This window comes from Lissotriton vulgaris, chromosome 7 (assembly GCF_964263255.1).
Source record: "Lissotriton vulgaris chromosome 7, aLisVul1.2, whole genome shotgun sequence".
Classification (NCBI taxonomy): domain Eukaryota; kingdom Metazoa; phylum Chordata; class Amphibia; order Caudata; family Salamandridae; genus Lissotriton; species Lissotriton vulgaris.
Genome location: NC_141695.1, coordinates 124,420,204 through 124,708,561, shown reverse-complemented (window position 1 = coordinate 124,708,561; position 288,358 = coordinate 124,420,204). Strand labels below are relative to the sequence as shown.

The 288,358-nt window shown below is 45.4% G+C and overlaps 1 protein-coding gene across 2 annotated transcripts; it reads right to left on the bottom strand.

The window, feature by feature from the left end:
* Positions 1-60,260: 60,260 nt before the first annotated feature.
* LOC147700979 (phospholipase A2 inhibitor and Ly6/PLAUR domain-containing protein-like) lies at positions 60,261-281,781 on the bottom strand. 2 transcript variants are annotated; one of them, XM_086928557.1, is made up of 5 exons: positions 281,673-281,781; positions 159,293-159,412; positions 108,373-108,534; positions 80,342-80,488; positions 60,261-60,587 (listed from the first exon to the last, which is right to left on the bottom strand). In XM_086928557.1, the coding sequence occupies exons 1-5, from the start codon at positions 281,722-281,724 to the stop codon at positions 60,451-60,453; spliced, it is 618 nt and encodes a 205-aa protein (XP_086784683.1). In that variant the 5' UTR covers positions 281,725-281,781; the 3' UTR covers positions 60,261-60,450. The 2 variants fall into 2 exon arrangements, with proteins under 2 accessions (XP_086784683.1, XP_086784682.1); XM_086928556.1 differs by lacking the exon at positions 281,673-281,781 and adding an exon at positions 202,472-202,630.
* Positions 281,782-288,358: the final 6,577 nt, after the last annotated feature.

Below are 288,358 nucleotides of genomic sequence, written 5' to 3'. Positions count from 1 at the left end.
AAACATGTAGAACATAGAAGTGCATGTCCACCTTTTTTAAATAAAATGCACACTGCCCTATGGGGTTTAGGCCTGGCAAAAGGTTTATTTTCCAGGTCAAAATGGCAGTTTAAAACTGCACATACATGCTCAGTGGAAGACCTGAGGCAGGTTTTGCAGGGCTAATAAAGCTGTGGCACAGCAAGTGTTGCAGACTCATTAATAGTTTGTATTTTATCAGACCTGTGTAGATGGTATATGACTTTACTAGGGTCCTACAAGTAAGTATGCCAATTGGGTGTAAGCCAATTTTATAATGGTTGCAGGAGTGAACACAGACACCTTAGCACTGGTTAGCAACTATAGCCAACAAAAAAAAATTCAGAAAAACATGAGTGAAAGCAAAGTATTTAGAGGAAAACACGCCAAGAATGTCAGGTCCAACAGCAACTTACTGAAAGTTTTACATCATACAAAATGGGGAGGAGGAGCTTTGACCGTAAACATGTGTTTGATTTGTTTTCTTGAGCTCCTTCTCACTTGTTGAACCTGTTGATCAGAGGGATGTACATCTTCAACACACATTTGAGAACTCTTGTACTCTACTGTTAGTTGTTTGGACTTGGATTGAGAGGTGCTTTCAAGCATCGTTTGTTCACTTATCCCATATTTAATGCTCTTATTGTATGAAATACTAATTCTGTTCTACAACTGGCATGAGCCCATGTTCTTATACTTTTACTAATTCTTTTATTCTAGGTGTTCCAATTGATGTATATAAATATGTTTCTCTTTTATTGCTGGTGACAAATGCCTCTTCAAGCCGTGTTTTAATTCATTGAAATAAAGTCAATTTTATGACGATCTATCACAGTGAAAAACTTCTTCGCTTAGAGATTGTCTGATTGGACAACCTACACTAAAAGCCTTGTCTACTATGGTAACCTGAGGGCATCCATGTAACATAAACATGTCTTCAGGCTTTTATAAGGTATAATAACAAATTACCTTTAAAGGACTATTTCCTTTTCATTGTAAGTAAGTCAAGTCTACTGCCTTTGTTGTAAATGTTCATAATGAAAAGATCAGGCCTGAAACATTAGATATAACTTTTTAATTGAACACATCTACCCTGTAGCCGTTATCATTGGGTTATTACCATAACTAACACTAACCTTTTCTAATGTTAATAATATTTCCTACATGATGAGGCTGACATATATAGAGTTACAAATATGTGCAAAATAAATTCCTCGCAGAAGGCCAACCTGTGGCAATCACAGTGAAAAACTTCTCATCGTAGAGTTTGTGGAATATAGTCACCAAAATCCAACCCTACAATTGTAGGGAGCACACTGTGTTCTTTAAATACCCTCACACACCAAAAGGTCCCTTGGTGCCATGCTTCATCATTGGGGTCTGCGCACCCCTCTACAGAATGCAGCGTGCTGCTAACCGGCGACTACGCGGGAGCACTTTTATATTTTGGCTATGTGTGGTTCGTGTGAGGTTTCAGTGTGTTTAAGTGAGTAGTGGGTTCTGAAAAAGTGACAAAGTGAGGTTAAAAAGTACCTGGCTCGTGAGGTCTACAAAAAACTTTAATGGGCCACCGTACAGGTACTGTTAAAAGAGTGATTGTGAGGTATTTTGTATGCTAATTTACAACACCTCGTGTGTGCGTTATCGACATGTTTCGAAGCTAGGCTTCTTCTTCAGGGCAGGTTGCATAGATCCCCACCATACTCACATCCTTCAAAAATTTTGGTTTGATTACCGAAAAGGGATATTAAACTGAAAAGGCTAGTATGTGCCTATTTGTCCGTTCTAAAGTATCTACTTTTAGAACTTGCTGCTAAAGTACTAGTTGGCAGCATGAGCCTCCAAACGGTGGCATTGAAGTACTAATTGCACCGGCTACACGTCTGTCTCTGCGCCTTACTTCCCCGTCCGTGGCTCCGTTGGTACCACCAAAACAACATCTAGAAGTGGATTATTTTTTGTTTTTTTTTATTCTGTAGAGGGAGAACAGATCCACCTTATCTCTCCTCTCCCCTATTGTTATATTTAGTGTTTTGAGTTATCTACACAACATTGTTTTGGATTGAATTGGACTTTTGTGTTGTTGGAATGCATTTTCTGTTGCTGAAATTTGATGAATTTTGCAATAATAAAACTTTGGTGGAGCACAGTATTTGAACCAAAGATTTTTTTACGAACACGACGCTCCTTCCTTCAAGTTTTCATATGTTTGGATCATTTGGGGCCTGAACGGTAGACCCCAGGAAGAAGAGCGTACAAACTTCTTACAGTTTATTGTTATTTACTGTATTGATTTTCTCCCTGTGTTTGTCGAGTCACCCTTACCGTTATACACGTAGTTCTAATGTTTCACAGAGTTTATCACTGCATTGAGAGGCATTCATTAAAAGTGATAGTTTTTAAACAAGGACTTAGAAACATTCATGCATTCAGAACCCAAGCCAATGACAATAGTATTTGTAAACTAAGGGCTAGATGTACAAACATTAGTTATACCGATTTCCTAATTGCAATTCTCGCTGAATTGCAATTAGAAAATCAGTATTCCTAATGTATGAAACTGTTTTGAGTTTCATTAAAGATCCCTTGTGGGTCGCAAATACACCTACCTCTTGCAGATTAATGAGGTAGGTCTTTGCGACCCATTTGGCATCCCAGTCAATACAGAGATGGTGGCTTGCTGAGGTCAGCAGACCACCATGCTTGGGGTTGCTTCTTAGTAAAGCAGTCATTTTTAAAAAAAACACAGTCCATATTCCTTAACGAAAAATGAGAATCGTTTAGGAAGAAAAATAAACCACTGACTGCTCTTAAAAATATTTTTTTTTACATTCTAACACCGAAAAGGGGGTCCCCTACCCATATTTGAATCCGTACACCAGTTTTAAACTATATCATTTTTATTCAGTGTTATTTTTATTCAAGATTTAAAAAGAATGCCTCTTTTAAATACAGAATTGGTATTTGGTAGCAAATGCAAATTGTGGTTCAGTAACAAGTTACTGAATTGCAATTTGCCTTTTGTACATTGTTCACAGCTTTTTGGCATTCGTAAAGGACCTGATTCTGAGTATCGGGCCATTGCGACTGCCAAAATAGCTTAGTAAAGCTGGCCCTCTGAGTCAAGTCAGTTGTCATGTGCATACCATATGTGACCTATATTCTTTTTTTATCCAGAGCAACATTATAGTCTATCAAGTCAAACACAATAGATTTTTGTACAGCATTTATCCTCATATATTTCAGGGTTCTCTCATATGCAATAATGTAAAACAGGAGTCATGATAAAATTAATGACTAGAATCACACAATTTATTCAAGTGGGCAAGCTGAGATTGATCCCAGGTTTTCTGATCTCACGTTGTGTAATTCATCCACTAAATTGGGATCTCTTTGTTGCTTCAGTTTGACATGAAAGTTTAATGCTTTGCCTTTCGTTCTTGGTGCATTACGTTAGAGAGTGGGTAGCAGGCAGAAGACACAAGAATTTGGGGCTTGAGGGCTCAAGAGGACCTTGGACTGAACCAGAGACTAGCATCTGGCTCACCCACCTCTATACTTTACTATGAGTGTTTTATGGCTGAATCACGATTAGATGTTGTGTGGCTAGTGTGATCCCTGTTTTATATGTTATCTTGCACTGTTGATGACCATCCGATGTATGTGCTTCATTTGAGGAGACCTTACACTGCTACCAAATACTGCACAATGGATGTGGGTGTGTGTTTTTACACACAGGCTTGGTGTTCTACCTGTTTTGTGTGTGGAAATCTTGCCATGCATGTGAGTCAACCTTGCACTCACACACCCCAGTGCTGTTCCTTACACTTGAACTAAATCTGAAATGCTTCTTGTTTATTATATCTAAAGGAGGTGTTAAATAGTGCTGCTCAGTGCCACAATTGTTCCATATCTCTGAAGTAAGCGTGCAGTGGCCCTTCTGTACCACACTTGTCCCATGTCATGAAAGGAAGCTTGCACTGGCCCTGACTACCATACTTGTTCAATGACTTTGTAGAAAGCTTGCACTGGTCTTGCATTACAACATTGGTTCCATGTATTTCAGGAAAGATTGTGATGCTATTGACTAGTGATGGGGGTCCAGCAACAGCGATTTCACCTACTATTGGCGGCATATAGCTCCAGCAATCCACGCAGTGAGGGGAACGGCTAGAGACAAAGCACAGGCCGGTCCCGGCAGCAGTGGGACACCACAACTCCCAGCTGCCCTGGAGACTGGCGCACTACTGACGCCCACGACACGCCAGGAGGTGTCTTAAGAGGAAGGAGCGCCGAATGCTCCCGGGGGTCCAGGCTACAGCTCTAGCACGCCGTGAGGGCAACGGCAACAGTGATTTCACCTACTATTGGCGGCATACTGCTCCAGCAATCCACGCCGTGAGGGGAACGGCTAGAGACAAAGCACAGTCCGGTCCCGGCAGCAGTGGGACACCACAACTCCCAGCTGTCCTGGGGACTGGCGCACTTCTGACGCCCACGACGCGCCCGGAGGCACCTTCAGAGGACGTGCGCGGGCGGCGCCGGGAGAAGCCCGGGACAAGGGCGGGACAGTCTGTGGCAGTCTGGGGCAGAACGAGGCTGGGCTGGGCCACCTCCCTGACACTCCATCTTAAAACTGTGAGACTTAAGACTTCGACCAGTTGGTTATTACTCTAATTAACTGTTGTTATCTTCAATCCAGAAGACTAGTTTTACTATTGGCCCTGTGTATACACTGGGCTTTGTTTCAAACAGTCAAGCTTTAGTTTTAATCTTTGTGAAGGTTCTGTGTAGAAAGGGGGTCCTACTAAGGCAATAGTTCCTCCTATTCCACATCCTATTTGGGGCCCAGAGGTGATCAAGATATCCCACTCCTGGGTATGACCAGCATGGGGATAATCACTAAGCTCTCCTTTACACGCCCTAGAACCAGGCAACAAGCCGCTACGACTCAACCACTCCCGACCCTTATAGCAAATGATCTAATGCTCCAGAAAACTATAGGAGCAGTAGCAACGGCCATTGAAGACATGGAGAGGCGTTTATCTTCAATGCCTGCACTAACCCTCCCCCTGCTAGAAGGTGATGCCTCTATGGCAATTGCCAATCCGTTTGAGTCGACCGCATTTCAAATGCCTTCCTTCTTTGAGCTACCTTGTGCTCAGATCACACCGGAGGTGATTGTCTCTGCCCCGCCTTCTCCTTTGGCACCACATCCAACAGAAACAAGTGACCCCAAGCCTATTCCTAAAAGGAAAAAATTAAAACCTGCGAGAAAATATGCGAAAAAGAAAATACATTCTCCTACTTGTGTACAGTCTGAGTCAGTTCCTTCCCGCCCCTCTTCTGCTCCACTTCTTTGGGTTACAGACTTGATGATTGATCTGCAGGCCCATATAGAACAAGTTATTAGTTCCAATGTAAAATCTTTATCATCAAGACTAGATAGAATCTTTTCCCTTATTACTAATAAATGTCTAGGGAAGCCCCAGCTAGCTAGCTCACAGGGGAACCAAGTTTGGGGAGAGGGCACAGTTTCCACCTTGGGGGCTTCTGCGGGAACAGGTCTGGTGGGTAGTACACAAACAACCAAACCACCACATGTTATGGCCCATGTGGTTGTGCTGAAATCCGCCACCGTATTGAACAAACCTGCAGGTGCCCCTTGTCTTCCTGAGGTACCTAAAGTACAGTAAACCCATACCCACTGTCTCCCAGAAGCGGCAGGTAGAGAGCTTAATTAAACCGGCTCCTCAACCTCAGCTACCGCCTGAGGCCATGCCTTATGTGGTGGTGCTTACGGGAATTCTACCCCTGGAAACAAGTTCAACCGAATCCTACCCAGAGCTAAAAAAGAAAATTATATTCTGGTTAAATCGGCATAGACCTATAGTGGGACCAGGGCAGAGGGAGATCCTATTTGCACGCAGAGTCAGCTGGCTGGGTACTTAACGCAAGGATATAGGAGGCGACTGTGTGATCATCAACTTTAGGGACACAGAGGTGGTTAAACACATCTTAGGCAATGGCGGGTTGGAAAATACAAGTAAAATTTGCACTCACCACTTGGGGTACTTTTATCCACAGACTATGGCACAGCCTCTTCCTCCTTTTTGTGGGTATGACCTGGAGTATAATCTCCCAGTGGGCAATAGATATAGGGCCCTGAGCTATGCCGACTGAATAACCCCGAGGGAGGCTCTAGTGGTGAGACGGGGCCTGAGGATCAAAACCAGTGCCCCACAGTAGCCGGTGTCTTATCCCCATTGATCTCGAATGTTCCTGGGGGGGGCGGGAGTCGGGTATATGTCAGGGTGGCTCCTTGCCACCCTATGACATACACCCGGACTCTCCCGTTGGGCAGGGATCTCATAGCCACTCTCTGGTTGGGTCCTGGAATGTTGCAGGGCTGGGGGCAAAACTGATGATCCCGGAGTGGGGAGACCTAATGGATGGCTACGACTTATGCCTATTCCAGGAAACCTGGCTCCTGTATGCCCTATTTATGGTAGGATTCGCGTCCTATCATATACCGGCAGTGCGGGGACTCAGGGAAAGACCATTAGGAGGCTTGTGCATTCGGGTGGCAGTGCATCTTGGGTGCTTAGTTAAGGTAGTTGAGACTCACAGCCCAGACATCCTTTGTACTCTTCTTACCTTTAAGGATGCATGTGGTGGCTGTGATTAATATTTATTTATGCCCGACTACACTCAAGCTAGGATTATCAACCCTAGAGGCCCTGGAGGTACTACTCTCATCCTTCCCCTCTTCTTACAACATGGTGATAGGTGCAGATTTCAACTGTCACTTTGAGCCACTCTGGGGGATCCCGTCGGTAACCGCGAGGAGGACGAGACTTGGTCAATATCTGAATGCCATATGTACCCAGTAAAGTGATTATCACCTCTGGCTCCTACAATCAATAACTTGGTTGTATCTAATTCCCTCAGGGCATGCAATGGCAGATTATTACCAGATATACCAGGTGCCCACACTTTAATAGACCAGATAGAAGTACCACAATAGACTATATCTTGATTAATGTGGAATTCTGGGCAAAAGTAAAAACGTTTAAGGTAATCCCCAGGGTTGAGAGTGACCACAATCTTTTAACGCTGGAACTAGTCACCCACCTAGGGACACATAAAACACAGACTGCAGCGGAATCCTCACATAACGAAAATTACCTGCAAACAGCGGGAGGTAGACGAATTCGCTGGGCGAAGATGGCACTATTCCCGGACACGCTAGCGGAAATCTACAACCATGTAGCTGGGGCCCTACTAGTGGCCAGCGACATGTCAGGGTCCAACCTAGATCCATCAAGTCTCCTGGCCCTGCAGCGCACTCATAACGAGCTCTACACCGCACTGGCAGACTACTTCTATACCACTAAACCTGGTAGGTCTGGGGTCCAGAAGAACGAACACCACTGATTTAATAAAAACTGCAGGGCGGCGAAAACTACCCTCGTAAAAGAGGTAAAAACTGGGTCACCCAGACGGATTAACAAGGCAAGACCCAACTATAAAAATCATGTCATAGAGGCCAAGTCTTTATGGGAGGCGGACAGATGGGACAGGTTGAGCAGGGCGCTCGCTGCCCGGGACTATAGGTTCTTGTGGAATTTGGTCCGGGGGGGATCGGTGGCAGAGATGCCAGCCATACTCCCCAATCTTAGTTTGGACACGTGGCTTGCCCACTTCAAGGCCCTATACTCACTTAGCCCCCTAGACCACTAAGTTGCTGGAATTATCAAGACCATTGGCTACTGTGCCCCTGCGGGGTACAGTTCAAGTCAATCATCCTTGCACACTGTTGGAAATTAATTCAGCGCTTAAAAGCCTGACTGCAGGGAAAGCTCCAGGCCTGGACAGAATCCCCGGCGACCTTTACCGGTCTGAACAAAGGGTCTGGGCGCCCTACATCTGTGTTCTGTTTAATGCCATTATGCAGGGCTTGGATATTCCTACGACATGGTTGGGCGCGGAAATTATCCCAATCTATAAGAAGCCTTCCCCCCTTGACCCTGCAAACTACCGGCCCATCAGTTTGATCGACGTATTGCAGAAGCTCTTTGCACAAGTCCTTCTGTTCAGGTTGCAGAACTGGATGGATGACCACCACATCCTAACCTCCATGCAGGCAGGATTACGGGCGGGGGTATCCACGATCGATCAACTGTTCAGGGTCCAGCTTATATACTGGAGGACCGTTATTTTAGGGACGGGTAGTTTGTACCTGATCTATGTGGACCTTAGGTCCGCATTCGACCTAGTTAACAGGGACAAGCTTTGGGCTCTGCTTTTGGAGTTGGGTGCCCGACCTATTTGTGTGACCTTCTAAGGCACATGCATGAGGGCAATTATGCCAGGGTCAGGTTTGGAAAAGGTGGGGAGCTGTTGGCCCCGTTCCCTGTTGATAAGGGCGTGAGACAGGAGTGTGTCCTAGCAATACGCTTTTTTCCCTAGATCTTAACGGGTTGATCGCACATCTAGCGTGGCTAGGGATTTGGATTCCCCCAGTCTAGCAGGGCGGAAAATACCGGTCCTAATGTTTGCTGATGACACCCTCCTATTGTCCAAATCATTTGGGGGTGTCCAGCGAACATTGGATGCTTTTTGTGGCTTCTGTAGGATGAGGCATCTGGAGATTAACATCTCCAAAACTAAATATATGGTGTATAACTCTAAAAAAAACAATTGTCCCCACCCCCCACATGGATGGACTACCTTTGGACCGAGTGTCCACATTTGACTATTTGGGGGTCACCCTTAATGATAAAATGGATTGGATCTCACACGCAGCTAGGGCCAATTTGAAATTGTCTCAATCTTCGGGTGGTGTTTTAAAAGTTTTTAACAAAACTTCCCAGAAATTGGTGGGTCTGCCGGTTGAAATTTACAAAGTGCAGGCTCGGGGGTGTGATCTATGGAGCTGATGTCTGGGGGCATGTTAGTGCTCCTTCGCTTTCCCTTATGGAGAACAGCTTCATTAGACGCATTTTGCGACTTCCCAGGAGCACCCCCCTCACCCCCTTAAGGTTTGATCTTGGCTTAGTCCCTATACAGGAAATCGTTTCGAATCATCCACTGTTATATTGGAGACGACTTTGGTCCACTCCGGAACTAGAGAGCTACAGAGAGGAACTGCGCGATCTCTTGTCCAGAAGTGGTGTGGGAAAGATCCCATGGCTGAGCCATATCAAACATCTCACTCTAGCACTCGGAATGGGGGATCTGTGGTCATCCCCTGAGGTGGCCTGCCCCCAGATCTCCAAAAAGTCCTTGAGTCTGAATCTAAACCAACATCGCCTTGCTAGTGTTCTCACAAATCCTTCTATGGGTAGGTTGACTGAGCACTTTCTTGATTTTAAGGCACACCCCAGATTTGAGAAATTCCTGGTTGTTATCCAGCCTCCATTGGCTAAGAAACTGTACATCCAATTCAGGAATGGCTCATTGCCCCTCAGGGGCTTCACGCATAAAGTGGATTGGGATCTCACAATTAGTGAGCACTTGCCCCGGGTGCGGGGTTGCAGAGGAGACAGATCAGAATGTTCTGCTCTTCTGCCCCTCGTACCACGGGGCGAGGGCCAAGTGGATAGTCCAGTACTGAAGGTCCAGGGGTCTCAGAGATATTAGGAAAGTGCTGAAAATTGTAAGAGCGGACACCACCGCCCTGGCTGTGTTCGCCACATCAAGGTTCCTCTTATCCATGTGGTATATAAGGTGTGCAATCTTAAAAAGAAGTTTAAAAACACCCCCATTAGCTAAGGGTTCTCCTCTTGATCATGGTGGGGGCATTCGCCCTTTGGAAAACTGTGTGGGGCCTTAGCTACTCTTTCTATGTCTGTCATTACGATACAGGAGTGTGTCCCCATATTGCCTTCATTCGCCCTTTTGTATATTTTATGACACAGCTTTTATTGTGCTGTTTTTAAACAGTTTTATCTTGTATTTTTTTTAGACTAGTCCATGAATTTGTAATTTGTCTTTTTATGGTTTTTAACCGATAATAAAAGCTTTGACTGACTGACTGACTAGTGATGCATGTCTTGAACACACAAGCCAAGGGCCCACTGAGCTTCTAGTCCCTGTGCTCTAGCTATTCCGGTGTGTCTTAGGTCTGACCAAAAGACCATTGTATCTTTTTTTTCAAAAATTATACATAATATTACTTAGATAAAATAGTATTTCAGTAAGCTCACTTCAGTGATTCGTCAGACAGAGTGTCATTTGCATATTACTTCAGCCATTCAGAGCAGTATACATACAGTTGGGCAGTGGGTCAGCCCTCTTCAGCAATCGGCTTTGTGGTCAATGAGTGGCTCTGCCTGGTCTTTAGGACGTCAGGTAGTCAGGTAGTCTGCGTGACAGTATTTTACTTGCTTACTTTATGGTAATCCACAGTCAGAGAAGTCTGACCTCAGAGACATATTTTATTTAGTCCCCCAGTAGCTCACCTGCAAATGCCGACTAGTGCTAATTGAGTAATGAGAGTAGCAGCAGCTCTTCTGCCATTGATACAGGACCACACATTTTTTATGATGCATCACTGCTGCAAGATTCAAAATCGGGCTACAATCTTGAAACAGTATTATGCATACTTAATCATTTTTTACTATTCCTAGATGGCATACCATCTTGAAATAACATACTGAGCTTTACTTTTCAATTTTTTATTGAAGCACATGCCCACCACATTTAGGTGCCGTAATGATTCTGTTGTATTTCTTTATTCCTGGTATTTGGTAGCAAATGCAAATTGTAGTTCAGTAACAAGTTACTGAATTGCAATGTGCCTTTTGTACATTGTACACAGCTTTTTGGCAGTCGTAAAGGACCTGATTCTGAGAATCGGGCCATTTGCGACTTCCAAAATAGCTTAGTACAGCTGGCCCTCTGAGGCAAGTCAGTTGTCATGTGCAACCAATTTGTGGCCTATATTTTTATTTTATATGGAGCAACATTATAGTCTATCAAGTCAAACACAATAGATTTTTGTACAGCATGCATCCTCACATATTTCAAGGTTTTCTCATATGCTATAATATAAAACAGGAGCCATGATCAAATTAATTACTAGAATCACACAATTAATTCAAGTGGATGAGCTGAGAGTGATCCAAGGTTTTCTGATCTCATATTGTGTAATTCCTCCACTAAATTGGGATCTCTTTGTTGCTTCAGTTTGACATGACATTTTTTTTTTAAAGACCTTTATTAAGCATATTGGAAGAAGTGACAAATACAGCTCAGGGCCTACAACCCACTGGGCCGGCCACATCATATAGATTTGTTATCAACATCGTTGGTATGTACACAGCCGTAAGGCCGACAACCCTGGGGTCTGGCGGCGTATCTCACTATCGTATTCAACATATTTATTTTATTTATTTATTAATGCCATTTGTAGAGCGCGTACAATTACCCTTGGGCGTCTCGGCGCTAAAAGTGCATTGATGTCTCACCATGAAACAAGAAGTACAGAGAAATGGGTTATTGATTAAATAGCCATGTTTTCAATTTTTTTCTGAACTGCAGGAGTGTAGGACTTGTTTTTATATCGTTGGGTAGGGTGTTCCAGAGTTTAGGGGCCGCGATCGAGAAGCGGCGGTCGCCCCAAGAAACTGTTCGGCTTCGTTGGACCACTAGTTGGTTAAGAGAATTGGATCTTAGAGTTCTGGTTGGGTTATAGGGAGTCAATTGATTTTTGAGGAATCGAGGTCCTTGATCCTGTAAAGATTTGTATACTGTACACAGAGATTTAAATTTTACCCTGTTGTGGATGGACAGCCAGTGGTAACTTCTGAGCGTATCTGAGATGGGTGCAAACTTAGGTTTTCTTGACAGAACGCGAGCGGCTGCGTTCTGCACGGTCTGGAGTTTTTTGGTAACTCTGCTCTGAGCGTTGAGCAGCAGACCGTTGCAGTAGTCTAGCGATGTAAGCACTAGGGAGGTGACTAAGGTTTTGGCTGCTGAATCTGGAAGATATGGTGTGATTTTTCTTACCATTCTAAGTTTGAAATGGGCGTTAGCTGCCACCTTGTTTGCATGAGCCATGAAGTTAAGCTGGTCATCAAAGGTAACCCCTAGATTTCTGACTTTGACCCTGGGACTGGGAGGCGTGCCCTAGGCCGATGGCCACCAGGTTGTCGACCAGGCTGGGGAGAGATTACCAAAGATGACCACCTCCGTTTTATCGGAGTTAAGCTTTAGGCAATTCTTTGCCATCCACTCACTAATTGCCGTCATCCCACCTTGGAATCTCTCTGCCACCCTCTGTCCATCGCCCTTTATAGCCAGCACCAGCTGGGTGTCGTCAGCGTATGAGGTTAGGCCCATCCCATGTGCTTTGATGACACTAGCAAGGTCCGACACGTATATATTAAATAGTGTCGGACTTAGGGATGAGCCTTGAGGTACCCCACACGGCAGCGACAGGTCAGCCGACTGGAAAGGGCCAACTGTGACCGCCTGAGTTCTATTACTCAGGAAGGAAGCAAGTAAGTCCCTGGCCGTGAGCGTGATGCCCATCTTCTCGACACGGTCGACCAAGATCTTATGGTCAACCGTGTCGAAAGCGGCTGACAAGTCTAGGAGAACTAGCAAAGCAGTTCCTCCTTGATCACGGATAAGCCTTATGTCGTCAGCTGCTTTAATGAGAGCAGTTTCTGTTCCATGATGTTTACGGAAACCGAACTGCGTATCATCTAGCAGATTGTTGTTTTCTATATAGGCTGATAGCTGCTGGTTCATAGCCTTTTCTATAACCTTGGCTAGAAAAGGGAGACTTGCTATAGGGCGGTAGTTTTTTAATTCAGCTTTATCTAAACCTGGCTTTTTAAGCTGAGGCTTGATCAAAGTATTTTTTAGTGAATCAGGGTAAGATCCAGATGCCAGAATTGTATTACAGACCGTGGTAATAATTGGGATTACTGTGTCTGATACAGTGGCAAGTACGGAGGCTGGACATGGATCAAGGGCTGATCCAGTTTTAATCGTTGTTACTATGCCCTTAATGTTGTCATTAGTAAGGGGGTTGAAACAAGTCATAGTGGATTTAGGAGTGGTCATAGGAGTAATGACACTGCTACTAGCCTGGTCTAAATTGAAGGCTTGATAGATGTCATTAACCTTTGCGAAAAAGAAGTCTGATAAAGCATCAAATAGTGTTTGCGATGGGGGTGGGTTAAGATCTGGGGCATTGCCAGCAAGAGTTTTGGCAATGTGATATAGCTGTTTACTAGAATTTTTAGCATTTTCTATGTGACGTGTGAAAAAATCTTTTTTTGCTGCTATTATCATAGCTTTATAAGTAGCCAAAGCTTTCTTATATTTTTCTTTGTTTTCGTCATCATAGGTTCTTCGCCAGTGTCTCTCCCTGTTCCTGGTTAATTGTTTTTGAGTTTTTAGTTCTGCCGTATACCACTGAGCTTTAGGTGTGTTTCTATTTTTAGATATTGATTTGGTGGGTGCCAACTGAGTCGTGGCCTCACCCAACCACTTTTGGAATTGGTTGGTAGCGGTGGTTGGGTCAGAGGCTAATTCCGGAGTAGTGGTATTAAGAAGCAACGTTAGGTCATTGGGATTAATATCCTTCCATACTTTGAAATTTCCCTTTTTTGCAGGGGCCACTTTTGGTCTATGTGGACCTTTGATGCTAAGTGTGCTAAAAATGACTGAATGGTCTGTCCAGGTCATAGGGAGAACTGATGTGATACACAGTCCTTCCACATTCGTAAAAATTCCGTCCAGCGTATGGCCTGCTTGATGGGTAGGAGCTGTGACCAGTTGTCTGAGACCCATTATGTCTAGGTCAGATACAAGGGTTGTAGTATCCCTATCGCTAAGAAGCTCTAAATGGAAATTGAAATCGCCGATAATCGTAGTAGAGTCTTCTGATGCTATAAACTCAGTGATATTGCTAAGATTTGCGAGAAACGCAGACCTTGTCCCCGGGGGTCTATAAATCAGTGTTCCCTTAAAAGTATAGGTGGGGGATAGTTTTATATCAAAGAGCATGGCTTCGCAAGAATTGATAGGAATTGGCGATCAGCGGACTTTAAAGTGGTCTCTCGCTATTATGGCTATCCCTCCTCCTTTTCCTACTGGCCTGTCCTGTCGGTAGGCACTATAACCTGGGGGAACTGCCGTGACATAGTCAGGAGCAGATGCCTGATCGGACCATGTCTCTGTGATATATAACATATCTAGGTTATGATCACTAATGAGGTCAGTTATCTTGGCAGTGTTTACCCAGAGAGCGTGCGTTAATAAGTGCCATGGAGACATGAGTATCAACCTCAGTAATAAGGGATTTAACGTCCATGGTTCGGTTGGTAAACTCTAGCGGGGTATTACAGTGTAAACAATGTATAAGTGATGCCGACTGTATAGAAGATACATCAAGTTTAGTACAGAACAGGGCGTGAGATGGACAAAGCTCCAGAAGTGCATTACGGGTGTAGGACAGACGAGGGGCAGGGATTATGGCCCTAGGCCCGGTCCCGGCGCGGACGGGCGCAGACGGGCTTGCCTTTGGCGCGCCTTCGGTGTGCCGCCGGAGCGCCCGCTGCGCCCGCCCGCTGCGCGGACGGGCGATGGTGTTGTTTTTATTCATACTTTGGGCGGGACAGGAGGAGGGTGGGAGGGGCGCAGAGCTCTCGGCCAGCCTTCCCAATGGAAGATGGCGGCCAAGTAAAGTGCTAAGCTTCCCTGCGCCTGGATAGAGCGGCGCTGTGGAGGGAAGTTCGAGCCTCGGCGAAAGTATCTCGCCTCAGAGCGGATAGTACTGTTAAAACGCACCTATTAAAATATTTACAAGTGATAAAAAACAATTTGCAAATCAATCGTTTTTCCGGTTTTGAAATGAATCAAAGGTGCAAGGGAGCACAGACAGACCTCCGGCTTCCGCCTCAGAGGTAAACAACTGCAATTACTGAAGGTTGCTAAGACGCTAGTTAAATACCCCGGGAGGGCGGGAGGGGCGCAGAGCTCTCGGCCAGCCTTCCCAATGGAAGATGGCGGCCAAGTAAAGTGCTAAGCTTCCCTGCGCCTGGATATCACATTCCTGTTCATGGTGCACTGCTATTAGGTCTTTTTATTTATTTATTTTTTTCCCTATTGTTTTTCGTGTACTAAACCTTAACTTTAACTGTGATTAAAAAGAATATTCACACTCAGTTGCTAATACCATGTCTGCGTCTATCCACTGGGTGATGTCATTCGTAAATCATGATGTAATCTAAAGTTAGTACAGAAGTTCAGTGCATCCCCAAGTTCCCCTTCAAGCCATGCCACCACCCCCACTCCCTCTATTCGTCACCCCCCTCTTCATCTGAACTCATATCGTCCTCTTCTGGTAAGGGGTCACTTATCTCTCCTCTGTACATATTCCATGCTCCCCACAACTTGTTCCATTTACGGGGACAGGCCCTCAGTACATACACCGCCCTCTCTATGAACATTAATAAGTCCATGTTTCTACTCCACATGGACACCGTGGGCAAGTCCGCCATGCCCCACTTTTGTACAATGTCTCTTTTGGCCACCATTATCGCCCGAGAGGCCCATATGAGACCATATCTAGTCAGATTGTTCGGTTCCCAAATATTTATTAGGCATTTGCACGGTTCAGGTATGAGGGAAATCTGAAGTGTTTGTGAGATGGTGCGCATAACCTGCCGCCAAAATTCCATTATGTGGGGGCAGTCCCAGAGTGTGTGGAACAGCGTGCCTTCTTCCCCGCAGCCGCGGAGACAAAAGGGGTGTGGCGTCCTTTGTATCTTGTGGAGCATACACCATGTGTAATAAATGCGATGTAGAATTTTGAGTTGTACTAATCTAAATTTCGCTGAGATGCCCACTTCTTTCAGGGATGCTAGCACTTCATTCCACTCCGTGTCAACAATATCACCCACGTCTCCCACCCACTTCTCCCTTAAGGCCAGTGTGGGGTCTTTTAGATTATTGAGGAATTTCTTGTATGTTAGGGAGGCTGCACCCTGTTGCATGTAATCAGTAAGTAGTCTGTCTTCTAGTGGTGAGGAAACTGGCACTTTGGTGCCCATCGGTATTGCGCGTGTCTGATTTGTATATACCTGTAAGTTTCGTTTGGGCCTAGTCCATATTGTTGCTGAAGCTGGGCGAACTCAATCATAGCGTCTTTCTCCCACAAATCTCCCACAGTAGAAATGTCGATACTGTCCCACTGTGCAAATCCCTTGCTGTGTCTCAGGCGCCCCAGGGCTTTCGTGTCCCAGAGAGGGGTTAGTTTGGTAATTTTCCCCTTCCATCCTAGCTTCGCCTGCGCTGCGTGCCACAAGGTGGTCGTGTGTTTTGTGGGTCCCATCAGTCGCGAGACCTGTTGTTTATTGTACAGTATGGACAGCATGTAGTCCGTTCCTAGCTGTGCCCAGTCAGCTCTATATGCTGGGTCATCTCTCGGTGCGTGGATCCACTGGTTTATGATTTTGAGTATAATTGTACGTTTGGTAAGGCTATACCCCCCTCGTACCAATTTCTGGTTAATTTATCATGTGCAATGCGCGCCAGACCATTACTCCACAGAAAATTGGAAACCAGCGCTGTGACTTGTTTAAAATATTGCGGTGCTATCGGGTATGGTGTGTTTTCCAGGGCGTATAAGAATCTCGGAAGCACCATCATTTTGTACAGGGCCGCGCGTCCAAGGAGGGTCAATGGCAGGGTAGCCCAGTGCTTCACGTCCGTTCGGAGACGTTCCAGGGATGGCCTCAGGTTCTTGTCAAAGAATTCTGTGGCATTATCGGTGATGTGGATGCCCAAATATTTAAAAGGAGTCCGATGTCAGCGTGAGCGGGCAGTCCGGTGCCAGCACAGGTCCCGGTCCCTTCAGCACGTATAGCACTGACTTTGACCAATTCAACGTATAACCCGACGTCTTCCCGTGCGTGTCACAGAGTGATAAAAGCGCTGGGACGCCACTTTCGGGATTCGTTAAATAAATCAACATGTCGTCAGCATGGAGTGACACACGGTACTCCCAGCCTTCCACCCATCCAATTCCTTTCAGCAACGGTGTCATTCTGATCAATATTGCCAACTAATGCAAAGAGCCAGGGGGACAGGGGGCAGCCCTGCCGTGTTCCCCATGCCAGCAGGAATGCCTGTGAGATATGACCGTTGGCGGTAACCTGAGCTACTGGATTAGTGTAGAGGAGTCGGATCCAGGAGATGAATTTAGGGCCGAGGCCCATACGGGCCAGGACTGCAAAGAGATATTCCCACTCCACCAGATCAAACGCCATCTTGGCATCTAACGAAAGGATCACCGCCGCCTCCGGAAAGAAATGTGCTTGCTCCATCACCCCGTGGACCCGTCTGAGATTAAGGGCCATACTCCTATGAGGCATAAAGCCCGAATGGTCCGGGTGGAATAACAGTTGCAGGTGGTTGACCAGTCTGTTGGGCAGCAGCTTCGCCAGAATTTTTGCTTCCACGTTTAGAAGGGATATGGGGCGATAGGAGGAGCATTCCGCCAGTGGTTTGCCCGGTTTTGGTATAGCTACGATCGTCGCGGTACGTTGGTCCAGCGGGAGTTCCGCCGCCGCCAGGCTCTCTACGTACATTGCTAATAGGGGCTTACTAAGGACCTCTGACATGATTGTATACTATTCAATGGGTATCCCGTTGGGTCCCAGAGCCTTTCCAGATTGAACCGTCTGGATTGTGCGCCAAATTTTGTCTTCCGTCAGATCCGCATCAAGTTCCTGGACAGCCTCTGGCGGAAGCCTTGGGATGTCTATGGTATCGAGGGAAGCCATCGTTGCCTGTGCCGTGATCACCTGTTCTGGGGTTAAACGTCCTGGAAATGCCGTGCCAGGGCGTGTACTATATCCTCTGGGTGTGACTGCAGCAGCCCCTCTCGTGTGTAGGTGTTGTATGTCTCTATTCCCCCCTCCTCTCTTGTCCAGCCACGCTAGCATTTTTCTGGCCTTGTCTCCAATGTCATAGATCCTATGGGCTGTGTTAGATATGCTGTCTACGACCTGTGACTTGAGGTGGTCCTGATAGCGCTGCTGGCGCAGTCTTAGCGTGTGTGCAGAGTCTGTCGTGGGGTCTGTCATGTGTGCCACGTTGGACTCTTGGAGCGCTAGTTCCGGAGAGCTCCCGACGACACGTTTGCTTGTGTCCCAAGATTGATGCTATCGCTTGCCCCCGCAGGACCGTCTTATATGCTTCCCATAGGAACGAGGGCGAGGACACTGATGTTGTGTTTTCTGCAAAGTAGTACTTGGTCGCAGACTTAAGGTCTTTTTTGATATTGGGAATCGTTAAATAATTGGGATATATGGGGTAGATTCTCGTGTGTTTCTTTTCTGTAGTGGAGAGGGATAGCAACACAGGAGAGTGGTCAGAAATTCCTCTTGGTAGTATGTCTATGGTGTCTATGTCCCTCATCCTATCCCCTAGGAACAGAAAGTAGTCTATGCGGGACAGACTATTATGTACCGGAGAGTGAAAAATGTATTGTTTCGCTGTGGGGTGGATATGGCGCCAGGCATCTGCCAGTCCCAATGCTTCCACGAAGTAGAGGGGCCCCGTGTTCGCGACTTGACGGAAAAACGTGTCCAGCGCTGGATCTACAATTGCGTTAAAGTCTCCTCCTATTATTGTATCCACCGTTGGGAGATTCAGTAGAAACTCCCCTATGGAGTGGAGCGCTGGTGGAACATAGACGGACACTACATTTAGGGGCTTACTCTCCCATTGTCCATGAACAGCCGCAAAGCGGCCTTGATTGTCCGTCTTGTGTTGTATTACAATAAAGGGGGAGTTTTTTTACCAGTATACCTGTCCCTCGGAACCCGCGGTGAACTCCGCGTGTACCGCCATTTTGTAGCCTCACCTATCGAGTGCACGACATACTGTCCCCGTGAGATGTGTCTCTTGTAATAACACTAGCGCTGGGCTTTGGTGTTTGATTGCTTGGAGGACCAGCCCTCTCTTTATCTTGTCCCCTAGTCCCCTAACATTCAATGTGAGTAGTCGAAGGGGGGGCACCGCCACGGAGTGTGACATGTCATCAGTGACTATCGAGTGGGACTGTTGAGTCATCATGGGCTTTCAGGAGCGTTTCTAGTTGCCGCATTGACTGCGGTGATATTTGACCTTCGCCACCCATGGATCTGTATGTGCAGGTCAAGACATGTTGTGCTATAGTGTGTGTATCTTGAACCAGAACCAACAAAACTAAGACCAAAACGAAAACTAATCCCCTCGCCCCCCCTCCTTGCCTCCCTGCTCCACGGACATAACACCGCCCGCTTCCCCAACTTCGCAGAGTGCTTAACCCCAGTCCCAACCATCTTACTTGCTCGTAGGGGTGAAGAGTCTCTCAACGGCATCGGCTCTGCCCACCTTACTCAGCGTCACCCAGTCTTAGTTCCCAGAGTCTTCTCCCTGGCATCCGAAATGTTCTCTTGGTCATCGCGGAGTGGCAAACTGTTAGGATTCCGGCTGAATTCCACCATCTTCCGATCCCACATCGGATGTCCTATCCAGGTTCATCGGGTTGTCCGCTCGAGCGTCTGCGTGGGATTTGTTACGTCGACCTCAATGTCTCCTGTTGGAACGGCGTGGTCCCTCTACTTGTCTCCATCCGTCGAGCCAGTCTTGTGCTACCTCCGGCGTGTCGAAGAACCAGGTCTTCCCATCGGCCACAACTCGTAATTTTGCCGGAAACAGCATTGAATACGGCAGTTCTGTCGCCCTCAGAGCCTTCTTGCCCTCGAAGAAGGTCTTACGGCGACGGGCCACCTCTGCTGTGTAGTCCGGGAAGAAGGCCAGTGTTGAGTTCTGGATTTTGATGGGCGGTGACACTCTTGCTGCCTGCAATATTACATCCCTGTCTCGAAAGTTAAATAGCCGAGCTAGGACCGGTCGCAGGGCTGCACGCGGCTTCGATGCTCCGCCGGGTACTCTATGAGCCCTCTCCACCGAGAAGAACTGCGACAGACCTTTAGGCTGTAGTTTCGTTTTAATAAGGTCTTCGACGTAGAGGTCCATCGCTCTCTTCCCTTCTGTCTCTGGAATGCCCAGGATTCTTACGTTGTTCCGCCAAGAATGCCCCTCCTGATCATCCAGCTTCGCCTGCAGTTGTTTGGTCGCAGCCTCCATGCGTTCCTTGGCTATCTGCAGATCTGACATGTCTTCAACGAGTGATTTAGTGACCACTTCCACCTGTGCCACTCTCTCTGACATTTTATGTAGGTCCGCGCGCAGTAAGTTGACATCAGTGGAGATGGAGTCCACCGTGGTCTGCACGTTAGAAAGAGTCTTCATGATATCTTCCATTGTTACTTTCTTGCCCCCTTCTGTCTCTTGACCCTTACCCATGGAGGTGCGCCCCTCCGTGTGCTGCTGGTTGTGCTTCTTGTAGGCGTATTTATCCAGCTTGGCCTGCGTCGATATGTTTTTGAGCCCTCTGGCAGCCATGATTTTTGGTGTTATTTGGTTGCTGTGTGGGGTATTTGGCGCGGCAGTGTCTGCGTCAATGATTATGCCGGTGGCTTTGTGGCTAGTAGCTCCAGGTGAGGTAGGTGGCTATGCGAGGATTACACTCCCGTTGACGTTAGTCGTGATTAGACTTGGCTAACCTGGAAGCGGTGTCTGCCAGCCGTTGTCAGTGGCTACATATAGTCTTCGCCCACAGGTAGGTTTCCCTGCCACCACTCAGGCATGTCTGGAGGGCAATTATTCACACCCCCAAGGGCGCTGGGCACTTGTTATTCAGGGAGCGTTCTGCGCCCCAGTGTAACACTTCCCAGCCACTTCGCCCAGATCTTCACTCTGCTGCGGGTATCTGTGTCTCTGCTTGAGATGTAGGGCCGGCTATAGCTTCAATTGTCCGGTCCGCGGTCGCTGGAGTCTCTCACTGCTCCCCCTCTGCGTGTCTCCCACTGTGTTCACTCCGCTGGTTCTTCCCACAACATTTACTGGCAAACTGTTCAACCAACCGCCACGCCACTAACAGAGGTGGGGGGGGGGTGGGTTCAAGAAGAGACCTGCGGCTGGTTGTGCCGTTATCCCACGTCCCCAACCTCTGCAGCAGCCTGCCCTGTTGTTACCACCTCACTCCATCAGGCCAGTCATACAGCGCCTCAAATGCTGCCCGGCTGCCCCCCGCCTCATGGCAACTCACTGGTCCACTGTCCTCTGTATAGCCGCTGTTGTGCTTGTGGCCCTCTCAGTCTCTCTGCTAAGCCTTTCACCGCCTCCCGCACAATAATGCGGCGTGCCTGCTACCGTACCTGCCCGTGGCTTCTACTCCGATTGCCAAATGTTGGTGCTCGCCCCTCTCCACTGGTTCACTTTTGCCCGTACTGGCACTTGTAATGTCTACCTCGTGGCTTCGAGTGCTTCTGGCAACTGTTGGTGCATCCGTGCCTCACCTGCTCCTGCGGCTGACCCGCCAGGTTGGAGAAGTCTCTCCTCTGCCGGGGGATGTGTGTCTGAGTCTTCCTCCCTCACTGGGCTTTTATTCACGGGGCGATGTGTGGGGCCGGCGTCCGGGCTTCAGAAGGCCGCAATAACGCGGCGCCAGTGGTCCCAGGCATGGCCCGATGAAGCTCCCCAGTCCGCAAGGCACACGGCGTCAGGAGCACTCCTCGGGCCACCGCAGGTGTTAACACGGAAGCGCCACAGGCATCGTTCATGCTTCCAGCGATGTAGGGTATGATAATCGTCTGTCGCCGGCCAGGCCGCACTTCCGCCGGGGCTTGCTTCCAACTGTAGGCCGGTGCTGCAGCAATATAGTAGGCCTCACTCCTATGATGCACGGCTGAACCAGTTCCCGACTCCCGATTTTTACCAGGGTCGGGCAGAATGTGTTAGCAAAATAGTCTATGCATTTACGGAGTCTCTATTCATTTAAGCCCTGAGTGGCCATCATCTTAGACCGTGTCTTTTGGATGAACTTCCCAAATGAGGCCATGTCTTTTACTGTAGACAGTGTATATAATTGATGGACCGCCTCCTTTACAGTTCGGGTCCCCACATGTCTTTGAATGGGCCTAAGGTAGAGACTGCGTGCTGCACGCAGGGCCGGGCAGCAAAATAACAGATGAGCATGGGACTCACGTTAGTAGTTGCAGAGCCTGCATTCCAATGCACCCAGCTCTGCCCGCTCAACAGCATATAGTTTTTTAAGGTGCAGAGGGTGTAGTCTATAGGCTAGAATCTTATGGAGAGCTGTGTGAGATGGTGCTTTGGATTGTACACAATATGCGGCAGGCATAGGGTCTCATGTAGGTCTCTTATCGCTAGTGACTCCAAGTCCAATTCGCGGGAGGGAACCTGAACTAGTTTCTTGATTGCATTTTTGATTGCCATGTAGTTGACTAGTTCAGGGTCCCAATGTTCAGTGGCCAGATTGAGGCGTACTTTTGCCGCGGTAAGGGTAGCTGACCAAGGATTCCCGGGTTCCATAAAGATATATTTCAAAACTGCCTTAAGTGTCTTATCTTTTGCGGTTGAAGCAAGGTAGTAGTATTTACTTAAGGCCGCCATCTCTTCCAGAATTTGTTGGTTGAGCGAGAATTCTAAGCGGATAAGGGTGTTTCTAGTGCACTTCGGTAAATGAAATATTCTCTTGTATGCTCTGCAATGAATTTTTTCAAGTTCCTTGTTTAGTTTGCCCGGGTACGCTTGCTGAGCGTAGTTGAGGGCCGGCATTAGTTTAGCCTTTAATACTCTTCGAATGGCCGTTGTAGTTGGGCTATGTAAGGAAGCTTGTAATTTGCAGAGTGCATAAGTGATGGTTTTCCCTTTGCCTTGGATTTTCTTTAACTGGGCGCCGGAGAGACCTGGCGCGTGATAGCAGACTCCCAGGTAGGTATATCGTTGTGTGCTTTCCAAGGAGAGATGACCAAGATTCCATTTTACTCGTTTTTTATGTGGGTAGTGCTCAAAAATTACTATTTTTGATTTGGAAGGATTTGCCACCAGCCTGTTTTCGTTATTATATGTTGCCAGGGCTGTTAGCATCTTTTGTAGTCCTATTTTAGTGTGATCCAGGAGTACCAAGTCGTCAGCGTACTGCATAATCTGGATTTTGACCCCCCCAATCCTTGGGGTTGCTAAGGCTGCCCCCAACAGGGCTGACTCCATATCTGCTGTGTACAGATTGAACAGCAGTGGCGCTAGCACGCACCCTTGCTTTAGGCCTCGGTCCGTGTTGATTTTCTCAGATGCTGAAATGCTCGAGAGTTTAATTCTAACCCAAGTTTTTTGATAGAGTGACTGAATTGCTCTTAGCAGAGTCGAATTGATGTTCCATTGTGCCAGCTTTCTCCATAAAATTGCGCGGTCTACCCCATCGAAAGCGGTAGAGTAATCGATGAAGCAGGCGAATAGAGGGAGGGTTTTACGTGACCGTGCTTGATAGGCAAAATAGGAGAGTGCAGTGATGTTGTCCACGGTCAAAGACCCGGGTCTGAAACCAGTTTGACAGAAAGGCAAAAGACCTTCTTCACGTGCCCAATCTACGAGGTCCGTCAATATTGCACTGGCATAGGCTTTGCCCTCGATGTCCAAGAGGGCATTCAGTCTGTAATTGGATGGCTCTGATTTAGGCCCCTTCTTATGGATTGGGTGTAAAAGCGAGCCTCTCCAGGAATCTGGCACATCCCCCAAGAGCCAGCATTCGTCATGTAGATGGGACAGATTTTCGGACCAGAATTCGATGTTCGCTTTGAACAATTGGCCAGGAAGGCCATTTGGGCCTGGTGCACCATTTTTCCTGATTTTTTTTAGGATTTTTGAGACTAGCAATTTACAAGGCGAGGTCTTCTTGTCGGTTGAGGAGTATGGCTCGTCTCTTACTATTGGTCCGTTATTTTCCTGGGAGATCAGTTTGTCTTCGTAGTATAGAGCTTTTACGTGGGCTACCCAGGTTGAGGCCTCAAGGGAGTTTTCTCTGTGATTAGTGCCTCGGCCAAGATTACTTAGGTAGCTCCAGAACTCTTGCGTTTTCCCGGGGCTCAGCAGGTCAAAGATCTTCAGCCATTGTCCATCGCAATATTCGCGTTTTGCAGCCCATACTTTCTTGGAATGGTTTTTTACAGCCTCTTGTAGTTGTTTTTTATCTGAGGCTGTGCCATTTTTACGAAAAGCTTTTCGTTTCCTGTTCAGGTGTTTAGCACTATTTTTGATTACTCGGTTGAATCAGAATGCAGCTGGTAGATCCCAGTGGGGAGTCCTGTTTGAGTCCTCTCGAAGTATCACCGCTAATGTCCCAGTGATGCCATCCCATGTTGTTATAGCGCCCTTCTTCTGTTCACACAATGGCCAGCCCGCCCACGAGTTTATCCAGTTATTAAATTTGGAGGTCGCTACGTGCCCCCATTTAATTCTTCTAGGAAGCTTTATCAGTTTGTCTCCGTTAGCAAGCCCCCATGCATTGCATGCAGCCTTTGGCGTGTTTCTGCTGTCAAGTGCAGAGTGATTGTTAGGGCGGCGTGGTCGCTGTCACTGCGCGGGTAGACTGTGTAATCTGACATTAGGGGTTGCAATTTGTCGCTTAAAATGATATAATCGATCGTCGTCTGGTTATTATACCTGGGGGCGACAAAAACCCCTGGATTGTTCTTTATATGGACTGAATGTGCTGAGGCCAGTTTGTACGATTTTAGTAGTTCATTCATTGCCTTAGTAGCACCAGACTTGTGGTTTTGTGTACTCAAGACCCCTATATTATGAATGTTGAGGTCTCCAAGGATGATGCAATCTAATGCTGGGAATTGTAGCAACAAAGACTCTAGATGGTTTGTTAGCATGGGCAGGTTTGCTGTGTGCCCATGCTGGTTATGGTAGATGTTTATTACTAGGATTGAAGTTGTTCCATGTGACGGGTAGAAGCCTTTCAAGATACCCGCCTGGAGCGTGTTTGGTAGGTTGTTTATTTCCGTAAATTCTAATTTAAGCGTGTGCTTTATACAAATACATGTCCCACCTGATGGTCTTCCAAATATGTTGGTCTTTGTTGCTGCTTTGCCGTATTCTGCATATCCTCTTAAAGAGAGTGGGTTAATCAGCCAAGATTCTTGTATGCAGATTATATCCGCCTCCTCCAAAAAAGTCACTGCAGCTTGGTTATATAACATATAGACCTGCAACGTTCCAAGTCATGATTTTCAGTGTCTTTATGGTTCCTGCTTTGTTTAAGAAATTCACCTGCTCATTAGACGTGTGTTGGTGTGCGTGACCTGTGTCTTCAGGGAGGTGCCTGTTAGGAACTGGGGTTTAATACTAGTGGCAGCCAGGACCAGTCCTTGTTCGCGCAACCCCTCGATACGCATGAGCATTTTCCTTGACTCAGGTTTGCAGTTATCTTAATTGGAGTGCCATTGATTAGGCCTGTGTTCGTACAGCCCTTGGACCCTTGAAGAATTGACTCTGCGTCTCGGGCGTGGGCAGGGGAAGCGTTCGAGCGTGGATGCCCCCCAGCATGCTGTTCATGAGTTTCCAAGTAGCAGAGTGAATGATGAGCTTTTAAAATTGAAGGGTAGTTTTGTACTGGCTGCAGCTTTATTTTTATGCCCCAGTTTTCCAATAGCGTTTGTTGGCTCTTTAGTGTCTCCACCATATGTGGGCTGATGAAAGTTGTCTCCGTGGTTTCATTTTTTTCCTCCGGGTCTGGTGGAAGGAAGGAGATGGACTCAATGTCTGTGGTTTTTGTCCCTTCCAGCCCTGGGATATTTGCGCAGAATATTAAGAAGTTGCTGCGGTTAAGAATATCCCATTTGCCCTGGAAGGCATAATCAGGATATAGCCTTATTTTCCGATCTTGAGTTGTTATTTGAGTTGAGTGGAGTGCAGGGTCCACGACCTTCTGCTTCTTAGCCTGAATGTGAGTAAATGATGACTGAACCATGCCGGGCCAATGAAGGGTTGCCTGGTTTAATGGCCTTGTGGTTTGCTGGGCTACCGCCACTCGGTAGGGGGGGCTAAGCGGCTTGTTGTTGATTAGCCTGTTCTCTGCATGGTCAAGCGTGGGGGCTAAAGTCCCATTGGAAGGGCACTGGAAATTTTCCGTGATTGCAATAGTCATTATGGGTTTTTTGGCATCTGGTGACACTTGGATCACTCTGCTCAATATGGCCTTTGTGTAAGTGGATTGCTGAAGGCTTGCTGGGTAGGGATCGTGGTCGCTTAAAGGGGCATGATTTACTTCCCAATTATTATGACCTTTCAGCTCAGTTACTTGGTTTTCTGTTTTCAGTGCAGAAATATGCTGGGATGCTGCCAATTGAACCGGCGTCATCGGATCTGTTGCTGCGTTGGTTGTATACTGAGCTTCTGAAACTGTCGCCTTTTTTTCTTCTATTTTAGTGATAGCTGCCAGTTGGGTCGTTTCCTGGATCTCGATGTGACCGGGAGTCTGTGTGTCAGGACGTAGCCAATGCCGAATGGAGCAGGTTGCAAGTGATTTGTTCTTGTTCAACTTGTTGAGTTTTCTTAGTTTTTTTTTGTTTTTCCGGGATAGATTTTGGAATGCTGGGCTAATCAGTTTAGAAGTATGTTGAGGGTCATGATTTTTTTCCCGATCCGTGCTAGCATTTGTTCCGCTCTCAGGGGGCACCGTGCAGGTGGTTTTTTCACTTTTGTAGGATTCCGTGCTACAAGTTTGATGTGTTGTTATGCCTTTTATTTTCGAAGGTGCCTGGACGGTGTCCTGTGCAAGCGGTTTCTGATGCTTGCTTGCTTTGTTCTTGAGATCCTCGACTAATGTGGTCATGATGTTTGGTAAATTTTCTAGACTGTGCAGGATTGGGCTGCAACCACAAGGCTCTAGTTTTAAGTTTGTTCTATCCTGTGCTCTTCGAATCAGTGAATTCAAATTGTCCAATTTAGAATCTATCCCGGCTATCAAACTTGCCACAATTTGCAGAATGTTGATTTGGGCGTCAAGCTTGTCTGTGTGCATTATGGCTGCGCCTGTCATTGAAGTGAGGGTCTCATTGATCAGTGATAGATGATTAGAGATCACTGGTATCTTCTCCCCCTTATCCGTGCAGCTGCTCGCGGACATTGGAGACTGGACCGTTTTGTCGTGTTCCGGGGTGCTCCAGTTCAAGGGCTGTTTTTGTATTAGGCCAGGTGAATTTGGATTTCCTCCTTCGATTGCCGTGTAGATGCTATCAGGCACATTGGATATGATTGCTCCGTTTGCTGAGGGTCTTCCTTCTCTGACAGCATGTGTACTATCAGGCTCATCAGTTGTAGGTTCTCCGTTTGGGGTAGGACACAGCTGAAGGCCCTCCAGTTGTTGATGGGTCCGAACTGTGGTAATTGTATGGGGAGACTTAAGTAAAGCTGTGTTCAAAACTACTGATTTGGAGAATGTTCCGCCTCGATGCGTTGTTATTATTGGTGAGAGAGGAATGCCAAGTGCCCGAGAGGCTGTGGGTTTTAAAGGCTGCCCATCCTCTGTTGCCCTATTGGTCGGTGGGCTATTTGGAGTCCGGTGGGATTCTGCAGGGTTGTATGGTTTAAGGTTGAGAAAATCTCTTATGTCTCTATTGCCTGCGGTCCCATTAGGAGTGTCTTTCACACTGGGACAGGGCTTGTGAACAGGTGGCTTAGGAGTACTCCATGGTGAGGCTGTTAGGCCCGGAACTGAGAGTTCTGACGGTGCACCCGGAGACGTGGGCGTAGCTCCTGTTGCTCCGGCTATGCCTGTGTATACCCCATCCAGGGGCCCTGGCTCTAACCCTTGGTAGGAGCTCCCTGTTCCTGGGGGGTAGAATAGCTTTGCCTTCTGTCTCCTGGCTGATCTGTGGGGGCGAGGCCTATCCTGTAGTTGTACTAAATTAGAGTTTCTGGTCCTCATGGTTTGCCAAGTTGATTGACTTGCCTGATTCAGCTGGGCGCAATGCCTTCTACTTAGTGTGGTGGGGGCAGTGGGAGCAGTGATGTGGTAATGAGGGCTAAAATAATCAAGTCAATCTCCCCTTTAGTGGTGCCAAGGTCTGAGTGTTTCTCCTTGCTGCGACCAGTGCTGGTGGGCAAGGGGAGAGGGAGGGGGGGAAGGGGGAAGAGGTCTCACTCTGCGTGAGTGATAGAACTTTCACACCCCTCCTGTAACTTGCCTGACGCTGCTGCTGCAGCCGCTGCTGGTATGCTGGTGCCAATGCTGTTCTCTCCTAAGGAGGGGCAGGATATGATACCTCCAACGTTTTGCCTGCATTAATTGTCTTGCCCCTGCTCACAAATCGCTGTAAAGGTGTAAAGGTGTATCTTATTTTAGTGAAAGTGAACTTGGCGATCCGCTCCTGCCGTCAAATCGCCTCTATGCCTCCGTGCCTCCACAACAGGTTGTCTTTGTTGCCTCGGTGCCAGGTACCAGCAGCTCAGGACCACTGCTGGAAGTAACTGGTAACTTCACTTTCTCCTTGCTTTGTCCTCTAATTCTTTTAATTCTTTTGTACTGTAGGCTACCACCGCAGCCTTCTGCCGCTACAGCTCCCCTTGCTTAGGCCGGGCTTAAGCAATCAGCTGTGTTCCGCTGCAGCGCCCTGGCAGTAGGCAGTAGGCAGTGGGCAGTGGTGCCGGCCCCCCCCGGGCTCCCCAGACCCTCCGAGCCCCAAAACCGCGGGACACCTCTGCCTCTGCCTCTGGAAAGCAGTCAAGTGCGGCAGAGTGCAGCCGGGAGACGGGTGAGAACGGGGCAGTTGTTCATTTATTTGATTTAATTACTAAGCCCTCTCCGCCGTCTCCGCCGTCGCCACCATACCATCAAAGGCCGAGCTCTCCTCACCTGTGATGCGGGGAATCGAGATGCCGCAGAGAGGGGTGACCGGCAGGACGAAGGCTGTAAAAGTTCTCCTCGTCACAAGGCTCCCAGGGCTCACAGTAGCCCCGCTGTAGCTCTGCTGATGGTCTCGGCTGGCTGGCTTGGCTCAGCTCGGCTCGGCTGGCTCGTGTTGCGGCTCGTTGTGGTTCTCGAGCAGAGAGCCGGCGGCCTGTGTCTGTGTTGCCAGCTGGTAATGGAGTCTCAGGCTCTCTGGCGTTTCTGGTGTGCTGGATACCTGTTTTGTATGTTATCTTGCACTGTTGAGGACCATCCTACGTGTGTGTGTCATGTGAGAAGACCTTACACTGCTACCAAATACTGCACAATGGATGTGGGCTTATGTTTTTACACACAGGCTTGGACTGTTGATGCAGATTGTATCCATGCTTTGTGCATGCAAAGGGGTCTTGTATTGTTTCTGACCAGATCATGATGTATCCTATGGGTGTAAGGCAAGTGTTTACCCCTTCTTGGTGTTCTACCTGTTTTGTGCGTGGTAATCTTACTATGCATGTGAGTCAACCTTGCACTCCAACACCCCATTGATGTTCCTTACACTTGAACCAAATCTGAAATGCTTCATGTTTGTTATATCTAATGGAGGTGTTAAATAGTGCTGCTCAGTGCCACATTTGTTCCATGTCACTGAAGTAAGGTCGAAGTGGCCCTTCAGTACCACACTTGTACCATGTCTTGGAAGGAAGCTTGCACTGCCCTGACTACCATACTTGTTCCATGTCTTTATAGAAAGCGTGCACTGGTCGTGCAGTACAACATTTGTTCCATATATTTCAGGGAAGATTGTGATGCTGTTGCCTAGTGCTGCATGTCTTAAACACACAAGCCAAGGGCCCACTGAGCTTCTAGTCACTGTGCTCTATCTATTCTGGTGTGTCTTGGGTCTGACCAAAGGAATATTGTATCTTTTTTTTCAAAAATTATACATAATATTACTTAGATAAAATAGTATTTCGGTAAGCCCACTTCAGTGATTCGTCAGACAGAGTGTCATTTGCATATTACTTCAGCCATTCAGAGCAGTATACATACAGTTGGGCAGTGGGTCAGCCCTCTTCAGCAATCGGCTTTGTGGTCAATGAGTGGCTCTGCCTGGTCTTTAGGACGTCAGGTAGTCAGGTAGTCTGCGTGACAGTATTTTACTTGCTTACTTTATGGTAATCCACAGTCAGAGAAGTCTGACCTCAGAGACATATTTTATTTAGTCACCCAGTAGCTCACCTGCAAATGCAGACTAGTGCTAATTGAGTAATGAGAGTAGCAGCAGCTCTTCTGCCATTGATACAGGACCACACATTTTTTATGAAGAGTGCCAGACATCACTGCTGAAAGATTCAAAATCGAGCTGCGATCTTTAAACAGTATTATGCATACTTTATCATTTTTTACTATTCCTTGATGGCATACCATCTTGGAATACCATACTGAGCTTTACTTTTTAATTTTTTATTGAAGCACTTGCCCACCACATTCAGGTGCCGTAATTTTTCTGTTGTATTTCTTTATTCCCTCATTTATTTGGTTAGCTCATGCTTGCACCACAAAGGAAACCACCTCCTTGGTATTTAAAAGGCTAGTGGGACTTTTTTGATGCCAATACTCTTCCCCGCAAAGGTCCACAAAGATCAAACTTGCATAGTCTGCAGTGGTGGTCAAGGTGTCGCTTATAGATGATGATCGACCTGTCAGTCTTAGAGTTGTCTTTCCCCAAACCTTCTGCCTACTTACCTCCATTTTCCTGCTGAAGTTCAATTTGTTGGCCTTAATAATCTGTGCCCTTTATTAATGCTAACCAGTGCTAATGTGCTTGTGCTCATTCTCTAAATATGATAAACTTGACTTACACCTAATTGGCATATTTCATTTATTTAAAACTTTCTCGTAAAGTTGAATACCTCATACCCAGGGTCTGTAAATTAAATGCTACTATTGAACCTGCCACACATATATGCCACCCACTTAAGTACCCCTAAAATGTGTCCCAGATTGGCCATTGCAGCCCGAATGCAATTTTAATCTGCTTATTAGACTTGGCAATATAACACTCTTACCAAGCCTTAAACTCCTATTTTATTACATATAAGTCATTCCTACTAAGGTAGGCCCTAGGGAGACTGTAGGCCAGGGGGCATTGTAATTTAAAGGTTGTACATTTACTTTTAGGCTTTACATGTCCTGGTAGCGAAAAACTCCTAAATCCATTTGTCACTACTGCAAGGCCTACCTGTGCTATATGATAGAATTGACTTGCCTTAGAAAATTTAATAATGTGATTAGGAACAGGAAAGCATTTCACATTTGATATCTATGAATTGAAATTAAAAAATGACCTTTAATGGGAAAGTTTGGTTTTAAATTACAATTTTGAAAATACCACTTTCAGAAAGTTGGCATTTTCCTGCCCATGGCTTTTTGGTACCTGCATCCTGTCTTAGGTCAGAAAACTGGGTGTAACTGGTAGTTAGATATGGGAATTCCTCCCAGACAATCACACAATACAGGTATTAGGTGTGCCTGAATGGGCCATCTTCTGGCAAGATATTGGGACGAAGCTGAGCCGAGCCCCATGTACAATTGAATAGGTGGTGCTCTACATTCACAAAACTGGCTTGTCACCACTGCATTATTCCTCCAGACAGATTGATTTCTGGGAATGGGAATTAGAAAAATGTAAAGCACTTCAAGGTAAAACTCCCAAACTTCAAAGAAAGCACCAGATATTAAAATAGGATCCTCAGACCCATTTTTCCATTTATTTCTAATCCCCTGGAAGGTCTCTCAGAGGACTGCCGGCTGCTGTGACCTGCTGTGCACTCTGCAAGACTGCTCCTCTGTACTAGGAAAGAGTGCTTTAATGGCCTGGAGCCTGCATTGAACCATCAGAGGGCAGCTTGACTGTTTGAGACCTACTTCTGCACCTGCATCCAGAACTACCAGAGCAACAGTGACATAACAGGCTCCCACCATCTTGAACCTGCATCTAGACCTAGCCTGAACGAGTCCTGAACCCCAAAGTGCTGTCTCACCAGTCCTAGACACTTGGCTTTTTAGCTAAAGAAACCTAGAGAGCCAAACTCCAAAACTTGGAACTGTGGCTAAAACTGCTCTTAAAACTGAGGTGAGACCTGGACAAACCTCCTCGTCAATCTGCCAAAGGTGCATTGCCGGTTGGCCTTATTTTTTGCCTACTCCTGATATGTTTGTCTCAGCAGCAGCACATCCTTTTTTAGAGCTCCTCCGCCAAAAGGGTATCAAACCTCCTGGAACAGTCTTCGGCTACAGCCTCCTGCTCTGACCTACTGAAGATTTTTGACTTTCAAAAAAGTGACTAGGATCCTCATTTATGAGGACCTATTGGCACTTTTGCTCCTCCAGAATGTCACTCTTTTGAAGTTACCGTGGTGCAATGTGCCACCACATATTTATAAGGCCACATAAACCCACTTTACGTGGCCTTTCATGGCCTGATAAATATGTGCCCCTTTAACTCAGAAAACTGCATTAAGAGGGGCGTTCCACGGGTGTTGCTCTGGGTGTTCCCATGCAACACCCATGGAACCTGACACATTCCCAGATTTACAAGGCACCGTAAACCTAGAAATGTGTCAGAACCTAACACCACTGCAGGGGTGTCGTTAGGGAGTAGCAATAAAGAGAAATGAAAACAATTCTCCTTGTGCTTTAATTTTTCTATGTGTACTGCATTCTGAAGCACACATAGAAAAAAATAACTCCTGAATGGATAGATTTTGTGTAGGAAGGGTACCTTCCTGAATAAAATAAATCATCCCCGCAACGCAGGTGCCGTTGCACCATAGTGTAAAGGTACCTGCACTGGCGCACGGCAGCCTATTGTGCGCGGGCGCAGGGGAAAAGGACAATAATGCTTCATGTCATATTGATACAGCACATTCCTGCCCTTTCCCTTTGCCATAGGGCAGCACAGCAGGGGGGCCTGTGCCGCTGCCCTACAGCAAAAGCCCATAAATAAGGCCCTAAATCTCAGTGGGACTCCAACCAGCCATTCCCCATCAACGGCTCGTCTTCTTTGGACATTGCCTGTAGCCTTGCCTTGCCTCACTCAATCTTTACCTGCTCAGTACTTTTTCTTCATAATGTCTTCTAAGTCTAAAAGTAAGCGCTGGCCAGGCCCAATCAGCTCAATTGATGTCGACCATATTTAGTGACTTTGATCTGGTCTTGTACGACTAGATATCGGTTGTTGGGCTTTATTCTCTCAAGCAATAGTTTTTAGTAAAAACATTAAAAATTCATAACTCCTATTCTACTAGTTGGATTTTTGCCTTGTTGGTGTCAAGTAATGTAGTACAATGTGCTCTGTTCTTCTGTAATGGTGTGGGACTTTTCTTGTGTTGTGTTTTCACGTTATTACTGTTTGTGTGCTGCATAAATACTTTACACCTTGCCTCTTAGTTAAGCCTGATTGACAGTGATTTTGTGTCAAGTTACCCAGGGTTAATCACAGTGATTTTTTGTGATTCACCCTGCCAGGGATTGTTGCTTTTGCTTGACCAGGGCTCATACCTCAATCAATCAATAACCCAATTTCTCACAAGAGATTAGATAACCTTAGTAAACAAACATGTTTCAGTATAGCTTACTTCAAGAGCTTTGAATTTCACTAGTGGACCGATGCACCAGATACTCAATCTATGTATCCTATGTCACTCTCTGTCCAAAGTCTGCTTCTTCCTAGTGAGCTTTGTGCCTGTGTGTGTGCAGTGCACTTGTGAGTGCAGGATAGTCACCATATTTTGTGTGTTTCTCCTTACAGTACATTATTGGCCTGTAGATTTCTCTATACATGCTGATCTTTATGAGTTGTTGTGTAGCGCTTTAGATAATTTCTATATAAACTGCCGATTCATACGGTGCACATATTTATGTCTTGAAGTCATGTGAAATTTTCGAGACATTATGAGTTGCTGAAGAATGTATAATGTACTGATGACTCAAAGGTGTTTTAGGATGCCGTATGATTTTAAGCACTTTTCTAATAGTGTATGCTAATTTCTGTGATTTTTCTTTTAGGCACCCAACATCCCCACTGTGCATGGTCTGAAGCCATGAATAGCCAGATATTGACCCAGCCAATGCCCTGCAGGCTGCACCCCCCAATGTACGTAGTCTATGGCTGTTTGCAGCAAGGTTTGGGTGCAGGTCCAGTGTCCAACCATCCCCCATGGGCATCCAAATCCATGGCCTTCACCAGTGTGCATACATGCATTGACCCTGCAACCAACACCCACTGCACTTGGCCTATATCCTGCTCAGTGCCTTCGGCCATGCACTGTGGGGGTTGGGTGTGGGCTCTGCATCCAACACTCCTTCAGGAAGCCCCCGTGCATGGCCTTCATTAGGGTAAAGTTGAGCATTAGCCCAGCACCCAACCCATTGAAAGCGGAAAAGCCCCACTATAAGGGGCATATGTCCTGTGCAGTTCTGATTGGCCATAGGTTCTGTTGCACCAGCCTTCCCATCTGCAATCCATTGCCATCATGATTCCCCTACCTTCTGTCCACTCTCCATTGTCAACTCCCTGACCCTCCCGCCTGCACTCCATGGTAAGTGGTGCTTCTCTTTCCCGTCTCGCTTCCCTTTGAGCTGAGTCTTCAGTTCTTGGCCCCTCAGTCTGCCCTCCTTAGTGCAGGTGGTGCCCCTGCCCGTTCCTGCTGTTTGCAACTGCTGAAATCCCACTATCACAGGGGCATTCCTACCAGTGGTGAAACTATTGCAATGCACTGGGGCTAGAGGTAAGGTGGGGCTCAACTACAGCTGCCCTTCGAGCCCTGAGAGCGCACTTAAATGACAATGCTAAAGTTCCCAATGTCAGTGAGCAATGAAGATGACTTAAAGTGTTGTTCTTCTCACATTTCCTTTGCATTCAAAGACAGAGGTCAAATGTAAGTCTAGTCTTCTGACAAACTGCTGCTTATTCTTTTAACAGGGAGGCTGGTGTTTACTTTTTTCTTTCTCTTACTGCTAAGTGTGAGGATTTTTTAAAGTAAACTGTGCCAAAATGTTGCTGGTGGGAAAATAAAGTAGGAGGATGTTATTTTTATATAACACAACAAATTTTAAATACCAATAAATGAATTGTACAAGTATTTCAAAAGAAATAAACATAAAAGCACAAATTAAGGTTTTTTTTGTAATTCTGAAATGTGATAGAAATAAAGATTCTAAGAGGGTCAAGCTAAATCAGGAAACTTTACTTGGTGATGCACAAATGACAAATATTTACTAAAACTAATTTCCTTACATTATAATTTTTTTATCAGTTAAATTGTTTGTCTGTGTAAATGTAGTTGTGTTTTCAATAAAAAATGTGCTGTTCAGAAATAGCAGTAGCTAGCACACCATGCTTTAATAATATATTTGTGACAGCCTTATTCTAGATGCCACACACTACACCTTCATCACTCTCCTGGGGTTGCCCATTTGCAACACTCTTTCTTTGAGTGTTACTTTGATTTTTCATAATTCCTAAGAGTTCAGTGATGTAACATTGATAGCAGCACCACCTGTCGGAAAAGTGTGCCAACACCAGTGCCTAACAGGCCACATGAGCTCTCACTGCACTGGGAGCTTGCTGTTAATTCCGTATAATCATCTCAGCTGCAAGGGTCTGACTGTGAGCAGCAGAAACTACTGAAGCACTGCAAAGGCTACATTGAGCGTGCACTAAATAGCCGATCTGTGCACATGCACAGTTTTGTTAAATCAGAGTGCACCAATCAGGCTTGGCTGCATGATGCCAGCAGATGGCAAAGAAGGAGTTAAGCCCATGCTACTCGGCGGCTTCTGAAGACAAGAGAGTCGCAGGTCTCACTGCATTCAGCCTGGTCGGTGGAGGGTAGACAATGGCAGTCAAACAACAATTTATTACTCAGGACAGAGTGCTGAGACTGGGGAAATGTGTGATTTGAGTATTGTTTATTTCTTTGTCTCTTAAACAATGCACAGGTAACTTTAAAACAACTTCTTGGGGTAGCAAATGCACAGTTCATTCGTATTATTATCAGAAGTAGGAATAGTTATCCCTGTGAGACCAGAGGAAAGCAGCCATAATCTCAAAAAACAAGTTGTTGCTCCACAGAGAAAGATACTGAGAGAGGGGGGGACTCAAATAACTTTCAGGTATTGGAGGCAGCCAAGACAACAAATTAACAGGGAGAGCATAGTGCCCACACCACCAGCGCTCGCTCCGCACTGCGCATGTTAACACTTATGTACCAAAGAAACTCATGAGACATATTTGTGGGAAAGCAGTGGTGCAGGTTTATTTTGTACAACAAGTAGCTGATAAGGTGGGTCATCTTACAGGTGATCCAATGCGGCAGCCCCTCACTGACCCGCATGCCTAAGGAGCCATCTTGCACGGCGAGTCGATGCTCAGACGGTGCAGTAAATTATCACTTTATTTTGTTTACTCCCGCCCCCCCCCCTGTCAGGGCGGAGCGATGAGGTCCCCCCTGGTCGGTTCAGGCCCCCCAAAGGCCCGAAGGACTAACGGGGCGCCAACGCTGTTTCCTGGAACCCCCTCGGCTCCAGGTTCTTGGCTCAGGCACCCTTACTGAGCCAGGCAGAGGTATTTAGACTGTATCCTTCTGCCGCAGAGGTACCCCTACTGTCCATCTGCTTCCAGATCGCCCTGTGACTCCGCCTGCAACACAAAACATGACCATTAAAAGTTCCAACTTTCGCCCTCCACTTTGCAGCTGGGTCAGGGTTAGGGTGGGAAGGGTGCCTTCCTGAACAAAATAAATCATCCCCGCAATGCAGGTGCCGTTGCACCATGGTGTAAAGTTACCCGCACAGGCGCACAGCAGCCTATTGTGCGCCGGCGCAGGGGAAAAGGACAATAATGCTCCGTGACATATTGATACAGCACATTCCTGCCCTTTCCCTTTGCCATAGGGCAGCACAGCAGGGGGGCCTGTGCCGCTGCCCTACAGCAAAAGCCCATAAATAAGGCCCTAAATCTCAGTGGGACTCCAACCAGCCATTCCCCATCAACGGCTCGTCTTCTTTGGATATTGCCTGTAACCTTTCCTTGCCTCACTCAATCTTTACCTGCTCAGTACTTTTTCTTCATAATGTCTTCTAAGTCTAAAAGTAAGCGCTGGCCAGGCCCAATCAGCTCAATTGATGTCGACCATATTTAGTGACTTTGATCTGGTCTTGTACGACTAGATATCGGTTGTTGGGCTTTATTCTCTCAAGCAATAGTTTTTAGTAAAAACATTAAAAATTCATAACTCCTATTCTACTAGTTGGATTTTTGCCTTGTTGGTGTCAAGTAATGTAGTACAATGTGCTCTGTTCTTCTGTAATGGTGTGGGACTTTTCTTGTGTTGTGTTTTCACGTTATTACTGTTTGTGTGCTGCATAAATACTTTACACCTTGCCTCTTAGTTAAGCCTGATTGACAGTGATTTTGTGTCAAGTTACCCAGGGTTAATCACAGTGATTTTTTGTGATTCACCCTGCCAGGGATTGTTGCTGTTGCTTGACCAGGGCTCATACCTCAATCAATCAATAACCCAATTTCTCACAAGAGATTAGATAACCTTAGTAAACAAACATGTTTCAGTATAGCTTACTTCAAGAGCTTTGCATTTCACTAGTGGACCGATGCACCAGATACTCAATCTATGTATCCTATGTCACTCTCTGTCCAAAGTCTGCTTCTTCCTAGTGAGCTTTGTGCCTGTGTGTGTGCAGTGCACTTGTGAGTGCAGGATAGTCACCATATTTTGTGTGTTTCTCCTTACAGTACATTATTGGCCTGTAGATTTCTCTATACATGCTGATCTTTATGAGTTGTTGTGTAGCGCTTTAGATAATTTCTATATAAACTGCCGATTCATACAGTGCACATATTTATGTCTTGAAGTCATGTGAAATTTTCGAGACATTATGAGTTGCTGAAGAATGTATAATGTACTGATGACTCAAAGGTGTTTTAGGATGCCGTATGATTTTAAGCACTTTTCTAATAGTGTATGCTAATTTCTGTGATTTTTCTTTTAGGCACCCAACATCCCCACTGTGCATGGTCTGAAGCCATGAATAGCCAGATATTGACCCAGCCAATGCCCTGCAGGCTGCACCCCCCAATGTACGTAGTCTATGGCTGTTTGCAGCAAGGTTTGGGTGCAGGTCCAGTGTCCAACCATCCCCCATGGGCATCCAAATCCATGGCCTTCACCAGTGTGCATACATGCATTGACCCTGCAACCAACACCCACTGCACTTGGCCTATATCCTGCTCAGTGCCTTCGGCCATGCACTGTGGGGGTTGGGTGTGGGCTCTGCATCCAACACTCCTTCAGGCAGCCCCCGTGCATGGCCTTCATTAGGGTAAAGTTGAGCATTAGCCCAGCACCCAACCCATTGAAAGCGGAAAAGCCCCACTATAAGGGGCATATGTCCTGTGCAGTTCTGATTGGCCATAGGTTCTGTTGCACCAGCCTTCCCATCTGCAATCCATTGCCATCATGATTCCCCTACCTTCTGTCCACTCTCCATTGTCAACTCCCTGACCCTCCCGCCTGCACTCCATGGTAAGTGGTGCTTCTCTTTCCCCTCTCGCTTCCCTTTGAGCTGAGTCTTCAGTTCTTGGCCCCTCAGTCTGCCCTCCTTAGTGCAGGTGGTGCCCCTGCCCGTTCCTGCTGTTTGCAACTGCTGAAATCCCACTATCACAGGGGCATTCCTACCAGTGGTGAAACTATTGCAATGCACTGGGGCTAGAGGTAAGGTGGGGCTCAACTACAGCTGGCCTTCGAGCCCTGAGAGCGCACTTAAATGACAATGCTAAAGTTCCCAATGTCAGTGAGCAATGAAGATGACTTAGTGTTGTTCTTCTCACATTTCCTTTGCATTCAAAGACAGAGGTCAAATGTAAGTCTAGTCTTCTGACAAACTGCTGCTTATTCTTTTAACAGGGAGACTGGTGTTTACTTTTTTCTTTCTCTTACTGCTAAGTGTGAGGATTTTTTAAAGTAAACTGTGCCAAAATGTTGCTGGTGGGAAAATAAAGTAGGAGGATGTTATTTTTATATAACACAACAAATTTTAAATACCAATAAATGAATTGTACAAGTATTTCAAAAGAAATAAACATAAAAGCACAAATTAAGGTTTTTTTTGTAATTCTGAAATGTGATAGAAATAAAGATTCTAAGAGGGTCAAGCTAAATCAGGAAACTTTACTTGGTGATGCACAAATGACAAATATTTACTAAAACTAATTTCCTTACATTATAATTTTTTTATCAGTTAAATTGTTTGTCTGTGTAAATGTAGTTGTGTTTTCAATAAAAAATGTGCTGTCCAGAAATAGCAGTAGCTAGCACACCATGCTTTAATAATATATTTGTGACAGCCTTATTCTAGATGCCACACACTACACCTTCATCACTCTCCTGGGGTTGCCCATTTGCAACACTCTTTCTTTGAGTGTTACTTTGATTTTTCATAATTCCTAAGAGTTCAGTGATGTAACATTGATAGCAGCACCACCTGTCGGAAAAGTGTGCCAACACCAGTGCCTATCAGGCCACATGAGCTCTCACTGCACTGGGAGCTTGCTGTTAATTCCGTATAATCATCTCAGCTGCAAGGGTCTGACTGTGAGCAGCAGAAACTACTGAAGCACTGCAAAGGCTACATTGAGCGTGCACTAAATAGCCGATCTGTGCACATGCACAGTTTTGTTAAATCAGAGTGCACCAATCAGGCTTGGCTGCATGATGCCAGCAGATGGCAAAGAAGGAGTTAAGCCCATGCTACTCGGCGGCTTCTGAAGACAAGAGAGTCGCAGGTCTCACTGCATTCAGCCTGGTCGGTGGAGGGTAGACAATGGCAGTCAAACAACAATTTATTACTCAGGACAGAGTGCTGAGACTGGGGAAATGTGTGATTTGAGTATTGTTTATTTCTTTGTCTCTTAAACAATGCACAGGTAACTTTAAAACAACTTCTTGGGGTAGCAAATGCACAGTTCATTCGTATTATTATCAGAAGTAGGAATAGTTATCCCTGTGAGACCAGAGGAAAGCAGCCATAATCTCAAAAAACAAGATGTTGCTCCACAGAGAAAGATACTGAGAGAGGGGGGGGACTCAAATAACTTTCAGGTATTGGAGGTGGTCAAGACAAACAGATTAACAGGGAGAGCAGAGTTTAGGTTCTGTATTGGCTCTCGAAGCCAGTCTTGGCTCTAAGAGCCCAGGCCCAAGATGAGACATGGAAACATTTGGCATTGAAATCAGGCAATCAATATTGTGTACAAATATGATAAAGTGTATTCTGAAAAGTATATTTCGTTGACACGTTTCACAGAATATATCACTGCATTGAGAGGCTTTCATTAAACAAAGACTTAGAAACATTCATGCATTCAGAATCCAAGCCAACGACAATAGTGTTTGTAAACTAAGGGCTAGATGTACACACATTAGTTATACCGATTTCCTAATTGCAATTCATTCACTCTTTTGAGTTTCAATAAAGATCCCTTGTGGGTCGCAAATACACCTACCTCTTGCAGATTAATGAGGTAGGTCTCTGCGACCCATTTTGAATCCCAGTCAATACAGAGATGATGGCTTGCTGACGTCAGCAAACCACCATGCTTGTGGTTGTTTTTTAATAAAGCAGTCATTTTTTAAAAAACACAGTCCATATTCCTTAACGAAAAAAGGGAATCGTTTAAGAAGAAAACCTAACCATTGCCTGTTCTTAAAAATATTTGTTTAACATTCTAACAGCGAAAATGGAGTCCCCTTCCCATTTTTGAATGGGGTACAACAGTTTTAAACTATTTTGCAACTGGAATTTGGTCACTTAACATTAATACATACTATTTTTATGCAGTATTATTTTTATTCAAGATTTGAAAAGAATGCCCCTTCCAAATACAGAATTGGTATTTGGTAGCAAATGCAAATTGTGGTTCAGTAACAAGTTACTGAATTGCAATTTGCCTTTTGTACATTGTACACAGCTTTTTGGCAGTCGTAAAGGACCTGATTCTGAGAATCGGGCCATTTGCGACTTCCAAAATAGCTTAGTACAGCTGGCCCTCTGAGGCAAGTCAGTTGTCATGTGCATCCTATTTGTGGCCTATATTTTTATTTCATATGAGGCAACATTATAGTCTATCAAGTCAAACACAATAGATTTTTGTACAGCATTCATCCTCACATATTTCAACGTTTTCTCATATGCTATAATATAAAACAGGAGTCATGATCAAATCAATGACTAGAATCACACAATTAATTCAAGTGAACGAGCTGAGATTGATCCCAGGTTTTCTGATCTCATATTGTGTAATTACTCCACTAAATTGGGATCTCTTTGTTGCTTCAGTTTGACATGACATTTTTTTTTTAAAGACCTTTATTAAGCATATTGAAAGAAGTGACAAATACAGCTCAGGGCCTACAACCCACTGGGCCGGCCGCATCATATAGATTCATTATCAACATTGTTAGTATGTACACAGCCGTAAGGCCGAAAACCCTGGGGTCCGGCGGCGTATCTCACTATCGTATTCGACATATCACATTCCTGTTCATGGTACACTGCTATTAGGTCTTTTTATTTAGTTATTTATTTATTTATTTATTTTTTTCCCTATTGTTTTTCGTGTACTAAAGCTTAACTTTAACTGTGATTAAAAAGAATATTCACACTCAGTTGCTAATACCATGTCTGCGTCTATCCACTGGGTGATGTCATTCGTAAATCATGATGTAATCTAAAGTTAGTACAGAAGTTCAGTGCATCCCCAAGTTCCCCTTCAAGCCATGCCACCCCCCCACTCCCTCTATTCGTCATCCCCCTCTTCATCTGAACTCATATCGTCCTCTTCTGGTAAGGGGTCACTTATCTCTCCTCTGTACATATTCCATGCTGCCCACAACTTGTTCCATTTACGGGGACAGACCCTCAGTACATACATCGCCCTCTCTATGAACATTAATAAGTCCATGTTCCTACTCGACATGGACACCGTGGGCAAGTCCGCCGTGCCCCACTTTTGTACAATGTCTCCTTTGGCCACCATTATCGCCAGAGAGGCCCATATGAGACCATATCTAGTCAGATTGTTCGGTTCCCAAATATTTAATAGGCATTTGCACGGTTCAGGTATGAGGGAAATCTGAAGTGTTTGTGAGATGGTGCGCATAACCTGCCGCCAAAATTCCATTATGTGGGGGCAGTCCCAGAGCGTGTGGAACAGCGTGCCTTCTTCCCCGCAGCCGCGGAGACAAAAGGGGTGTGGCGCCCTTTGTATATGTGGAGCATACACCGTGTGTAATAAATGCGATGTAGGATTTTGAGTTGTACTAATCTACATTTCGCTGAGATGCCCACTTCTTTCGGGGATGCTAGCACTTCATTCCACTCTGCGCCATCAATATCACCCACGTCTCCCACCCACTTCCCCCGTAAGGCCAGTGTGGGATTTTTTAGATTATTGAGCAATTTCTTGTATGTGAGGGAGGTTGCACCCTGTTGGATGTAATCAGTAAGTATTCTGTCTTCTAGTGGTGAGGAAACTGGCACTTCGGTGCCCATCGGTATTGCCTGCAATAGCGCGTGTCTGATTTGTATATACCTGTAAGTTTCGTTTGGGCCTAGTCCATATTGTTGCTGAAGCTGGGCATACTCAATCATAGCGTTTTTCTCCCACAAATCTCCCACAGTAGAAATGTCGATACTGTCCCACTGTGCAAATCCCTTACTGCGTCTCAGGCGCCCCAGGGCTTTCATGTCCCAGAGAAGGGTTAGTTTGGTCATTTTCCCCTCCCATCCTAGCTTCACCTGCGCTGCGTGCCACAAGGTGGTCGTGTGTTTTGTGGGTCCCATCAGTCGCGAGACCTGTTGTTTATTGTACAGTACGGACAGCATGCAGTCCGTTCCTAGATGTGCCCAGTCAGCTCTATATGCTGGGTCATCTCTCGGTGCGTGGATCCACTGGTTTATGATTTTGAGTATAATTGTACGTTTGGTAAGGCTATAACCCCCTCGTACCAATTTCAGGTTAATTTATCATGTGCAATGCGCGCCGGACCATTACTCCACGAAAATTGGAAACCAGCGCTGTGACTTGTTTAAAATATTGCGGTGCTATCGGGTATGGTGTGTTTTCCAGGGCGTATAAGAATCTCGGAAGCACCATCATTTTGTACAGGGCCGCGCGTCCAAGGAGGGTCAATGGCAGGGTCGCCCAGTGCTTCACGTCCGTTCAGAGACGTTCCAGGGGCGGCCTCAGGTTCTTGTCAAAGAATTCTGTGGTGTAATTGGTGATGTGGATGCCCAAATATTTAAAGGAGTCTGATGTCAGCGTGAGCGGGCAGTCCGGTGCCAGCACAGGTCCCGGTCCCTTCAGCACATATAGCACTGACTTTGACCAATTCAACGTATAACCCGACGTCTTCCCGTGCGTGTCACAGAGTGATAAAAGAGCTGGGACGCCACTTTCGGGATTCGTTAAATAAATCAACATGTCGTCAGCATAGAGTGACGCACGGTCCTCCCAGCCTTCCGCCCATCCAATTCCTTTCAGCAAGGGTGTCGTTCTGATCAATATTGCCAACGGCTCCAATACTACGGCAAAGAGCAAGGGGGACAGGGGGCAGCCCTGCCGTGTTCCCCGTGCCAGCAGGAATGCCTGTGAGATATGACCGTTGGCGGTAACCTGAGCTACTGGATTATTGTAGAGGAGTTGGATCCAGGAGATGTATGTAGGGCCGAGGCCCATACGGGCCAGGACTGCAAAGAGATTTTCCCACTCCGCCAGATCAAAAGCCATCTTGGCATCTAACGAAAGTATCACTGCCGCCTCTGGCAAGAAATGTGCTTGCGCCATCACCCCGTGGACCCGTCTGAGATTAAGGGCCATACTCCTATGAGGCATAAAGCCCGATTGATCCGGGTGGATTAACAGTTGCAGGTGGTTGACCAGTCTGTTGGCCAGCAGCTTCGCCAGAATTTTTGCTTCCACGTTTAGAAGGGATATGTGGCGATAGGAGGAGCATTCCGCCGGTGGTTTGCCCGGCTTTGATATACTTACGATTGTTGCGGTACGTTGGTCCAGCGGGAGTTCTGCCGTCGCCAGGCTCTCTACGTACATTGCTAATAGGGGCTTACTAAGGACCTCGGACATGATTTTATACCATTCAATGGGTATCCCATTGGGTCCCAGAACCTTTCCAGATTGAACCGTCTGGATTGTGCGTCGAATTTTGTCTTCCGTCAGATCGGCCTCAAGTTCCTGGACAGCCTCTGGCGGAAGCGGTGGGATGTCTATGATATCGAGGGAAGCCATCGCTGCCTGTGCCGTGATCACCTGTTCTGGGGTATAAACGTCCTGGAAATGCTATGCCAGGGCGTGTACTATATCCTCTGGGTGTGACTGCAGCTGCCCCTCTCGTGTGTAGGTGTTGTATGTCTCTATTCCCATCTCCTCTCTTGTCCAGCCACGCTAGCATTTTTCTGGCCTTGTCTCCAATGTCATAGATCCTATGGGCTGTGTTAGCTATGCTGTCTACGACCTGTGATTTGAAGAGGTCCTGATAGCGCGGTCTTTTTTGATCTTGGGAATCGTTAAATAATTGGAATATATGGGGTAGATTCTCGCATGTTTCTTTTCTGGAGTGGAGAGGGATAGCAACACAGGAGAGTGGTCAGAAATTCCTCTCGGTAGTATGTCTATGGTGTCTATGTCCCTCATCCTATCCCCTAGGAACAGAAAGTAGTCTATGCGGGACAGACTATTACGTACCGGAGAGTGAAAAATGTATTATTTCGCTGTGGGATGGGTATGGCGCCAGGCATCTGCCAGTCCCAATGCCTCCACGAAGCCCGGGAAAGCAGAGGGGCCCCGTATTCGAGACCTGACCGAAAAACGTGTCCAGCGCTGGATCTACAATTGCATTGAAGTCTCCTCCTATTATCGTATCCCCCGTTGGGAGATTCAGTAGAAACTCCCCTAGTGCAGGCAACGCTATGGAGTGGAGCGCTGGCGGAACATAGACGGACACTACATTTAGGGGCTTACCCTCCCATTGTCCATGAACAGCCGCAAAGTGGCCTTGAGTGTCCGTCTTGTGTTGTATTACAATAAAGGGGGAGTTTTTTTTACCAGTATACCTGTCCCTCGGGAACCCGCGGTAAACTCTGCGTGTACCGCCATATTGTAGCCTCGCCTATCGAGTGCACGACATGCTGTCCCCGTGAGATGTGTCTCTTGTAATAACACTAGTGCTGGGCTTTTGCGTTTGATTGCTTGGAGGACCAGCCTTCTCTTTATCTTGTCCCCTAGTCCCCTAACATTCCATGTGAGTAGTCGAAGTGGGGGCACCGCCCCGGAGTGTGACATGTCTTCAGTGACTATCGCGTGGGACTGTTGAGTCATCATGGGCTTTCAGGAGCGTTTCTAGTTGCCGCTTTGACTGCGGTGACATTTGACCTTCGCCACCCATGGATCTGTATGTGCAGGTCGAGACATGGTGTGCTATAGTGTGTGAATCTTGAACCAGAACCAACAAAACTAAGACCAAAACGAAAACTCCCCCCTACCCCCCTCCCTGCCTCCCTGCTCCACGGACATAACACAGCCCGCTTCCCCAACTTCGCAGAGTGCTTAACCCCAGTCCCAACCATCTTACTTGCTCGTAGGGGTGAAGAGTCTCTCAACGGCATCGGCTCTGCCCACCTTACTCAGCTTCACCCAGTCTTAGTTCCCAGGGTCTTCTCCCTGGCATCCGAAATGTTCTCTTGGTCGTCGCGGAGTGGCAAACTGTTAGGATTCCAGCTGATTCCCACCATCTTCCGATCCCACGTCGGATGTCCTATCCAGGTTCGTCGGGTTGTCCGCTCGAGCTTCTGTGTGGGATTTGTTACGTCGACCTCGATGTCTCCTGTTGGAACGGCGTGGTCCCTCTACTTGTCTCCATCCGTCGAGCCAGTCTTGTGCTACCTCCGGCGTGTCGAAGAACCAGGTCTTCCCATCGGCCACAACTCGTAATTTTGCCAGAAACAGAATTGAATACGGCAGTTCTGTCGCCCTCAGAGCCTTCTTGCCCTCGAAGAAGGTCTTACGGCGCCGGGCCACCTCTGCTGTGTAGTCCGGGAAGAAGGCCAGTGTTGAGTTCTGGATTTTGATGGGCAGCGACACTCTTGCTGCCTGCAATATTACATCCCTGTCTCGAAAGTTAAATAGCCGAGCTAGGACCGGTCGCGGGGCTGCACCCGGCTTCGATGCTCCGCCGGGTACTCTATGAGCCCTCTCCACCGAGAAGAACTGTGACAGACCTTTGGGCTGTAGTTTAGTTTTAATAAGGTCTTCAACGTAGAGGTCCATCGCCCTCTTCCCTTCTGTCTCTGGAATGCCCAAGATTCTTACGTTGTTCCGCCAAGAACACCCCTCCTGATCATCCAGCTTCGCCTGCAGTTGTTTGGTCGCAGCCGCCATGCGTTCCACGGCTATCTGCAGTTCTGACGAGTGATTTAGTGACCACTTCCACCTGCGCCACTCTCTCTGACATTTTATGTAGGTCCGCGTGCAGTAAGTTGACATCAGTGAAGATGGAGCCCACCGTGGTCTGCACGTTAGAAAGAGTCTTCATGATATCTTCCAGTGTTACTTTCTTGCCCCCTTCTGTCTCTTGACCCTTACCCATGGAGGTGCACACCTCCGTGTGCTGCTGGTTGTGCTTCTCGTAGGCGTATTTATCCAGCTTGGCCTGCGTCGATATGTTTTTGGGCCCCCTGCCCGCCATGATTTTTGGTGTTATTTGGTTGCTGTGTGGGGTATTCGGCACGGCAGTGTCTGCGTCAATGATTATGCCGGTGGCTTTGTGGCTAGTAGCTCCACGTGAGGTAGGTGGCTATGCGAGGATTACACTCCCGTTGACGTTAGTCGTGATTAGACTTGGCTAACCTGGAAGCGGTGTCTGCCAGCCGTTGTCAGTGGCTACGTATAGTCTTCGCCCACAGGTAGGTTTCCACGCCACCACTCAGGCGTGTCTGGAGGGCAAAAATTCACACCCCCCAGGGCGCTGGGCACTTGTTATTCAGGGAGCGTTCTGCACCCCAGTGTAACACCCAGATCTTCACTCTGCTGCGGGTATCTGTGTCTCTGCTTGATATGTAGGGCCGGCTATAGCTTCAATTGTCCGGTCAGCGGTCACTGGTCTCTCACTGCGCCCCCTCTGCGTGTCTGCCACTGTGTTCACTCCGCTGGTTCTTCCCGCAACATTTACTGGCAAGCTGTTCAACCAACCGCCACGCCACTAAGAGAGGTGGGGGGGTGGGTTCAAGAAGAGACCTGCGGCAGGTCGTGCCCTTATCCCACGTCCCCAACCTCTGCAGCAGCCTGCCCTGTTGTTACCACCTCACTCCATCAGGCCAGTCATACAGTGCCTCAAATGCTGCCCGGCTGCCCCCGCCTCCTGGCAACTCACTGGTCTGCTGTCCTCTGTATAGCCGCTGTTGTGCTTGTGGCCTTCTCAGTCTCTCTGCGAAGCCTTTCACCGCCTCCCGCACAATAATGCGGCGTGCCTGCTACCGTCCCTGCCCGTGGCGTCTACTCCGATTGCCAAATGGTGGTGCTCGCCCCTCTCCACTGGTTCACTTTTGCCCGTACTGGCACTTGTAATGTCTACCTCGCGGCCTCGAGTGCTTCTGGCAACAGTTGGTGCATCCGTGCCTCACCTGCTCCTGTGGCTGACCCGCCAGGTTGGAGCAGTCTCTCCTCTGCCGGGGGATGTGTGTCCAAGTCTTCCTCTCCCACTGGGCTTACACTCCCGGGGCGATGTGTGGGGCCGGCAGCCGGGCTTCAGAAGACCGCATTAACGTGGCGTCAGCGGTCCCAGGCGTGCCCCGATGAAGCTCCCCGGTCCGCAAGGCACACGGCATCCGGAGAACTCCTCGGGCCGCCGCAGGTGTTAACACGGAAGCGCCACAGGCATCGGTCACACTTCGGCGATGTAGAGGATGATGATCGTCCCTCGCTGTCCAGGCCGCACTTCCGCTGGGGCTTGCTACCAACTTTAGGCCGGTGCTGCAGCAGTATAGTAAGCCTCACTCCTATGATGCATGGTTGAACCAGTTCCCGACTCCCGATTTTTACCAGGGTCGGGCCGAATGATGCCGTTTGTCCCCGGAACTCGGGATCCGCTCCTTCAGGAGGGCTGTACATGGATAGTAAGTGCGGATTATTGAAAAGAGCCTCGATGCTTCAGAGAGCTCCTACGCTATGCAGCCGCAAAGCTTGGCTGCTAGCCACGCCCCCTTGACATGACATTTTAATGCTTTGTCTTTCGTTCTTGGTGCATCAGGTTAGATAGTGGGTAGCAGGCAGAAGACAAAAGATTTTAAGGCTTGAGGGCACAAAAGGGCCTTGGACTGAACCAGAGCCTAGCATCTGGCTCATCCAGCTCTATACTTTACTATGGGTGTTTTATGCCTGAATCAAGCTTAGATGTTGTGTGGCTAGTGTGATACCTGTTTTGTATGTTATCTTGCACTGTTGAGGACCATCCTACGTGTGTGTGTCATGTGAGAAGACCTTACACTGCTACCAAATACTGCACAATGGATGTGGGTTTATGTTTTTACACACAGGCTTGGACTGTTGATGCAGATTGTATCCATGCTTTGTGCATGCAAGCGGGTCTTGCATTGTTTCTGACCAGATCATGATGTGTCCTATGGGTGTAAGGCAAGTGTGTACCCCTTCTTGGTGTTCTACCTGTTTTGTGTGTGGTAATCTTACTATGCATGTGAGCAACCATGCACTCCAACACCCCATTGATGTTCCTTACACTTGAACCAAATCTGAAATGCTTCATGTTTGTTATATCTAATGGAGGTGTTAAATAGTGCTGCTCAGTGCCACAATTGTTCCATGTCACTGAAGTAAGGTCGAAGTGGCCCTTCAGTACCACACTTGTCCCATGTCTTGGAATGAAGATTGCACTGGCCCTGACTACCATACTTGTTCCATGTCTTTGTAGAAAGCGTGCACTGGTCGTGCACTACAAAATTTGTTCCATATATTTCAGGGAAGATTGTGATGCTGCTGACTAGTGCTGCATGTCTTAACACACAAGCCAAGGGCCCAATGAGCTTCTAGTCACTGTGCTCTATCTATTCTGGTGTGTCTTGGGTCTGACCAAAGGAACATTGTATCTTTTTTTCCAAAAATTATACATAATCTTACTTAGATAAAATAGTATTTCGGTAAGCCCACTTCAGTGGTTCGTCAGACAGAGTGTAATTTGCATATTAATTCAGCCATTCAGAGCAGTATACATACAGTTGGGCAGTGGGTCAGCCCTCTTCAGCAATTGGCTTTTGTGGTCAATGAGTGGCTCTGCCTGATCTTTAGGTAGTCAGGAAGTCTGCGTGACAGTATTTTGCTTGCTTACTTTATGGTAATCCACAGTCAGAGAAGTCTGACCTCAGAGACATATTTTATTTAGTCCCCCAGTAGCTCACCTGCAAATGCAGACTAGTGCTAACTGAGTAATGAGTGCCAGACATCATTGCTGAAAGATTCAAAATCGAGCTACGATCTTGAAACAGTATTAGGCATACTTTATCATTTTTTAATATTCCTAGATGGCATACCATCTTGGAATACCATACTGAGCTTGACTTTTTAATTTTTTATTGAAGCACTTGCCCACCACATTTATGTGCCATAATTTTTCTGTTGTATTTCTTTATTCCCTCATTTATTTGGTTAGCTCATGCTTGCACCACAAAGGAAACCACCTCCTTGTTATTTAAAAGGCTAGTGGAACTTTTTTGAAGCCAATACTCTTCCCCGCAAAGGTCCACAAAGATCAAAGTTGCATAGTCTGCAGTGGTGGTCAAAGTGAGGCTTACAGATGATGATCGACCTGTCAGTCTTAGAGTTGTCTTTTCCCAAACCTTCTGCCTACTTACCTCCATTTTCCTGCTGAAGTTCAAGTTGTTGGCCTTAATAATCTGTGCCCTTTATTAATGCTAACCAGTGCTAATGTGCTTGTGCTCATTCTCTAAATATGATAAACTTGACTTACACCTAATTGGCATATTTAATTTATTTAAAACTTTCTCGTAAAGTTGAATACCTCATACCCAGGGTCTGTAAATTAAATGCTTCTATTGAACCTGCCACACATATATGCCACCCACTTAAGAACCCCTAAAATGTGTCCAAGATCGGCCGTTGCAGCCTGAATGCAAATTTAATCTGCCTATTAGACTTGGAAATATAACACTCTTACCAAGCCTTAAACTCCTATTTTATTGCATATAAGTCATTCCTACTAAGGTAGGCCCTAGGGAGCCTGTAGGCCAGGGGGCATTGTAATTTAAAGGTTGTACATTTACTTTTAGGCTTTACATGTCCTGGTAGCGAAAAACTCCTAAATCCATTTGTCACTACTGCAAGGCCTACCTGTGCTACATGATAGTATTGAGTTGCCTTAGCAAATTTAATTATGTGATTAGGAACAGGAAAGCATTTCACATTTGATATCAAAGAATTGTAATAAAAAATCACCTTTAATGGGAAAGTTTGGTTTTAAATTACAATTTTGAAAATACCACTTTCAGAAAGTTGGCATTTTCCTGCCCATGGCTTTTTGGTACCTGCATCCTGTCTTAGGTCAGAAAACTGGGTGTAACTGGTAGATATGGGAATTCCTCCCAGACAATCACACAATAGAGGTATTAGGTGTGCCTGAATGAGCCATCTTCTGGCAAGATATTGGGACGAAGCTGAGCCGAGCCCCATGTACAATTGAATAGGTGGTGCTCTACCTTCACAAAACTGGATTGTCACCACTGCATTATTCCTCCAGACAGATTGATTTCTGGGAATGGGAATTAGAAAAATGTAAAGCACTTCACGGTAAAACTCCCAAACCTCAAAGAAAGCTCCAGATATTAGAATAGGATCCTCAGACCCATTTTTCCATTTATTTCTAATCCCCTGGAAGGTCTCTCAGAGGACTGCCGGCTGCTGTGACCTGCTGTTCACTCTGCAAGACTGCTCCTCTGTACTAGGAAAGAGTGCTTTAATGGCCTGGAGCCTGCATTGAACCATCAGAGGGCAGCTTGACTGTTTGAGACCTACTTCTGCACCTGCATCCAGAACTACCAGAGCAACAGTGACATAACAGGCTCCCACCATCTTGAACCTGCATCTAGACCTAGCCTGAACGAGTCCTGAACCCCAAAGTGCTGTCTCACCAGTCCTAGACACTTGGCTATTTAGCTAAAGAAACCTAGAGAGCCAAACTCCAAAACTTGGAACTGTGGCTAAAACTGCTCTTAAAACTGAGGTGAGACCTGGACGAACCTCCTCGTCAATCTGCCAAAGGTGCATTGCCGGTTGGCCTTATTTTGTGCCTACTCCTGATATGTTTGTCTCAGCAGCAGCACATCCTTTTTTAGAGCTCCTCCGCCAAAAGGGTATCAAACCTCCTGGAACAGTCTTCGGCTACAGCCTCGTGCTCTGACCTACTGAAGATTTTTGACTTCCAAAAAAGTGACTAGGATCCTCATTTATGAGGACCTATTGGCACTTTTTCTCCACCAGAATGTCGCTCTTTTGAAGTTCCTGTGGTGCAATGTGCCACCACATATTTATAAGGCCACATAAACCCACTTTACGTGGCCTTTCATGGCCTGATAAATATGTGCCCCTTTAACTCAGAAAACTGCATTAAAAGGGGCGTTCCACGGGTGTTGCTCTGGGTGTTCCCATGCAACACCCATGGAACCTGACACATTCCCAGATTTACAAGGCACCGTAAACCTAGAAATGTGTCAGAACCTAACACCACTGCAGGGGTGTCGTTAGGGAGTAGCAATAAAGAGAAATGAAAACAATTCTCCTTGTGCTTTAATTTTTCTATGTGTGCTGCATTCTGAAGCACACATAGAAAAAAGATAACTCCTGAATGGATAGATTTTGTGTAGGAAGGGTGCCTTTCTGAACAAAATAAATCATCCCCGCAACGCAGGTGCTGTTGCACCATGGTGTAAAGGTACCTGCACTGGCGCACTGCAGCCTATTGTGCGCCAGAGCAGGGGAAAAGGACAAGAATGCTCCATGTCATATTGATACAGCACATTCCTGCCCTTTCCCTTTGCCATAGGGCAGCACAGCAGGGGGGCCTGTGCCGCTGCCCCACAGCAAAAGCCCATAAATAAGGCCCTAAATCTCAGTGGGACTCCAACCAGCCATTCCCCATCAACGGCTCGTCGCCTTTGGACATTGCCTGTAACCTTGCCTCACTGAATCTTTACCTGCACAGTACTTTTTCTTCAAAATGTCTTCTAAGTCCAAAAGTAAGGGCTGACCAGGCCCAATCAGCTCAATTGATGTCGACCATATTTAGTGACTTTGATCTGGTCTTGTACGACTAGATGTCGGTGGTTGGGCTTTATTCTCTCAAGCAATAGTTTTTAGTAAAAACATTAAAAATTCACAACTCCAATTCCACTAGTTGGATTTTTGCCTTGTTGGTGTCAAGTAATGTAGTACAATGTGCTCTGTTCTTATATAATGGAGTGGGAGTTTTCTTGTGTTGTGTTTTCACTTTATTACTGTTTGTGTGCTGCATAAATACTTTACACATTGCCTCTTAGTTAAGCCTGATTGACAGTGATTTTGTGCCAAGTTACCCAGGGTTAATCACACGTTAATTTAGTGATTTTTTGTGATTCACTCTGCCAGGGATTGTTGCTGTTGCTTGACCAGGGCTCATACCTCAATCAATCAATAACCCAATTTCTCACAAGAGAATAGATAACCTTAGTAAACAAACACGTTTCAGTGTAGATTCCTTCAAGAGCTTTGAATTTCACTAGTGGACCGATGCACCAGATACTCCATCTATGTATCCTATGTGACTATCTGTCCAAAGTCTGCTTCTTCCTAGTGAGCTGTGTGCCTGTGTGTGTGCAGTGCACTTGTGAGTGCAGGATAGTCACCATATTTAGTGAGTTTCTCCTTAGAGTACATTATTGGCCTGTAGATTTCTCTATACATGCTGAGCTTTATGAGTTGTTGTGTAGCGCTTTAGATAATTTCTATATAAACTGCAGATTCATACGGTGCACATATTTATTTCTTGAAGTCCTGTGAAATTTTCGAGACATTATGAGTTGCTGAAGAATGTATAATGTACTGATGACTCACAGGTGTTTTAGGTTGCCGTATGATTTTAAGCGCTTTTCTGAAAGTGTATGGTAATTTCTGTGTTTTTACTTATATGCACCCAACATCCCCACTGTGCATGGTCTGAAGCCATGAATAGCCAGATATTGGCCCAGCCAATGCCCTGCAGGATGCACCCCCAATGTGGGTAGTCTATGGCTGTGTGCAGCAAGGTTTGGGTGCAGGTCCAGTTATGTTATGTTATGTTATTAAGTTTTATTAAGCGCGAACAGCTGCCCCAGCAACGAGGCGTCCCGGCGCTGAACCATAACAGTAACCTGAGGGAGGGAAGGGGGAGGAAGGACAGAAGGGATTAGGATGGGGAGAATAGAATGGTTTTAATCGCCTTGCGGAAGGCCAGTAAATTGGTCATAGAGCGAATGTGGGGTGGCAGGGAGTTCCAGAGCCTTGCCCCCAAGACTCTGAAAGAGCGGCCACCTATTCTGCTTGGCCTTATGCGTGGGGTCACCACCAAATTTTGACCCGAGGAGCGTAGGGCACGCTGAGGGGTGTAAGGCTCTAGGAGTTGGCGCAAGAGACCAGGGCAGTCAGTCTTAAGAATTTTAAAGACAGTAGTCAGAGCTTTGAACTGAACTCGGGCTTCCATGCGCAGCCAGTGTAGTTTCTGGATGGTATTTCTTGCAGAACACCTGCGAGGGAGGCCAACAACTGCCCTGGCAGCAGAGTTTTGTATGCGTTGTAGCCGCACCATCTCAGCTTTGTTAAGGCCAAGGAAAAGGACATTGGCGTAGTCCAGTCGAGCCAGGATGGTAGACTGGACAATCAGCTGGCGTGTATGGTGGTCAAAAAAACCAAGAATTGGATGAAGGCTCCTCAGCAGGCCCACACAGGTGGCAGCAAGTTTCTTAGTGTGGGTCTGGAAGTTAAGAGATGCGTCCACCCAGACGCCAAGGTTTTTTACCACGGTTTTGGGGGGAGGGATGGGGCCCAGTGCAGACGGCCACCAGTGATCAGTCCAGTAGTCGGGATTTTTACCTAGGAGCAGCACCTCCGTTTTGCCAGCATTCAACTGGAGGCAGTTGTGTGACATCCAGCGTGCGACTTCCTGTAATCCGTTCTTGAATCTCGCCGCTGAGATCGAGGGGCCTTCAGTCAGGGAGATGACCAGCTGGGTGTCGTCAGCGTACGACACCAGCGTCAGGTCCCATTCTTTTGCTATATCAGCGAGAGGCTGGACATAAAGATTAAATAGGGACGGGCTGAGCGCCGATCCCTGGGGGACGCCTTGCTCTATGGGGTGAGGCTGGGAGGTGAAAGGGGGGGCAGAGACCCGGAAAGATCTGTCCGTCAGGAACGATCGGAACCACTCTAAGGCAAGGTCTTTAATTCCTATGGCTTCGAGGCGTTTAAGTAGGATAGAGTGGGAGACCGTATCAAAGGCTGCGCTAAGGTCGAGTAAAATCAGCGCAGCACTTTGACCGGCGTCCAGGATATCCCGTAGGTGCTCTACGGTGGTCAGCAGGGCGGATTCGGTGCTGAATCCTGGCCTGAAGCCGTTCTGTGATGGATCAAGGATTTGATGTTGCGTCATATAGTTGGCAAGAACCTTGTTCACGTGGGCTTCTGCTAATTTTGAGGCCCATGGAAGCAGTGAAATTGGTCTAAAATTTTCCGGTTTAGATGGGTCTAGGGTAGGTTTTTTTAGGATTGCAGAGACCCATGCCTGCTTCCAGCAAGTGGGAACCACCGCTGAGGAGAATGAAAGGTTAAGTAGGGTAGTCAGAGGAGGAAGGAAAAACTCCAGAGATTCTAGGAATTTGTCGGGTCTCATGGCGTCTGTGGGAGAGCCAGATTTAACTTTGGTGCACAGTTTAGCAAGTTTGTCATGTGTTATGCTGGGGATGAGGGACAGACTGGGACAGTCAGGCAAAGGCTCACGAGGTTTGGAGGTGTCCGGAGGGTTCAGAGGAAAGTTGGAATAGATTTTCTTTACCTTTTCCGTAAAGAAGGTGGCAAGTTCATCGCATTGTTGTGCGGAGGTAATACATGGGGCTGGGATGGAAGTATCTCTAAGTTCTTGAACGATTTTAAAAATAGTTTTTGAGGGATTCGAACTGGAGCTGATTGCTACCGCGTAAAAGGAAGCACGGGTAGTGCAAACCGCCTTGTGGTACGACCTTAGTTTTAGTAGGTAGGCGGCTTTATCCGTCTCCTTATATTCTTTCCTCCACTGGCGTTCAGCTTTTTTGCAGTCTTTCCGCATGGTTAAAAGATTCTCGTTGTACCATGGGTTAGATGGAGTGTTACGAGTTTTGGTCCACTTTGCAGGGATTAGGGAGTCCAACCATCCCCCATGGGCATCTAAATCCATGGGCTTCACCAGTGTGCATACATGCATTGACCCTGCAACCAACACCCACTGCACTTGGCCTATCTCCTGCTCAGTGCCTTCGGCCATGCACTGTGGGGGTTGGGTGCCGGCTCTGCATCCAATACTCCTTCAGGCAGCCCCCATGCATGGCCTTCATTAGGGTAAAGTTGAGCGTTAGCCCAGCACCCAACCCACTGAAAGCGGTAAAGCCCCACTATAAGGGGCATATGTCCTGTGCAGTTCTGATTGGCCATAGGTTCTGTTGCACCAGCCTTTCCATCTGCAATCCATTGCCATCATCATTCCCCTACCTTCCCATCCACTCTCCTTTGTCAACTCCCTGACCCTCCCGGCTGCACTCCATGGTAAGTGGTGCTCCTCTTTCCCCTCTCGCTTCCCTTTGAGCTGAGTCTTCAGTTCTTGGCACCTCGGTCTGCCCTCCTTAGTGCAGGTGGGGCCCCTTAGTACTCTGCTATTCTGCCCAATCACCTCTCAGCTCCCCTCTGAGGTCAGCTCCGTGCCCCTGGACCCCTGATCTCCTGGCCCTGTGGTCCCCTGGCCCACCGTCTTTGGTAAATGTGTTGCCCCTGAACCCCTCCGTGCTGCTCTCCGTGGTCTGATATGCAGCCTTTTCCCATCCTGCCTGTCCTCCAAGGCAAACGGGATGCACTTCAAACACAAAAATGAAACTTTTCAGTTCCACATTTTTAGAGTAGACAGTGGTCGGTGGGTCCACTGCCTGCTTTTAAAAAACTTTTTCGCTCCCAATCACAAAGGGGGTCAGTGACCCCTTTTCTTTTGTGACTGGCTTACCACCTACTTCAAGTAGGCAGTAAACTGCGATTCTTTAGCAACTTCATTCCTTTAACTGAATGGCCTTGTGACTCACAATTAGGAAGGAACGCCCTTGACAAGCCCCTTCCTAATAGCTGCTCGTAAGCTCTATTTGGCAAGTCAGTAACAGGTTACCAACTCGCAAAATAGGGTTACTACATGCTGCAATTTTTTCAGTGGTTGCAAATAGCCCAAATCTCTGTTTGCAACTGCTAAAATCAGTCGTCCGTATGGCCCTGTGCTTTCTCTTCATTACAAATATACAAGCTCAGCAACTTTGGTTGTTATACTGCATTACACTACATTTAGTAACTGTGACTGCACTGCTCTATTCCCATTGCACAACACAGTGCAGCAACTTTGGTTGTTATGCTGCATTGCTCTACAATTTAGTAAATGTGGCTGCACTGTTCTCTCCCCATAATACATCACAGGACAGGAACTTTGGCAGTTATACTGCCTTGCACTCCATTTAATTGATGTGACTGCAGTGCTCTCTCTCCATTACACAACACAGCTCAGCAACTTTGGTTGTTATAGCGCATTGTACTACACTTACTAAAATTGAATGCACTCCTCTCTTTCTATCACATAACATAGCAGAGCAGCTTTGGTTATTGTAATGTTTTGCTGCATTGCACTATATATTATTAAATCTGCACAAAGTTCTTCTGTATTGGCTGACTTTAGGGAATCTGTCCCTTGATTCTTCAGCCAATAACAGTCAGCAGCTTTAGTGACGACATGATAAACTACCCCTGGGGCCTGAAGGTTACTCTTGTAGAGGCGGGCCGTGCAGGGAAGAGTGGGGGCGGGATGGGAAGGGGGATTCTACATTCGACGACGAGGGAAACTTAAATAAAAAAAATTTAAAATCCTTTTTTAATTTAAGTGTAACTTGTGTCTTATGTTGAATACCCCCCCACCCGCCGCTCTTACCTGCACTGGCCGTGCCTGCACTCTTGCAGATAGGGAGCTCATTGTTGTCTTGTGAAAACCTGTCATTCTCTTTAGCTCATCCTCTACCAGGAACTGCATTAGGTGCAGTTATACCAGGAGGAAGCAACGATCTGCAGGAGTGACCTTCAGGCACCGGGGGTAGCTTACGATGCACACTTTATCGCCAACTTAAAGTTGATGGTAACCTATTCCCTATTAGGAAGAGGTCCCCTTGGGACTTCTTCCCCTTTGTGAATGGTTGAATTCATATATTATAAGAGCAGGCCGTGGACACATGGACCACTGCTTACTTCTAAAAAATAAAAATGAATGTTTTCATTTTTTCATTTTTAAAAATATCCCATTTTCCTTTTACGCCTTCGCTGCTCATGACGAGCTCAGCTCGTCATGCAGTACACTGGTCGTGTGCTCATGAGGAGCTGAGCTCGTTATGAACAATGGGAAAAATGTAAAATCAGCACATGAGGAAAACCTCCCTAGCAGCGATGGTGTTAAGGAAAATGGGATGTGTTTCAAAAAAAATGAAATGATTGCTTTTTTTAAAAGCAATCACAAATATGTGGTCTGCTGACTCCAGCAAGCCACCATCCCTGTGATGGCAGCGAATCGTAGTCGTTCACAAATTACAACCTTTCTCATTAATATGAAGTAGGTCTATTAGCGACCCACTACGAATCGCTATTTAAGGAATAGGGGTCAAATAACCCCTTTGAACATTAGTAATAGTAATTACCAAATAGTGATTCACAAAAAATGGCTATATAGCAACTGGTTCCAGTAACTTCTTCGGCCTCTTACCTCATGCTCAGGGATTTCATTAGCACACTTCTCCTATAATAGATGGTGGGTCTCAACCACAACCTTTTGAGAAAAACTGTCCTTTCATTATTTTGATATCTTCTTAATTACAAACAGATCATTTCCCCTGGAGCATGCACGCTGTCATGAATAGTCTATTGTTCTTTTGTTTATTACCTTCCTCCTGCCTACCTATTTTTCAATGTACTGTATAGGTTCTGCTTTTCTGGTTTCGTCTTCTCAAGGCATTACCCAGTTCCGGTCCAGTGTTAAATCCCACTTTCCTCCAACCAGCCCCAGTCTTCAGCTTCTGTCAGTCGAGCTCCTTCCACATTTCAGGCAATTCTCCCTTGTATGCACAAAGCCCTTACACCAGAGACCAACTGTCCCTGCAGAGAGCAACGCTCTTCGTTGAGCTACAACCCATCTCAGGAGTGGGTTGAACACCAGCACTGACCAACACAATGACAGAAGCACATGAAATAATTAATACAAACAATCTGCTGGTTTTTCTTACACCTTCCTCACTTCCAGGCATCAATAAAGGCCTATATTGGATCTAGATGGGTTGTACATATGCATGTTTGCGTGGAGTCCTCCTTGCAAGGTATTTTGGTCTTGGCCTGCGCTGAGAGATGTTAGCGTGGAGGGTAATCTTCCGGACATGATCCGCTGTGTGGAGGTGTTTACTTGCAACTCTGTGTCCCTTGGTGCTCAAAGGGTTGCACCAAGCGGGATGCATTTTAAGTAAATTCATAATTCAGATATATGATGCAGGGTCTGCGACTATTACAGATTTACAACTTCCTCTCTGGGGAATTTTTAACACCCCATAAGGTACAGAACCTGACTAGGCAGGGCACAGGGAAACATCCTTTACCCCACGGTCTTTACAACAACCAGCATTTACAACTAAGTCATTACTGCCCCTGTGATGTTACACATTACTTTACCACACAGGTCATTACAACAACTTGCTGTGGGAGCGAGTTGTTGGACGGGTGTTGGATTTTCCCTACTGTTACGTAGATTGGAGTTGTAAAACTGACTGCGTTGTAAAGGCATGCTTAGTAAATGCATGCTACGCTCTGTTGTACTGCCCTGGGTGCAGCAGGTAATAACAAACGTTATACTTCAATATTACATTAACACTAACACTACCATTATCATCCATCCCCAGACGGAGAGCAAGGGAGCTCGTACTGCCCAGGACCTCAGCCCCCTCCTCGCCGAAAGCAGACTAGACACTATCTTGAGCAAAAGCTTTTTTTCTGCTTCAGTTTCACAAGGGTGAGATTTAATGGTTAAAGCAGTCACAAAAATATCAGCACTGCGCAGCACAATGACAGAAGTATATGAAATAATGAATAAAATAAAAAGAATGCTGCTGGTTGTTATCACACCTTCCTCACTTTCATGCAGTAATAATGCCCTACAGTGAATCTAGATGGGTTGTCCAGATGCATGTGGTTGAGGAGTTCTTCTTGCAAGTCCTTTGTGTTCTAGAGGTTCGCATGGAAGGTAATCCTCCTGCCATGAACTGCTGAGTGGAGGCACTTACTTACAACTATGCGTCCCTTGGTGCTCGAAGGGTTGCACCAAGCTGGATACATTTTAAGCAAATTCATAATCTATATATATCCTGCAGGGTTCTTTGACTATTACAGATTTACAACTTTTTTTCTGGGGAATGCTGATCACTCCATGAGATACAGAACCTTACATGGCAGGGCACAGTAAACACCCTTTACCCCGCGGTCCTTACAGCAACCAGCATCAACAACTAAGTTACTACTGCACCTATAATGTTACCACGCAGTACTTTACCACGGAAATCATTACAACGACTTGCTGTAGGGAACGTATTTTTGGACTGGTGTTGGATTAATAATTTGTACTATTCCAAAGTCCAGCACCCCCTGACCCAAGTGGTTGTAATGACTTGCCTGTTAAAGTAACATGTGGTAACGTCGCAGGCGGGGAACTGACTGCGTTGTAAAGGCATGTAGAGTAAATGCATGCAGCATTCTGTCAAACAACCCAGGGCACAGCATGTAATAACAAATGTTATAATTCAGCATCACTTTGACAATAACACTAGCATAATCATCCATCACCAAACAGAGAGCAAGGAAGCTCTTATTGCCTAGAACCTCACTTCCTCCTCTCCCAAGGCAGACTAGACACCATTAGTAGTAGAAGCTTTATTTTTGCTCCAGTTTCAGATGGGAGCGTTTTATTGGTTAAAACAGTGACAAACATCTCAGCAAACAACACAGTCAACATGATGTTTGGGCATCACATGTTCTCCATGTCGTCAAATGATCAATCTGAGACGCTTCAGAGAGTGACACAGCCGAGGCGGAGAAGGTGCACTCTTTATGTCTGCCCAATCGGGGAAGCTGGGATGAATTGCAGGTGGTCAAGTCTCTCCAGGGTGCCTATGGGAAATCCCGGGAAATCCTCGGTGCGCTTGATGGTAATACAACCCCGGTAGGAGATTGCCACAGGATCCTCTGTGAAGAAACAATAGACAAATCTTTAGGTGGGTGTGGGGGCTTCACTCTAATGTGCCTCCTGCATGCCTGAAGGTCAAGAGAAGAATGAGGAACGAATACAATTCACCATTATTATGATTGCTTACAATTGCAAAGATTTGCTTTATGCATGAGTGAAACTGTACATTTTAGGTGCCATCTTCAATCTTGTGGGGTCATTTCCCCACTTCCTTAGAGGGCAGGAAGTGACAATAAGGACTGAATTGTCCGTCTTGTGATGGTGCAGGAGTCATAGGCATGGAAGTAAACCTTTGCAATGCAAATCTGGAATGAAGTCCTATGGAAAGAAAAACAGTGCGTTTAGCACAAGTTGAGAAAATAATCTTACTAAAGATCTGAGGTGCAATGTAAGAAATTGGCTCTCTATATACTGCACCAAATTAAGGTTCAGTGTGCACAGAGTCCACAGTCCCCATAGGTATGGCAGAGGCTAAAGTTAGATATTACCTTAGTCTCTAAAGTGGTAGCTTGGTCGAGCAGTAAGGCAGTATCAGAGGACAGTGTAAAGCATTTGTTGTACACACTCAGTCAGCAAATGTTCTCACGCACTCAAGAACTGAACTCTAGGCCAATTGTTTTGTATATAAAATAAATTGTTTATTTTAGAACCACAATGAGCTATCATACATACTTTCTCAGAATGAGATGTTGCATTTGAATACTTTCAAATAGCAGTTAGTTGACTTTTAAATGCAGTTATGGCAATATGCAACACAAGCTAAACACAAAATAACATTCAGCGCAATGGGAAGTTTTAAGTAAATGCAATAAAATTACTTTACAAATGTTTTTCTTAATCAAGGCTGGATCCTGGATTCAGCCCTGGTGCATTTCCTGTAAATAGTTGAGATAAATCATTTTTGTTACACAGGTGATTTTTAAGGAATAGTTGTAAGTTCTGAAAATCGATACTTAGAATAAATTCTGGCAAAAACCAGGCAGTGTATTTCTATGGGGGAAAATTGGGTTAACAGTAAATCATGGTTATAATTACTTTTCAGGTTCAGTGCTGGGCTCAAAGATACAACACTGTGATCTCTCCTGATGACAGGTGAGTAATATTGTTTTTGTTGTACGTTAGATTTTTAAGGAATATTTCAAAGTTGCAGAACTCAACACTTAGAAGAAATTCTGAGAGAAACCCAGCCAATGTTACCCTATTGAGAAAATCAAGTTATCGGTCTTTGGGTAAGTACTCGGCTGTCAGAGTTAGGGTTCTGGGGGTAGACTCAGTGGTCTCCCAGTGTCAGTTAAGTACAGTTGTTACACCATCAGCAGCACAGGGGCAGCCGGGTGCAGAGTGAGTAGGCCCAATGTTATCCTATGGATGTTGGGGGGCTTTGGTTGGTGGCTGCTAGGAGGCAGGCCACGCAGCTGTGGGGGCTGAGCTCCTGGTCACTTACACAGGGCAAGTGGGGAAGTAGAGTAGGATAGGTGCTGCACCCCCAGTGGCACACGGGCATCTGGGTGCAGGGTGCTTTTCGGCCTTCGGGCACCCGATGTTTTTCAATGGGAAAGTGGGATGTTGAACAAAGGCTGCAGACTCGGGTACAAAGATTCTTCAGGTATGACCACCTCTTCGAGAGGTAAGTTGGGAAGCTGTAGGTTAGGTAGCAACCCAGGAGTTTGGCACAGGGGTCCGCGGGGCGCTGGGTGCAGGGGTGTCTTTGGGGGTCGGGAAATCTTACCCTCAGCTGGTCGTGGTTGGAGGGATCCCTTGTTTTTAGGCTGCAGGCGTCAACAGGAAGGTCGAGGAGGGTCCTTGGGTACTGTATTACAGGTCACAATAGCCGGGGGGACATCCTCGTGGTTTTTGTTCACTCATGCCGGGCTCCGCCGGTGCAGAGTGTGCTGGATTCACGGTTCCTGGCTGGCACCAGATGTTGTTGCTGTTTGAGCAGAACCACTGCTCATGGGAGTCCCAGTCTTTAGATGAGCAGGGCAGTCAGGTCCTTCAGCGTTTTCGAGGTTGCTGACCACAGGAGATGCCAGGATTAAGCAGGAGCAGGTTCAAGGATCAACACACCAGTAGGGCTGGGGCCAAGTCGTTGGTGTTGCCCTCTTGTCAGCAGCTGCATGGCATGTCTTTTTCTTCTTGTTCTTCTTTCTTGTTTCGGAAACAGGATTTGGGGGGTGCCCCTAAATAATAATTGCAAGGGCGTTACAGGTAGGGCAAGGGCAGGGACCAATGGTTCATTGTCCTGGGGTGAGTACACCCCCTATCCTGCCACTCTCCAGTGGGAAGGCGGCAGGACCCTAGCTCTGATTGGGTAGGGCTTCCCATTTTCAAAATGGCCAGAGCCCGGAGTTGTGCTTTACCTCGCCTCCCCCAACTGAGAGGTGGGGTTGGCAGAGACTGGCACACCCCCTTTCCTTCCTTTGTTTTTCCCGCCTGTCTTCCCTCCAGAGTGGGAGTCAGAACCGGTGGGGGCCAGTTGCTGAGTACAGCAAGTGGCCTGGAGAAGCTCACAAAGGTGGCATGCCTTTGAAGCTCCCCCTGCCCATCCTGGGGGAGTAGACCTAGCACCTCATCCCAGGATATGCATTGTTGCAGGCCCAGGAGAGACTGCTCTCTACCCAAGGGCCCAGCAACATGTCTGCTGTGTGGCAGTCTAGGCAGCCTCTCAGTCAGTATGCTGTTTGTAGGTTAGGTTCAGGGGGCAACTCTAAGCTGCCCTCTGGCGTACATTTTACTTTAAATCCCACACTGGCATCAGAATTTAATGTGGTGAGAAGTTTGATACCAAACTTCTCAGTCTTCAGTGCAGCCATTCTGGTGCTGTGGAGTTTATGATGATGACCTCCCAGCACCATGTACTCTAAATGGCAGCACTGCACTTACAAGGCCCAGGAATGGATTTGGGCACTGTAGGTGCACAGGGCTCATGCACCTGTGCCCACAACACTGGCATAGGGCACCCATCTAGAGGGGTAACTGCGGTATGCCAGGGCAGTGGTGTTGTGGGCATGGCACACAGGGATGTGTGCCATGCTGATTCTCCGTTTGTTTTGCACCAGAACACTCAGCCTGACAAGGCAGTGTGTGGGTGTCAGGGTACAGGGCCCTTTAAGGTGGCACAATAAGTATGGCAGCCCTTAGGGGCCTTCTCTGGTCACAATGCCCTGGGTGCCTATTACCAGGGGCTGACATGTGGCCAAAGATGCCAATTGGGTTTAGGCTTTAGTACAGTATTTAGGGAAGGAACACAGGTCCTGGGTCCCTGATTGGCAGTGGCCCAGGGCACACCAAGTACCAGTGCATCAATCATCAGGCAAAAAGTGGGGGGTTACTGCAACAGAAACCCACTTTCCTACATGCACGAAGAACGCCTTCATTCTACAATTTCAGAATATCTCTGTCTGGAGCGCGCACACTCAGAAACTCTATGTTTTAGTAAATGAGCTGCAGACACCTGCAACATCCTAAACACAAAGCAGCCATGGCTGCAATGTTTGCAAGCTGTTTTTTTTTTGCCGCGAGCGTGAGGGGTAGGTGTCCCGCCTTGCCAGCGCTTGGATTGAGGTTTACCCACCAGACAGTGCTGGCCTCACAGGAGCATGCTGCGAGGCCTGTGTTACTTTCCCTTAGGGTAGCCTAATTAGAGTAGGACCTCGTGGCCCTCTTTGCACCCGACCCTGAGAGGTTGTATTTGCTTTTTACTTTGTGCATGAGCATTTAATCGCTTCTTTTCCTGTGTAGTACCTTGCTTTAGGTCCTGACGAATCGCCGGTTGGCGAGAAACATGTTGACCACACCAGGGGGTTGAGTTAGATGTGTGTACACGCCCACAGCCACTAGCTCCCCTCCCACCCCTTTTAATTAGGGAATCTGCCACGTCAATAAAACTTATTGTGGACTGATCACCCTTTTTAACATTTACTCACTTTGCACTGACTACACTCTGTTCCGTCCTCACTCACACTTACCATCGGCAAGGAACAAAAGAACTCCGCCAAAAGAGTGCCCTCGGGCACTCCGTCAGACATTGCAGCGCCGGTCTGACGAGGGGCAGTGAGCCGATGATGATACTGGACATCCTTCAGTCAGGGTGTGTTTCACACCTAACGCTCTGGGTGTGTGAGGCTCTCTAGTTCCGACAAGGGAACCTTCCTAGTTCCTTGACTCTTTGCATTCACTCTCTTCTCCACACTGTATCACGATCCCCGGGGAACTTTGTACTCCTCTGTGTGCTCTTGGATGTTTGCAAGCTGTGTCATCTGTAGCAGATTCATTGCCTCATAGATTTTCGGAGTAACCAGTGCAATCCTGGTAAAAGTCAGTGATTTACTATCACATATACGACCACTTCATTTTGCGAGTCTCTATTATGAATTATTGTGACTGGTAGTTAGAGACTCACAAAAGGAAATGTATTAATGTGTCTCATACACATTAGCAATTCCCAATTGGGTTGCAATGGACCTGCCTTATCAATATTCAAGAGGCAGGTTGCAATTTTGGGAATGGGCAATAACACAGGGATGGTGGCCTGCTGGGGACAGCAGACAACCGTGTCTGAGTTTGCTTTTAAATTAAGCAACTTTTGTTTTTTCAAATGCAGTCAATTTTATTTCTCATTTGACCACTGCTTGCTCTTAAAAAATTTCTTTGCTGCAGTCATAAAGGGGAACGGGACCCCTAGAGATCTCATCCCGTTTGCGATTGACCAACCACCTCCTTGAAGTAGGAGGAAACTGTGATTGTTTTGGGACCATATACAGTTCACAAAGCAATCTTTCATGCCCTTGCAACTCACTATTAGGAAGGGATATCCTTTGCACGCCCATACCTAATACCAACTCGCAAACCCTATTTGTGAACCGGTAATAGGTTACTGATTCCCAAAATAGGGTTTTCAACATTGAAAAATGCATTTTACCGGTTGCAAATGGCTGTTTGTGACCAGTAAAATGCATCGTAAATCTGGTCTAAAAACCCCTGTGTGCCTGTGTACAGTTGAAAACCCCATTAATAATACAGCAGTGCAACCAGGGTCATTGTATGCTCAGAAATTTCTCATCCTGGCGAAAGACTTGTGGTCAAGAAATTCTCTGAGAGCCATCCCAAAGCCATCCCAAAGTCCTGCTGTTGCTTGTTTGTACATTAAATATCTTTATGGCAGTCACCTTTGCACCATGGTGATATATCAAAGAAGTTACATTGTGGTACGTTAAAGCAGCGGTTCTGAATGGTAGGTCTAGGAGAACCTGGTCCATGCCAGATTTTTAGGGTATCCACAAAAGTATACATTCACAGATAATAAATGTACAACAAGCTAATGAACATAGTGTTACACTGAAAATATGGTATGACTCCATCCCTTCCACACTTTTGTTGAACATATCTGCATTATAAAGAATAACAGAATACTCCTATGGTTTTTACGATTCTGTGCATCATTTCAATATGTTTTTTAAATCCCTGGCTTTGTGGAAAGAATGGTCTTTCTGTATTGCAAGGGCCAGAGAGGTTTTTGCAAATGCCAACCATTTAAGATATCATTTAAGATCCAAGTCCTGCCTGAAGCACCTTTGAGCAATAAAGAGAGTTTTTGCTGCATGAATCATTATATCTATATCCCTGATTATGAGTTTGCCGGGCTGATCACTCCGGCACATGATGGATTTCCCACCAATCTTATAGAAAGTGCCATAAGCCATACTGAACTTGTAATAAGGCAGACAGGATAGCTGTCATGTTCTAATGGAGTAACCCCTCCACCAACCTCCATCGCAGGCCACTACGTTCTCGCAGGGCCAGTAACAGAATTATGAAATCAGCTGGAACACCATGGATTGGTTTACTTTCAACTAGAGATTTCGGATAAAATATCCGAGCAAATTTCTGGAACAAAATGGGAAATAGCTAGGGAAATTAGACCCGGAATTTCTTATTCCCAGGTAAGTCCTATTTTTTGGGGGATAATCAGGATTGCACCACATCAGTATCTCCACTTCCAGCCTTTAGAGTTACAATACCCCTTATATCAGTACACCTGAGGGGCGGAGTTAATGATCCTAAAACACAGGTCCACAGTGAGCTAAAATGCTCTTTATCTGGCCTTTGTGGAATCTCAAAAACCTTCTTCAAGTTCTAGATGGAGTGGACGGGTATTTATTCATTTATATATTTTTATTTAAAGAATAGCGCTGGCTAGACCCGGAGATATCAGAGCGCTTTACATGAGAAACAGCAATGTAACAGAAAAAGTTCAACAATAAAACAGTAGATCCCAAAAATTAGGCAATACAATTAGGAGAGGAGAGAAAGGAGAGAGAAAATTAGTGGAGGGGGCAGGGGAGGTGAAAGAGGGAGGATAAGGGAAGAGACAATACGGAGAGACCGAAAGAAGTCTGTCTAAAGACCGACTAGGTAGGTGAAGACCAAGGAGGGAATCCACGGCCCATCTCACCTATAGATAAACCAAGTAGCTCCATTGGGCATCAGACAAAATAGATCAGTCTCAATACATTGAGAGAGGAGAGAAGTAGAGTTATAAATAGAGGGAGGAAGTGGGAAGAGACGACAGGAGAGACAAAAGGAAGTCTGGCTAAAGACCGACTGGGTAGGTGACGTCCAAGGAGGGAATCCCCGACCTGTCTCCCCTATAGCTAAGCTAGGTAGCACCATCCAGAAAGCAGGTCCGTTTCTTCACAGGCGCTACAGTGGAGTTCTCCATGCGGTGCCGCTGAGCGGGGGCCAGAGCAGACATTTCCAGGCTCTCCTCCTCCTCGGGCCAGTTCAGTGTTTGAGGCGTTGCCTGGGGAGGTGGGGGGTATTCGGTGTCTGAGGGGGTGCAGGAGGGGTTATTTCGGTGTCTGGAGGCGTCTGTTCGGCATTGCCCCCCCCGAGGGTCTGAAGATTCCTGCACGAGATGACAAAGACCTTCCTCTTGAGCCTTAGACAGGACAGAGAGTGAAGGTCGAGTTGCAGGTTCGTGGGGAATTTCACTTTAGTTCATTGGGGGTGAATTTTCTCGTCAGCTTAGGTCAGGCGTCTGAGGTTGGCGGCCATTCCAGGGTCAGGCAGCCGGGGCTCCGTGCGTGATGCACCCCAGGCCCCCATTCTGAGTTAGGGCCCCCATGTCAATGGAGTAGGTCACAGACGACCCACCGTGGAGGCTGTATATTCTTGGGGGGGCCAAATCCAGTCGGTCGGAGAGCTTCAAGTGGAGTGTCCTTCGGGCGGCGGCCATTACGGGATCAGGCGGCGCTGGTGGCTACCTGGCTGCTTTCTCCTATTTCAGTCCTGGTTCGCTCTGCATGGCAGCAATCTTCATGGAGAGCATTATGTAGACATCTGTGGATGTGAGAGGTTACCTTTACCAGATTGATGTGGGGCGGTCCTCTAGTGGATAGGCACTGCAGAGCTCTGCAGTGCTTCACAATCCGCTTACAGCAGTTCTCTAGTGTTAGATCATCTGTCGCTATGGTCCTGGACCATCAGGACTCTCGTGGGTCCACTGAGGGGCATGTACGAGTTGAGAACAGTCCACTGACTGATACATTGGGGATTCGAGGTTGCTGCGGCCATATTGAGGCCGGGCACTGCGGAGCTCGGAAATAGCTCACACGCAACTTTCAGGCAGACACCCAGTGTCAGAAAGGTGGTCACACTGTGGTCGCTGTGTCAGGTCTCTTGTGAGTCCACTGATGATTGTCCAAGCGCTGTTAGCAGACTGCTGGCAATCGTTAATGCTGGTTTTACCTCGGGGTGGCAATCTTAGGTACAGGCACTGCGTAGTTCAGTAGAAGCTTGAAGTTCTAGAGATCTCCTAGTGCTAATTAGGTTGGCTGCTGAGTCATGGGCGGAGTCATGGGTACTTAAGGATCTTATTTCCTCCCAGGTTCTGAACGTCGTGTGCCCAATGGTGAACCAGAGCCTAGGTCATGCAGAGTATAAGCCAATAGATTCAGCATGTGATATCTTTTATCTAACAATAAACCTGATTTCCATGTCTAGTCAATTTAAGTTTACTTTTGGGGAAAGAACTAACTTCCAATACAAATCTAATTTTTTTGCATAGAAAGGAATATATTATCCAGCAATGATTTTAAAAGTAGCACTCTAATCAAATCTTAAACCGCATATCTTAAAAGTGCCCTTCTAAGAGCTCCATTCATAGATGCTGCTGACGCTTGGGTATGAAAACAGCTTCATTTACAGAAGTATATTCTACTTTAAGATTCACAAAATTGGAATTTCACTCCTATGTGGATGTAATTAAAATGATTGATAACGTTCACATATGTGAAGTTGTAAATCTCTATAATTGTACAGGCGCCTGAAAATCCTGCAAAGGATACAAACCTCAATAAATTGACTAGTAGTGAGGACATGGGGTGACATCAGCCACATGTAGACCCTTCTTTTATTAAAGTAACCTCAACTACACCACTAAAGCGCCGTGGAGAGAGATCATTTAATGCACAATGTCTCAGCAGGTGATAATTATTGGCGAATTTGCCAGGTCACTCATGGAAAATATGACCTTAACCCAAGGTTAGATGGTAAGTAGCTGGGTCCTTATTTATGAGGCCTTGCCTCAGTTTTGCGCCGCAGGTGCGTCACTTTTTGTGACGCACCAGCGGCGTAAAATATGCGCCTTGTTGCGCCATATTTAAAAAGTGACGCATCTAGGTAGATGCGTCACTTTTTAAAACCCTGCGCCACATTATACCTGCGTCAGGTATAATGTATGCAGAGGGGGCATTCCCCAGCAAAAAGCCTCATAATAGTGACGCAGTGAAATCTACGAGAATTTCCTGCGTCACTTTTAGGATGCTGTTGCGTCAAAATCTTGCGCCTGCCTCACAGCAGGCGTAAGACTGACGCAAGGCCTTTCACTTTTGTGACACACACCAGCAATGCGTCACTTTTGCGCTTAGATATACGTCAGAAATACTGACGTATCTGTAAGTCCTTGCGACATGATGAGTCATACATTAAACATGACGCATCATTGGTGTCGCAAGGAGTGCGCAGTGAAAAGTGCCGCATCGCTGTTTTCACGCAGCGATGCGTCACTTTTCATAAATGAGGCCCCTGAAGTTTAAAGTACAAATGTCACTACGGTCAGCAGATGAAGATCCTTTGGTTTGAGCCTTGCTCTTCTCCCCAGGCAGGCGCCTTATAATTGATAATCTCCGCTTTACATATGTTTAATGGATTTCTAGCTGAGTAAAGGTGAAATTGAACTGCACATTGCAGCTGAACAACAGCACAACTTAATTTTGGTAGAGAGACTGCATAAGAGCTGCCATATTTCATGCCGCTCGTATTTGTTATTCCATTGTTACTACACTAGATAGCGCTAGAGACTTTGACGGTTGTCTTACTTTTGGGAAGTAATAGTTGAAGGGGCCGACCAGTGAACAATATCAGAATAGTTGTTAAAACTCAAGCAGATGTCATTAATCAAGAGAACATTCTAGAACTCTTATTGTTGCCCCCTTTAAATGGATAGACAAGTAGATTATATGATACCACATAAACAACTCAAAGAATTGTATGGGACTGCCTATTTTTGCACGTTCAACCCCACATTTTTGGACTGATGGTGCTGTGTTTTCGACTCTGAGAGTGCACTGAGGCCTGCTAACCGGACCTCACTGCTAGTGTTCTTACCCTCACAAGGTGTATGTCAAATTGGCTATACTCAATTAGAAAGTGCAGACTTACTTATAAGTCCCTAGCACAGTGGCTCTCAATATTTTGACTTGTGGGGACCCCCACTTAATCATAATTGGAATTGTGGGACTCCCCTGAATCATTATTGGAATCTGGGGACCCCCTGCTGAATCATTTCTGGTAGCCGGTACCCCGGTCTAAGAATTATTGATAATTTAAACCACAAAACAACACACAAACGATGAAGAAAAAAACATTTATCAAACAAATACAAAAATGATGACACATTTAATTTAATTAATAAACACATATAATGCTTTAAAATTTGCTTTACTCTTAATAGAGAGGTTAGAGCTTTTCTACATTCAATTGAGGCCACTTATCATCCATACTATATTCGGTTTGATGCACTTGCACTGCTCCCATGAATCAGTTTGAGGATACTAATTGAATTATTTGCCTCCAATTTCAACAACCTTCACCTTTACAGTACTTTTTACACATTTTTCAATAGTACATTTAGCTTCTTTTAATTACATACAGTTTATTAATCTGTTAATATTATTTATTTTTCTGAGTAGTCAAACACGTCCTGGGGAGGCTTCGGGAATGCCCAGGGGTCCCCAGACCACAGATTGGGAACCACTGGCATAGTCTATGGTATCCAGGTTACATAGTACATGTAAGGCAGAGGGTCCACCCAGGGATGCAGCACTGGTTGTGCCACCATGAGAGGGACAAAGGACAAAATGGCTCCCAGGCAGCCACCGCAGTTGGAAGACCAATGTTTACACTTCTAGCTCGACTTTGTGTGGAGAAGTGTGGCTCAGGGGTTAGAGGCGGCAGACCCGGAAGCTGAGATCGGTCCTGGACCAGGGTTCAATTCCCCGCTTCGGCGGGTCTTGGGCTAAAAATTCCACAGACTCGATAATTCTCGTTCCGGTGCCTTCTCGACTCACGGGTTCACACTCTGCGACTCTGGGCAATAGCTTGCTTAATCTCCACAACGGTCCCTCGCGGCGGGATGCCTGACTTTCACCTTGTGGATACCCGCTGGGGCTATCACACAGGGGAATATCAGGACGGGTTCCCTAAGCAAGCGCCGGGACACCCACTGCGGGTAGCTGTGCGCTATATAAGCTCAACTACATTTACATTTACTTTGCCATTTAAAATCAATGGCAAAGCCACCACTTCCTTCACCCTATAGCATCGTATGCCAGATCGCATTACATCGCCTTTAAACCTGCTCTGTTACATCTGACTAATTAGCATATCACCGTGAGTCGCCCATAGCGCGCTGCAACGCTCTTGTAATCTATGCCTCCTTTATTTTCACTGTGTGCCTGACTGTGTCATTATTTTAGCGTTTCACCATCTTTGTGTCCCAACCCTGCTTCGCTTTTGGCTGACTGCCATTTTAGTTTGTTTGTTGTTGTTTTGCCTTCCCTCCACGGCTCTCAACCCCGCCTCCCGCCTCCCAGCTGCTCCTCCCTCGCCCCTCCCCTTCCACTATCCACATATGACAGATGCATTATCGCGCAGAGTTCAGGCGCAGCGGTTGCACCGAAGGTGCGCCAAAGGTAAGCCCGTCTACGCCCGTCTGCGCCTGGACCGCGCCAAGCCCCAGACCCCCTTACCCCCGCAAACCGCACTCCTCCCGCATAACCTACGACACCGCCACCCTCCTAGCCCTTAACACCGGACGCACATCACAATACTACAAGGCTGCCCCAGGACGCACCCACGGCCCCTTCGCCTGCCACTCCTGCAAGTTCGCCTGCACCAAGACCTCAACCAAATCCACTAACCCCACACACAGATCCGACCCTAACCACCTGAAGTGCATCCTGCTAAACACCCGCTCGATCCACAGACACACCACAGAACTCTGGGACCTACTCGACACTGCTTCACCGGATATCGCCTTCCTTACAGAAACCTGGATGAACGCTTCATCAGCGCCCGACATCGCCATAGCCATCCCTGACGGCTACAAGATCATCCGAAAAGACCGCGCCAACCAAACAGGAGGAGGCATCGCCATCATCCATAAGAACACCATCAGAATCACGACCAGCTTCAAGGATAACCTTACAACCGCTGAACACCTCCACTTTCAGCTCCACACCGACCCAAGGACCACACTTAGAGGCACCCTCATCTACAGACCACCAGGAACCCGTAAACAATTCAGCGAAGACATCACTGACTTCATCATCCCAAATGCCGTCGCCTCCGAGAACTACATGCTACTGTGAGACCTCAACTTCCACCTGGAAAAGAAAATTGACAGCAACACCACCACCCTTCTGGACAACCTGGCCAATCTTGGTCTCAAGCAACTTGTTGACACCCCCACCCATATAGCCGGACATACGCTCGCCCCAATCTTTACCTCCAGCAAGCACATCTCCTTCGATCACACCACAGCTCTCCACTGGACGGACCACAGCTGTGTTCACTTCAACTACAAAACCTCCTCGACCCACAACCCCCCACAACCTATTCCACGAAGAAACTGGAACAAAATCACCACCGACCAACTCCTCACATCGCTCAATTAAAACCCTCCCGCCCTCTCATCGGACCCAAACCAATCGGCCAACAAACTCAAACAATGGATCACTCGCAGCGCTGACGAACTAGCACCATTGAAAAACCACCAAACCAAACAGGGTAGCAACAAAAACCCCCTGGTTTAACAAAGACCTTAAGAAATCCAAGAAACTATGCCGTACTCTCGAGAAAACATGGAGAAAAAACCCAACCACTGACAACCTGACCACCTTCAAAACAGCCATCCGCAAACACCACCAACTGATCTGATACACCAAAAAGTCAGCATTCAAGGATCGACTTGACAACAACGCCCAAAACAGAAAGGAACTATTCAACATCGTCAAAGAATTCACCAACCCCACCTCAGCCTCAAACGACATTACTCCCTCCCAAGAACTCTGCGACTCCTTATCCTCTTTCTTCTATAACAAAATCGCCAACATACATAACAGCTTTGAGAACATTTCCAAAGAACAGTCCACTCCACCCACCTCCGAACACAAACCGCCCCCTAACATCCTTAACGCCTGGAACCCAATCACCACTGAAGACACCATCTGCCTAATGAACTCCATCCATTCAGGCTCGCCAACCGACCCCTGTCCCCACCACATCTTCAACAAAGCAGATTCCATCATCACACCCCATCTCCGTGATGTCATCAACTGCTCCTTCAACTCCGCTACCTTCCCAGAAAGCTGGAAACACGCCAAACTCAGCGCCCTCTTGAAGAAACCACCAGCGGACCCCTCTGAACTCAAGAACTACCGCCCAATCTCCCTCCTCCCATACCCTGCCAAAGTCATCGAGAAAGCCGTCAATAGACAGCTCGCCGCCTTCCTTGAATCCAACAACTCTCTCGACTCCTCACAGTCCTGCTTTCGAGCCAAACACAGCACCTAAACCGCCCTTATTGCAGCGACAGACGACATCCGAACACTAATGGACAACGGAGAAACAGTTGCCCTCATCCTACTTGACCTCTATGCCGCCTTCGACACGGTCTGTCATAGCACCCTCATACAACGCCTCAGCAACATCGGCATACAAGGAAAAGCCTTAGATTGGATCATCTCGTTCCTTGCCGGGAGAACCCAGAGAGTCCGACTCCCCCCATTCAAATCAGAGGCCACTGAAGTCATCTGCGGAGTACCACAAGGATCATCACTCAGTCCCACCCTCTTCAACGTTCACATGAGTCCCCTCGCGTCCATCGCGCGACAACACAACCTCAACATCATCTCCTACGCTGACGACACCCAACTGATCCTTTCCCTTACCAAAGACCCCAACACCGCCAAAACCAATCTTCATGAGGGCATGAAAGAAGTAGCCGAATGGATGAAAAACAGCTGCCTAAAACCTAACTAACAAAACGGAAGTCCTCATCCTAGCATCATCCCCCTCTGCCTGGGACGACTCATGGTGGCCATCGACCCTGGGCACGGCTCCCATACCCACAGACCACACACGTAACCTTTGCTTCATCCTAGACTCCTCCCTCTCGATGACCAGACAAGTCAATGCTGTCTCATCCTCTTGCTTTAAGGTACTTAGTATGCTCAAAAAAATCTTTCGTTGGATCCCCACCGAAACAAGAAAGACTGTCACCCACGCTCTGGTCACTAGTCGACTGGACTATGGAAACACCCTCTATGCCGGAACCACTTCCAAATTACAGAAAAAACTCCAACGCATCCAAAACGCATCAGCCAGACTCATATTGGACATCCCGTGCCAAGCTCACATTAGTGGTCACCTGAAAGAACTTCACTGGCTTCCCGTCAACAAGAGAATAACGTTCCGCTCCTCACCCACGCACACAAGGCCCTCTACAAACTAGGACCCGAATGCCTCAACACACGACTGTCCTTCTACACACCGACCCACCAACTAAGATCCTCCAATCAAGCCCTCACTGCAGTTCCACGCATCCAAAGATCCACCATGGGAGGAAGATCCTTCTCCTACTTGGCGGCCAAAACCTGGAATTCTCTCCCCACTCACCTCCGCCTTACCCAGAACCACATTTCCTTCAGGAAGAGACTTAAAACCTGGCTATTCGATAAATAAGGCACCCCCTTCCCCCAAGCGCCTTGAGACCCTCTGGGTGAGTAGTGCGCAATACAAATTCCTGAACTTGAACTTGAACTTAAGTCTCCGCTATGGAAGGCCATGGATCCAGGAGCTATGTATTGTTAGTAAGACATATAATTTTCCATGTATCTTAACAGCAACACTTTGAAATTGTCATTTTGCTGGGGAAAAAATTGCAATTCAGACTAACACAGGGTTACCAGCTGGTATCGCAGCCTGGCTAACTTCGAATAGGACAACTTAATTGGGTACAGTAAAATAACAAATAATCATGTCAATGATGCCCAGGTGGAAGTTATTGTCACAAATAAAGTTAAGAAAGATTTAGAAAACTGTCACCCTGTGTTGAGCAAGTAGAGGGGCCACACAAATGCCCTAGCACACAGACAACTATCTGCCCACCTGGAGAGACATGTGAACAACTCCCAGGCTAAGGATCAAAGGCAGTTACCCCAGAGTGAGGTGTTACATTCTCACCCAGGAAGGGGTTTAGCTCTAATAGCAAGCTTCAAAGGGAAAGCTGCCTTTTAAGGGCTGCCTGTGACATAACTCCTGAGCAGGAACCCCTTTTGTTATTGTAGACAAGTTAGAGACTGGGACAGAGAGGGAAAACCTCTCCCCAGACCAGATTTCCCATAGGTGTGTAGCCAGCATGTAGCCACACCTCTGGGTGGGCTACAAAGTTTCTGACAATGACGGAAGAGTCCAAACTCTAGAATAGAGAGATGTCACACATTGCAAGAAACACATAACAAGAAGGGAGGAGACCCAATTGCCCACTGGCCAATGACTGTGTTATTCCCTCAAGGCACTTTCCTGGGATAAATATGGCACTGCTGGCACCCTGCTCATCAGATCATATTGGACTTCAATAAAGGACCAAAGAAGGACTGTCCTGCTGCCCTTGAAACTGCACAAAGAGAGGCTTCACCATTACAATGACTGAACTTTGGGCTTGTAAAGGTTGCATTGTGCCTGCTGATTCTGACCCTGGGAAAGTTGATCCCCAGTTCCAGATCAAAGAAGTGATTTCAAGTATCAGGGAGTGGATCCCCTGGAACCAGTTCCAGGGACACAAGAGCTGATGAAGCCCAAACCTGCAAGTTGGTAGCCACAGCTAAAGTCTTGCAGCAACCTGCCGCTGGGCATACAAAATGACCGATTCTTGAAGGTCAAAATTTGCAGTCAAGTCTGCTGGACCAAGGAATGCTGTCAAAGTCTGGATTTGTCCACCAAGAGGGTCACCAGCCCAAACTAAATGATTTTTTCCCAACCACAGTGCAAGGAGACTACAAACCCAGCATCGGCTGGCCAGCTATTGCAACAAAGAGAACTTTAAGAGATCCCGATCTCTGTGGCCAAAGTCACTCCACACTACTCATGGACTGAGGACTCACCACAAAGAAACACTTGTCAAACACACCTGAACCAGAGCACCCTTTCACATCTTTACACCTGAATTCTCAGGTTCAGAACCAGTCCAATATAGTCTATGGCAATAATCATGCAAAGATTGGAACTTGCCTTAAAAATGCATTGAAGCCCAGGTAACTGCCAAAGTATCCTCTTCGGCCCTAGACTTCCATCCGATAAGAAGTTAGTCACTCAAGCCATTTTTTAGGTTGTCAAACTAACTCTATCAAAGTTTTCAAAAATTTACAAACTTTATGTTGACAAATGCTTGTTTCTGCTTGCATTTAAAAGTATTTATAAATTAAAAAATCTGTATCTCTGGAATCCTCTGGTGGATTTTGATTATCACGGTCTCTAAAATACATAAAAAACACTCTTATTCTATTAATTGTTGTAGTGACTAATTCTTGTTGTGTGTCTTTCTTATTTCCTTGTTTGGTGATGTTAAATGCTTAACACTAACTTCCTTTGTCAAGCCTTGCTGCTCGACGTCATTGCTAGCCAGTATTGGGCAAAGGTGATACAATTGAGCCTGACTGGATCCAAGACAGTTTTTGCAAGTGTATATCACGTTAAGGCCCCACGGCCAGATCATATACAAAACCATATCCCACCTACACTCCAGACCTTTAACTAGCTACCAATAGACAGACCCTCATCTAACAAGGGTCCCTGCATCCCCTTAGAATGTTCTGTTGCAAGGGACCTCCTTCATCCAAGTTGATCTTCAGTTATTAATGGAAGGGAAAGCTTTTTTCTTGACTAGCCTCGAAAGATACACACTGGTGTAAACCCATATTCTTCACAGGCCGCAAACCTTTAATTTCTCTCACTACAAAGGTAAGAAACATCGAAAGGCATAGCCTGACAAGGACATGAAGCTGCTCCTGTCTTGGCTATCATTGGCAACCATAGGCATCCTGGAATTCCCATGGTAATAACAGCCACAGCAGAGGCGGCATGGGCTGAGCTTGAAGGTCTATGATGTAGCACAGTTGCACCATAGCAAAGCTAAACAGGTGATGCAATCAGCCTGGAGTGGCAGCTGGCATCTTGGACTTCTTCTCGGAGTGAAACTTCATGCTGAGTTTGTAGGCCACAGTATGGCAGGAGTGGCAGGGTTGAGTCCGGCACTCACCCAATAGCAGGAGGAAATAGAGCAGACAACCTAATTGACTTGACCTGATCCTGACATCTGCTAGACAACCAATGCAAGTGGATCGCGAGAGGCCACCACAAGGAAATATCAGAGGCCCTTGAAGGCAATTAAGAAAGCAACACAGTGGAGTGTGTAAGTGTTAGAGAGGGAATGAGTGCCCTGGCCAGGACTCAACCAGTGGCCAGAATGATGCAGAGGCAAGAAGAGCAAAAGAGTGTGCAGAGTTGGCATGTCTGAGGAGCAAAGCACAAGAGTGGCCATGCCAAATGCATGTCCTCAATCATTGGGGAGTCTAAGCAAGCACCAGAAGGTGCTTAAAATATCAGATAATTAAAATAAGCACTCTGTGGGAAATTAAATGACAGTAATGCGCACTTATACACAGCCTCACACCAGCAGCCGGTGAATCCAAATACTAGTGCACCACGAGATAAAAACCTCAGTGCAGTGTCCAGGCTATGCGCATCTAGCACAGACAATAAATGAATCCGCTCATATGTGACGGAAGCTGAGGACAAACCAAAGCTCATCTGCTTAAGTATGGATCTAAAATTACTCAACTCATGGATGCAGCCCACCCACAGCTTACTCCCATCCTGTAGGGGTGGCTGTGAGGAGGAACGGAGGTAGCCTGGGAAGCATCTCGATCACAAAGTAGATGCAGACCCTTTAAAAACTCTGTAAATGCAGTTAACGCTTGAACTACTCATGACGCCACAGTAGAAGCCAGCCATTGATAGCAAGATAGAAGCTAACATGGCATGAATGGTTAGCACTAAAAAGTATATGCTAAACCAGAAAAGCATAAGTGTCCACAAAGGTGAAAAACACTGGGTATCTGCTAGATCTTCTTCTGGTAGACTGGCAGAAAAGACCCCTCCCATTCCCATCACATGAGACTTCCTCCAACTCTGCCTGTCCAAAATAGAAACCGAAGAAGCACTTTCAGGGTTTGCTATTGGTATATCTTTACCCACATTTCTCATTCTGTCTTGGTGTGTCGACAAACCCTCTACTTGTAATAATTGGCACGCCCCTGTGGTAGTTTCCGGATGTACGATACCACTACTACTTTTCAATTGTCCTATTGAAATATTCAACTGCTCTATCTTTGTGTCCATTATGCAAAATTTCTTATCCATAAGATCATTGATCTGCATTAGCATTAACCCAAATGCAGATTCTAGTGTAGATACTATAGAACACTCTTCTGATGGAAGTGAATGCATACCAAATTCTGTTTCTGTCTGTTTGCTAACTGTCTTTTTTCTGAATTTCAACTAGTTCATCTATATGGTGATTTGGGTTTGTCATAGGCCCAGACCCCCCTGTTTTCTTTGTTTGAGGTTTCCTGAGACCAGTAATTTGTCTCTGCTTTGCCCGTTGCTCCTTCTCCTTAGGCTCTTCTGTTACCCTAAGGGAACAAAACCTAGTTGCCATGCCCATTTTACTTGAACCATCTGGCACATCAGTTGAGTGACAAAAGGGTGGAACTGGCAGGGCAGGTGACCTTGGCTCGCTATGAACAGTTACAATGGGGCTTATTCAGAACGGCAGTGGTACAACATTGGGATTAGGTGGACATGTTTGTCTATGTGTAGGAAATTTGGCGGGATCAAGCGACAAGTACCTCTCTGCTATCTGTAATACATGTGTTAAAAGAGACTCAGCTCTAATAATAAAATCGTCCAGGATGCCAGCAGCACCTTTATGACTACTCAAACTTTTGTGACCTTTAAGCTGATTTGAGCTAACAAAACGAAAATTTGCACTTGGTAGTTCACAAGTCCCAGTCAGGAGTTATGTAGTCCTGTAACCCTGGCAATAGGCTTACCACACAATCTGATATTGGGATGACTCTCAGAGGGGTGGCCCAGCCCAGCCTCCTCCAGTCACTGAAGTGCAGACGGGCCCGCCCTTGGCCCTAGCTTCACCGAGGCGCGCCCGCACAGCGGGTCCTGCAAGTTGTTCTTATACGCCCCCTGGGCGCTCAGCATTAGTCGCAGCGTCTGAGCCTACTGGCGCCAAGGCAGAGATTTCTGGGGGTTGAGTCCCCTTCACAATCCCACAGTCAGGTCAATTACGTACTTGTTCATATGTGTACATGTTGCTATCTGCATGTACATGTACCTACATTGTGCTTTTACAGGTGCATATGAGAATTACGTAAGTACAAAAGTTCAAAGCAAATTCATGGTCAAAACAGTTCATGTGTGGGTGTGTGCATGTGTTTGTATATGTGCATTGAACATTGGGGAGGTACTATAGCTCATAAGTAACAAGTCTTATCCCCTCAATAGCTGATCTGATCAACCTCTGTATATTCTTCCTTCAGTGTTCTGCATTACAGTGTGTGTGCATGCTTGTGTGTGTGAGTGTGTGGGTATCTAGAACCTATGCTGTGGGGACCAGCTTGGTCATCACAACGTTGGTTATTCTTGTAAGCACTAGACAAACACTATCTTTTCGAGTTCTGGTGCGTCGTGATGACCTTTCCCAGTAGTCAATTCAGGTACTTTCAATGAAGTGTTTCAAAAAACTAAAAGGGGAGTTAGATGTGCCTCAGTCTTCTTTATAACCCACCCTACTATCAACGTGTTTAATCTAGTGAGAACAGCATGTGTATGTGTCTGTGTGCGTATGGGTATGTCAATGTGTTTGTACAACTGTGAGTGTAATTGGGTACCTGTGAATGTACAAACGTAACTGTGAAGGGGTGTGTGTTTGTGTTTTTGTCAGTGAGTTCATGTAAATAAACATGCATATATAAGTATGTGTGTATTCATGCATTTGTGAGTACCGAAGTGTGTGTTAGTGTCTGTGTGTCACACACACATGAGAGTAACCTACCAGCAAAACGACCAATTCCTCCAAAGTAGATACAGTTTTTCAACTTCCCTGTGCATTTCACAGTTCCTGAGGGCTGGCAGCTGGTATTATTTAGATCAAGGCAAGCTTCGCAGTATAGTCCATTTTCAGTTTCATCTTGGATTGGAACTGTGAAAAGAGAAAAGGAGCAGTTCATTTTTGAAGTTCCCCATTTAAATTTGTTCTACCAGACTGGGGTATGTGCAGCAAAATCTGCTGCAGGTCAGGATGACAAAGAAGAAGTGTCTTGTGTTTTGGTTTCACCTTTGCACTGTGTTCAGTTTGCATGAGCTTGTTAGAACTTTAAACACCATTTTTCCTTTTCTCCTGCCTCTGCACACGACACATCTTGTTATAAAAGCTTTTCGCCTAGTTAGGTATTTTGCTTTACATGAGAATAACATGTTTGCTTATAATATCAGCCTTGCTGGGTAAGCTATGTCTGTACAGTGAGTGCCGAGGCCTTCAAGGTTATTTCAACACAGAGCTAATTGTTTGGATTGATCAGCGCACAGAGTAGATATAATATGGATGCAGCTGTGGCCAACTTTGGGTTTAGGCGCATCTAATAATGCAGTGCATGCAGCAGGAGACACACACTTGATGTATATACATATGCAGAGAGTTGGTGCAGGAGATGATGTGATCTATTTCTCCTGAACAAAAAGGTATGGGATCGCCCTTCTAAACCCAAAGAGACCTTCTGCAGATATAATATAATATACTAGCTAGGGAGGGTAAACTGAGGTTCTATTTAAACCTTTTTCCTTTAGAATTTTAAAAAGCTTTCACCCTTTGTATTTTAAGGAATAGTAACCATGCTGTTAACCTTGTCCCTTATAATATGTTTGCTTGTAGTAGCTAAGATACTGCGTTTGAGAACACTGCATTAGAAATAAACATTTCAAACTCGCAGGTGCCCTCATTGACTCCTCGTTCTGGGTTGATATGTTAGTATAACGAAAGAGTGTTCATGTGTTCCACATTTCCTGAGGTGTTCTAAGTCGTGTTCTGGGTTGTCTAATCATTGGGAGTCGGTAAGAACCAATGAGACACTGATTGCTAGTCTGGTAGGGGATTTTGGATACTGAGGTGAGTTTTGGCACACCCTAATTCACTGAGGTTTCAAGTCTCTATGCACAGTTTTGTATAGGAGCAGAAATCCCTGCTACAGAAGGATTGACAAAACTGAAAGTACCAGTTTTGGTTATTTTAATGATAGAGGAGTAATTAATAAATGCATTAGAATTAAAAATGGATAACTAAAAAGGTAGTGAACTGGTTTTACTATATGCTGTTTGATTTGAAGCCATTTAGGTAAGTTTGACGAAAAAGGGTCTTGGGAGCATAATGTACATTGTTTAATAAGAAAAGCTTTGCAGGCCGGGTCGGCACTAAGCATGGTCATTGTGTGCAGATGCCCAGGGCCGGGTCGTCATCCCTCCGGCTTGGGGCCCGCGCCAATGCTACAGCTACAACCCTGCAAGTGCACCACCTCAGGAGGCCCGACTCCCCTCGCCTCACTGCTAATGTGTAGCAAGGGGATCCTAATGGGAGGCAGGCCCCCATTCCCATTTGCCAGAAGACACATTCCTCAGGTTTTTCCAGCAATTAGGCCTCCACCCCACCACACACGCAGAGGTGCAGTGGGAAGAAATTGCCCGTCTGTTCAGCTCCCTGGAGTCTTAACCCCCTCTGGAGAGAAGCAAACCTCACACCTTCTGCCTGTGATGAGCTGTTAGGAGGTGCTTGAAGGTGGCTGAGAGTGAGGGTCTGCAGCTTCAGGAGCAGGGACATCTATTCAGATGCAAACCTCCCTGAATGTATCACCTCTATGCAAATTAGAGGGGCCTCACATATTCCCTTCCTACTCAAGGCACCAAAAATCATAGAACTAGCCCTGTTTGCAGGCATTATAGAAAATTCAGAAAGCTGACTCTAACTTGTGATTTACATGTTCTTAATTTATTGAATTTGATTCTAGGTGATTTCTTGTTTCATAGAAATTTGAAGATAATTCTGTCTATGGTCTTGATGACTGTAATGGGAAAATGTACAGGAAGCATTGAAAGCACATATAATATTTGTGGAACAATGACCATTTTAAAAGTGCCTATCTCACCCTATCAATCTAAGTGAACATATGACAATCTATTAAGTTTCTCTTTGATTGCATTAATAATAAATGCACAATTTGATAATATGCAGTTTCTTACTTATTTAGAGAACACATTGACAAGATATGTTATTTTGTCATTGCACCATAAGATATTAAAAGGATATCTAGTGACCAAAAGACATTCATTGAGAACATTTCTAGTTTATAAAGAATAAGAGAATAATCAGATATTACACTATAATTATTTAGAAGTTTTAGTATAGTTGGAATAGAGCTGCCAGGACTATTTACAAATAATAGAAATTTATCAGCATACGCAGAAAACATACACATCTCTTTTCTAGTTTTAATTCCTACATTCTCTTCTGATTTTTCTCATGAGAAGAAGAGGTTCAATAGCTAGCAATAATAGCAAGGGTGATAATGAGCAACATTTTCTGGTGCCTCAATATAATGGAAAAGAGGAGGAAAAGTATTGATTCAAAATTATTTAAAAGATGGTTGTGTCTAAAAAGCAGCAATCATTTTTCTAAAATGATCACCAAATTGGAAACATCTTGTAATAGAAAATAAGGATTGCAAGTTAACTTTATGAAAACCTTTGCAACATCTGGAGCAAGGAGGCTCATAGGATCTTAGAAATCTTTTTTAATACATAGCAAGTGAGTCTTGTATCATTAGCTGAATATCTTTTATAAAAGAGCTCTGCTCAACGTTGATAGTATCACTGAGCACTTTAACAATCCAGTTTGCTAATATTTTGTAATCTTAATCGAATAAGGAAATAGAATAATAATTATATATTATAGTGGGATCTCTATCAGGTGTATAGACTAGTCAATTTGTTGCGGAACCTAGAATTAATTGCAATACAATTTCTGTGAGTGGATTCTTATTGAAATTTTTCCATAGCAAACGATGGTGAAAAGTCTACCATTCTATCATGGTGCGTTAATCCAATATGGCGGACTTTTCAAAATGGCTGCATATTATTTGAGATACAGGGTATAACTGTTTATATGCCCATGTGTGGTATCATTTTGTATGTTTTTAGGGATGGGAAAGTCAGAAATAACATAAAAAAATGATTCTGAAGACCATTATATCAAATATAAGCCGAATATGTCAGATAGACAAAGTTTGCATAATTTTTTTGTTGACTTATATGACAAAGTGTGAATGAACGTAAATATTATAGTTAATTTTTTAAATCAAAAGTTTGCTATTGTTTGTGTTTTGTTTTTTAACTTTATTGTTATTGTTTGTTTTTTGTTAATCAAAAATGTTTCATTTATGTGTTACAGGTTCTTGCGAGTTGCTGTGAGATACAGTGAAAATGGACGTAGAAAAGTGCTTCATTTGTGATGTGGTGTTTCAAGAAGATGACAATGTATCTGTACTCACTGAAAGAGGGGTTAAAAAAACATGCAAGGAGAGAAAAATATCTAAGTTTCACGTTTGTGTTGGGCAGAAAGTTCACAAGAAATGTAGAGCACTTTTTGTTCACTTGAAAACTCAGTTCCAGGAGAAAGAATCAGATCCCACAACCTATTGTGTTCTACGGTCGTGTGAAACCCCGTTTGATTTTAGATTTTTTGTTTTCTGTGGTATAAAGTTATGTTGATACTTCAGGGAGAGGAAAAAAAGGTGGTTTAATGCATGAACAGTTGAATTCAAATCATCAGTTTTACAAAAATGCAACAATCGCAATGATGAATGGGCAGACACAGTTAAGAGACGCATCAAAAATGTGTCTGATTTAAATGCTGTAGATGCATGCTACCACAAACTGTGTACCGTCAATTTTTATACTGGAAAATGTATTCCCGGGCAGTTCACTGATAACCCTCCAATATCTTCAGGTCGACCAGAGGACTCAGTTCGCCAGGAAACATTTCTCCAAGTAGTTAAATACATGGAGGAAAATGATGAAGAACTAACTACTCTTAAAGAACTTGTTAATAAAATGCGAGAATTAGTGCCAGAAGATAGCGGACCATACAGTTCGAAGTATTTAAAACAAAAACTCAAAGAGCATTTTGAAGATGAAATCTTCATAGGAACAGTTGCAGGGACTGCTGATGTCTTTACTTTTAAAAGTACAGCTGCTCATGCATTGCAAGAGTACCACAGTCATAGCCATGAAGATGTTGAAGAGGATCGAAACAATCTCCTTATGGCAGCTGCTGAAATATTAAGAAATTATATTAAAGACATCCCTGTAGAACCAAAAATATATCCACCCATTGAAAACATGAGTAGTGTTGACTATAATGTGAGCTAAATTCCTGATTCATTAAGGCTCTTATTATGAGTTTTTGTTACTGATAAAACCAACAGAGAAAAGTAGCTTCTATAGGACAGGCCATTATGCAAGCTGTGTGCCCTGAGTCTTAGTTGCTCCGTTGCAATTAGGACTGACAGTTCAATTACATGACAATACAAGCTCGAGATTTGTAGTTGAAGCAGTAAATCATATGGGATTCTGCAGCTCCTATTCAGAAGTTCTTCGTTTTGAACGTTCAGCTGCAGCAGAAAGAGGAAATACTATACATGTCCTTGAAGAACCTTCAGAAAGTCCTCCCAAATTTGTTCAATATGCAGCTGATAATATTGATCACAATAATATTACAATAGATGGCCATGGTACTTTTCTTGGGATGGGCACAATCGCCACTGTGACTCCAACTGGAACATTTTCAACGGTCATTAAGACGGGGTTTTACACGACCGTAGAACATGAGAAGTTGTGGGATCTGATTCTTTCTCCGGGAATGGAGTTTTCAAGTTAACAAAATGCGCTCTACATTTCTAGTGAACTTTCTGCCCAACACAAAAGTTTCTCTCCTTGCATGTTTTTTGAATTCCAGTTACTCTTCTTTCAGTGAGTACAGATTCATCGGCATCTTCTTGAAACACCACATCACAAATGAAAAACTTTTCTACGTCCGTTTTCACTGTATCTCACAGCAACTCGTTAGAACCTGTAACACATAAAAGAAACATTTTTGATTAACAAAAACACAAACAATGCCAACAAAGTTACAAAACAAAACACAAACAATAGCAAACTTTTTATTTCAAAAGTTAATTGTAATATTTACGTTCCTTCACTCTTTGTCATATAAGTCAACGAAAAAATTATGAAAACTTTGTCTATCTGACATATTCGCGATTATTTGATATTATGGTCATCAGAAACAATTTTTTATGTTATTTTTGACTTTTCCGTCCCTAAAAACAAATAAAATGATACAACACATGGGCATATAAACAGTTATACCCTATATCTCAAATATTGGGCAGCCATTTTGAAAAATCCACCATATTGGATTAACGCATAATGATAGAGTGGTAGACTTTTCACCATCGTTTTCTATGGAAATTTTTCAATAAGAATCCACTCACAGAAATTGTATTGCAATTTGTTCTAGGTTAGCCCATTCTTTGAACTAATTTGACTAGACTAGTAGGGAATACATTTGTCAGAACAATTTTAAATGATCCAGATATTTACCAAACGTCACCAAATTCTGTAAAAAGAGGTAGTAAGTAGGGTGTCCACTGACTAGAAAAAGCATGACCAAATCCTGTAGGTATTCCATTAGAAAGAGGTACCAATTTTAACTGGCAAATTAAATTCCTCCATAGTGATTCCAGATTGTGGAAGAACAGGTAAGTTACAAGCTTGTAGAAACATATCAACATCAATAGAATTACTAAGATCCAGTATATATATATAGGGTTGAGTGGAATGTTTTTAATTCATAGATAATATGTAAGGCAGCTGGTATAATGTTGCGATTGCTATCTTTTATGACATGTATTTGAGTTTTATCATTTTGTATATGTATGTAATTAGCAAGTAATTGTCCTGCTTTACTTTAATTTACATTAAGCTCTGCTTTTCCATTAGAAATGTTATAATCCTGTATGCTTACTAACCAAATGAAATAATTTAATAGCAAAGATTCTGTAATTTCCACTTATATACATTGTTGATAGATGAAAAAATAAGTTTACATTTGATTATTTTTTCTAGGTCTACTCATTTGGTGGAAGATTGTGGTATTGTTATACCTCTTATTTATGCTTTAAAGCCACCCCAGCAAGATTATCTTTGATGTTGCACTTGTATTGCTACACATATAATAACCTTCAATAGAAGACACTGTCTTTAATTTATTAGTATAATTTTAAACAAGATCAACATTCATTCTCCATTTAGAGGTAGATGAAGTAAAGTTGTCAACTTTAATAGCTAAATATATCATTGTGTGGTCAGAAATATCTATTTGCCCTATGTTATGATAAGAAATTAAGAAAAACAAAGGTTTTTAAAAGTGAAGAGAGAATTACATTGGGGGTATCACAGATGCGAAAATAGAAAATAATGTAAAGTCTTTCTGTGTAGGAAAATTAAGCCTTTAACAATTGATAGGCGTATTGTTTTTGAAAAATGCTTTAAACATACAAGCAGGTATTAGAGATTTATTGAGTAGACGATCTATGTAATAGAACATTGTGTATTAAATGGAAATTCTCTACAATTAACAAAGGTATATTACTATGTCTAACAGCCTCTATGTAATAGATTTATAGAATGAAGGGCCATCTCTTGTAGGGCCAGAGATATTGATTAAGTGCAAAACAAAATAACCATTTTAACTTTAGCATATGCATATTTACCATCACTATCTAATCGTTTTTCTAAAATCTGCAAGTGTATTTTCTCAGAAAATAGATTGATAGACAAAGAGATAATTCCTCAACCCATCCTTTGTTCATATGAGCTAGAATCTTGGCTTCTATGTGTGTCTCTTGTAATAAAAAATATATAACTTTTCTGTTTAGATAAATACAAGAAAAGTGTCCTCCACTCAACATGTTGTTTCGAACCTTTAGTATTTAAAGAAACAATTCGCAAATTAAAGGAATTAGCCATAAGAGATAAGATCACATCAGAGATCAGCAAACAGAAAGAACTAATAATGATATAGAAATGAGAAAAGGTAGCTTTAGTGAAAAAAATAAAGAGAATGAGGCCAAAACAAACATAGAAAAACAAAGAGTAAGTATACAAATGGAGGATGAAACATTGAAGTACACATTGTTGTTTGATGGGGTGTGAGCCTTTCTCAAGCAAGATCCATAATCCTTGTCATGGTGAACCACGAGAAGTCACTAAATTACCCTGTGGTTAATCCTCTGGTAGCTAGCCACAAAGAAGTTAAGCTTAACTTCAAAGCAATGTGTAAAGTAATTATGCAGCACACAATGAGCAATAAATTGGAAACACAACACAAGAAATTCCCACATCAAATTCGAAAAATAGAGTACATTTTTAGAAATTATCTCACATAGAAAACAAAAAAAATCCAATCAGACAAGCCTGAATTATGAATTTCTAAAATTTAAGGTGAAAAAAGCTATAAAAAATGAAAGAGCCAACTGCAGATATTTAGACACCGGGCAAAGTTGAAATCTGGATGGAACTAAATGGGCCCAGTCTCCAGTTACCTTCAAACTTAGGAGATAGTTTGGAAACAAATGTCTGAGAAGTTGAAATGCAGTATTCGAAGGCAGCCGGTTGTGTCCGAGGAGGAGACATGGCCGTCGGGGAGCCACTGGACAAAGTTGGAAGGAGGATTCCTTTGTTCAGACAGTCCCTTGTTGAGAAGTTAACAGCAGGAGCATGCTGTTCTTCAGCTTCTACAGAGGCATCAGAGCTGATTTTCAATGGGACAAATATACATGCAGTAGCCTAAGAGGGCTCCACAAGGCAGGATACCCCCCTTCTGAGAGAAGCCGCTGAACAGGGTTTGCTGCTGTGGAGAAGAATATAGAGGGAGCTGCCGTAAAGTCAAGCCAACAAGTGGTACACCTTGAGGGAATCGACAAATAGAGAGGCCCGTCAGTTCTCAGGGCACTTTTATATTTGGGCTATATGGGCTATCTGGACACCTTTAACACCACTTCCAAGGGTCAAGAACTGAAAGGGCACCACTTAGACGGGTAAGGACTCGCTCTTCAAGGTCCAGTTGCAGGTCCTGTATGGCTGCTTCTGTCCCAGAGGCTCTGATCAGCAGGTTAGTTCATGGTTTTAGTAGAAGTAAAAGGTCAGGGCTCAATCAGCAGGGCAACAGGGCAGACTACTGGTGGCTCAAAGCAGGCTCAGGAAGCAGAGAAATCCTTATTGGTACAGAGTCAGATGAAGTATACAGCAGCTCACAACAACAGACAAGCCTCTAAGAGCCCTTCATCAGATCCAGAAAGTGAACTGAAGAGTGGGTCTGATGGTTCCCCTTATTATACATGGTTCCCTCTTTAAGGGGGAGAAACGTCTGGACCCACCCCCGCTTAGAAGTGTCTGGAATTTTCTGCCTCACTGACCTGGTCCCAGTCTGTCTGCAGGCACATTAGGCTAGTATGAAGTTCTTTGTGAGGTGAAGTATTTTGAAGATCAAGTGGGGTAGGACACCGCTCCACCTCCCCCCACCTCCTGCCTGAAATGGCACATTCATGAACACGTAGGCCCTCTATTCGATGACTATCTGGGAGCAAAATACAATGGTCAACAGCCACTCACACCTAGTCATGTGACCCAGGAACAGGCTGCAGGCCCCAAATGGTTAGGGCAGTAAAATACGAACTTTATAAAAGAGGCATTTTCAGAATTGTGACTTAGAATTCGACTTAACTATTGAAGGCGAGTTTAAATTACAAATGCTCAGATATCCAACATGACTTTCCTACCTGCTACCAATCAAAAGTTATCACTTATCAAATGTAATAAGGTTAGGTCACCTACTGTTATCATATGGGAGACGCAGACCTCACAGTAGTGAAAAACAAATGTAGATGTTTTTTACTACCAGAACATTTACATTTTTAAAGTACATGTGCAACTTCTTAAATAACGTTCACCCTGCCCAATAGTCTTTTTAGGGCCAACCTTATGGGCAACATGAATGTATTAAAAAGGGAGTTGTAGGCTTGGCAGAGGCATGAATGTGGTGTTGATATAAAGAACATCACATAAAAACCTTGCAGGGAGTGGATCCATGTAGGGATGTGTAGCGGCATGCAGGAGCAGTCCGCATGCAGGGATGTGTAGAGGTGCGCAGGTAGTGTATTCATGTAGGGATGTGTAAAGGTGTGCAGGTGCTGTACTCATGCTGGGATGTGTAGAAGCATGCAGGTAGTGTATTCATGTAGGAATGTGTAGAGGTGTGCAGGATTGGTAAAATTTAAAATCTGATTCTCTCGTTTTTTGATGAAGCTATGCCTCATCTATTTCTCACCCGTGCCCTGCTTTCAGCATGGCTCTATCCTTGACAGCGCATCTTTATAAACATGAGTAAAGAATCTAGTTTGGGGCATTGTAGGCTGTGTTCACATGCAGAGTCAGTGCAAAAGAACAGCTGGAGCCTGCACCGGTGGGTTATTAATAATCTACTTCCACAAATTGGCGCCCGTCGTGAGGCCTCCTCAAAGGCTTGCAGTCAGACTGGGGGAGGAGATTGCGTTGGTAAGATGAACTTTGCTGAGGGGTGCCCCATCTGAAGAGACTAATGTTGCTCCTGGTCCAAGGTGATTTTTCAGCTTTCCGACTCTGATCTTCCTGGCGGCTTCCGGCCTTGACTGGGGCCCTCGGATGACATATAAGGTAAATCTGTATTGAACTGGTTCATTTGGTTACAATTTGTTTGGTATTTCCTTGGAATTTATTTGGGATTTGCTTAGCATTTGTTTGGCATCTGTTCGGAGTCTGCTTGGAATTTGTTTTGGAATTTTGAATCTGTATTGGAACTTGCTATTTGTATTGACTGACAATTTTTCTTACAGGTAAAGTGAGAATATTTTTTATTTCTCTCTGTTTATAAGTTCTTTATATCTTATACTAGCAGCCCGTCCGACGTTGTTCGGGTATGAATTGCTGCTGGCCAGTAGTATATTGTTTTGTAGGATTTCGTTTTGATAGCATTTCTTATCTGTGACAGGCCTGTGAAACGCTCCGATTCACAGTGCACTGCTGATGCACTAAAGAGTGCGCGTTCAGTAGTGTGTGAACTTGAGTTTCCCTACTTTATTTTTCCTTGCAATATTATATAGCGCAAACTCGACAACATGGCATGAGCACAATTTACATTACAGAAGAACACATTCATTTGTGGTAGGCACGGGGAGAAAAAGCGATTTGCCTGGAATCACAGGATGTTGAGCTGATGCTGAGATTTGAACGTAGCTCCCCAGCTCTAAAGTTTGCAATTCTAGAACTTGTGGCGGGAGGTGTGTCTAAAAGTGTATTTTGGTGCTGGCCATCAATGAGAGAGACCTGTGCATTTTTCAAATCGGTGGTGAAAATATATGAGTATGTTGCTGGAGATGTGGGCCGCCATGCCACCAATGTACTTACCGGGGGAGGGTAAACACCCAATATTCTGCAACTTTCTTTCCGCATACCATCACTCTGCATACTTTCATTACGAAAGTACCATGACTCCGCAAAGCCATTATAAAGCATGGCATTACATTTTATATGCTTTTACCACGCATACATTTACAACGAATGGGAAAAGCATGTTTTTTTTTTATTTTTGGATAAGGTAAGTATGGGTATAGGGGTATATGTTTTGGGGTATTAAGGTATCTGTTTTGGGGTGTTTGGGTATTTTAAGAGTGCAGATATAGTTTTGGGTTATGGGATATAGGGGTAGTTTTAGGGTTTAGGGATAGGTATGGGTTTTGGGGTACAGGGGTATTTTTAGGGGTCAGGGCTAGTTTTGGGTTTTGAGGTACAGGGGTTTTTTAAGGGTTGAGGGCTAGGTTTGGGTTTTGGGGTACGGGGTATTTTAGGGTTCATGATGTCATGAGTGATGTCACTGACCATGTCATGAGTGATGTAATATGTGACGTCATCAGCAGTGCATTGCAGGCGCGCAAGTTATAGTAAGTCCAACTAACTATAACGTGGGAATTTCAATGGTTTTTATGTCAGTAAAATTTCCAGCTAACTATATCTGGTGTGAAACCTATGTTTTTTTCAGTGAATTTAATAGGTTTTTTAAATGCTAATTCCTAACTATAACAGATGTGAAACCTATGGTTTTTTCTGTGAATTTATTTGGTTTTTTAAATGCTAATTCTAAACTATAACTGGTGTGAAACCTATGGTTTTTTCAGTGAATTTCATAGGTTTTTTAGATGCTAATTCCTAACTATATATAAGGCCCCAAACCTATGTTTTTTTCAGTGAATTTTAAAATGTTGTTAATAGCAAATGTCTATAGCTATGAAATGTAATATTTTTGAAAATGAATGAATCCTATATTATATTTGTATTTAAAACAATTTTTTTAATGTATATTTTTATTTATTTATTTATTTTATTTTTTTGCCCTGGAGCGCTCCTGGGGCGCGACCCAGTGAGCGCCTCGGAAAGCGTAGTCTTTTGAAGCACCCCAGGGCGCGCTCCGGAGAGCGTCCCGTTAGCGCTATCGCCGCAAACGAAAATATCATCGTGACGTATCGTGTAGCCGCGTCCACGTGATACGCACGGCGTAAGCGCACCCGGAAGCACTCGAGCGAATATGATCGTGCAACGTAAACATCTGACGTGCTTACGCGACGCGACCCGGGGAGTGCCCATGGGCGAGCTCGGGGGCGCGTCGCGTAAGCACGTTGGGTCATGTGACCTGAAAATAACACTTTTAATTGGTGCAGAATAGTTTTGGTTTCTTAATGATGAAATCCCCTTGTGACCTGAAAATAACACTTCTCATTGGTTCAGGATATTTTTTTTTTCCAAATGATGAAAGACCCCACCTTGGTTCCTTATTCTGACTGTGTCCTTTGACTGAGGAAGACCTGTTTTGAAATCTTTGTGGTATATTTTGTACTTTGAAATGGCTACAGTGGCAGCATCAGCTGGAGAATCTGCACCACCAACACCACCACCACCACCAAGAGGACCACCACAACATCACATTGGTGGTCAAGAAGAAGAGGAGGAGGAGGAAGAGGAGGAGGGGACGAAGTTAGGTGGCTGGAAGAACACAATACCCCATATCAACCCAAGCCACACATTGTATGGGAGTTTTTTTCCATCCCTGAGGGAAAAAAGAAAGTGAATGCGGTAAAGGTGACTTGCCTTATCTGTGACATGGAACTTTCAAGGGGTAACCCAAATAAAAAATATTCGTTTGGGAATAATACCATGATCAGACACATGCAGCGCAAGCATCCAAATAACTATGCTGCCACAGAGATGAGAGAACTGGCCAGCAACCCTCCCCAATCTACACCCAGCACCTCCAAACGAAAACAATTCACTCCATCGGGACCAGAGACAAGGGAGACAATCCCTTGCATTCAACCACGGTTTTGAGAATTTAGGGTCACCTGTATTTTTTGTGGTAAGACCATCTCCTATGGTGAGCAGAGCCTAAAGCTCATCCTCCTTGCTGGTGACAACCACAATTGCCCCAAAAAACCCTAATTTTTTCCTTATTTTTTTTTACTCCAGTTGAGCCATTTTCCTGTTTTTTGTTTCTCCCCATAAAAATAACAAAAAAATACAAAATAGTTCATAAAAGCCAAAAAAAAGTAAAAAATGTTAAAAAAACATAAAAAAATATAAAACAACAAAAAGAAGAAAAAAAACAGTTCTTTTTAGAACTACCTCCAAATTATAAAAAAAGGCTACATTATTTTAAAACTCTATCATTCTTTTTTCCCCATGGAACGCTCCCCGGTACTCTCCGCGGTGCGTATACCGGGCGCTCTCCTGCGCAAATCATTTAAGATGTCATCAGTGATGTCACTGACCATGTCATGAATGATCTAATTATGTGACATCTTCAGCAGGGGATTGCGGTGTGCGAAATATACAACTATCTATATAGGAGCAATTTAATTGTTTTTTTAAATGCTAATTCCTAACTATATAAGGCCTGAAACCTATGGTTTTTTCAGTGAATTTCAAATGTTTTTTATATGCTAAATTCCTAACTATATAAGGCCTGAAACCTATGTTTTTTTCAGTGAATTCGCAAGGTTTTTTAAATGCTAATTCTATTAGCGGATAACGTTTAAATATGTTAATATCCTTGTGGGACCACCTGAGCAGCCGTAGGGGGTCAGGTTGTTTCTACCCTGCCCCCTTATTGCATTCTACACGTTTGTTTTTCTGCTTCTTTTGTGCCTCGGTCTACCTAGCACAAGATGAATGCCAACACTTCCTGGTTAGAAGTGTTGACAGCCAATGAGCATGCTGGTTTCCTGCGAAAGGTATGCTGATTGGCGGCCACTGTCTGTCAACACTCCAAACCAGGAAGTGTTGGCAGCCATCTTGTGCCTCGGTAGAACCAAGGCACAAGAAAGCAGTGAAACAAAGGTGCAAAACACACAAAGGGGGCAGAGTAGAAGCACCCTGACCCCCTAGGCCTGCTCAGGGGGTCCCACAAGGACCCCCCAGGGCCCAAAAATATATATATTATTGGTTTTCCCCGTGGTACGCTCAGGGTACGCGTACATGACATCGCACCCAGTGCGTATCCACAAAATAAAAATTAAAAAATATTAGTTTTTTTGACCTTCAGGGTCCTCCTAGGCCTCCCTGATAAAACCTAGGGGGTCAGGGGGTCTCTACCCTGCCCCCTTTTATAGTTTTCCCCTTTTGTTTTTCTCCTCTTGTGTCTCGGTTCTACCGAGACACAAGATGGCGGACTCTCCGGACCATTTGGTATGTTCACAGACACACGAGAGCCAATCAGCTTTCCGCTCGCGCACTTCCGTATCGCGCTGGGTGCCCTCCCCGGTACGCGTACCTGTAAGCGCTCGAAGTGCGCGTATAGATATATATGTGTTTTTTAAGTTAATTTTCGTAAAAACCACTGGAGCAATTTTCACCAAATATAGAAAAGGCACTTCTGCGTACCAGTCCCTACAATTTTGCCAAGTTTGGTGTAATTTGGTTCAGCCGTTCGGGCTGTAGCCGTGTCTAATCGTCCTATGGAAATTAACAAGGGGAAAATACGTTTTGGGACCCCCCTTTTTTCTCAGCCCCCGCATGACAAATCCCCCAAAACTTCCAGGGAAGGAGCGGATCGGAGCTGGCCTAAATTTTGGAAAATTATACGCAAATTCCTCAACCGGCGCCAAAGTTATTCCCAATAGAATGTTGCGGATTTCCTATGGTAGCTAGGTCCTAACTATATATACCTACTGGCTTTCGCCAGTAGGTAATATATATATATATATATATACACATATATACAAACATATATTTGATGTTTTAATAATGTACTTTTACAATGTATATGACTTTACCACACATGCATTTGCGTTATAATGGCATGCGTGATAAAGTCATATGCGTTGTAAAAGTTTTAGAAATTATGTCTTTGCGGAGTAATAGTCCTGCGTTATAAAAATTGCGGAGTGATGGTATGTGGGATGATGGTTTGCGGAATATCATCACATATTCCCGGGGAATTGATAGTCCTTTTCTTGCTATTTCCGTGGAGGCGGGCCTTGTGTCCTGATGTGGGTGGCGCGAGGCCTGTGCACAACAGAAGTGGAAAATCTCCAGTGTGCGCTTCAGGCGTCACCGGAAGTTAAGGCAAGATTACATTTCCTGCACAATGGCCCCTGTTTGCGCTCCTTCAAAACCTTGGAAATAGTGCCATTCCCTACCTCCATACAGTAAAGCAGGTGCACGTCACTGGGAGCGTGGGGCAAGCATACCCGGAGCTGGAATGAACAGAACCTGGGAAGAAAAAACAATGAAATATTGGGCACAACGCTCCCGTTTTTTCCGTAATCCCGTGCCCTGCACATGCCCACGCCCCCAGCACACACCCACAGCACACAATATGAGACATGGCATAAAGGGCATAACGTACCACATGCCCCCAGCATTTGTCACGCCCCCAGCACACGCCCACAGCACAACGCAGACATGCCCACAAGGGACTACTTTGCTGGCACGGTTCTTTTACCTTTTAAATGTATATGGTGGGCGTCTGCATAGCCTATGTCCTTCAGCTGCAACTGCCCTTTTCAATGCTGTATTGGGTGTTGTGATTGGTGCTGTGGTTCCTGAGATTACCCGCCTCAAAGGTTTGAGCTTTCTCTTTATTATATTAGTATAAAAAATAACATGCCTGTATTTAGTATGCCTTAGAAGTTTTGTTGTTGCTGCTGCAATAAGCAGAGCATTTTGGAAGCAAGTCAGCCGGCACCACCAGAAGGTACGCCAAATTTTGAGATGTACATCCAATATGGTATTTGTCCCATCATGTATAATGCATTGTGGAAGAAATATACAAAAGGGAATCCCCAGTTGCAATTGCCATTAGAGGGAACAATGGACCCTCAGAAACTCGAGTTTCCAGAGAAATTACTGTTTTTAAAGAAAGTTTGACAGTTTTCGTATGTGGAGGAAGGAAGTGAAGGAGCGGCAGCTCAAGGCAGAGAAGGTACAAAGAAAACAGGAAAGGAAGACTGAGTATCAGAAGTATGAGGAATTGAAGGATAAGGAAGTTAAGGAGAAAGAGGAATGTTTAGATAGAGAGCATAGATTATGAATATCGAAGGAATATATAGTTAGACCGATAGTAGCAGTTCACGTTCACCAAGAGGATGTGGATTCAAACAATGATAGATTATTGATTTAACCACCCCCAGCCCCATATGTACCATTAACACCTCTTCCCCCTGGACCATCAAATGTTGTTCCCCTGTACCTCCAGCTCCACCTCCTTTGCCCCCGGTTGTCCAGCTACCTATTTTCCAACCAGTACCGGTACATCCCTTAACCCCTCATCTCAGGCCATTGTAACTGAAATGACTGATGATATCATACTTTCTGCATTTGTCTCCTCCCCTCGAATTCTTTGCTCTACTGTATCTCAGTTTTATCAGGACGCAATAAGGTTGATAGTACTGAAGTGGTTACGTGATTTAGAAATGGAAGTAGAGGAAATTATAGATCAGATAAAGGATTTTTCAGAGGCCGAACTTTTTTATCTGATAAATAAGCATTCTCATCAACTTATGGTCCAATGGGGGATGACTACAGGACAGTATTGCCCTGATGAAGTTAGAGCAATTAATCGACAGTGTCAGATAGGAGCCTTCCCTGTAAGTAGGATTAACAATGCCATAGCAATGATACTTGGATATTATAATGAACTCTCTTCCTCTCCTCGAATAAACCCCATGAGGGAAGCTGTGCCACAGTTCATTCCTAGAAGAGAGAATACAGATAATGATGACCCTAATAGTCCTAATGCTAATACCCAATTTTTGTACAATTGGATATATACACCCTGGTAGAGGATGGATGGACAGACTGTAAAAGCCTCTTTACCAGAAATACAGAAAAATCCTAGAGGATTTTATGATGATGTACAGGCAGCCATTGATTCTTGTATCATGACCTTAGCAGATATTTAAATGTTTTTTTGGTATAATCCTGCCACCAGATATGTGGCGACTTACCGGGAAACAGGATCATGCGGTTGACATAGGAGGAGATTGGGCTGCCATCAAAGCAGGCGACAGGGATAGCAAACCTGGTCAGAAACCTAGTCAGCTCATTCTGGATCTGCCTGGTAACATACTTACTTGCATAAAAATGATGGTTCCGGCCAGGAAAATAGATTGGGCACTTCTCACTGCTAGTACACAAAAACAGGGAGAGGCAGTCCCTGATTTCTTTATTCACTTTGAGGAAGTGTTTCATGATTTTAGTGGGCAAGATACATCTACACCTACGGGTGCACATTTATTTGTAGATAGATTCGTACTAACTTTACTTCCTGAAATATCTGTTCAAATTCTGAGAGTACATGGGCTTCAGTAACCCTGAAAGCTATATTAGTTATGGCTCAGTATTATCAGTATCAGGTGACAACTGAGCAAGAACGAAAAGAAGGAAAACTAAAAGAATTGAAAGCTAAGGTGATGATGGTCCAGGTCTATGGACCTCAAAGTTGAGGTCGCGGTCAAAATTATGGTCAGAACTTCAGACAACCACCTCCAGTAGGGCCACCGCGTAGACAAACTCCACTAGGGCTGGATCAATGTGCTTATTGTAAGGAGAAGGGACATTGGTGTTTTGTATGTCCTGTTGTAGCTGCTGGTTGGAGAGGAAGTGGACAAGTGAATGGTAGTCGGGGACTTCAGTTTCCCGACAACAGCCACAGCAGGTTCAAGCTCCAGAGAGAAATAGGTCAGAAATTATTTTGATCAATGGAATAATCAATATTCTATGGAGGATTGTGAATCAGAGGAAACTGTGGGAACACATTTTGCCTAGGACAGCGTAGGATTTGGAGGACCAGTTGAGATACCTGAAGACCAGGCCAGGCCCTTTATAACAGCCACTATCTTTGGGCAGGATCAGAAATCTTTAGTGGATACAGGGGCGACATGCAGTGCAATATCTCAGAAACTGGTCCCCGGGACACCCTTGTCTGGCCAAGTGATTACATTGATAGGATTTGATGGAACACCAACTCCTAGCCCTGTGTCCCGAAACCTACCTCCGCAGGATAAAAATGTCATCACTACAGCCCCCTTTTTACTTCTCCCACATGCTCCAGATAATCGGATGGGACTCGATCTCTTGAAATATTTCCATGCTACTATACATTGTTCCCCATCTAGAGTATGTGTCATTTTTGGGAAAAAGACATTGCCTAAACAATATAAAAAAAAATATGCTCAGACTTCGATTCTGTCCCTTCATGTGTTTGGGCAACTGCTGACACAGATGTGAGAAGAATGTAATTTTCCACCGTGCATATACAGGTTCGGGAATATGCTTCCTTGCAATATAAGATATCAAAGCAAGTTGAGGATGCGCTATCATTGATGACATGATACATACAGGAGTGGTTGAGGAAGTTTCCTATAATGTATGCAATAGCCCCATTCTTCCTATCTTAAAATGGGGTGAAGGAATAGGGGATAAGATTTACCAATTTGTGATTGATTTAAGAGAAGTCAACAAAATAGTGATTCCTCAATATCCTGTCGTCTCTGACTTTACGACCTTGTTGACATTAATCCCACCTACAGCCACTGTATTTTCTGTTATGGGCCTTTTCCTCTATTCCTATACATGAAAACAGCAGATATCTAGTTAGATTTTCATTACGGGCCACTCATTTCGATTTTATAGGGCTCTATAGAGAGTCCTAGCATTTACAGTTAGGCACTTAAACAACAGTTGGATGAGCTTATTTTGCCACCAGGAGTTACACTTGTACAATACTTTGATGACATTTTGATAGCTGCAGACATGTTGAGCATTGTAAAAAGGCCACTCTCTCCCTATTGCATCATCTTGCTGCTAAGGGACATAAGGTCTCTAAGAATAAGTTGGAATATTGTCAATCTGAGGTCACTTATTTGGGTCACCTCTTGTCTATGGAAGGCCGCACTCTGACTAATTTCAGGTGCTCCGTCCATCACCACCCCCTTTTGTACCGCTTTTGGCCGCCATAAGTGTGGCAGGGTATGCTCAGACGTGAGTCCCTTGCTCACTTTGCCACTGGATTCAAGCAAGCCGGGCTGAAGATGGCTGGAATGCCAGAAACCGGTCCTCTGAAGCTTGTTTCCGGTCCAGGGAAGACATGGCTTGGCAGTTCGGGCTGGACTGTTCCCATGAGGCACAGGGTCAGACTGATTTGCATATAGCCATGTCTGAACTGGGGTGGCAGAGTGGGCTAAAGAATGGTGATGGATTAAACCCAGATCTTTTGACGGGGTGTGAGTGTTTTATTGATTCAGATGCTCCGTCCATCACCACCCCCTTTTGTACCGCTTTTGGCTGCCATAAGTGTGGCAGGGTATGCTCAGACGTGAGTCTCTTGCTCACTTTGCCACTGGATTCAAGCAAGGCGGGCTGAAGACGGCTGGAATTCAAGAAACCGGTCCTCAGAAGCTTGTTTCCGGTCCAGGGAAGACATGGCTTGGCAGTTCGGGATGGACTGTTCCCATGAGGCACAGGGTCAGACTGATTTGCATATAGCCATGTCTGAACTGGGGTGGCAGAGTGGGCTAAAGAACGGTGATGGATTAAACCCAGATCTTTTGACGGGGTGTGAGTGTTTGATTGATTCAGATGTTCCGGCTATCACCACCCCCTTTTGTACAACTTTTGGCCGCCATAAGTGTGGCAGGGTATGCTCAGACGTGAGTCCCTTGCTCACTTTGCCACTGGATTCAAGCAAGCCAGGCTGAAGAAGGCTGGAATGCCAGAAACCGGTCCTCAGAAGTTGTTTCCGGTCCAGGGAAGACATGGCTTGGCAGTTCGGGCTGGACTGTTCCCATGAGGTACAGGGTCAGACTGATTTGCATATAGCCATGTCTGAACTGGGGTGGCAGAGTGGGCTAAAGAACGGTGATGGATTAAACCCAGATCTTTTGACGGGGTGTGAGCGTTTGATTGATTCAGATGCTCCGTCCATCACCACCCCCTTTTGCACCGCACTCTGACTAAAGACAGGATTCAAACTATCCTAAGAATTCCTATTCCAAGTACTCGAAAAGAAGTCAGGGCACTAATTGGTATTACTTCCTACTGCAGACAGTGGATCCCGAACTTCTCACTTATCATCAAACCTATTTTGTCCCTTGTTACTAAAGACACTGCATGTCCTCTACCATGGACATCTGAATGTGAGAAGCATATCAGGAGGTCTGTGCATTTCTTTGTTCTGCTCCAGTGTTAGGCACAGTAGACTAGGCTAAGCCTTTCATAGTATATGTACACCAGAGAGAAGGATGTGCATTGTCAGTTTTGACACAACCGAATGGTAGTGAAGATTGTCCATGTGCTTATTTCTCAGCTGTATTAGATCCAGTGGCCAGAGGACTTTCAGGTTGTCTTAGAGCAATTGCTGCCACCCCCATCTCTGTACGACAATCTGAAGGGATAGTGTTGAGTAATAAGCTTATGGTTATGGTACCACATTCCGTAGATGCACTCCTTAATCAGACTAAGACACAAGACCTGACTAATGCTAGACTTACAGGATACAAAAGTACGCTCTTGGCACCTCATATCACACTCAAGAGATGTTTGACATTGAACCCAGCTACAATGTTACGTTTGCAAGCTGAACAAACTCAAGATTTTCTTGACTGTATTTTCCTCACATAAGAACACACTAAGGGTAGAATGGATTTTAAGTATACACCTTTGTCCGATCCCGTGGGAGAATTATGGGTGGATGGTTTCTGCTTGAAACTACCAGATGGCACCACCTCAGCATACTATGCTATAGCCACATTACAAACTGTAGTGGAAACAGCCTGTATCCCACAGAAATCTGCCCAAGCAGCTGCACTCATTGCGCTTTTAAGGGATGCAAACTTAGTTAGGGAATATCAGTAAATATTTATACGAATAGTCAGTATACATTTGATGTGGCACACAATTTTGGCAAGCTTTGGAAGGAACAGCAATTCCTAACCTTCCATGATTCTAAAATACAGCATGGTGAATTGGTAAATAGTCTTTTTATTGCCTTAACATTGCCAAAGAGTGTAGCCATTATCATATGTAGTACCCACAAGAAAATTATAGACAAAGTGAGACAAGGAAATGCTTTTGCTGACGAAGTTACACGAGATACTCCAAGTGCACTCATGAGTAAAGTATATGTACAATGATCCCAAGCTGAAAGATGGGAAAACATTTATACAGAGATTAAGGAAATACAGCAGTCAGCCACTGAACAAGAAAGGGCAGAATAGCAAAAGGAAGGAGAGTTAAATGATGCTGGATGTTGGAGGTCAAAGGATATGTCTAAATGGAAGTTGCCCTATGCCTATTTATTACTTTTTGTGACTAGGGCTCATGGACCTGCTCACGTTAGTGCCAAAAACACCATCTCCCAACTAGAACAGGTTTGGGATAATCCGCACATTCGGAAAACAACTGAACATTTGGTTAAACATTGCATGATATGTCTACAGCTCAATCCTGGGAAGGGAGTATCAACCCCTACTGGTGGATTTTCTCCACATAAGGTTCCCTTCGAAGCATTTCAAATAGATTATATTCAGTTAGAGTGCTGTAATATTTTGAAATATGTGTTGTGGTTTGTTCCAATAGTAAGTAGGTAGAAGCTTATCCCACTAAATACAACACAGCCTTGAAAACAGCTAAAGTTCTCTTAAAGGAGTTCTTCCCCCGTTTTGGAATTTGTAGAGTCCAATGGAGTGACAACGGCCCCCACTTCACTGGCCAGATAATAGAGTACCTAATGAAGGGTTTAGGGGTAAAACAGAGATATCATGCTGCTAATTATCCTCAGGGAGCAGGTCTCAAAGAAAGATACCTGCAACATTGAAGTTGAAACTACGAAAGATACAAGCAACAGCGGGCCTTAATTGGCCATATGCCTTGACTCTAGCATTGCTAAGTGCTCCAAATTACTGTAGCCATATTGAGTTGGGTATGGATTACATAACTGACAACTTCAAAATTCAGCCCATTCTCTTATGGCACCGAGTTTGGACCACAGAGCAGTGTAACCTGACCTGCTCACTCATTATGGACTGCCTGGGACTGGCCAACTGGTTACAAATCCCCTGGCTGGCCTCCGTGAGTAACTTTTTTAAAGACTTAGACCTGACTTTATTTTTCTGTAAGCCCTCAACCTTGTTAAGCATTTCGAGGAAAAACCTATAAACTTTATGCTTATCTCATTTAAGGGAGTTGCGTTTATCCCAAGAAATTACCAGGACCTCTAATACCCAGATCCTAAGTGTTTAAACTGACCCAGGCATTCAACCTTACCTTAAATATCATCCGAACGCATATGAAAAATACCAACTGACTCGGTTTTGTTTTAATATATTTTTCCGTATTGTTTCTTTGCCAAAAAAAGCAAGATTGGTCAAAATTCATTACTAAGTGCCCTTGCGATGACATTTCGGAACAATCCACAATCCATGTTATGCTATTTTGCAGATTTTATGGGTTTCCCCGAAAGTGTTGGATCATCCCTATTTTGTTATCTATAGGTTTGAGATCCTGTCGTCCCACTTTCCTTGCTCTGCAATATTTAGACTCTGAATTTATTGCCAAAAGTGTGGCTGGTTTTCTTAAAACGTGTATAAAATATCAGTGTAATTATGACTAATATGTCTTTTAAAGCACTTGCACTTTATCAACAGTCTGCTTATTTACCCTGTTTGGTTTTTAACCTGAAATGTATTTCTTTTTATCGTTAAAGTTGTATATCAGTACAATTTTCTCCGCCCTCTTTTTATGAAATGTTTGTTGTAATGTACTTTTTATGGTTCCTAAAAAATTATGGCAACAGAGTAAAAGATATACGAACGAACGACTCAAGCATTTTTATATGTTTGTGCCATCCCACATAGTAAAATTGGACTTCCCCCTTTGAGATAGTCTTTGGTAGGCCTATGTATGTATGGGGACCCCCAAGGCCAAATGTAATAAAAAAAATACAGTACCCTGTTTTGTGTAATTACCTAAGAAACTTGACTGAAAAACTGTCTCAGATTCATCAGCAGGTGCAAGAAGCCTTACAAGACGAGTCAGTGGGTCCGGCTCATGGTCTCCAACCGGGAGAGTTTGTCTTAGTAAAATACTTTCAATGTTTGAGGAATTTTGAGCCTCGCTGGAAGAATCCAGAACAGATCCTGCTTGCGACTCGAACTGCTGTCTGTGTCACCAACAGACGACATTGGATTAATGCAGCACACTGAAAGCGAATCCCAGCAACTGTTCTCCAGTCAGAAGGCAAAAACAATCTGAAAGACATCTTACATACTCAGAAAAGTGGTACTCCTCTGAACTAAGACACTTTATTTACTTATCAAACTACCCCTTCAGCAACAAGGTACGATTTACGACCAAGAAAGGGAAGGTGCAGATAGAGATACCGGAGGACCTGTTTCAATTAGTGGAACGGTTCGGCTGTGACACACTAGGATCACAGAATCACCTGAACTAGGTTCTCAGGGGATTGTTATACGTGTTCAGTGGTGCCTGGATTTCTCTCCGACCTGTCGTTGTATCGATACCAAGAAGGAGAAATGCAGAATTTGGGATCAAAGTTGAAAAGTAATGACAAGACGCTGTGTATGGTGACTCTGATCATATTATTGATAATATTGTCAGCACTTTTTTGGACAATGGAGAAAGGGATTCCGGCTCAAACCCTGTTGCCCGCTACCATTCCTGTCCCCACAGGACATTATTACTTCACTCTTCCCTACAATGAACAGAAACATCGGATGTTCTACATAAATAACACTTTCATCCAAATGTTACATTGTACTCATAATGCAACAAACACTCCCAACTGCTAGATATGTGGAATGATGCCAGCTCATCAGAAGAAGGGAGGAACACCTTTTATTCCCTTGCCATTTTTACATAACAGCTCCTGTAGAGCCTGGTTTGCATTTTTGTGGGTATTTGCAACTAGTAATATCACTCAAGTTGATGTAGGAAGACTCAATGCCTAGCTAAACAAGGTTTGTTACCCTGATGAGGATGGGGATCCAAAAGCCAAAGGAACTGTATGGGAAATGGAGGAGTATTGCAGAGGGATTGCTCCACAAGGAATGTATGACGTTACAACGCATATATTTACAACTCATGCCTTTACAGTGCAGTTTTCATATAGCAACATCCTTTACAATGCACTCCATTACATCGCATGACACTACATCGCATTTTTAGAAACTACATTTACAACGCATTCCATTACATTGCATTATACCTTTACAATTCGTACCATTACAATGCATACCATTACATTGCATTTAAGGTAAGAATTGGTTAGTATAGGGGTAAAAATTACTATCCAAACTCCAGGGGGTGCTACAGTAGGGTACGTTTTGGAAAGTGTAGGGGTACTATGCGTTGTAATGGTATGGTTGCAATGGTATGCGTCGTAATGCCTGGGTTGTTATGACATGCGATGTAGTGTCAAGCAATGTAGTGCAATGCGTTGTAATGCCTGCGTTGTAGTGACATGCGTTGTAAAGTGATATGTTTTTCACAACACTGTTATTGCTGTAACCAGAGCCCGAGCAGAACACTGTGTGAGCAGCATAGGCATTATTCCGGTGGGAAAAAGTGACTGTACTACAGTGTTGAATATCACTGTAACGAACAATAGCAGTTTTTTTATCTCCCCAAAACACTTACTTCATTTGTGGAAACAAAGGTCATTATCATCTACCGCTCAGTTGGTCCAGCATCTGTTATGTGTCCTTTTTGCTTACCCCTGTATTCTTAGCATCTGCATCCTATCACAGAGATCAGAAACTGTTTAATGACATTTATTTGAAATAAGATTTAAAAGGACTGTAAATAATGATGAGGTAGATCAGACTGATACAGAATTATAGCAATATGTTAATTTTAATTTGGGACTCTTTTTCTTTGTTGGTGCAGCCCTAAATAGTAGAAAGAGTAGATGCCTGAGCGGAGTGGTAGAAGCAGTGACTAATTAGGCAGCAATGGCTCTAGGAAATATTACAGAAGAGCTCCAAATTACAAGGATTGTAACTCTTCACAACAGAATGATCAGAGTGGAGCATGTCGCATTATCGGTAGTAGCTGTTGCGTGTTCATACCTGACCAAGCCCCTTCTGTCTATGACTCCATTTCCAAATTACATAAAACAGCCACAGAAATACATCAAGACCAAGGAACATGATCCTGGTCTGAATGGTTACAGGGACATATTTCCACTTGGGGTTGGAAATTATTATTGGGAACAGTATTTATGGGAGCCATCTTTCTCACTTGCTGCTGCTGCATTCAATGTGCTCCTACGATATGTACAGCTTGTATAACCACTTGTAACCATATTAAACTTCCCCCAATTAACGTTCACGAATTGAATAAAGAAATGATGATGCACACTGAAATTTACGAACTTATGAATATCCACATTCAAGATTAATAAATGTATTTTTTAAGAATGGATTCAGCATAGCTGAAAAAGAAGGACTGTTAAAATCTAAAATCTGATTCTCTCCTTTTTTAATTAAGCTATGCCTCATCCATTTCTCACCCCTGCCCTACTATCAGACTTACTCTATCCTTGACATCGCATCTGTATAAACATGAGTAAAGAATCTAGATTGGGGCATTGTAGGCTGCTCGAGGGTTTTCAGACAATGGTTAATCCTCAAGTTAAGTTTACTCAGATAGCATATCTTGTTGTTCAGCCTAAGGATGTAGCAATTGCAAAAGGCACCAAGGATGTCAATTCTTGCCATTACCTCATTTGTGTGTTCTTCCCAAAGGTTTATTTACCACTGGGCATCCCTTGTTGTGGTCTTTGCTATAAAAACCCATGTAACCATCGTTCAGCACGTTCTCTCCTTGAGTATCTCTGTGGTGCTTGTTGGACGTAGCCCCATTCATGAATATTAGATAAATGACTTATGGTTTGTACTTCGCTCCAGTGTTGATTCCTCCTTCCTTGTTAAGAACCCGTAGACTAAAGGGTGACCCTGCACCGGTGGGTTATTAATAATCCACTTCCACAAGTTGTGTACTCGTAGGGATGTGTAGAGGCTTGCAGGTGGTGTATTCATGCAGTAATGGGTAAAGGACTGCAGATGGTATATTCATCATGTAGGGACGTGTAGAAGCGTGCAATTAGTGTATTCATGCAAGGATGAGTAAAAACATGCAAGTGATATATTCATGTGGTAATGTGTAGAGGTGTGGCAAGGTGGTGAATTCATGTAGGGTTGTGTAGAAATGTGCAGGGGTGTATTCATGTAGGTAGGGAAGTGGTGTTCTCATATGGTGATATCTGGAACCGTGCAGGCAGTGTACACATATAAGGATGTATAAAGGCGTGAAGGTGGTGTATTCATTTAGTGATCTGTAGAGGCATGCAGGTGATGTATTTATGTAGTGTTGTGTAGAGGGGTGCAGGTGGTGTACTCATGTAGGAAAGTGTACAGGTGTGCGCTTGAGTATTTATGTAGGGATGAGTAGAGGTGTGCAGGTGGTGTATTCATGTAGGGATAAGTAGAGGCGTGCAGGTGGGTGATTCATGCAGGGTTGCTTAAAGGTGTGCACTTGATATATTCATGTAGAAATATGTAGAGGTGTACAGGTGGTCTATTCATGTAGGGATGTGTAGAGTTGTGCATGGTGTGTACTCATAGGGATGTGTGGATATGTTTAGGTGGTGTATTCATGTAGTGATGTGTATTAGCTTGCAGATGGTGTACTCATGTAGGGATGTGTAGCGGTATACAGTTGGTGTATTCATGGAGAGATGTGTAAAGGTGGGCACTTGATGTATTCATGTAGAAATATGTAGAGGTGTGCATGGGGTGTATTCATGTAGGGATGTGTAGAGTTGTGCAGGTTGTGTACTCATAGGGATGTGTGATGACTTGCAGGTGGTATATTCATGTAGTGATGTGTAGGAACTTGCAGATGGTGTATTCATGTAGTGATACGTAGAGGTGTGCAGGTTGCGTATTCATGGAGTGATGTGTAGAGGCTTGCATAGAATTAGTGTATCATGCAATGATGAGTAGAGGCATGCAGGTGGTGTATTCATGTGGTAATGTGTAGATATGTGCAGGTGGTATTTTCATGTAGGGTTGTGTAGAGATGTGCAGGAGGTGTACTCATGTAGCTAAGAAGGTGGTGTACTCATTTAAGGATATTTAGAGGCATGCAGGTGGTGTACTCCTGTAGGGTTGTGTAAAGGCTTGAAGGTGGTATATTCATGTAGTGGTGTAAAGGCTTGCAGGTGGTGTATTTATGTAGTATTGTGTAGAGGCATGCATGTGCTGTACTCATATAGGTTTGTGAAGAGGTGTCCAGGTGGTGTATACATGTAAGGATGTTTAGAGGCGTGCTAGTGATGTACTCATGAAAAAAAGTGTACAGGCATGTACTGGGGTAATAATGTAGGGATGTCTAGAGGTGTGCGGGTGGTGTATTCATGCAGTGATGTGTAGCGGTGTGCATGTGATGCAGTCATGTAGTGATGTGTAGAGGCATGCAGGTGCTGTACTTATGCAGGAATGTGTGCAGGTGTGTTCTGGTGTATTCATCTAAGGGACTGTAGAGGTGGGCAGGTGGTGTATTCATGTAGTGATGTATAGCAGTGTGCAGGTGGTGTATTCACATAGGAAAGCATACAGGCATGCAGGTGGTTTACTCATGTAGGGATGTGAATAGGTGTGTGGGTATTGTATTCATGCAGAGATGTGCAGAGGCGTGCAGGTGGTGTATTCATGTATCGAAATGTAAAGGGGTGTGGGTGGTGTATTCATGTAGTGATGTGTAGAGGCGTGCAGGTGGTGTATCATGTAGTGATGTGTAGAGGCATGCAGGTGGTGTACTCATGCAGGAATGTGTACAGGTGTGTGCTGGTGTGTTCATGTAGGGATGTGTAGAGGTGTGAAAGTGGTGTATTCAAGTAGGGATGTGTACAGGTATGCAGGCGTATTCATGTGGGGATGTGTAGTGGCGTGCTCATGGTGTACTCATGTAGGGATGTGTAGAGACCTGCATCTTGCTGTGAGCATGCCTACAGATACCCTCAGACTTCCTAAAACAGGGTTAGGAGTACAACCAGAGAGAGGGAGAGAGTCGACTGCAGACAGACAAACAAGAATAAAAGATCAGTGGTAAGGAGAGAAACTGCCACAGAGAGGGTGTCCTGGACCATAAGGCAATGGAAAATAGGACCCTACCTCTGTCGGTAAGAGAAGAAACCCATAAGTGGGTGGTACTGCGCCCCTCAGCCCCCATACCCATCCCAGCTGCTGCACTAATACTGGCTGCGCCAAAGATGGTGGGCGGGAGAAGGGTCAGCACAAAGCTCACACTTACTCTCTATGTCTGCGTCATTCCTGTTGCACTCATCAGAGGAGCAGAAACTCTGAACCAACTGGTAGGTGAAATTCTGGGTCCTCCACTGGTAGGCGGCGCTCTTGTGTTCCCCTTGTGTAGATGAACAGTTCTTGAATATGTTATAAATTGGTCCTTGGCCAACTTCAAGAAAATACAAAAAAAGGAATAATAAGAATCTGAAGATGACAACACACACCATTAGCAGTCCATTACCAATCATTATGCCATCCCTGCAGACGGCACATGGCATTGAGAGCGGCCCTCGGGGCATGTGCTGAAAAGGAACCAATGTGAACAACGTGATGCCTCTCGTAGTGACTTTTGAGTGAGCAGAGAATGTGGCTGACATTGTGCCCTGGCGTTTCCTTGGTTATAGATTCTCTCACATCTTCCTCCTCCTTCACTCCTTCTCTTCTGCCTCCAATCCCTTTTGTATACTCTCTCCTCCCTCACAGCTTGTCTTTCTCTTGCCCGTGCCTCTTGCCTTCCCTTCTCTATCTCACTCTCACTCCAGCAGAGGTACCTTAGCCTCCCTTTCACTGCACCACATGTCTTACTGCGCTCTCTTTCTTTGATTCTCTCCTTCCTCTTCTGTCTCTCGCCAGCTCACTCTCCTCCTTTGTCATCCCTCTCATTCTCTCCCTCTCTCTCTACCATCTTTTTTCCTACTTTTTCTGTCTCTAACCGTCCTGATTTCATCAGAAGCGGTCGCTCCTCACGCTGCTCCCTGCCCTGCATGCCGATTTGGTATCGTAGCGCCTACTGCAAGACTTCTGCCTGCTTGCTCGCCTTGCCCCCACAACTTTTATTTCCTGATTAGAATACTATCGTAGCGCTAGATCGTCATAGCGCGCTTTAACGATCTGCTCAATTGTGCTGTGCTGCCTTGTTTTATTTACTGATTGCTGATTTGAATATTATGGTAGCGCTAGTCTGCCAAAGTGCGCTTCAACGTTCTGCTCAATTGTACTGTGCTGCCTGTATTTTTGTTTTGTGCCTTATTGTGCCGATTCCACTGCCATTCACATCGCGTTTCATATAATTGTGCCCCAATCCTGTTTCGCTTTTGGCTTGCTGCCATTTTGATGTTGTTGTTGTGCCTCCCTGCCCGGCTCTCCACCCCGCTCCCGCCTCCCAGCTGCTCCTCCCTCCCACTGATGGTCAGCCTCCGCTCTCCAGCTGTAATGCTGTGACCGTCCTGATTTCATCAGAAGCGGTCGCTCCTCACGCTGCTCCCTGCCCTGCATGCCAATTTGGTATCGTAGCGCCTACTGCAAGACTTCTGCCTGCTTGCTCGCCTTGCCCCCACAACTTCTATTTCCTGATTAGAATACTATCGTAGCGCTAGATCGTCATAGCGCGCTTTAACGATCTGCTCAATTGTGCTGTGCTGCCTTGTTTTATTTACTGATTGCTGATTTGAATATTATCGTAGCGCTAGTCTGCCAAAGTGCGTTTCAACGTTCTGCTCAATTGTACTGTGCTGCCTGTATTTTTGTTTTGTGCCTGATTGTGCCGATTCCACTGCCATTCACATCGCGTTTCATATAATTGTGCCCCAATCCTGTTTCGCTTTTGGCTCTCTGCCATTTTGTTGTTGTTGTTGTGCCTCTCTGCCCGGCTCTCCACCCCGCTCCGGCCTCCCAGCTGCTCCTCCCTCGCCCCTCCCCCTCCACTATCCGCATATGACAGGTGCCTTCGCGCGCAGCGGCCGCGCCTCTTGCACGCCCACGTCCGCGCCTGGACCGCGCCCAGCGGCAGACCCCCTGCCCCCTGCAATTCCTACTCTACCCACATAACATACAACGCTGCAACCCTCTCTGCCCTTAACACCGGCCTACTCCCAAACTGCTACCAAGCCGCCCAGGACACACCCATGGACCCTTCACCTGCCACTCCTGCAAGTTCGACAGCATCAAGACCCACACCAAACCCACAAACTCCAAGGAAAGCTCCGACACTAACCACCTAAAATGCATTCTACTCAACACCCGCTCAGTCCACAGACACTCCATTGAACTCTGGAACCTACTCGACACCACATCGCCGGACTTCGCCTTCCTTACAGAAACATGGATGAACGCCTCATCAGCGCCCGACATCGCCATAGTCATCCCGGACGCCTACAAGATCATCCGAAAAGATCGCACCAACCAAACAGGAGGAGGCATCGCCATTGTCCATAAGAACACCATCCGCATCACGACCAGTTCCGACGATAACCTCGCTACCGCCGAACACCTGCACTTCCAGATTCACACCGACCTCAAAACCACACTCAGAGGCACCCTCATCTATAGACCACCCGGACCCCGCACACAATTCAGCGAAGACATCACTGACTTCATCACCCCTCACGCCCTCCCCTTCGAGGACTACATTCTACTGGGAGACCTCAACTTCCACCTGGAAAAGAAAAACGATAACAACACCACCACTCTTCTGGACAACCTAGCCAATCTCGGACTCAAACAACTTGTTGACACCCCCACCCACTTTGCCGGACACACGCTCGACACTATCTTCACCTCCAGCAAGCACATCTCCTTCGATTGCACCACAGCTCTCCATTGGACGGACCACAGCTGCGTTCATTTCAACTACAAAAAGACTATGACCCACAACCCCCCAACAACCTATTCCTCGAAGAAATTGGAACAAAATCACCACCGACCAGCTCTTCACATCACTTCACCAAAACCCCCTGCCAAATCATCGGACCCAAACCAAGCAGCCACTAACCTCACACAATGGATCACCCACAGCGCCGACGAACTAGCACCCTTGAAAAACCATCTAATCAAGCAACGCAGCAAAAAAGCCCCATGGTTCAACGACGATCTTAAGAAATCCAAGAAGTTCTGTCGTACTCTCGAGAAAACCTGGCGAAAAAACCCAACCACTGACAACCTAGCCACCTTCAAGAACGCCACCCGCAAACACCACCAATTGATCCATTCCACCAAGAAATCAGCATTCAAGGATCAACTTGACAACAATGCCCAAAACAGCCCGGAACTATTCAACATCGTCAAAGAATTTACTAACCCCACCGCCGGCACCAACGACATCACTCCCTCCCAAGACCTCTGCGACTCCCTATCCTCATTCTTCCACAACAAAATAGCGGAAATACATTACAGCTTTGAAAACCAGTCCGAAGACCAGTCCACTCCACCCACCTCCGAACCTAAACCGCACTCTACCAACCTCTGCGCCTGGAACCCAATCACCACCGACGACACCATCCGCCTGATGAACTCCATCCACTCAGGATCACCAACCGACCCATGTCCCCACCACATCTTCAACAAAGCAGACTCCATCATCGCACCCCATCTCCGCGATTTCATCAACTGTTCCTTCAACACCGCTACCTTCCCGGAAAACTGGAAACATGCCGAACTCAGCGCCCTTCTGAAGAAACCCACAGCAGACCCCACCGAACTTAAGAACTACTGCCCCATCTCGCTCCTCCCATTCCCTGCCAAAGTCATTGAGAAAGCCATGAACAGTCAGCTCGCCGCCTTCCTCGAATACAACAAATCCCTCGACCCTTCACAATCCAGCTTCTGAGCCAAACACAGCACCGAGACCGCCCTCATCGCAGCAACAGATGACATTCGAACACTACTGGACAACGGAGAAACAGTTGCCCTCATCTTACTTGACCTCTCCGCAGCCTTCAACACAGTCTGTCATAGCACCCTCATACAACGCCTCAGCAACGTCGGAATACAAGGAAAAGCACTGGAATGGATCACCTCATTCCTTGCCGGAAGAAGCCAGAGAGTCTGCCTCCCCCTTTCAAATCAGAGCCACCGAAGTCCTCTGCGGCGTACCACAAGGATCATCACTCAGTCCCACCCTCTTCAACGTATAGATGAGTCCCCTCGCATCCATCGCACGCCAACACAACCTCAACATCATCTCCTACGCAGACGACAGCCAGCTAATTCTCTCCCTCACTAAAGACCCAAACACCGCCAAAACCAACTTACACGATGGAATGAAAGAGGTAGCCGAGTGGATGAAGAACAGCCGTTTAAAATTTAACTCGGACAAAACGGAAGTCCTCATCTTAGGGTCATCCCCCTCTGCCTGGGACGACTCATGGTGGCCACCGGCCCTGGGAACCGCACCCATACCTACGGTCCACGCACATAACCTGGGCTTCATCCTGGACTCCTCCCTCTCGATGACCAGACAAGTCAACACCGTCTCATCATCATGCTTCAACATCCTATGCATGCTCAAAAAAATCTTCCGTTGGATCCCCACAGAAACAAGAAAGACGGCCACCCACGCACTGGTCACAAGCAGACTGGATTACGGAAACACCCTTTATGCCGGAACCACAGCCAAACTACAGAAAAAACCCCAATGCATCCAAAACGCCTCAGCCAGACTCATATTGGACATCCCTCGGCAAGCCCACATTTCCAGCCACCTCAAAGACCTCCATTGGCTCCCTGTCAACAAGAGAATAACGTTCCGTCTCCTCACCCACGCACACAAAGCCCTCTACGACCTAGGACCCGAATGCCTCAACACGCGACTATCCTTTTACACCTCCTCCCGCCAACTACGATCGTCCAATCAAGCCCTCGCCGCTATTCCGCGCATCCACAGATGCACCATGGGGGGAAGATCCTTCTCCTACTTAGAGGCCAAAACCTGGAACTCTTTCCCCACCCACCTCCGCCTTACACAGAACCACCTCTGCTTCAGAAAGCAACTAAAAACTTGGATATTTGATAAGTAAAGCACCTCCCTCCCTCAAGCGCCTTGAGACCCTCTGGGTGAGTAGTGCGCTGTACAAATTTTGGAACTTGAACTTGAACTCTTTATCTCAGCCTCTTTTCTTGTCTCTCACTCCTTCTCTCTCTCTTTTTCTCCATCCTCCCCTTTGTTTCTTGTCCCTCACCCTCTCTCCCCCACTCTCCCTCTCGCTCTGATAAGATTCCCCCCACTCCCCTCTTAGTCCTTGGTATTTTTAGGTCCAGCATTCGAGATCTGTTCTATCTTCTCTTTTGTGCCTAAAGCCATCCTCCTGCTTTGATTTGTTTGTGTTAGTGTCCTTTAAAAATACTTGCTAGCTAGTGGTCAGTCCTGCCTTTTTGTCACTCCATTTTCTTCTCCGTACCTCCTAGGCAGCAGGGACTAAGTATGGTATCATTACGCTGTGGTTGTTGATATGCTGTTTGATGGACTATTTTTTTCCTAGTTTCCCAAGCAACTTTCTGCCTGTGCTTGCATGTTAATGCAGGATTTGTCCCTCCCATTTGTGTGTTTGGCGACTGTATTTTCTTTTATTACTTGTGTCCTGTGCTCCTAAGGAATTGCAGTGTAGGCTACAACATAGTTCCCGACCTTCAAAGGGGGCTGCTCTTTCCATTATTGCTCTTGTCACAATTTTTAATGTAGATGGTCACTTGGGCTTTTTTTTGTAGGATCGTGGTTTGGTTTTGGGCTTTCTTATGGGGTGATTGGGCTTGTTTCGCATTGGCAATGATAACAGTAATATTTCCTCAAAAGCACATCAGTTCCACCAATGCATGTGTGAGTGTCATTGTTTATGTTGGATTTGTTTGTGTGTGTATTGCTCTATGATGTCCCTGCATTCATCAGAGTGTAGGATTTTGTTGCGATGGGGACATGGTGGAGTCTTGTACTCCACAGGAGCCCCAGATGTTTTCAACTTATGCGGAGGGCACCTGCTGCATCCCCAAAAACCCTCTCTTTTTGCAGCTTCATCTGTTTCCCCCTCCCGTTGCTAGACCCCTACTTTTTTTATTTCTATTTACTGCACTCTTGAAAGCAGTATCTATTTACCAGCCGTTCATTGAGTAAACACGATCTCCAGACTAATATTACCATCATAGAGAGAAGCCCGACTTTGGCTTGACTGCATATGCCTCACATCACAGCATTTTTTTAATACATTATGCTTCCTCGCCAGTGACCCCTGCTCTTCCTGCCACCACTGCTCGCCCAGGTCATCTGCCATTGTTGCAGGGATCCTGCTCCTACACAGAACTGTGCACAGAGACCCAGGACCTTAGTGAATTGTGGTGAACCAAAAAACTCACCTTAGTACCTAGAAACACTAACCAGCTAGCATCCGTGTCACTTTAGCTCTTTGTCCTATAGCAAAGGAACCAAGGATTAGACAACCCAGAACATGTGACTTAAGTTACACTCAGGAATGGTGGGAAGCAAGAACACTCATTTGTTATACTCTCATACCAGTCCACAACAGGAGTAAAAAGAGAGACGGGAAAGGTTAAAATATTTATTTTAACAACGTGCTCTAAGAGGCAGTATCTTTGCAACATAAGCAGACATATGATTAGAAATAATATGATCAGCATTGTTACAATTCCATAAAACACAAAAGGAGAAAACATATTACAATGATGGTGTAAGTGTAGCGCCTAGTAAATTCACCTCCCTAGGTAGGAACTATGTTTTATAAAATATAGAAGGTCTCTTAGGCTTGTGTGGGGGACCCCCTACCTCCAAGATCAGCAGGAATGGATCACATCAGGATCTGCAAAAGCTCTCTGGCTCTCTGGAAAAACGGAATTCTTCTTATGTGCCTGAAATTATGCTTAAAGTGCAATAATAAAGGCGCCAGAATCACTTTGGCTGCAGCTGCATGTATGTTATGGCTAAAACGTAAGCCGATCAGCCCGAACAACAGCTGCCTTGTTATGATAACCTTGGAGGTGATGGAGCGAGATTTAAACTCGCAAAGTTAAACCTCTATAATATAATAACAGTATTAATGGCATGGGTTGAATAACTAATCAACTTAGTTTTAAAGTTGCACACATTATACGTGGGACTATTATGCTTTTATGTTGCATTTGCAAGTTTGTGGAAAATAATAAACTAACCTTGTCTTTTGTTTTTGTCAGTATTAAATGCGGCTGTTTAATTAATAGCATGTGCTTTATTATTTATGTGCAATGTGTTTTGTCGTGTCTTTTCTGTGGCAAAAGCTCGTGGAGAATCCTGATGGCCTCAAAGAAGAAGGTTTTTATAATGCTGCTTTTTGTGCTTTGGCTAGCTAATATAATTAACTTGGTTAATATTTAGAAGAGGGGGTGGGTAACAGAATGGGTCTCAATTCTCTAATTAATTGCTGTCTTGTGTTTGTTTAAATACTAGTTCCCTGAGAGGCCTTTTTGGGCCTACGCAAAATATGGCGTCAATGAAACCTGTCCAGAGAGGAGCCTTGCACGCATGAAAAAGTGGAAAGTTTTACCACATTGAAAGAAATCACTGTGGAATGAAGACGTGCATATTGTGCTCATGGTGTTATATTCAAGGACAGGAAACTGCCGGATTGCCAATGTGAGGAAGATAAGAGACTGTAACTCGGATGAACTTGATTTTGTTACAATTCTGAGGAAGCAAAGTTTTATGAACAATAGGGCTAAAGAAGAGCCCGTTCTTGGTTTGAAAGCAATGATGACATGGATGGTCTGACATAAGTCAGCCAATGGGAATGCAGTTGAGAACGAGACGTGACACGTTCTTAGTAGATTAGTTAGTTAGAAAGGTATAAAATCTGACCCTTCAGGCAGGAGGGGGCTCTTGCTTACCGAATCTTGAGTGACGTGCTGACGGATTTCTAGTGCACGTAAGGACAGGAGACTTTATTAATTATTTCTTTAGGTGAAGTGAGTTTAGATAGGGAAAATAGAACTTAGGCAATGGAAACTTTATTTTGGCTTTAATTCATGCTGATTGATTTACCTTTTAAAATGTCAGACTAATGTGCCTTCCTTGAATGATGCTTTCATATTGCTAATAAAATAATGAATTCTGAATAAAATGCTCTTTTCTTGAATCAAATAAAGTTAATAAAAATTTGATTTTTGAAATGACAAGCTGGTCTTGTTTATTCATGGTCTAGTTATCATTATTAGATCCATTCACCTTAGTGACTTAATTAAATGACGTCAGATAAAAACCATGGTGATTTTTAATAAACTGCAGTTGTATATAATTTTGTAAATAGTTTATGATTAGAGTGTTTAATTAGGTCACATGATTCAGTCGCTCAAATCGTCTCTTCAGTTTATAGGCCCTAGTAGAGATTCATGATTAATGGTGAGTATTGTGAAGATGAGTAGTGTTATTGAGACAGTTTTCCATTAGGGGCGCTGGATCAGAGGCTTTAGCACTCAGTGTGCGGACTAGAGTCACGATGTAAGTCTAGGGATGCTGAAAACAGGCCATTCTCATGTGAAGCATTTCACGCAGCCTAACTTGCAACAACAGTTACATGCAGTGTTGTGTATAAAAGCAGCAAAAAGGTAAAATGGCATTTAAACTTCTAGTAAGCCTATGCTAACATAGCAATGTGCGCAACAAGGCCCAGCCCTCACTACACCATGTTTCCAAACACTCTGCGCCCCACTATTTGGCCAAAACAGCATTCGTCTACAAGATTCACGAAGTGCTCCTGCTACCCTCAAACATGTCTGGCAGCTTAGTTTGTGCAGCTTTTACTTCGTATTCCAAACTTTGCCAGCTTCAGTTCCCACCTCTATTCGTTTTTTTAGGTCTCGCCTAGCGATGCAGCGCAGGCGCGGACCACTCCTTGCGAGATCTATTGTTGTCGCTTTAGCTTGCGAAGAAAGGCTGGAACCTCCACCCATTTTACGTATTGGTGCGCCTTCTAAATCCTTGCTTTCTATTGGAAGGGATATTATACAAAAACAACAACGGTCCCAAGCAAGGAGACAGGAAATAGTGGGAAATAAATATAGACCCAGTCGGTACTATATTGGTGAAGACATGCCCAGCCGGACAGAGGTCTTCAAAGTTTATACTAAATTAGAAATTATAACACAACGTAATACCTTCAACATTTCACTGGTGTGGGGCACAAGCCTGTACCCAACCACATCAATACATAGACACAGACACAATATGAAAGGGCTTGCAAGGCAAGAGCAGCAGTTTCTGTAGAAATCCAATCGTACAGAAAAATTTCAGTAGGTACCATTACATAGCATTGCATAGAGATTCATTACACAGGTATATGGTACTTTAGGTCAACGGCGTTTCGGACCCACTACTAAATAATGGGGTCCATCATCAGGACAAAATAATAATTGCCTTTGAATATAAGCCTCTTTTGCCTATAGAAGGGAGGAAAAGGGGGGAGCAGAAGTACATTTAGTTTTAACAGAAATACATATTATTATCCAGTCATTTGGTGACAATTGTGTAGTGATTATAAACACTGATTTACTAATAACCGTGATTTGCGAAGCGGTGTGCTAATCAACGTTAGCTTATATATTGAGGTGAAGGTTCACAAAAAACGCGAGTGATCTTTACAGTGAAGGGTTCACATGCGTGTGGCCGAGTGACAAGAACCACAATTTCTTTTGATACTTGGTAGCAGGCATACAGCTATAATGCCCGATTTGTGAAGAGTCTGAACAGCAGTTCGTGAGTTGGTGAATTGTTTACATTGGACAGCATTAAGTTCGAGAGAACAGTGAGCAATTGTACCAGTGCCACACTTAGCCGGCGCAGTGAGAAAGGTGAAATTCAGAATTATCTTTTTTCAAGAAATTGCGGGAGCTCACCGCAGGGCGTATTGGTGAGAAGCTCACAGTGGAGCGTGAAGCAATTTGGGGCCAGCGGAGCCAAGGTCTGGAATGGATTGCCAGGGACTTGGGTAACTAGACAAAGGAAAGATATACAATGAAATATCTAGCATAGTTCAGCCTGGGCTGAGAAGGACAGATGGCTGCTGTGACCGGGAGCCCAAATAATTTCGGGGGGTGGTCACGTCATGATGCTTAGGCAAGGGCTCAGGGGGGAAAAAGAGCATGGTGGACTCGCTTACCGAGATAGATTTGGATTTTCTTATGGTCTCGGGACCATGGGGCGGAGCAAACGTGGTGCCTTAGTTCCACTTGGAACCTGTATTTAATCAAGGAACAGTTTCAGAAACCATGAGATTTGACCAAGGGAAAGTTGGGCCCGAAGTCAAGAGTTATGCTTACCGCAATCCGGATGGTGCCGGTAAGCGGCGAGTCGCGCTGGGGTCATGGAGCCAGATGTGGCCTGTGAAAAATTAAGTTAAGCCCGTTAGAACAACCGGGCTTATGCTGGGGAATCAGAGCGGCGCGGGCATAGAGCAAGGTGCGGTCTTACCGGGTCAGTCGGCTGGAATCGAGTTCCTGGCTGTAGGTGTCATGTGACCGACACCATTATAACAAGATTGGCCATTGGAGCTGGCTGGGGGCATAAAAATAGAAGAGGGACTAAGGGACATTAGCCATATTGGGAGTAATCCAAGTTGGTCGTGGTCATGAGACCGGCAACTAGTTTATGGAAATAAACGAGTGGCTGAGTTATAATAGCCTTATTGAGCAGGCTAAGGAAGTTGAATAGTGGCCATGGGCAAGGAGTTAGAGATCAAGGACAGACATAAAGTGCAGAAAGTGCAACCATGTGACAATTGTGACAATTAAAACATTTTGCAGAGTACATAAAATCAGGAAGGGGCATTTTAGTATCATTTTAAGTAGACAGATATTCATCCAGTTGAGTTTCTTAGAGAGGAGTTCATAAGGGTACAGAGCAAAGTTCAAATTAAAGTGGTCCAGTCCTCTTGCTGGTTAAGTCCAGAGTTGAGACTGTCAGTCCTTATTATCCATTTTAGCTCTTCCTTGTTGAGCATTAGATTAAGGTCACCACCTCGGGGTGGTATTGTCACTTAATTTATCACTGTCCACCGGATATCATTTTCTGTGTGTTCCTTGGTGGTGAAATGCTCGACCAAGGGAGCATTAAGAGTCCCGCAGCGTATTCTGCATTTGTGTTGTGATATTCGGAACTTGATTTTTTGTTTGGTCTGTCCCACGTAAATGAGATTTCAGGGGCATAGGATAGCATATATAACATTGCAGCTGTTACAGTTGGTGAATGTTTTCAATACATTTTTAATCTCCATAAATACAAATTCTTTACCCTCAATAGTAAAGTCACACACCACACATGTACCACACTTAGAATGGCCCCTAAGAGGTGTAGTGGACCAGTGGTCGTCAATCGTTCTTTTTAAGGGGGTAGTGGATGGGAGAGCTGCTCTCACTAGATGGTCTTTAATGTTCTTGCTTTTTTTGAAAGCAAAAAGTGGACGTTCCCAATTTAGTTGGCCAGAATTTAGAATATGCCAATTCTTTTTTATAGTTTTCTTGATTTTATTTGAGACAGTGGAGAAAGTCGTCACACAGACCAATTTGTCTGTGGTTGGCTTGGGTTTTTGTTCCAAGAGGGCATCGCGCGGGCAGTACCATGCGCGTTTCATAGAGTTCTTGATAAGGCGGCGAGGGTAGCCCCTGTGTTTCAGTTTGGCAGCTAGAATACTGGCCTCAGAGAAGTAGTCCTCCTTGCGAAAGTTATTCCTTCTCAGGCGAAGGAACTGTGAATATGGCAAGCTGTCTTTCAAAGCCCTGGGGTGGCAGCTACTGTAACTCAGTAGAGTGTTTCTCTCTGTTGGTTTGCGATATAGGGATGTATAAAGCAGACCATCCTTGTGTTGAATGTTTAGGTCCAAGAAAGGGATGTTCGTTTTGCTGTGGGTAAGAGTGAATGTCAAGCCACTGCAGTTATTATTAAGCCAGTGTAGGAGGGCAGGAAATGTGTCCGTATCACCACCCCAGATCATGAAGATGTCATCTATGTAACGTCTCCATGTAAGGATCCCTTGGCTAAATGGATTACTGTCAATGAGGATGGTGTTGCATTCAAGCCAATCCATATAGAGAATGGCTAGGTTGGGAGCAAAAATTGCTTTCATGCAGGTTCCACGGACCTGTTGGTAATATTTATTGTCATATGTGAAGAAGTTTTGTGTGAGACAAATTTGAGCAGTTGTATTATAAACAATGTGGGTACCCTATGGGGACGTACTCTCTTGTCAAGGATTGCCTCCATCACAGAAAGAGACTCTCTCTGTGGTATATTCGTATATAACGATTCGACGTCGAGGGTACACAAGGTCTCGGTGTCGTGATTAAAGGGGTAGTTTTCAACAAGATTTATCATATGTGCACTATCTTTAATATAGCACCTGGTGATTGGGACAAAGTCTTTCAAGAAAAAGTTTAAATAATGACCCAATGGTTCCAACACCGAACCACATCCGGACACAATCGGGCGGCCAGGGGGCTGGTCAAGCCTTTTGTGCACTTTCAGGAGGGTGTAAATAACTGGGGTTCTTGGAGTGAGAGTATTTAGAAAAGCAAACTCATGTTTGGTCAAATAACCATTTTCCAGGGCATCTGTGGTAATCACTCTGATTAAGGCTTGGATTTCCCTGGTGGGATTGGTGGGGAGTCTACAATAGTGGTCAGTGTTAGATACTTGACGGGATAGTTCGTCCTTGTAGTTATCAATATTTTGTAACACAATCCCGCCACCCTTATCTGCTGGCTTGATAATTAGGTTGGTGTTATTTTTGAGTGTGGAAATAGCAGATTTCTCTTCTAGGGAAATGTTGTACGGTATGAAAATGTGCGATTTTGCTAAATCAGGGGTTTCCTTAAGGACTACTTTTTCAAAGGTTATAACCTCCTTAGGTATCATACCCGCGGAAGGGGAACATTTAGAGGGTGGTCTGAAAGGTGTAACCACAGGTTTTGGTTCAGTGGGGTTGAGTTCAAAGAATGCTCGTAGTCTGATTTTACGGAAAAAGGTCATAAGCTCAGACTGTAGGTCAAGGAAGTCGGGATAGGTTGTCGGAAAAAATGAGAGACATTTACTCAGGATAGATATTTCCTGAGAGGCGAGCGTGTGACTAGAGAGGTTAAACAGAGGGATGGTAAGTTCTGTGTTCGGGACCTCTGTTACCATTGGTAAAACCTGTTCCGGGTTTGTCGCTCCCCGGGAGGGTTCTGCCATCGTGTTTGTTGCTTCACCCGGCCTTTCCTGGGGGGTTCTTGTTGGCCTCTGGCTAAAAAATGGTTTTGATGACGAGGGGGTCCGCCACTCGGGCCTTCCCCGACGTCTGAATTATCTGAAGAGTCTGCTGATGAATCAGTGAATCCAACAACCGTATCCCTTCTGTTAAACCGCACCCAAGGTCTTGGTGTATATTGGTTTTGATTAAGATTACGGTTAGTGTAAAAGTCCATCTGAAGATAGGGGTATGCACGTTCAGGAGTGAATGATTTGATATCTTTCTTAACCTTATTGGCCTTTTTATTTTGTTCTATCCTGTGGAATTCCTGTACAGTCTTCTCGATTTTTTCAAGAAGTTTCTTTGCCTCAGTAGTAGTATTTTTATCCGATATTTGTTTTTCTAGATCTTTAATGATCTCACCTAGTTTTTTAAGTTCCTCAGTGGCTGTTTCAATTCCTAGGACAAGCCAATGCCTAGAGCAGGTGGTTCCTATATTACTAAACCCAAGGATATATTTGGGGTTGTCGGTAAAGACCCCTGGTATATTTCGAACCTGGAGGCCAAGTGGGATAGTGTTAGATCTTAAGTAGTCTGTGAGCCTAATAGTCATTAATTCCAAACCAACAAATTTTTTCTTTTGCTTTTCTAAATCATCACTTAAGTTTGAGCTTGCGGCTGCAGAGGGCTCCTCTTGATCAGTGAATAAGGAGGGGCCTTCACAGATCTTTTTAATGTACTCTACTGAGTATAGGGGGGCGTCGTCAGACATAACAGTGTGGTGAGAGGGGAGAGGGCACTAATGTATCGTGTGTGTGACGGGGCAGTGGTGTGGATCACCAACGGTGGAAGGGAAGGGAGGGGAGGACCCACTTAGGTGAAGTGGAAGGGGACAAAAAACCCTTGAAATCCAGCGATTGCGCACAGTATCTTTTATAAACAACAAGGGACCCCAATAGTATCAGCGAAGGACCCTGGGGAGCTTATTATACAAAAACAGCAACGGTCCCAAGCAAGGAGACAGAAAATAGTGGGAAATAAATATAGACCCAGTCAGTTCTATATTGGTGAAGACATGCCCAGCCGGACAGAGGTCTTCAAAGTTTATACTAAATTAGGAATTATAACACAACGTAATACCTTCAACATTTCACTGGTGTGGGGCACAAGCCTGTACCCAACCACATCAATACATAGACACAGACACAACATGAAAGGGCTTGCAAGGCAAGAGCAGCAGTTTCTGTAGAAATCCAATCGTACAGAAAAATTTCAGTAGGTACCATTACATAGCATTGCATAGAGATTCATTACACAAGTATATGGTAGTTTAGGTCGACGGCGTTTCGGACCCACTACTAAATAATGGGGTCCATCATCAGGACAAAATAATAATTGCCTTTGAATATAAGCCTCTTTTGCCTATAGAAGGAAGGAAAAGGGGAGAACAGAAGTACATTTAGTTTTAACAGAAATACATATTATTATCCAGTCATTTGGTGACAATTGTGTAGTGATTATAAACACTGATTTACTAATAACCGTGATTTGCGAAGTGGTGTGCTAATCAACGTTAGCCTATAAATTGAGGTGAAGGTTCACAAAAAACGCGAGTGATATTTATAGTGAAGGGTTCATATGCGTGTGGCCGAGTGACAAGAACCACAATTTCTAGTGATACTTGGTAGCAGGCATACAGCTATAATGCCCGATTTGTGCAGAGTCTGAACAGCAGTTTGTGAGTTGGTGAATTGTTTACATTGGACAGCATTAAGTTCGAGAGAACAGTGAGCAATTGTACCAGTGCCACACTTAGCCGGCGCAGTGAGAAAGGTGAAATTCAGAATTATCTTTTTTCAAGAAATTGCGCGAGCTCACCGCAGGGCGTATTGGTGAGAAGCTCACAGTGGAGCGTGAAGTAATTTGGGGCCAGCGGAGCCAAGGTCTGGAATGGATTGCCAGGGACTTGGGTAACTAGCCATTCTCTATATGGATTGGCTTGAATGCAACACCATCCTCATTGACAGTAATCTATTTAGCCAAGGGATCCTTACATGGAGACGTTACATAGATGACATCTTCATGATCTGGGGTGGTGATACTGACACATTTCCTGCCCTCCTACACTGGCTTAATAATAACTGCAGTGGCTTGACATTCACTCTTACCCACAGCAAAACGAACATCCCTTTCTTGGACCTAAACATTCAACACAAGGATGGTCTGCTTTATACATCCCTATATCGCAAACCAACAGAGAGAAACGCTCTACTGAGTTATAGTAGCTGCCTTCCCAGGGCTTTGAAAGACAGCTTGCCATATTCACAGTTCCTTCGCCTGAGAAGGAATAACTTTCGCAAGGAGGACTACTTCTCTGAGGCCAGTATTCTAGCTGCCAAACTGAAACACAGGGGCTACCCTCGCCGCCTTATCAAGAACTCTATGAAACGCGCATGGTACTGCCCGCGCGATGCCCTCTTGGAACAAAAACCCAAGCCAACCACAGACAAATTGGTCTGTGTGAAGACTTTCTCCACTGTCTCAAATAAAATCAAGAAAACTTTAAAAAAAACACGTGGCATATTCTGAATTCTGGCCAACTAAATTGGGAACGTCCACTTTTTGCTTTCAAAAAAAGCAAGAACATTAAAGACCATCTAGTGAGAGCAGCTCTCCCATCCACTACCCCCTTAAAAAGAACGATTGACGACCACTGGTCCACTACACCTCTTAGGGGCCATTCTAAGTGTGGTACATGTGTGGTGTGTGACTTTACTATTGAGGGTATAGAATTTGTATTTAAGGAGATTAAAAATGTATTGAAAACATTCACCAACTGTAACAGCTGCAATGTTATATATGCTATCCTATGCCCCTGCAATCTCATTTACGTGGGACAGACCAAACAAAAAATCAAGCTCCGAATATCTCAACACAGAAGCAGAATACGCTGCCGGACTCTTAATACTCCCTTGGTTGAGCATTTCTCCACCAAGGAACACACAGAAAATGATATCCGGTGGACAGTGATAAATCAAGTGACAATACCACCCCGAGGTGGTGACCTTAATCTAATGCTCAACAAGGAAGAGCTAAAATGGATAATAAGGACTGACAGTCTCAACTCTGCACTTAACCAGCAAGAGGACTGGACCACTTTAATTTGAACTTTGCTCTGTACCCTTATGAACTCCTCTCTAAGAAACTCAACTGGATGAATATCTGTCTACTTAAAATGATACTAAAATGCCCCTTCCTGATTTTATGTACTCTGCAAAATGTTTTAATTGTCACAATTGTCACATGGTTGCACTTTCTGCACTTTATGTCTGTCCTTTATCTCTAATTCCTTGCCCATGGCCACTATTCAACTTCCTTAGCCTGCTCAATATGGCTATTATAACTCAGCCCCTCGTTTATTTCCATAAACGAGTTGCCGGTCTCATGACCACGACCAACTCGGATTACTCCCAATATGGCTAATGTCCCTTAGCCCCTCTTAAATTTGTATGCCCCCAGCCAGCTCCAATGGTAAATCTTGTTATAATGGTGTCGGTCACATGACACCTACAGCCAGGAACTCGATTCCAGCCGACTGACCCGGTAAGACCGCACCTTGCTCTATACCCGCGCCGCTCTGATTCCCCAGCATAAGCCCGGTTGTTCTAACGGGCTTAACTTAATTTTTCACAGGCCACTCCTGGCTCCATGACCCCAGCGCGACTTGGCGCTTACCGGCACCATCCGGATTGCGGTAAGCATAACTCTTGACTTCGGGCCCAACTTTCCATTGGTCAAATCTCATGGTTTCTGAAACTGTTCCTTGATTACATACAGGTACCAAGTGGAACTAAGGCACCACGTTTGCTCCGCCCCATGGTCCCGAGACCATAAGAAAATCCAAATCTATCTCGGTAAGCGAGTACACCATGCTCTTTTCCCCCCCTGAGCCCTTGCCAAAGCATCATTACATGACCACCCCCCGAAATTATTTGGGCTACCGGTCACAGCAGCCATCTATCCTTCTCAGCCCAGGCTGAACTATGCTAGATATTTCATTGTATATCTTTCCTTTGTCTAGTTACCCAAGTCCCTGGCAATCCATTCCAGACCTTGGCTCCGCTGGCCCCAAATTGCTTCACGCTCCACTGTGAGCTTCTCACCAATACGCCCTGCGGTGAGCTCGCGCAATTTCTTGAAAAAAGATAATTCTGAATTTCACCTTTCTCACTGCGCCGGCTAAGTGTGGCACTGGTACAATTGCTCACTGTTCTCTCGAACTTAATGCTGTCCAATGTAAACAATTCACCAACTCACGAACTGCTGTTCAGACTCTTCACAAATCGGGCATTATAGCTGTATGCCTGCTACCAAGTATCACTAGAAATTGTGGTTCTTGTCACTCGGCCACACGCATGTGAACCCTTCACTATAAATATCACTTGCGTTTTTATGTGAACCTTCACCTCAATATATAGGCTAACGTTGATTAGCATATAAAAAACACATCACTCTCGCCAAAGCCGAGTACTATGAATCTCGTTTAAGTAAGGCAGCCAACGTGCAGAAAGAGACCTTTAAGATCCTGTCAGAGTTGACTAAAAAACCAGACAGTGTTCAGTCTCCCATAAACTGCAATTCCTTTCAGGGATATTTCCTGGAGAAAGTAAGAACCATCATCCAGGACATAAAAAGTGGGATGCTTAATGGGATGGCCATACCTATAGGCCCTCGTAAACAAACTGACTGTTCTATCACACTGTTTCCAGAGATTGACACCCTGAGTCTGCAGCAGCTGATGGATAGAATCAAGTCTGGATCCCCAGCGGACCCTTGTCCACCTAAAGTCTTTCAGGCAGCCCGTCCCCTATTGGAGGAGTATGTCATCTCCCTCCTAAATAGGTCTTTGGAAACAGGACAATTACCAGCAGAACTCAAGGAAGCGTGTGTAAGACCGCTGTTAAAAAAACCAGGTGCAGACCCCGCAATACTAAAATATTATAGGCCGATCTCTCAGTTACCATTCCTTTCTAAAGTACTGGAACAACATGTACTAAAATCCCTGTCCGTGTACTTGGAGTCCCACTCCCTGCTTCACGAACGACAAGCAGGGTTCCGAGCACATCACAGCACCGAGTTGGTGATGCTCTCGGTGCTGGATGAACTGAGGGGCCTGGCTGACGGTAAAAAATCGAGCGCCCTGATTTTGTTAGACCTTTCAGCGGCGTTCAATACCGTCAGCCAAGCGTTGTTGCTGGAAAGACGGAGTGATTTTGGCATCAAAGGCCTGGCCTTTAGTGGTTGCAGTCTTTTCTGTCAGGAAGGACACAAAGAATACAACTTGGAGAAGAAACTTCCGCAGTGGGAAAGTTAGAATGTGGGGTGCCTCAGGGCTCGGCCCTATCCCCACTGCTGTTTAACTTATACCTACAGCCTCTGATTGCCTCCCTGGCGAGTATGGGCTGCACAGTATACAATTACGCGGATGACATGCAGCTGTTGCTGAGTGTCGACAATACAAGCGCCGCTCAACTCCACACTCAGAATATCTTGAGATACACGGTCCAGTGGATGACAGGAAACCTCCTAAAAATCAACCCAGATAAGACTGAGGTCCTTGTGATTTCATCCGCCACTTCACCATGGTGTGATCTCTACTGGCCCGCAGAGCTAGGCCCAGCCCCAAAACCCAGCCTGAACGTGAAGAGCCTGGGGATCAAATTGGACTGTGACCTTTCTATGGTCAACCAAATTTCCTCAGTAGTGGGCAGTTGTACTAATATTATCCGACAGCTACGGAAATTAGTACCTATCATTTCCCAATCTATGCTACGTTCCATTGTCGCAGCCACTGTGATCTCAAGAATAGATTACGGAAACGCCCTCTACCTTGGCCTACCAAAAACTCTGACAAACAGGCTACAGGTGGTGATGAATGACGCTGCCCGTCTTATTTTCAGATTGCCAAGACGTACCAAAGCTTCCCCCCTGTTACAAAGTCTCCATTGGCTCCCTATCAAGGAACGAGTGGAATTTAAAAGCTTGTGTATAGCCCACAAAGCCATCTATGGTATGGCGCCCGCATACATTAAAGATCGACTGGCAGTGTATAGCCCAAAGAGAGCTCTCAGATCCTCAGACTCTCAACTATTGGTCTGCCCTCGGTACAAACTTGCCACCAAGGGCGGAAGAGCCTTTTCGGTGCTGGTTCCTCAGCTATGGAACACACTACCTGAGCCACTGCGCAGGGAAGAAAACCTCCTACGCTTTAGAAGGGGGTTGAAAACGTTGCTGTTTAGGAGGTCCTTGTGAGCCACTTAGGCTAGTGGATGCCTTCTGTATTGTCAAAGTTGTTGTTTTACCATCGATTCCCGAGCGCTTAGAGGGCTGTAGGTGATTGAGCGCGCTATAAATCAAAAATAACAATAACAATAACAATAACTTCGCAAATCACGGTTATTAGTAAATCAGTGTTTATAATCACTACACAATTGTCACCAAATGACTGGATAATAATATGTATTTCTGTTAAAACTAAATGTACTTCTGTTCCCCCCTTTTCCTTCCTTCTATAGGCAAAAGAGGCTTATATTCAAAGGCAATTATTATTTTGTCCTGATGATGGACCCCATTATTTAGTAGTGGGTCCGAAACGCCGTCGACCTAAAGTACCATATACTTGTGTAATGAATCTCTATGCAATGCTATGTAATGGTACCTACTGAAATTTTTCTGTACGATTGGATTTCTACAGAAACTGCTGCTCTTGCCTTGCACGCCCTTTCATGTTGTGTCTGTGTCTATGTATTGATATGGTTGGGTACAGGCTTGTGCCCCACACCAGTGAAATGTTGAAGGTATTACGTTGTGTTATAATTCCTAATTTAGTATAAACTTTGAAGACCTCTGTCCGGCTGGGCATGTCTTCACCAATATAGAACTGACTGGGTCTATATTTATTTCCCACTATTTTCTGTCTCCTTGCTTGGGACCATTGTTGTTTTTGTATAATAAGCTCCCCAGGGTCCTTCGCTGATACTATTGGGGTCCCTTGTTGCTTATAAAAGATTCTATTGGAAGGGAAGCATGTTTGATTCCCTCCCTGTCTTTATTCGTCGTGCCTTCTCAGACAGGGTGCGATGCTTTGCATTGCGTTCTGTAGAGTTCCCTGGCCATCCAGTGGGATTACAGTGTCCGTGCGCATGGCGCGCTATCACTTTCTATACTACCCACGTTCAACTTTCTTTACTCCTCTTAACTAAAAGGAATCATGCCTTGATTGATAATGCACCGCAGAATTGAGCAAACCCTGCAGAACTTGAGTAGGGCCAACATATAAAAACGTTATTGTGGTTTGCACTATAATTTCAGTGAACACGGATGACAGTCACCATGCGGAGAAGTGGGCAGGACCGCTGCACTCCTGCTTCTGAAAAGCTGCTCTTGCCTCGAACTCGGAGTGCACGGAGGACACGTGCTTTCACAGGGAACCTCAAAGAACACAGACAGCCTACAGCAGATGTCACGTGTCTTCATTTCTGCACTGCTTGCAATATGCAACAGCCTTCATAGTCTCACAGAATACCATTAGCTCTGGCCCTCCCCTTCACTCCACTGGTAAGTGGGAGCAGCCAAGAAGGAGCAGCAGAGGAGCTGCTGCAAGCTTCTCAGGTGCTCTTCTGCCTCCTACACCCTCTCAGGAGGAGGCAATCCCCAGATTCCTGGCCCCACTCAAAGACACATTATCCAGCATGCACAGCACCAAAGAAGGCACTCACCGTGATGGCTTGCAGCCTCTCCCTGTGCAGCTCAGCCTCCGCCATCCTGCAGGGAGCACTCGCTGAGAGCAGCCTGCAAAAAGACTGCTGTCCCCCAGGGAGACCGTGCCGAGGCTCCGGAGTGGCGAGTGAGCTGGACGCTGCTGCTGTGGGAGTGAGCAGGCTGTGGGGGGAGGGGGCCTGCATGCCAGCCAGCTGTCCTGCTGCTAGCCAGAGCTGGCCGCCGCCGCATAGGCCATGAGTGCACCGGAGGCCTCAGCCGGCGTGCTCCTCCCCTGGGGGTGATGGGTGGCGAGGCGGATCCCCACCGGGGGCTGTAGGAGTAGCCAGGAGGTTCAGGTGCGAGCCAGAGGTGGGGTGCGGTGTGTAGCACAGCAGGGCCTAGAAATCACTAGGCTGCAGCAGCGCTGAAATAATGTACACAAGACTCTCACTTTATTTGTCGTGGCTCGAAGAGCCTGAGCGGTCTCTAGCCATTTATTTGTCCCCTCGGGTCGAGCACTCCCCGAAAGGTGTGTGGATGCATGAAACGGCAACATTGTAATAGAGGGCCCGGGTGGCTCTCTACATCCCTCCTTTCTTTCGGTTCTGGACCATCAAGTCCTCCCAGTTCATGGAGACGTATATACAAAGTCTTTCAGTCTCTGACTTGGCCCAGGATTCGGCCGGAGACCATACTTCTGGCTTTGGGAACTGAGACGGGCCATTGCACTGGACAAACACTCTCGGATGAGTCGGTTGCTGTGTTTTGATGAGTCGACCTGGCAGCGTCAATACCTCCTTGGCTGACTTGCGGGGGTGTCTCCGGTTGTGTACTCCCCATGCTAGTTGAAGCAGGAGGGGAGAAGCTCAGAAGCCTGTCTTGGTAGTCGGATGTTTCTTGGCCCAGCTCCCTCTCAGCCGTCTTCTTGATACTGGACACATTCCTCATTTGCGAGTGCTGTACCTTTTGAGCAGTGATTATGGTCCCTGGAACGCCTACAAGGATCCATGCTTCTGGCTCGTAAGGCGTCCTGGAACTTCCACCCTGGGTGTCAGTCTTTGATCACTACCCGGTCTCTCACTCCTAGCTGAGGTTCTTGTGCCCTTCGGATTCTGCTGGCCTTCCGGTTTGTTGTCTCCCTCCTTGTTTGGACCGCTTCTGGTCCCGCTCCACGGGCACCCACGTCAAGTCCGACGGGATACTAAATTGTGGGGCCCGCATGAACAGTAGATGAGCCGGAGCACACTTGGTTGTGCTGTGAGGGGTCTGTCGATACGCACCAAGGAATTGGTCAAGAGCTGTTTCAGCGTCTTCTCCCCCAACCACAGCAATGCGCAGCGCTCTGTTGAGTGTCCTCATCAGACGTTCCACTTCCCCATTTGCTTGTGGCCATTGCGGGGTGATCTTCCGGTGGCGAATCGTATTATTCTCAAGGTACTCCTGGAACTCTCGGCCCTGGAACGGGTGTCCGTTGTTGAACTTTACCTCTTCCGCCAGTCCCATCATTACAAAAGTCTTATCCAGGACCCTCTTCACCTGGGGAAATTCTGTTGACAACACTACTTCGACAATGGGGAACTTCGAGAATGAGTCAACCATGACCAGCATTTGACATTCATCTGGGAAGCTCCCAAAATCCAGGCTGATGTGTTTCCTGGGGGTCCTGCTCGGTTCTTCAGTGATCACAGGTGCAGGCACTGGATCTCCTTCGGTGATCGTACAGGCGTTGGCACTCTCTCACCATTTCCTCCACCATGGAGTTCATCACTGGGAACCAGACCTTGCCCGCAACCGGGCCTTTTTCTTCGCCATTCCTTAATGGCCAACGTGTGCCAGGGTGAGTATCCGTTTCTGCAACCTCTCCGGGAACATTATCAGGTGTCCTCCTAACACAACTCCTTGCACCCCCACAATGGGTTCATGGCGGACTTGCCAGAGCTGTTGTCGGGCGTGGCTGACTTTGGGCCAGAGGACGCGGGCTCCATCCATGAAGTGGGCCCATCCATTGCTCTCCAGCGGTTCTCTCACTAAGGACAGAGTGTGGTTCTCCTGGGTGGCCTGGCGAAATTCTTTGAGGGTCATGGCTGTGGGACACGCCCTCTTGCGACACCATGTTGACGATGGCTTTGGTGTTACAGGCATCAGCTGACGGGTCCAATGGCATTGTTGACTATGGGTGACGAGACAGATAGTCGGCTGGGTTGTGGGCCCCTGGACAATAGATTACCTTCAAGTTGTATGACTGTAACTGCACTGCCCACCATTTGATCCTCGAGGGCGCCAGCCGGGATGAACCTACAAACAATGGGAGTAGCGGTTTGTGGTCAGTCACAACGTGGAACTCCTGGCCGCACAGATACAGGTGGAAATGTTGGCACGCCCATTTGATAGCCAACACCTCAATTTCAATTTGAGCATATCTGCTCTCCATGTCAGTGAGGGCCTTGCTGGCATAAGCGACTGGTTTCCAGACCTCTGGGCAGTGTTCCTGAAGGAGGACTGCTCCTTGGCCCACTGGGCTGGCGTCGACAACCAGTTCCATGCGTCATCTTGGATGGAAGTAGGCCATCACTGTCTTGTCTAGCAGTCCTGCTTTGATGTCCTGGAACGCTTTGTTGGCTGCTGTTGTCCACTTCCATTTGTGATCATGGCATGTTATGTTATGTTATGTTATGTTATATGGGTATTTATTACGCGCACAACTACTCTTGAGTATCCTGGCGCGGAGCAAAACCACAAAGAAGTCAAGAGAAAAAACAGCATAACACAACATTTTTAGTAAGCTTTCTTAAAAAGGTGAGTTTTGAGGAGCTTTTTGAAGCTGCTATGATCTCTGTTATCCCTGAGAGTGAATGGGAGGGAATTCCAGAGGGTAGCTGCTTTGACCGAAAAAGATTGACCGCCCAACCTGGTTCGCTGGATACGGGGAATTACCAGCCGACGTTGAAAAGCCGACCTGAGGTGTCTACTGGGGACATGGAACGTCACTCTTCTCTTGAGATGGGCAGGGCCAGTATCAAGTAGGGCTCGGTGCATGAGAACCAGAGCCTTAAATTGGACTCTTTGGGCCACCGGCAACCAGTGGAGTGTGGCCATTTGTGGTCTTATGCTGCTGCGTCTGGAAATGCCTAGCAGAAGTCTTGCGGCCGCATTTTGGATGAGCTGCAACTTCTTAACCAGAAAGGAGGGTGAGCCCAAGTAAAGAGCGTTGGCATAATCCAGGCGGGACAGTATGAGGGCACTAGCAACTGTTTCTTTGGCCGGCTGGGGCAATAAAGGGAAGAATCTGCTCAAAGATTTAAGGGTCCCAAAGCAGGTACCCGACAGTCTTTTAATCTGCTATGAGAACCTCAAATCTTCATTAAACCAGCATGTGAGGACCCGGAGTGGCTCTGACATGGCAGCGAGGTTGGGAATGAAACGTCCAAAGTACGTGGCCATGCCGCGGAAATTCCTCTCTTCAGTGGGGTTCCTTGGTGTGCTGGCTGCACGGATGGCCTTGGCCTTCTTGGGGTCCACTAGTAGCCCCTCTTGGGTGAATGTATATCCGAAGAAGTTGACTGTCTCTTGATAAAACGAGCACTTGGACTTGTGCAGGGTCAACCCACAGTCTGCTAGTCTCTTTAGAGTGGCTCAGAGATGGTTGTGGTGTTCCTACGGTGTGTTTGAGAACACTAGTATATCATCACTAAGGTTAATCACAACTTGCAGCCCCGACAGTGCTATTCTGATGGCATTTTGGAAGATTTGGCGGCTGACAACACTCCAAAGCTGAGCCTCTTGTATCTTCGGAGGCCAAAGTGCATCGAGAAGGTGGTGATATACCTGCTCTCGGGCTCCAGTTCCAGCTGATGTTAGCCAGCATTCAGGTCCAGCTTAGAAAACCACTTGGCTCCGTTTAGGACCACCACAATGTTGTCCATTGTGGGAGTGATGTGACGTTCTCTCTTTCCAGCAGTATTAGGCAGTCTCATGTCGATGCAGAGCAGGATGGCTCCAGATTGCTTGGGTTTGGGTGCCATGACCAGCTGGGACACCCATGGAGTTGAGCCAGAGACTTTTTCGATCGCGTCTAGATCTTCAAGCTTTTTCAGCTCCTCCTCAGCTTGTGGGCGAAGGTTAAACAGTACCCGCCCATGCCTGAGGGCCACTGGTCTTACCTAGGGGTCAATGTGGAGCTTGAATTTCTTGCCCTTGAGCTTTCCCAGTCCTTTAAAGAGAGCCAGGAATTCCTTCAGCATCGCTTCAGCATGGAAGTCATGGATCTGGTTGGCAAAGAAGACAAGTCCTAGGTCCTCAGCTGTGTGGCAGCTGAGCAGAGTCCCCTTTCTTCCCTCGGTGATGTGGAACCTCGCCTCAGTGGAGTAGTTTCCGCTCTTGACTGTGGCCTGGATGACTTCAAGGAGAGGAAGAGGGACAGTCCCTCCTTATGTGTAGATCCAGGCCGTGGATGGTGCGAGCGGGGTCGAGGCGACAGGCGGTCCTACTGTTCCGAGTCCATCACGTTAACAGACGCACCAGTGTCATTCAGTGCTTGTACAGCGGTGCCTGCGACTGAGACAGAGCACATGGGAGGTGGCCTTCGGCGACGGTCCGTTCTGCTGACGTACGACACCACAAACACTTCCTTGTCCTCATCTTCATACATTGGGCGTTGTTCCTGTGGCTGGTCCTCCGCTGTCAAAGGCTGATTGTCAAGAGAAAGCTGGTGAAAGCGTTGTGGCATGCTTCTGGGCCTTGACGGCGTTTGCCAGAACTGCCCACCAATGCATACCTTGGCGTAGTGATTGAGCTTGCCACAGCGGGAGCATGTCTTCCCCTTCGCCCCGCAGACAGGATCGCAGGGTGATCTTCTCCACAGTATTCACACAGTCCACCCGGTGGCAGCCTGGGTGCTTGGCGAGCCGCAGTGGGGCATCTCTGGATTGCTTCCACCCTCTCTTCTCTAACCGGCGTGTGAGGCAGCGACTGATATGTGCAGGGCAGGTCCATTTTCTCCACTTGGATGTCCGACTGATCATGAGAGTGGGCCAGGACCAGGATCTCACCCAGTGAGATTCCGAGTTGACAAAGGATCAACTTCCGCAGTAGTTTGGAGCGGCAACCCAGGATCAGGATGATTTGGTCTTGTATCTCCTCCTGTTGGTTTGTGAATGGGCACGTGCTGGCCAGCCGGTGCAGCCATGCATTAGGGGTAGGCAGACATTTCCGTTCCACCCACAGAATGGGCGGAAATTTGCACTTTCCGCCTTCCGCAAATAAAGCAGAAAAACGGGGCAACTTTCCGCCCATTCGCGGGCGGAATGGAAATTGGCCGCCCGCCCGTCTCCTGCCCGCCTGCCTCCCGCCCGCTTCTTGCCCACTTTATTACATTAAATTAAATGGCTAAATATAACTTAAAATCCAACTTACCTTATTGCGCAGCAATCTTCCCAATCGCGGCTTCATCTTTGGAAACTGCGCATGTGCGGGAGCCTGCACATGCGCAGTTTCCAAAGATGAAGCAGCGATTGAAAAGATTGCGGCGCAATAAGGTAAGTTTAATTTAAGTAATATTTAGCCTTTTAATTTAATGTAATAAGGCGGGCAGGAGGCAGGCGAGCGGAAAGCAGCGGGAGACGGGCCGGCGGCGGGCAGCCATGCGAAACGGAAATATCGCGGAGAGGTACGGAGATTGAAGCAATCTCCGTGTCTCTCCGGATAGACCCTTCCGCGACTTCCGACCACCCCTACCATGCACAGAACATATCGACATATTCCAAGTCCATTTGCCACGCCCTTTTGAACTTGAATTTCTCAAAATCGGGGTTGAGTTGGGGGTCAAAATGCCTGTTGATCGGAGCGACCGCCGCCTCATAGTCGTTGTTGTTTCCTGTGTTGGGGAGCATCTCTAAAAGGTCATAGATCTCCGCGCCTCCATATTAGTTGAGAAGTGACTGTTTCACGGTGTCATCGGTTTCTCTTGCCCCCTTGAAGTAGTGGTTGAGCCGTCCGACACACGCTTTCTATCTTGGCGCAGCTGTGGCAGGGTCTGAGGCTTCACTGAAGGGGGCAGAGGTGCGACTGCCATGTGGCTGTGCCCGGGGGAGGCCCATTGGCACCCCCATGTGGAATATTTGTTCCATCCTGCTGGGAAGCAGTGCCAGCTGTCGGCAGGTTGCTCATGGTGGCTGTGCGTTGGAGCACAGGCACTAGGGGGTGGCCTGGGTCTCGAAAATCAGTGGCTGGGTGCGCGTGCTAGCAGGTGGCTACGTGCCACTGACTGTCTTGTGGCTACATGTGCGTGTGAGGGAGGCGATTTGCCCTCTGGCGCTATCCCGTGGTAGAAGAGAGGTGTGGTTGTAGCAGGCGTGTGTGTGTCCTGATGTACAATATTTTCTCCCCTTTTCTTGTCTTTCTCCTTTTTTTTTTTTCTCTCAGCGGCTACATTTAAATTGCTTATCCATTTGCCTCTCCTCCTGCTGTCCTCCCCCAGTCGGGAGACCCTAGGGGGTGTGGTCTGACATTGAGGTGCTCCCAGACAAACAGCACAGTCTTTCTTCGCAGCCCTGTGGCACAGAATGATTCCCAGCGTGAGCCCAGTTCGAGGAAAAAAAGTCTGGTATGAGACACGCTGGGGCTGGAGCAGGCAGTAGATGGGGCAGCCTTATCTCGGGGGCGTCGTCGTCAAGGAGCCAGGGCAGGGATCGGGACAGGCCAGCCGGCTGAGACGCGGTACCAGAAGCAGCATGTGCAGTAGCAGACATGTCCACAGGGTGCGCTCTGTGCGGCCGGGACAGCGAGCACTTACCCCACGATGTAGGCAGCCCCCAGCAAGCGCCGTCAGCTGAACGTGCTCCCACTGGGCAGGGAGACGCGTGGGTGGGCACGAACAGATAGGCGGTGTTAGCGGGGCAGGCGGTGAGGCCCCAGAGGCCTCTGACATCGGGGCTCAAGAGATCAGCAGACGCCGGCCAGTTCGGAGCTGCGCAGCTGGCTCCACGATCTCCCTGCAGGAAAACCAATCGGCAGGACAATGCGGGCCCCGGGGGAGTAAGGTCGCAGACCAGTCTTCCCAAAGGGATTTCGCACAGACCGGAAGGACAAGGTGTGGGGGTGGGATTAGAAGAGCAAGGGGGGGGGATTTGGGAGGGCTTAAAAGGTGTTGGGAGAGGAGGTTCAATCTTTTCCGAACACCAAGCACCACCGGGGGGACTTAAGAAGAATTTTGTTGGAAGGTGGGTGGTGGGGGGCAGGGGCCGATTTGTCGATCGGCAGGGCGAGGTCTTTGTTTTTCTAATCGCGGCTTTTGTTGTTGCGCTAGAACTTTACGGGGTTGGGGGCTATGGTATCCTTCAAGGGTCAGCTCTCTGTGGTGCGGGCCGAGCGGGCGGCGGGGGTCTGACTGGGGGCGGAGGGCGTATTGGGCGTTTGTAGGGCCGGCTAGGTAGGCGTGTGCTGGGGGCCGGCGTAGGTGCTGCTGCGGTCCGGCGATCATTTCGGTGGCTGTGTAACGGTAGAGTGGGCACACTGTTGTGGCGTCCGGCGGGTAGGGTGGAGAGGGAGGGCGGAGGCTCCGGTTTTCTTTATGCCATTTCGCATTGCCCGCTTCCAAGTTCGTGTGGGCGGGGGAGCGGGGGGTGGTTTGTTACCCGTGCTGTGTTGGAGGTGGCCCCCTTGTCAGGCGAGGATCGCGACGTGGGTGATTTGGATGGCCGCGGAGGGATAGGGGGGGGGCAGCGGGCGGGTTGTGGCGCCTGTTTAAGGGCTCTGGCACCTTGTCCGGTATTTGAGGCGGGCTGGCTGCCTGGACAGGGAGAACACGGAGCGGGTCCTGTCGTTTCCTATGTTAATGTGGCCATGAGGTAGGCGGGACCACGGGGGGCACGACGCGGGGGGGCTGCTGCTGCAGCACATAATTGAGGTGTAAGGGCCTCCTATCGCGGGCCTGCAACCCCTCCTTTTTCGGGGGGAAGAGCAGAGTATCACGTGCCGGGAGCCTATGCAGAGGAGGGCCTGGGGAGTTTGTCGCTGCAGTCTCTTCCCCCGCGTACAGGGGACACATGGCAGCAGGAGTTGCTCCATGCCGGCTAGGGTGCAGGTCACCTACGAAGGGTGACCAGGCGACTGATGGCAGGAGTTTTTTGCGAGGGGAGCTGCGTGGAAGGCGGTTGGGGGACACAGAGGAGCTTTGGGGCTCTGTGAGTGAGGGTTAGGGACCGCCAAGCACGGCGCGAGGCCCGGTGGTGCTTGGGCCTCATCTGGTTGGAGCTACCTGGTGGGGGGGGGGACCAGGACCGGTATTGTTCCGTCAGATGTCAGTGGGACGCAATACGCCCTCCAGGTGCGGGCCAGAAGCAGTAGGGGGGTCCGCGGCGGCCTCTCCTCCAGCGTGGGATCGCGCAGCTCGAGCATTACAGCCTTTATGGAATTTTTCACTGTTATTATTGCAGCCTTTATGGAATGTTTCACTGTTCTGATTGCAGCCTTTATGGAATTTTTTCAATGTTATGATTCCAGTGTGTGGCAGTTGACATGCGGCATGAAAGTCTGCTGATGAGGGAGGGTTTGCGGACATGGATGTGGGGGTATGCTGTGAGAATGGTGAGTGGGTTGGGGGAGTGTAACATGCGGTGCGTACGAGGGGTTGAGTGGGGGTTGATCGGGGGGGTCCAGTAATTAGTTTATTTTGTGTTGCTCCAGGAGACAGATGCGGTTACAGGGAGTAAGGGTGATGACGACGGCGGGAACATCTGTGACTGATCAGGAACAGGAGGTCATGGACGGACTCTCAGGTACGGGTCTATGGTTGAGGGCAAAAGGGGAGCTGCGGGGGTCTCCTGCTGGGGGGCATCAAAAGGGGGTGGACGCAAGGGGATGCAGGTGCTGGCTACGGCAGCCGGCTGGGGTACTGTTTAGGGGCAAGTGAAGGGTGGACTTGGGACCGGACTGGGGATGGACAGAGCACACAGGTTGCTGGATCGGAATGTGGGGTGACGGTGTTGAGCATGGTTGACTTTCTCTGCCAGGAGTGCGGGGCATTCGCAGCCTGAGAGGAGCGCTTGGGGGCCTGAAGGGCCGACTGCCCCACAAACATTAATGGGTGGTATAAGCGGTGTCTGTTCTAGGTTTCTGAGCGGGTGCCATCAGGCTGGGGTTGACCTGCACAAGAGGACTTTGGACAAACCGTTTGACAGGCAGGTGATCGAGGGGGCTGGGAAGCCCATTTTTGTGGTTCGAGGCTATGGGTCCATGGCGCTCAGTGTCGTAGGGAGGTGAGCTGCGAGTCCGGCGCAGAGGCAGGTTTTCTTCTGAAAATAGTTTTTTGCATGAGTCCAGGGACGCTGGAGCGTGAGTCTGGGCTGCAAAGGGGGGGGGGGCGTGGACATGGATGGCAGATGCAAATGCTGCCGCTACGGCAGACTGGCATTTGAGTGGTAGGGCTTGAGGTTTGCGCTATTGGAAGCAGGTTCTGATGGATATACTGTTCCCGTTCAGTTAAGTATGGCTTTATATAGCGGTGGCTGAACTAGTCGGTGTCAGGGCGCTCTGCACACAGGCGGTGACAAAATGGTGTGGCTGGGGGTGTGCAGCGAGTGAGATTTTTGGGGGGGCCTGGGGTGCACGTGGCTATATAGCATGTCTGGTTTGTTAGCGGTACACAGGAGGGGGGGTTTTGTCGGCTGGGTGTCTGGCCGGGGAATCTTTGCATGGGCGCACAGAGTTCGAGACTGAAAAGTGCATCGGTTGTGTACGCGACAGGGTAGGTAGGGTTTTTTTTTTGGGATGTGTGGTGCGGGGAACCTGCTCGCGGGGCAGTGGCAGAAAGATTCTGGTGCTGTGCTATTCTCATGAGTTACAGGGGTCCTGGAAGTGCACTAGTTTTCACCTGGAGGCGGGTTTACAGTGGTCAATATTGAGCAGTGGATGAATGGGTGACCCGCATTGTTGGCCTGCCCTGGGGGGTACATAATGGGGGCACCTGATTCTTAAGCAGGGCGACTTTGGTGCCTTAAGGCGTTTTGTGGGGTTTGGTTTGTCTGGGTGTCTGGATTGGAGGTGGGTTTGGTGGTTACGGTTGGAGGGCAGTTTTTTCACGGGCATCGAGATTGTGGTCTTACGATTGAGGGCATAGGACTGGGGGTGTTGTTTTTTCCAAAGGAGGAAGGTGGGGTTTTCGGATCTGCAGGTCGTTATGGGCTTTCACACGCAGGGCTGCATACAGTGGCGCATGGTTTGGGTGTTATGGGACTGTTGTAGCGTTGACATATAGAGGGCCTGGGGGATTAGAGGGGGAGCAGCTGCAGCAGTCGGGCTGCAAGTGTCCGTCAAGGTGTTTTTCTGTGTTGACGGAGGACTGGACACTTGTCGACCAGGCCTGAGGGAATAAGGATACCATTCATGCAGGACTAATTATTCTTTTCTACTACAGGAGTTGGGAGTGGAGCAGGACCCCAGGCGGTCGCCTGGCGGGAGTGGCCTCCTTGCTACTGGGGCATGGTCTGTCGGAAAAGACGAGCTAGCCAATTGCACAAGGGCTGAAACATGATGAATAACTCTGAGGATGTATAGGGGTTTTTCTTTGGCCTGGACGTGTGATTTTGTGTTATGTGGTAAAGAGTCGCCCCAATCCGAGGTTTCAGGTGGGAGTCAGACGTATGCTGGGATTAGTGGGGAATGGTTTACACGATGATACTGGGAAGGGGACATGGTGCAAGGAAGCAGGAACTGGAGGCAATGGGGGTCACTAATGAAGTGGGGGCCTCGCAGCAGAATGAGTCGAAAGGGGGGAGCTATTAACTGACAAAGGTACGAGGAGGGGAGTGGGTATTGCGCTGGAAGGGAGGCCTCCGGCATGGACCGCGTCGGCGCCTTCCGTGACAGTTACTGGTGCTTTTGGGGCAGGACCGGGTGGTGGATTGTCATTCACCGTGGGGGGGGAGCTCTTGTCATGAGCAAAGTTTTGGCCTAAGTCTTGCTGAGCGGTTTACGGGAAAGGAAGGCAGAAGGGTGGACTGGTCGTGCAAAGAGGGGGGGCAAGTACTACATACAATATTTAGGTCTCATCTAATATTATCTGTCTACGAAGGTGGCGAGCAAGAGGGTGGATGGTCGTCCATTGTGAAGGGGACATTTGGCACTAATAAGTTTTGGGCCCCAGCATCCTATCTATCAACACTGAAGGCAAGCATAAGGGTGTTTGGTCGTTCCCCAATGAAGGGGCCCCTCGTAAACAAAAGCACGTTGGGCCCCTGAACCTACTGTTACATTGGTTGCATGGAAAAGGTGGATGGGCGTTCACCGCGAAGCGGGCACTTGGCACGGGAGTGATTTTGGCCAGAATCCTGTCTGTCTACACAAGATGCAATCAAGAGGGTGGATGGTCGTTCACCAAGGAGGGGGTGCTCATCGCAAGCAGAAGTGGTCCGGAATAATCTTCTGTTACGCTGCATACCAGCAAAGGGTGGATGGTCTTTCACCGCGAGGGGGGCACTTGTACAAATGTAGTTTCGGTCACATTGAATTCGCTATGTTCACAGAGAAGGCGGGCAAAAGGTGGATGGTCGTTCACCGCGAAGGGGGTACTTGGCACTAACAAGGTTTTGGCCCGGGACCCCTTTTGTTTATGCTGGACGCCAGTAATGGGTGGATGGTCTTCACCAGCCGAGGAGGCACTTGTTGCGAGCAAGGTTGGCACGAGAATGGCTCTTATTGGTGTGCTCTGGGTGCAGGCAGAAGTGGTGGATTGGTCGCTCACCACGGGGGGGCACCTTTTGCAGACGAGGGGTGGTTTGCAATATGTGATGTGGTCACATGGTGGATAGTCGTTCAACGCATTGGGGGGCACTGTCCCGGCCATGGTTGGCCCAATGCAATGTGCCCGGTAAATGGGAGTACAGCACAGGTGGTGAATGGTCATTCACCAGACGGGGGGGGGAGCCTGCTGTCCTGGCATGGTTTGGCCCGGCAAAGGTTTGGTTGCACAGGGTACATGCAAAGTGGCGTGGTCTGTCACGGAGAAGGGGGCACTCCAGACTTGGGATTGCCTTTGATACGTTATTTGTTTGCGCAAGACGCATGGGGAAGTGGTGGCTGGTCGGCCATTGGACGCCGCAAGGTTGCAGATGCATTCGCGGCACAAGTACTTGGGGTTTCAAGTGATGCTGGGAACGTTGGCACCTTTCGCGACGGACGGTAGTCCCATCAACAGTGGAGTATATAGTACGTAATTTAGGGTGGTGGATTGGTCGTCCACCGAGTGGCGCGGGGTCGGAGCGCAGGAGGCGAAAGGTGCCTGGGGGTGGGGCAGTAAACCGCCCTCCGGGGGTTCCATGGTTGGCGGTACTTTGGAGGGGTGGTGAGTCACATACGGGTGATCCGCTGTACATGAGGAGGAGGGACATGGCGGCAGGCTGACGTCTGCCGAGGGAGCTCCGGACCGGGAGGTGGTTTCCCCGAGGAAAAGGCTGTGACAGAGGCTCAAAAACGGTGAGAATAGAGCGGATCATATATAGATTAATGCAAGCGGTTTTCTGATGGCGCTCATCTCTGTTTTTCCCCACTATACGGTAAATTAATCGAGCAAGAGGAGGCGGCGGCGTTTACACCAGCCTAGGAGAGCGCCCGGCACTAGGACCCTGGGGGAGCAGAGGGACGGTGAGAACGAGGACGGAGACGGAATCAGGAAGTGAAGGCAGCCGGCGGTGAGACAGTTAGTCAACGCACATCGGTGGGGTGTGTAATGAGCTCGATTAGGCGTCTTCCAGAATTTGATTCTGGTCTAACGGACAGCGGAGTCGAAGGTTCCTGTATCGACTCTACAGCTCAAAAGGAGAGGAGGTATTTCGGCGGAATAGCATGGGGTTCAAGGGACTGGGCGTATGCATGGAGGCAAGCTAGGCGGCTGTTGGCAAGAGTAAGCCTCGGCTCACCGTTAATCAACAATTTTGTGTATTGTGCCTCATTAAAGGAGGGTGAGGAGAAGGAGGGTGAGGAGAGGGGGGGTCAGATACCTAGGCACCAGAGGAGCACTGTCGTGCTGAAACTCAGCAGTGGAGGAGCAGTATGTAAGCTGCAGCGTTTGCTACAGGATAAGGGCATGGACTCTGAAGCAAGTTCAATACCAGTGAATCTGCCTACATACCCCAGGCAAGACGAGGAGATAGTTACGCTTTCAGAGAAACTGGTGGGGGAGGTCTATAAGAATAAGAATAAGAATAAGACTGCCATTAAAGATAAGGGAAAGAGTAAGGTGCCCTCTAATATATCCTCTAACGTATCCTTCAACGTTCTTTCCTCTCCCCCCCCTCCCTCCCCACCTCTTCCCCCATCCAAACCACCAGTTCGGAATAGGTATCAGTTAAGGTCAAGATTCACGATACAGAAGTTAGGAGCTGAGGTACCCGTCGCTGTCTCTACAGGTGTCATCCCAATCTCCCCGATAGGAAGAAGAAGGAGGAGTAGTAGGAGTAATATCGTGGGGGAAGTGACTAAGCAAAAGCAAAGGCAGAAGCTAAAGCTGAAGCCACTAAAGACCTGCGGGACTGTCCCGAAGCCCACCCCTTCCTTAAAGGCCTATTTTAAAATAACGGAGAAGGTGGTTGACACCCCATTAGGGGGAGGGAGTGCCCCCTGTCCCAGTTCATCAGGATCACCGGGTCCGTCTAGTCACCCTATGTCAAAGGGCCCAAAAGTCATAGACCCTCAAAGTGTCAGAAATGTATCGGATCATACTTCTCCTGATATACCAGGTGTTTCTTTCGCAGTGACTCTAAAAAACAGCTATACGGTTCTGGGACAGTTAGAGGATGCAACGAATCAAGAGAGTCAGGAGAGGTTAGAGGAAGAGCTAGCGCAAGAGGATGAAATCAGAATAGAGGGAGGACCTTTAGGTCAGAGGTTGGCACAGGCCGCCCAGGCCAGCCCCCTACCTCCTGCAAGATCGTTGGAGACAACCCCGGACGCAGGCTTGTCACAGGTGGGAGCTCTCCTTCTAAGTCTTAGAGAGGATTTGTTGACAAAACTTGATCAGAAATTTGACACATCCGAGGCCAACCAAAAAATCATTCATGATCAGTGCGCCAGTCTGGAGCAAAAATTGGTGGATGTCAGCAAACGCACTGAGGTGCTGGAGGAAGATGTCAGTTTCTTAAAAGGAGCCTCACAAAGACATCAAAGAGACATTGAGACACTAAGAGCGCGAAATAGAGACCTTCAGATGGACGTGGAAAGATTAGAAATCCACTCAAGAAGGAACAATCTGAAATTTTTGAAAATTCCTGAAGGGCTGGAAAATGGGGATGTCAAAACCTTTATATGTAAAATCCTCAGAGAGGGCGTCCTAAAAGACAGTCCAGAAATAGATCTTGAAAGAGAGATACAAAGAGCCCACAGAGATCCTTTTAGGCAGCGCACAGGGAGGTCAGAGCCACGAAAAATCTTGGTGAATTTTTTATCCTTTTCGGTTAAAGAATTGATTTTGAGTAAAGCTCTGAAGGAAAAATCCCTACAATTAGGCTCAGCTAACTACCTGATTCGTTCTGATGTGGGGAAGATAACAGCACAAAGGCAGTGGGAGTTGGGGAGTCGAATGCCTGATCTGAGGAGTTTAGGGGCACAGGTGCAGATGAAGTTCCCTGCCTTTTTGAGAGTGGTTTGGAAAAACAAAACTCATAACTTTAATTCAGTACAAGAGGTCGACTCCTTCCTCACCTTGATGCGCGAAAATACATTTGAGGAAGATATATAGGCCTCTGAAAAACCCCTGGGGGGTAGAGAGCAAAATTAGTTAGATCTTTAGCTTAGAATCTAAGCAACACGTGTTTTAAGGTGAGAAATGGTGTGTGTAGGGTTGCTGGGTCTCAGGGTGCGAGTAGATTTCAAAAACAAGGAAATAAATGGTAAAGTAAATCAGGAGGTTGAAAAAGAAGGGAAAAAAGAGGGTTATAATGTAAGAAAAAAAAAAAAAAAAATTCTCTTTCAAGATAAGGGGTGTTCAACTTGGGAATAGTGGGGAAGAGGGGATGAATTGATTAATCTATTTAGCCTTTGTCGTATGTATTTAGAAAAATAATCGCATAAGGGTTTCCACCCGGAAGTCTGGTGAGCTCCCGACTGGCGACAAGATCGCCGTAGGAGTAAAGGGGGGGGTTCATCAGGGGAGGGGGGGAGGAGGGAGGGGAGCAGGGGAAAAAAGTAAAATAAATCCTCATATTGGTTTGAAAATAATTCATGTGCAGGTAGGGACCTGGCTCAAAATGCTTAAAAGGGATCTTAGAGAATTATGGCCGATACGATATATAGCATAAAATTTATAAGCTGGAATGTTAACGGGTTAAGGGATAGGTCTAAAGCAAGAAGGGTCATAGATTTTTTGTTCAGATCAGGGGCACATATTTGTCTATTAGAGGAGACGCATGTAGAGAGGGAAGAATGTAGTCAAATATTTGGGAGATGTAGATGGGTCCAGGATATCATTACCTCGGGACAAAGCGGCAGTACACGGGGGGTGGCCGTGATTATTAGAGCAGGCACAGGGATCAGGTTGATAAAATACGAAACAGACATTTCAGGCAGATGGTTGATAGCTTCTTTGATGGTGGGAAGCGCCCCTTTGGTCTGCGCAGTATACTACGGCCCGAATCTAGATGCCCCGGGGGCTTTGATAAAACTTAAAACTAACTTAATAGAGACAACAGGCCCGATAATTGTAGGGGGAGATTTTAATCTTATTTTTGATAGAGATCTTGATAGAACATCAAGAGTGAAATTTTCCCCCCCAAAAAAACTAGTCTAGAACTTAAGAATATCATGAGGGATTTTAATTTGATGGACATTTGGAGATTCAAAAACCCAGGGGGAAGAGATTATTCTTTCTACAGTAGAAGATATGGGCACCATTCGAGGATAGATTTTTTCCTGGTAGATAAGAACCTCTCATCGGCAGTCGACTCTATATCTTATGTCCCTGCAATTCTGTCAGACCATTCAATGGTGGAAATGGTAGTCAATATGATACAGAAAAAACATCACAGGAGATGGACACTGGATCGGACGTTGCTGCTAGAAGAAGGAGTCAGACAGGATTTAGTTACCCAGTCTGAAGAATTTTTTAGGGTCAATACAGGGTCAGCAAACAAACAAATCGTCTGGGAATCGTATAAAGCTTTCTCCCGAGGCTTGTTAACAACTCTGATGATCAGGAGGAACAGACTGAGGAAAGAGAGAAGGGAAGCATGGATTTCTAGAATCAAGCTTAAGGAGCTGGAGTTACAGAGGGCATCGGCAGAGGAGTCGGACAACAGGCAAATACTTCAGAGAGAGCTCGATTGTCTGCGAGCAGAATTTCAAGCAGGGTTGGACAAGGATTTGAAGGAAAAGTGGGACACTAGTAATTTACAGCAGTTTGCTTACGGTGAGAAGTGTGGACGTCTCCTGGCATGGAAGGCCCGAGCCGACAGAACAAGAAATCAGATAGACAGTTTGGTTTTATCAGGTACAGGGGAAAAAACTAACGAGGATGACTGTATCAGAGAAGAAGCAAAGAGATACATGCAGTCTCTTTATGGACCTAACTCCTCTGGGGGTAAGCAACAAGCAGAATCCTGGTTTGCAAATGTCCAGCTCCCTAAGCTATCTGAGATTGATTGTTCTTACCTTAGTTCAGAAATCAAAGAAGGGGAAGTCAGGGCTCAGGTGGCGAAAATGGCTAAGGGCAAAGCCGCAGGCCCAGATGGGCTTCTAGTGGAGCTGTTTAAGATCGTTTTAGAGCAGATCATAGGGGTTCTGACCGTATTGTTTAACGAAGTCTTACTCAGGGGAGGACAGGTCCCCAGGTCTTGGGCGGAGGCAACGGTCACATTATTGTTGAAGCCAAATAAGGACCCGAGTAGGATAGAGTCCTACAGGTCCATTTCACTTCTAAATGTTGACTATAAAATATTCGCGGGGGTATTGGCTACGAGACTAGCAAAGGTAGTAAAATCGGTAGTACATTGTGACCAAAGGGGCTTCATTCCGGACAGGCAGCTCAATGAGCTGACCTTTCAAGTGGTGGCTGCCATTGATGTAGCTCAAGAAAAGAAACTGCCTCTGACTATAGTAGCAGTAGACGCCGCGAAGGCATTTGACCAAGTTGACTGGAACTACTTGTGGTTGGCGATGGAAAAATTTGGCTTTCCGATGAACTACATAACAGCCATTAAGCTTTTATACTCAGACCCAACAGCAAAGGTCCTAGTAAATGGTTCTCTGACAGAGCAGTTTCATATCTCCCGAGGCACTCGTCAGGGATGTCCCCTATCCCCCCTTTTGTTTGACTTGTATATAGAGCCCTTCGTTTGTTTATTAAGAGCCGATCCAATAATTAAACCTTTTAAGATTGCGGAAATGGAGTTTAAGTTGGCTTTGTACGCGGATGACTTGTTAATGTATACAATAAATCCGGATGTGGCAATCCCCAGACTATTAGATCTTGCAATGGGGTTTGGTAACATTTCGGGGTACTCAATCAATGCTGAAAAGACGGAAATAATGGAATGGAACCAGCAGTCTAGCTCGATAGGGAAGAAGAATAAAATGAGGTACCTGGGAATCCACTTGGTCAATGAGATAGATGAAATCCCCAAAATTAATTTAGAAAGGATCATTAAAGATACAATTGCTCTATTGCAACGTTGGTCCTCTCTGCCTCTAAACATATACGGGAGAGTGAATCTCCTGAAAATGATAGTGCTCCCTAAGGTTACTTTTCTATTTAATGCCATCCCATTATCTTTTCCAGCACCCTTAATTAAAAAACTACAAGGAAAACTGGGCTCATTCATTTGGAATGCTAAAGGCCCTCGCATAGCATGGAAGAAATTAAGAAGGGGTCTCAAGACAGGAGGACTCGCCTTTCCAGATTTAATGCTGTATTGCCACGCTTTTCATTTTAAGCATTTTAGAATTATGGCGGGTCATATGGACCAATCATCAATGGGGTTGCTATTCTCTGTTCTGTTAAAGGAGGTTCCTCAGGGTTCCAGTTTTTTTCTTTATAAGTTTGGGGACCCAAAATTCTTTAAAAAAGTAAGGTTGAAGATTTTAAGGTCAGCCTTGAAAAATTGGGTATTTGTAAGGATTAAACTAAACATTACTTATTACGCACCGCAGGCACCCATATGGGACTCACCAGGCCTCCCAGCCTGTCTCAATGATCAACTGTCACTACCTTTGAAACAGGCAGGGCTGCAGAGGTGGGGAGATCTGCAGGGAGATGGCCAACTCTTAAGCTGGGACGCATTGTCCAATCTAACTAGGGGGGCCCTGACGCGGTTTAAATACTACCAATTGTCAGGCTGGTGGACAACGAGATCTGGGATACCCAATGATAATAACCCCCCTAACCCTAAATTTGATGCGGTAGCTAGAAGGGGTAAGTGGAAAAGCCAAATATCTTTTTGGTATTCGGCAATGTTAGAAGGGGAGGATGTGACGGAGGCTGAAATTAGCAAATTGTGGTGTAACGCCCTTACCCCGAATAACGGGCCTCTTTTGGATTCTTGGCGCGACTCCTTCAGGGTGTTAAATGCCGTAATCAAGCCGGCTGCGTTGAAAAGGAATCACCTATACACCATGTATAGGGTCTATATAACTCCGAAGAAATTGGCAAAATTCTCAAATATCGACTACAATTGCCCAAGGTGTGGCCTCTTGAAGGCAGACGATGTTCATATGTTTATGGATTGTCTTGATTTAGCGGAATATTGGGGGAAGATAAAGAAATTTCTGGAAGAAGTCCTCTTAATGCCCATAGCACTCCCAAGGTTCACAGTCATGTTTGGGCTTGTGATGAACTATCAAGTTAATGACCTTCCCACTAAATTTGTATTTTTTATCATCCTCTTAGCAAGGCACGAGATTTGTAGGGCATGGAAAGATCCAACTCCCCCAACCTTTGCTAATTGCCTGAGGCAGATTATGTTAACTTGTAAATCAGATGTGGCATGCGATCCCAGAAGCGTGACGAATGTGTGGGCAGCCTTGGTGGCATGGCAATCTCAGTGATTGGTTTTCCAATGATTTGTCTGGAGCCCTGCTGGTTCCCCGTACTCCTAAGTAGCAAAGGGCGCACACGGATCGGCGAAAGAAAAGGAGTTTGGAGGGGAAGGTAGTGGCTGCTTGAGGGTACGGGCAAACCAACTTGCATCAGGCCAAAACCAACGAGGGTCGGTGCAGAACGGCCAGCAGTGCATGGAGGAGCCAGTGTCCCATCAAGAGTTCCATCTGTGATATATGAGGATTACCAAAAAAGAAAAAAAAAAAAGACATACGGGTGATCCACCCCTCGAGGGGGAGAACGGTACACGGGTGACTGATAGCGGGGCGCGGGAGGCAAGGAAGGAAATTCAACAGAGGATGCTTGGAGGGCAAGTGAAGGTGAGAATGGGGAGAGGAAGGAGGTCACCGTGTGAATGGGGAAGAGTCACAAACAGGTGAGATGGTTTTGAGAAGGAGGAATGGAGAATGAGTCGGCATGGGGTGGGGAAAGTAAAGTTATTGCATTTATATACTATGTAATAAAGTCCAAAGGAGTGCAACCTTGTCCTAATAAATGGCCTTTTACGCTTCAAGTAACATCGTGGAGTGTGGTTCTTGCGCGATGCGGGCCCCAGGGGAAGTAAGGTCGCCGACCAGTCTTCCCTTGGGGATTTTGCGAAGACCGGAAAGACAAGGTGTGGGGGTGGGATTAGAAGGGCAAGGGGTGGGGATTTGGGAGGGCTTAAAAGGTGTTGGGAGAGGAGGTTCAGCCTCTTCCGAAAACCAAGCACCACCGGGGGGACTTAAGAAGAATTTTGTTCACCCACCCACCCTACAGGTCTTAAGTGATGGGCTTGGGAGTGGTTTGGGCCTGAGAGTGCCAGTTTAGGGCAGGTTGCAGGGCAGAGGCGTGGCAGTACTTTGGAGGGGTGGTGAGTGACATACGGGCGATCCACCCCTCGAGGGGGAGAACTGTACACTGGTGACTGATAGCGGGGCGCGGGAGGCAAGGAAGGAAATTCAACAAAGGATGCTTGGAGGGCAAGTGAAGGTGAGAATGGGGAGAGGAAGGAGGTCACCGTGTGAATGTGGAAGAGTCAAACAGGTGAGATGGTTTTGAGAAGGAGGAATGGAGAATGATTCGGCATGGAGTGGGGAAAGTAAAGTTATTGCATTAATGTACTATGTAATAAAGTCTAAAGGAGTGCAACCTTGTCCTAATAAATGGCCTTTTACGCTTCAAGTAACAGCATGGAGTGTGGTTCTTGCGCGACGCGGGTGGGCAATGCACGCTCCTGGCAGGAGCCAGACCGGTAGGCAGGCATGCGTGGGGTGCCTCCGTGCTCATCGCCAATGTTGCGCGGCGGGGCCCAGAAATCACTAGGCTGCAGCAGTGCTGAAATAATGTACACGAGATTCTCACTTTTGTTCTCATGGCCGGAAGACCCCGAGCGGTCTCCGGCCGTTTATTTATCCCCTCGGGTCGAGCCCTCCCCCAGGGGTGTGTGGATGCATGAAACGGCAACATTGTATTAGAGGGCCCTGGTGGCTCTCTACAGGGTGTGACAGCCTGTGGTGGAGTGGCGGGGAGAACAGAAGATGGAATTCCGTAGTCAGGGTCTACCTAAGTGGCTAAGGCAGACTGTATTTATTTCAGACATGCAGCAACTGCAAGCGATTGAAGTAAGCAAAGCAGGGCGTGCCTGTCTTTCGTTCAGCAGGTGAAAGGGCACCCGGGCTAACTACACCAGCTGTTTCAGTCATAACAGATTAGACAGATGAGATGCCCCTCTCTTGCATCAGGGTCCCTTTCCTCATAAAAGGCATATATCGATATGGTATGAAATTATCCCGTTCTCTCTGTCTCTCCGCCTGATAGTTTCTCAAACAGAAGCGTTTCTACTGTGCGCAGGTATCGAATACAAGAGCACATTGCATTGTAATTTTTCAATTTTCGAGATTTCAGGTCTGTTTATTGCAACTTTCTTGAACACATTTACGTGACATTTTAATGAATATACATAGCTTTGTTCCAGGTAATCAGGTTGCTTAAAATATATAGGTGAAGTTGGCCTTTAGAGCTCTGACGTCGTTAGGAGTTTGCAAACTTTGAGAATAAAAAAGTTTTTCTAGCGACACTACCAGGAGCTGTCTATAGGAGCGCTGTTGTTACTTGCACATAAGATTGATAGGCTCTGCAGGTGTTCACATGCAAGGCCCTAGAGCATGTTTTCCTTACACATGCCTAAGCCACAGGTTGTAGCAGGACAGTGATTGAGGGGAAGCTAAAATAAGCCTACATGGCCAAGAGCTGAGTGCAGAAATGGGAAAGTATGTAAGAGAAAGCTTGGGGCACCAGATCTTTACCTAAACTGCTGGGGCATTTGGAGTGAAGCTAAAGCTGCCAAGAGATGAGAGTGAGAACGCTTGGACGAAATTCAGCTGGCAGAGAATAGATTTTTACGTTCCCTTTTGTGCCTTCCCCAATCTTCACCAACTTTTTCTGTTCATGGGGAATTGGGTTTGGATTATGTCCAGGATAAACTGAGATTGGCGCCTTTAACATACTGGATCAAGACTTGGCTAAATACAGAACTAACGCTAAACCAGATGATTATGAGGGATGTGATGAGTTTGGAGAACAGTAGCATAATTCGATGGCTGGCCTACTTAAAAAAATCTTTTAATGACCTGGGACGACCAGACTTATTTACTGATCCCTCTGGTATTACAAAACAGGATGTGGATGTTATTAAAAAACAATTTATGGCAAGGGAAAGTTTGTTGCGAGAAGAATCAGAATTGTTAAAGCCCACAGTTAGACTGCATTATTTGTCACTTCATTCACTTGCAATTGAGCCCTATTTATGTTTTGTCACAAACCCATTTCATAGGTTTCTTTTAACAAAATTCAGGTTCACCCTTATTCACTTTTATTTGGGCAATTTTAACTCTTGGATAAAACCAGAGTTAGCACCACCTTGCACTTGTGACAATTTTTCAGTTTAACCACTTGGACGCTAAGGGAATCAGGTCCATTTAATGAGATTTCCATTGAAATGAATGGGCAGTGCATGACGAGTTACCCTTGTCATTAGCATCGAAGAGGTTAAGACACGATGCACTTTATTATGTTTTGTGATTTCTTCTCTGCACAAAGAAAAAAACATCTGCTACCTGTCTTAAGGGAAGCCGGTTTCTCCCAGGTGAGACCAGCCATGATTTATTTACAATCTCTGGGAAATATACGCATCACATTCTCCATGGCAAACTTTCTAGTGGCAGCGGTTAGATCAAGAAGATGTAGGAACCTGTCAAATCAGTGTGTATAAACTGTTTTTAGTGATTTTAAAACTGTTTTTACTGTAATACCATGTCAAATGAACTCGATTGTAATGAAACTGTTTAATTCTATTTTACTTGTACATAATACTGTTTCTATGTCCTTTGTATGATTTTAATCGAATCGAATAAAGTTAATTTGACTGAGAGTGAGAAAAGCACCCAGGTGTGATAAGCCCTGGCGGAATAGCTTTAAGTGGGTAGGTTCTTGTCAAGACTGATACCTGGTAGTAATTTGAAATTGACTTTGAAATTGTTTGCTACGTTTGTTATTCATGTCATTTTAACATTCCAGGCAAAAACACAGATACGTTTCTATACAATGACTGTACAACCCTTTAAGGTAATCCATGTTTATATTTGACATATTTTACAGTGGGACAGCTTCAGGGGGGTGTTTGGGGTGTTACACCCTATACTAGTTGTATTTTGGGATAAATAGTGGATGCAGGCTCTTTTAGTCAGATATGGTGAGGTGTCTGTCTAATTTCACCAGGAATTTTGACACACACAGACAACAAGCATTTGCAATGCAATAGGTCCCGCATTTACGTGAGTTTAAGCTATTGGCATTGTAAATGACAATGCCTTTTATTTATGTTTTAAAAACGAAAACAAAAATAAAAGGCATTGTTATTTCCAATGTCAATAGCTGAAACTTGCGTAAGTGCAAGTGCAAGTCCATTGCAAATGCTTGTTTACATTCTCCATTTAATAAACCAGCACGTGAACGGCCTGCTGCTGGACAAAAGAATTGCTAACCTTTCACTTTTATATACGGGAAATATAGATCACCATCCACCTAATGAACTCCATCCATTCAGGTTTGCCAACCAACCCCCGTCCCCACCACGTCTTCAGCAAAGCAGACTCCATCATCGCACCCCATCTCCGTGATGTCATCAACTGCTCCTTCAACTCCGCTACCTTCCCAGAAAGCTGAAAAAAGCCGAACTCAGCGCCCTCCTGAAGAAACTCACAGCAGACCCCTCTGAACTTAAGAACTACCACCCCATCTCCCTCCTCCCATTACCTGCCAAAGTCATTGAGAAAGCCGTCAATAGCCAGCTTGCCGCCTTCCTTGAATACAACAACTCCCTCGACTCCTCACAGTCCGGCTTTCGAGCCAAAGACAGCACCGAAACTGCCCTCATTGCAGGAACAGACGACATCCGAACACTACTGGACAATGGAGAAACAGTTGCCCTCATCCTACTCGACCACTCCGCCGCCTTCGACACAGTCTGTCATAGCACCCTCATACAACGCCTCAGCAACATCGGCATACAAGGAAAAGCCTTGGACTGGATCATCTGGTTCCTCGCGGGGAGAACCCAGAGAGTCCGACTCCCCCCATTCAAATCAGAGGCCACTGAAGTCATCTGCGGAGTTCCACAAGGATCATCACTCAGTCTCACCCTCTTCAACGTTTACATGAGTTCCCTCGCATCCATCGCGCGACAACACAACCTTAACATCATCTCTTACGCTGACGACACCCAGCTGATCCTTTCCCTCACCAAAGACCCTAACACCGCCAAAACCAATCTCCATGAAGGCATAAAAGAAGTAGCCGAATGGATGAAAAACAGACGCCTAAAACTTAATTCAGACAAAACGGAAGTCCTCATCCTAGGATCATCCCCCTCTTCCTGGGACGACTCATGGTGGCCATCGGCCCTGGGCAAGGCAACTATACCAACAGACCACGCACGTAACCTAGGCTTCATCCTAGACTCCTCCCTCTCGATGACCAGTCTAGTCAACTCCGTCTCTTCCTCTTGCTTCAACATACTTTGTATGCTCAAAAAAATCTTTCGCTGGATCCCCACCGAAACAAGAAAGACTGTCACCCACGCACTGGTCACTAGCCGACTGGACTATGGAAACACCCTCTACGCCGGAACCACAGCCAAACTACAGAAAAAACTCCAACGCATCCAAAACGCCTCAGCCAGACTCATATTAGACATCCCACGCCAAGCTTACATCACCGGTCACCTAAAAGACCTCCACTGGCTTCCCGTCAACAAGAGAATAACGTTCCGTCTCCTCACCCACTCACACAAAGCCCTCTACAAAATAGGACCCGAATGTCTCAACACACGACTGTCCTTCTACACACCCACCCGCCAACTAAGATCCTCCAATCAAGCTCTCGCCGCAGTTCCGCGCATCCACAGATCAACCATGGGAGGAAGATCCTGCTCCTACTTGGCGGCCAAAACCTGGAATTCTCTCCCCACTCACCTCCGCCTTACACAGAACCACATTTCCTTCGATAAATAATGCACCCCCTCCCCAAGTGCCTTGAGACCCTCTGGGTGAGTAGTGCGCTATACAAATTCCTGAACTTGAACTTGAACTTTAATTTTAGAGCACACATTTACAGCACAGTACATGTTGTGCACACTCAGAACTCGGGGGTACCTCCGGTGCACTCTCGCTGGGAACCCAGAATTTGACACAATGGGGCAGATGTATCAAGATTCCAAATTGCACATTCTAAATAGCGATTTTTTGCGAATCGCTATTTAGAATTCGCAAAATGGAATGTATGTATAAAATCGCTATTTGTCAGCGTTTCCTTAATATTCTTTATTTGCGAATTCGCATTTTGCGAATTCGCAAATTAGGACTAATTTCCAATGCATTCCTATGGGCCAGGAGGCCCATAGGTATGATTGTGAAGTAATTCTCAAATTGTGAATTCGTAATTTGCTAATCGCAATTTGAGAATTATTTCAAGGGTGCAGGGGTGTCTCAAAGACACCCTTCTGCACCCCTGAAATGTACAGGTGTGTGCATATGGCGCACATACATGCCCTATGGGCATGTGTGTGCGTCACATGCCACCTTAACAAATGACAATTTGTGCTTTTTTAAAAATAATTTGCAAATTTCCATCAACAACAAGTTGGTGGTAATTTGCGATTTCTTAACCAAAATTCGCAAATTGAAATTGCTACTTACACAGCATTTAAGGAATCGCAAAAATTGTGATTCCTTAAATGATATGGCAAAATAAGGAATCACATTTTTTTGCGATTCCTTAAATTGTGATTATTTCCGCATTCCAAAACATGCAAAAAGGCCGTTTGCGATCCGCAAAGGCCGAAATTCTGCGAATTTCGGCCTTTGCGAGTCTCAAAAGGTTTGATACATCTGGCCCTAAAGAACTGGGCCCGCCTCTGCTGTCTGGGTGTTCTACTCGGCTCAGCTAAACCGCTTTTTAAGCAAGCAACCCCACCCCCCCATTGTTGAGAAAGAATCGAGTTACATGAAAGTATTTTTAAATTCAAGCAACTAAGATGAAATAATTTTTAAGGACTCTCACATGCGTGTTACATTAAGCTGTTGTGTTGCATGGCTTGCCTGTAGGTGTGTGTGTTTTATGTCCGTTAAAACTAAATGCACGTGGTCACCTCTGACCTTTTTGTGTGCTTGCCTTGGACATTGTATGTTTCTATTCCTAGAAGATATTTCTCTGCGTGGTGTCATATGTGCTTTTTTCTGCAAAACCTACATTTGAGATTGACAAGGTTAAATCTTTATTTTGATGTACTGAGTTTTAGAAATGCAGAAACACGATGCTATTTTTTAGGCAGAACCATTGTAAAAATGCTATTTTTAATACTGTCATTAAAAAATATGAGTGTATTGTGTGGATACTTTCTTTGTTACATTAAGGAGAGGGCATGGGTGAATGTTTGTTTGAATTATTAATACATACTAATCATCAGTAAGCCAATAAAGGCTAAAAATGACAGAGACAAAACACTTTCTCTTGGCTTCACTGTATATTCCACATATCAGAGGGATGAGCTAAATGTTATCTATATAAACTAATTTCAAACAAATCCAGAGCATATTACTATTGTAATTGTCTGAACAGTTTTCCAGGTGCCCATGTCACGAATATTTTTAGAAAGACATTTTTTAACGACCATATTATCTTATTGTGTGGATTCAATGATCACATCTACAATTTCTATTTTTGTCTACTCAATTTTTACCCCAGACCGTTACAGAGACACTTTTCTGGATAGTTGATGGGACCTTTAGGTGGACTGGCATCTGTGGGGTTAATCAGTCTCAAATTCACAGACACATTGCTTGAAAAACCTTCACACAAAAAATGTGTTTTTGGTACTGCTGTATTGATTGCTTTGTTAAAGTTGTTGCCATAATATGCATACAGGACTGTGCTAACGGTTTAAAATTGAACTCATGAGAAAAAAAATCAATTTTGAATGATTAAATATACTATTACTTTTCATTAAATACATTTAAATATGTCTATGTGTGTAGATATACATATTTATAGTTCAGTTACACTTTCCGTTGCAAAGGCATTTTTTTATTTGCCTAGAACGTTAGACCACTGGATAGATTTGCTGCAAACCTCGTAATTTCCTTGGTAGTTAGCCAAGGGATGGGCATCCAATTTCCATGCAGGTCCTTGCAGGGGTAGAAATGTTAAGCGGATGTGTTGAAAAACACACAGGCACATGCATCAAGCTAGGATTTTGGGAGTCCTTAATTGCGATTTTTAAGGAATCGCAATTAAGGACTCGCAAAAGCCTATGCATGTAGGAATTGCTATAAAAATAGCGATTCTTACACATGACTTATTTGCGAGTTGGAAATTGCGATTCTCAAATAAGGAATGGCTTTCCATTCATTCCTATGGGCAATAGGTCCTTGCAAAATGCGCATGCAATTTCAAGGGTGAAAGGGTGTCAAAAGGACACCCTGTTGCACCCCTGAAATTGATCTGTGCACAAATGTTGCACACACACATTTCCGAAGGACATGTGTGTGTGTAACCTACAACTTCATGGTAATTTGCGACCCCTAGTAGTAAAATCGCTACTTCAAAGTGGTTCTTGCATTGCATTTAAGAAATCGCAAGATGCAATTCCCTAAATGCGATCGCATTTTGAGAACTCGCAGTTAATTGCAAATTTTCAAATTGTGAGGGCCTTGAACTTGATGCATCGCAAAAGCTAATTTTGCGATAGCAAATGGACGATTTTTGCGAATCGCACCGTTTGCGATCGCAAAAAGCTTTGATACATGTGCCAGAATGTGCTTTCACGTTTGCTCCCATGGAATAATGTTCTGGTGCCTGCAGTCCTCAGCAAATCTACACCAACCTGGCTCGGAAAGCATGATGTTGTTGGCTTGGTGTAAAAATACATCAGGACAGCATTTATGAATTATAATAAGTCAATTAATGAAAGGATATTGAACCATTAACAATGTATTTGAAACCAATTTACTGTTCAAGTCATACAATATTAAATATTGACACATCTTCGTACACAATCACAAAATGCGGTTTCATTTTACACCTAAGATACACTGCCCCACATATTGCCTCATATATTACTATTTATTGACTTAATTTCTTCATCCATTCCCTAAAGCCGGTTAATGTTTCTGAAAAATGTCTTTCCCGTAAGGTTTTTAAGCATTCACCTGGTGCCACCTCAACCTTGTTACCCCGTGAAACAACTTTGCACCATGAAAAGCCTCTAAATGGTTTACAATGCATTATATTTGGTTCAATATTCTTCCATGTATTGGTTTATTGCATTTCATATCTATACATATATCTAGTCACAGAAAAAAAAACAAAAGTTAAAGAAACATAATGGTTAGGTGAATTTCTCAGTGAAAATGTTAACATTTTAAACTAAAGAAAACACAGTACTTCAGCAGTTATAGTTGCAGTGCTAACTATAACCTGTGCATCCTCTATGCACTGCCTAAAACCTCACATTTAACATCACTCATGACATATCTATGACATCATTTATGACATCGAAGGTGACAACTCAATGCCCCCCTCCCTGAGCCTTGTTTGGCCCAGGGGACCCCATAATCCAGGGCCATTTCTTTTTTTAAAAGGGGGGGGGGGACGGGGCTCTCAGCCTTATGCAGTTCCCTACTGGCAGGAGCAATATTTTGATCTGTTTCACTGCCGACTTCAGTGCGAGCGGGAAATAAAATAAAAAGTCAGCTTGCCACATTTTAAAGCTCCCCCCACTGAGAGCAGACTTGGTGTTTGCTTCCGCTTGGAGGGAAATCCAAAAACTCAGTTTTTCCTGCCCGCTTTGGTGCAGACAGAGAAGCCACTGTAGAGTCTTGGGGTGGGTTGTGCAGTATATTGTTTACTACCTCACCCAATATTTCATTCAATATTTAATTACTTCATGGGGATGTGCACAGCACTTCAATGTAAACTAGATTACTAGATTATGGGTTAGTATTTCACAGCTCATGTTTAAATATAAATAATTCTGCAAGAAATTATATTCATCAATTCCTGTTTAATACATCATAGATCATCTCTTCAATAGATATAAATCAATTTACCGCTCATAATATCTTGTGCAATGGGACATAATAAAAACGATTTTGGTGCAATATAAAATACATCTGACCATTCACCCCACAGTTTTAGACTCCCTTTAAACCAATTCACCAAAAAACCCTGGGCTGATTTTGTGATTGCTATATAGCTGAGTTAATTCGATTTCTGCCATGTGTGATATTGTGTTTGTAGACCCATTTCATACAAATGAGTATGGGCAGCTCCTCTGTTAGAGTGGAGGCGCAACGCCCAACTTAAAAATCTCCCAACTATGAAAAATAAAATGGTAATTAAATACCATTTTATTTTTCACCCCCGTCCTGAGCGTCAGAATGGGGCGGGGCCACTGCGGAGTGACAGTAGTGTATTGTTCATGACCGCGGGTTAGAGGTCTAGCTAGCTGCGCACCGGAGGGTGCGCATACGCGAGCGCGTGACGTCACGCGCTCGCCTATATAATAAAGGGGGCGTGGTCGGCAGAGTTAGTCCGGACTACGCAGTAACTGAATCTGGTGTCCCGAGTCTCCTTTCTGCCGCAGCGCCGGTCCCACCACGGGCATGCGGTCCAGAGACTCCACACTGGCGATGAGGGTCTGAGGACCCATGCAGTGCCCTGGATCACTGCGTCTCGGCCGTATCCCGATGTTGTGGGAGTACACGGCAGGCTTTTGGTTCCCATGATCGGCAGGCCCGGAACTGAATCTGTTGTCCCGAGTCTCCTTTCTGCCGCAGCGCCGGTCCCACCACGTGCGTGCGGCCCAGAGACTCCACAAGTAGTATGTCACTCAGCAGGGAGAAGGGTGTGCTGGTATGGCACTGTTTTAAATGCTCACGTCTTTTGGGCTGGCCGTCTTGTGAAGGCCAGCCACACATGCGCACTTTAAACCTCTCGACCCAGCTGTCTTAAGTCAGCTGGGTTGAGAGACCATGCAGGCCTCCAAGGTGCTGTGGAGCGCCAAGTGAGGCAGCTCCTACCAATCCCGCGAGCAGCTCCAGGATTGGGAAAGGGAGTGCCAACATCCGGTTACTGTAAAGAAGAGGTCCAGTGTGAGGACGTTGTGACAGTTAAGTTTTTTTTCTGTTTTAAATATTATTTTTCCTGCATGCGCCCCAGCCCCCACCCCCTCCTGGTAGATGCCAGCCACCACTGAACGTGAGTAGGTGTGACTTACTCCAGGAAAGTCAGGAGTAGTTCAGAAGTCAATAAATTCACATTGACTCAAACAATCATTTTTGTGAATTAAGCCCCAAAGTACCGCTAGCCTGTTTTTAAACCCACAAAGGTGTTTCTCTTTATCAGTTCCTCCACCCCGGAGGATAAGTTATGTTATATTATGTTGTATTAATTTGTATAGCACACTTATCACGGGAGAGGATATCCAGTCAGAGTTAAGTTTAGCATGATATAACTTTGAAGGCTGTGTTTTCCTGCATCTTTCGAGTCACACACAAGGTTATCACCTGACTACATACAGAATATCATCTCGGTGATGTCGGTCTGGCAATGCGTGGTCCCCTCGTCGCAGGTTTTCATGTCTCCCGAACAGGACTTGCTCGTCCTGTCGTAGCACACTTGACAGTCAAGGGCGCATCCTGGAAAAAGCAAACTTTATTTATTTATTCTGTATAATAGAAAGAAGCAAATATACCATTAGTAACTGTTTATAACATCAGCAGCAGTTGTTGTGATTTTCAATATATAAAGCTTGCTAACAGCTATAATTGTCTGATACATAATTTCACTATTGAGCCATTGTTATTAGCAGTAAGTGTTATTATCAGTAGGCACGTAGGTAATCTACAGAACTGTGATTAATGAGATTGGAGTTGATGTACACAATCAATTGCAACTTGAAAATCATCAATGACACACTCTCTATCTATCTACCTATCTGTCTACCTGTCTCTCCTGCCTACCAGCCAGCCTGCCTGTCTATTTTTCTACCTATCTGTCGATATTTATGGTTCATCCACACTTTCCACTGAAAAGTAATATTTTGATCTGCATATAACATTTGAGGTAGTGAAAAGACTTGCATCAAATCTTGTAATTCCCTGATGCATTCAGCTAGGAGCTGCCATGTCCATTTTGGTGCATTTCCATGCAGTGCAAAATCAGTAAGGTGAAATGGTAAAAAAATGATGTGCTTTCGCATTTTTGGGGGGGATAGGAAATGTTGATTGTACACACAGCCCACCCACTCAACGCATCTACACCCAACTAAGTTATGATAGTACAATTTTACTCAGAAGGCATGCTTTTGTTGGTTTGGTGTAAAACTCGTGAGTAGTGTTTGTGATACAAGCAAGACGTAAGTTTAGGTGCTGGATCCAAACACCATTTTGTGAATAATTTGTGAATCCGTTATCATTCAGAACTTTCATCCAGTGAAAAGAAATGCGGCCAGCAAAGGAAGGCACCAAAACTGTCTGACGCGTAGGGATGTAAAACCTGGGAAGCCCAAGGCTGAAGCAATGGGTTAGGTAAAGGTCCTGCACCCAACCACCGACTACACAGTGGTTTAAGTTTAAGTACATCATCAAAAAGCATTGAATTACATTGAAAAAAGAATCCTAGTTAAAATCTGATTTGGGGATCCTGCCTGAGCGTGCAAAACTATTGAAATTAGCTGTTATGGTTACTCATGCTCCAGGGCTGGGTCTAGGGCAGTGCGACCACTGCAACCGCATTGGGCGCCAACTTCGGATGGGAAATTAATTCATGTTTGCAGGTATATTATGGTTCTAAAAGTACCACATACCTGGCCTCCAGCAATTTTCAGGCAACGATAAAAATGTCATACTAACTCCAGTGATGAATGATTTTCCTAGCGAGAGATTAGGTTTGTCCAGCAGAGATTTGACTCATGGTAAGGTGGTGCAGATGGTTAATATGCTTGCTACAAAGAACGTGTACCATGCAGATCACAAATCCATAAAATGTAAATAGGTCAGTGGGTCACTTTTTTGGTTTGGCATTCTTTTGTTACCTTCAATTTATAAGTTAAAATCCTGATATAAAACAGTGAGCTATTAATGGCCATCAAAGAACAGCATGCAAACTGCAATATACAGATAAGAGCATTATTACCTACTGGCGGTCGCCAGTAGGTAGTTATAGTTAGGACCTACTTTCCATAGGAAATCCACAACATTCTATTTGGAATAACTGTGGCACCAGTGGACGAATCTTCGAGAATCTCTCCAAGAAAATGGCCTGCTCGGTTCCGCTCCTACCCTGAAAGTTTAGGGATGATTCGTCAAGTGGGGCCGAAAAAAAGGGGGTCCCAAAACGAGTTTTCCCCATGCAATTTTCCTTAGGGACATTTAGCCATGGCTACAGCCCGAACGGCCAAACAGAATTTAACCAAATTTGGCAGAGAGGTAGAGTTTGGTTTGCAGATTGTGCGTTTTGTTAAATGTGTAAATTAGTTCAGTAGTTTCTGAGAAAATTACAAATAAAAGCATTGCGATATCTAGAGACAGAGTTCTACACGCAGACGGAGATCCGTTCAATTATGAGCGCCAGCTGTATGCTGATTGGCTGTCAACTGTCTGTCAACACTCGAAACCTGGAAGTGTTGGCGGCCATCTTGTGCCTTGGTAGCAGCGAGTCACAAGAAAACAGTAAAAGAAAGTTGAAAAATAGGGAAAGGGGTCAGGGTAGAAAAATGTTGACCCTCTAGGCCTGCTGAGGGGGTTGAACATGGATCTTTAGGCCCCAAAAAAATGTTTTAATTTTTTTTTGAAACCACAGGGTACGCGTATTGTACTCGTACGTGGTGGAAAAGTAAAAAAGAAAACTAGAAGTTGGTTTTATTCTTAATTAGCTCCCTGGGGGGGGGCAAATCCTGGGGGAAATCTTCCATAATGGGGGGTTGAAAGGTCCCTGAGCACCGGGGAACGCCACCCCGGAGTTTTATTTTGAAGAATGAGGGGGGTTCATGGCCCCCCCACATGCTCCGGGGACCGTCACCTTCCGGAGGCAGTAATATTTAAAATTGGGGGGTCGGTGACGGCACAGACCCACCAGCCACGGGGTCCACCATCTTTCGGGGCCTTTTTAATGTTGTGAGGGGGTCGCGCAGCCTACCTCCTGGAGCTCTTGATGGCCCTGGGATCCGACACCCCCCAGGGCCGGCTTCTGCAGTGTCCCGCGGTACCTACCCCCGGGACACTGCTGTTTCCTATGGTAGGGCGGGAGCGTCATGGCTCCCACTTTAGTACAGCAAACCACTTTCCTATTTGAAAGAGAGAGCAAGTTAATATGCTGTCTTTTTTATGTAGGAAATCATATTGCTTTTTGTAAGAGAGAGGAGCATGTAAACTGGTCTCTCTGACAAAGCAATGCTGGCTTTCGAACGACGTGGGGAGCTGGCTGGGACCATGGGAGGTATTGGGGTTCCCCACACGGTCACAAATGTTATTTTTTGAGTCCCAGGAGATGGGGTCCCTTTGTAGCTCCTTAAACATTCGTGTGGCGACGCGCTACAGTTTACCAGAGTGTGCGGCCAGTGCATTCTGGGAACGTAGGCGGGCAGGGAGTTTCCGCGAGTCTAGCAATGGGACATTAAATCCTCATGTTCTTATCTCTGAGCCCAGGTGGTTATTATGGTAATTTTCCATCTATTTGACAATAGAAATTTGCTATTAAAAAACCTTTGAAATTCACTAAAAAAAACAAATATGTGCAGGGCTGTATGGGTGAATGAGTGTGTATATGTGTGTTAGTGAGTGAATGACTCTCTCACTAGTGTCTTTATCAGTAACCACATATGTTTTAATCTAGTATATGTGAGTATTGATGTATATAAGTGAGTATATGTGAGAGTGAGAGATTGAAAGAGTTCTTGTTTAAATAAGTATGTGTTTCTATAAGTGATTGTTTAAGAGAGTAAGTATGTGTAAGTTTCCTTAGAAGTAAGGTGGTAGTGTGTGTATAGCTGTATATGCAAATAAATGGATGTTCAATAGTTTATTTGCATGTGTGATTATGTGTGTGAATAACTTTTGGATGACTCTCGGTGTGTAACAGGATGTATAGGTGTTTCACTACATATGATGAGTGAATATATGTATGAGTGAGTATATAGAACTGTTGGTGAATGAGTGGATGTGTATATAGATGGTGGTATTACTGAATTGGTTGTTGTAACTGGTATGGGTATCTCTATTTTTTTGCAAATGTTAGTTTCTATCTTTGAATATGTGTTTCAAGGGTTACTTTACACTGAAAGGAGGTCTGTCACTCTGTCACAAGGATGTCATGAGTGATGTAATATGTGATGTCATTAGCAGTGCATTGCAGGCGCGCAAGTTATAGTGAGTCCAACTAACTATAACGTGGGAATTTCAATGGTTTTATGTCAGTAAAATTTCCAGCTAACTATAACTGGTGTCAAACCTATGTTTTTTTCAGTGAATTTAATAGGTTTTTTAACTACTAATTCCTAACTATAACTGGTGTGAAACCTGTGGTTTTTTCAGTGAATTTCATAGGTTTTTTAAATGCTAATTCCTAACTATATAAAGAATGAAACCTATGTTTTTTTCAGTGAATTTCAAAGGTTTTTTTAATGCTAATTCCTAACTATATAAGACCTGAAAGCCCACCAGGAATCTCCAGTATGCGCGAGGGGACTGCATTGCAGAGAGGTGTAAGGAAGCCACGCCCCTTTTTAACCTCTCTGCAACGCAGCCCCCGTGCATGTTTGAAGAGGGGGAACTAATTCCCCTTGCATACAGGGGTCTGGGCGCCAACTAGCCCACCTGGAACCTCCAGTATGCACCAGGGGGCTGCATTGCAGAGGTGTAATGAGGCTATGCCCCTTGTTACACTTCTCTGCAATGCAGCCCGCTGCCGCGTTTGCAGAGGGGGAACTAATTTCCCTTGCATACTGCGGGTCCCTGGGGGCCAACTAGCCCACCAGGAGCCTTCCAGTATGCGCCAGGGGGCTGCATTGCAGAGAGGTGTAATGAGGACACACCCTTTTTTACACCTCTCTGCAACGCAGCCTCCATGCATGTTTGAAGAGGGGGAACTAATTCCCCTTGCATACTAGGGGTAAACTAGCCCACCTGGAACCTACAGTATGCGCCAGGGGGCTTCATTGCAGAGGTGTAATGAGGCTATGCCCCTTTTTACACCTCTCTGCAACGCAGGCCACTGGCGCGTTTGCAGAGGGGGGACTAATTCCCCTTGCATACTGGGGGTCCCTGGGTCATATCTGCCCAAACACCGATATTCCGAACAATTGAAAATGACTCTTCTTGAGAAACATTTGGATTTGGATTATCATGTCCTATACTTTGGAATTTTTGAAAGACTGACTTTGAGGACGCTATAAATTACTCAAATCTGCCCGAATTGTGTGGGTAAAATTGATACCTAGTCACTTTGAATAAGAATGTACTTACGTCTCGTCTAACATTTGGAAGAAATATCTAGTTATATGACAACAGGATACCGACATAACTTGAAGGAAATAAGAACGCCCTGAAGAAGTTCTCTTGTACAGAACAAAACGTTTCGGCTGGCTGTGGTACATAAACTTATGAAAATAAAAGCATTTGAAAATACACCAAGATTTAGCGCTTCAATAAGGACTCTAAGTGATTTGATTTGATTGGACTTATTGTGCAAGTGGTGCTGTGCCAAACTTTGGAATATTCTCCACTACTCGCTACTACTTACTCTCTCCTACTCCACTACTCTCAAATACTCACTCTCTACTACTCATTCTCTACTACTCTCCTACTCTCTACTACTCTCTCTCTACTACTCACTCCCTACTACTGACTATCTACTACTGTCTATTTTTTTATTTATTATTAATCTTATAGAGCGCAACAGCTACCCGTAAAGGTTTCCCGGCGCTGATTGACAGTGATAGCATAGTAAATCCTGAAAAAGAGTTATTGGGCAAAAAAGCCAGGTCTTTACGGCTTTGCGGAAGCGAAGATGACAGCTCTCCACTCGTAGGTCCAGGGGAAGAGAATTCCAGAGTTTGGGTCCTAGTACAGCAAAGGAACGACCACCCACTCTGGAAAGCCTGAACTTAGGCACACAGAACAGATGTTGGGAAGAAGAGCGGAGAGAGCGTGCGGGTACATAAGGTTTGACGAGTGATTGGAGATAAGTGGGGGCGGCTTCAATTTTAATCTTATGCATAAAGCATAGTGCCTTAAATTTTACCAGTTTGTCAAGATTAAGCCAATGGAGTTGCTTGATGCGTTCAGTAATTGGATCATATTTCCGGCATCCACACAGAAGCCGTGCAGCGGCGTTCTGGACTAGTTGGAGACGACGCATGACCGCCCTGGTAGCCCCCAGATAGAGCACGTTACTGTAGTCCAATCTAGAGGTCACCAGGGCCGTCACGACAGATCTCTGGATGTCGGAAGGCAGAATCCAGAAGATTTTTCTCAGTCATCTTAGAATAGTAAAGCAGGTGGCTGCGACTTTATTGGCCTGGTCTTTCATCGATAGATCCCTATCGATAAGAACCCCAAGATTTCACGATCGTTCCGATGGAATGGGTAAGTCGCCCATGGTCGACGGCCAGTGTCTCGAACTCCATAGATCAGGCTTGTTACCAAAGACAAGCACCTCCGTCTTGTCGCTGTTGAGCTTGAGAAAATTACGGCTCATCCAGCGGGAGATGTCACTAGGACCTGATTGCAAAGAAGAAGGTGAGGAAGGGTCGGCTTGGGATAGGGAAAACACAATCTGATAATCATCAGCGTAAGTAAAGAGATTAAGACCAGACTGATGTGCAACATGTGCTAGAGGAACAACATAAAGATTGAAAAGGAGAGGACTAAGGATAGAACCCTGGGGGACACCATGTGGAGAAAGATAAGTGTTGGAAGTGGAAGTGTTGGAAAAGATTTGAAAAGTCCGGTCAGTGAGAAAAGACGAGAGCCAGTGCAAGGCTTTGTCACATATGCCAAAAGAGGCAAGGCTACTGAGTAGGATACTGTGCGAGACAGTATCAAAGGCTGCACTGAGGTCAAGCAATATCAGTGCAGCCGTTTCACCTCGGTCGAGTAGTTGGCGAATATTCTCAGTTACTCCTAATAGAGTGGTTTCAGTGGAGAAGCCTTGATGAAAGCCTGACTGGGAGGGGTGAAGGAGATTGTTAGTGGTGACAAAGCGTGATAGATGTAAATGAATGTGCCTTTCCAAAATTTTCGAAAAAGCCGGCAATAGTGAAATGGGACGGAAGTTGGCAGCAACATTTGGATCTGCAGTGGGTTTCTTAAGGAGCGGGGTCACCATTGCATGCTTCCAGCTGTGGGGGACCAAGGCTGAGTCAAGAGAAGCATTTAGTAAAGTACAGATCACATTGAGTTGAGAAAACTCAAGTTTACGTAGAACCGAAATAGGTAGGGGGTCCATGGGTGAACCGGATTTAACATTGTTTAAAATTTCCAAGAGGGTGGCGGGTACGAGGTCAGGCCAAGTCTTCAATGAAGCCGAAGGAAGGCAAGAAGTAGTGGGGGATGGACAAGGACTGGCATTGGATTCCTCATGGGCTGCTATGTCTTTGTAAATTTTATCAATTTTGGACGTGAAGTACTGGGCAAGTTCATCACATTTCTTGCTGGAAAGAGGAGGGGGTATAGCAATGGTCTGTGAGCCAGCAAGATCTTTTACCACCTTAAATAAGACATTGGACTTATTAATGGCTTCTGTGATCAAGTTATTGACATAAGTGGCTCTGGTGTGAGCACAGGCCTTGTGGTAAAGTTTCAATTCTGCTTTGTACGTGAGCCCAGCAGCGATGGAGTAGTCTTTCCTTCAGGTACGCTCTAGTCTTTTGCATTGGGATTTATGTAAACGAAGGGTTTCATTGTACCAAGGGGCAGGAGAATTATGGACATTATTTTTCTTATTTGTGAAAGGGAGGCAAGTATTTATAGCCTCGAAGAGCCAGGAATTCACCAAGTTGGCAGCTGCATTCATGTTGTCTAGGTTGAGTGGGTATTTAGGCATGAGATCACACAAGTTTTTATTAAAAGCTGCAATGTCCAAATTTTTCCAGACTCTCTTCTTGAAATTCATAGAAGGATTGGATATGGTCTGTGTTTTATTATTTGTTGCAGTAAATTTAACAAGATAATGATCAGACCAGGAAACAGGCAAGGCAGGAAAGCATGTTATTTGTGAAGAGTTAGAAAAAATAGGATCTAAAAGATGCCCACCCTTGTGGGTAGGACCCTTGTTGTGTAAAATTAAGTTCATAGCGGCAAGATCAGTAATGCAGTTTCCTGCTGAATTATCATTAGGGTTGTCCAAGTGTAAATTTAGGTCACCAATGATAAAGAAATTGCTGGAAGAAATGAGCACCGATGCAATATAATCCAAGAATTGGTATACCAAGAATTTACAGTGCCCGGGGGACAGTACATTAGGAGCCCTGTAAGAGTATTATTGGGATTTAAAGTAAGCTTGAAGTGCAGTGCATCGCATCCGCTCAAGGTGATAGGGTCCGAGTGACACTGATATTTTTTATTAAAAATAATCGCCACACCACCCCCCGTCCTTCTAGGACGGTCATTTCGGACAATGGCATAATCAGTAGGCAACGCTTCGGCGATGTCAGGGCCGGAGCTATCGTGAAGCCAGGATTCTGTGATGAATAGCGCATCCGGCGCTTCATCAATAAGCAAGTCAAAGATGTTGCGTTTATGTTTGGGCAAAGAACGACAATTGTGACTGATAAATGCGAATCCAGGAGGAGAAGGAGTAGTAGTTATTTGTTGTTGACTGTTGCATGAAAGAGGAGTATTTAACAGAAATGGGCAGTCAGGGCAGTGCTGTGGAAAACAGTCGAGCATGTCAAGAGAATGCATTGCATGCGTACTGAGAGGTCTTAAATCAAGTAATTGTTTGCTAGTATGGGCGAAGTACCATAGGAGAAGGACCAGGGGTTCTGGCCCCGGGGCCCGGTTGGGCGCGGACGGGCGCAGACGGGCACGCCTTTGGTGCGCCTTCGGCGCGCCATCGGCGCGCCCGCTGCGCGGACGGGAAATGACACACATTTATACAGGAGGAGGGTGGGAGGGTCTGAAAGCCTAGACCGTGATCCCTGCACCTCCCTAAGATGGCGGCTGACCCCCGGCTCGAGCCGCGACAGCGTTAAATCGGCTGTGCGGTCCGAGGTGGGTAGCGGAAACAATGTGAAGATGTGAAAAATAGCAAAGTTAAAATCAGGGGATTAAAATACACAGATTAACACAACAATATGGAGACGTCAAAATTTCCCGGTTTTCCGCCTCAGGAAAACACGCTGGTATCAATCACCGAGCAGTGTTAGGATGCAGTTTAAATACCCGGGAGGGCGGGAGGGTCTGAAAGCCTAGACCGCGATCCCTGCACCTCCCTAAGATAGCGGCTGACCCCCGGCTCGAGCCGCGACAACGTTAAATCGGCTGTGCGGTCCGAGGTGGGAAGCGGAAACAATGTGAAGATGTGCAAAATAGCAAAGTTAAAATCAGGGGATTAAAATACACAGATTAACACAACAATATGGAGACGTCAAAATTTCCCGGCTTTCCGCCTCAGGAAAACACGCTGGAATCAATCCACTCTACTACTCACTCTCAACTACTCTCTCTCTACTACTCACTCTTTACTACTCACTCTCTGCTACTCTCTACTACTCACTCTTTACTACTCTCTACTGCTCTCTACTACTCACTCTACTACTTACTCTCTACTACTCTCTACTACTCACTCTACTATTCACTCTACTACTCTCTACTACTCACTCTCTGCTACTCTCTCTACTGCTCTCTACTACTCTCTACTACTCACTTTCTACTCTCTATTACTCACTCTCTACTCTATACCTCTCTACCTCTCTCTACTTCTCTCTCTACTAGTCTCTACCTCTCTACAGCTACCTCTCTACCTCTACCTCTCTACCTCTCTACCTCTGCCTCTCTACCTCTCTCTACACGCACACATATACAATTATATATACGCATATATATGCATTTATATATATGTATGTGTATGTGTATATATATATATATATACATACATATATAAACATATATAATCTGTATATCTATATAAATACAAATATAAATGCATGCATACATACACATATATGCATTCAGATGCATGTTATTTACATGAAAGTTTAAAAAACACTAATAAAAGCAAAGCTAAAAAGCCACCTCATTACAAACAGAATGGCTTTGACTTAAACGAGGGCGAGATCTATTGCATTTTCAATGCTTGTTTACTTTGGTTCCATCAAGAAGGCATTCAGATGTGTCACACATTTGCCATAAATTCTGAATGTTAGCACTCTAGTTGCTCATTAGATCTCTGTAGTAAAGCTACTGCTCACCAGGGAAGTCTGCTGCTGGTATTCAAAGTGCATGTTTCAGTCTGCATGTCAGAATGTTTTTAATGAAATAGAAGAGGATTTGAGAAGTCACTCAAAATGATCCCTAATTTTTCTTTCTGAAGCACTAATCATACTTTCTATGGCAAAATGAGCCCCCTCATTTTGTTCCTTTTTAAATTAAATGTTTTCAGACTTACCACTTCATTCCAATCAAGATGGCTTCTGGTGTGCCATACTTTTGTCATAAGTAAGACTGTTAGCGCTCTAGTTGTTCTTTAGAAAACTCTGGGACATTCTGTCATTGGGCTATACTTGGGCTACATCTGGGTGATATTTGGGCTACATTTAGGCTCTTTTGTCTCTGGTGGCCATCTTGGGAGACTGTATGTTAGAATTTTTTAATGAAATTGAAGAGGATTTTAGAAGTCACTCAAAATGTGCCCTAATTTTTCTTACTGCAGCACGAATCATACTTTCTATGGCAAAATATACCCCCTCATTTTGTTCCTTTTTAAATTAAATGTTTTAAGAGTTACCACTTTATTCCAATCAAGATGGCTTCAGGTGTGCCATACCTTTGTAATAAGTAGGACTGTTGATGCTCTAGTTGTTCTTTAGAACACTCTGGGACATTCTGTCATTGGGCTATAATTGGGCTACATCTGGGTGATATTTGGGCTACATTTGGGCTCTTTTGTCTCTGGTGGCCATCTTGGGAGACTGCATGTCAGAATTTTTTATTGAAATAGAAGAGGGTTTGAGAAGTCACTCAAAATGTGCCCTATTTTTGTTTCTGCAGCACTAATAATACTTTCTATGGCATAATATACCCCCTCATGTTGTTCCTTTTTAAATTAAATGTTTTAAGACTTACCACTTTATTCCCATCACACTGGCTTCAGGTGTGCTACACCTTTGTAATAAGTAGGACTGTTAGCGCTCTAGTTGTTCTTTAGAACACTCTAGGAGGCTGCAGTAGAACACAAAGGAATCAACTGACAGTCTCTGTCCTTGTTTAATGTACATGCTTCACTGAGAATGTCAGACTTCAATCTCACATGGCTGAGAAAGATAATGCAAATTTACAGAAAATATGCTTTCAGTTTAGCTTATAGATCCCCTTCCAAACCATTGTGGGAAAATCATGAGATATTAGTTTTCTTTCAAACATGATTCATGATATCACAGCAGAAGTTTTTTCACATGGTAAAATCACCTTAGAACACACCACAGTTCCTAAAATGAGTATGGTATCATCAACAAATGATTTATAATGTAACTAAAGTCCTAAAACCCTCTATTAACTACAAAGCTTTTTAATGAGGTGCTATCATGTATATTGGTCCCAAGATGGCTGCCAACGCTTCTTGGATGAAGTGCTGACAGCCAATCAGATCAGATGTGTGGTTAGGCTCCGCCCAGATATATATATTTTTTTTAACCTAAATTACTCAAAATCCACTGGAGCACATATCTTGAGACATAGCAAAGGCACATCGGGCTACCAGTCCCTACAATTTTGGCAAGTTTTGTGAAAATCCATTCAGCCATTCGGGCTAAAAGTGAGCCAACCGCTTTTTTTTACAGGCAGATTCCTCAACCGGCGCCAAAGTTATTCCCAATAGAATGTTGCGGATTTCCTATAGAAAACAATCCTAACTTTAACTACCTACTGGCGACCCCCAGTAGGTAATATATATACATATATATCTATATATATATATATATATATCTCCAAAACCACCAGTTGCCCTGCTGTGGGAACTCGCCAATTAGTGGGGCATAAATGACTCAACACCATGCTGGCTCCGTCCAAAGCTTTAATTAAGCATCTTCCTAACATGTTTCAAGGCCTCCTAGCCTCTTTGTCAGAGGATTCAATGCAGAACAACGGCGAAAGCTGCAGCTACGGTACTTAAGCGCATGCGCCCCACTAATTGGCGAGTTCCCACAGCAGGGCAACTGGTGGTTTTGGAGAATATTGCGGCAGCCTGGCCGCAGGGAACTTACCACCATGGAAGATTTTCATGGGGCCAATGACGTAGGAAGGAAGTTTTCACATCGGAGAAAAGGAGCAGTGGGACTTTCAAAGTATTTGCCTGTTTCTCCGCCCAGAGGCCCACTGGGGTTTTTAATTCATTTTTTAAGCAATGTGGAACAACGGTGCCCACGGAGGTAACACTGCGCTGTTTATCATAATGAAACTACCTGTACCAGCATGCCATGAGAGACACACACTTGTGAAACAATGTATAGTGTGTGTGATGTGAAGTGCTCTGACACCGTACACTGGTATGAGTGTCTCAATAAAACAAATTAAATGCATTTGAGAGAGAGTGGTTATGGGGACTTGAAGGGTGGTAGTGAGGGAATCCATGGTGGAGGCAATCATTGGGGGGCATCAGCAAACATTGTACTGTGCGCCACCAGCATTAAAGCTAGCCATGCAATGCACACCATAACTTGCACTGCTCGCCAGGATCAAAACACCAATTTGCAAACAGTACAGAAACAAAGAAAAGAGCTATCAAGGCAAAAACATGATGGGTGGCGCCAATTATGGTGAGTGTTGTGTGCCCTAGCCATAATATAGAGTTGCCCATTCTCTAAATAATAAATAGATAATAATTTACCAATAATTGTTTAAAGTATGTGCCATGCTGTGTCCCCAAAATGAATTGAGTCCATTTATGACTTGAAAATCTTTACTGAATTATTTAAAAGCCTTCATCTTAATATAAACCTTTAAGACTGTAAAATGTAAGAACATATTTTGTGGAGACATGGACTCCAAGCACTGGTTACCACATTCTCAACACACTTGGTGCCAGATGTATCAACATGAAGAACTGCGATTTCCAAATTGCAATCCATACTGAATCGCTACTTGAAAATTGCAATTATTAAGTACTCATTTTATTTTTGAAATAGCGATTCCAAGTGGGACGCAAATCAAACTACTTTATAAATATTAATGAGGTAGGCCACAATTTGTGACCCACTAGGAATCGCAGCCATCACAGGGTTAGTAGCTTTCAGGAGTTAGTAGACCATCATGTTTGCAATTGCTTTTTAATAAAGCAATCTTTTTTTTCAAATGCATTTTTTTTCTTTAAAGGGAAACAGAATGTTTTTACTTTTTTTTTCTTAAGAGTTTGAGTATTTTGTTTAACATTCTCACAGGGGAACTGTTCCCTTGGCGACCCCTTCATATTTCAAATAGATTACCACCAATTTTGAATTGGTGGTACAGTATTAATGTTTTGCAATTGGAATTAAGTCACCATGCACCAATACATGCAATTCCTATTCGGTATTTGGAAAAGACACCTCTTCTATATACAGAATTAGTATATGGTAGCCAACACAATTATGATTTGTGTTACCAATTTGCAATTTGATATCTCTGCATACCAATAAGCTTTTTTGCAGTTGCAGACGACCCAATTTTGGAAATTGGCGGATTTGGGACCTCAAAAAAACCTTTGTATATTTGGCCTATGGTTTACTATTATTATGTGGGCCTGTATCAAGATGGGTTAGTTTATCTTTGTGCCTCCAGTCCTAGCTTATTTCTCCGGCATGACTTGATAGTGGGTTTAGGTGCAAATTCACATTTTTTATCCCAAATACTCTGTTTTCAGCACTATGTTTTTATAATAGATGTTTTCACAGTGTACAATTTACATGCTACACTCTTCACAATAAACATTAGGCACAAATCACAACTATAGGCAGCATATGCCTTGTAAGCAACAATCCTTATATTTTGAAATGTACATTTAAATGCATTTTCACTGGCAGTGATATATTCAATTTTAACTAGACAATCATGAATGGCAAAAAGTTAATACATTTTTTGATAAATGTCAATGATCCACAAATAGTCTGACTCCTTCAAGTCCTTATGGGCATAATTACGATAGCGGTCGAACGTGTATTGGTAAGTTGGCTGACCAAGTACATGTCAGTGGTTACACCTGCCCAATTACAATGCTACTGCCATGAACACGGCTGGAAAACTGCTCTTATGCATTGTGGCGTGTACTGCGGGCCTAGGAAAGGGCTACAGCACAAGCCACAATGAAAAAGTGCAGTTTCCAAACAACCATGCAACGTGTGCCAGGAACCATGTGGTGTCTGGCACACAGTGCATGGATATTTGGGAGGGCACCACATGCGCCCCCTGAGCCCATGCCAAAGGCCCACAGGGATTGGGGGCCCTGCTTTGGACCCCTAAAGTCTAATTCTGTCTGCCTTTACATTGCAGTGGGACCACCATGTAGAGCCATTGTAATCCCTACCGCAGTGCCTCTGCAGGTACTGCCCCTAATGTAGAGACTACGGTCAGACTGATGCTTCAACTGGCTCATTGAGCCTATCAGGGGTGTTGGTTTGAACTTCTGTCCACTGAGGTTTGAACTACCGGCAGTCGTACAGCTATGCCGGCTGTCGGTACACCTGCCACTAATGGCCGTGGGTGGTGGGCTGACCGACATTGTAATAAGGCCCTATGTGTGTGAGTAGAAGCCTCACACTAACAATAGGCAATTTCTCGAGCTCCTTCAAAAAACAGAAATTTCTTCCATACATATACATTTATTTAATTTCAGAGTTGCATCCCTCGTAACTTTCCTAATATATTAAAGAGTAATATTGCAAGCCTTCAGTCCAAAATGGGTACTCAGGGGGCGTGGCTTGGACGCCGGGAAGAATGGCGGCGTAACCCTTTGCTCTTCCAAGCAGAAACAGCATATTAATGCTGGGAGCTGCAATTCGAATGCAATCCCCGACCTGAAAAGAGATTCAGGAGCCGGATTGTAACCCCTATCTGCGGAACAAGTTTGAGCCGATTCCAACCACGGAGGGGGAAGAATTCGACCACTTTCGTCTCGACTGCTAACGATTGTGAAAAGAGACGGAGCTCGCCGGCGGCTAGACCAACGTGGCTGCCGGAGCGGCTGCCGGAGCGGCTGAGCACCACGATCACTTCACTGAACCAACGATAGATACAAGGTCCTGCAATCCTGGCAGTGAGTAATAAATGCTTTTGGCTATGCGACGTTTGAACTATTGAAAGAAATATACGGCGCGAAGAACTTTTCTTTCAAAATGGCGGCATGACCGGTTGCCCCTTCGTATGTCCCGTACGCAAACAGCGTCCTCGCTCCTGAGACCCAGGCTTAGGGACACAAGGCGGGCATGCACAGGCACCATAGACACTCAAATGCTCCCTGAGTCTAGCGACCCTTAGGCGAATACTGTTACTGGCCACGTCACGTCTAAGGCATTGCGAGACCAGGTAGTAGAGCGACTGCAACGGAGTCATTATTTGTTAGCGTGGCACTTGTAACTTAAACACCCCTCCTGGGTCATGCCGCGCTTTCAGAATTCACAAGGGCAAACTAATGGAGAAAGTATATATTGAAGATCAAGTGCTTCACCTGAACATTGCGTAATGAACAATATCGTGTTTACTACAAATGCAGGCAAGGAAGTGAAATAGCGGAGGCAATACTTGAGTGTTACTTGGGTTAGAATCTGAACCAACTCCCGAGGGCTGCTCGAAGTTGCTTCTGCTAACAAGGTGTGGAGTTGATGGACACAAGGTTCCTCAGATCCCACATTTGCCTACTTACAAAATGGCGAAGTTGAACACGAGAAACGGCTAATTAGTGCATATTGTCATAGACTTGACCTAATGCAATAGAAGTCCTTTGGATACTGCGCAATATTAGATCTGCGTCTCCTGTCCTGACCTGTTTAGAGCATAAAACGTGCACTGAAGGGTTTTTCATGAGCGAATACGAGTTATAAGGAAGCTGTTCAACACTGAAACGCTAGACCAACGCCAGTAGAATTGTGACCTGGTACCACACAAGAACGACACAGGCTTAAGCATCTCCCCATCACCTGTCTTCAAAATGGGAGATAAAGAAAATGGGAAGACTTCTAAACGGCTAAAGGCAGACCCGCCAACTCCGGTTTCACCATTCAAAGGGAAGAAAGAATTTAGCGAAGCTATAAAGATTATTCTGAGCAGACTGGAGGAAGTTAAAGATCTGGCCACATCCACTAAAGAGGAAGAAGTTGCGGTCAGACAAGACATCAGAGACATTAACTCTAGGCTGACAGAGACTGAGAGTAGAATAAGCAAGTTCGAAGACACTGAAAACAAAACCTGCGGAGCTATTAAAAATCTCACCTTGAGTTCTGATCACCTCTCTAGGAAAATGGCGGAGTTGGAGGATAGAAACAGGAGGGGGAACCTGAGAATTTTTGGTATTCCAGAAAATTCAGAAGACTCCCAAGGCTCATGCATAACCTTCCTCGAGCAATGGTTTACACAGGCCACGAACCTCACCTTCGCCCAACCACTGGAGTTTGACAGGGCGCACAGAGTTCCGGGAAGATTAACAAAAGATCAGAAAGGCCCAAGAGCGATAATATGTAAACCACTGAGGTTCCAACATGTTGAACAAATTCTCACATTTGTCCGCAAACATAACCATGTTCTATGGAAAGGTCACAAAATATATATATCGCAGGACTACAGTAAAGAGACTATGGACATCAGGAAAGCATTTCTTGCGCTGAGACCGCAGCTGAAATCACTGGGTCACCAGTATGGGTTTATTGGCCCTGCGAAATTTACAGTGACAATCCAGAGTGTTAGCCATGTTTTCTCTGAGCCACAAAAACTCAGACGCCTAATATATAACCAGGAGGACGGCTGTATGGAAGTTACCTCACAGGAACTGGTGGGTGAGACTGCATCTGGCTACAAGTGATCACCTACTATTGAAATCTTATAGTGCATCCAACATTGACTCTGCACTGTCCTCATGTGACTGGGATCAATTGCATATATCCCACAGACAGTTGACTCCGTCTTGTGTTACGATGCTAATTTTGGTCATTATCTGTTGATGCCTAAGCTACTGTGATCACATTATGATTTTCCACTGCTAAACAATATGATCAGCACTCACTCCATTACGTAATGTTCCTAATCTATATGCATAACGCTAAACTTGTTGTGTTCAGGTATGGTATGGTTACAAGTTATTACTGACATACCTGGCATGTTAATGGTTTGTTTAAGACCGTCCGTTGAGTGAACACCACAAGATTCATATGATAGTTCATTGAAGAGGTTCTATAAGGATCCTTATTTGTTTACACTCATGTTCAGATATGTACTTGCAGTTCCTAAAATGTATTTGATCTGAGTATGTTGCTTGGAGGCGGTCTTGTGGTCGTTCCCGAGTCGCCATGTTCTTTTTCTACAATTGGGGTGGGAGGGGAGGGATGAGGGTGACGGTGGGGGTTGGAGGGATGGTCCAGGGACAGGGGATGGCATGGGAATGTTTTGTTTTGCTTTTTTTTATGCTTTCTTTTATATTTTTTACGATGCTTTCTACTGTGTTACTGGAATCAACTATCGGTCTTGCCTACACTAATGCCAGTATTTACACCTTACTGCAGTTGCTCTACCCACAAAGAGTACGCCTACCAATTCAGTTCGTAATATCTCACATAATTGTTGATGATGTGGTCTCATCAGCAAAAATCATTATCATTGCCCTACTCCTACTCTGGGGTTCATTAGTTACAAGAGATTGTCGACTAATAGGTTCAATCTGTTATTCTAGATGGTCTGTCTATGACACATGATGGCAGACTCCATTGATAAACCTATAGGGACAACGAACAATAAAATACTCTCGTTAAATGTCAAGGGTTTGAATCAGCCGATTAAACGGCAGAAAATACTAGAATACCTGCGCAGACAGAAGGGGGACATAGCTTTGCTGCAGGAAACGAAATTAGAGGCAAAACACTTCCATACACTACGGAATAAATTCTATACGGAATTTGTGGGATCTGAGGCCATAGCTAAAGAAAACGGTGTGGTAATACTAATAGCAAAAAAGGCAAACATAGACATAGTTTCTTCCTCAATGGACTCAAAGGGTAGATGGGTTACGGCGAAACTGATCAAAGATGACACAGAGTTTTACATCACAAACGTATATGCCCCTAACTCGCACGAGCCCTCCTTCTGGTCAGAACTAACAAAACAATTGGACTCTATTCCGGACACGGCGGTCCATATCCTAGACGGCGATTTTAACCTCCCATTAGATCCGACCCTAGACAGGGACTCCAAATGTAATATCCGTTCCAACAAAGCCCATAAAGAGTTTACCAGGCTCCGTACAAGATTTAACATGAGAGATACATGGCGGCTACAAAACCCCGATGGCAGAGATTATTCTTTTTACTCCCCTCCACATGATTCTTTCTCCCGAATCGATTTATTCATCACCAAAAACGCTGTAGCCAGGATTTGGGACACAAGCATTGAACCAAGGGTTGTTTCAGGCCACTCATGCATCTCACTTACTATAGCGGATGTAAAACCAATACTCCGTCAATCAATGTGGCGCCTTAACGACGCCATTCTAAATAACGAGAAAAACAGAGACACCATAGAAACCGCCGTTAAAGAATGCATGACAATCAATAAAAAGGGCGACACCACAGATTCCATCAGGTGGGTAGCTCTAAAGAGTACCATAAGGGGCCTCATATAAAAAATAATGTCTGCAGTAAACAAGAATCATAATGCTGCTTTATTAAAATTAGAAAGAGACATCTCAAAACTCCAAAATGAGTATCTGATAGATAGATCTGCTGAAACGCTTAATAACCTAACAAACCAGAAGTATGCCTATAATAAACTAATAAGTGAAAGAGCAAGAGTCTTGTTGGACAGAAGAAAACGATTCAAAATCTGTGAATCAAATAAGGCAGGGAAAGGTTTAGCAGCATACCTTAAATTTAAAATACAAAAAAACATAATCAACTCCTTGATGGATGACAAAGGAATACCCAATTCAGAACCCCTTAAAATTGCGGAATTGTTCAAAGAATTCTATGGGAAACTATATGCCAAAAATAGTAATGTGGAAAAGTAGAGGGTGGGCAGCTACCTCACTAAATGTGATCTACCAACACTTACCATGAGCTGCCACATTAGAAGCTCACTAGGCCATGGCCCGGAGCAGCAAGGGTGCATTCAAACCGTGGTGGTCTTGTGCAGAGTTAAGCAATTTACCCATGCCTCTTTCCTCTCACCCCCTTCCTTCCATCCCGCTCTTCTCTCCTCTCCCAACCCCGGATCCTTCTCTCATATTGCAGGAAGATGGTTATTAGCCCCAGGACACCTTTTGGTAACAGTAGCGCACTACAAATGTAAACAATAGGCAGATGCAGGGGATCCACTTGATCCGAACTTCGGGGTGGGGGGGGTTAACACTCCGAGCCAGGGCTTTTCCAAGCTCTGGTCGCACACGGTGCAACAGTCTTTCCACCTTTTCCATGAATTCCCTCACTACCACTCACCAACAATACACCTCATCTCTCTATAGCACCTGTCTGGCAAACATTTTATATTTTTATAGCGCTACTCATAGTTTACTCACACTCACTTCTGTGATGTGCATGGTACATCTTCTCTGTACCAGGCACTTTAACCTTCTGCACTGTGTGGGTGACAAGAGTGCCCATGTGACTGCACGGTGAGCAATGCAACAGTGTGAGAGTAGGGTAAAAGGAGTGACTGCAGGGTGAGTGAGTGACCATATGAATTTGGGTTCGGCTGTAAGTGCAGAGTGGGACAAATTAGTGCAAGGTTAGTGATGGCCTTGTTTGAGTGAGCAACAGATTGAGCAGTAATGGGGGGGCAGGTGAGTGAAGTGTTACATGAGTGCAGGGTGAGAAGTGTGCTCGTGTGACTGCAGGGTCGGGTACCTAATTAACAATGCAAGCAAAGTTTTAGTGCAGAGTGATCACTGTGAGAGCAGGGTGAGCGGGTGAATGTTGTGAGTACATTGTGATCGCTGTGAGTGCATTATGATCACTGTGAGTGCAGGGTGAGTGGGTGAATGTTGTGAGTGCATGGTGATCAGTGTGAGTGCATGGTGATCAGTGTGAGTGTATTGAGATCTCTGGGAGTGCAGGGTGATCGTGAAAGTGAAGGCGAGAATGAGAAGTGAGTAGTCTGAAAGCAGGGTGCATTCCCAGAAACTTGAAGCGTAGGGTTTCAGATATAAGTTAAACTATTGCTATAATGGCATTAATCAGGGTTCGAGGGTGGAGGAAATAAATAATGTGCTGATCCTGCAACAAACTTCCAGTCTAATGATTAGGGTTACCAGCTCATTATTTTGATGCCCCAGAAATAAGCAGTCACCTACAGTTGTATTTTTTGCACTTATCTGTGAATATTTAGAACAGCAAATAGAAATAGAAAGCACTTTTAATTGTGTTCTAGGGGTGCCTCAATGATCCATGACTAATAATTAAAGACAGAAAAGTCATATAACTAATTAATATATACTTTTTTATTTATAACTCAATTTAGTGTCAAGAGCAGGTCTCTGCAGGATCTTTAAACAACACATAGCAGGCATGTTTCTTTTGGCAACCCAACTTTATATTTCTTTTCATTAAATGCATTCTCACACTACAGCAGTAAGTGTAAAAATACAAATGTAAAGAATAGGCAGAGTGGGGGCCCAGGGGGTACTGGAACCATAAGAAAACTAAGCTTTGGTAATCAGTTAACAAAGGCTGCAATGTAAATATGCTAATGGTCTTTAAAGACCTGTGAAAAACTCAGGCCGGAGATAAGACTCCAGACACTGCCCAGCCGAGGCCCCAGGAGAGCGAACTGCTCTGCAGCAGCCCGGGCTGAGACAGGATGTGGGAGGAGGGGGCTGAAGCCCTGGAGGCCAGGGCAGAAGTGACACTGTAAAGGCACGACCCCCTTTGCATCGCTCCACGGCCCCCCGGGGGTCGCGCCCCACAGTTTGAATACCCCTGACCTAGACAGTAAGCTTCTGGCCTCAATATTGGCACAACGCATACAGAAAGTCCTTCCAACCCTAATCCACCCCTCACAAGCCGGTTTCCTAAAAAATAGGTTATCAAGCGATAACACTAGAATCCTAGCGCATGTCATTGAAATGGCAACATTTCTATCCACACCTACTATAGCGGTAACACTTGATGCTGAGTAAAGCATTTGATAAAGTCGACTGGTCATATCTGGAGGCTGTCCTACACAAATTTGAATTAGGTCCTTTTTTCACCAAAATGGTAATGTCTCTATATGCTTGTCCTACAGCGAGGGTAAGAGCGGTAGGGGCTTTTTCCTCACCATTTAAATTACAACAAGGGACTAGACAAGGGTTCCCCTTATCCCCTTCTTTATTCCTATTGGCGATTGAGCCCTTTCTATATCAAATCCGCAACAATGATAACATCCCAGGGTTTCCTTTTAACAACTGCATTATAAAACTTACAGCCTATGCGGATGATGTTTTAGTCCTCACTGAGCAAGCTGAAGAAGCAATACCTGCCCTGCTATCCACCATACAGGAATTTTCCGACGTGTCTGGCTTCTCCTTGAATAAAGATAAGACTGAGGTAAAACTATTGAATAATATGGGTAGTAAAGACATACTAGGCGATTCCGGGCTCACCTGGCAACCAAAGAGTTTCAAGTATTTGGGCTTAGACTTTGAAAAAGATCTAATCACGACTCTAAAAATTAACGAAGAGCAACTCCTAAAGAAAATAAACAAACTCATTGAAGGATGGTCTCCAAAATACTTATCGTGGTGGGGGAGGGCGGAAACACTGAAAATGATAATCACTCCCTTAATTAATTACTTGGCAAGCATGCTCCCAATGACTTTCTCAGAAGACTTCTTTCAAAAAATAAACAAATTATTCAGAACATTCCTATGGCAAAGGAAGAAACCCAGGGTGTCTATGAAAAAACTACAACTAGCTAAGGTAAAAGGCGGCCTGTGCCTTCCCAATTTTAGGAATTATCAAACCGCTTTTTTGTGCAAACAAGGGGCATACTGGTTTAATGAAGCCTCAAGTTATATACCACTATGGATTAAAATAGAGAGCTCCATCATGGGCAAAGCCCCTCTCCCAGCGATACTTACCATGGACCTGTCACACCTTACACACTCCAAGTACATTATGCTTAACACTAGGAGAACACTATTTAGATTAGACCAAATCCATGAAACTGGCCCACAAGTAAAAAAGACGACTTCCTCATCCCTCAGCTTGTCTCCTTTCTGGTGAAGAATTGGCTTGGTAGTTTAGTCTGCCCTGTTCCCATGATGCACTGGGGCAGGGACAGACTGATTTGCATATAGCCAGGTTCTGAGCTGGGATGGGGCAGTGAGATAAATAACGGTGATGGATCAAGCCCTGATCTTTGGACTGGGTAAGAGTGGTCTGTTTAACTCAGACACTCTGTTCATCACCACCCCCTTTTCTAAATCGTTTTTGGCCACTATAGGTGTGGCAGGGTATACTCAGACATGAGTCCCTTTCTCACTGCTCCATCAGGATTCAAGCAAGCCGGGCCGAAGAAGGCTGACATGCCAGAAACCGGTCCCCGGTAGCTTGTCTCCTTTCTGGTGAAGAATTGGCTTGGTAGTTTAGTCTGCCCTGTTCCCATGATGCACTGGGCCAGGGACAGACTGATTTGCATATAGCCAGGTTCTGAGCTGGGATGGGGCAGTGAGATAAATAACGGTGATGGATCAAGCCCTGATCTTTGGACTGGGTAAGAGTGGTCTGTTTAACTCAGACACTCTGTTCATCACCACCCCCTTTTCTAAATCGTTTTTGGCCACTATAGGTGTGGCAGGGTATACTCAGACATGAGTCCCTTTCTCACTGCTCCATCAGGATTCAAGCAAGCCGGGCCGAAGAAGGCTGAAATGCCAGAAACCGGTCCCCGGTAGCTTGTCTCCTTTCTGGTGAAGAATTGGCTTGGTAGTTTAGTCTGCCCTGTTCCCATTATGCACTGGGCCAGGGACAGACTGATTTGCATATAGCCAGGTTCTGAGCTGGGATGGGGCAGTGAGATAAATAACGGTGATGGATCAAGCCCTGATCTTTGGACTGGGTAAGAGTGGTCTGTTTAACTCAGACACTCTGTTCATCACCACCCCCTTTTCTAAATCGTTTTTGGCCACTATGGGTGTGGCAGGGTATACTCAGACATGAGTCCCTTTCTCACTGCTCCATCAGAATTCAAGCAAGCCGGGCCGAAGAAGGCTGAAATGCCAGAAACCGGTCCCCGGTAGCTTGTCTCCTTTCTGGTGAAGAATTGGCTTGGTAGTTTAGTCTGCCATGTTCCCATGATGCACCGGGCCAGGGACAGACTGATTTGCATATAGCCAGGTTCTGAGCTGGGATGGGGCAGTGAGATAAATAACGGTGATGGATCAAGCCCTGATCTTTGGACTGGGTAAGAGTGGTCTGTTTAACTCAGACACTCTGTTCATCACCACCCCCTTTTCTAAATCGTTTTTGGCCACTATAGGTGTGGCAGGGTATACTCAGACATGAGTCCCTTTCTCGCTGCTCCATCAGGATTCAAGCGAGCCGGGCCGAAGAAGGCTGAAATGCCAGAAACCGGTCCCCGGTAGCTTGTCTCCTTTCTGGTGAAGAATTGGCTTGGTAGTTTAGTCTGCCCTGTTCCCATGATGCACTGGGCCAGGGACAGACTGATTTGCATATAGCCAGGTTCTGAGCTGGGATGGGGCAGTGAGATAAATAACGGTGATGGATCAAGCCCTGATCTTTGGACTGGGTAAGAGTGGTCTGTTTAACTCAGACACTCTGTTCATCACCACCCCCTTTTCTAAATCGTTTTTGGCCACTATAGGTGTGGCAGGGTATACTCAGACATGAGTCCCTTTCTCACTGCTCCATCAGGATTCAAGCAAGCCGGGCCGAAGAAGGCTGAAATGCCAGAAACCGGTCCTCGGTAGCTTGTCTCCTTTCTGGTGAAGAATTGGCTTGGTAGTTTAGTCTGCCCTGTTCCCATGATGCACTGGGCCAGGGAAAGACTGATTTGCATATAGCCAGGTTCTGAGCTGGGATGGGGCAGTGAGATAAATAACGGTGATGGATCAAGCCCTGATCTTTGGACTGGGTAAGAGTGGTCTGTTTAACTCAGACACTCTGTTCATCACCACCCCCTTTTCTAAATCGTTTTTGGCCACTATAGGTGTGGCAGGGTATACTCAGACATGAGTCCCTTTCTCACTGCTCCATCAGGATTCAAGCAAGCCGGGCCGAAGAAGGCTGAAATGCCAGAAACCGGTCCCCGGTAGCTTGTCTCCTTTCTGGTGAAGAATTGGCTTGGTAGTTTAGTCTGCCCTGTTCCCATGATGCACTGGGCCAGGGACAGACTGATTTGCATATAGCCAGGTTCTGAGCTGGGATGGGGCAGTGAGATAAATAACGGTGATGGATCAAGCCCTGATCTTTGGACTGGGTAAGAGTGGTCTGTTTAACTCAGACACTCTGTTCATCACCACCCCCTTTTCTAAATCGTTTTTGGCCACTATAGGTGTGGCAGGGTATACTCAGACATGAGTCCCTTTCTCACTGCTCCATCAGGATTCAAGCAAGCCGGGCCGAAGAAGGCTGAAATGCCAGAAACCGGTCCCCGGTAGCTTGTCTCCTTTCTGGTGAAGAATTGGCTTGGTAGTTTAGTCTGCCCTGTTCCCATGATGCACTGGGCCAGGGACAGACTGATTTGCATATAGCCAGGTTCTGAGCTGGGATGGGGCAGTGAGATAAATAACGGTGATGGATCAAGCCCTGATCTTTGGACTGGGTAAGAGTGGTCTGTTTAACTCAGACACTCTGTTCATCACCACCCCCTTTTCTAAATCGTTCCTCATCCCTGTGGCACAACCCAAATATCAGGATTAATGGAAAATCACCCTTCTGGGAACATTGGTCAACAAAGGGCATCAACATGGTCTCAGACTTTTACGATGGCCAAATGCCACTACCGTACTCTACGATCCAAGCTAAACATAGACTTCAACCAATAGACTTTTATGCATTCCTAAAATTGAAAACGGCCTTATCCGCACGCTTGTTTACACCCTCAGATCCTTGGTTGAAATCGCTACTCCCACGCCTCCAGAGTACAGGTCACTTTGTGTCGAAAGTTTATAAAATGCTTTTACCAGCGCTAGGCAAAGCTCAAAGACGGAACGAGGTTAAATGGGAAGAAGAACCTAATAACACGGGTATAGACCTTGATTGGGATAAGATTCATGCTTTGGCTCTTACACATAAGGTGTCCTCGATTCTATCCCAAACCAAGTACATGCTGCTCAACAGAGTTTTCTGGACCCCCCAAAAACTATTCAAGCTGAACCTAAGAGACAGCCCCACTTGCTGGAATTGTTCCCTAGCTGAAGGGGATCTACCACACATGCTCTTCCACTGCCCCTTACTACAAAAATACTTGTCTAACGTCTTTGATTACATTAAACACATATTTAAGATTAAACTAAAGAGGGAGTTTATTTATGTACTACTGGGTGCCATTGATCCAACACTTGCAAGAGATCATGACCGACTCGGAGGCTTCAATCAAAATGTGGAAAGATTGGGTGTCATGCATTAGAGGGACTGATAATACTGCTTTGCACTCTTCCCCATGGCATGTATCTAGCAAAAAATTGTAGAAGTCTCTTGACGCTTCCTCCCTCTCGTTTGACCCACTGTAGGAAGTTACCTATACCGCATGTAGGATTGACAATCACCCCCAATAGTGGAAGTATGAAACAAGGGTACTACTACAACTTACTAAAGGTTGACCGAACTGGTAGTTATGGTATTGGCAATTGGTGTAGAGTCATCTTGCAGTACCGTATGTTATTCACTAAAAGAACAAATTCACAGAAACACAATGTATGTTAACTGTTTTTCTCTCTCTAGCCCACAGAAGGCAGTTTAACTGTCTCTTATGATGACGTCTTAGTGGATAAGGTCCTCATATTTGAGAATGCTGTTTTGTTTTAAGACAACTTCTAGCGTTTACACAATGTGCTCTAAATACCAGCTCAAAATACGTACTCCAGTCATGGATATGACATCTGACCTCTACGGGCTATGTGGACTAGTATTTGTATTTGTATTATTTTATCATCTTACATTATTTTACTCTACCTTATTACGAGATGACCCATATATGTATGTATCATTGTTTGTACCTTATTTTCGTTTCTTCTTTTCTTGCTCAATAAAAACGATTTGAACACAAAATGGGTATTCAGGAAGGGAACCCAAGGACTATCAGAAAAAAAGTACAACTAGGGCATAACGATCTTTACTGCTAAGGAATCAAAGCAACCCCCTCAGGGGTCTTTCTCTACACAGTAATTCCACAGATTGAAGACATACCAAGTAGAAGACAACTAACTATGCAGATTAGATAAATTGTTGCAACACCTACATTTAATTCACAGAATAAGACATAATGGCTAGAGTGTTCATTCTTTTTGGAAGAGAACCAAGGTCAGAACACAAGTAGGAAAAATAGAAATTAAACAAACATAGAAAAAATTAGAAACTGGATTATTATTTGGGATGGTTGACTACCCACCTGATCCCAACCCTTGTCAGAGGGAACCTGTTAGACCTGGCATCATTGGCGTGAGTCTCCCTTCCATTTTTGACGGATTGCCTCCTCTGTTTTGATATGTTTTTGCTGGTTATATGTTTGGGGACTGTGCCACTGCTATTCAGTGCCACAGTGCAAGTGCTCCCTATGTTAAAATTATGTAATAATTGCCGATTAAATGATTAGGTTATTTGATTTACCTTTCAGCCCCTAGTACAGTGCATCATGTGTGCCCAGGGCTTGTAAATCAAATGCTGCTGGTGGGTATGCAGCACTGGTTATGCCACCCACAGAAGCAGCTTGTAAAGTGTGTCTCAGGCCTACCATTGCAAGGCCTGTGTGCAGTCAAGTACTGCCATGTCGACTTGGCAAGTGCACCCACTTGCCAGTCCCTAAACCTTCCCTTTGTTTCATATTAGTCACCCCTATGGTAGGCCCATGGGCACGGTGCATTGTAAGTATAAGGTAGGAAATGCTCTGGTGTGCGTACCATGTCCTAATAGTGAACTACAGCCATTTTTGTTTTTTCACTATTGCAAGGCTACCTGTTCTCCATAGGCTAGAATGGGCAGTTAGATTATTACATTCTTTTAATCCTAACTGACTCAGGGAACATGGTAGAAATTCGAATTTAACCCCTTAAGTGCTGCTGACGGCCACTGGTCGTCAGCAGCGCTACCTCCCCAGTGCTGCGCACGACCATTGAACGTCCATTCAGCACTAGTTCTAATGGACAGCGCAGCACTGGGGAGAAATGTTTACACGCAGCTAAGGTGTTAAGTATGAATGAACTCAGAATAATAAGTACATCTTTTGGTAAAGTTGGTTTTAATATTCTGTGTTTGAAAACACCACTTTTAGAAAGTAGGTATTTTGTTGCCTAACTGTCCAGGCCTGCCTCTGCTAGGTTGTGTATTCCTTGTCTGGGTTTGTGAGTGACAGGGCTGGGGGATTCCAGGCGACAGGCTGGGGCAGCCCAGTAGTGAACAGAGAGATCTGCATCTAGATGGGAGGAAGGAGTTGCACCTGGGACCTGAATAGGGCTGGGCCTTCCCTCCACAATGCTGGCTCCACCTTCTGTGGCTTGTCTGATGTCTCTGCCCTGCACTGTGAAAGGAGAGAAGGAATCTTGTCAACAAAGTGCTCCCGAGCTTTGCCTGACCTCCCCTGTGCTGGCTCCACCTCCTGTGGAGCATCTGGTGTCTCTGCCTTGCACAGTGAAAGGAAGGCGAGAGTCAGGCAAACAAAGTGCTCCGGAACTGGTTTGGACTAGGCAGAGGCCTCTCTGCCTTCAGAGAACATAGGATTTTACGGTATAAATATTGGGACCCTGATCCCAAGAAATGATATCACTTCTGGAACAAGAAACCTTTCGCCAAGGAGAAGAACCAAGGAAGCTGCAGGAGTTTGACTGCCCCTCTGCCAGTATGATGTTTGCTGGGTTAGCTTGCAGTGGTTGCTTCATTGCCAAGCAAAAGAGAAGGAACTTTTTAAGGACTTTTATCCTCTACAAAATATTCTATAAGGGCTTGAATTGTGCTTGCCTCTTGCTGAAGTCTCAGGGACAAAAGACTTCATCTCCAGCTCCCCTCTGAATTCCATTGCTGGGAATTCTCAACTTCAGACATTTGCGTGTCACTGGAAGCTAGAAGCGCGACGCATCGAGGAGAAGCGTGTTTCCGCTGTAGCTGAAATCGTCGCATCGCCAGAGGAGCGAGCCTTCGCCACATCTCCCTAGAAGCGTGTGTTCATCGAAGCTGCCTGCTGTCGCATCGCCGGAGATGAGTGACGCCATCGATAGAGTCGCCATCGCATCACTGGAGAAGCCTGCCGCAGGGTCTGTCACGGCTCCAAAGTACAGAGTCGTTGCCAGGCCGTCAGTGCACTTACGTATCAACAATTGTAGCGTCATTGCATCATCGCATCAAGGGGCCATCTTCTCGCATGGCAACCAGATCATCGCATTGCATCAAGGTGCCATCTTGCGCTCCGCAACGGGCCCGCAGGCCAAGAATCTATGCATCACCTCCACACCGGTAGGGATCACAACGCATGCCCTACTCTGTGCAAGCATTGAGGCACGGCGCATCATTTCCCCAGGATCACGGAACCAATGCATTTCCCCTTTTATAAGCCTTTTGTTTATTTTGCGATATGCATCCAGGTACTTTGTTGAGAACTTTGTCGCATTTATCAGCAACTTGAAGTAAGTAACTTTTATCATCTTTAAAGCAATCTTAAGTGTAGTATTGTGGATTTTGTAGTTTGTGGTCTTGTGTTTAAGTCTATATAAAGAATACTTATTTTTATAAAACCTGTGTTGTGTCTATCTGTAGTGTTTTGACTGTATTACTGTGTATATTCACAAATGCTTAACACACTGCCTCTTAGATAAGCCTGTCTGCTTGTGCCAAGCTACCAAGTGGGGGAGCAAGGTTATTAAGGAGTGTAATCCCCTTTTCCTCACTTAGAAGTAAGGGTCCCTGTTTGGACAAAGGTAATACCATTGCCAACTAGAGACCCCCAGATCCAACATTGGTGGTCAGCGGTGAGGATTTGGACTTTGCATTTGTGTTTCATATACAGTGATTGGTGTACACTACTAGTGAGTGCAGACCAAACGTGACCACATACTTTTTTTTAGAATCTTTTTCCTTGGAACTGTTATTTTTTCCTGAAAGATTCCAAATTTTAATACCATGAGTATATGAGTATACCATGAGTATATCTGTTGCATTCATGGCTCTTGAATTTGGGGAAGAGAGGTTGGAAACCTACACTTTGTAACAGCTCAAGCATCTCAGCAAGAAATTAAAAGTTGCTACACCACTAATTTCTAAAAAGGATGACTACCAAAAGGCGCTGAGTGCCTGGGTAGAAGCAATAATTGCCCCAGATTTTGTGGTGGAGCCAGTGGGGATGTAGATGGGCCCATTGAGAGGCCAGTGTTTTCAGCCAGGGGAGGGGACTCTTTCCACCTGGCATCAGTATCTCTTCCAAAGACCTGTCCTCCAGAGAGTTGGAAGACAGGAAGAGAAATAGGGCACTCAAGCTGGAGTTGGCTAAGCTTAAGATGGAGAGTCAGAGGGAAACAGAGAATAGCAGGTTGTCTTTGGAGAGAGAGAGATTGAGAATGGAACATGAGAGGATGTTGAGGGAGTTAGAAATCAAGGCCAAGGGCCTCAAAATTAATCCCTCTGGTGGCAGCGCACCATCTGTGCCTTCAGAATGCAGGGTACATATTCCCAAGGATGTCTTCAAAGATTTCCACAAAAGTGAAGATAGTGGGCAGTGGTTTGCAGCCTATGAGATAGCAATGTTGGCCCACAGGGTCCCTGAGAAGGATTGGGGAACGGGGTTGTGTGGCCGCGTATTAACTAAAGGTAGGGATACATTGTTAGACCTGCCCAGTGAGAATGGGATGTCTTATGCCCACATGAAAGAAGCACTGACGACAAGGTATGGTTTAACTCCAGAACTCTATAGACAGAGGTTCAGGATTTGTAAGAAGTTGGATGGAACCACTTGGGTAGAATATGTGTCTTTATTTTGCAGAGCTATGGATGGTTGGGTGAGGGGTAGCAATGTGGATAATTTTCAAGCGCTCTATGATTTGATTGCTAGGGAGCACTTGTCTGCGAATTGTTTTCCAGAGCTATGCCAGCACCTTATTGATAGCAAGTTGCCTAACCGTAGGAAGCTTGCTGAAGAGGCGGACCGCTGGGTCAGTACCAGAGTCCTGTTAGGGTTCGAGGGAGAAGAAGGAGACCTTGAGCTGTGGTTAGGGTCGAATCACAGAACAGGGAAGTGTACTTTATACACGATCCCTTATCCCTCTAAAGGAATGCCTCGCATGTAGCCTGACGCTTGGCTTACTGACTCGTTCCGTGACCACGCCCCCTTCCACTTCCGTGTTGTTCCAGTCCCGCCGAAGCCAGCTCCTGTGGCGTCTTCTAGAGTCCTTACCGCTGCCATGGTTCCTGACCCCGCTCCCCTTGGTGTCGGTTCCTTCCTTTGGTGTTGCGGTATTTATTTCGTGGCAGCTTCTACCCCTTGGCTGCATTACCCCCTCCCTTCTTGTTACATGCCGCCTTGCTGTTCCACTCATTAAAATAGTGTCTTCTGTCCTGGTCTCTGTAAGGCCCACGTTTTTTTTCTGAATTACCATTTCTGTTTTTCCCCTCTGAGGGAGTTGCTGTTCCGCTCTACCTCCCCCAGTGGAGCCGGACGGCACACCTCGGCGAGTGTGTCTCTGCTCCGCCCTGGTGTGGCTGTTAGGGTCGGGCGGAACACCTCGGATCCCGTTCCTGTCTGTAAGGGAGTCGCTGTTCCGCTCTACACTCCCCCGTGGAGCCGGACGGCACACCTTCGTGAGCGTGTATCTGCTCCGCCACGCATATTCTAAGCTGGCTGGTCGGAACACCGCAGCCCCCTATACTTTCTTGTTCAGATTTCTTTACCCTTCCCCCACAGTGTCTATTGTATGAATGGTGACTGAGTGAGTGTTTAGGTCTCTCCATTCAGACCTCTGGATATCCTACCCTCATTCCTTATTCCAGCCATTGACCAGGAGGTTCTTGAATACTTAGAGACCCTGCGCTTCAAGGAATTATTCCAAAATGAGCACCGGTGAGTGCGAAGTGACAATAATCACAGCTCAATGTTTAGAGTGTTTTTATAACCTTGCATAGGAATTAAGGGTGCTTATTGTTCTTTCCTTCTAGCATCTACGTTCTCTGGCTGCTATTCTACACGACCTCAATCCTCATCCTATGGGGAGAGTGGTGGACACTCCTTGGTTTTATTCCCCCATACATTTAGAGAGCAGCATCTTGGAGCGAGTTTCAAGGTTCTCCTTTGAGTGCTGCTCTTTGGAAGTTGGGGGATTCATCTTCGCTCCTGTGGATCTGGCACCTGTTCCTGAAAGCCAAGCCCACGTTTTTTAAATCCCCCTGAGCGAGGATGACTAGCAAAAGCGTTAGTATGGAACAGGAATTCCATTCTGGCACCCAGGCACCTAGAGTAGAAGAGTTATCCACAATGCTAATAGATTTACAGAAGTCGGGAGATTGAGGCATGAGAACCAAAGACTGCTAGAAGAAGTGCTCCAGTTAAGAGCACAGGAGAGCAAGCAGGGCAGAGAGACAGACACTATTCATAAGACCGGAAAGAATTACATCCAACCTGCCAGGTTTTCCCTGCCTTCATCCTCTTCACACTCCCTCCCTAGAGAAAACCCTGAAACTCCCCTTCCATTACAAGTGACAGTACACACATCTAGTCCAGTCCCGCTAGTTATGCCTGAAAGATTCATGGGAGACAGTACGAAGTATGGCATTTTTATGAATCAATGCCAACTTCAGTTTTTGTGTAAAGCCTCTGCTTTTCTGGATGATGCTGCTAAAGTGGCATTCATAATATCTTACTTAGCGGGCAACGCCGCTGAATGGGCTGTCCCCTTATTAGAGAACAATGATTCATTACTGTATAATTTCACTCTGTTTCAGGAAAAAATGTGGAGCCTACTCGCAAGATACACACACATGCAGGCAAGCGACAATGCCCTTCTAAACCTAAAACAAGGATCCAAAGATCTCCTCTCCTACATTACTAGTTTCAACAGATTAGTGGCAGAGACTCATTGGCCCGAAGTCAAAAGGACGTTCTTATTTTACCGTGGATTATGTGATGAACTTAAAGACCTGTTATCTCAAGTCGTAAATCCTCCAGAAGACTGCTTCTCCTTTATTGAGTTGACCATCAAACTGGATCATAGATTACATGAAAGAAGAGGAGAAAAAACCCTTTCAATCACTTCCAAATACCTTGTGATACGTTCGGAGAAGAAAGACAATAAGGATACCTCCGAACCCATGCACATAGGAGGATTAAGAGGACCTCTCTCTGTGGAAGAGAAAGAAAAACGCAGGAAAAACAATTTATGTTTGTACTGCGGGAAAGGAGGGCATTATGCCAAAGAGTGTCCTGTTCGTCCTAGAGAATCCAAGTGGGTCGGTACCTCCGGAAAACTAGAAACCTTGAAGATAGGGGAGATCGAATCTTCAAGGGTACAGTCCTCTAAGATCTCCAAAACCAGACCCACTGTACCAAAAGTGATAAAACACTTCACATTAACTGTTACTCTAATCTGTTCTGCTACGGGGCGAACACCATGTCTCTTCTTCTGGATTCCGGGGTCACTGGGAATTTCTTTGATATTTGTCTGGCAAAAAGGTTGGAATTGCCTGTTATTGCCAAGGAACATCAGTAATTGATCAAAGCGGTTGATGGTTCTGAATTAACCTCGGGGCTCATCTCGTACCATACTAATCCGTTGACTTTAGTGTTTGACAACAGGCACTCAGAACAGATTGTCTTTGATCTAATCAACGCATCGACCTTTGGAGCCATTCTTGGGGTGCCATGGCTTCAGCTTCATAATCCCCAAATCGATTGGAGTGCCAGAACTGTAACCCTGAAATCATCCTATTGTATGAGACAGTGTTACCAGGAAGCCCGAGAAGACATTTACCCATTGTATTGTGTTGGCATTGAGACCCTCCCTGCCAGTTATGCTGAGTTTCAGTCTGTGTTCAATTTATTTATTTATTTTTGATATTTATGAAGCACAAACAAAGGCCCGTAGGCGTCTCGGGGCCTCAATGAAGTTGAGGCCACTAAACTGCCACCTCACTGCAGTTATGACTGCAGAATAGACTTAGTTCCGGGGGGCCGAACTACTTTGCAGTAGAATCTATGCTCTTACCCCTCCAGAAACGGAACACCTAAAAACATACCTGCCTTTGTTTTTTATTGACAAACGGGAAGGTGGCTTAAGAGCTTGCCTGGAGTACCGAGCCTTGAACAAAGCTACTGTTAAGAACAAATACTCCCTCCCTCTCATTTCAGTTCTTTTAGACCAAGTGAAAGGGGCAAAAATGTTCACGAACATTGATTTGAGTGGGGCTTATCATCTGATCCGTGTAAAACAAGGGGACAAATGGAAGACGGCCTTTAGAACTAAATTCGGGTTATACGAGTATTGCGTAAGGCCATTCGGCTTATGCAATGAGCCCGCCGCCTTCCAGTATTTTATTAATGACATCTTCAGGGAATACTTGGATATATTCGTCATTGTATATATCGATGACATTTTTATCTATTCTCAAACAGAACAAGAACACATTGGCCATGTCAAGAAAATTCTCAGTAAACTGCAAGAACATCAGCTGTTTGCCAAACTTGATAAAAGTACGTTTCACACTACCCATATTGATTTCCCAGGGTTCATCATCACCCCTGAAGGCATTCAAATGGATCCTAAGAAAATTGAAGCTCTCATTCATTGGCCTAGTCCCAGCTCCATTAAGGAAGTACAATCCTTCCTTGGCTTTGCGAACTTTTATCTCCAATTTATCAGCAATTTCTCAGAAACCATCACACCCATAACGAAATTTTTGAAGAAGAGAGTCGTCTTTGGGTGGACTGCAGAGGCTGAGCAAGCCTTCCGTGCACTGAAGAATAAATTCACGTCAGCCCCCATTGTCAAACACGCAGATAACGCCTTGCCATATTTTGTGGAAGCAGAAGCCTCCCAATACGCAGTGGGTGGGGTGCTATCTCAAAGAGACAGTTACTCTAGACAACTACACCCTAAAGCATACTTTTCGAAGACCCTACTACCAGCTGAGAGAAACTACACAGTAGGGGAATGAGAATTATTGGCTATAAAGTTAGCATTCCAAGAATGGAGGCATTATTTACTGGGGTCTCGTCATGTGATTACCATATATTCTGATCACAAAAACCTTCAGTTTTTTAGATCCGCACGAGCCCTCACTCCCCGAAAAATGCGATGGGTGTCCTTTTTCAGTGAATACGATTTCATCATCACATACCACCCTGGCCCTCAACATGGGAAAGCAGATGCACTGTCAAGACTGGGACATTCCACTACATTAGAAAAAGAAGAACCGCAACGGGTAATCCCTGCCCATAAGATTGTAGGAGCAGAAGATCATTCCTCTCCTGACTTCCTTGGAGAGTTACAGTCACAATACAAAGAGATCCCTGACACCCATTGGACAGTAGACCCCAAAAACAGCGCCAAAGATGGGCTTTTGTATCATAACAACAAGTTGTATATATCCCAGGGGCAGTTACAGGAAAAAGTGATGGAATGGTGTCACAACAGTTCCTTAGCAGGTCATCCAGGGATGAAAAAGACAATAGACACATGCCAACGTTGGTTTTGGTGGGAAACACTAACTCAGGATATAAGAAAGTATGTTCAAGCATGTACTACCTGTGCCAGACAGAAGGCACTTCATTGTGCGCCTACTGGGCTACTTAAGACCATAGCCATTCCTCCTGAACCATGGCATTACCTTAGCATGGATTTTATCATGGAGCTGCCTCCTAGCCAAGGGTTTACCACAATTTTTGTGTGGTAGACATGTTATCTAAGATGGCACATTTTATTCCCCTCAAGAAAATCCCATCAGCTAAGGAGTTAGTACAAGTATTCTTAGATCAGATTGTGCGTTTACATGGCTTGCCCTCTGTTATAATTTCCGACAGAGGCCCCCAGTTTGTTTCAAAATGTTGGCAAGGCATGTGTAAGGTTTTAGGTATTGATCATCGGTTGTCTACAGCCTATCATCCCCAGACCGATGGCCAAACCAAAAGAACCAATCAAACCCTGGAGCAATACCTAAGATGTCTTCTAACAGGAATTCCAACAGACAGGGTTAAGGTTGTCCCCTTAGCGGAATTTGCGTACAACAACAGCACACATTCCTCCATCAAAGTCTCTCCCTTCTTTTTTTAATTACGCATATCATCCACGTATGTTGCCTATTCCTCTTCATTCTTCAATCCAGAATATTCCTGCCCTAGAAGAGCACCATACTCATATCAAGAGAGTATGGGAAGAAGCCAAAACAGAACTAACCAAAGCTAAGGAAGCCATGAAAGAACAAGCAGACTAACATAGGAAAACAGAACCCACATATGCAGTGGGTGATAAAGTGTGGGTATCCACCAGAAACCTAAGATTAGAGGGCCCCAAAAAGCTACAGCCTCGGTTTAATCCAAAAACTTGTTTCCCTGTTACCTTGAAACTAGAACTCCCTCCCCAGATGAAAATCCAGCCTGTGTTTCACTGTTCCTTGCTAAAGAAATACGTCCCCCCACTGCACCCAGAAGATCCACCTCCCCCACTCATGATAAATGGAGTAGAAGAATATGAGGTTCATAAAATATTGGATTCAATGAGACACAGAGGGAGAATTCAATATCTCATTGATTGGGTGGGTTATTTCCCGGAGAACAGAACCTGGGAACCTATCAAAAACGTGCATGCCCCTCGATTGATCAGGAGGTTTCAAGCCCTTCATCCTAATAAACCACTTCCTGCGAGGAGGCCTTTGCGGGGAGATACTGTTAGGGTTCGAGGGAGAAGAAGGAGACCTTGAGCTGTGGTTAGGGTCGAATCACAGAACAGGGAAGCGCACTTTATACACAATCCCTTATCCCTCTAAAGGAACGCTTGGCACGTAGCCTGACGCTTGGCTTACTGACACGTTCCTTGACCACGCCCCCTTCACTTCCGTGTTGTTCTAGTCCCACCGAAGCCAGCTCCTGTCCACATCATGGACGCACCCCTTTGTGACACCAGGGACTAAGGAAAATAGATCCGAGAATTGCCCCAACAGGTGGCGACAATCTTGCTGCTGATCAGGGGTCAGTATGGCAGAGAGGCTGACACCATTCAATGACCCATCTTGCTCTGTTGCAGACAGGAGGTCAGGAAGAGGTTCGTCTCATCCTCCATTCCATCATCTGTCGCTACGAGCATGCCCACTTTGGACCTTTCTAAGTGGGGCTTTAGGAGGTTAACATGCAGGAACCTCAAGGGGTTCCTGGGAGACTTTCAAGTTCACCAGATAGGTGACATCACTCTTGTGCACCACCACCTCATATGAACTGGTCCACCTGTCCTGGAGCGCACAAGGCTTCACAGGGGCCATGACCCAAAGGAGAGAACTTTACTGCATAAACAGACTATCATCGACAGCTCCGAGAGGGCTAAATGAACGCCTGGCATTTAGTTGCTATTTATAGATTATTGAAGAGTATTGATCAAACCAGTTAGCCGATGGAACATTACAGTTAACTGCATTTACTTTATTTTTTACTGTTTTCTCATACGTCAATCGTACTGTGAAATGTTAGTACTATTGTTGCACTTTTACAGTTTATGAAGGTCACCCTAGATGGTCTCACTTATTCGTTTTTACACCAGTTAGTACGTTATTATATTATGAAATGTTGGTATCATTTGTGCACATTTTCTTTTTACCATCCAATGCCACCTGTGATCTTCATTATCACACACGATATAACACCAGCGTAGACGCTCCGTACATTCATTGATTTACACACATATCATTCTTTGTTTTGACACGTGACCATGTGCGCGCCAATCCGATACAATTTCACACAGATCTTTTTGCACCGTGAAACGTCCGCCAATCGGAATCTTGATTCCATAGTATGAGTCATGGGATTCAGTATACCCATTTAGAGAGCTAATGGAAAGGGAAGACCACTCGGTCCCCCCGAACGTATGGATGGGTGCCCCGATCCCCCCGGGAAACCCTTTTGGGCTGGGGGCGTGGTTCGGCTGGTATGCCCAAAGCGGCGGAGCCGGAGCACGCCCTTCCCGCTCAGAAGGGGTTGTCCTAGACACCCACCCAGAAGACCGCGCCCAGTGGGCGTACCTGAGGAGGGCCTCCGCCCTCCCGCAGACGGATAAATAGAGCAGGAATCCAAAGAAGCATCCTCTTGTTCCAGTGCTCTGAAGGCTGCACCTCTCGTTCCTCGTGAGCCCTCGACGGAACAAGCGGCAATTTTGAGAACTTGTAAACTTGTTGTTTCTCTTTCAGTACCAGGAGTGTGAAGGATCTGGGACCTCGTCGATCGACTAGAGCGGAGTAAACGAAGCTATGGCCGGCAAAAAAGCGGGAAAGAGCTCCGAGCTCGAGAAGGTACTGCGCACCTTGTCGAACCAAAAGCTGGGTAAAGTAGATTCGATCGGTCGAGGTTTGGCCGAGGTTAAGAAGAAGTTAGCGGCCCCGAACAACCCCTTGGGCCGTCCTAAGAAGGTGATAGGCCCGGCCTTGCTGGGAGTCGGCCCTGAGGGTAGGGGGAAGCGTAGTAAGAAGAGGGCGGTTTCCGGGGAGGGTCCGGTTCCGAAAGTGCCCCCAGCTACCCCCATCACACCGGCGGACAGCCCGGTACCGAGTCCGGATATAGGTTTACCAATCCCTGTTGTAATTACCCCGGTTAATGATGATCAAATGCCCCCAGAGCTGGCCCTCCAGTTAGAGGCAGTGGTGCCCTGGCTTAAAAAGAAAGCAGGGGGGAGGCAGTGGCTGCGGGGATCTGGCCGAGGAAGCTAGATTAATAATCGAGCAGTTACTGCAGTCGAGAGAAGCCGGGACACCGAATGTTCCTTCTGTTTCCCCACAGGTGGCGCCAGGGGTAACTACGGTTGGCCGGGAAAAGACAGCAGACACGGCAGTTGAACCCGGTAAGAACCCATTGCCAATGGTGGGGGAAAGTTCAGTGCCTTCAAGGCGCGAGAGGGTGGCCCAGCACATCCCAGGGACCACAAAGGAAATGATATAGGGGGACAAGTATGTTAATATGTTTTCATTATTGACCGACCATCGTGAGATGGAATACACAAAGACCCAGAAAGATTTATGGCACCACAGCGTATGGCGGGCCAAGATGGCGGAATTTAGGGTCGACGAGACCGTAGCGAACTGGGTGAAGGCCTTCTCTATATTTACGGCAGTAATGGGAGAACGTAAGCCTGAAGTGTTGCCCGAGCTATCCTGTTACCAGAATAGGATCATGGATTTTTATAACATGTACGGGGGAAATGAGTGGAAAGGATATGACATGCAATTCTGAAAGTCTAAAGAGTTTGATGCAACTTTGACATGGGATTGCCTCGACACGGTATCGTGGCACAGCTCTTGCCTGGATCGGCAGGTACGTCCTCGCCGGGCGGGAGCGGGCCTGGGACAGTTCAGCAGAAGCCTGCGCAGCCCTTTCGAGCAAGCGCCGGTGGGGAATCACAGCCCAAGACCGGCGGAAATTGGGGCAAGCGCGGGGTTTGTTGGGGTTTCAACAGAGGCAACTGTAACAGGCCCCAGGGAACATGTAGGTTCCGGCATGCGTGTGCGGGTTGTGGGAACTCCTCATACCCGGAGAGTAGCTGTAGATCCAAGAGTGTGGTTCGGGAGGAAAGGGGGGGTCCAAGCAAGAGTGAGGTGATGCTTGGGAAGCAATCGTCTTCTCCCGTCGACATCATGGCTTTGACTCCCTGGTTGAACAAATACCCTGATCATGTATCCGCCGGGATTTTGAGGAAGGGTTTCCTATATGGCTTCAATATCCCGGCGGGGAATTTTCGGGGGAGCTCCTTTTGTAAAAATCAGCAATCTGTCCAACACAACCCAGCTGTGGCAGCGAGGAAAATTTCCAAAGAAGTCAGCTTAGGGCGGGTAGCAGGGCCTTTTCCATGCCCGTCGGTGGCGGACTTCCTGTGTTCACCTCTGGGAGTGGTTCCGAAGAAAGACCCAGGGGAGTATAGACTCATTCACAACCTGTCGGCCCGAGGGGCTCCTCGGTGAATGAAGCCATTGATCCGGATGTCTGTTCAGTTCGGTACGCATCGTTCGACCATGCCGTTGCCCTATTGAATCACCTGGGCCCCGGTGCTCTGATGGCGAAATCGGACATCGAATCGGCATTCAGGTTGCTCCCGGTACACCTGCGGGACCAGCGCTTGCGAGGTTTTACGTTCCAAGGGAGTTATTACATGGATAAATGCATGCCCATGGGTTGCTCAATTTCTTGTGCTTATTTTGAGATGTTCAGCTGCTTTTTAGAGTGGGCATTCACCGAGGCCACAGGGTATAGACAAGTGATGCACTATTTAGATGACTTCCTGTTCCTAGGGCTGGCCGGCAATGCGAAATGTGCACGGGCGCTGCAGGACTTCTGCATCCTCATGCAGGAGTTTGGAGTCCCATTGGCACCAGGTAAGACGGTGGGGCCATCTACTTCACTGGAGTTTCTGGGAATTGAGCTTGATTCAGTGGAAGGATGCTTCCGTTTGCCAATGGAGAAGGTGGCCAAGTTCGGGGCTTCCTTAACACAATGCCTGGGCAAAGAAAAAGTGACCCTGCACCAGTTACAACAAACAGTGGGTCAGCTTAAATTTGCCTTGAGAGTAATACCGATGGCTCGCCCCTTCTCACGCTCCATTGCACAAGCTATGGTTGGCCTCAAGGAGGGACACCACCGCACGAGACTGTCGGCAGAGGTTCGCCAGGATATACGCATTTGGTTGGCATTTCTGGCGGACTTCAAAGGTCGAGTAGTGTGGAACAAACCACCAGCATCGTCGGACAAACTGGGTTTGTGGACCGATTCAGCCGGGAGCGTGGGATTTGGCGCCATCTTTGGTAACCGATGGTCGGCGCAGGTATGGCCGACGAGGTGGCACTCCAGCGGCCTGACAGGTTACATTTGGTTCTTGGAGCTGTTTCCCATTTGGGTTGCTCTGTTGGCATGGCCAGGCGATTTTAGGGACCGCTCAGTAGTGTTTTGGTCCGACAATATGACTGTGGTTGAGTGCATTAATCAGCAGGCAGCCCGCTGCAAGTGGATGTTGAGACTGTTAAAAGAAATTTTTTTACGTTGCATGAGATTGAATGTACAGTTCAGGGCAAAACATGTGCCGGGTGTACTGAATAATGCAGCTGATGCACTCTCTCGTTCACACATGCAGGCTTTCAGGGGCTATCTACCTACAGCGGATCTAGTGGCGGCACCGTTCCCCGAAGCACTATGGCTGATCGGTGCCCCGGATTACAAGACCTCGTGGCAGGCGCCCAGGACGAGGAAGGCTTATGAGGGAGCGTTTTGTTCTTACTGCACCTTTTTAGGCCTGGCAGGGAGACATAGCTGGGGGCAGGAGGAATCCTTCCTGGGGTTCTTAGTAGCGCTGCATAGAGAAGGCCGATCAGCCGCAACTGCCAACAGACATAGGGCGGCCATTTCATTCATGGCACAGCTCCACGGCATAAGGGCACACAGTGGTATTTATTTTCAGTTTTCAGTAAAACATACAGCTAGGCTGTATGTTTTACTGAAAACTGAAAATAAAGATTACCAGAAGATTACCAACATCTCTTTGAGAAATAATTCTTTCTTGTGCTAAATACCACTTGCACTTATTTTCTTGTCCTTTGTGGTGCACCTTTGCAGTTGTTTTATTTGTACTTTAATTCCTTAGGGAATAGGCACAGTACGATGGGTGCCAGCCAGTGTGCACACAATTCCCTTTATTAACTCAAGGGCCACATAATATTACGTGGAGAAAGGTAGTCAGGTGCTGACATTAGGAAGGGTCCATCGTTTTATTTCTGTTTCTTACTATCTGCCATTGTGCTGATGTTCTTTGCCAGCTTTGCTGTAGATTAATACTACCCATGTGTCTTCCCGGCAGGCGCTTCACGCGTAACATCTGTGACTCCAAGCCTCTATATACATTTGGAGCTGGCTCCTCCCATGCAGCAATACGTGCCCTGGACCTGCGCCATCAGACCTGTTGGACCTGTGCTTGTGTTGGAGGTGGTGTTGCAACATGTGGCTGGCTGGAGTCTGTAGTGGCTGCAGGAGTCAGCTCGGCCTCCATTGGCTGCATTGAGGGGCATGTGTCCTGCATTTTGGTGATGGGGTGGTGGAGGTGGTGTGCATTCAGGGGCCACAGGAGTCTCTACATCGGTCTCAGCAGATGTCTCTGAGATGTGAAGGCGGTCACTATCTTCAAAGTCATCCTCCGCTGCATCTGTGATGTGAAATAGTGCAATGTTATTTTGGTTAATTCTACAATTATTGTACATTTGGCAAACTTTGTTCGGAATAAATCACTGACTGCAAACACTGGGTGCCATGCAGTGTTGGTGTTTTTTGCTTGCCATAGTTGCTTTTGAATGTCCACTTGGCTGACATGACTACATCTCCCATGATGCATTTGCTGTATGAGGGGAAACGTGGCCTGGAGTTTGAACTGTACACTGTGATTTGCCTGGGGGTATGTGCACGATTATACATTACGCAGAGGGATAACGCTAGCATGAATCTTACCTTGTCGGGTACTTGCTGCACCGGATGTGTCCAAATGAGTGAGTCCAATGACTGCCTCAGGCTGGATTGTAGCCTCAACAAGGACCTCCTGGGCCGTGTTGGTGGGAACAGTCGTTGGTCCCCCTCCTGTGGCACCTGCTCCCTTCAGCCTTTTGGCTATGCGCTCTTTGGCGCGTATCCTCAGGTCATACCACCTTTTCTTCAAGTCATCAATGCTGCGGTGTGTGACTCCCACAGCATTCACTTTCGCCTTGATGCACAGCCATATCTTTTGCTTCTCTACCTCAGGCACTTTCAGGGACAATTTGCCAAATAATTTATCATGGCTTCTGCTGACCTCCTCAATTAAATATTCCAATTCCCTCTCAGAGAACTTCATTTTCCTCTTCCTGGGCGTGGCACTCTCCCCTGATGTTGTTTTGGCCATCCTGTCTCTGGCAAGATAGCTGGATAGAGATATGGAAGTGGTTCAGCTCTGCTTCAGTACTCTGCCTCCTTCTCTGAACTCATCAGGGAACTGAATGAAGCATGGACTGGCTGACTTCCTGGTTGTTATGTCATCAGCCTGCATCCAGTGCAACACGCTTCTTGCGATTTTCACGAATAGCCATCTGGCAAATAGCGATCTCGCAAATAGCGAGTTCGCTATTTGGATTTTGCAGCTTCAACAGCTCGCAAATCGAAACTGGCTATCTATTTTTCGATTATTTGCGAATCACGATTTATTCCATTCCGGATAGCGATTTTTAATTTGCGATTCCTTAATTATCGCAAATAAGAAATCGCTATTTTGGGTTTTGTTGCATGTGCCCATTAGTAATTTACAATGCCTTTCGCTTAAACTCTCTCAAATTCGAGACCTATTGCATTTCAAATGCTTGTTACACTTGTGAACATGTCTGGAATGTGTTGCAGCTCATTATTACCAGTTTAACATACAAACATAGCATAAGGAAGGGAAATGTGACCAGTCAGCCTTTGAATAGGACCTTCCACTGTGCAGCAAAATGTTTTGTAGTATTCTTAGTAACTTTGGAACCGTTTGAGCTGGAAACAAAATTATGTTTTCATTAACATCGTCAGAAAATGCAGCAGATGATGGATTATGTGGTACATGTGGCAGAAACCTAATTATGTGAAAAATGCTGTGCCTGCACAACTGCATAACTCCAGAGTATGGGGGCTCAAGCTATCATTCCATGCCATGGGAAAACGAGCTGCCAGAGAGAAGGAATCTAGTGACCTTTCATCTTCTATATTTATGGGAGCTCAGTCTGCCTGCTCCAAGTTATCAACAAATTAAAAATATATCAAGCCTTACAAAAATGAACAGGGTACATTTGAATGAGACCAATAACATCCACAAATGCAACAGAACCAATCATATGTTTTTAATACATACTGTTTTCATATTTGTAATTTTCTTGCATACCCCTGCACTCTGGTAATCTATGCAATAAAATCAATAAATAAAGTTTGGAAAGGAAAGTCAGAGAGCACAGGGCTCACCTGCAGCCATGAAAGCACAGAGGAAGCTGAGGCAAGTGATGAAGGCGTTCATGATGATGAAGAGGATGCAGCTTCGATATGCAGACCTCAGGATGTGATGTTCTTGTGTCTTGCCTTCTCTCATCTGGGGAAGATTCTATTTATACACTTAAGTACTCCTCTGAGGGTGTCTCTGATGAGGTCAGGTATCTCAGACTCATTTACATAATTGATGGCATCTGCCTATCCTGCTGCTGAGCTTGTTTGCAAAACAAATAATTGTGGCTACCAATCAGAGTGCTCTTGGGGGGAGGGGCTAGACATCCGGCCTCCCCTCTTCCCCATGTTCCCAGACCTCTTCTCATAGTTCATCTTAGGACACTCAGATACAGTCCACGTGCCATATAGTTCACAGCAGAAGCTCAATGTTTCAGAGCGCCCTCTAAACACACATCTGGTGCCACCATTGAAATGATGGAATGAAATTAAATGAAAATACTTTTCTAGTGAGCATTATGGAAATCAGCCTTTAGGTGGTTTCCTGTCACTGTGAAAAATCATATAGGGAAAGGGGTGCATGGGCGTCCGCAGAAATGTTTCCGGGGGGGGGTGGCTAACCTTGCAAATGAAGGGGCCTGGCTAATGTTAATCAATAGGGGCAGGGCTTAAGTTTGTTTATAAACTAGCGCGCTCAGCGTCCAGCGCTGCTCAAAGACAGAGCTCTTGAGGCGGAAAGCCGAGAGCCAGGAAATACAACAGCTGGAAAGATTGCTTTTTAAGATTGTTATTGTACTAAATACTGTGTGTTTTTAAAACGTTTGATACCTGCTCACTTGAGGATTCCCTCGCCGCACAGCCGAGTCAGGAGCTGTAGCTGGCTGCAGGGCAATCGCCGGGACCCCCCCGGGCTCCGCCCACCGAAATAGGCCACGCCCCCTTGTTTATAAATTAGCGCGCTCAGCGTCCAGCGCTGCTCAAAGACAGAGCTCTTGAGGCGGAAAGCCGAGAGCCAGGAAATACAACAGCTTGAAAGATTGCTTTTTAAGATTGTTATTGTACTAAATACTGTGTGTTTTTAAAACGTTTGATACCTGCTCACTTGAGGATTCCCTCGCCGCACAGCCGAGTCAGGCGCTGTAGCTGGCTGCAGGGCAATCGCCGGGACCCCCCCGGGCTCCGCCCACCGAAATAGGCCACGCCCCCTTGTTTATAAATTAGCGCGCTCAGCGTCCAGCGCTGCTCAAAGACAGAGCTCTTGAGGCGGAAAGCCGAGAGCCAGGAAATACAACAGCTTGAAAGATTGCTTTTTAAGATTGTTATTGTACTAAATACTGTGTGTTTTTAAAACGTTTGATACCTGCTCACTTGAGGATTCCCTCGCCGCACAGCCGAGTCAGGCGCTGTAGCTGGCTGCAGGGCAATCGCCGGGACCCCCCCCGGGCTCCGCCCACCGAAATAGGCCACGCCCCCTTGTTTATAAATTAGCGCGCTCAGCGTCCAGCGCTGCTCAAAGACAGAGCTCTTGAGGCGGAAAGCCGAGAGCCAGGAAATACAACAGCTTGAAAGATTGCTTTTTAAGATTGTTATTGTACTAAATACTGTGTGTTTTTAAAACGTTTGATACCTGCTCACTTGAGGATTCCCTCGCCGCACAGCCGAGTCAGGCGCTGTAGCTGGCTGCAGGGCAATCGCCGGGACCCCCCCCGGGCTCCGCCCACCGAAATAGGCCACGCCCCCTTGTTTATAAATTAGCGCGCTCAGCGTCCAGCGCTGCTCAAAGACAGAGCTCTTGAGGCGGAAAGCCGAGAGCCAGGAAATACAACAGCTTGAAAGATTGCTTTTTAAGATTGTTATTGTACTAAATACTGTGTGTTTTTAAAACGTTTGATACCTGCTCACTTGAGGATTCCCTCGCCGCACAGCCGAGTCAGGCGCTGTAGCTGGCTGCAGGGCAATCGCCGGGACCCCCCCGGGCTCCGCCCACCGAAATAGGCCACGCCCCATCCCACTGACACAAAGAATGTGCAGCTTCCGGAAGCGCAGCGGACGGGCGCAGCGGGCGCGCCGGCGGTGCGCCGAAGGCGCGCCAAAGGCAAGCCCGTCTGCGCCCGTCCGCGACCAGACGGGACCAGGGGCCACAGCCCCTGCCCCTAACGCCCCCCAGTCTAAGACCTACAGTTCGGCGGCCATCCAGAATATAAGGAACACCCCAGCTGCACTATGTCCACATGCCTATCTCCCAGCTGACCTCCCCACTCGATGCCCCGGCTGTAAACACTCCTTTGTTAATTCTGTGTCGCCAGCCACGGCACAGGAATTTCATATGTACATGCTTAATTGCCGATCTCTACCGCGGCACAGCACCCAAATTGCCTTGCTGTTAGAGGAGTACAACCCAGATGCCATCTTTCTGACGGAGACTTGGCTCACGTCTCATTCAGAGCCAGATATAGTCTCTGCCTTACCCCCCGGGTTCCAAATTCACAGACTAGACCGGATTAAGGGGAGAGGTGGAGGCCTGGCTATCATCTTAAAAGAAAAGTACTGTTGTCGCACCACTACCGAAGCTATTCCTGAGTGCGAAAGCCTAGCATTCAGCATAGACCTTACGGCGAATCTCTCCTTTACTGGCACTCTGATTTACCGGCCCCCAGAACCAGCTAAGCTGTTTCACAAATCCTTACCAGATATATTAGCCAATCGAATTTTAACCTCCGCCAACTACACGGTTCTAGGAGATCTTAATTTCCATTTTAACTCCCCCACAGATCCTATTGCCAGGGAATTAATCGACGATCTTGCAGCCCTACAACTGACCCAGCTGGTCACAGCCCCCACCCACGAAAAGGGTAATCTCTTAGACCCAATATTCAGCAACTGCACTGAGCTAATAGTGGGACAACCTATTCGTCTTCCCTGGTCGGACCACTTCTTGGTCCCTTTTTCCTGGCTCACCGATAAGTCTTTCTTATCCACCCCTCAACCCATAACCAAGCGTAACTGGAAAAAACTCTCTATAGAGCAATGGACTACCAACCTAGAACGCTCCTCCCCACCTTTCTGCACAGACCCCAACCAAGCAAATAAAAACTATGAGAGTTGGGTCAGGGACTCGCTAGACACTATCCTTCCTCTACGGAAATCTATTCCAAAGAAGATACACAAAACTGCACCCTGGTTCTCAGATACCCTGAGAGACCAAAAGCGCCTCTGCAGGAAAAAAGAGAGAGCCTGGCGACTCGATTTCCACCCTGACAAAAAGTCCCAATATAAAGAGGCAATCAAAACCTATAGAAGCGGGATTAGGACGGCACAGGCCTCCTACTTTGCAGACAAAATTATGGCAGCCAACTCAAAACCGAAGGAGATTTTCAACATAGTAAAAAACTGCATCAAAGTGAATACTGCCCCCCCTTTGACAAAAACGCCGGAACAGTGTAACGAGTTAGCAGATTTTTTTCATAACAAAGTCTCTTAAATATACTCCGCTTTTCCGATAGCAGCCAGCAACTCAGGAACATCCAATCATACTCCTGTGAGCACTTCCCCCCCTTCAGACCAGCCCACTCTGGAACGCTTCCCTCTATTAGACCTGAACATCCTTGATAAACTGGCACGGCAAGTCAAATCTGGCTCCCCCCGCGATCCTGCTCCTCCGGAGGTACTACTCCAGGCAAGCCAAGCCACACTCCCTGTGGTACTAGACCTACTTAACTCCTCCATCTCCTCCTGTACTGTACCCACTGGATGGAAGAGAGCCATGGTTCGGGCATTGCTAAAAAAAAACACTCTCAACCCAGAAGACCACTCCAGCTACCGCCCAATCTCATTACTTCCCTGGGTAAGTAAGGTGCTGGAGAAGTACATAAATACCCAGCTAGTACAATTTCTGGAAAATAATCTGCTCCTGGACCCAACCCAGACAGGCTTTAGGCCCATGCACGGCACTGAAGCTGCCCTGCTTGCAATAACCGAAGAGTCACGAAAGATATTAGATCAGGGAGGATCAGTGGCAGTGATCCTCCTTGATCTAAGCGCGGCCTTCGACACGGTCAGCTATACCACCTTGCTGAATCGCCTATGCAACATCGGCGTCACAGGCGATGCTCTAAGATGGTTTGAATCTTTCCTTAACAACAGATCTTTCCAGATCTTTGATGGGGACACAGTATCAGCCAGTAAATCTCTGAACTGTGGAGTACCGCAGGGCTCCTCATTGAGCCCTGCGCTGTTCAATGTCTATATGAGACCACTGGCCGGGATCGTCGAACCATACGGTATAAAAATTGTATCATATGCCGACGATACCCAGCTAGTGGTCTCATTGGCTCAAGAGGGTACCAGACATATGTCAGCAGGCCTGATGAAATGCCTTGAGGACGTTAAGGAGTGGATGACAGGCTCCTCCTTAAAACTTAACGGAGACAAAACTGAGCTCATGCTCTTGGGCTCAGTATCTCCAATGTCTTTCACCCCCCTCTGGCCCCCATGCCTGGGTACCCCCCCAGCTCCCAAGGACAGCGTAAAAAGCCTGGGAGTTTGGCTTGACAAAAACCTCTCCTTCTCCACTCAGGCCACCAAACTATCTGCCACATGCTTTGGCCTACTAAGAACACTAAGGAAAGTTCTCCCCCTCCTACCAATGGAAGCCAAACAAGTGGCAATACAGGGCTTGATTCTATCCCGGCTAGACTCGAACAACGCCCTGTATGTTGGAGCTCCAGAGATGACCCTGCGAAAGTTACAGGTGGTGCAGAACTGTGCGGCCCGCACCCTGTCACAGATACCACGGACCCAGTCAGCAAAACCCGCACTGAACAGCCTACACTGGCTTCCAGTAAGACAGAGAGTGGCATTCAAGGCACTATGCATTGCCCACCGAGCTTTCTGGAAGTCGGGCCCAGCTATCACAGACAAATTAGTCACGCAATACCACCCCAACAGAAACCTTAGATCTACGGAGGCCTTCCTGGCAGTGGTACCCAGAATCAGGAGAGCTTGGTCCGGAGGTAGGATGTTCTCCTTAAACGCATCTAGGATGTGGAACTCACTCCCCCTACAGCTCCGGACTAATTCAAACCTACTCTCCTTCCGTAAACAATTGAAAACCTACCTGTTTGCGAGGTCCACCGAACTTTAAAACCCATCCGTCATACTCAGTTCTGTCTTATGCCTCAGCGCTTGGACGCCCTTGGGCAGCAACCGTGCTTTATAAATGACAATACAATACAATACAATACAAATGGCAGACAATCAGGATAAGGTAATACTCAGGCCAAGCTGAGACAAGCATTTGCAATGCAATAGGTCTTGTATTTACGCAAGTTTGAGCTATTGACATTGCAAATAACAATGCCTTTTATTTTTGTTTTCGTTTTAAAACATAAATAAAAGGCATCCTCATTTACATTGCCAAAAGCTTAAACTTGTGTAAATGCGAGACCGATTGCATTGCAAATGTTTGTTATATTATGCAACAGCTCAACTGCAGCACACAGTTCAGGCAGGTACATGAAGGATGCCCCTGTTGGCTGTAACATGTATAAACTACACACCAAGTCAGACATTTACCTTGGAGCTAGATAGTGCCAAGAAAAAATTCCATATTTGCCCAGCAGATGGTGAGGGTGGTACAGGCTTGTATTAGATTGTGCAAGAGATCAGTTTGCAAAGTACCGTTCTGGGCCATTCATCCGTTCCAAACACGGGGGTAAGATGTTTCCTTCTTGAGATGGCAGGCGGTAGGTAGAGTGCCACATAGTAGGGAATCCATTTATACATAAACATTATCCCGGGTAAGAGTAGTTCAATTTTTTTACAATATACCAAAAGTTGCACATAAAGTGAGAAGTATCTGGAGTGTGTTCCCAGAAGCCCGCCAGAACATAACATTACAAACTAAATTTTGAAATTGGAGGGAGGAAGTTCCCAAGAAGCTGGTATGGATCGACCCAGATAAATTAGCAGCATGTGTTAGAATCGGCATGATCAGGCGAACTTTTTATCTAGGACGTAAAACTGCCGCAGGTGAAGGAGTTTTGGAGGTTAAGTGTTTAAGTGGAGAAGCAGCTTATCACAGATGCCCAGGGTGTGGCCATACAAAAATGTTTATTAGGAATATTTCCTGTGAAAAAAGGACAAAATGATTACTGATGCTGGCTTTGAGGACTATTTTGTCATACAGGTGTATAGCAATCTATGTTGCATCTCCTGTGCAAATAGGGATGGCCAGATAGAAAAATCTTGCACAAAAAAACACATGGGTCAGAAAGCATATATATGCCCTTTGGCTAAAAAAAATAATCTGTCTAGACCTTCTTCCTAAACAGATGGCATGCAAAGGAAATATATGGAAGAAACACAACGAAGAAAGTTAACAATGCAACTGACGCACGAAGGAGTAGGATTTATCTAGACTGTAAAGCATATATGAATTGATTTGTGTCGTCACAGTGAAATAGAAACTGCAGGGTCCGTGTTCATAAAGTGGATTATGTAACTAGTTTCTAAAGACGGGCTGGTGGAGAGATACCAGGGGCCTCATTTATGAGGCCGTGCATCACTTTTACGCCGCCGGTGCGTCACTTTTTGTGACGCATCGGCGGCGTAAAACATGCCTCCTGTTGGGCACTATTTACAAAGTGACGCATCTAAGCAGATGCGTCACTTTGTAAACCCCTGCGCTACATTATACCTGCGTCAGGTATAATGTATGCAGAGGGGGCGTTCCCCCGCAAAAAGCCTCGTAATAGTGGCGCAGTGAAATCTATGAGATTTCACTGCGTCACTTTTAGGACGCTGTTGCGTCAAAATCTTGCGCCTGCCTCACAGCAGGCTTAAGATTGACACAAGCCCTTTCACATGGGGCTTTCCACATGTGAAAGGACGCATTGCTGGAGTTGCGTCACTTTTGTGACACACTCCAGCAATGCGTCACTTTTGCGCTTACAGATACGTCAGAAATATTGACGTATCTGTAATTCCTTGCGCAATGAAATTAATGAAAAGTGACGCATCGCTGTTTTCTCGCAGCGATGCGTCACTTTTCATTAATGAGGCCCCAGAGGAATATGCGTTGCATTAAGGTAGCATCGGTGGTATGTGTCCAGGCACATTCAAATAAGAAAAAGTGTTGTTCCAAGCAGCGCACAAAGGCCTATCCTCCGCTGACATTAAAACGGGTTCAAACAAAAGTTACGTGAAAAGTATGCATAATAGCAATCCCTGAAAGAATTTGGTTGTGTTTAATGAAAAAACAAGTTTGACACATGTGTTGCCTACTAACTTAGGATCTCCAGGCCAACGCTTCCTCAAACAAAACAAAAAAGAAACACATAGGCCCACATGCATCAAGCACTTTTTCATTCGCAAACGGTGCGATTCCTTAAAATCGTCGGTTTGCGAATGCAAAAGTGCTTTTTGGGATGCATGAAGCAATTTTAGAATTCGTAACATGTTTGCGAATTCTAAAATTGCGGGTGCTTTTAAGAAGTCGCAGATGTGCGATTTCTTAAAAGCAATGCATCATTATTTTAAAAAGTGAAAATTCGCAAATAGGGTGCCAAATTTACCGAGTGGTTGAACCACTCGGTAAATTTGGAAAAAGTGTTTAAAATGTTGAAAATGCTTTTTTTCTACATTCATGTTACGGACACACATGTCCTTAGGACATGTGTGTGTGCAACATGATGCGAATAATACATTTCAGGGGTGCATGGGGGGGTCCTTTGGACCCCCCCCTGCACCCATGAAATTTTCTAAGTGCCACTCGCAATTTGCATTGACTCCTATGGGCCTTTTGGCCCATAGGAATCAATGGGAATTGCGAAAATTAACTTAAGAATTCGGTATTTCTTTGGGATTCGGTAAAAATTGCGATTTTTACCGAATCACAAAGAAATACCGAAAAAAATGATGCATAGCATTTTGCACTTCTTAATTTGCGATTCCTTATTTTTCGCAAATTAAGAAATGCAAAATGACACAATGATGCATGTGGGCCGTAATGCTTTTTCACCTCCACAGGGAGCGCGAGACAGGGCAGCAATTGAAATAGTTTTTACTACAGAGTAAGCGGTTAAAAAAAAACATACTAGTGATCCTATGAATATATAAATCAGCACGTTTCACACAAAGCATCCAGAAATCTCATTTGTGGGACAACTGTTTCTCAGCAAAAAGAATGGCAAGATGTCGCCGTCATTACTACTGCTAGCGCTCGGCTTGTGTCAATAAATTACACTCCTGCCGAAGAGATCAAACTATGACGAGCAAGTAACACAGTTGGCTAGAAGAACAAATAGACACTCAGGGGCCAGCGCGGGCTTGGGCATCGAATCGAAATCCACTTTTTCTTCATAAAAACCAAACTACTGTAAATACCGGCGACCGCCATTAACATGGGTCCACAAAGGGTGACCGAGACCAGATGGCAGCCGCCAGCTAATTTTAATTAAAGTTGTATTAAGAAAACCTCTATTTGCCGCCGTTTAACTGTGCTGGGTGCAGGAGAGGCATCTGGATACCGGATCGCAGCATGATGTGCACCAAGAGGGCTGCTTCTAAACAGTAATCTGGGTAGAATGGGGCAGAAGATGATCTTCAAATATAAACAAATCAGTGCCCACACCGTCATCCTCTCCCCCTTGCATTTAATACACAGCATTGCGCTGGGGGGCGCTCTAGGATAGGGAATAAGTATAATTTACTATCCAACACCTTCCCTAGTGTCCACGGGGACTGGAGTTAGAATAGTAAATTATACTTACCACTATCCAGCACCTCAAAGCGCTATGCGTTGTAATGGTATGCGTTGTAATGGTCACGTTGTAACAGTAGGTAGTCGTAATGGTATGAGTTGTAACATGGTACATCCACCCTTACTGTACCGTCTGCTGCAGAGGTACCCTTACTGTACCCGTCTGCCTCCAGATCGCCCTGTAACTCCGCCTGCAACACAAAAGAAAACATTAGAACGTCCAAATCAGCATGCCACCTGCCCAGCTGCTGGGTACGAGGATAGGGTGGGTGCAGCGAGGCAGGCAGGCGCTGGCCGACCAGCACAGAGGCCGGACAGGCAGCAGCTGGGAGGGCAGACGATCAGCAAAGAGGACGAATGCTTGGCGGTAGGGGCCTAAGTACCTTGCCCGCCCCCCACCGCGCCCTCCCCCGGATGCACGTCACTGGTGCACCCGGCCAGGGGAGGGGCTGGTGAACTGCCTGAGCCTCCCCCTCTACGAGGACTGGAGGAAGGGGGGGTCCTCCGACTAATGGGCACTAAGGGGGCTGCCCTGCTGATGTCCCCCTGTGGGGGACGCGGGCAGCGGCATAGTGCCCACACCGTCACCCGCTACCCCTTGCATTTTATACAGTAGCCCATATAATGATTACACAGGACACATTGTTATGGGTAAAGAACTGCTGCAGGTTTATTTTCATACAACAAAAGTATGACATTTTAGTGGATTATCTTACGGGTGATCGAGGGCAGGCAGCCCCTTGCTGCCCTCACCGCCTTATGAGCCAGCCGGCACGGTGGGTCGATGCCCGGACAGTGCAGCCTTTGCTGATCCCCTTACAGATCACGTGAGCATGTCTTATACTCCCGCCCCTTTACGGGCGGAGCGTGGTATGGCACACCCCCGGTTGGTCAGGCCCACCAACCGCCCGAAGGACTAACAGGGCGCCGTCGCGGTTTTCCCGGAACCTCCCTGTGGCTCCAGGTCTTTGGCTCAGGGACCCTCACTGTGCCAGGCAGTGGTACCCTTACTGTACCGGTCTGCCGCAGAGGTACCCTTACTGTACCGGTATGCCTCCGGATCGCCCTGTTACTCCGCCACAGCTCTGAAGGAGGCTACCATTGATGACAGAGCTCCCCAACTCTGCGCTCCCTACTTGCATCCCACAGCTTCAAGGGCATCCTGTACCCTTTAGAAACATATCCATCCCGACTTTGCCGATGGGCATGAGCATCCATTTCTTGGTGCCTGCCTGCAACCTTAATGTAATCACCTTAGTCGTGTAATCCAGTCTCGTGACCAGTCAACCCTATCGGGCATTCGGTGGATCCCAGGCTGCAATTTGACAAGCAGCCTGACCAGGTGAAAATCCAGTTGGGTAACTTGGAACACCATTACTTCCTCGCTATGCCTTTCGGGCGTGTAAATACTGCCTAAGGCTCCCCACAACAATGGCCTTTCCCTCTTTAGGACTGTCCTGCCATGGGATAAGTGACTTAGAAACGGGTGTCCTTGTCATCTAAGAGGGGGAAGCACCTGAATGCAACACACTCGTCCCTTTTTGGGCAGTCGGAACACCGCAACAACCTTCTTTAATCATTGTAGCCAACTTATTTTGCCCCCAAGTTGTCCACAGGTTATTGCACCACCACCCGCAATTAACTGACCGCTACCACCACTTCCTAGATCCTGGCTCTAGCGCAAGTGCTATTGACGGTCTTGGATGGGCTTGAACCTCCATCTCTTGGTGCATGCTTGCAACCTTAATGTAATCGCCTTGGTTGTGCAAGCCCCTGCCTGGCGCAAGCTTAGCTAATCACCAGCTGGAATTACCTGCCTGGTATGCCCACCAAGCTATCTATTGGGCGTCCTGTTCCTAACCAAGGATTACCTCTCTAGGCCAGTCACTAATTGCCTCCAACCTGCGCTTAACGCTATTTTGAGCCTTACTAGACAACCATCATTCCAGTACACCATGCAGAGTACTTATTACCTCTGTCTTGTGACCAGTCACCCCAATTGGGCATCCGATGGACCCCTGGCGGCTATTACAAGCACCCTATCCAGTGAAAATCAAGTTGGGCAACCTGGAACATGCACCCCCGGGCATGGAAATACTGCCTAGGATCTCCCCACCTTAGAACCTGAATAACCACTAATTAAATCTATTTCAGGTCTCATGCTTACTAGTGCACCTAGCCCAGGGCCCTCCACTGCGTGTGAACCCTGCAGGTCGAATAAAGACTGTTGTTATTACCTGCCCACATCTACAAAAGGAGCACAACATCTTCAACCAGGCCAACTGTTGGCTTAGTCCATGCTTTGTTGTTGCATGACATGAATAAGCCACCATATAGCTTCCTTACCTAGCGAACTGAGAGCTAAACACCCCCGCCATGTCTGCCCAGGTCTCAACTGCCCTGCGTGACATTTCCACCCTGTAGGTGAGCTTATGAGTGACATTAAGACTAAGAATGACACGTTATTGCTGATCGCTTAAAACAATGAGGGTGAGGGAGACCCCTTAAAGTAATGACTCCCATTAAACCAGCAAGAAAAGCTTAACACTGCTTCCACTCTCCCCTACAAGCAGTCATAACCTGGTTGCCCCTAGATCCCCTAACTAGGAATTGCATTCAGGCTCCCAGCACGGAGCCCACCTTGGCTCTTCCTGCTTACGTTACCACCTGACCTACTCAGATTGGTGCCTGTGTATTTGCTCCTCTTGTCCCGTAATTTAGAAAAGTTCAAATCTAAACCCGGACGTTCTGACTCAGCCCCCACACACTGGCCCAGTGTCCTCTACCAGTGTACCGGCTCCCGGCCTTAGCATGCCAGCCAGCTAGGTGGGATCTGACCCTTCTGTAGCGAAACCCGTGCGTTTCTGGAAGAAACAACAAATCCATGAAAACATCCCCAACCCATGCTGACAGGTACGCCTATTGCTCACTCGAACACCAGGATCCGAGCCCATTATTTGCGCCCCAGTTGCTGTACCACACCACACATTCCCTACACACATGGGGTGCATACTATGCCCAGATCCACCCGTTGTTTAAAAGAAACATTTTTCAAATTATTAGGATGCATGCATGATTCACCTTAGCTCTGCCACAACTTCCAGGGAGAACACCCCAATTATTGCCCAGCAAAACCCAATTGTCCAGACAGAACAGTTGTTCTTTCAATATAGAACATCACAATATTGCTCAGGGTGAGGAAATAGAAATTTTTAGGTAATCAATGTGTCCCCCACTTGCACCCTATCCATGCACCCATGTTCCATGTATGTCGTGTAGTTCCAATTCTGTGCATGCCATGAAGACGCATATGCATTTGCGTCCAACGTTAACATGTCAGTTATTCAGTCCTCCAAGAAAACTATGTTAATTTGGCTTTTAGGCCTATGGTGCCAACGTCTTTACATGGTGCACTTTTAAATAACGCGAAGCACACGTTTTCTACGTTTTTCTGGCTCAGTCGAGCCAGGCCCTTAATTGAGGCTCCGAGTCTCTTCTGTCTCTGAAGCTGCAGTTTAGGTATGCATCCCTGACCTCTGTCTTACTTCCTGCCCAGCGAAGCGGTGCCCGGCCTGGCCTGGCCTGCCTGCCAAGACGGTATTTTGCCTACAAGTTATCTGCTCAGCCTCCTCGAAAACACATTCCAGTCTAGTGAAATAGGTAAACATGTTTCCGGCTGCAGAGCAAAGGGCCCGGCCTTCCTGTCCTCCTTGCAAGTGATTTACAGAACCTGTTACCATGGTAGGCCCATGGCCCCGCGCATTGCACCAAGACACGTATGCACGCACTAGCATTCAGTATTGAACGGCCTCTGCCCGAGAGACCTTTTACTTCAGACAACACATCCTCCAAACATAAGATACCAGATATGCTATAGGTACAGGTCATTCTGACATTCCAGACACCAGACTCTTCTACTAGAGCTAAAGTCAAGCCCCCCAGTTCTCCCCAGTTACACGTCATGCTCAGTTGCGCACGCACACAAGGTAAAGGTTTCTGCTGATCCTGCAGAATTTCTCTATGCATCCACCCACCTATGACGCTTCTGTGACGTTTCCGGTACACACCTCCGTGTACGCCCCTGTACACGCCTTCTTTTACGCCCATGTGGTCTTATCTCTCTCTTTTCACTTGTTACGCCTACTGTATTCATTTCAATTATACTGTTTTACTATATATAATGTGTGATGTTAATAAAATGTTGAATGTCCCTTCCTGAACCTTAGTGGTGATGGAACTCGATGTCCCGGTTCTCGAGAATCTTAATTAAAGCCTGTATGACTCAGATACCACGGACTCTGCCTCTCATTTTTATTGAGCTATCCTTTCATGTCATTTAATGTATAGAAAAATAGTCCCGGTAATTTTATTTACCACATAATCTGGCGCCCGAACAGGAACCCCTCCCCTTCATCACGCGCCGGTGATGTACGCAGGCCCCTGACCCCTTCCACAGCCGTGACGGATTCCTGTGCACACCTGCGGGTTTTCCTGCTATCTCCCTCAGGCCCACGGAGGAGACGGAGACTGCGGTCCGGCATCCAGACGAGGCGGTGAGGAATGCGGAGAGTCCCGACCAGAGCCCCAAGCCGAGAGAGCAAGGTCCGAGGTATCCGGAGGCCCACCTGTTCCGAAGCGCATGCGTTGTAGCAGCGTAGACGTCGTAGCAGTCCAGTCCAGTCCAGTTTTCCGAGGCCTTCAGTTTTGCTTCCCGGTGAGTACCGTTGTTGGGAACGCATCTAGACGGGTTCATTAATTTGTGCCCGGTCAAGACGGGTCTGGGTACACAGACCCGGTCCAGACGTGTACACTTAGGTGAATACGGTATGACGTGTCTCTTTATGGGACCGGTATTGTCTGTACTGTTTTAGCAGTGCATCTAGTGATCCAGTATTCTAGTATTGTTTCTCGAGATTTTCAGAATTTATGTTTTCTATGTACCAGGTAATATCAGTCTGAAATGTTTTAATGTGTTTAATGTCGTGGTATGAATGATTGTTTGCTATTCATTATTGTGTTTATTGTGTTCACGTTCAAGTAAGGTAAAAAATGCCACTGTTCTCGAAATTACGTCAGATAGGAACTAGGAAAGGGATACTCGAAGAAGCAGTTCCCGTCCCGCCTAGGGACACTCCAGGACATTTTATGTACCATAAGCATGGCTTAGATGCCATATTGTACTTAGACTTAGAGAAGTATAGATGGCCTGTCTTCGGGACATGGGATGCTGAATGCATCATGAGAGTAGAAGAAGCACTATGGAAAAAGAAAGCCAGACAATCCCAGAAAGATGCCATAGAATTGTGGCGTAAAGAAGCGCATAGAAGAACAGAGAAAGAAATCAGGAAAGCAGTGAAAAGTAGAGAAGAATCTGAAAAAGCTAAAGAAAGGGAGCTACTAGAAGAAGGTGAACGAGTTAGAGCAGAACAATTAGACAGACAAAGAAATGCCCTTATTACAGGCATGTATCCTGTTCTCGCCGAGGGCCTGCCCAAAGCGACCCCGGAAGTACCCCCGAAACTTGCCGCCACCATTGGTCCCGACTAAATTACGTCATAAACAGACCGCCGCGGAAATTTTCCTTTCTTCTTATTTAGATGACACTGTCCCAGAATATGCAAATAGAAATCCTCCTCCAAATGCTCATCCTCCCAACCCTGTTCACATTCTCGTTGATGACACGACACCCCCCCACTGTCTCATCTGCCACTGTTCCGGTCACTGGTCCTAGCAATCCTTTTAATGCGCCTGCAACTCAGGGCCCACCTGTATTACCTGCACCTACTTTACCGCCTACACTGCCACCAGTGACAGCACAGCCAGTAATAGTCGATGATCCCGCTTCAGGGGGAGCAGTAGGAGGTACTCCCGTCACCCCGCCTCAAATAAAACGAACCACACTCAGAGAAGCAGCATTACAGCGCACACCAAAAGTAGCTACATACGCAGCCCTTAGACAGTACATTACAGATTGTAGATATGATCCGGTACCAGGCGAAGACGAGATGATATTATATTCACTACGTATACGACGTGTTACAAACTATTTGACTATTTTACCAGACATGAGGGATCATTTTGACAATATATATCATTTTATTAGAACCGGGGAGAAACCAGAAAGTATTCACGAGGCCATGGCACACAGAAAGGTGGAGACTCAAGGTATGATCCTACAGTTTTTGATAAATTGTTTGATTAGGGAAAAAGACCAGCCAGGTAAAGACAAAGAAGAAATTAAACTTCTGATTAAATGGAGTGACAACATAGCTGATGGAAAACACAGTAAGCAAGCTTGTATAGAATCCATGTACAAAAAGATTCGTAAAGAAATTCTAGACATACACGCAAGGGAAAAAGCAGCGAGAGAAGCCGAGAAAGCAGATGATGACGTCTCAGAAGACGGTGATATAGAAACAGAAGCACAAGGCAGGATAGCGTACGTAGGTAGGGCGAGACCTTTTGACAGACCCTTTGACAAACCCATACGCCTAGAATGTAAGAAAAGTTTTCTTTCTCCCATACCAGAACAATGTTCTCTTGAGCATTTATTCCAAGCTACTGATAAAGTACTGAAAGAACGAATAGGTTACAGTGAACTTAGTACCATGCATGAACAAGAACTAGCCTGGTCAGCAGTCCAATGGGCTGGCAATACTAGTGTATATAAAGATGACATAGTAGCGCAAACATTTTTGAGTCTTCCCCCAGACGAACAGCGACTAGCTGGTATGTACATGATCCAACACCTCATTACACTGTATGAAAGTCAGCATTCTGATCCTGGTCCCCTATATAATATATTGGAAGAATTACTCCTAAAAAGATGGAGAGGCCTAGGTACCGATTTAATTAATGTCATCCTAGAACAACGACACAAATACAGAACTTTCCTGACTCCACATTTCGTTCCTGTTCCACCCCCAGTAAGAAAACCATTTTACATAGACAGACAGAATCCCTTACAAGAAGTTCATCCCGTCCGGACCACAGGAGGTGAGCTAGAACGAGTATTCTTATACACCCCCTTGACTAAAATGGAATTATTGGAAATGAAAAAATTAGTGCTGTGTCATGATAAAGATCCAGCAGGGTTCCACCGTGAATTAAAAGACATGCTACTCATGGGGGATTATACGTATCCCGATATTCTTAAAATGTTAAAGGTGTTGTTGCCAGCCGGCATTTGCGAAAAACTTAAAGAAAAAGAATGGGAGGTGGGAGATAAAAAGATTATTTGGGCAGAATTAGAAACCGAAGAAGATGGGCGAGTCCCAGGTACAGGTCTTGGGGAAAAAGCTAAAACATTACCAGGATTATTAGTACAGGTCTTGCCGAGGTTATTGACAGTTAAAAAGGAAGACTGGGATGCAATCTCAGCCTGCAAACAGAAACAAGACGAAGACACTAGTGATTTTTATTCCAGATTCGAGAAATGTTTCATTATTAATAGCGGCCTGAAAACAAGTAGTGAATCGTATCCACATCTTTTTGTGACCAAATTAGTCGAGAATTCCTTACCACAGGTTAAAAACAGAGTACTGAAAGTCGAGAGTACATGGCAAGCTAATACCCCTTCCCAAATGCTACAAATGTTACAGTACCACCAGAATCGAATAAGAGAGGAACACGAACATGAACAGAGACGTATGAAAGACACGAAATTGAAAGTACTAGTTGCCCAGTCCGTCCCAGCAGACGGTCAGAAGAGGGGTACGACACAGACTAGTCATCCTGCAGCTCCTGTCAAAGGGAATTGCAACTACTGTAAGCAGCCAGGTCACTATATAAATGAATGTACCATTCTAAAATACAATATCCCTACAGGCAGGACGAAAGAAAGACCACGTCCACCTAGACCAGAACATGTTCCACAGAATATTCCGCAGAACACGCAACCTCCTCAGAATACACAACAGACAGTAGCAGTACCCCAGCCCCAACCCATCGCTGCCACACAACATGTCACGCAGCAAATGTACCAGTATGCACAGTCAGATTACCCCGATTATCAGCAGTATTCATGAAACAGCCTAGAGAGGGAGGTTGGCTTGCCCCTTATCGAGGTTCCTGTAGATCAAGAAGGTCCCTATGTACATAGTCAGGTATTAGGGAAAGACAGAAAATTTTTGATTGACACAGGGGCGAGCAGAACTACCATCAGTCATGACGAGGTTCCAGGGGCACCCCTCTCAGGCTCACAGAATGTTTCCCTTGGATTTTCAGGAAAGTCTATTGTTAACGAAGTGTCAAAGCCAGTTTCCCTAGGAGTTGGTCCATTGTCTCGTACTACAGACTTGTTACTTACGAAATCATGTCCTGAAAACTTGCTTTGGTATAAAAACGTTGAAAGCACTAGGAGCAGTGATTTGTTGTTCTCCGGAAGGAGTGAGATTGTTTTTACGTGATTTTAAAGGACATTATGTGTTAAGAGATTTTGATCCACGATTACAGAATGTACCACAGCATTTATGGGCACAAGTTCCAACTGATGTAGGTTGTATGCATATTACACCATATCGTGTCACTCTCAAACAAGGTGTTGTACTGCCCCGAATCCGACAATACAAGTTGCCACCTGAGGCTGTAGCAGCCTTACTGAAAATTATTGACGAGCTCATTGCACAAGGAGTGGTTGTAGAAACTGACTCCAATGTATGTAATTCTCCAATCATTCCGATTCTTAAACGAACTGACCCGAATGCACCACCGGTCTACAGACTGGTGATCGACCTTCGAGAACTACATAAATGCAAAATACCCCAGTACCCAGTGGTCCCAGATATTTCTTCCCTATTGACTGCCATTGATTCCGAAGCAGCGTTCTTTACTGTTATCGATCTCAAGAACGCCTTCTTTAGTGTCCCCATTCATCCAGACAGCCAGTACCTTTTCGGATTCTGTTTAAATGGCCGAAGCTTCAAATTTGCACGTACTCCTCAAGGGTTCACAGAAAGTCCTAGTATTTACAGTCAAGCACTGAAACGACAACTAGACAGTATTCACATGCCTACTGACACTGCCCTACTCCAATATGTTGACGATCTGTTAATTACAGCACGGACCGAACGTGACTGCGAACGCGCATCACTGACAGTCTTGTATTTTCTGGCCGAAAAGGGGCATAAAGTGTCCCCTTCGAAGCTACAATTCTGTGCCCAGCAAGTGGTATACCTTGGACACTTGCTGTCCAAGAGGGGTAGACAGTTGACACCTGATCGTATTCAGTTAATTGCACATCTGCCACAACCCAAGACACAAAAGGAAGTACGGGCCTTCATTGGCCTCACTTCGTACTGCAGACAATGGATTCCTCAGTATGCATACCTAGCCAAGCCACTCATACAGTTGACAACACAGGAGGCAGCGACTTCGACTGTCCTCCCTTGGACTCAGGAACATACACTAGCTTTTGATGAACCGAAGAAAGCTTTATGTCAAGCACCTGTTTTAGCGACACCATGTTACAGCAAACCTTATACACTTTTTGTCACAGAACGCGATGGCACAGCATTATCTGTTCTCACACAAGATCAAGCAGGAGAACACAAGCCATGTGCTTATTTTTCTAGTACATTGGATCCAGTAGCCCAGGCTCTGCCTGCGTGCCTAAAATCAGTTGCAGCAACAACTCTAGCTATCAGACAAAGCGATTCCATAGTGTTAGGACATCCCCTGACAGTACAAGTTCCACACTCCGTGGAAGTTCTCCTGAACCGAACCCAGACTCAGCACTTGACAATAGCACGACTGACAGGATATGAACTGACACTTTTCCAACCACACATAGAGATCAGACTTTGCAACATACTAAACTCTGCTACACTGTTACCCTCTATCACAGCAGACCCTACGCCACATGACTGTGTGGACGTCATCAATACCGTAACCAAGCCAAGACAAGACTTGACAGACATTGCATTACCCAACCCAGACCTGACACTTTATGTGGATGGTTCATGTATGAGAACAAGTACAGGAGAGTTAGTAGCCGCATATGCAGTGACCACTGAAACTGAAGTCATAGAAACACATTGTATTGACACACTGTCTGCTCAAGCCGCAGAGCTCATCGCTCTGACCCAAGCCTGTATACGAGCCAAGAACAAGAAAGTAAACATATACACAGATTCACAGTACGCATTCGGAGTCGTTCACGACTTCGGTATCCTCTGGCAAGAAAGAGGTTTTTTAACTTCTCACGGCGCCAAGATACAACACGGTCCCCTCATTCAGGCTCTGTTAGAGGCAATACATTTGCCTACAGCCATAGCCATCATGAAGTGCAAAGCACATACTAAAGTCACCGACACTATTTCCCAGGGTAACGAACTGGCAGACCGAACAGCCAAGCTCACAGCTCAGACTCAAACAGACATTCCGACTGACACGACAAAGACTGAAGTAACTCCATTGACACATTGCATGACAGTTAAGGATCCCACACTAGATGTACTCGACATACAGACACATGCGACTCCAGATGAAATCAAGAAATGGACTGAACAAGGAGGGATCCAGACAGATCAGGGATGGATGACGAAGGGAAGAGCCACATGGTTTCTCCCCGACTCTATGGTTCAAGTTATCATTAATACAGCACATAGTCCAGCACATTTAGGAGAGAAAGCCATGTTAGACACCATTCAGAATCTTTGGTTCAACAAACATTTACGTGCAGCAGCAAAACAGAAAGTACGTACCTGCATGATCTGTTGTCAGTTCAATCCAGGCAAAGGTATCCCCGTGGAACAAGGTGGATTTCATCCTCCTGACCATCCTTTTGAAGTCCTCCAGATGGATTATATCCAGATGGACAGATGCCGAGGATTCAAGTATGTCCTCGTAGTTGTATGTGCTCTTTCCCGATGGACAGAAGCGTACCCAGTCCCAGATTACACTGCTGTAACCACTGCCAAACAGTTGGTCCGTGAATTTTTCCTGCGACACGGCTTGCCCCGTGTCGTATATTCAGATAATGGACAGCCATTCTCATCCGAACTCATGAAACAGGTATCACTCCTGTTAGGATACCAGTGGAAATTTCACTGCGTACGACACCCCGAAGCCGCCGGTCTCGTTGAGAGACATAATCAAACCCTGAAAACACGGTTAGCGAAGATCTGTGCAGAAAAAGGAGTAGATTGGATGGTAGCCCTGCCGGTTGCCCTCTTTTACATGCGTATGGTAGCCCATTCCAGAACCGGACTGTCCCCGTATGAAGTAGTCTTCGGCCGTCCCCCAAATATGTGGGGTACGCCTATGCCTCGTAAAATAACTGATGTTGATAGTAACATGCTGACAGATTACCTGGCTTCCTTGATGTCTGCACTACTATCTTGTCGTTCACAGGTCGCGGCTGCCTTCCCGGACAACACCCAGGTGAAACCGCATGAAATTGTTCCAGGAGACCTGGTGTTGGTCCGCAACTTTGACCGCTCAAGCCCTCTGGAGCCCAGGTGGAAGGAACCAAAACTGGTGTTGATGACCACGAGGACCGCTGTGAAGATTGAAGGCAGGAAAGGGTGGCTCCACTCCAGCCACATTAAACGATTTCATGGACTGTGTCCAAAGACATTTCTCAAGGACTGCCCCGCTACAGACTCTAAACTCCCCCTGTTAGAGAAAACTCCACAACAGGAGTACAGAACTAAGTTGAGGTCTAGTAAGTCAGACAGCGTTTAATTGTTTAAGTCCCCCCCTGGGTGAAGCGGTTAGACAGGTTTCTGACATGTATAAGATAGACCCAAATAGTCAGAGAGATAGGCGAATCGAAAAGAGAGACAAATATTGCAAAAATCTGCACAGCAGATGCGTCATTACTTTAATTTTTATGTTCTTTCTGAGTCTTACGATTATATGCATAAGTTTAATGTTACATGTTTTCTTTCCTCTTGGTTCCCATGTACATATTTCCTCTAATGACACTGTAGAGCACACTTTCAGTGACCTGCCCCCTCACGAGCTGTCCTATCGATTAGCAATGCGCAACAATACTTTTATCCGTATGTTACACCATTCTCACCAGACCAGCAATGCCACAAATTGCTGGGTATGTGGGCGACTCCCTCCCTATCAGAAATACAAGGGAGCTCTGCCCCTCTTTCCTTATCCGTTCACACATAATGGTTCGTGCGGAGCATGGTTTACTTTAATGTCCACCCTAGACAGTAAGTCCACAGTTTCCCAAGGCAATTGGATATGGGGGAACCTGAATACAGTTATGAATAAAATATGTTTCCCAGACAAGGAAGGTCTTCCCAAAAGGACAGGGACCGATCTAGAAAATGAAGTGTATGGATTAGGTAATTTTACACTTAACCTCATGATTCTGAACGTTCAATCCGAGACTAATTCGGACTTGCCGTTTATTACAGTTTTGCCAGTGAAAGGCGAATTATGCGTCAGAAAGAATGGTTCAGTACATCTAGGACACAGTGATTGTAATACTGTGGTCGATTTCAGTGATAAAGGAAAGTCTACTTTCAAAGCTTCCCGCCATTCTTATTTTATATGTGGTCAGACAGCTTATGTACGTCTGCCATTAGATTGGGATGGAACATGTTATATCGCGTTCCTATTGCCACCTGTTTTTCTAGCCCCACCTGATTATCATCGAAATTCACATCTTGTGCATGTAAGACATAGAAGGGAGATCAAGACCCCGATTGTCGACCAGACTGAAACAACATGGGAGCAATATACAGATTTCAATAAAGGATTCTTTTTCTTTGTAGGTCCTGTCCAAAACAGTAAACTGATACGCAAATTAACCAGAACTTTGGAAGCAGTAGTGAATGAGACTACTTCTGCTTTAGGTATCCTGACCGAAGAGCAGTCCGCTATGAGACTTGTTGTTCTTCAAAACCGCCTTGTCCTTGACGTCATCCTGGCCGATAGGGGCGGAGCTTGTAGAATGATCGGATCCAGTTGTTGTATTTTCATTCCTAATAACGCACCGTCAGTATATAAAGTGATAACAAGGCTTCATGAGATAGCTCACCTGATACACCAGAATCCTGGTACCTGGACTTGGTCCGGTTGGCTCTGGAGTGTGATATCCGCCTGGGGATGGAAAGTTGTTAGACCTGGCACCTTGGCGTGAGTTTCCCTTCCACTTTTTGCTGGTGTGCCTCCGATGTTTTGCTGGTTTTCCGATACTCAGGGCACTGCGCCACAGCTGACCCGTGCCGCAGTGCAAGTGCTCCCTACTGTAAATTGTACATGTGATTGATGTCCATGATTGGTGCATTGGATTTACTGTTAGTCCCTAGTAAAGCGCACCAGGAGTGCCAGGGCTTGTAGATGCCAATACTGCTAGTGGGCCTGCAGCGCTGGTTGCGCCACCCACAGAAGCAGCCTTAAGATGTGTCTAGGGTCCGCCATTGCAGACCCCGCGTGCAGTCTCGTACTGTCATGCCAGCTGGGCAAGTGCACCCACTCGCCAGCCCCTGAACCTTCCCTTGACTGCATATTAGTCACCCCTATGGTAGGCCTGCGGGCAGGGTGCATTGTAGGTGTAAGGTAGGACAAGCCCTGATGTGTGTGGCATGCCCTAGTAGTGAATTACAACTAAATTCGTATTTCACCATTGAAGGCTACCTGCTTCTGTTAGGCCAGAATGGGCTGCTGGAATTATTACACTCTATAATCCCAGCAGGCTCAGGGAGCATGGTAGAGAGTCATGTTTAGTATGCCTGAACTCAGAATAATAAAATATTTCTTTTAGTAAAGTTTATTTTAATATCCTGTGTTTGCAAATGCTACTTTTAGAAAGTTAGCATTTGCTTGCCTAACCATTTCAGCCCTCCTCTGCTGGTATGTGTATCTGACTGTCTGGGATGTGTGAGTGACAGGGCTGGGGGATGACAGGTGGTGAATGCGTAGATTGCACCTTAGTGGGAGGTAGGAGTGGCTCTTGACTCTGAATCTTGCTGTGCTCTGCCACCACAATGCTGGCTCCACCCTCCTGGGTAGCGACTGATGACTCAGCCGACACCTGGCCCAGGAAGGGCGAAGCCCCATCAACAAGGTACTTCTGGCTGCCCCTGTCCACACAATGCTGGCTCCACCTCCTGTGGGGCGTCTGATGTGCCTGCCCCTCACACTGAAAGCAGAAGCCGGATTGCACCCACCAGAGTACTCAAGGACTGAAAGTGGCTATGCAAAGGCCCCCCTGGCCTGCAAGAACAAAAGAAATGCAGTATAAAAGAAGGAGCCTGGCTCCTTGCAAATTAGATCCTGTTTGGGCTACAGAAGGAACTCTACCCGACGAGAAGGACCTGGAAGGACAAGGCGGAGTGCTGTCTCTGGCCTGTGTCTGGTGCCTTGCTGCAGAAGGAGAGGAAAAGAAAAGACTACAAGAAGACTTTTGCTTTGTGAAACTTTGTGCCAAACTCCGCTAAAAGATCTCCAAGGGCTTGCTGCTGAACTTGCCCCCTGACCAGCGCCCCAGGACCAGTGGGCGCTACCCCCTGAAGAAAGCGACTGTGTGTGCTGCTTATCGCTGCAGTACCGACGGAGGAGTCTGGGAGCGCTGGGCAATCCTGCCACGCTCCCTGTAATCCAAGGCATCGACATCCCCCCAAGCAACGATTCTGTCACGTGCTCCCTTGTAAATAACTCCTGTAATTACTGTTCCTCTGAGGGGAAGGGGTATCGGGAAGTGCACCTGCACGAGGGCCAATATAGTGGAGGTCGGCAGTCTAGACGGCCCGTTTGTCCTCTGTAAGTAAGACTGCGATCCCTTATGGATTTTTATTTGCAATCTTGCCTTTTGTTAAAAACAACCCTTGTTTGCAATCGTAGGACCAAACAAAAAATCCCATCCCGGTTTGGTGGCCACTGTGGAAGTACGCATCCCACGGCCTCATTGCTGACGGCGGAGTTACACACCTTGAGCTGTAAGTGTACATTAACTTGCTGTTCCTAAATGGGTTTGCAGCTTACTCACATAATTGGTAAACATCACCTATTTCTCTGTTTTACTACAGTATACTAAACGCAGAAGCGGAAACTTTTTCATATACTGCGCCAGAACCTTTGACTCCTTGAAGGTCCAATTCCCAGCGACCTAGAGGTATTAATTCCCCATGTAGCCATTTTATGAGATTTTATGTAGTTTTTCCAACCTATTTCCTTCAATATTCAATTTGTCACGTTCAGTAGGGCCTTTAATTTTTGTATTCTCAGACTAACTGCCTTCATTCTCCGAGGATGTAACTGCGGTTATAACAAGTGTCCTGATTCTTTGTGAATCCGATTGATTGTCTCCTCTTTAGTTGGGTCGTCCACCCCACCAGACTGACCACGACGCTTTGCGTGGCTCTTCTGTCCATATACAGAACCCAGTTGGGTCGTATGCCATGGTAAATTTTGTTATTAATTAACATAATTTGTGTCTAAATTGTAGATAGGATGATGATCTTCGTCCCTACTTTGATCTATTGTTAAATACTGTATATATATTTTTCCACACAGAATGGCCCCACATTTCTCCCTTACCTTGTTTGACGTCCTGATGAAGACCCCGTGAAAGGACTTTAATCGGCCTACAGATAGGGGTCGAAACGTCGACTGTTTTCCTTTTCTTGATTTTCCGGCACACCCCTTAATTCTCTAAATGTTTAGATGTGACCGTTGAATTTTAACTATTACATGTGTTCAAAAACTTTTTGCCCTGAATGTGGGTTTTTGTATTATAATTGCTTGTTAATCGTCATTAATTTTGTATTGCTACTTCTTGATACTGTGTTACTTTCCTTTTACACTCCCTTGAGCACAACCCCCCCTCCTTCTCCCCTCCTCCTCCCCCCCTTGGGGCTCACAATTTATATGACTTTGTACTGCAATTTACAATTACGTAGTATTGGTTATTAAATAATATATGCCAATCTCACAATTGCTTTAATCCTTGCTTTAGTGTTTTGTGAATAATCCTAGTGTATGTAATTTCACAATACACCGTCCCTCTCTACGGGGACCCCTTTCATATGTACCACATAGCGCCCAGGTCCCCGTGACTGCATGGGTTCAACCCCCTTTTTGTAACGCACTTGACTTTGGGCCTCTGGGGCCGTCGGGGAGGGGCAGCGAACCCATGCGAGGGCAAAGGTAACGAAGCCATGTACTTGAACATTTTTGTAACTTGCACTCATGTCACCCTCCCTACCGTAACGCACCGTTTGCTACCTCTTGTACTGATTGCACCTGCTTGGCAATTGCTTCATGCAACTTAGCATTTGCCCCTGCAATGTGTCCCCTCACGGTGTTCTCATGTATCAGTACTGTTCCCTTTTTAATCGCTCTGAAATGTACTGTTCGCTACCTCTTGTATCGTTTGCTCCCGATAGTCATCCAGCCATTAATGAAAATAATTTGATAATGAGTGCGCTCTTAGAAGATTATGTAAAGCGAGCCCAGGCATGAAATTGTAGCCAAAAGGAAGCAGTGGGTTCGCCATGCATTTACTGAAGTTATATTCCAAACATTTGTGGACCGTTGGGGTATTCACGGTCTTATGATCGATATGGATCCTCGTGTACTACCATGATTACCCACCTTTTATGAAGCCTGCGCGAAACAGATTTTTTTTTTTTTTTTTAACTGCAACACTCCTTAGGACTCGCAATTGGTTCCTATTATTCAATAACGACCAATCTCAAACAAGGTTTGATCATCACCACTAACGCTCAAGAGGGAATACTCTTTAAGTGCACTCCACCAGCCCGGAATGTCAGCAGGAGGATTGGGGCTGGTTGGCCGCCCCTTTGGGAGGTCCTCTGTTCGAATGATTTACTTATAAAAAGCATGCACTGTCACCTCAAAATGAAGAATGAGCAAAAACTCATGAGTCTACCGTCCTGGAATGTGGCAAGACTGGAAAACATTTTAACGGATCCAGACGCAACTCCAGCAATGCGTCCAATCACATAGGGAAAGCCCCATGTGAAAGGGCTTGCATCAGTCTTACCCCTGCTGTGAGGCAGGCGCAAGATTTTGACGCAACAGCATCCTAAAAGTGACGCAGTGAAATCTCATAGATTTCACTGTGTCACTATTACGAGGCTTTTTGTGGGGGTACATTATACCTGACACGGGTATAATGTGGCGCAGGGGTTTAAAAAGTGACGCATCTACCTAGATGCGTCACTTTTTAAATATGGCGCAATAAGGCGCATTTTGTACGCCGCTGGTGCGTCACAAAAAGTGACGCACCGGCGGCGCAAAACTGACGCAAGGCCTCATAAATAGGGGCCCCGGTTTAAAGGTTACCGTGATTTTTTTCATTCAGCCAACAGGAAATCTATTAAAGGCCATGCTATGGGCGGGTTATAGATCTACCTATCACTACACTAGTCCCTGGATGCGTCTATCTATCCAACTAATCATCATGACTTTTTATGCGTCATAATTAAAACTGTAACCCAAATCCTTTTGTAACCAGCTTAATACTGCTAAATGTTTACATCCATCCCGCAGCCCTGGAAAAGGAGCAACATATCAAAGCTTTGGAGCTCCTAATAACAGATATCGGATTAACTTATTCGAAAGACCATTTACTGCTAACAGGGTATTTTAACTTTAACTTAATGGACAATTCATTTCGTAACCCTTCCTCTGTATTTGTGGATTCACAGTGGCTTCTACCCTCACAGATTAAGGCACCTCAAATACCTCAGTCCACAGGAGAAGCTCTGTTAGCCGTCCTAGAGGACTCGTATCTATGCACCCAAATGGACATTATCCCGATGATCAGCCCGCCTATTACACACGGGAAACCGCCCTGCCAGCACGTGACGCGCTTTCTCCGGGGCTGCTTTGTGAGAAAAAACAACCCCCTTGCCCCGTCTTATACGGGGTTCCCTTGCGCGTAGGGAGTCCCGGCGCCTTGCAATTTGTGGAGGACGGGAGCCCACCCCGCCTCTGTGTGGCCGGAATGGTGCGGGTCTCTTGAAAACGGGTGGACAGGTGCCGTGACCTATCCTAGTGCACCCCGGAGGCTTCGGGGGGTAGGGGCAGTGCATCATCATGGCGGACGGGAGCCAACCCTGCCTCCATCTGCCCCGTCTTTAACACCTTGGCTGCTAGGTGTTTTCCCCTCCTATGCTGACTTATCGTCAGGTCCATTGATCATGACGAGCTCAGCTCGTCATCAGCACAGCTCAACCGTGCATCATGACGAGCTGAGCTCGTCATGAGCATGGAAAGGGTTAACGTGGTTCCCTTTGCCCTTGGGGAGTCCCGGTGCATTGAATTTCAGGAGGACAGGAGTCCACCCCGCCTCCGTGTGGCCCGAATAGTACGGGGCTCCCGAAGAACGGAAGCCCCGATATCACCCGAATGTCGGAAATGAAACCCATGGACTTGTGCTCATAGTACCACGAGAGCACTTAACTGAGCTGACAGCTGTGGGGGGGCAATGCGAAGCATGGAGGATGGGAGCCCACCCTGCATCCGCGCGCCTCCCCTGCTGCGAGACTTTATGAAGCGAGGTGCCCTGATCTGATCCTTCTTGGAGTATGGGAGCCCACCCTGCCTCCCTGCGCCCGAGCGTTGCGGGGTTCTACTGGCGAGCGGGATGCCTCATTCCTGGAGAACGGGAGCCCACCTCGCCTCCCTGTGACTGAGCGATGCGAGGCTCGACTGGCGAAAACGGAAGTAACCAGGCAATCACCGAGCAATCACTCATGAAGGAAGAAGGAGACCAAGGTAGGATCGAACCCTACCGCAGTGTCTGGCTGGACACGAGGCAGCTTGCAGCACAGCTGAGCTGAGCTGCCAGGGAGGGTAGTGGGAGCCCCGAGGCATCCTGCCAGGGTACGGGAGCTCTACTCCACCGAGCCCACCCGCCATCCCACGCCGCACTGGTTGCGGGGCTCCCTTGTAGCGGGGGAGCCCCGGCGCACTAAATGTAGCCATGTTTGTGGGGCTCCCCTTAAACGAGGGAGCCCCGATATCGCAAGAGGGAGCTCCGATGTTGTGACGGAGGACAGGAGCCCACCCCGCCTTCTAGTAAACCATGCAATACGGGGCTCCTCCTGGTCGAGGGAGGCCCGTTGCGCTAATGAGGACGGGAGCCCACCCTGCCTCCTTGCCCCCGATCGTAGCGGGGTTTTCCTGTTATGCAGGAAGCCCCGATGTCCTCGTGACCGAAGATGCATGCCCAACCCCCGCATCAGCTTACCCACGGGCACTCGCAAACCAGATGGGTGAAGGGGGGAAGTGCAGTGTAGCAGGCGCCGGTGATGCACGTGCGGGAGGCACCCCTCCTCTGACTGCCCCCTGTATAAATTAGGTGGGGAAGGGTTTGGGGGTTAGCTCCGGCTGACATGCGCGATGCACCATGCGTCTGAGAGGCGTGAAGGGGCAAGGGAAAGAGGTGCCGGATCGAAATCCTTTCATCCCCTAGACGGGAGGGGGGGATGTACAGGCACCCGTCCCTCACCGCCCTCTCGTTCAATTCCCCCAGTCCCGGCCGCGCGACAAGGCCCTCCGCCTGCCACGTCTTCACCCCTCCCATAGTATCATACCATGGGCCCCTGTGCAACCTGGGCTTAACCCAGGGACAGGGCGGAGGGGAGGCGAGAGCATGGCATTCACCAAGTGTTTTGAAAGGACGACGACACCGGGTGCAGCCAGGCAGGCAGGCACAGGCCGACCAGCACAGAGGCCGGATAGGAAGCAGCCGGGAGGGCGGTCGACCAGCAAAGAGGATGAATGCTGGGCGGCAGGGGCCTAAGTACCCGGCCCGCCCCCCACCGCGCCCTCCCCCTGATGCACATCACTGGTGCACCCGGCCCGGGGAGGGGCTGGTGAACTGCCCGAGCCTCCCACTCTATGAGAACTGGAGGAAGGGGGGGTGCTCTGACTAATGGGCACTAAGGGGGCTGCCCTGCTGATGTCCCCCTGTGGGGAACGTGGGCAGCGGTAATCTCAGGTGTCTAACCCCAATGTTGGGTGAAATATACCCCCTTACCCTAGGACACATCAAAACGGAATCCCTCCATGTACTCTTTCTCCTTGCCAGTACAATGCATATAACCTGCCTGTGTGTCCCTGTGTTTAAGTCCTCTATTTACCCCTCTCCCCTTATCAGTACCACCCACGCTACCGACAGGGGCGACCCTGTGTGCAAGATTGGCAATCCCTCTAAACCTTTAACAAAACGTATAGCAAGTTCTTCGTAGCAAATAAGAACATAGGCTTCGTTGTGCGAAAATGTGACAGCAAGAGAAGTTAATTAAGGAACCCCAGCCAAGAGCTCAGGCAGGTTAAAACAACAAGCGCTCGCCAGCCGCTTTATAGGTTCTAGGGTGGGAAGTATGCTTTAGCAGCGCAAACTGGCCATTGTCATTCTGTCTGTGACAATCAGCCACAGACAGAATGACAATAGGCGGGAGGGGCTGCGAGGAGGCATGCGAGGAGCCCCATCAGGGAGTTGAGGCCTCTGGCAGGGAACAGCTCTGCTCCCTGCGGGGCCCAGAATTACAGACAAAAGGCGTCTGTAGAAGCATGGGTGTCCACAGGGAGGGCAAGGAGGGGTGCTCCAGGGGGGCAAGTGCCCCTCCTTGCCCCCCCTTGAGGACACCCGGGTGCCCATAGAACTCTGGCTTTACCCTGCTTGACTGAGTTGTTTCCGTGAAACGCTGATGTCAGCTAACAACTTTTCATGTATTTCTTTGCCATTTGTGTTTATCACTCCAGGGAAGTGCCTGGCCTGCTCTTGCCCCTACATTTCTTATTTTATTGAGCGTTGCCCTATTCTAGCTCATGGTCTATCCCACTAATCTTTTGTTACTTCCTCCCTCTGGAACGAAGTGCTGACTTCACAAAGTACTGGCATCTTTCTCTCTCTCTCTCTCTCTCTATCCTCTCTCTCTCTCTGTCAGTATCTCGCTCTCTTTCTCTATCAGTCAGGCAGTCTCTCTCTCAATCACTCTCTCTCTCTCTCTCTTAGTCAATCTCTTTCTCTGTCAGTCTCTCTCTCTTTGTCAGTCAGTCTCCCTCTGTCAGGCAGTCACTCAATCTCTCTCCCAGTCAGTCTCTCTCTGTGAGTAAGTCAGTCTTTCTCTCTCTTAGTCAGGCTTTCAGTCAGTAAAGCATTCAGTCAGTCTCTCTCTGTCAGTCAGTCTCTCGCCCAGTCAGTCAGTCTTTATCTGTGAGTAAGACTCTCTCTCTCTCTCTCTCTCTCTCTCTGTCAATTAGTCTCTTAGTCAATCAGTCTATCTCCCCATCAGTCAATCTCCCTCTCTCTCTCTCCCTCTCTCTCAGATAGCCTCTCTCTCTTAGTCAGTCTCTCTCTCTCTCAGTCTCTCTCTGTCAGTCAGTCTCTCGCCCAGTCAGTCAGTCTCTATCTGTGAGTAAGACTCTCTCTCTCTCTCTCTCTCTCTCTCTCTCTCTCTCTCTCTCTCTCTCTGTCAATTAGTCTCTTAGTCAATCAGTCTATCTCTCCATCAGTCAATCTCCCTCTCTCTCTCTCCCTCTCTCTCTCAGATAGCCTCTCTCTCTTAGTCAGTCTCTCTCTCTCTCAGTCTCTCTCTGTCAGTCAGTCTCTCTCTAAGTCAGTCAATCTCTCTCTCCCACACTCAGTCTCTCTTGGAATCAGTAAGTCTCTCTCTTTCTGTCATCAGTCTCTCTCTTGCTGTTAGTCAGTCTCTGTCAGTCAGTCACTCCATCTCTCTTTCAGGCAGTCTCTCTCTCTGTCAGTCAGTCACTTAATCTCTCTGTCAGTCAGTCACTCAATCTCTCGGTCAGTCAGTCGGTCTGTCTCTCTCTTAGTCTTTAAGTCAGTAAATCATTCAGCCTCTCTCTCTCTCTCTCTGTCAGTCAGACTCTCGCTCAGTCAGTCAGTCAGTCTCTATCTGTCAGTCAGTCTCTCACTGTCAGTCTCTCTTTCTCTCTATCTGTCTATCCGTCTCTCTGTCATCAAGTGTCTCTCTCTCTTAGTCAGGCAGTTCCTGTCTCTCTCTCTCTGTCAGTCTCTCTCCGTCAGTCTCTCTCTCTCTCTCACAGTTAGCCTCTCTCTCTTAGTCAGTCTCTCTTTCTCTCTGTCAGGAGGTCAGTCTCTCTCTGCAAACCAGTATCTCTGCAAGTCAGTCTCTCTGCCAGTTAGACTCTCTCAGTCAGTCAGTCTCTCTCAGTGTCTGTCAGTGTCTCTCTGTCAGTCAGTCTCTCACCTTCAGTCATTCAGTCTTTCTCTCTGTCAGTCTCTCCTCTCTAACTGTCAGTCAGTCTCTCTCTCTCTCTCTCTCTCTCTCTCTCTGTCAGCCTCTCTCTTTCTCTCAGTCAGTCTCTCACTGTCAGTCTCTCTCAGTCAGTCAGTCCCTCTCTCTAGGTCAGCCAGTCTCTCTCTCCAAACTCTCTCTCTCTCCACTCTCTCTCTCAACTCTCTCTTTCTCTCTCTCTCTCTCTCTCTCTCTCTCTCTCCTTTCTTTCTCTCTCTCTCCACTCTCTTCTCTCACTTGTAATATTGGGCTTCCAAAGGCTGGACGTTTTCAAACTTGCACTGGCAAAGCGAATTGAAACGAGCGCCCCTTGACAAATTTGGTGGTAAAATCTTGAACAGTTGGTACATTACCTGCAAGGTCCGCAGGCCACCAAGGAAGGCCTGCATGGACGCTGGTGACCCGCCGGGCCTACTATGAGTACCACGACCGTAGGGAGTGTCCTCCATACTGGGGGGATGCTAAGGGGGAAGACGCTGACACCGCCCTGTGCATCCGCCCGAAGCTTGTAGAAACAGCTGACTGTACACAAGGACCAACATTAGTTACAGAGGGCACAAGCTCACGCGCACGGCCATTTGCACGTGTTTGCTTAATGTTCCCAATAAAACATACATATTTTCTGTATGGAGAAAGAAAGATAGGAGTCGTGTTTGGACTTCATCTTGTTTCTCGTGCGTAAGTACATTTTGTCATATTTTTTGCATGAGAAAGGAAACCCTGAAACATGTCCCCTATTCGGCTTCGAAAGTGCACCTGACCCCCGCTTCCAGACTTAGCCTAACACTTCTCATAATTACAAAAACTCGTGACCTGTGCCCCTGAGCTGTCCTCAACGTGTGTGAGCAGATTCCGTATTTGTCTGGCAATCGCCTCCAGGTCCTGAATACAAAACTGGAGAATGTTGTGTAGAGTTGGAGAATTCATTTATAATTAAATTGTACATTTGAAACTCCTCACATCTGCCTGCCTCCTTGAAGTCGCTTTACCCAGCCGCTCTCCGGTCCCTGGGGGCTGGCCGGGGGTGTTGGGTCAGGTCCATTAAAATGTTCTTTCTTCCTTGGAAGTTCACAGGACAAGCCGTCACCTCGGGCCCATGGACCGGCTCCAAGCCAAGGCGCAAATAGGTTCTCAAGATGAGTTATCCGTAAAGTTTTGTAAACATATCACTACAATGTATTCCCTAGTTTTTGTAGCGCGTGTTCTCTGTTTTATCTGCCATTGGCACTATGCCAGTAAAACTATGCTCTAGAATTACATACTTCACAGCAATTCCGGATTATGCAGTTTGTCCTTGTGCTGGTGAAATTTTACATGTTATGTTTCAACCAATCACAGTCACCTTATTCACTGGTCAGCAGATGCAGACTCTATTTTTACACTTTTCAGAGCTGGAAATGTCTGAGATAGCTCGTGCTTGGAGCAGATCTATCGATGTCATAGGGCTCTGACCTTGAAAGAAAGGGGAACATATTCGGCTTTGGTTTTAGGTGGATGGGGAACACCCCTCCTGACATATAATTACATATTAATGTCGGTAGTAAATTTATTTTTTTTCTCTTCATTACTTGTTGCTCATTCACTAACTGTGGCAGGTAAGACCAGGCATGGGTCTTGCACTCACTGTGCCGCAGCTTACCCGGCTGATGAGCCCTTATAAGGGCGGAGCCAGTCCTGGTTTGATTCTATTCAGGTGCAGAAGACCGGAATGGAAGTTCGGGCTGGACTGTTTCCATTGGAGCAGGGTCAAGACTATTTTGCTTATAGCTAGGTCCAAGCTGAGATGCATGGTCGTCAAAAAATGATAGATTAGAGTGCAGCCCGAAGCAATGGCCAGTGGCTGAGATCATTCAATCTCAAATTTAAACTCCATGACTGAATGCAAGGCGGGCTAGGTGTCTGACGTCGTTACGCTCTCAGCATTAGTGGAGACGGATTTTCTCCGCGGCGGCGCTCGGCTCAGCGCAGCATCTCAGCCTCCGAGGACCGATGACGGCTGACATTTCACCCCTATTGGTAGACAAAGGAGTGGCTTTTGGTGGCAGCCTGTGGTTGAAGTTGGCGAGATCGGAGTAGGGTGACCAACCGTCCGTAAATTTCACGGACAGTCCGTAATTTCGGCCGTCTGTCCGTTGTCCGTGAAGGATTCTTTAACGGACGCCATTTGTCCCTAATTTTAACCCCAGGCACCGGTCGCACTACCCTACAGCCGGCACAGCTCCCTTCTTGACTCTGTTCCAAAGCTCAGACACCAGCATTATTGGAGAGGCACAGCGGGATGGCAACCCTCACACCTTCAGCCCTTGATGACCCGTTAAGAGGTGCTTGAAGGTGACTGAGAGGGAGGGGCTGCAGCTTCAGGAGCAGGGGGCATCTATTCAGATGCAAACAGCCCTGAATGCGCCATGTCTCTGCGAATAAGGAGGGCTTCACACATTTCCTTTCAGCCCAGGGCCCCAAACATCCTAGAACCGGCCCTGATTACACGACGGCGCAGCACTGGTTCTCTTCACAGAGCTTAAATATTGTCACTACATTGTGAACAAACCTCGGTTCTTCAAACATGCAGTCTTAATTTAATAAAATAAAGAAATGGCACAATCGCATCCTCACAGATTAACAAAGTATTGAGGACAATCAGTCTCCTGGAGTATCTCCTGTAAGTGCTGAACATCACAGCGGGGGATGGCAAAACTAACATTTTGGAAAGAGCCTGATTTCTCGTTGTCTTGTCCAGGAGGGGGTGAGGAGCCCTACCCCACCCTGGAAGAGACCAAGATTATACTAGAATACTGCATGCCCCCCCCCTGTGCTCACTATGGTAGATCCTGTTCCCCCTCCTTTGATGGCTCCTTCCCCGCCCCAGTGGCTCCCCCCCACCCCCCGCCACCTGTGATGGCTCCTGTCCCCCCCCTCCTTCCCCCGTGGTGGAGCCTGTCTCTGCCATGGGTGGCTTCTATCCCAGTCCTCGAATGGCTCATACAGCGCAGGTGAAGTTCTTGATGGGCATCTTGTAAAAAAGGCTCAGCTCAAAATTAATATGAATAGGTGGGCGAGTGAGTAAGTGAAGGGATGGGTGAATGGCTGGATGAATTAGTGAAAGGGTGAATGGATGAATGAAAGATTGAATAGATGGATAATGAGAGAGGATGGATGGATTGATGAGTGAGTGGAAGGATGGAAGAGAGAAATGGGATATAGCTGGATGCATAGGTGGAAGTGTAGCTGGATGGGTAAAAGGGTGGATGGGTGAGTGAAAGCATGGATGAGTGAAAAGGTGGATGATGAGTGAGTGGGTGGATGGATGAGTGACATGATGGATGGGTTGATGAATTGATAAATGCAAGGGTGAAGGGATGGACGAATGAGTGAAAGGGTGGATGCAAGGATGGATGAGTGAGTGAAAGGGAGGGTAGATGGACAAAAGGATAAATAGATGAGTGAAGGAGTGAAAGGATAAATGGATGAGAGAAAGGATGGATGAGTGATAGGGTCAATGGGTGGATTCATGAGTGGATTAGTAGATGGATGAGTGGGTGGATGGATGGAAGGAAGGATGGCTAAGTGAAAGGGTTGATGGAGAGAGAAAGGATGGATGACTAAAAGGGTGAATGGGTGAAGGGTGAGTGGATGGATGAGTAAGTGAAAGGATGGCTGGATGGGTGAAAGGGTAAATGGCTGGATGGATGAGTGAATGGATGGATGGGTGGAAGAGTGGATGGATGAGTGTACAGATGGATAGGGTGAAAGCGTGGATGGATGGATAATGAATGGATGAGTGAAAGGGTGGATGGAGGGATGGATGAGTGAAATGATAGATGGAAGGATGCATGGTGGATAGATTTGCAAATTGTTGAATATGTTTGGATACGGCTGGGCGGCTGGGCTTACTATTGCGCGACCTCTGATGTGTCTGTAAAACGTATCCAATTGTCCTGAAGTTTTGTCCTGAATTTTGACCTCCTGTCCTGAATTTGTGTCCTGAATTTCGACCCTTTGTCCTGAATTTTTACACTCACCGTCCTGAATTTGCACCAATGCCAGTTGGTCACCCTAGATCGGAGGGGCACTGCGTGCCCATACTTTTTTAATTCAAGTAAAACCGTTCCCCTACTTTTCGTGAAAAGACACCCGTCCCGGGACAGTTAATGCTGAATCAGATTGGGAAAGAGGCCATGCGGCCGGTGCAGAGGCCAATTGGTTGAGGATAGGTGTGAGCAGTTTTTTCACACCTACTTTTCAGGATGTTAGAGCCTGTTAGAATGACAATGGACCCCCGGAGCAATGACAACATGCAGGCTGCCATCTTCCGCCCCTTTCTGAAGGCGCAAGGGAGCGGCTCTCCACGGGAGAGCAGGAGAGCTCTCTCTGCCTTAGGACGGGAGAGTCTCGAGGCGATGCCAGCCTTCAGGAAAGTGACTTCAGTTCAGGATGACAGAACAAAGCATTTGTCCCAACTCCCTGGTCGCAGATAATAATTTCTTTAAAATTACTCGGAGTAATTTGAATACGTGCCCTTTTGTTTATAACTGCACTTTTTTTATATTCAGAAGAGATATCCCTTACCCGAGCAGTGGTCGAAGTGGGGAAAAAAAAGTAGGGGAACTGTGGGTGGAGAATCAGGGGGCGGGAATAACCAAAGATTGAATCAGTGGGCGTAGTCAGGGTATGGCTAGAAATAGCAAAACATACCAATTTTTAGTACGTTTAGCATTTCACTGACCAGTTACAGCTTATAACGTTATTTAATTAAAACAATGGATAAACATGTTTATTTGAGGTTTAATTCAGGAAAAAGCAAACACTCATAGGGAATACAGGTGTATGTAAAGCATGTGAAATATAATCAGGAACAACATGTTACCTTAATGCGTTGTTCATAAATCCATGATTATTTTTTGTCTCAATATTGAGGTCATGAATACAGGGCTCCTCCTGTACACATGTGTTAAGCAGGGCTCAGAAGAGAAAGGGGCTCTTCAGGAGAATCTAGACTCACGGTAACCCACAAAGGCTCCTTCATATTCATGTCAGCCCGCTAGCTGCTCAATCATAATATAGTAAAAAGAACAACTGGTGGACAGAATGCAGAACAATATCATACATTCACCCTAGTACAGAGATCTGGGCCTAAATCCATTGTTTGCTCACCATGCCATTCCAGTTTGGACCCAGTCATACGCAAATAGGTCTTGACCCTGAGCCTCATAGGTACAGCCCAGCCTGAACTGCCAAAGCAGGGCCTCCCTGGACTGGAAACAAGCATCCTATGACCGGTTTCAAGCTTTCAGCCCTCATCAGCCAGGATAGCTTGATTCCAGTGGCATGGAGAGCACGGAACCCACCTCTCGGCATACCCGTCCCACTTGGGGTGACAAATGCAAAAAGAAAAATTGATGGACAGAATGCAGAACAATGTCATACATTCACCCCAGTTCAGAAATATGGGCTTAAAAATCCATTATTTTTGCTCACCACCACTCCTGCCCCGTCACCTCTCCTGCCCCGTCACCTCTCCTGCCCCGTCACCTCTCCTGTCCAGTCACTTCTCCAGCCCAGTCACTTCTCCAGCCTGGTCACTACTCCTCTCCTGCCCTGTCACGTCACCTGCCCGCCATGTCACCTGCCCATCACTTCTCCTGCCCGGTCACTTCTCCTGCCCGGTCACTTCTCCTGCCCTGTTGCCTCTCCTTCCCCATCACTTCTCCTGTCCCATCACTTCTCCAGTCCCGTCACTTCTCCAGTCCCGTCACTTCTCCAGTCCCATCACTTCTCCTATCCTGTCACTTTCCTGTCCCGTCACTTCTCCTGTCCCGTCACTTCTCCTGTCCTGTCACTTTTCCTGCACCCTCACTTCTGCCCCGTTCACTGCTCCTGCCCCGTTCACTGCTCCTGCCCCGTTTACTGCTCCTGCCCCATTCACTGCTCCTGCCCCGTTCACTGCTCCTGCCCTGTTCACTGCTCCTGCTCATGCCTAATCACCGCTCCTGCCCCATTACATCTACTGCTTTATCACTTCTCCTGCCCCGTAACCTCTAATGCCCAGTCACCTGTCCTGCCCCGTCACCTCTCCTGCCCACCTATCCTGCCCATCACATCACCTTCCTGTCATGTCACCTGCTTGTCACTTCTTGTGCCCGGCACCTCTCCTGCCCTGTTGCCTGTCCTTCCACGTCACCTGTCCTGCCCTGCCTCTCCTGCCCCATCACTTCTCCTGCCCTGGCACTGCTCCTGCCCCGTCACGGCTTCTGCCCCATTCACTGCCCCGCGCGGTTCACTGCTCCTGACCGTTCACTGCTCCTGCCCCGTTCACTGCTCCTGCCCCATTCACTGCTCTTGCCCCGTTCACTGCTCCTGCCCCGTTCACTGCTCTTGCCCTGTTCACTGCTCCTGTCCTGTTCACTGTTTCTGCCCCAATCACTGCTCCTGCCCTGTTCACTGCTCCTGTCCCGTGCACTGCTCCTGCCCCGTTCACCGCTCCTGTCCTTTCCCGCTCCTGTCCTTTTACCGCTCCCGCCCGGTTACTGCTTTAGCTCATGCCCCGTCACCTCTCCTGCCCCGTCACTTATCCTGCCTGTCACCTTCCCTGCCCCATCACCTCGCCTGCCCCGTCATCTCTCCTGCCCCGTCATCTCTCCTGCCCCGTCGCCTCTCCTGCCCGTTCACTGCTCCTGCCCGTTCACTGCTCCTGTCCGGTCAGCACTTCTGCCCAATCACCGCTCCAGCCCCATAACTTCTTCCGTCCCATCACTTCTCCTGTCCCATCACTTCTCCTGCCCCGTTCACTGCCCCTAGCAGTACACTGTTCCTGCCGGTTACCGCTCCTGCCCATACCTAATCACCGCTCCTGCCCCTTCATTTCTCCTGCCCCATCACTTCTCCTGCCCCGTCACTTCTCCTGCCCCATCACTTCTCCTACCCTGTCACTTCTCCTGCTCCGTCACCTCTCATTTCCTGTCACCTCTCCTTTCCTGTCACCTCTCCTGTCCCGCCACTGCTCCTGACACGTCAACTCTCCTGCCCTGTCGCTTCTCCTATCCGTTACTTCTCCTGCCCGTCACTCCTCCTATCTGTCATTTCTCCTGCCCGGTCACCTCTCCTGCCCTAGTACCTCTCCTTTCCTGTCACCGGTTCTGTCCGTTCACTGCTCCTACTGCTCCTGCCCAGTTCAATCTGTGTACAACATTGACAAATTGCACAAGGTGTTAAGTTCCCCACAGAACTCTGTCTGGGAAAAGCTCCTCTGTAATCACCAGGCCGAAATGGCCATAGCGGGCACCGGGCGTTTCCCCAGTAGGCTGCTAGGGTGGGGGCCGGTTTTGGGCCCCTTGGAGTCTGATTTTGTTACTGGGGGTCGGCAATATCGGCCCCCTGTAACAAAATCGGCCAAAACTGAAATGGAACTGGAAGTATTATCTGTGACCTAATACTGGTACTTTGTCAATTTCGCCGAAAAGAAATGAAAAACGTATGTATGAAACTGTTATAATGTAAAGTGCTCTTATACCTATTATGTTAAGTTTGTACTATATAAAACTATAAAAATAAATGCATAGTAAATAAATAAACAAATATAACACAGGGATAGGGTTGACGGTAATAAGGACTAATATCAAAAGAGAGGTAATCCTATTGATTTGCAAATGACTGATGATGAGAAAATCAAGAAATGTCTCTCAACTCCCGACAATAAGGACCGCTGAACACAAGTGGCAATGGGTGGTAGCAAGAAGTCTGTAGTAAAGTACAGGAAGGTGCAAAGCATTACGACATTAGTGCAATGAAGCTTTTCGTTATAGGTCTGGGTGAAACTGGTCTCTGACATACGACCACTAATTCTTATTTGTGAGCTCACTTGGTAGAAGGCAGATTTATTGCCCAAAACAGAAAGCACATATGCTCAAGCTGCTGGGCTGCACTCCCCCTCACCCCAGGGGAGGCCCGCTGAGCAGTTTTCCAGGGCTGGTTTCTGTACCCAGTCAGGCCCTGGTAATCACCAACTCCGATCTCACTCACTTGATGTGCTAAAGGCAGAGGGCGGGCGCATTGTTATTCCAAACGGGGTTAATCAGCCCCAATTGGAATGACAATGGGCCGCCCTCGGTCTGTGCGAGCTCAGGGAGGGGCTGCTGCAGCCTCTGGAGTTCACAGAGAAGTGCGAGCAGCCCCTGGTAGGGGAACGGACTGAAATTGTTTTTTAGAAATAGGGGCACGCCGTGCCCTTCCGTCCCCGCCCACTTCTACCACTGTACCTGAGCCATATCGCCACCCAGACTGATTACATGACCGAACTTGCCTTTTCTTATTATTATTTTAGCCCAGGTGTTGGAATGCTTAACTTATAAATATTAACATAGAAAAAAAGGATGTTTCTCTTACTTCACACAGAATGTTGGGTTAAACTTGAGATGAGGAATTGGCTTAATAAATGTAAATGCTATTGCTGTCTTTGCAGATGCTGGGAAGACCTGGGGCAACGATAAATCACCTTGCTGCTACTCTCTTGGTTGGATTGCCAGCAGATATGCTTCTTATTCAGGGGCGTAGATACAAATAGTGCATCACGTACAGTAGCACCGAATGCCAGAGGGGTAAGGAGCCAATTGCCTCCCAGGTATGTCCCTTTATGGTCAAGGTAAACATGCTGCGGACCTAAAGGAGGTTTTTTTTTGCAGCAGATATACAGTGCACTGGGATTACAGGGAACTTTAGTAAGAACTCTAGTGAGGCTGATGGGGAGTTGGAGAAAGGGCAGTGCAACTGGGTGCCACATAGTCACACCCAGCGCCAATAAAGAGTTTAATGTGGGCACACATTCTTTTATTCCTCTCTTTATTACAGGAGCAGAGGCCAAAAGGATCACCCCAATAACCAACTAACCTTTCTTTCTGCTTAAAAAAACCCCATAAAGAACATATGCAAAGCCTGCTGTGTAATGCGTTTTATACAATTTAAAATGTACCTTGCCTTTATCCAGCACAATGGTACTAGTTTCAATAGTCTGGTAAAGATAAAAGGCTGAGTTGGCCCTGCCAGAGTCCAAATTGTGCCCCGAAGTCTGCACACGAGCTTCTGCAACAGGCATTTAAATATTTAAGAGATTTTACAGGCTTGTAAAATACAGTAATCTACCTGTTCTGGTCACCTGTTTTACTCACAGTTGGGAGTCTTGCAGTCTAGTATGTCTGATTGTGTGTAGTGGATTTTTGTGCAACTTTCTAACTGCCCTAAGATCTTCACATGGCAGGATGGCCATTCCCACTGGCTTCATTGACTTACGTAGAAGTCTTGGGAAGCATTCAACTGCAGCTGTCAAGTAGAAGACGTGGACCGTCGAAGCTAGCATTTGGGGATGAGCAGAAATGTCTCATTCAGTGGCGGTAATTGGTTGTTGTCTATGCACACCTTAACTTTACAACTAATCTACACGTAATCGAAAAAGAACTCGATCAGTGTGCAGAGCCTGATGGTGTGTACCTAATCACACCTGACGTAAACAATAAAAAATGGGGGGGGGTTAGCCTGATGGTGTGTAACTAATCACACCTGACGTAAACAGGTGCGAGCTTGAGACCAGCAGCAGGCAAGCAGGCTGCCCCCCCTTTTTCTCATTCAGTGAGGGGGCATTTCAGTCAAGGCCTTGAAAATAAGTATAAGTAAACCTGAAGACCACGTAGAGTGTTCGAGCAAACAGGATAAGCAGGCGTTTGGGCATTTATATGTGACTAGGAGAGGGAGTGAGCCGCAGGGTGAACAAGAACATTTAAAACCTAGGAGTGAGCGGTCTTGGGCGAGTGAGGTTAAGAAGGGCGAGCAGGTGTTCAATTAAAGTGAGGTTAACAGGAGCCTCTGAAAACTAAGATTAGGCCTGGACACTAAGATATCAGAGTGTAAGATCAAGCCTCAAGGAGCTAAATTGAGCAGGGTATTTGCTGTGAACCTAAGATTGAGAGAGAGCATGTGGAGCTTAGGTTTTCACAGGAGTTTGAAGATGTAGCAGTAAGTGGGAAACTCAAGGCCATAGTTTGCACAGAGCATCAGTTGATCTGAAAGAAAACAGACACCTCAGAGAATTTCATAGTGAGCATGGTCTTCACTGACATGGGAGTCTGCAGGAGGTTTTGGTAAGCGTAAGCAAGAGATAGAGAGCCTACGGTTGAAGGGGGATTAAAGTGGATCTGGGGGTGACCAGGATTGCAAGGGCAAGTGAAAGTGTGCAGTAGACTCTTGTCATCTTAATGTGAGCAGGAGTCGGAGGGATGTGAGGCTGAGCAGGAGCAGCTGGGCCCATAGGGTTGAAATGAGCTTAAGGTTCCTAATGGCGAGTGGGTAGTCTTTGGACAATCTGATGAAGAACAAGAGCCCCACTGCCTTCAAGTGATCAGGGCATCAGGTCCTCAAAAGTGAACAGACCGAAGGATGAGCATGACCTTCTTGTGACCTGTTGATTAGTGGAAAGTGAGGATCCATACAAACAAATAGGAGCTTTAGTACCTAAAGGCCAGGATGGAGTCATGGACCTGAGAGGGGGAATAAGGGGGGGCACATTAATGAAGATAGAGTCATGGACCTGAAGATGAATGCCCATAGACCAGTGGGTGAGATGCAGTGCAATAATTACGTTTTCAGTCCCGACCAATGTTACTCACCCTAGAAGCTATGGCAACTTTGTCTACCATAAAGTTATTCGAAAGTTAGCCCCATGATACTAAACATGCAAAACTTCATGAAAGGTTGTAATCCGCAAATGTGGGCCTCTTTATTTTTTGGTTTAGGTGTCTGGGCCAATTGTTGGCCCCAATCCAACTCTGAAGGCAGGAAGTCCCCTGTGCTGAGATACCTAGAGAAGGACAGGCAGCTAAACAAGCCTTCTTGTCAGAGTGACTGCTGCTTAAAAGAAATGTAGATGTGCACAACTGGTTAACCTGCCCATGTAAAGGATGCTTTGCTTTAATTAGTGGAATCACTCCTCAAAGTCTCCAGATGACTCAAATGTATTCTTTTTGAGTGGTATTGCAAGGACAGTTATAATATAAATGACACTACGTACAGTCTGGGTGTTATTAAAATCTATATTTTTGGAAGCATTTTATCTTAAACTTTTTTGCGCATTTCATAGTAGCCTATCTTATACTTAGTATAATGCAAGTTAAAAATAAAGACTTTCATATTCACATTGCTTTCTGTCACAGACTGGACCTCGTAGCGCTAATAATACACAAGTCACTATTCTCAACCAATGTTCAATTCTGTGTCCATCTGGTTACAGAAACAGACCTCTGTCAGTGGTGTAATGAAAATTGAGGCCCCACCCTACAGAGTACATGAAGAGGGTCCCCACACTCCAGGCCCAGTCAGGAGCTCTCAGGCCAGTGCCTGTGCACAGTGCCAGCGGGAGCCTGCTGGATCTCAGGCTCCCCAGCACAGCGGGGGCTCACTGACCTCTGCAGTGCATTTCCTAGTAAATGTTTCATAATGTCCAATGGTGCATTTCCCACAAATTTACTTGATTTGCACGTGAGTTATTTTTCATTTGAGGTGCGTTTTTTTGTATGCCGTGAAAGACCGAAAAAAAGTTACAGAATATTGAGCTTTTTTAGCCACGCCTTGGACTCCGCCCCCACACTCACTCTCTCTCCCAGCCCCCATGCAGCATCACAGTTCCCTTCCTTTTTTTAATGCACTTCGACCACTGGTGGCAGCTGCCAATGGTTCTTTTCCCGCGGTCAACATGGACGAGCCTGAAAGTAGAGAGCGGCTTGAGATTTCTGCCGTGAATCTGCTAGGTCCAGCGCGATTTCAGAAGGTGGCTGGTGGCGTGTTTATTCATTCCTGGAGACAGACACATACTGGCTTAGGTTTTCTGCCACAGAGGTGCTGCCTCAAGAGACCATTTTGGTCATAACGGCTGGAGGTGGATGCTGACTCCATGCAGGGGTCAGGTGGGGGCCATCTGCGGTGGGTGACTGTGTAGTTTTTTTTCTCACTGCAGCATCTCATCACCTGGAGCATCAAGCAGCTACTTTACCACAGATCAGGAGACTCTTGAGGCTTGGCGGGAGTGTGAGACCACCGCTTATCCTCCAGACATTGGCTTTTCCTTTTATTAATTGTACCATGGTGTTCTAGGCTCCTGGATTGCTGTTGCTTTTGGAGAGCATACTGTAGTGGGTAGTGGGCCAGGGGAGTGGGCACAGAGACCAAGTCGGGGTAGAGGATCCCTCTCACACTCTACTACAACAAATTTTGGCAGAACTCAAAAGTATGAAACTGTCCCAGGAAGAAGCACAAAAGAAAATTGAATCTCAGCTGTGTACTATTCAATCTTATATTTAGCAACTTTTATCACGTATTACAGACACAGAATAATGCGTATTAGACCTCGAAGACAAGATGCCTCTGAAAACCAATCTCAAAATTACAATCTGAGCTCATCAGTCTACAAATTAAGGTGGATGATGTGGAAAAATTGTTCATGAAGATGCAATCTTCGCATACCAGGGGTTCTGGAAGGCTGCGAAAATGGCCGATCAGTTGTAGAAGTCGTATCCAACCTCATATCTAAGCATATATGCCCTGAAACTGCAACACAGAAGACCGACCTAACTATTACTTGGGCCTACCGCACCCCTGCAGTCCAGTAACCTTATGCCATAGACTCAAGAACTATTATCACAAACTGTGATCACTTTAGAATTAAGAATAAGGTATTTGCACATGCCGTCCAGGATAAAATACACCAGATTTCCGATACTTTTTAATTTAAAGTTTTTTCAGACATATCTGCTTCTTTAACAAAGCAGAGAAAGACGTTCAGAGGTATATGGGCTCCGGCGGGCATTATCCAGCAATCCAAACTGAAAGATTTGCCTAAAAGGCATGCCTTGATCTTTCACTCGGTTGAACAGTGCAGGAGTTCTTACACTCCCTATTGCATCCAGGGGGTTGAAATAGGTGCTAGTTCCGCACATAAATAAAAAAAAAACTGGGTTGAGAATGATGGGGGAGATATGTGTACAGTTTCTCTTTTTTTTTTTCTTTTTCTCTCTTCCTCTCATTTGGCAGTGACAGTTGCCTGCTCACCACCTTGGGTGCCATGCCACAGAACCCCAACGTAGGGAAAAGGGGGAGGAAGGGCTGGGAAGGGCACGTAGAGGGGAAGGAGAGAGGGCGTTAGGTTCACTTGGGGCAGAGGGGGGATCACCCCAGGGAGCCCCAGACGGGGAGGCTCGGGCATCAAGATGGTCCATGGGAGGGGGGTAAATGTTCACGGAGGGTCGGCGGGAGTAGGGAGATGGCTTCACGGTGGTGGGGGAGGTGGAAAAATAAACTGTAGAGGATCTTTGGTAGTAAAGCAAGAGATAGAAATAAATTATTCAATCTTTATTTTGAATTCAAATGTCAGCTACACCACTAAAAATTATTTCCTGTAATGTAAATGGCTTCAATAATAGACTGAAACGATGGTCCATGCTGGAAGGGTTTAAGACTTTTCAAGCCAATATAATTTTCCTCCAGGAGACTCACTACAAGGAAGGGTCATTGAGGGAATAAAATTCCTGCCTTTATCCAACATGAATGTTATGCTCCTGCGAATGTGGCTAATAGGGGTGTAGCTAGACTAGTGAAAACAAGTGCAGGGTGATATTATTACGGTCCAAACAGTGCTAGGTGGCTCTGAGTGCAAATGAGGATCGTTAATCAATTATTTAATTTTGTAAGTCTGTATGGCCTTTTGAGGACTCACCTGAGATGTTACAGTCTTTATATGATTGATTATGCTACGGCCCAAAGAAGGCCTATTGTGAACGGGGGGATTTTGATTTATTAATTGATCCAGCTATTGATTCGTCATCACCAAAAAAAAATGCAGACAAAACCTAAATCAATCAGGGTCTGTCAAGATTTAATATGGGTCTTCTTCTTGGAAGGAAATTCATCTCTCCAACAATCCACTAACCTGAAGTTTACATGTCAGTCAAAGAGATATAATTCTTCATCACAAATCGATTTTTCCTCATTATCCATGCACTTTTAAATAGTAAATCATCCGAGATTATCAAGAATCCCTTCTCGGACTAAGCACTATTTTCTGTGCAATTTCAAATCAAACTCAAGCACATCATTCGAAAAGTCTCCCTTAGTCGATGAGCAGTGGGTGGCCTATGTGTGCTTGGCATTAAAAGAATTTCTGAAACGCAATGTAGATACAGCTTCCCTACTTTCAATATGGAGGGATCTTAAGGGATTTTTTGAGGAGAAGTTATAACTTATAAATCGTATGAGAGGAAAAAAAAATTATCAAGAAAGGTCTCAATTACAAAAACAACTCTCGATAACCACGTCTGACTACTAAGCAGTACCCTCTTTGGAAAGTGAAAATAAGCTCTATCAAGCAAAGTATAATATACATGACTTTTATACCTCTAAGGAGATTTTAGCATATGATGCAGTTCTGAAAAAAAGGAATGGAGAAAATGATCAGATTGACAGATATCTTGCTTGGTCAGTAAAACGTGGGGCTAATAAGAATAGTATATATAAAAAAAAACTACTTGGAGATTTATATCTCATCCTCGGGAAATTCCAGCTATTTTCGTCAAACACTATTGAGAGCTGTATTCTGACCCCCACATTACTTCAAATGAAGAAGCTAATAGTTCACATAACAGGATTAACTGTTGTTTAAATTTTCCGGAGCAGAGATCTTTTGCTTACAGATATCACATTAGAGGAAGGTAATCACGCAGTCAAGCTATCACCATTGGCCAAAGCAAGCGGGCTTGACAGGATCCCAATTAAGGTTTATGAGTTATTTTTACCTGAGCTTAGCACCTTTTTGAGATTATTATTTAATGGAATTCTTAAAGGTGAAGTGGTGACCGCTTTTTTACTCAAGCTGCACTAGTAAGCTTTGTTAAAAAAGGAATATCAGAGGAGGAGGTCAATTCTTATCGTCCAATAAGTTTACTTAACAATGACTACAGGATTTTTTCAAAGATCCTTGCTAGTCGATTAGCTCAGGCGACTTAATCCTCTATACATATGGACCAGAATCATCTCGTCCCTGGCAGTCTTCTAGCCGCTAATACTCACTCGTTATGTCAATCAAGCGATTATTTTAATACTAATAACATAAAAGCAGTAGTCTTAATGTTAGACACTGTAAAAGCAATTTGACAGAGTTCAGTGGAATGTACTATACGATATTCTGAATAAATTTGCTGTTCCATCTGAATTAGTGTGCTCAGGCATCCATTTATATAAATGGCAATAAGGCTGGTAACATATCTGTTAGTCGGAGACGCTCCAGGGCTGCCCCCTTTCTCCAACACACTTTTCTTAATTTCTTGAACCACTAGCCTGTGCAATAAGGCAGGATTATACTATTTTATCCCCAGTTGCTGGTTCTGCTAATCTTAAGCAGTTCGCAGGGGACTATACTGAGCTGCTAAGGAATATAACATCTTGTGCACCCTTACTAAAGTAATTGAATTTATGGCTATTGGGGGTTATAACAAAACATAAACCTCAATGATTAGAGCGGCAGACCCTGATGCAGAGGTCTAGCCCGGGACCAGGGTTCAATTCCCCTCCTCGGCGGGTCTTGGGCTAAAAATTCCACGGACCTGATAATTCTCGCCTCGGTACCTATTTCAATCATGGAGTCCCACTCTGCAACTCTGGGCAATAGCTTGCTTAATCTCCACAACGGCCCCTACAACGCTAAGGATGCCTGGCCTCCACCTTGGGGGTGCCCAGGAGTGGACGCCTCACAGGGAAAGCGAGGATGGGTTCCACAGCGGTATTCGTACAAGCGCCTTGAGACCCATGCAGGTGAGTAGTGCGCTATACAAGTATCAATTTACATTTTTTAATTTACATTTACCATGCAAAGTCAGAGGCCCTGCTGGTTAATTGCTTCCTTGATATATTACCTCCATCAATGCGAGGACATCAATATTCAATGACTCAGCCGATAGGGTACTTAGGGATTTTTGTCACCTTTAACCTGGAAGACTTGTTTTCTCTTACTTATATCCCTACACTTAATAAGATGTGTAAACTGCTTGTACAATGGAAGGACCTCCCTTTAACAAATATGGCATGAGTGGGGCTTAATCAAATGAACATACTACCTCCTTTTTTATTTCTATTCTCTAATTTGATGGTCAAGGTAACTCAGTCCTTTTATGACCAGATTAACTCTGAAATTAGGTGCACTATATATGGCAGGGTAAAAACCTAGACCAAAACTAGAAACATTAGAACGAGATGTGGAAGATGGAGGCCTCGGTTTACCTAATTTTTGATTATACTATCAAGCCTCACTTATCAAATGGTTGAACTATAATGATGCAGAAGAAATGTCTTCTGCTAATTTTTTCTTGACTCTAATGCTGGAGGAAACCGAGATTGCCCTAATTACCTTTTTGCAAATTCCCAAACTCCCGAAAAAAACGCTGTATAAAATTCCTAGGACTATATCCTCTCAGTCCCAAAAGATCTGGGAGGCCTTTGGAATCCCTTAGCTACACCCTCAACTGAGATTAGTAAAATGGCTCCCCCCTGGGACTGTGCATGTCTGTTCAGAACTGTGAACTTTGGGCAAAGTTCGGGTTTCTTAAATTTCAAAATTATTTTAATAGCAAAAGCTTGCTAGCCTGGCCGGAAATTAGAGAGCACAACAGTAGTATAAAGATGTCCCTTTTGTTTAGTTATTTTCAGATTAAAAAATGTGGTTCAGGGTTAATAAATTCAGACAGCTGTGAGTGATCTCTTTTGAGCAAAACGTACTTTGTACTGACAACCAGGGGAACTGGGAAATGGTATAAATTAGTCAAGTCCACTCAGAATAAACAAATGGTGTCAAGCAATCAAGAAAAGGTTTTTGAGACAACTGGCTGTCGCCTCAATTTCCAACAATGGCAAGGATTTAACAAAATGTGTTGCAAGGCAGTAAGAATGGCTAATTTAAGGAGGATGGCATTTTTTAGCGAATGGATGATTTATTAACTCCATAAAATGTATCCAGCAGTTGATCCTAGATGCTTTAAGTGTCAACAGGCAATAGGATATTGGCTACATGCGGTATTTACATGCACCCACGTAATTAATGTTTGGAAAAATAAATTCTCAAAACTCGACAGAAGGCTATCGGTCAATCTTCCTCCAGCAGTCTCTGCAGCAATTTTAGACCGAGTATAGGCTTGAGATAAATTCACTTTGGCTCAACGCCAATTTCTTTTTATTTCTACTTTGGGTGCCAGATCATTCATTCTTGACAACTGAAAATCAGTAAAAATACCAAGAATCTCCCAATGGTTAATTAAAACGAAGAGAATTTTTAAACAGGAAACTATATACGCATGAAGGGTGGGCTCTTGTTGGAAAGTGGATTATTGGTAGGGGCAAATGTAGGTCTACCACTGGCAAGAAGGCCACTAACACATGGTAGGACTCAGCATAGGTCTTAGAAAATTATTCCTTTGCTCAACCCACGGTATCGTGGCTGCAAGCAGACAGGCTTAACTTCAAAGTTAGGTAGGTACAGCATTTAAAAACACCATTGCAGTAAATAATCAAGACACAACACATAATAACAATCCAATACCAATTTAAAAACAATAGGAAATATTTGTATCTTTAAAATGACACCAGAAAGACAAAATTCCAAAGTAGGGAACCGGAAGTATGAATTTTCAAAGATTTAATAAAATATAGCACTTAGAAGTTTATAGCACCATATTGTGATAACTGCTCGCAATAGACTGGGGCAAAGTCAAAGTTTCAGGCCGACCGCGATGGAGTCGTGGATGGCTACAGCTTGTGGCAGGTCCCGGTCTCAGTTTCTACCTTCACACTTAGAAACTGTTCTGGAGCTTTTCTCCTCGAGGCCCCCTCGAAGCTCCCAGCCACTCCAGATTCGGTGAGGGTTTGCCGGATTGACTTGCGACGAGGTCCCGGTCAACTTCCCTGGAACGGACTTTGAAAATTTTCCTTTAACACTTCAGTTGGGCAACCCAGGAATCCAAGCTGACATGCGATGGAACGCAGGTGGAATGGCTCTCGCAGTTGCTCCCGGTTACCTTTTCTACAAGTGCACTTAGAAACTTTTCTGGAGATTTTTCTCGCGGGGTCTCTCGATGCTCCACATGTAGATGGATCCGGTGATTGTTCCCTGGCTTCAGTTTTCTTCTAGTCCCGGTCAAATTCTGGAAGATGGACCCATGGAGCTTTCAGTGAGAAAAACCTGGTTAGCTTGGTCTGCTCGCGGTTGAAGGCAGGCGGAATGGCTTACCAGGTCGAGGCTGTCACTTTATGGAGCTTTTTTCCAAAGTTGCTCCAAAGTTCTCAACATTTCTTGAACTTCTTCCTGAAATTCCTCAAGGGGTCCCAAAGTGTCTTAAACTCACTCCAAGGGACTGGAAGCTCCAAGATGGTCCTTGAACGTTGAGGGCTTCAGTTCCCACAATCCACTGGTACAAAACCCTTAAAAATCCACTGGTGGTTCTCCAAAGTACGGATTTAGGTGGTGATGTTCCCTATGAGCCCTTTTAACCTGTAGCTTTCAGGGAGTCCACTCTTTAGTTCTTTGTCAGCAAAATACTCCACAGGGCTGTAGTTTCAGATGTTGCAGTTTTCAGAGGTCAGGCCCTAAAAATCTTTGCACAGCAAAACCTCTCAGCTTGGCAATGTCTTGTTTCAGCAGCGGATCTGAGAGGCTCTGCCCCTCTCAGACACTTGTTCCAAGTTCTTTGGGTCTTACAGGAGGTCACTTCTCCCAATGGGAGCAGGGTAACTCCTCCAAGATATGAACAAATCCTGTAGAGTGTGGCATTATTTTGTCCCAGATTGCGTCAAATCTCCCAAATCCATAATGGCTGATTTTCCAGCAAGGTGGTAAGAGCTGGCTAAACACACCCCTAGGATGGCTAATTTATGTAGACTCTCCCCACTGCATCTGCTCATACCTTCATTAATCCTACCATCTGCCTAAGGTGGGAAGTTCATATTTGTAACTAACACTGTTCTCTACTCTCCTCTTTGAAGAACATAGTTTATGACTCCTCCTCCTGGCCTGGCATTCCCATGGAACAGCACACTGCCCTGCCAACAGAGCTGGTTGACGCCAGGGGCTCTTTATCAACTCTTCAAGACAGCCGGGCTAATCTACTTTCTGACCAATCGGGGCAGAGCACTGGAAGGCTGAATTTGGACTAACAAGAAAGTCTCATAACTTCTTGTATGTACACTTCAGGAGAAATTCAAGAATATGATATTGTTAGATTTATTAATACCATTCTGGGAAGTCTTTGAATGGTATTTCTAGCCTAACCCTAGCAAGAGCTGTCAATCAATAACTTCCTACCATGTTAACCTATGTAGCAGGGGATTTGCAATGGAAACAAATCACTTGGGCCATTTTTCTAGCACCAGGACGTACAAAAACATATTTTATAAGTAGTTGTCTTATATCTACATGTGCAACTAGGGGAGACTTTAGGGGTTCTCAATCTGTAGAAATATTGCAGATCCTCCCTCCACAGTGCTCCTAGCATCAAAGTCGAATTTGAGCAGCACTTTAACTCATTTTATATGGGCGACCCTTATAAATACCTGTTTCCCCACCCCTGGGATACCTAGGGGAGACCCTAGGGGTCCCTTATATCCCAAAACATTATACGTTATCCATTTTTAAGTGCCCCAAAGTCGAGTTTGGGCACAATTTACTTTTTAAAAGCAGTCCTGGCACCCAGGGCTGCTTTCAAACTGACCTCAGGCTTCAGCAGTGCACACATGCAAGTGCAAAAATAGCTGCTGCCCTCTAAACTGCCATGCCCTAGGGTATTATGGACTTCTAGGTAGTTTCACACAGGGGTACCCCACCATACCATTGTGTGCTCTATTGTATGTACATGTTTTAACTGTATTTCTAATGTGTCTCTTTCAGCATAGCACTGGCCCTGGGCCTGGTTAGGCAGAGCCCAGGGTCAGTCAGAGTCAGTTACCACCAGTATCAGTCAGCACAATGTTGGGGGGGGTGGACAGGCCACAGGATGACTTTGCAACAGACATTGCAACAACTCTGTAATAAAATGGAATAGAATATGTAAGGAATGGTAATAATCAATTTTAGAGGGTGATCATGACATTTGACAAGGTATATTTAGATGAAATGCATGTCAATACTTTAAAATTCATGAGCAATTCTGTAAGGATGTATCATATTCATGTATCAGCTAACAGTATGAATTTCGATCTCTATATGCACTTTGGGTCAACATTTGAAAAGAAAATGGAAATGTGAAATGTTTTATATGATGCCATATGAGGTACATTCTTTACTGTGCTCATCCACCATTCACTTTTTACAACTGCACTCAAAGATAAGTATTCCTAAATATTAATGTCAAACAATGGCACTATTTTGGAAGATAAAATGGGAAACTTTCATAACAATAGCTAATTTGTACATAGTGCTTCATACTGCTCAGATACCAGTTTATTGGTACTGGGTGGACTCATTTTGAATGAATGGAGAGCTGAGCTGCTTGCTGAAGGTCTAACTTATAACTTTGCTGACCTTTGTGTTTCATTCTCTATTGTATTCCTCCCTCATGGGCCTCTAGTGTTTTAGTTATCTAAAGTAGTAAACAAGGGGAATGGCGGTATTTGGGGAATAAACTATCTGTAAACAGTCAATTGAAAATCAGTATAACTAAATGTAATTTTTATAGTGCCCTTCTAGTAAGTAGCAAGTTGACTTGCTGCTTTTTGGCAAATGTTATTAAATTTGTGCCCAGAGCTGTAGGCCAGATAAAGTCCTGCCCATGGACTTGAGTTACCCTGTACATCTGTCTGTTGTACTGCTCTGGGGAACCGGTCTTCCCACCACCGGAGAATAACCGGAACAGGTATGCTTTAGGAAGTGACAGGTATCCCATTAACCGTGACCTGGTGGACATAGCAAATCCCACTCTCAGGGATCAAAGGCTTACCCTCGGAACCCAGCTCAAAGCAAGGGAATACCAGGGCATGCTCAACCTACTCTTACGAGCCTCTATTTTGCTCCTACTACTTGCCACCTTTCACTCTTATTTGCTGTCCCTGTTGGTCAGTTGAATTTCCTTCTTCTCTAACTATAACTCTTTTGTTTTACTATCAATCCTCTTGACAAGTTCCTCTTCTTTGCATTCTCTTATGGTCAATCCCCTCTCTCTTCTCTCTCTTTCTCTCTCTCTCTCTCTCTCTCTCTCTCTCTCTCTCTCTCTTTCTCTCTTCTCTCTCTCCCTCTCTCTCTTGCTAAACTGAACTGTGTTCCAATAGCTCACTCTCTCTCAGTGCTTAATTTGTGAAGGAGCTTTCAGGTGCAAAGCACCAGCACTTTTTTAATAGGGCTGGGGCTATTGGATTTTTCTCCCCAGTGAGATGAGCCCAATATTTATTAAAAAGAAATGTACCTACCTGTCCTGTGTCTTGTGTCATCCTCCTTCTTGCAGGAAGGCCCACCCAGGTCCAGGCATGATGACTGCATCACGTTAGTGATGTCAGTAGTGCACACCTGCCTTTCAAGGAGCATTTTCTTTCGCATTGGTTAATTATTACATTTGAGGGCGGGCTGATGGGTGAGCTGCGACCAAGCCAGACTGGGTCCTTGAAAGCTTCGGTCTCGGCAATAACCTTAATACGACATTGTCGAAGTAATAAAAAAGTACGTAGCTGCTTTCTGTTAACAACTCACATGCACTGAAATGAAAACCCAGCAGAAGCAGGCCATGAATTATTCCTTTTGACTTGTCATTTGCATTGCATGCTGATACTCTTGGCCAGGAAAACACATTATTTGCCAGCGATCTAATGGAGCCAGTGCCAAGGAGACTGCAGGTCACAGGTAAGAGGGTAGTAGATAGTACTACAACAAGTTTCTATTATTTAATGTGGAACAGATTTACTATTGTGTGTCCTCCTCACCAATTTCTTTGCAGCAAATAAAGGTATAAGGTAACTGTCAACACTGCTTTTTCAAGCTCAGCACCTCATGACTCAATGGCCCCTTTCCTCTGCCACACCTGATCTCCCAATTTATGGGTTATCAGAGTAAATTGCCAGTTCCAGTGCTTTTCCGCATATGTAAACCAGCATGGTTTTCTTTTTGCAGTATCTGTAAATGAAAAAAGGCAGGTTACAGCACTTGTTTGCAGCGTTCCACGTTTCATGTGGCAGTTTCCATCTGCACTGCACAAGGCAACATCAAATGAATACTACACTCTTAAGGCAAGCTGCTTGGAGAACATCCAGGCTCCATGGATCATGGCGACTGATGGAGTTAAAATGAGATTGACTTTTTCCAAAAACAAGGGATAGTTTCACATTGAAAAATCGTTCTTTTGAGCTTGAAACTAAGTAAAACTGGAGAATGTAAACAATGCAAGCTATATTATTACCACTATATCTCTTGCATACACATTTTTTGCTTACACTTTATGCCCCTTTGACGTAATTTACACTAGAGCACCTACAGTTATCTTCTGGCTGCCTGGCCACTTCCTCATTTGGCAAAGGGATGATTTAGCACTGTGTCTGTTTAAGTAATTTTTAGCTGCCTAACTTGGGAATTACTCAGGAGGTTGGAAGGGTGTCTTGAACATTCATCACCACTTTTTCTCACAGTTTACCCGATTTGAAGCTTGGAATAGTTAGAGGAGACTGGAATGTTTTGTTTATGTCCATATGGAGTGATGCTAAACAAAACCGGCCATGCGTGGCGATAAGCAACTTAGAGGACCTTATTAAGCAGGAAATGAAATATGAACGGCAATTGCAGAAAGAGCTCAACTGCAACTTTTGTCTATGAAGTATTGGTGTGGCTCACCTAAAAAACATAGATTGTAGAAATATTAAATATAATATCACAATAAATCACGTCTTGTTCTCTGTGGTAGGGCCAAGGCTGCTGCTGTGTTTAGGGTGCAGCGGTTGCGAGACATTACGTTATGATCTGATGTTGCCACGGCAAGACTGCGTTCCGCAAAGTGCATTGCATTGATTGATGCTTCTGTTTTGCAGGGTCAGGTCCGGTTGCAGCTATAAAGAAGGGGTGGGGTAGTCAGGTGTTAATAAGTGACATTCCAGAATAAGCATCATCAGAAAAGAGCAGTAGGGGTTTAATTTCAGATTACCCGGGTCCCCTTGCTACCGCTTTGATCTTCAGACAGGAGCTCTGTCCTCCGCATGGCTCTCTTCCCTGCCTTTAGAGCTTAGATCCTTGCCTCTCTACCCTCAATTCCGAAAAAAGCTCAAAGCCTATCTATTTGCTAAATCTTTTAACTAGATCACTTGCTGTTTTTTGTTTCCTCTCTATTTAATTTCTGTTGCTCCCACCCAAAGGGTCTGTCTGTTGCAGCGCCATGAAACCGCTGGTGAAAGTGCGCTATACAAATATTTTTAAACTCAAACTCGAACTCAAACTCTCTACCCACTGCCGAGCACCTGCAGGGGCTCTGCAAGTCAGATCCTGTCAGCCTGTGTATACAGGAGCAAATGGGGCCTTGATTGGCTTCCTGTGGGCTAGGGATGTGGAGGTGAGATGTCATCGGTGTGTGGTGCTCAGTCTTCCACCTCTCTGGGTGCATGTGTGGTGTTTTCAGACTTACACCCCTATGTATGACAGGCACCTCCTCAGGATCTTGCTGTGCCACAGCTTGGCCCATCTGTGCTTCGATGACATGTGGCTAGTGACTGACCCTCAGCCACAGATGCACAGAACAGGGTATAGACTGTACTGTAGTGCATCCTTATGGCAAAGCAAATGGCTAATTTCCTGACCTTTCAACTGTAGATTTTGGTCTAACCATTTGTTATGGCACGTTCAGCACTACTAGTTCTGTGTGTGGGTGGGTGGAGCCAATAGAGGAAGTGGGTGTAGTCCGTTGAGTCAGTGGGTGGAGCTAGGGATGTGTGGGTCTGGCCTCCTTAAAAAATTTGAGCACCTGCACTAATATTTTACAAATTAAGCACTACTCTCTCTATGACTAGACCCTTTGTGATCGTTGGTTATTTAATTGTTTCAGCTGTCTAATATGTCATTTACTCCTTTAATACATGCTGTTCTAATTGTCCGCATACTGTAACCACCCTGATTGCCTAACGGCTCTCTTTGTCTCTATTTATGCTTTTACTGGAATCTAAGTGTCTCGCATTATATGTAACACTAATATATTCTATTTTAAATTTTTATGTAAAGTGCTCTGATACCGTTGGTTCTAGCAGGCGCTAAATAAACTTAGAAATAAATAAATAAATTGTTGTCCGCCTTTCCCTTTGGTTAGACAGCAGTGGTCCATGTGAAGCGAGAGTAGTGTGAGATCATTGCTTTTTACCTCGGCAACATTTTTCATTCTTCTTCATGGGGAGCACATAAACTTCTTTTTCCCCATTTAAAGCACTGGAACGCTTCATTGATGCATGCAGTGACACTTTTTCTTACAGAAAACCCAAATGTGCTCATGCAGGGTGATTAACTACGTACACACTTCACAAACATTTCACAAAGTTGCATTTTCTGAATTTTCTTTATTGTGATGAGGATAACAAAAACCATGATTTTACATTTTCTACTCGAATGCTAGGGATTGTAGATGAGGTAGTTGAGGCACAGTATATGGAGATTGAGCAGCAGCAGCTCAAATATTTAGGGTTCAATTCATTTGACCTTTTTTTGAGAATCACTACCCAGTTTAATGATCTTACTTTCAGTAACATCATGGGATGGGTATACTGATGGCAAAATACATTTTAGCCAAGAATACCAAAATATTCTTGCATTTTATTCCCCATTTCTGACTTCATATGTTCCTAACACCTGGGTCCATATGTTACAAATAGAGTGCACTTTTCCTGCATGAACCCCGGCACACCTCTAAACAGGTGATTGATTGATGACTGCCCTCAGGGTAGCCAAGAACCTGAGCTGCCTAGGGGCAGCACATACAGGGAAAGACAGAGCGGCCTCTTCAAAGCCACTCTGTGATTTACAGTGAAGGTGGCATCCCATCTGCACTTCAAAGAGGGAAAGAGAGTCCCTTGCCGGTACGTGCAGGGAAAGACTGCACCTGCCTGCAGGGAAGTTCTGGGTGCACATGACACCCTCTTTCCCCCCCTACATAGGGATACTCTTAGGGGGCGCACTTACAATGCACTGCCTTTTTCTGCTGAACAGCGTGTTTGCCTCTACGCCTGTGTCTATAATATGGGGCTATGTCTTCAGCCAAATAAGGGAATGTCTTCCAAGATATAGCTGGTGGTATTTGTGTGTCTGTGGCCCCTTCTGTAATACCATTGTAACCTGGGTTGAGCAAAGCAAGTGCACATGCCCACTGTGACCTTAGGGCACACAGTATACTATGTCCCTGTGTATTTAGGGATGGTGATGTCCCAATAATCAATCTAGTATCAGTGTCTATGGCTCCTGATGGTCTCTGTGAGCATGCCTATATCCTCTCCTCCCCTTTTGGAGAACATATCTGATATTTGTTCAACTATTCCCAACCCTACCCATCTTCCCCATTGGCCCCCATCACTCTGCCTCTTGAGTGTGTGTGTGTGTGTGTTTGTGTGTGTGAAATAGTATGCACCTGACACTGTTAGGGCTTTTGAGTGAGAGACAACAGTGTGTGTAGCATGAGAGTCGAAAGAGTGAAGTGTGTGCAGGTGTGAGTAAGTCTATGTACAAGTATTTGTGAGTGTTATTGTGAGCATGAGTGACTGATCCACAGTGCCTGCAAGTGTTCACCTTTGCACAGTTTGCTAATATGTCCCTGGAGGAGCACCACCAAACCTCCCTTTCCTAGTGATGCTTAAGTGTTATCAGATTTTGGTCATGATTGCTGACTCTATACACTGCAAAATAAACAAACTGTAACTCATAAAAAAAACTGCAGAAGGACGCAAATGGGATTAATGCACTACCTTCACACCCTGAGCAATGTTTTGCTATGCGTACCTTCCAATGGAAGTACCACATTACAACACAAAACAATGTAAAGGGTTCTCATATTTTCTTATGTGTGGTCTGTTTCCTGAAAAACTCCCTTGTAGCTCTTTTTGCTTATAAGAGCTGATCTGTCAAAATGCCAGAATAAAGTAAGGTTCCTAATGTTCATTGGACTTCTCCCCAATGCACGTGCTACAGCTATTTTTGAATCAATCAAACATTTATAAAGTGTGGCAAATCACCTGTGAGTGCCTTGTGGTTCTGGAGCTGTTTGCTTTTGACTGAAGGTTTGATCATTCAAAGATCAAGGTCTTTAGATCTCCTCGGAATTGCTGGTGCGATAGTGCAGTCCTGACGTTCAGTGGGAGATTGTTCCAAGCCTTGTCTGCCGGGTGCAAGCAGGGCGTCCTTTGCTGTTGGCATGACCGATCCATTGAGTGCCTGCGAGTGAGAGGGAAGCTGATCGAAGGTGTCTGTTTGGTTTGTGGAGGGTCAGGCATTTGTTGATGTATGGTGGTCCGTCTTTGCGGGGGCCTTGTAGGCATGAGTCAGCATCTTGAACTGGTATCTCGTCTGAATCTGGAGCCAGTGTAGCTTCTTGAGATGTGGTGTGAAGTGAGTCCTTCATAGGAAGTCAAGTATGATTCTTGCAGCTGAGTTCTGCATTGTCTGGAGCCTCTTCAGGAGGCGTGTAGTTATTCCTACTTAGAGCATGTTTCCGTGGTCCAGCCTGCTTGTGATGAGGGCCTGCATGACAGTGCTTCTGGTGTCTGCTGTGCACCACCTGAAGATCTTGCAGAACATCCAAAAGGTGTGAATCAGCTGGAATAGACTGCTTCATCATGGATAGCTTACCATCCAGAAAAATGCTGAGATTGCAGGAGTGGTCTGTTGGGGCAGGGTTTGTGCCGAGCTCCACTGGCCACCATGCATCAGTACATGGTGAGGTGTAGTTCCCAAAGATGAGGAATTCCATTTTTTTCAGTTTCGAGTTTGAGACCGTTGTCCTTCATGCAGTCTGCAACATTCATCATACATCTGTGGAATCTAGCTTTAGTGGTGGTGAGATCTTCAGACAGTGACAGGATGAGCTATGTGTCCATCTGTAATGTGCAGGTCAGAGGTTCAGGGATTGAATGTCTGTTCTCCTTAAAGCTGTCCTGAACCTAGAACCTATTCACGCTAGACAGTTAAACTATGCAACTAGGAACAGTCACGTATCTTTCATGTTGTCAGCAGAGATGTGTTCAGGATTCATGATAAAATTTGGCAAACTACAGCCTGATTCATCAAAGCCCCGTTTTGCGAGTCTCTAATAGCGCTTCATAAGGAATCGCTATTAGAGACTCGCAAAACGGGATTCATGTAGGAATCGCAAAATAAAATGCGATTCCTACACATTCCTTATTTGCGATTAGCAAATTGCTAATCGCAAATAAGGAAAAACTCCCCATTCATTCCTATGGGCCAAAAGGCCCATAGGAAAGAATGGGGAGTATTCCTTATTTGCGAATAGCAATTTGCTAATCGCAAATAAGATAGCGATTTGAAGGGTGCCAGGGGTGTCCAAAGGACACCCTGTAGCACCCCTTAAATGCACATTTGAACAGGTGCTGCGCACACACATGTCCAAAGGACATGTGTGTGTGTAACATGCAAAAGAAAAAAATGCACTAAAGTGCTTTTTACTCTTTTTTCGCAATTTACCACCAAGTCAGACTTGGTGGTAAATTGCGACCAAATATTGCGATTTCACAATTTCTAATTGGTTGATGAATTGCATTTAAGGAATCTCAAATAGAGATTCCTTAAATGTAATTCCTCGCTAAATAGTGAAATTGCTATTACCGATTTTTGCATTTGGGATGATGAATCCCAAATGCAAAAATAGCCCTCGCAAAGGGCCAGATTCTCAGAATCTGGCCCTTTGCGAGCCGATTTCGGCTTGATGAATCAGGCTGCTAATTTCCTAAAGGTTATCAAATAATTGTTTTTGAGTAAGAGGCTTCTTCTCATAAGAAGAATGAATTGGAGACTGTGGGAAAACAGGCTTTTTGCAGTCCCCACACTGTCTGTCTCCATTTGGACTACTGGATGTTGGCTTTTGACTTTGAAAGTGCAGTGAAGCCACTAACCCGGACCCAGCACCAGTGCTCTACCCATACAATATTATGTATTTGAATTGGTAACCCCAATCGGCAAGGACTTTAACCCTCCTTATATGTCCCTGGTAAATGGTACCAGTGATACCCAGGACATGGTAGTTAAAGGGGTCACCAGGGCCTGAAGCACTCTTTGTGCCACAATGAGTGACCCAAGTAAATAGCTGGCAGTAGTCCTGCTATTGCAGACTGAATGAGCACTGCACACAGCTAGAACTCGGCTTAGCCCTCAGCATGTGTAGCAAAGTCGCGTTTTTAATGTATGCCAGTCACCCCTGAGGAAGACAAGGTGCATTATGTAAAATGTGTGTATAAATAAGTGCAAGCTTATATGTCTCTTTGGTAGCTTCTTTCCATGAAGGGCTGATATAAGTGATCAGCCGGCCAAAAAGAAACATGGGCAGGCACACAGCAACCCCAGGTTGCCAGTTCCATTATAGTACCACTGAAATATGGCATGTTTGGTTTCAAACAAAGTGCCTCATCACCCCTTAGAAATCAGCATGAACTGTTGTGTTTTTTTTTTGTAACTGGAGTTCCTTTCTTTCCAATAATGATACCGGGGACTACAAAACAAAGCCCAAAATGATGGTTTCTCGAACATGTAAACCTGCTGCTGCCTGCCTGGCTGCTGACTGTTCACTCCCACGTAGGAAAAAGGTTTGAAAGAGTCCAAGATACTTTTGATCAAAGTAACTTTCTCACAAGGATTGAAATGCAAGAACCAAGGAAATAAATCGTGTGCGTTCACCCCTGCCTGACCACATAAACATCCTCAGTGGCAGCGAGCACTTGCAATGGATTATGGCCATTCATTCCAAGCAGCTGAGGAGAAATAGACTCCTTTCATTGATGTTGACAGGCAACGCACAGGGTCTGGATGATTTCCACAATCACTGTTGTTACTGTGGGCTGTAGTTCATGCATTGAGGCAGCAGGGGGCACTGCACGTATACCATACTGAGTAAACTGAATTGTTCAACTGAACTGCCATCATACTAAGGCACTTACGATAATGCAGGGCGGGCTCTAGGCATGTGCAAGCTGTGCACCTGCACAGGGCCACCAAACCCCAGGGGCCACCACGCCAATATATATCCTTAATAAATTAATCCTCTGAGGATGGATACATATTTGCGTGGTGGCCCCTGGCAGGGATTTGGCGGCCTCCGGCTCTGTTCCACTACTAAACACCCTGACCTCCTCCCCTCTTTACTGGCCTGCGCGCTCCGCCCCGCCCGGACCACCTCTTCCGGGCCCCCTACCTACGCTCCTTGCCCAGGGCCACCAGGAGCCTAGAGCCGGCCCTGGATAATGCCTTCATTCTTTGGTAAACAGGCTAATAAGAAAAGCAATGTGTTAGGACTCTGACATGGCAGATTGCAAGTGCAAACTCTAAAATGCACGTGGATTACCAGAAAAGGCACAATTGCTAATAAAGCAAAGAAATACAGCAGAAAGTTGTTACGGATTGTTTGATGGAATGCACCTATGATGTGTCTGGGTTGAAAATGTGTAGGGTGCCTACATTCTAAAATCAACTAGTCCTCAACAGGAACAAGTGGATAGCATTCTTGCCTCCCCCTGGATTAGGTGAGAAAAGTGAGGCTGGTGCCAACAACATTAATACCCACAAAAGGCAGCGTGTTAACAGCTTTTCTTGATCACCCAGATATGTACCAGGTATAAACAATACCAAAACCATTGCTGCTCCCAACAGTACGCCTTTCTTAAAGTACCTTGCATTTGAGCCACTTTCACCACGCGCCTCCTCTCCTGTTTTCTTCAATAAGGGAGTGCGGTCCTGATTTTGGATTAGGTATAGGCACACTTCTCTACTCAGGAGGTCTGATCAGATGTTACTACCATGGCTGGTATTCTGACTCTTTTTTCAGAAGATTTTCCAGCAGGGCCGAGCGTGGAGTGTCCCAAGATCTTTTTTGTCCCTGGTTTATTACCCTCTTTAGGTAATGTCTTTCCTCCAATTTCTTTGCTAGAAGGGCTGCTTCTGCCTTGTAGGTATACAGATCAGAACAATTCCTATGGATTCTCAGGAATTGTCCTACCTGGAGATTCTCCCTCAGTGATCTGCGATGAGCCATATTGAAGCTTAAGAGACTGTTCCTATCTGTCTGTTTTGTGTACAGAGAACTTTCCAGCCTTCCATCCCTGGCAAGGATGTTCACATCCAGGAAAGAAACTTTGGGCCCGATTGATAGAACTAACTCAAGACAAAATCCTAAACTTACTACTATTTTGGTAATCACAGAAGGCACTTACTCAGTTTGGTATTCACTAAAGGCACTTACTCACTTTGGCAGTCACAGAAGGCACTTACTCATCAATGAGTAAGTGCCATCTGTGAATACCAAAATGAGTAAGTGCCTTTAGTGAATACCAAAATGGTAGAAAGTTTAGGATTTTTTCTTAAGTTAGTTCTCTGAATCGGGGCCTTGGTATTTGTCTGTTATCATGGTGAAGTGGAGGAAGGGGTTGAGTTGATTAATCTAGGTCTCAAAGCTTTTTGTACTCTCCTAATTCCTGTGCCACACTATCAGGATGTCATCAATATATTGCAGCCAGGTAAGAATCCTGTCAGAGTGTGAGTTATTGGCTCAAATATGTTCCTCTTCTAGGTGACTTCATATAGAGGCATGCAATGCTAGGGGCCCACGTACTGCCCATTGAAGTCCTTTGTCATTGTAGGTAGAGTTGGTCTTCATACCCCAAAAAAATTCTCAGTTAGCACAATCTTCATGAGGATCATAATTCAGTCTATTGGTTCTTGTCATTCTTGTGTTCGTAGTATGTCTTAGATGACACGAAGGCTCTCCTCCTGAGGGATGCTCTTGTATAATGCTACGACATCCAAGCAAACCGAGCTTTAACTCCACCAAACACCACGGGCTCAGGGTTATAATCTACAAAAGGGGGTGCCCCTCGCTTTACTATTTAAGCAACTACTGACATGAATTTGGCGATGTGGGGTTGCTAGATTGGTCACACTACAGGGCAATTTTACGAAATAGTATCTATTAATTACGCTTAACCCCCTTCAGAGGTACCGCTAGCCTCCCCACAACCAAGTTAAATTTGAAAGAATTAGGAAGGAGCGTAATAATAAAACATGCACAAGACAAAATGTATTTAACAAAAATTCACGATAATTCTTATTCCATAGAGACGTCTTCTCAGTTTTTCATTGATTTCTTTTATTCTTTTAGACAGATTTTCATAATTCACAGTACAATTTCTACAGCCGACGCGTTTCGTCCCGTGTTGGGTCGTCCTCAGGGCTTTCAGAATTCTATTTCCCCACAGTGTGTTGTCTGACCACTCAATGTTACTTCTTTATATTCAGTATTCAGAAGGCGACCCAAAATCTATAATGATGTATAATCTGCAAAAGTGCTGCTGCTCAAGATATTGTATTGCTCCTTTTTGGTTGTCAGCAATCCCAGCATCCAATATAGGATCTTGTCATGTATATTTTATAATTGGTCCTGTACTCCAACTAGATCAGTCCCTACGAATTCCCATGTTCACATACCATTAGATACTCTGTCTTTTGAAGTGTGTTATCCTTAGGGCTATTTTACAAATAGCATCCTTCTTCTCTCTCAGTATTTCGTTTTCCAATGTTCAAACATCTAGACTGTTTCTGAAAATATCTTTTTATTATTCAATAGCCGCCTTCCTAGACATCCTGGCGTCAGCCTTGTTCCGTTGACATGTTTTATTATTATGCTCCTTACTATTTAAGCACTTAAGCAAGCGCAGCGATATGCCTTCACATTCTTTTATATACATGTTCAGATGACGCTAATTTTTACCTTTTTTAAAAAAAAGCATATACAAAATCTTTGGTCACACTTTTTAAATTTTGGGTGTTGATGTAAAAATTATGAAAACAAGTGCATTGTTGGAAACACAGTACGGTCCTCCAGCAAGTTACTGGTGGCTACCATTTTAGCCCAGATCTCCGGTTGTCAAAACAACTTCTCACTGACCTTATCGATGCCAAGGCTAGTTGGTGGCCAGTCAGTCTACCACTACCATCACTCGTCGCTGCAACACTAGAGAACTATGCAACATGAGAGAACTATGCAACATCTTCTACTGAACACATCAGAGGCATTGTTGCTGACTTTTTGCATCAGTTTCCTCACCAACACCATCCAAGCAGTAACATCAGCTCCCCTAGGCTCCCACTTTAGCACTAGTGACAGGCAGAGCAACTACGCACCTGGCCCCTATAGGTCAAGTAAAAATCAACAAACATGCCATGGCCTGGTGCTGGGACCAGCATTACCTTTCCTCCCAGTGGGTACCATGCAACTCGACCAGCAAGTGCCTGATTGTCACTAGTGTTTTTTATGGTGCAGAGACAGAAAATCAAATAAAAAATATCTAGTTGCGCAAATATCAAGTCATAAATATCATGGTTCAGGAATATCGTCAGCAAAAATATCGTGGTCAATAATGTCAATTTAGGGTAAATAATATTGAGTTTAAAAAAATCAAAGTCTTTAATATTGTTTGAAAAATATAGTTGTTAAAAAAATAGATTTTTATTAACGTATGTAGTTTAGTATATGTTTTATATGTATGTGTTGTGTGTTTTATTTATAAGAATTGCGTTTATTTTCAAATATATGTGTTCAATTTTTAGTAGTTATTAATTTATTTTTATTTGATTTTAGCGTTTTTAGTACCGTAGCGGGTTGTGGGTTTATATGGGAATAGAGTGGGAAGCACTTTAATTATACTAAATATATTGATTACTTTCTATTTATCAATATTTGTTTAATTGAGATGTTATAGAGTTAAATGTGTAAAGTAATTTATTAATTAAATAATAATTGGTTGTTAATTTTAATTACTATTTGGTAATTAATTATGGTAATTAAGTTTAAGTGTGTGTTGTGGTGTTTATAGGTGTAAAGGGTGGGAAGTGAATTATTTTTAATTTTTTAATTAATAATTGGATGTTGATTATTTTAATGAATACATTGGTAATTAATTCTGGCAATTGTGCAATTAATTTTAGGTGTGTGTTGTGGTGTTTGTGGGAAGTAAGAAATTGTTTTTTAATAGATGAATTAATTATTGGATGTTAACCAATTGTAAATAATGAATTTGTCATTAATTATGGCAATTGTGTAATTGATTTTAGGTGTGTGTTTTGAGGTTTATAGGAGTAAAGGGTGGGAAGTAATAAGTTTGTATTTAATTACTATATAGTTGTTAATTGTTAATTATTTGATATGTATTTTAGGTAATTGTTTATTTTGTGTGTGTTGTTTTTACTTTTAGAGGGGTAAAGGGTGGGTATTAAATACATTTTAATACGTGTATTATTAGTTGTTAATAGTAATACTTTTTAATTTAAAAATAAGTTTAATTGTGTTTTATTATTTTAGGTGTGTGTTGTGGATATCATAGTGTTAAAGTATGTGTAATCAATTAATGTTTGTTTTTTATTACGAATATTTTTTAAATTGATTATTAATTTTGTTACTTATGGAAAACATGTTTTTAAAAATGTTGAAGTGCTTTGCTTATGGTGTGGTGTAAAAGGGAAGGAAATAAAATAAAGGCATTTATGTATGTATTACTTTATTGGTTTGCAAATATTTTCAAGTTTAAAAGAATATTTTTTTTTACATTTATGTATTATTTTATTTGATATATAATTTGTAGGTTTTTGTTATATGCAATTAATATAAGGTTTTTTCTTTTTATATATTTAACATATTTGATTTCTTCAATTCTAAATATTGTTTATTTATTTTTAGGATTTTTAAACTTGTAATTTTTTTAATTGTTTTCTAACTCTTTGAAAGTGAATAGTATTTTTTGTCTCTTTACTATCCAAACTTCTCCTAATGTTGCACTCAGTGGAGTGGGAATAGTAATTTGTATCTCTCCACTATCCTGCACTTTCTTTACTGTTGCACTCACCGGAGTGGGAGTAGTAATTTTTACCCCTCAGCTATCCAACACTTTCCCAACTGTTGCTCTCACTGGAGTGGGAATAGTAATGTTTACCTCTCCGCTATCCAGCACTTTCCCCACTGATGCACTCACTGGAGTGGGAGTAGTAATTTTTACCCCTCCTCTATCCAACACTTTCCCTACTGTTGCACTCACTTGAGTGGGAATAGTAATTTTTACCCATACACTATCTAACACTGTCCCTACTGTTGCACTCTTTTGAATGGGAATATAAATGTTACCCCTCCGCATTCCAAGACTTTCCCTACTGTTACATTCTTTGGAGTGGGAATAGTATTTTTTTCCCTTCGCTATCCAACACTTTCCCTACTGTTGCTCTAACTAGAGTGAGTTTTGTAATTTTTACTTCTCCGCTATCCAGCACTTTCCCTACTGTTGCACTGCTATCCAACATTTTCCCTACTGTTGCACTAAGTGGAGTGGGAATAGTATGTGTTACCTCTCCTCTATCCAACACTTTCCCTACTGTTTGCACTCTTGAGTGGGAATAGTAATTTTTCCCCTCCACTATCCAACACTTTCCCTATAGTTGCATTCTTTGTTTTTTTTTAGTATTCATCAGAAGTACATTGTATTGTAGCATGCAGTTTCTTTTTTTTTAATTAAAATTATTTATGCAGTGCATCAAACAGGCTTTTGTTATGGCAACAAATAAGCATTACAATAACAGTAAATTAAACCAAAGCATTATACAAGTGAAGGAAAAACTAGGCAAGCAAGAAAAGGCCAAAACAGGAACATCACATGGGAGATATAGAAAGACAAATGAGTAAAAAGAAGATAGGAGTAACCAAAACAAAATCACAGTCTAGCCAATCCAGTCAGATATAGGACTCCATATTTTATGACCCATTTCCTGTCGTTTTCGACCTTTTAATCTATAGACTGCTGTTTCCGTATTGTAAATTGCTAGCAATTGAGATCTCCAGTTAATAAAAGTAGGGGGATCAGGTCTGATCCATTGGGTAGTAATCACCAATCTATAGATAGACAGATATATGAATATTAAGCATTTTTCGGGCAGGCTTCGTCCTGATAGATTATGCGGTTGGTCTACCCCCAAAATAACTACGTGTTAGCCTCCATACTTTCCCAGAGACCTGAGTGAGAAAAGTTTCTATATCTTGTATATAGTTTGAAAGCATAGGGCAAAAAAAACATATGTAAAGTGTCAGCAGCAAAAAGACTGCATCTACTACATAAATTCCCACGGGAATTAGACCATTTAGAAACTTTACCGGGGGTGTAATATAGGTCATAAATTGACATATAATGTTGGGCCCTCAGACTGCCAGTAATCAATGTCTGAATCGCCATTTCAAGTGAGGCAAAGAGGTCTGTACCTTCTTGCCCAAACTTTCTATCCCACTTTTCACTTTGGTCAATCAGATCGTCTGCTGATTGGATAATTTTCTGAAAACCTTTGGGTCTTTCTAACATAAATTTAGATAAATAACTCCTAATTTGTAGGTACTTGAAAAAGTTTCTAGTTGGGAGTCCATATCTTCCCTGAAGATCGGAAAAAGAAATAAGTTGACCCTCACCAAAAAAATCCCCCAAAACTCTGATTCCTAGATTAACCCACATAGAGTGATAGGATCTTGAAATATGGACGGTAAAAGGCCATGAGCTGAGAGGGGGGTGGGTGCATTGATGTTTGGGATCCCAAATCGCCGCTGAATCTTCCTCCAGAGAGAGTAATTGGATGATTTTTAATTTAGTTTTCTTATAATAGCCTGGTTCGAAGATGCTTACCAGAAACATATGAGCAACTTCGCCAAGTAATGTCTCATAAATCGTAGGTCTAGCAAATTTGGGCACTATACTGCTATCCTCTGCAATTAGCACTACCATGTGTTGCAGCAGTGCAGCCCAGTGATAGAGCATTAAAGATGGCAAACCAAGACCACCCTTCAGCCTAGGGAGTATCAGCCACGTAGAGGCCCTTCTAGGTTTATGGTACCCCCAAAGAAATCTTAAACAGGCCCTTTCTGCACTGAGGATGCACTTCATTGGGAATTCAATGAGGACGGTCCTGAATAAGTATAAAAATGTGTGGAATATTGACATTTTGAGAACGTTAGAACAGCCATGAAGTGATAAATGTAGATGGTCCAATCGCTCCAGTATTTGATTGACCTTTTTGATAATTGGCAAGATGTTTATTTCTGGTATCTTCTCTACTGCTGCAGTAATCTTAACACCCAGATAGGTGGAAACTGGGGTTATTGGAAGCCCTGTTGGTCTAAAAAAATCAAAGTGTATGACTTGGGTTTTATCGACATTAAGACGATAACGAGAAACTGCCCCAAAATGTTTGGCAGAGTCATAAACAGCCAGGAGAGCTGAGCCTACGTCCTTTGTGAAAATAGCAACGTCATCGCATAGGCAAATGTTTTATAGGACACCTTGTTGACCGTGACCGCCTGTATCCTTGGATTACCATCTAGTTTACTTAAAAAAGGATCGATATATAGGGAAAATAAGAGCGGAGAGCAGGAGCAACCCTGCCGAGTTTCTCTATTGATGGAAAAAAGACGATACTCCTGTCCAGAAATCCAAACAGAGGCTTTAGGAGAGATATATAGGGCCTGTATAGCTCTAAACAGTGTTTCCCATACTGTGGTCCGCGGACCCCCAGGGGTCCTTGACACATTCCCAGGGGTCCGCAGGCAGCAGTTTTAAAAGCACTGCAAAGTTTCCTGTATCATTAGCAGTTTTCGAGCAATAATAAAAGTGTCAAGATAACACCAGTGATTAATGTAGCTGCAGGAGAGAGATGAGAGTTTCCTCCAGTGGCAGCACTTATCAAATGTAGCACAGAGGGTTAATATGGCTACTGCAAAGAACGTGTACCATGCATTTAATTTTGTTTTATTTCATGTGCATAGGGTGGGTTACTTTTTTTGTCAGTAACTTATTTTTCTTCCCATATTGTCGTACCCTGGTGCAAAGTACGGTTTTCATTTACTATTCTTTAAAAGCTAATACAATACGTAATGATAAATGTGTTGTAGACTGCACCATTGTTTCCCAAAATCTTTTGGGGAGAGCCTTACAAAGCCCCCTCTGTAGTGGCCAGGCTCACTCACTGCACTTGCTATGCACCGTATGGGGACTGGTCTGAAAACATTTTCTAGGGCTGCTTTTGGTTTCCAGTCTGGCCCTGGCAGGAGCAGGAGCCTCGTACTGCAAAATAAAACCAGCCATTTAAAAGTTAGTCACTGGGATGGCCCACCAATCTTCCGATTATTTTTTTTTGTTTTTTGCAAATTCTTTCAATATAAGCCATTAAGAGTGATATTTACAACAGACGCGGAGGAGCGTGTTGTTAGCCTCCATGGCGCAATACGCTCCGCCACTTCTGAAATGTGGGGCTGCACCATACTTACAAGAATATGGTGCAGCCCTGCTTTTCCCCCTATGCTTGTGCTACATTTAGCATGCTAGCGCCAATGCAGGCAACCTTGCAACATAGTGCAAGGGCATCTGTGTGCAGGGGAAGATAGTTTATGTACAGGAAGGTCCTCCTTCCTGCACATAAACAATCTTGAAAATGCTGTTCTGTCACTTCTATGTGTTCTTCTGCTTGATGCAGTACACATGGAAGTTACAAAATGTAATTTTTTTAAAGATTGTTTATGTGCAGGAAAGGTCGCCTTCCTGAACATAAACAAACCAAGGTGTTTTGCTTTTTCCATGTGTACTGCATAAGGCAGCACACATTGAAAAAGCAAAATCGAGGAGGAATAAAGCATTTCTCCTCGTTTCTCCAAGTTAAGACCAGGTGTTTCCTGGTTTTCATTTTGGCGCAGTCTCCTTTTTACGCTGCCCTTGTAAATAGGAGGCAGCGTAAAAATCAATGGGTGTTGCAGTGGAACGCCCACTGCAACACCCACTGCCCACCTCTTTCACGCTAAGTATTGCATGAAAGGGGGCGTTATTGATGGCTTTAAATAATTTCTCCAGTATTAGTCGCAATCTCTTTTGCTCTCCAAAAGATTACATTGAATTTAGACTGGCAGGGCCCTCCTTCTGCAAGTTTGTTTTTCTGATTGGCAGGCACATTTTTAGGTTGAAGCATAACTCACCACCTTTGGAAAAGCATGCAAAATAAAATACTTCAAAGAATGTCTCACAAGCACACAGATTCCCGTCAATGCTTGGGGAAATCATTGATGTCCTGAAGAAAATCAAATTTATAGGCAATGTTTGTAACCATCAGAGGGGAACTGCAAGTGACATATTGCCATGCCTGGTGGAGACTGCCACACACGCATCCACTTGACAACTCTGTAGGACGCTATATAGCTCCTTGTCATCAGAATAGGACATGTCTAGTCCCTGGATTTTCTTTAACAATTATTCGTTACAATGCCCTTTACTTTATTTGGTTCAGTTGTCGTGCACTAAGACTACAACTACCAGAATGCACTCGTGCACTAAGACTACAACTACCAGAATGCACTTGTGCACTAAGACTACAACTACCAGAATGCACTGGCTTCTTACTGCCGATCTTGTACGGAAATGTGGCGTCCTCTTCCTTTCTACCATGTTAACTACTCATGGCATGCACGCGACTCCCCTGGGCTCTTTGAAAAGCACTGACAGCAGGTCCCCCATTCCCTGCCCCTCATAACATTGCATTGATATTAAACCTAATCTTTCTATTTTTACAGTATTTCATTCAGAGTGAGTAGTTGCATTTGTAGCTATAAGGATTAGACCTGGAGCGGACCTGGAGCGGGCTCCAAAACATTTATCACATGAACAATTTAAACAGAAAAGACGTGTGCTTTTCCCAGCAAAGAACAGCAGATGCTGCAGTCGCCTGGTGCCTTTGCTGGGTTTGGCATGCTCTCTAGCCCATCCGAATATGGTGATATTTGCCTTTCTTTGGTATAATGTGGATGGTTGTTCGAAAGCAGCTAATCAACCTCTTTATCACCTTTTGTAAAGCTCGGCTGAAGGACCTGGTGCCGAATTCCCACGCTGCCTAATGGCACTAGAAATAAAATGGAATGACATTGCAGAACAGGGCAAGGCTTTTTGCTTCATTTCAGAAGCACTGTTAATTTTTTTGTCCGAAATCTTTCAGTCATTTATGGTTTCCACCCATTTCTTTTATTACTGGAAATGGTTATATAAATCTAAAATCTAGTAACAAAATTAAAAATGCGAATTACTTTGAAACAACTCCTGTTCAAATAAGCAAAACACTCTAATCTTTTCGATCTTATGTATAACTGCTCACCAAGCTACAACTGACAACGAAAAAACAGCTTATTGTTAATCACATAGGCGAAACCTAATGCATTTGCCAATGCTTGTCTCCCTCGTCTTCACTCTCTAATACATACCTCTTCATGCTCACCTCGTTTCATTCTCCTCTTTTCTCTATATTCTCTTTTCCTTCCTTCTGTCACCCTCCCTTCACCCTCGGTTGTCTCTCTCGCTTTGCTTCTCCTCTGCTCGTACCTTTCAATTCTGTTATTTCTCTCGGTTCTCTTTCTTCCACCATTTTCACATATCTCTCCCCTCTGTCTCTACTTTCCCTCCCATGCCCATCTTCCTTTGTATTAACATGCTCTTTTTCTTTACTACTTGTATCGTTATCCTCCCATTTGTTCCCTCTACTTTCCCCTGTATCTTTCTATTCTCTCCTCTATCACCTTCCTACCTGCCCCTCTCCTTCCTTTCGCTTATCTCTCCACCCCCTTTAATCACTCTTCCCAATAGTCCTCCATTCAGTTCTGTATTCCTCCACCCCCTTTATCCGCTCCTCCTTGTACCTCTCCATCCTTTCCAATATCTCTGTATCTGTGGAGTTCCTCAAGGCTTAGCCTTAAGCCGACTACTTTCCAATATTCACTTGACTCCACTGGCAGCTCTCATGGCTAGAAGAGGGGTCAAGGTAATCTCTATGCAGATGACAAACAACTGTTTTTTTCCTTTAAAGATCACATTGTTGCACCTTTCAATTCTTTCAAAGAATGTCTTAAAGACATAGCAATCTGGATGAATGGAAACTTCTTAAAACTGAACGCCGATAAAACAGAGGTCCTATTTTTAATCAAGCTTCCCCACCGCCGCAGGCCTATGGTGGGCTGGAAAACTCGGCGTCCCACCTGTGCCTCAGGACTCCGTATAAAACCTTGGTGCGGTGGTACAAAGACCTAGTCCTTTCGACCCAAGTCTTGGTTGCCTGTTTCAGAAAGATGAGACTCATCAGAAAATTCCTGGACTTGCCTCTAGAAGAAAGCCAAAGGACCACGCTTTCATGTCCTTGTAACCTCTCACCTTGACTACGCTGACAGCCTCTAACTGCGCTTGCCCCTGTGTCTGATCAGTCTGCAAATCGTGCAGAATGCTGCGGCGAGGCTTGTCCGGAAGGTCCCACTGCGAGATCACATCTCCCTGCACCTCAAAAAACTCCATTGGTTCCCAGTCACCAAGAGGATTGACTACAAGGCTCTGATGATTTCCTTTCATGCCAACAAGGGCAGGAACCCTTGCTACCTCAGGAAGAGACTTTGCCCGTACCACCAAGAGCAGTCCTTCAGATCCAATCACCGATAATACTGTACTGGCCCCCACTTCTCTAAAGGCAGGCAGAGGGGTAGGTCATTCTCGGTGGGGACTGCCAAATGTGGAATGACTTGCTTCCCCACTTACGTATGCTGACCACTGAGCAGGAGTTCAGAAAGGCACTGAAAACCTGGCTCTTTAAGCAAAGGGATTAGCTGCCCAATTCTTCTACTCTGCTGTCTTTAGCGCTAGCGCCGGGACAACTCGCTTGAAGTAGCTGTGAGTTTTATAGATGCTAGTGGTGGATGGAATATGCGTAGTCGTGCTACGAAAAGCTCCGCAAAATGCTAAAACATCTCTGCGTGGTGAGTAACGGCTGGTGAGAGACTCGGACCCCCAACCTGCCACGCGACCGCGCCAGCACTAATTTTCAGGCGTCATACCCATTAATTGTATATCGACGAACGCGCCTCAGCAGACCCCCTGACTGCCTCTAACAACGCGAATATTGAACTTTTTAGGCGCCGGTTATTGAATTTTCCATAGCGAGGACAATGAACAAATGATTTTGCCTCGCCCTGCTATAAACAGTCAATCCATGTAGGACCCTCGTCTAAATTAAAGTGACAGAGCGCTACCTGGATCTTCTAATTGAGAGAACATTTCGTTTTACTACTATATTCTCTCCAGAAAGCAACCTTCAACTAAAGTATACAAATATCACCCCTGTCTCAAAATGCCTTGCAAGTTTCAGGAAGCTCATCAGTCCTGATGATGATCTAAAGTTACATAGATCGAAACGCCGTCGACATACCCAAGGATTTTTACTCTCTCTATTGTATATAATTGTTTTTTAACCTTGTTTGTTGTTGTGTGACAGTCCGTTCACTTTGTTCACTTTTGTCACGTCCTGCACCATACTATTCACCTGAGCACCTGAAAATACAGTATAAGTATTAGCATTTATGTATATTCAAAAAAAGAAAAGATCAAAATAAATAACCTCTGCTACCTATACCTACAGCTTTTGCTCCTTAGCGTTTATTGAATACTCGCTTAACCACACTTGCCCTCCTGGACCTAATCAGGCCAAAACTGAACCATTGTATTTGAAAAAGCAAAAAAACATCTCTGCGAGCACGCAGAAACTCCACGAACACGCGGAAATGCTTGTTTCGCCCATTCACAATGCTTTTTTCCTGTTCGCAAGCATTTGCATGTTCAGGGAAAATATCTTGCGAACACACATTTTTAAAGCGCGAACAAGCAAAAAATACTGCTAAACCTCGGATCGCGGAATTTTTGGCAATTCCGTGTTCTCCGCGGAACGCAAAATTACCCAAATTCTGCAGGTTCCATGAGCGGAACGGAGTTTACCACCCAGGCCTAATAAATGTCTATTGGTATTATAATTATTATCTCTCTACTTTCTTTTCTTGCTATTTTCTGTACTTCTCCATCCTTTTTGTGGGTCTCTTTTCCCCCTTTTTTAGTCACTCCTATATCTCTCCATACTTTCCTGTACCTCTTTATCCTGTGCTGTATCTCTCCATCCATTGTATGCTCTCTCATTTGTACCTCTCCATAATTTGCTGTATCTCTCTATTCATTTTATTCACTCTCCCCAGTACCTCCCTATCATTTGCTGTATCTGTACCTTCCTCCTTTTTTTGCTCTTTTCTGTGCTTCTCCATCCTTTCCTGACTCTCATCTCCCCCTTTTCTCTCCTATATCTCTCCATACTTTCCTGTATCTCTCCAGCCCCTTCATTCGCTCTTCCTTGTTCCTCTCCACCTTTGCTGTATCTCTCCACCCCCTTTATTCCCTCTTCCCTGTACCCAACCTGTATCTATTCTCCCCCATTGTGCGCTACCCCTTGTCCCTTTCCATCCTTACCTGTATCTCTCCGCCTCCTTTATTTGCACTTTTCTGTACTTCTGCATCCTTTCCTGGGTCTCTTCTACTTATTTATTCACTCTTCCCTATAGCTCACCATTCTGTCTTGTATCTCTCCACCCCCTTTATTCATACCCCCTTGTACCTCTTCAACATTTCCTTCATCTCTACGCCCCCTTTACTATCCCCTGCATGTCTCCATCCTTTCCTGTATCTCTCCACCTTTTTGTTTTGCTCTTTTATGAAATTCTTCATCCTTTTCTGGGTCTTTTCTCTCCCTTTTTCAGTCTCTCCTATATCTCTCTATACTTCCCTGTATCTCTCCACCCCCTTTATTCACTCTCCCCTTTACCTCTCCATCCTCTCTTGTATATCTCCACGCCCTTTATTCACTTTCCATTGTACCTCTCCATCCTTTCCTGTATCTCTACATCCCTTTGCTTTTGCTCTTTTCTGTACTTCTCCATCCTTTCCTGGGTCTCTTCTCCCCCTTTTTTCATTCTCTCATATATCTCTCCATTCTTTCCGTTATCTCTCAGCCCCTTTATTCACTCTCCCCTATAGCTCACCATTGTCTCTAATATCTCTCCACTCCTTTAATTTGCTCCCTCTTGTACTTTCCCAACCTTTCCCGCATCATTCTGCCCCCTGTACTATCCCTTGCATGACTCCATCCTTTCCTGTATCTCTATACCTTCTTTTGTTGCTCTTTTCTGTACTTCTTCAACCTTTTCTGGGTCTCTTCTCTCCCTTTTTCTCTCCTAATTTTCTTTATACTTCCCTGTATCTCTTCACCCCCTTTATTCACTCTCCCTTTTACCTCTCCATCCTCTCTTGTATCTCTCCACTTCCTTTATTCACTCTCCCCTTGTACCTCTCCATTCTTTCCTGTATCTCTACATCCCTTTGTTTTTGCTCTTTTCTGTACTTCTCTATCCTTTCCTGGGTCTCTTCTCCCCCTTTTTCATTCTTCCATATATCTCTCAATTCTTTCCTGTATCTCTCAAACCCTTTATTCACTCTCCCCTATAGCTCACCTTCCTCTCTAGTATTTCTCCACCCCTTTTATTCGCTCTCTCTTGTACCTCCCCATCCTTTCATGTATCTATCCATCTACTTTATTAACGATTCCCTGTACCTATCATCCTCTCCTGTATCTCTTCTCCTCGTTTACCTTCCTTTATTAACTCTCCCTTGTACTACTTCTTTGCTAAATACCTCCACCCCTTTAATACCTCTCCCCTGTAACTCCTTGACTTTACCTTTTTCTCTTCTACTCCTTTATCCTTGTTATTCACTCTCCCCAATACCCTTCCAGACTTTCCTGAATTTATCCACCCCTTTGATTGTTCTCCCCTGTACCTATCCATCCTTTCCTGTATCTCTCCACCCCTTTTATTAACTCTAATCTGTACCTCTTCACCCATTGCTGTATGTCTTTGCCAAGTTTATTTGCTCTTTTCTGTATTTCTGCATCCTTTCCAATTTCAAATCTTTATTTCGATCAGGTGATCATAAAAGATATACAAAGTACCACATCATTTAAAATTCCAAAGTATCAATATATCATTGGTATTAAATACTTAAGTTTAAAAAAGAAATGTTAAAACAAGGGTGACAATGAATCAAGGGAAGGGAATTTCAAGGGTCTCATGACATCTTTTTTTGGTCTCCGCTGTATCTCTTCACCCTTTCCTGTATTTCTCCACACCCTTTATTATCTCTTCCCTGTACCGCTCTATCCTTTCCTCTACCTCTTCTCCCCCTTTATTCAATGTTCCCTATACCTCTCCATCCTTTCATGTATGTCTCAACCCCCTTTACCCGCTCTTCTCTGTATTTCTTCATCATATCTTGTATCTCTCATCACCTTGTCTTCATTGTCCCTGCACCTCTCTGTTGTTACCAGCCTGTCTCTATTCTCTCGTGCATCTTTCTATTAACACCTGCATAACTCTGTCCTCCTTTCTCGTCATCCTCCTTCTTCGCCTGTCCCCTATCTGCCCTCCTCAACATCATCCATGCACTCCCCGCTATGTCTACATCCTCTCCTCTATCTTTCTTTTCTCAGCTTTTCTCTTCTTTCAACTTTCCTAACCCCTTTGACCATGAGCAGACCCATGCCCTCCCCAATCCACCCCCTCCATGTAGAATATACAGTGACAGGGCATGATTACTCAATGAAAGATATCTGTTAATTAGGTCAATGAAGTAATCAGCAACTGGTGCAGGGTAGCCCCCCCCAAAAAAACCATCTGGGCCTCGGTGCCACTGCATCTGCTGCACCACTGTAGCTCGGCCCATGCTCAGTGTAAGTGCTCCGAACATCACCGCTATTTGTGCACCCTTAAGGAGCCAGACACAAACTAATTTAGGGCACAAACAGGAATGATTAAAGGTATCAGAGGGTGTCTTCCCCTTGAATCCCACTGGTGCTGGTGATGGTTTGCACGTGCGATATGACCTCTCCAAGCTTAAAAGGAGTGAGCAGTTCCAATTTTCAGGTTGGAGAATTTCTATGGTCTGGCTGTCACCTGATAATTATGTGAGAATCCCCAGGAGAGGGGCTTTGGCTTCGCCCACATGTTGGGAGCCAAGAGTATATGTTTTTTTTAGCAGACTTTGTGTGCTTCCACAAACAAATTGCACATGCTTCACAGAAATTTGATGATTGTATTTATTTATCCAGCTGCCTGAGGTTGAACTTTCAAGGGCACACACAATATTAAATGGTCTTAGATAACTAGATAATTTATGGTGTTTTTCTCTGGCAGAAGCACAGATGGTTGGAGGGCAGTCATTAACCTACATGGATTTTTATGTCTTACTTAACACTGCAACTGTCACTTGACCATTTAACCTACACCAATATTATCTATTTGCTCCACCACAAATGCAAATGTATTCCCATGTGACAAGAAGATCACATTCACGCTCCTCACAACAGCAGTCACAGACACAACAATGATTATTCAGACAATACAATCAAAGCAATAAAGCGGAGGATTGAACAAACCTAAGCACACAAGCACTCCACAACGCCGGACCACCCTACTTGAACAGCAGACTCAGCTTCCACACACCCACTCGCCAGCTCCGATCCTCCAGCCTCGCCCTCGCGGCCGTCCCCCGCATCCATCACACTACCTTCAGAGGCAGATCCTTCTCCTACCTCGCCGCAAAGACCTGGAACACCCTCACTACCCACATACGACAGACCCAAGACCTACTCACATTCAGTAGACTCCTCAAGACCTGGCTCTTCGAGCAGTAGCAGTTTCTCCACCCTCCCCCAGCGCCTTGAGATGCTCACGGGTAGGTAGCGCGCTCTACAAGTGCTCTGATTGATTGATTGATTGATTGATTGATGCTATCTACTTGATATACTTAACATTAAAATACAACATTCATTTAAAGTAGACTTACTGGCATTGCCAATGCTTGTTTACTCATTTACAGAAACATCCTGTTAGAATACGCAGCCACTGCAAGATGTGATAAGGAATGTACGTTATGTAGACTTTGGGGGGTGAATGTATGCCTCATTCACCAACCTCTCCTGAGACATCCATGGCCCGACCCAAGTAGCGAGGATGGAACCACACAGCTGTCAGGAAGAATGTGTCGGGTATTTAAAGTCTATGGCAAGCAGGGACTCAGATGCATCATGGCGTTGCCTTGAATTCTGACTATCAGAAGGGTAATGTTGAATCTGAGTGGAGGGAAGTGTGGTTTAGAAAGACCGTAAACTACTAGGAGCTGTATTACAGAAGTGCCCCCAGGGGGCGCAAAAGGGCATTTGCACCTGTTGTGCGTGCCCCCTGGACACTGGTATTACAGAAGGGGCCACAAATGCTTGTGCATCCTCTTTTGTAATACTAATAGCGCTGATGCACATAAAGCACCAGCGCTATCAACAGAGGGCTTTCCGTCAATAGCATGGGGGTGAGTCCCCAAGCAAATGAGGGAATCGTTTTGCCTCTGTGCTTGCGCCATAATACAGATGCGGGGGTAAGAGCAAAGAAGCTGTCAGGAGGCGCACTGAAAATGCACAACCTAAAAGGCGGTGCACCGTAAGTGTGTCCCTTGCTGACAGAGCTCGAGAGGGGGTAAAGGGGTCCCATGGACCCCCCCGGACATCCCCTTGCAGGTGGGTACAGTCACTCATGGCACCCGCCTGTAAGTGGGTCTCTAATCCTCCTCACAAGTTCTGGTGGCTTGCCGCCTGCACTGTGAAACACAGAGAGGCTTCAAAGCATATTTCACATGAATGCGCTGTTCTGGGGGAAGCGTGAGTTTGCGGCTGCCCTGGGGGCAGCACATTCCTCCTAATGCGATGCGTTTTCCTTGCTTTCGACAGGCACACATTTGAAGTGGTTGATGCTGGCGCAGACTAGGAAAATGTGCCATATGTATGATATGGCCCCTGGTTTTCATTCCAAATATACATGTTCCAAAATGACAAGGATGTATTCGAGCTGGAAACAAAATTACTTTTTGTTAACATCTGTAGATTCTGCAGCAGATGATGGATTATGTGGCACATGTGGCAGATTCCTAATTATTCAAAAAACGCTGTTGTCGCACAATAGCAAAATTGCATTGTACGGTGGCTCAAGCTATCAAACCTTGCCATGAAAAAACAAGCTGTCGGCGAGAAAGAACCTACGCCCTGATGCATCAAGTTAAAGTTCGCTCGCAAAGGGGCAGATTCTGAGAATCTGCCCCTTTGCGAACGGTATTTTTGCATTTGGGATGCATCATCCCAAATGCAAAAATCGCAATTTAAGAAATCGCAAAATTGCGATTACTTAAATTGCTATTGCATTTAAGGAATCTCAAATTGAAATTCCTTAAATACAAAGCATTAAAGTTAAAAAATTAGCGATTTCGCTAATAGGGGGCGCAAATTACCATGAAGTTGAACTTCATGGTAATTTGCAAAAACTTTGAAAAATGCACTAATGTGCATTTTTCAAAGTCCCATTTTACACACAGACATGCCCTTAGGGCATGTGTGTGTGCAAGATGTACCCTTTTGCAGATTTAAGGGGTACAACAGGGTGTCCTTTTGACACCCTGGCACCCTTGAAATTGCAATCTCAATTTGCGAATCTCTAATTAAGAATCGCAAATTGAGATTGTCTTTCCATTCATTCCGATGGGCCTTTAGGCCCATCGGAATGAAATCGAAGGTATTTCTTAATTGCGACTCGCAAATTGCGAGTTGCAATTAAGGAATTTACAAAACTCGCTATTTTTTAAACGAGTTCTTCATGCAGGGCATTTTGCTATTCCTTATTAGCGAATCCTTATTTTTCGCTAATAATGAATTGCAAAATGGATGCTTGATGCATCTGTGGGCTAGTCACCTTTCATCTTCTATATTTATGGGAGCTCAGTCTGCCTGCTCGAAGTTATGAACAAATTAAGAATATATCAAGCCTTATAAAAATGAACAGGGTAAATTTTAATGAGACCAATAACATCCACAAATGCAACAGAACCGATCATATGTTTTTAATACTGTTTTCATATTTGTAATTTTCTTGCTTACCCCTGCACTCTGGTAATCTATGCAAACCCTATCAATAAATAAAGTTTGGAAAGAAAAGTCAGAGAGCACAGGGCTCACCTGCAGCCATGAAAGCACAGAGGAAGCTGAGGCAAGTGATGAAGGCATTCATGGTGATGAAGAGGATGGATCTGGATATGCAGACCTCGGAATGTGAAGTTCTTCTGTCTTGCCTTCTCTCATCTGGGGAAGATTCTATTTATGCACTCCTCGGAGGGCGTCTCCGATGAGGTCGTGTGTCAGTCTCATTTCCATAATTGATGGCATCTGCCTATCCTGCTGCTGCTGCTATTGTTTGCAAAACAGATAATTCTGCCTACCAATCAGAGTGCTCTTGGGGGGAGGGGCTAGCCTCCCCTCTTCCCCATGTTCCCAGACCTCTTCTATAGTTCATCTTATGACACTCAGACACAGCCCTCGCGCCGTATTGCTAACAGCCGAGGCTCACAGTTTCAGAGCACCCTTTAAACACACATCTGGTGCCATCATTGAAATAATGGAATGGAATTAAATGAAAAATACTTTTATAGTGAGCATTATGGAAATCAGCCTTTAGGTGGTGTCCTGTCACTGTAAAAAAATCATATATGGAAAGGGGGTTGCTGCAGAGCTCTGACTTACATCACAATGGGAGCTGCCTGAAAACCTTAGAAAGTGTCTTCCATAGTGGGGGATGCTTGTGGCAAGACGCTGAGATGGCCCTGTGCAATCAGCCTGAAGCCGGTACCACCTGCTCCCTGTCCTAGCACCAACTGTGATTCTGGGTAAATCACTTATGCCCACATGCATCATTGAGAATTGCATTCGCAAACGGTGCGAATCGCAATTTTCGGCTGTTTGCGGCCACATGCATCAACCTATTTAGGAAGTGCAAACGGTGCGAATCGGTAAATTCGACAGTTTGCTATTCCTAAATAGGTTTTTGGGATGCATCAAACATTTTTGGCAAAATCAATATTTTTAGCGAATTCCAAAAATGCGATTGCTTTTAAGGAAACGCGAATTTGCGATCCCTTAAAAGCAATGCATGATTGCTTTTAAAATTGCGAATTTGCAATTAGGGGGTGCAAATTACCACAAGGGTAAAATGCTCAAAATTGCATTTTACACACTGCCATGTTACAGACACACATGTCCTTAGGACATGTGTGTGTGTGAAACATGCACTTTAAAATACATTTCAGGGGTGCAGGGGGGGTCCTTTGGACCCCCCTTACACCCATGGACTGCATTAACATTTTGCGAATCGCTAATTGAAATTCGCAAAATGTCAATGCCTTCCCATTGGATCCTATGGGCCTTTTGGCCCATTGGAATCAATGGGAATTGCAAAATCGCAAATTAGAATTCACATAATATTTGCGATTCGGTGAAAATTGCGATTTTTACCGAATCGCAAAGATTATGCGAATAAAATCATGCATCCCATTTTGCGATTCCTTATTTGCGATTCCCTAAAAATCGCAAATAAGGACTCGCAAAACCATACAATGATACATGTGCCCGCAATTCTCAAATTTGGGATGCATCATGCATGTCGCAATTTTAGGAATCGCAACCATGTTGAGATTTCTAAAATTGCGATTGCATTTAAGAAATCGCAATTTGAGATTTCTTAAATGCAATGCATGAACATTTTTAAATGGCGAATTCGTAATTAGGAAGGGGTAAATTAGCATGAATTTGACCTTCATGCTAACTTGCGAAATCTTTCAAAAATGCACAAAAATGCATTTTTGAAAGTTTCATGTTACACACACACATGTCCTTGGGACATGTGTGTGTGAAACTTGCACATAAAGTTACATTTCAGGGGTGCAGGGGGAGGGATCCTTTGGACCCCCCTCTGCACCCTTGAAAATGCATTCACAAATTGCGATTCGCAAAATGCTAATCGCAATTTGTGAATGCCTTCCCATTGATTCCCATGGGCCTCTTGGCCCATAGGAATCAATGGGAAGGGATTCATTATTTGCGATTCGCAAATTGTGAATCGCAATTAAGAAATTTTTAGAAATCGCAAATAAAACTGCGATTTTTTGATGCATAGCAATTTGCGATTTCTTAATTGCGATTCCCTAATTTTCGCAATTACAAAAAATCGCAAATGCTAACTTTGATGCTTGTGGCCGATAATCTCCCCGTGCCTGAATGTGTAATGTAAATACGGTGCTTATGTAAAGCGCTCCAATACCTTCGGGTCGAGTTCGCGCTATAAAATATGCAAAATAAAACCAACCAAAAAAAAAACATTAGTTAAGAGGGAACAAAACCATTTGCTAGTGTAAACGTAATTTTCCCAAGAAAGCATGTTTTCCGTATGTAGAAATAAAGTAAGTAGGTGTGTTTAGACTGCTTTCTCTTGTTTCTCATGCGTAAGTACATGCTTACATATTTTTGCCTGAGAAAAGGATACGCTGAAAAATGTCCCGGATTCGACTTCGAAAGTGCATCTGGGCCACGTTTCCAGACCTAACCTGAATGTTTTCCGAATTACAAAAACTCGTAAACCTGCACCCGTGAGTTGTCCTCAACCTGTGTGAGCAGATTTTATATGTGTCTGCCAATCGCCTCCAGGTCCTGAATACAAAACTGGAGAATGTTTTGTACCGTTGGAGATTTCATTTATAATTACATTATTGTAATTTTGAAACTCCTCACATCTGACGTATTTCTCCAAGTCGCTTTAGCCAGTCCCTGCAGAGGACAAACGTTTACTTCCTGCCCATGGACCGGCTCCGAGCCAAGGCGCAAATAGTTTCTCAAGACGAGTTTGTTTGTTCATAAACTTTATTTGGGTGCATACAAAATAAAGCCATAAATGTACACATCTAAAAATCATACAAATACATATAGTATACGTAGAATAAAGTCCGTATTGTGCATACAATATTATATAAAAGGGGTGGTTAAAACACATCTAAAAAAATATGTACAGATGACCGGAAAGATGGATATTATAAGGACATCAAAGTCGAACCTTTCATAGATCTATTGGTACATCACTATTAGCTATTGCAGTATGCTTTCCTAATTTTAATAGCATTCAGTCAGTCAGTCAAAAACTTTATTTCGATTAATTAAAATCATAAAAGAAGCAGCAATACATACATTCATTTGTGCATAAAATCAATAAAATTGATGCAATAAATAGATATATATACACTTGCGGACAGTCATATATGTACACCATTTACAAATCATAAATTGTGCAAAACAATACATGACCTATTGGACCACAATGTGCACTGTGATAAAAAAGAGTATAAAAACATCATTTCACTGTACAGAGTAAAAAGACTAGGTGCCCCCCCCCCCCCCTCCTCTCAGACTGCTGTACTGCATATCGATAGCATTCATTGTAAATAGTGCAACATTGTAACTCCCCTGTGGGCCACACAGAGACTCCCAAAAATTCAGTGCATTTTTATGTGTTTAGATATTCTGGGTGATAAACATAGGTTTTAGAAAGAGGGTCCTCAAATTCTGGTACATTTTACAGAATATTAAAAAGTGCAGAGTGCTTTGTTTACTGTGGCCATCACAAGGGCACAACATTGCATCAGAGGGGCACAACCTCATATGCGGGAAAACGACTGGGTGATGCACATTACCGCCTCTCAACCTTGTCAGCACGAAGCGATGTTTGATATTTAAGTATGTCAAATAATGGTTAGCCCCCTCTGTGTAGGGTCTTGTAAAATATCACTAGTGATTTTTTTCTCTCGTCCAGATCATGTTGGGTGGGCCTAGATGGGGAAAAATGTGTTTGATCCTATTCTAGCTAAGTGATGTAAACTGGATGATATCAGACCAAATTGACAAGTTACACAATTCACCCAAAAGGGAATTAATATATAATGGCCACAGTATGTTTAAGGCTTTATTCATAGTTAGGCAATTAAGAATTATGCAGCATATTACCAACAATAGCGATAATTATCGCTATTGCTTGGTTAGTGTGAAAAAATTATCGCCGAGCTGCAGCGATTTTTATCACATATAAACCTTGGTATTACCAAGGTTTATCGCAAATGCGATAAAATTCGGCCGCAATGCATGAATATCGCTGAAAAGTCCGCGATATTCATGCATTACCGAGCTAATGCTCTTACCCATGATATCCACCTCCCATTGGATAACATGGCTAAGAACTGCTCAGGGCAGGTGTTAGCTTTTGGAGATATTTGCGCTTAGCGCGAATATCTCCAAAAGTTGGTAATAGGAGATAGCGATGTTAGCGAATGTTTCCAGTCGCTAACATCTTGGCACGCCCACTTTGCATGTCATTAGTGATAAATATCACTGACATGCAAAGTGGGGCCTGAGATGGTCGCTATCTCCTACTAGCTGTCGCTAACTGGTGTTAGCGACAGCTAGGTAATAGGGAGATCATTTTATCTCCGCTTTCTTTGCTTTTAAAGCCAAAAAAGCAGAGATAAACCCCCTTGATAATATGCCACTATGTTTCTAGTAAAGCTTACCTCACCCTTAGCCCACAGTGACATCTATGGTAACAAGTTTAACCAGTAGGATGTCCTCTATAAATTGCAAGTTAACCTCATAGTGGACTATATTGTTTGTAGCACAAGGTGGCTAATATAGAAGCCTGTTTAAAAATGTATTTTCCTCAATTGCAGGGCATTGGCATGGCCCCACAAACCGGCTCCATAAGTTGCTGGTGTCTCTCCCTAACTTTATATATAGCCACCATTTCCTTGATAGGACGGCTACTCTGTTTCGACGCAAAGATAAAAATTCCCGGGGAAACCTTGCCTATTTTGGCTCTGGTATTTAATTCACGCTGGGTCCATGAGCCATTGCCCGCAAACAAAAACCACAGATAACAAAAGGATTTCACGGAAACAATTGCGGTACTATCAATAAAAAAAATTCTACATGTTTGCGTCCTAGCTAGGAGTATAGCATCATCTGCATAAAGCAGTGCTGGTATTGAGAATTCTCCAGCCTTAGGTGCCTCAGACTGCATCGACTTAATAAAGAGGGAAAAAAGTAATTGAGCCAAAACACCCCCCTGACAGATGCTGCGCCCTACTTTTAATTGTGGTGTGCATTCTCCTTGCGGACCAAAACGCACCTGACTCCCTAGCTTTTTATAGAGGTGTGAGTGGAACCCCACAATCGGTCTTTGTGCACCTAGATGAATCAACAGTACCCACAATGGATTATGGTTGACCAAATCAAAAGCACTGCTCAGATCAGCAAAACATACATATAGATTAACTATCTTAGCCTTGTGTATTTACCAATAAAGAGCTCCAGGTTAATGAATTGTTCAACCGTACCCATCTCCTTCCTAAAGCAATACTGGGCCGGGGACAGGATCAGGTTTTCTTGTACTCATTCCTCCAGCCTTACCAGTAGTACTCTACTGAGAAGTCTAAAAGTGAGATTGGGCGATCATTTTTGGGGTCTGCTTTGTCCCCCTTCTTGAATATGTGTATAATAATCAATGTCTCCAACGAAGGCGGGATGCAATCTGTCGATGCTGCATTAAAGACCCTGGTAAGGATAGGCCTCCAAATGTCAGGAGCAGATTTGAATGCAACAACTGGCACCCCATATGGACCAGGGGCCCGTCCCCCTGCACTAGTTATAATAGCCAACTTAACTTTGTTGAGGGAAATTTCTAAGCATTCTAGTTCCCCATTCCTTCCAGTCATTCATATAGGCCTAACTACATCCTCACTATGCTCTTTGAAAACTTCTGAAAAATGTGCCACCCAACCATCACAAGGGACAAGATGCATGATCCCAGGGTTATCATCATTTTTTTAAGAATGGAACATTCACTGTGTCCCAGAATAGCTCGGTGTTTTTATTCTCTGCTGCAATAGTAAGGTTGTCCCATGCTTCATTCTGGAGTGAATTTATCCTATTCTCCCTGTCCTGTTTATATTGTATGTGCAGAGTCTTGTTTGTCATGGTGTCCCGCGGTAACCTGGTCAGGGCACGTTTCAACACCGGAGTATTTTGGTGCAAGCGCTGTCAAACCATCCTTTATTCTTCTTCCCTGCCCTAATGGGGTGGCAACTAAGTAGTAGATTTATGGAGCTGGTAATTTGGCTAAATGTTTTAACTATCAAATTAGGAACCATATCCTTCTGGAGGCAGTAATCAATTTCCACAATAATTTTTTGTATAATAGTGGTGGGATAAACACCTTTCAATATAATTCTAATACCATTAGGCCTGCTTGCAGTGATGCTGTTTACAGCCGGAAAAATATGGTGCCTCTTACTCCAAAGTTATAGTGGTATTGTGATCAAATTATGGTCACTTAGGGGTGCCGTTGCGGTGGTGAGCATACCACACACAACATTTGCTAATGCTGATATCAGCAAATGGTCAATGATAGAGGTTGAATTCCTACCTGTAAATTTTGGAACTGTTTCACCATTTATATCAGAATAACACTTTCATAATTCAAGATCATATGTGTTAATAATAAAATTCAAAGTTTCACCATTCATTATGGCTAAACTGGTCATATCCCATCCCATCCAGATTAGTACACCACATGTCGAGTATCACCTAGAGCACAGGCCTGTATGGTAAAAACTCCTACCCGTATTAACATATAATTAGAATGTATAACATTTAGGATGGTTTCCAAATGGTGATCTAAAGCCGTCGCCACCCTACTACATGTTGCATTAACCCCTTCGCTGCGGCGGCTATTCCGCCGCAGCGCTAAAGGGGCGGGGCGGCCGCGCGGCCGCCGC

Bases quoted from the DNA above. Each gene is read 5' to 3' on its own strand.
- LOC147700979 (XM_086928556.1), bottom strand. From the start codon at position 202,595: ATGAGAGAAGGCAAGACACAAGAACATCACATCCTGAGGTCTGCATAT. The intron at 80,489-108,372 runs GTAAGTGTGAGC...CTCTTTTCACAG, and splicing joins GAATGACGCAGACATAGAGA to TTCCAATCCAAGATGAAACT. The intron at 60,588-80,341 runs GTAGGTTACTCT...GTTTCTTCACAG, and splicing joins AGGAATTGGTCGTTTTGCTG to AGGATCCTGTGGCAATCTCC.